The sequence below is a fragment of the Eupeodes corollae genome, chromosome 1 (assembly GCF_945859685.1).
Source record: "Eupeodes corollae chromosome 1, idEupCoro1.1, whole genome shotgun sequence".
In the NCBI taxonomy this organism is placed as follows: domain Eukaryota; kingdom Metazoa; phylum Arthropoda; class Insecta; order Diptera; family Syrphidae; genus Eupeodes; species Eupeodes corollae.
In genome coordinates, this window is record NC_079147.1 from 35,293,473 (window position 1) to 35,572,907 (window position 279,435).

The 279,435-nt window shown below is 33.8% G+C and overlaps 4 protein-coding genes and 2 non-coding genes across 6 annotated transcripts; 2 read left to right on the top strand and 4 right to left on the bottom strand.

The window, feature by feature from the left end:
• The first annotated feature begins 21,026 nt into the window (after positions 1–21,026).
• On the top strand, positions 21,027–21,099 carry Trnar-ucg (transfer RNA arginine (anticodon UCG)). Its single transcript has one exon. It is a non-coding gene; the product is annotated as a tRNA-Arg (tRNA).
• A 2,656-nt stretch (positions 21,100–23,755) lies between these two features.
• On the bottom strand, positions 23,756–208,859 carry LOC129942734 (choline O-acetyltransferase; the record flags this gene model as incomplete). Its single annotated transcript, XM_056051782.1, has 10 exons — positions 23,756–29,742; positions 37,344–37,544; positions 37,625–37,771; positions 37,832–37,889; positions 37,945–38,067; positions 38,134–38,937; positions 38,998–39,170; positions 52,025–52,216; positions 76,678–76,757; positions 208,631–208,859. Coding segments are annotated over 10 exons (2,205 nt in total), but the record flags the coding sequence as incomplete, so codon positions are not given.
• LOC129942735 (peritrophin-55-like) lies at positions 47,609–48,840 on the top strand. Its single transcript, XM_056051783.1, has 2 exons — positions 47,609–47,753; positions 47,815–48,840. Exons 1-2 carry the CDS (start codon positions 47,747–47,749, stop codon positions 48,516–48,518), a joined length of 711 nt encoding a protein of 236 aa, XP_055907758.1. The 5' UTR covers positions 47,609–47,746; the 3' UTR covers positions 48,519–48,840.
• LOC129942736 (uncharacterized) lies at positions 106,503–107,101 on the bottom strand. The gene is made up of 2 exons (XM_056051784.1): positions 106,958–107,101; positions 106,503–106,881 (listed from the first exon to the last, which is right to left on the bottom strand). The coding sequence occupies exons 1-2, from the start codon at positions 106,968–106,970 to the stop codon at positions 106,604–106,606; spliced, it is 291 nt and encodes a 96-aa protein (XP_055907759.1). The 5' UTR covers positions 106,971–107,101; the 3' UTR covers positions 106,503–106,603.
• On the bottom strand, positions 112,830–113,333 carry LOC129942737 (uncharacterized). Its single transcript, XM_056051785.1, has 2 exons — positions 113,220–113,333; positions 112,830–113,138 (listed from the first exon to the last, which is right to left on the bottom strand). Exons 1-2 carry the CDS (start codon positions 113,230–113,232, stop codon positions 112,864–112,866), a joined length of 288 nt encoding a protein of 95 aa, XP_055907760.1. The 5' UTR covers positions 113,233–113,333; the 3' UTR covers positions 112,830–112,863.
• Positions 208,860–265,393: 56,534 nt separating the features above from the next.
• Trnar-ucg (transfer RNA arginine (anticodon UCG)) lies at positions 265,394–265,466 on the bottom strand. The gene has a single exon. It is a non-coding gene; the product is annotated as a tRNA-Arg (tRNA).
• Positions 265,467–279,435: the final 13,969 nt, after the last annotated feature.

Here is a 279,435-nt window from a genome sequence, read left to right on the forward strand (position 1 = left end):
ATTTTGTTTAAGATTTAAAACTTTAATGTTCCTTTTAGTCATAATTGCAAATCATTGCTTATATTCTAGCTTTTGTTGTGCGACTGGTTACAAGCGGTGGGGTGGCTGCTGTTGCCCTCGGAGTTGGAGGACCCTCTGCATTTGGGGGACCGCCACCACCTGCATTACCCGCTGATGTTGGTGGAGTTGGTGCTGCTGTTGGAATTGTTGGAACAACAAATCCAGCCCTCGCCTTGGGTTCAGCATAAATTAAAACAGCGGCCATCAGAACCAACAGGATAACTAAAACTGCATTTTGAATTAATTTACAATATTATTTTTTTACAATATAAATTTCTATAATGCTTATTTCATACCCTTCATAATTTAAGTGTTCGAAGTTCCAATTTGAAGTTAAATGTGAAAACTATGAAATTTCAAATGTTAGATGATCTTTTTATATGGATTTCATTTAATAGGAAGGTTTTGTTCTCTTATCACCTGAAATATTTTTGTGGAATTTTAATTTGTGCCTTCTTCGGAAATTAAGCCAACTAAATTTCCGATGTTTCTTTGCTTAATCAAATGATTTAAAAGTGATAATATCTTTTTATTGAGGTGTTCAATGTGTGTATACATAAAGCAACTAACGATAAAGTTAATTAAGTTGAATTACATGATAATGAGTAAGTGATGGGACAATTATAAAATGTTTCTATAGTTGGTATACATGGATTACAGCAAGGCAATTTTATCTTAATTTTGTTAAGATTAAATAATTGAATCAACTTTTTGTCTCCTTTTTTTTAAAGAAACTTGGCCCTCACAAGAAACTAAGGGAAAAGGATGAACATTGGAGAAATTACCTCAAACATCAAGACTACACAGATTATACACAAATGCTTGCTCTGTGATCATGTTGCTCCAAAAAAATAAAATAATTGTGAAGAGGAAACCAAAATCGTAGGGCTGAAAATATATACCTAGATGAAAAAGTTAAGTGTGTAGATTTGGAACCTTTCAAACACTTCGCAATAGCCGGTTAAGAAAATAGAGAGTTTCGAATATCTTGGAAATATTGTCCTTACAGGAGTTGGAACTATAAAAAATTTCAACAAACTTTCGGATAATGAAAAGTTGCCTTAAGTATGTTTGACAAAATAACATTGGGCAGGCTTAGACGTAAATTCAAACCAAGCCAATTCGTTAGTTTTTCAAGTGTCATAAGCTTCAAACTAGGAACTTTACTTCACTAACCTCTACTTTCAGTTGATCGTGCTAAAAACCCAAGTTGTTTACAAATCACTTTTAAGGTAAGCTACAAGTCAAAACCTGCATTTTTAAAGAAATATTTCCTATTAGTTTTCCAATTTGACAAGGCATGTCTTATACACAAAACATTAAATAGACTTGTGCAGAAAATAAACAAATTAAAGAGTAATAAAGTTCATATCTTAGTTGAATTGGAAACCATGGTCAGCTGTTGTTTTGACATAAGTAGACTTAACTTGATAGTTCGGTAGATTTTTCTTGACTAACTTTCCAGTCAAGTTTCCAATAATTCCAGCTGGCCAATAACATATTAAAAACTTGCATTACTTTCAAGTCCCTTGTGTCGCATGAATCTGCCGATTATCAACTTGAAAAACAGAGCTTAGATGCATATTGAATCAATAGATCATATGCAAAAAGATGATTTCAAGCTCTTTACTCACTTTTTTGAGAGCTTTCTTAGAGTGGTATGCAAAACAAAATACAGAGACCGAGATGGATCTCAAGCCGTAAGTTCGAACGGTATACGGACAAAATTATTTCGTGAAATACATTCGAGATTTATCGAATAGTAGTGACAAGTTCAAACGGTATACGGTAAACGGTATATTTCACGAAATAATTTTGTCCGTATACCGTTTGAACTTGTCACTACTATTCGATAAATCTCGAATGTATTTTTATCGTATACATGATTTGTAGCGCTTATCTTTATATTATGTCGTTCACACGAACAAAATTTCATCGAATTCGTTTTTAACGTGGATTTTCCCGCATGGGCTTCGTTTGAACGCACAAATATAACGCTTGCTGCCACTACACTATTCGATAAAATCCCGTATACGGTATACGAAAAAAATATGGTCGTCTGAACGTAGCCTATGGGTTTTATGCCCCAATTGTATTTACATACAATGAAGAGCTGTATAGCATTACTTTTTACTTACTCAACTTATGGTGGCGTTACAGTCCTGTGTGAACTAGGGCCTCACATAACAAACTTCTCAATATTGTTGGTTTGGCGAATTCAAATAATATAAACTTTATTTAGAGAAAAACTTAGAATGAAAATTAGAAATTATACAAAACAAACTTCGATTTGTTACAGTAAAATTATAGCAAAGTAGATATTCTAATACCGCCTCTTAATTTTATCAGTTATCAAATTAGTAACAAACAAACAAGATTATTAAAGCTATACATTCTAAAACTCAATAAATTAATATTTACAATTAAAAAAAAAAACAAATTTCGTTTAAATTAAAGTAGTTGGAAAAATTAGTTAATATAGTCAAATTAATTAAGATTTAAATTTAAGCGATGCTTTTGAAAAAGAATTTTTGCAAGACCCTTTGTCATTATATCAGCAACTTGATTGTTAGTAGAGATGTATTTGAGTTTGATTTCTTTATTTACAATAGATTCTCGAATGAAGTTGTATTTCACATCAATATGTTTCATTCTTTTATGATCACGTGATTCTTCAGCTACCTTGATGCACGCTTGATTGTCTTCAAATATTGTTGTTGGTGAATTGCAAGGATGTCCAATTTCTTTTAAAAGACAGCGCAACCATTTTGCCTCACAAATACATTTTGCTAATGCCAAATACTCAGCTTCAGTTGATGACAGGCTAATAGTTGGTTGCCTTTGTGATAACCAACTTACTGTATTCCCAAAGACCTTGAATACATATCCCGATGTTGATTTGCGATCGTTCTTATCACCAGCCCAGTCAGAATCGGCGTATCCAGTCAAAATATCAGCCTCAGAATCACGACGATAAACCATTTTCATATCAGATGTTCCCTGTATGTACCTTAAAATACGTTTTGCATACATGAAGTGTTCATCTGTAAAGCAGTTTTGAAATCTACTAAAATAGTTTGTCGATGCACATAAATCTGGTCGAGTTGTTTGAGTAGCATATGTTAAGCATCCAATGAGTTCTCTATATGGCTGACTAGATAAATTATTGCCATCATCATTCTGCAAATGTAATCCATTTTCGATTGGTGTTGCAGCCGTTTTGCAGTTATTCATATCAAATTTCTTCAAAATATTTTTCAAGTAATTTGACTGGCTTAATTGAATTGAATAATCATTTAAATTTCTTTCAATAGAAATTCCAAGAAACGAATTGATTTTACCAAGATCCGTCATCTCAAATTCTTTTGACAATTCAGTTTTAATTACATTTATCATTTTTGTACTGTTTGAAATTATTGCTAAATCGTCGACGTATAAGAGTATGTAACAGACAATACCATTTTCAATTTTCATGTACAAACATTGATCTGATTGACAACGATTAAAACCAATTTTAAGAATGAATTGATTAAAGCGCTCATTCCACATCCGTGATGCTTGCTTTAACCCATAAAGCGATTTGTTTAATTTGCAAACCATAGATTTTTCTTTCACAAATCCTTCTGGTTGTGTCATGTAGATGTCTTCCTTTAAATTTCCATTTAGAAAAGCACATTTAACGTCCATCTGATGTATATCGTATCCAAAATGGTTAGCAATGGACAATAAAATACGGAAGGTGGTCAATTTGGCTGTTGGTGAATATGTTTCGTTGTAATCGAAACCTTTTTCCTGTGTGAACCCACGAGCAACAAGTCTGGCTTTATACTTGTCGATGTCACCATTTGACTTATATTTCAACTTGAAAACCCATTTACAAGTGACAGCCTTTCGACCAGTGGGTAACTTACACAAAGACCAAGTACGATTCTTCAACAACGAATAATATTCATCATTAATAGCCTTTTCCCATTTTGACCAATCAACACGCTTCCTTGCATCATTCATCGTGACCGGATCATTCTGTACAAATTCCTCAGCAGAAAGTGCAAAGTTTGCAGACCATGCAGCACGTCCATATCGATCTGGTTTATTTTTCTCACGAACACTGCGACGCAAATCATTGTTGTTATCAGCACTATTTGAAGCACTGTGGACATTGTCACTGATGTTACCGATGCTTTCCAAATTTGCACCGTGGATTTCTTGTTCACATTTTTCATCGATGTCATAATTAGCTACCTCTGAATCAAATATGTTGATATAATTCAAACGATCAAAAATTGATTTTTCATTGAACGTCACATTACGACCCATGACAAGCTTGTCACCTTCGATGTCCCAAAGACGATACATCTGTGAAGACGAACCATATCCAAGCATGTAACATTTAAGTGATTTTGCATCTAACTTCGTACGATTTTCTGTTGGTACATAGTTGTAACAAATCGACCCAAAAACACGAAGATGAGATAAATCTGGCTTTTTACCATACCAAATTTCAGCGGGTGTTTTATTTGCAAATTGTTTGCCAACAGCACTAGTTGGTGAGCGATTTTTAACATAATTTGCATGTAAAACTGCTTCGCTCCAAAATCGACGACTCAATCCACTCGACAAAAGAATAGTCCTTGCTTTTTCAACTACTGTGCGATTGAAACGTTCAGATACCGCATTCATTTCCGGATTGTATGGCACGGTGTAATTCAGTCGAATACCTTTATTGACACAAAAAGATTTAAATTCGTTTGAGCAATACTCACCGCCATTATCCAAATGCAATTTCGAAATTTTTAGCCCATGTTTCGAAATTTTTAGCCCAACGAAGAATCTGGAACCATCATGTGCCACTTCATTCATTGGACCGCTGACATCTGTATGGATGAGCTCCAAAATACGTTCAGATCGGATTTCCTTTCGTGGTGGATATGGTAAACGCGTCTGTTTACCAAGCACACACGATTCACAAAATTTGTCAGCACTATTTATACCTAATTCTAACAATCCAGTTGCCATGTTTTGATTCACCATCTTCTTCATATCATTAACATTCAAATGAGCTAAACGAAAATGCCATAACGTTTGCGAAGCTTTGCTCAATTTTTCCGCACCAGCAATTCCAGCATACACACTTCGTTCAACATAAAAAGTGACTTGGTACAGTTGACCATTTCGACGAGCGGCGAACATATTTTGACCATTTTTGGAGATAAGGGCATCAACACCATTAAAGGTGATCTTGTAGCCTTTGTCAGTTAATTGACGAATTGACATCAAATTACATTTTAGATTCTTCACAAACAAGACGTTTTGAATAGTTTTTGTTGAATTATCTCCATTAAAGAAAGTCTTGACCGAAATGTCGCCTTGCTGCTTTGCTACCAAGGAATCACCTGCTTTTGCTGTTGAAATATTTATTGGCTCGATTGTATGTATATTGTTGAAAAAAACTTTATTATTAACAATATGATGGGTAGCACCCGAATCAAGAACAAAATTAATTTCTTCAAAGCCCTCATTACTATTTCTTGACGATTCACTTATACAGCTAGACGCAATTTCATTGTTGTTCACTATCGTCTTTCTCTTTGATAACATTTGTTCTTCACAAAGTAAGAATTCAGGATCTTCATTTTTTCTTGCACAATTTGCACCTGCAGTTTTCTTACCATACGAATCAATTTTCTTCGACAAATTAACTTTACATTTCGATTTGATGTGGCCTGGCTTTTTGCATCTGTGACAAATTATTTTCGAACGATCTGCTTGCATAGCCATTGAGTCGCTTGATTTTATGGTACGCCTACAACTACTAGCTGCACGCTTTCCACATTCATCCAAAAGACGACTTTTAACGAATTCAATCGTTAATTTAGTTGTATCCATCGTTTCCAGTGCGGTAATTAAGCCATCAAAAGATTTTGGTAAAGTTAAAATCAAATGACATACCACATCCAGCTCTTCTAATGTTGCACCAATCGATTTCAACTCACGCACTACATGATCAAACTGAAGAAAATATTCATTGATTTCATCTCCATCTTTGTATCGCATCGTCAATAATTCTTTGCGCAGAAGTAATTGGCCAGCAACACTCTTGCGTTCAAATACACCAATCAATGTATCATATATTTCCTTTGCGAAAATTTTGTCTTTGATATATTCCAATTGAGAATCACCAACACATTGAACTAAGATGGATTTGCATTTCTTCTCTTCAGATTTCAACGATTCTTTGGCCTTGATACTATTTTCATTAGCAGGAACATCCTCCAACAACGATTGCAATGTATTTGCTAGAAACTTCTCCAAACCTTTTTCTTCCAGCAAAATTTGAATTCGGTATTTCCAGTTAGAAAAATTCGTCCCATCAAATGGCTTCAGTTTTTGTACATTATTTTCCATATTGTTTTATAATAAAGAAACACCGATTCAATGCGCCCAATTCAATAAACGCGTGCGATTTTTATTTAAATAAAATCTTCCTTTAACGCAAACAAAAATTAAAAATTTTTTTTTTTTATTGAATTTTCTCCTGGGCCCATAACCTGTTGGTTTGGCGAATTCAAATAATATAAACTTTATTTAGAGAAAAACTTAGAATGAAAATTAGAAATTATACAAAACAAACTTCGATTTGTTACAGTAAAATTATAGCAAAGTAGATATTCTAATAAATATAACTAGCTAGCGTGGATACAATGAACCCAATTTGGTAGTGATATTGGGCAGGTTCAGCCAACATAAGAACTTCATTCTTTGAACGTAAATTGTGACCAAGGCAACTAGTTAGTTTTTCAACTATCATGAATCTCAAATTTAGAACTTTACTTCGCAAATCTCTACTTTAAGTTCATAGTACAAAAAGTACCAACAAAATTACTTTCTCTCTTTAAAACACTCCTCAGGCAAGCTACAAGTCCACCATGATTTGTATTTTGTATTGTAAAAAAATATTAGTTATTTCTTTTCCAAATTGACAAGGAACCCTTTTACAGAAAGCATCAAATAAAGTTGTGCAGAAAATAAATAAATCATAGAGTAATAAAGTTCAGCTTTCAGTTGAATGAAAAAACATCATTAACTGTCATTTTCATAGAAGTAGGCTTGACTTAATAGTTAGGGAGATTTTTCTTGACTAACTTTCCAGTCAACTTTCCAATAAAATTGCCTTAATTGGAATGCAATTTTTTGGCAGCTGGCCAATCAGATACTAGAAACTTTCCTAACTTTCAAGTCCCTTATGTCGTCTGAACCTGTCCATTGTCATGTTAAAGATGTTGATGTGTTAAATTAATTTAATTTCGCTAAATTTATTAATAATCATAAAAATGTTTTATTAAATTAAAAGCTCAACTTTGAATATTTTTTATTTTACGGAAACATTTTTGTATTGGACCGTTAAAGCAAATGGCCGATCCAGATTTTGATCATCACTTAACATAAAGATGAGTTTTTTCTTTACCGCTTAGAAATGTTTTTTTAAAGAATCCTTACATTTAAAAATTTCAAGGAATAAAATGAAAATTTTAGTTATTTGATCTTAAAATAGTTTTCTAAATAAACCCTATTTACGTGACAAAATACAATAGTTTAGACGAGTCTCGGGTGCATTTTATGCAGAAATGTTCGAAATTGTGTTAAAAAGTAGCTTTTTTCCAAAAACAATATATTCTGTTTTTGTTACTATTTATATAAATCTCAAGAATACTACAAAAATAAAATGCAAAAGGACAAAATATGAGAAAATTTGCGAGAAAAGTTTGATGTTTTTTCTTACGAAAACAAAACAGGATCTAATATGAAGAATTTTCTTGTAACGCGATTTCCAGTAGTCTGTTCTTACTACCATTAACAGTCTGCTTACACGCAGATAGAAAATTATGCTTATAGACAAATTTTTAATTATTTAGGCGCATAATTCCTCTAATAATTAAAAACATACAAACTGAGGTAAGAAATAAGTTTGGAAGAAACTATAGTGTGGCACTCACAAATAACACGTTTCAAAATGTCTTCTCACTTCAATTTTTGAGAAATTGAAGGGTTTTATATTTTTAATTAATTGATATGAAACGTATATTATGTATTTAAATAACCATTAGTTTAACGAAAGTGTGACTCTTGCTGCTTTTGGGACATTTACATTCTTGAAATTGATGTTTGAATTTCAATTTTAGAGCATCCAAAATCAAATTTATACAGTACATGGTTTTTAAAAGTATTTTACACTCCTTATGAGCGTCTACAAAAAAAAATAAGATTGAAGAAGAAGAGGGTTTAAGCAATTTAGGCAAAATTAGAGTTAAGAAAATAAAAAAATTCTGTATTATCCGAATATAATATTAAATTTAAGATCCCTTATTCAAGGGTTTTTGTTACGAGTCAGAACATTTTCTCTTTCTTTCAAAAAAGTTTAACTTAAATGATTCAAAGCATTACTAGAGGTTTCCGAATTTTAAATTTTCTGAATACATTTAGGATTATTAAAAACTAGCAAACCCGGCGAACTCCCTTTCGCCACCAGATGGCTTCTTTTTTTGTAACATTTCGTTTGGGAATTAAAAGATGAACAATTTTTTTTGTATTTTATACACTTAGGTTTAAAGCTAATTGATTTGAGATGTGGTGATGATAATTGCGAACAGCGTACGTATTTGGTACACATTTGATGAAACAACTAAATCCACAAGTGTTAAATTCCAATGAGAATCGTTTTCCAGGAAACCCAATAGTTTACATGCTTCTCGATATGTTTGACATTGGTGGCCATTCACAGTTTTCAAATGAGCAAATGGTTTTGGTCCTCATACATTTACCAACAGCAGTCGCAAATAAAAACATCCATCATTTCTAGGATGAACAGGGTACATGCGACCTAGCGTATCAGTGGAAAACACCTGTGGCCTGGAACTGGGGTTTCTTGTTTGCGTCGTTAGAATTTTCTTGTTGATTAATTCCAAGTGCAATACTTGGGCTTTTCAACTTACATCAGCGTCGCTGAGAATGGATCTGCTTCACACATTGCAAAGAAGCTAGTCGATGTTATGAATGGTGGTCTCTCAGCTCGTTGTGCATTGGGCATTAGCCTCAGTGAATTAAACTCTTTGTCCATTTTCCAAATGATTTGCTTAATGTACAACAGTGAGATATCTTTCATGAATGTGAAATGACAATAATCGCCACAGTGCTTTATACTTAGTACTGACGTATCTTTCCATTTGGAAGTTGCTGATTTCGTCATTCGCATTTTCCAACTCAATACCAAACACAGCCATGTCGCTGCCTTTTCTCTCAACGTTCGCATGTGTTTTGAAAGTTCGTAAAAGCAGCGGGCAATATGGTACAATGAATTCATTTCCAATCTCAATCTCTTGATTTTGAACTTTTACTAAAGTTCGACCATTATCTTCTTTTGAACGCTGACGATGAACTGGATATCTATCGTTCCCTGTGACTGTTTCAGCAACTAACGGTCGCGGATATTTTTGTGTATCAGCCATGCAAGGCGACAATGGATTTAATGCACCGCAGGGTCCATGCACTATCTGTGTCGTCATAATGTCGTGTAGATGGGGATCAGTGACCGGATCAGGAATTTCATATGATATGATGTCATCCACTTCATTTGAATGTAATTCATTTGAGTCTAATTTGTTCAGCAACCAAATTAGGATATGAGTATGGGATAGTTCACGCTTCTGTCTCCGAGTACATATAACAACGTGTGTCACAAAAAACTCGATACGTGGTAAGCCGTGGTAAAAATTTTCAATTCCTTAAATCGGAACATTTACAATAGCTTTCAATGGGAAGCTTAACACAGCGGCTATCTTTACAGACAGTCAGGCAGCTGTCAAAGCTATTAACTCCGCCATATCCTCATCTAAATTGGTCCAGCAATGTCGCGATGAGCTTGCGGGCCTGAATATTAACCTCGGTGTCACCCTGATCTGGGTTCCGGGCCATAGTCGTATCGTGGGAAATGGACGGGCTGACGAGCTAGCCAGGCAAGGATCGGCCCTTCATAGCTCACTTGCGGAAATGGTTAACATTCCTCTTGGTGCTATGAAGGGTAAAATCTTTTCTTTTACCAAACTGAATCAAACCGAAGGTGGATCAATCTACCCAACTGCATTATATCTAGGAAGATATGGCCCACCTATAACAAAACCCGTACAAACGATCTTCTATGCAGGCCAAGGCAAGACATAGCCAGGATTGTTGCGGTTTGTACCGGACATTGGCCTATAGGAGTTCATACAGAGAAGTTGGGTATCCTTTACAAAACCTTTTGCCGTAGTTGTAGTAACCAAAGAGAAAGTGAAACAATAATCCATTTTCTCCGCAAATGTTCTGCTTTGGAATAAAATACTTTGGAAAAGCATTCTTTCACGAACTTGATGAGCTATATCTGAGACAAAGATTAGAGACCTAATCTTTTTTCTCAATGCTACAAAATGGCTCTAACATAATCGCTATGAAGCTTCTTTATAAATCTATCCCTTTCAATCAAATGTCAAACGAGTTTTTGGTATCAAAACGGCGCACTACCGCGCTAATTGGATCTCAGGCTAGGTTGCCTTGAGATCGCCATTTCTACCTACCTTCCTATGGGAAGCTTAACGAAGTTCACCGCTTTCCTGTTGAAATTTTTCCTAAATTTTGTCTGCTATAAACCTCACTGAGCCCGAGACCTTTTTAATGAATGCAAAACCGTTTAAATCAGTTCGTGTGTTCTAGAGTTTTAGCGTCAGGAAAACCCAACTTATTTTTATATTATAGATATTTAAGTTGTTTTTGACAGACTAACAAATCATTAGGTTAAAGCATTGTTTATTCAATTAAACTGAAGGCATATGAGCCTTAAGATCATACATCATATATTTGGAATTTGAATAATTTATTCTTCGAAGGCTTACAAAATACTGTCGTCATTTAAAGCAATTTGGTTCAGTGTAGCACCTGATATGCCCTTGAATTTGTTGTGTAAGGCCTTAATTGTACAAGTGCACTGCAACTCAAGTTGTTCATGTTCTCTTCATACAAAAATTAAACAAGAAAAAATCCATAGATTAGGTTTCCTTATTTTCAAAAACAGCAGGAAATTATTTTTTTCGAATAATTTGTTTTAAATTGCCATGTCATTTTTTAATCATTTGATAAAGCAAAGAAACACGACAATTATTAATTGACTAACGTTACGAAAAGGTACATCAAAATATTAGCTGATAACAAAACCTAAAACTATATAAAAAGATCATCCAAACTTTGATTGTTCGTAGTTTTATCATTTAGTCTCAAATAAGAACTTCTTTATTTCAAACTTGATCATAATGAAGGGTAGGAAATTAAAAAATACAGTTTTTTTTAACTAAATAATTAAGGTGCTAAATATTAATGAATAAAATATAGTTTCAGTTATTTTGTTGGTTCTTATGGCGGCTGTTTTAGTTTATGCTAAACCAAATGAAAGAATTGACGCCAGAGCTGGATTTGTTGTTCCAACAATTCCAACGGCAGCACCAACTCCACCTACTGCATCGGGTGGTGGTAATGGCGGTTCAGGAATTGAAGGAGGTCCTCCAACACCAAGGGCAACAGCAGCTACTCCTGAACTTGCAACGTCTCGAACAACAAAACGTAGATAAAGCTAAAGTTTGCCAAATTTAATTGAACGAAGGAAGAATACAAAACAAATTGAAACTTTTCCATTTCTAAACGATATTAGCGCTAAATAAACCGATTCTCAAAATGTTTGATATTTATTTTTATTTATTAATGTTTAAAAAACACGAACGCTCCAAAATATCCTGCCAAGCCAATTTCCTTCGTGTTATTTGAATTTGCGAATCATTGAATCTTACCAATGGTGCGATAGTTCAGAAAAATGAGATATTCACTTCAAAAACATTTCGACAAAGCTGAATTGTGTTGGACCGCTATAACTTAAGGCGAGGTTTTTATCATCAAAAAAAGAATACTTGAACATCCACCCAATTTTTTTGCTCCGGTCCAAAGATACAGGACTTTTTGGGAACTGTTAAGAAGGTATTTATGGAGCTCTTTCGGAATTTTTTCAAAGTGAATTAAAATATAAAGCGAACCCTACCCATATGTCAAACCAAGTGCGAGCATATATAAATCAATACAGGTTCTGAATAGCAAGGGTTTGAAGCACGCACATTGATGACAGGAAAAATATAGTGTTTTGAAGCATTCCATATTCGCTTAGTACGGCAACAGAACGAATCTAATCCGTTCCCCTCCTTCTCTGATAACAGTAATTGCACACAGGAATGGTTAAAAGTTGTAAGTCACTAGGCCCTAGTTCTCAACGGACTGTTGCGCCATCTATTTTTTTTATTTATTTATGCATTTCTTAAAAAGTGTATGGTTTTATCAAAGTACTTAAAACCTGTTAGGTTTTTGGATAAAAATTAGGAAACAAAATTGATTACTTTCAAACAAAAAACTGAAAACAATAGGCGAAGCCCGTGTAGTCAAAAATTTAAAAAATATTTTTGTTTTGGCTCACTCTTCACGTCTCAAAAAAAATTGGTAGACTAAAACTTAGTGTTGACAAAAGCGCAGAAATACAGGAAATATTCGTGCAAAAAATAATTGCGATCTAACCGATGCTAAAAAATCCAAATGATCTTGAGAGTTGAGGTAAAGACAAAAAAAGTTGAAGTTGCTAAGAAGTTTCAACCAGTGCAATAATAGATACAATTTCGCCTCAAGCAGCTCTATCCATTATTATAGAGGCTTAAAGAAGTAGAAGCTAGTTCAACATTATTCGAAGCTAAACTTGTTCAAGCAGAGAAAAATAATAATCATAATCCAAATGATCTCAAGATCACAGAAACTGAAAATCAATTTGAGATCTTTCTAACTGTAATGTGAATTTTATAAACAAAAAGCCGGTTCTTGAGCCTATGAGTTCTGAAAATTCGGCAATAGTTTTGTTTTCCATAAGTGGGGGTAAGATGGAAGCTCAAGTCACACTTAACTCACATCAGAGGTGGCTTTTCTGATTGCATCTTGGCAATGTTGCCACTGGTTTTCGATACATTGTGTTGGCGGCAGAGTACTTCGAGAGAGGTTACTTGTAACTCGGTCGGAAAAGGATATGGCGATCTCTGGCGATTGTAGTCGTTTGACGTTGTACCTTCTCCCAGCACCTCCCTGTTTTGACTTGGGTCTGGAAATCCGGAGTGCTACCTTGGCTACAACGAGGTAGTGGTCCGAGTCGATGTTAGCTCCTCGGAAAGTTCGTACATACATAATGCTGCAAGCTTTGAATCTGTTTGACGGTAGATTGATCTGGAGAAGTCCAAGTTCCTTTGTGGATGTTGAGGTGTGGAAAACGCGTACTGGTTACCATGACGTTTCGCCCCGCAGCAAAATCTATGAGCCTGAATCTGTTGTCGCAAGTGTTGTCGCGCAGGCTGTTCTTCCCGATTATTCCACTAAAGATGTCTTCCCTTCCTAGCTTGGCATTAAAATCGCTCAGGACTATTAGGGCACTGCTCATATGTTTTGTCTAGGAGCTCGAAAAACATATCTTTGGTGTTGTCGTCTTTCTCTTCTGTGGGGGCGTGAGCGCATATCAGGCTAATGTTGCCGAATTTAGCCTTGATGCGTATGGTCATGAGGCGCTCATTGATGCGCCTATAGCTCAAGACTTCTTGCCTAAGTCTGGCTCCAATGACGAAGCAGCATCCAAATAAGCGCTGTTGGTTTTCGTGGTAGCAGTCACCATAGTAAATATCGCAGTTTTTTATCCTCTTTTTGCCCGGCCTATCCCATCGTATTTCCTGGATGGCAGTGATATCTGCTTTATAGCGGTCTAGGGCCTCCGCTTATTCTTCGGCCGCACGTAGTCGGTTAAGGGACCTAACATTCCACGTGCATATCCGAAGTTCGTTGTCCTTTATTCGTTTGCGTTTGTTGTCAACAGTAAATCCGTCCGTATCCGAGGCTTGTTGGTGCTTCGCAACTATCAAAGTTTTTACGTGGCCAGGAAGTCACCTCGACGGCACAACCCCCAACCTGGATAGCCAGATCCTTAGTATAACTCCAAGGATGGGGAGCCGGATAAAACCGCTCCTTATAGGCCTGGGCTCCGAATAAGTCGAAGAAGCCATATAAGGTGTTCACTAAGTAGTTCAACCTTTAGCGTATATATACAATGTGGAACTGTAGACGCCACCGTTGATTCCATTTCGGGGGGAGAGTACGATAACTTTGGCGCCGAGATATAATAACGGTTTTTGGTAGAGGGGCTTAATACAAGCATTTTTTACTATGGGAGGGGGGGGTCTATCTCCCCCCGTTTAGGCGGTAGGGGCTATTTAAAAAAACATGTACTTTAAATGGAAAAAAAATAATTAAAAAATAACGGTAATACTTACAATTAAGTATTATACCTTTTTTTAAAGCCAACACTTGTGTCTAGTAGCTTGTTTTTAAATCAAGTCAAAACTATGCATAGTTTGCGAAAAACACTGTTTTAAACTCAAAATTTGGTCAAAAAAAAAGTTAAAAATATGGTTTAGAGTGTAATATTTCGAAACTTTTAGATTATCTACAATTTTTTTTTTAGAATACATTGCCCTTATTTATTTTTTAACGAAAATTGAAAACTAGATGTTTCTATGTCTTCTAGTTTTTGAGAAAATTGAAAATTACCAAAACAAAATATTTCAATTAAATTACTTTTTTTATATCCAGTTTATTTAGATGCATATGAAATTTTGCATGCACTCACCGAACCTTTCACCCTGTCCACCTTGCACCCACCCTAACTCGCACCCACCCCAAATCCTATAGTGAGCCCAAGCAGGGGGGTTGCAGGCAGGTTAGGCATCTTACTGTTTGCATTAGAAATTTCGTATATACCTACATATGTGATTGTTGTTTTATTTTGGTTTTGGGGTTTTTAAAACTACTTTTTAAAGAGTTTTTTTGGTATTTACTTTCAGGATAATTGTTAAAGATTAGGTCATTTTGTGAGTCAAGTAAAGCAATTCATTTAGCATAACCCAGAATGCACCACGAGGAGGTAGAATTGCATTGCATTCCGCGTCCCAGTCAGTTAGTTTTTAAGTAAGTCAGGAGTTATTGAAAAATAGTCACGTTAATTTTCAATGTGTTGAAGGTATGTAAGTCTCGTCAATGAATTCATCGTCCGTACTAGTGTCACTGTGGAGTTCGTTAAGTTCGTCATTGATGGTCAAGAGCCGTGGTTGTTTTGGCGGTAACACATCTTCTAGGTGTTCACTGCAAACGTCGTCGGGAGGGTCGAAGTGCTTTAGTTGCAGACCTACACTTTCTTGTCCATTAACCAAACATGGGTATACTTTTTTCATATCTAGTAAGAATTCCATTATTTGGGATCCCAAATCGTCTTCATATTTTTTTTCAAGGCAATATTTTCTATAAAAGAAAAGTGCCATATATTGATGGATGTGGAGTGTGGTTTTGCGGCATAAAATTGTTTTTTTCAGAAGTTTATTTTGATTTTCTAGATCGTTTATTGTGTTAGTCTTATCGGCTTTGTCGACATATTCGCCTTTGCTGTGGTTTGTTACGCCATGACTAGTAGAACTGGAGAATAATTTTTCAACACCTATGTATTGGCGTGCGCTGTCGGTACAGATACGACTTGTATTGGGGTTAACATATTTATGAATATAAGGCCACAAATCTTCCCTACATTTGGAATTGACTTTAAAGAAACGTCCGACTTTATCTTCTTTGCAATATAGCCCCAACACTACAATTGTCATCTGTTCTGTGACACGGCCTTTGTGGTATTTTCTTTTCGTTAAAAATGTTTCATCGATTTGAACCGTTTTTTCTTCACCGCCAATATTAATATCAATATGGGAGGATATTATTTCGGCTATTTCCCGACAATAATTATAGTAATCAATGATGGTAGATTTACTTAATTTATCTTTATTGTCGTGATTTCGCCAAGCGATTAATTGCTAATTTGAGAATTTACGAAAATATTTAAAACAAAATCCTTAAATTGTAGCTTAAGATTTAATTAATTACCTGGAAAACCATGTTTACAGGCATTTTAATCACAAAAGAGATAATTATAGCAAGCACTTCATTTATCTCTAGCCGACATTGAGGGCCATGGAAAAATGTTCCTATTGATGGGTTGATTGTATTTCTACAAGTTTTGTCACCTTTTCTTTTTGAGCCCTTTTTTGAACATCGCCAAAACCAACCGAACTTTGATCTTTTTGAATTTTCCACGGTCATTAAAATATCACAACACAGAGGTGGAGTAGACGTTTTGGAGGGAATTAACCCGATTTCTTCCAAAAACGCGAAACTTTTTTCGTTTGTTGATACCAAATCCCCAAACGAACAAAAAATCGAAAAATTATTTAATTTTGGGTGAAGAAGTGGATGTTTAGCCGCCATTTTTAAAAAGGGAATCCGACTTATTCAAACGTTAAATGGAGAATGGCTTTGGTAAACAATAACCTGCACCAAACTTGTTAAAAAAAAACGGTTAAACATCAAATGCTTCCTCTTGTTATTTATGATCTAACTATATAGGTACATACTTTTTACTATGGCTGCATTATATGTGTGTACATAGTTATATGCATATTTATGTATGACATAAACATATGTGCATGTTAAGAAACTACGAGAATTTGCTTCCGTTGTGTTGTTGTAAAGGTAATGCAAATTTTTTTATAATGCAATACATTTTTATGCTCAAATATATTAAATGTTAAAGTTTTTGTCAAGTACCTAACGGTATATTTAGAAAAAAAGAGATTGAAATGGACATGACATATATGTACATATGTTTATGTATATAATATCAATTATTTTTTAATTCAGCTTATTTAAATGCAAAAAAAACTTTGAATGCACCTCATCTTGCACTCACCGAACCTTGCTCCCTCCTCACTTTGCACGCACTCCAACTTGCACCCACCCCAAATCCTATAGTGAGCCCAAGCAGGGGGGATCCCACTGTTGCATACAACCAAACTTGCACCTACCATTGTTACTATCAAAATAAGATTTTTGAAGCAAAAAAAAAGAATTAAATTAAAATAGTAGTTGTGGTTATTTTCAATTTTCTCAAAAACTAAAAGACATAAAATCATCTAGTTTTCAGTTTTCGATCAAAAATAAATAAGGGCAATGTATTCTAAAAAAAAAAATTGTAGATAATCTAAAAGTTTTGAAATATTACACTCTAAACCATATTTTTAACTTTTTTTTTTTACCAAATTTTGAGTTTAAAACAGTGTTTTTCGCAAACTATGCATAGTTTTGACTTGATTTAAAAACAAGCTACTAGACACAAGTGTTGGCTTTAAAAAAAGGTATAATACTTAATTGTAAGTATTACCGTTATTTTTTAATTATTTTTTTTCCATTTAAAGTACATGTTTTTTTAAATTGCCCCTACCGCCTAAACGGGGGGAGATAGACCCCCCCCTCCCATAGTAAAAAATGCTTGTATTAAGCCCCTCTACCAAAAACCGTTATTATATCTCGGCGCCAAAGTTATCGTACTCGTGCCCATTTCGGGAACTCCTCCGCTGCCGTCTGGATAAGGAGAGGTGGCTTAGTGGAAACACCTCGCCCCACCTCTCTCGTTTGCTGCCCCCAACAACTTTCCACTGGGGTTGGAACTCAATCTAAGTTGAGGTACTAGGCACCCGATGTTCACCACGGGGAGGTGAGAGTAGGAGTTGATAGACAGAGGTTGGTTTTGAGAAAAACCTGTGGACGCTTGTGTCCTCTTGAATGCACATTTCTACCATGTCAATCGTTCAAATTGGCGTTTTGCCAAGTTTGGAAAGTAAGACTGGAATTACCAATAGAGGTAAATCACTTTTTATAAAGAAAGAGTGCGTATAAAAAAATGCTTTGAGGACTTGAAAAAAAAACTTGCAAACACGTCCGGGACCCCGAATAAAATAAAAAGGCATTTTAAGGTATTTATTTTCCTTTCCAAATATATTTTTTTAAATGCATTTCAAGTTCTTTTCAAACATTCAACACCTAAACAAACCACTTTTTTCACATGGATTACAAAATGCGATGGATTTTTGACAAACATAATTATTCAAAAATCAAAATAAATAAAATACAAAAAATTTTAGAACTAAATATAATTTCTATTTGGTTTTTATGTGAAATAACTATTATTTTTAACATCATGTAGTTTTTAATCTTCATAAAAATAGTTCCAATTTCGAAACCACTGCTTAACAATATTCAATATTTTTGGTCAAATTAAAATTCCATTTCAACTTAATTTGAAACAAACAAATAAAATTTTTAACATCCAATAATAGTTATGATGATAATTTCTTAATATTCTCTCGATTGTAATTTATTGTATTGTTTTTTATTTAACACACAATGAAATATATAATTTTATGTATTTTTTAACGTTTTTCTGTTGTTTTATTTTTTAATGTGGGACTAACAAACTAACAATGAACACAATTAATTCTTCAGTAATGTTTTTTTCAACAACATTTTTCCTTTATTTTCTTTTTCTTTTCATCAACAAATATTTACTATTTATGTATATTCTTTTGTATACATTGTATTTTATTTTTAATGTTTTACTAAAAGCAATATATTGAATATATATTTTTAATACAAATTGCTTTCTAATTTATAACATTTTGTTCTCTATGATATGTAATGTTTTATTAATTTGTAAGTCTATTCATTGATATGTTTCTGGTTGTTTGTTTGTTTGTTTTTCTAAAGTTAACATATAATTATGTAATATTTTTGTTTGTTAAATTGTTGTCTCAATTAATCATACATTTCTTTACATACACTCCGCTTCAACTGAATACGCACACATATTTTCTAGGGTATGTTGTCTTTTTTCTTCCAACATTAAGCATTTATTTATCTTTTTTTTAGACTTGCTAATGGCTTAGTATGTTAAGATAATAAATGAGAAAAATTTTCGCAAAAAGTACCGCTATTTATTCTATTTTTCTCTTCCATTGTGTTCCATATGCAATAATGTCATTTATTTTTTGCTTCAATTGAATAGGTACAAACATTTTAACTTCATTGTTTACAAGCGTTTGAGGTAATTGAAAAATCAGGTGAACGGTTAAAGACTTTTGAGTGAATTTAAGTGTAATTTTATAATTATTCATCTGAATTAAAAGAAAAATGGGTAGATCGAAATGTTTAAGTGCCATTGAACAAGCAAAGATAAATTTACTACGTGAGCAAGGTCAAACCGGCCGTACAATAGCGGAAAAAATTAAACGAAGTTTTAATGTGGTTTATTCCTACCTTAGAAATAAAGATTCCTATGGGAAAAATATGAAAGGCGGCAAAAAAACGGCAACAACACCAGCTGATCGAAGAAAAATTATAAGATGTGCTTCAAATTCTTGTGACTCTGCCGCAAAAATAAAAAAAAATGCCGGCGTTAGTGCTAGTACTTCAACAGTCCGAAGAATAATAAATAGTGCCAGCCACTTAAAACGAAAAAAACTGCAAAAAAAACCACTTCTTAACGAACAACGAAAAATAAAACGACTTGAATTTTGTAGACGCCATATGACCTGGAAAGAAGAATGGCATTTTGTAGTTTTCTCGGATGAGAAGAAGTTTAACTTCGATGGCCCTGATGGGTTTAATTATTATTTTCATGATCTGAGAAAAGAGGAACAATTTTTAACCCGTCATCACAGCCGAGAAGGTGGAGTTATGGTTTGGGGTGCGGTGAGTTATTACGGTACAGTTGATTTAGAGTTTCAGACCGCCAAAATGACTGCAACAACCTACAAAACCATCCTGGAAAGAAACTTTCCGAAATTTACGGATATTTTTGGACCTAATCGATGGGTTTTCCAACAGGACAACGCTCCTATTCACACAGCGCGGGCTGTTCAAGCTTGGATCGACGAGCAAAATGTGGAGTTACTACTATGGCCACCCTATTCTCCGGACATGAATCTTATTGAAAACATTTGGGGATGGCTAGTTAGAAAAGTTTATGCCTCTGGCCGTCAATTTGAAGACAGGGAATCCCTAATCATGTCCATACGATCAGCGTGGAGCGAAATTTCGCTTGATTATATAAAAAAGCTTTATGATTCGATGCCTAATCGAGTTTTTGAAGTAATCAGCAATAAAGGCGGAAGTACTCATTACTGAAAATTAATAAACATAATTTTCAAAAAAAAAATATTACTTTTTTTCATTTCATTTACTAATAATCGTTAGTTTTTATGTTTGTACCTATTCAGTTGAAACAAAAAATTAATGACATTATTGCATATGGAACACAATGGAAGAGAAAAATAGAATAAATAGCGGTACTTTTTGCGAAAATTTTTCTCATTTATTATCTTAACATACTGAGCCATTAGCAAGTCTAAAAAAAAGACGAAGAAATGCTTAATGTTGGGAGAAAAAAGACAACATACCCTAGAAAAAATGTGTGCGTATTCAGTTGAAGCGGAGTGTATATTATACTTTCTAACAATTTTACTAATTTTATATTTCTTATTTTTGTATATAATATTTATGTAGGTAGGTACACCACAAAATAATTTAAATACATATTTGTAACTAGGTATAATATTTTTAATGTGGTAATGTAGATATGTATAATAATAGCTATGATAATAATAATATATGTACCTACTTGTTTAGTTAGTGGACAAGAGATACTGTGCGGGCGCATAATAATATAGACAGATTTAATAAAACTAAAAAAACAATTATCTAAACTAAGCTTTAAGCAGTTAAAACGAATTAACATAATTTAATACATTTTTATTTAATTTTTATGAATAAATCACATCATATTCTCATACCTATGTTCATCGAAAAATATAAATAAAAGTGATTCATTCAACTAACTTTAAAAATTAACCTAAAATCTATAAAATACATTGAGCATGAAAATTTCAACTGACCGTGTGGCCTAATGGATAAGGCGTCGGACTTCGGATCCGAAGATTGCAGGTTCGAGTCCTGTCACGGTCGATAAAAAATCTTTTTTTCTAATTTTATTTAAAGTCCACACACTGGCGAAACATTTTAAACAATTTAATAAAAACATTTTATTAAGTTACAAAGCTTAAAAGATGATTTTTGATATTCCCACCAAGTGAGTACTTTAACTTTTAGTAATTTATTATGTCCATATCAGGAAAATATTAAGCACTGAAGAGGGCTGCCACATTCGTGTAGTGTGGCTAAAGAAAGAATCCCTGTACTTAATAGTGCGTCTGAAATTAGGCCCAAGGGTAAAGAGCATTCCCAGAAGTGCGGCTTTTACGGTTATATTTTGTTTTATCGGCAGGAATACAAAAGGATTTTTTTGCAAGAGCATTGTTTGTGAAAATATCGATAAAACATAATGTATGAGACTTTTCCGAAGTCTTCAAGAGAAGCAAATGTCTCAGTAAGAGAACGATCCCCTATCATTTTTAGATAACTCTTTTTACTTGCGACATATAGGAACTATATGGCAAGTTTTGCATTCGTGCAAAATTTCGAACTCGAGATTTTAATCAAACATGATATTACGACAGTAGACAAGTCGAAAAAAGTGGGTCCCGCGATTCCGTCCGGTCGATTTTGTCTGTCTGTCCACGCTCCTACAGCCTAAACCATTGGGTTGATTGAGTTCAAACTTGGAAGTTAAGGTTTTGAGCAGATTCGCGTTAGGCGTTTTTTTAATTTTTTTTTTTAAGATCAAAACTAACAGTGGCCCCCATACAATTTTTTTGGTCAAAAAACGAAAATTCAAATTTTCTCAAAAACAAACCGATAGATTTTCTTTAAATTTTCTCTAAAATTTTATTTCTTAACTTGGCTTCTTTTAATAAGAAAAACAAATTTTTGTATTGCTCAGGAAAGGTACCGCTCATAGAACCGTTATTTTGTTTTTTAATTTTCTCAGCAATTTATAAACCGATTTCAATAATTTTTTTTCTGAATAAGCTCTTATATTGCTTTAACAATATTTGATTATCAAAAGTGTAATTTTTTATTGTTTGGATTTTTAAAAAAATATTTAATTTTATTTTTTCAAAATTCGATATCTCAAAAACGGGTCAACATTTTTTTACAAAATTCAAACGTATAGCGTATATTAACAATCTCTAAACAATTGCGTACAAAAAATGTTTTTGGAACAAAATTGAAAAATTTTATATAAAAAAAATTAATTTAAAAAAAAACGGCTCTAACGATTTTCATAAAAAAAAATTGAAAAATAGAATGTTTTTTTATTTATAAAATGGCATTTAAATTTTTGAAGACAAACTTATTTTTCGGGCGAAATTTTGAATCTTAAAATAGTTTTTTTTTTTAAATATTTTAACGAGCCCGAAAGAGCGTATTATTTTTATAAAATTGTAATTACATTCCTAGCTTTTATCTAAATTAGTGCGTTTGGTACATATTTATGTATTTTTATAACTAAAATTATTGTAAATACCAACAATGCCCGCTCATGTAGCTCAACTTTATCGGATTAACGAATATGATATATTTAATCAACAATCTATTTTAAAGTGTCTATCAAGAAGTATTATCTTGGTACCTTTGTACATGTGATTTTAAAATATTATTCTTTACGAATAAGGTTGTTTCACACATGATTTACTTGCCTTTGCCTATATAAAAGAATAAATACTTAGTACAAGTTAAAGAAACGGGCCAGAAAGAGTATATGTAATTTCTATTAGAATCACTTTTTCAACGTATACACATTATACCTTCTTATAAAGGTATTACGTACAACTTCTTCAACTACTACGTGTCAATCCTTAACTAAAATCCAAAACGCTCAAAAGCCTGACCTTAAACAACACATGAATAGCAATTTCTTGTACCTGTACGTATGCTTGTTGTAACATTCCTTCATTATCATTATCACCATAAACATGTCCTTATCTATCTATCTGCATAAAGCTAAGCTCGTCAATGAACTATTCTTTATTCGTTTTAGACATCTACCTACCTGTTACCTAACTACACAACCAATGGGCGATCTCTTTACAATTTAAACATTCATGGTCATGCCTCTTTTTATCTTATTTATTTTCCATCCTGGTTCTTCTAATATGAAATTACAATAAAGGTATCTAAAGGAAAAAAGCTTTTAAGGAACAAGTTGAATCTATATGGAGAACGCATCGTAGCTTTATACATAATAGAAACCATTTTTCATATACAAAGATCATACCCAAGTAAAAGCAGACTTATGAATGTAAATAAAAACAAACATCGGTAAAAGATCCTAAACAGCTGACGTAAGCATGCAAAAGTTTGTTTCATCCCCTTATTAGATACAATATTAAGCCATTTTGTTTAGACTTTTTGGGTCGAAAATTAATTATCTCCCTTTTTCTGCTGTCTGCTTATGGGAATGGAAATAATATTTTTCTCTCGCTCCCGCTGAATTTCTCCACTTTCGATACTAACGCCACGCCAACGATTCTGCATCTGGTCGCCCTAAAAGTTTCTGCTCATGAGAGTAATATGGTTTTCATTATGTACAATTGTACATATTGGCATTTATATCTTTGAAGACAAACTTATTTTACAGGTATATTTTTAAATCTTATATAAGTCTTTTTTAAACAGACTCTTAGCATACAGGAGCAAGTTCGTGCGACCCAGTCGTGCATTTTATTTTTTATAAATTAACCACACACTCAAGAGGATATTACTACCCTTATTATGCAGAGGCACAGTGTGAGCACTAGGAAGAAAGGGTTTGAAAGGAGATGTCGGTGCACATTGGTTTTGAATTTCTAAGGCATTTCACATTCGTGTAGTACGGCTAAGGAACGAATCCCTGTACTTGACAGTACGATCGAAGTTGAGCTCGAGGGTATACTGATGGGCATTCCTAGCAACACGAGTATTACGTTTGAACTGTTCAAGGGGAGAAATGCAGCCAGCTAGAGTTAGACAAGAAACTTTAGGAAGATGTTCAAGCGAAGTAAAGCAACTTATGATGATATTATCACCAATCAACTTAAATGCTCTACATTCAATACTATCTAAGAGGCTTAAGTTAGTTGCAGGAGTGCCAGCCCAGAGATGGGAGTTATACTAAAGCTTTGGGCGTATATAAGTCTTGTAGATAACAGCTAGATCAGAAGGGGTGAACAAATTCTTGCATCCTCTAAGGAAACCCAAACACTTTGGGGGAATTTTTGGCGACATTGCGTGTGTGATCATTCCATAAGGTATGGTTGGTGGCACACATACCAAGAATATCGTGATGTTCAGTCTTCAGTCTCATTGATGGAAGTGCCATCCATTGATAAGGGCAAGGTGGACTGGGTATATCTCCCTTTAACGTTAGAAGACATCATTGACTTTTCGAAGCGTTAAATTCCAGTAGGTTTTTTATTCCTCTTTTTTGTAGAATTCTGTTTAGGTCGGAATTCAATGAGGTTATCATTTTTTGTCGTTGCAGTTTCACATCCAAAGAAGAGGGACGTGAGCCTGAAAACGAATATAAAAAGCTAAGAGTAATATCGTCAGCGAAACAATGTATTGGATTAGAAGTTACAGAGAAGAGTTCATTAGTAAAAATTAGAAAGAGAGTTGGAGATAGAACAGAGCCCTGGGGCACATCAGCATTTGTTTTGTGGTTTTCAGACTTGAAATCATCCAATACTACATGTGTTAAATGATCCGAAGGTATCTAATCTGTTCGGTGAGATGAACCATGAGGTCACCCGTGGAGCTATTGCTGCGAAAGCCGTACTGACGGTATTTAAGGAGCTTTCGATGTTCAAGATATTTCTTGAGCTGATAATTAATCAGCGTTTCCATGACCTTGGAAAGAAGGGACACAAGTGTAATCGGTCGGTATTCGGTAATTAGAGGGTGTAGAGGAATCGCCTTTTTTTGGATGGGCTGGAAAAATGCAGTTTTCCATCTGCTCGGAACGAGACCTGAGGAGTAGGACAGATGAAAAAGCTTACGCAGTGGTTTTTTCAACGTTGAAGAACACCTCTTTAGAACAATAGCGGTGATACTAAGGACCCTTGCTACAGTACGACCAAAAAGATTGGTCCCATAGAATCACTAACTCGCTCAAGTACAGGCGGAGTCATAACACTCACTTGCGGCAGCATAGAATTTATTGGCGGTGAATTGCCTAGCAAAGAGGTTAGACTTATGTAAAGAGCTAGCAAAAGGAGTGTCAGTGACAACGAGCATGGAATCGAAGAAAAGCAAGAATTTCTCATGTTTTTTACAAATCTCCAACAAATTTTACTGCCTTTGGGACATTGCCATAATTTTTGGTTATCTAAAAATTTGGTATGCCGAATATGGGCGTTGCAGGCCTTCCTGACTTTTTTAAACTCTCCGTTTAAGGTTTGGCTTTATAGCAACGGAAACTTACTTCTTTGGCCGTAATAACCTCTTTACAGCTCACAGCTCTTAGGTCTGATGCTTTTAACCCTTTCTCAGCAGAATCAAACTTGAGATCATATCAGCGCTGGCATCATAAAACGAATATGAAAAGCTGAGGGTACTGTCATCAAAGAAACAAATAAGTGGCTTAGAAGTCTCAGACAAAAGATCATTTATAAGAATACGGAAGAGTGCTGGGGACAAAACGGACCACTGGGGCACACCAGCGTTTATTTTGTGGATATCAGATTTAAACGCGGATATCAGACATAACGTTGGAGAGAATGGACGTAAGTGCAATTGGACGATAATTAAAAGGAGAGGAGGATGCGCTTTTTTTAGGGCCAGGCTAGACAACTGCTGCTTTCCAGAGACCTGTAGAATAGGACAGATGGAAACGCTTAAATGCAGTGGTTTTGTCAACATTGGAGAACATATCTTTAGAACAATAACGGGGATACTATTCGCGCCATTGGTTTTGTGTATGTCGAGGTCTTTGAGCACTCTAATAACTGTGCGAGTGTGAAAGACGATTTGTCCCATAGGATCTTTCACGCTTTCTAGTACAGTAGGACTATTACCACTTATTGGCAGCATAGAATTTAACATTCGTTGAAAACAAGAGTCGTCTGAACCGACTATGACCTTTTTTACAAATGATTGGGGCTTGCTAATGCCTTTTAATTCCTTTCTAATTTAATTCAAGTATGAGAGAACAGGAGTGTGGAAAGTTTAGAAATTCAACAACATTATGACGTTGAAACATTAAAATGGAATAGAAAACCATAAGTACAAGATACATTCAACTTTAAAGTACAAGTACCAAGAAATAGTAAAAGTGCTTCTTTTTAACAACTAAGTACAGTCAAAAAGTCTTGACCATCTATACCTTACAAGTTTCAAAATCTCCAGATTACGGTTTACTTGCAATGTTTTTTCATTATTTACAAATATTTGTTAAGAGCTGGTTTAAAATTATAACTTTTAAAGATTCGTATTTGACATTTACAGGTTCGTAACATGACAATTAGGTGTATCGGTATTTATTATACTGGGGCACCAATGTATTTTAGTTAAGCATTAAAATTTAAATAAAGATTCATCTAACTAAAACTTTAAATAGCCTTCATTTTGTTCTTGCACTTTATTAGGAGTTACCCTCGGGTGTGTACGTGCTTCTATAGTTTATGACGTTTTCAAATAATGTTCCTCCATTTTGTTTTTGCACTTTACGTTTAAACTTAACTTTATCCTGCATTTTGAACTTCTCGTGAAATCAAATATTCCAAGTAAGATTTCTATAACTGGAATATTTGGGAATTAGAGGAAACTCAATAGAAATGTTTTGCTGTTATTGCATTAAATTTGTAATCAAATGTTAGAAAATATGATCTGAAAATAAAAAGAAATTGTTGTTTGACGAACTAAAAAACGGTCTTTTTGTATTATTGCTGATTTGTTATCCATTTCTGTCAAAATTTTAAGGTAGGGAACAAGTTAACTTAGGGAATAGTCATAGATATTATTGATTTTCATCATTAAAAATTTTTGACAGGTTGGCTATAGGTTTTATTTTAAATTTTTGTCATTGGACACAAATTTTCTGATCGGTATCATGCATCACCGGATTAGAATCAGGTGTTCCGAATCGTTTGTTTCGAAATGTCAAATCAGAAGTTCATGGAAAACGATTTCATCATTGAATGATTTAAAATGAGCTGAAAGAAAGGTTTCAGGTTAAAATAATCTATAATTTTTTGATGGAGCAAATCTACAGCTTCATTTTGACTCCGGGCATTACAAATCTGATACTCTTAATTGTTTTTAAATTTTGAAGTAAGATTTTCCATGATGATAATACCAACTTGTTATGCATCCGAGTTGGTGGGTCGAAATTCAAAGCAACTGATGAGTTCATCGACTAGTCGCGTAGAATTTGAGACTTTAATTCAATTTATAATTTCCACTAAGTGGGTAATCACATCAAGAACCTATTCAGTAAAATGTATGTTTGATGTTGAAATGAAGCTGATGACTTGTAGATTTTTTCTACAAAAAAATACATTATTTAACTCTGAATTTTGATTTTCCAATGATAAAATCGTGTTCAATGAACAGATGATTGTAATTTGAAACAAAATCGTTCCACTTAAAGCATTCTATTTTCCTTGCATTTCCATCTATCAGTTTTTTTTTAATGACCAATTTTAACCTCAAATGCTTGAATCTAATCAGTGCTTAACTCGAATAAGGAAATTTGATTACAAAAAAGACATTTTCAACGATTGATTTAAATTATGTTTTTTTGAAATGATAGCCGTAATTGTCACCTTGAACAAAACTTGGAGCTGAAGAACCTCCGTTTATGTACGTTGTGAATGATTTTTGTTTCGGGATATTTTAAACACTTCCTGAAAAATTGAGTTGGAATAATATTAAATTCGTTTTTGTGACATTTTGAATAGCTAAATGCAAATTCTTTGCGAAACAAGTTACTAGTTTTCATGTTCGAAAGATGTAATAAACTAAAAATAAAAGATATTAGAATAACTGTTTGTACTACTCTGAATAGTAGTTTGATAATTTGCCAATGAAGCTTAGTAATGTGTTGTATGTTTAAAACATATTACACATAGCTTAAAAAAATTGAACTAAAATCAATTTTGTGTTTTATTTAGATTTCTTTTAATTTGGTTCTTATGTGGTCACCGTGTATACAGTTTGTATTTTTAAAACTACGATTATCAAATAATATCTCAACCTTTATAAAGAATGTTTTTTAAAGGGCAAAAAACAAAATACTGAACATAGGTATAGGTATTCAAATTTTATCATAATAGTTCTTAGAAACATATAATCTTACAGATTGAAATTTGAAGAGTGCCCCAAAATGTACGCAAGATTTAAACTTGCAGCAATTTGCTGAATAGAACATCAATTTTATTGACTAGAGCAAGTCTAGAAACCTTCTACTTTTTTAAATATTGCTCATAAATGAATTAGTTTTGATATCTCCTGCAATACTTTGTTTTTCCTAGTCACTGGCAGCTGTCATTTTAAGGGGTTGCCAATAACTCTGGTACATAAATAGACGAATATACAGATTTTGGGAACACTCTTCATTAATAAAAAAATAGTAATTAATTAGTTTGAAAATTTTAAATTCCTAATATAAATTAGACAACAACATTTAAAATCTAATAAATATTGCTTTAAGCCCTTAATTTGTTTTGCAATAAAATACATAAATAATCAACAATATGAGTATAATAATAAATATAACAAATTTGAAAAAAAACTTTAATAAATAAAATGTGTTTTTTTCTTTTCAAAAACAACTTTTTCAAGGTACAAATTCGTTTGAAGAGTAAACTTTTATAATAATTTAACTCAACAATATTGCTATAATTTTTGTGTGCTATAACGCAAAAGGTTATATAAACATAACATCTTATAACTGTATGTATTTATATATATGATTAACAATAAGATATAAATTTATTTTAACATAACAACATTTCGTATATAGAATAAAGCAACACTGAATATATGTATTTTTTTATTTTGTTTACATTTTTAATTAACTATAAATTATATTTATTTCCTATGTAATTTTCAGTTCTACCACGTTTTTTAATTGACTACTTTGGAACAATTTTAAATATCTTTTTGTTTAATTTAAATTGCAATAATTTTTCCTACCGGTGTACATTTAATATTTTTTCACATACAATATACATATATGTTTATTTATTTATTAATTTATTTTTGTAAATATAATACTTTTTTTCTAATGTTTTATTTTTCTTTTCTTTAGAGTGTATATAATTAATATGTTTGTTCTTATTTTGGTTTTTGTTCATTTACTAAACTTTATAGTTACGTGATATGTTTTCATTTTGTCAAGGCATTACAGTTGATATGTGTATGATATAGGAAGTTTATATAATATTTTATAATGCACCCATTTTTATATAATTTCTTTAGACCTCTGAGTTTATATTCAATGAATGTATTATGGGACAAAATTCATGTTTTTTAATTTTTTAATAAGTCTCGCATAATTTCCAAGGAATCTTGTAAGGATTTGGCGTATCTTGAAGCACTTGTATTCTCGCAGGAATAGAATGCAGAAACGCAGAATACAATTTCATCTGCATGAGGATTATAAGAACATCCATAACCTCTTGGTGTAACTGGTCCGTATCCCATGAATGAATCAGTACTACATGCGACCTTTTGTTTGTTTTTTAAATAAATTGAAAAGAATTAAAATAAAATTATTTATTTTTATTTATTATTAAGAATTTTGATTGAAAAACAAGGAAGACAAAATAAAAGTATACATACGAAATGGAGGCAGATAAATGTGCGTTAAAATGGTGAATACAAAATTTTTTTCTCGAAAAGGCGATTCATACAAAAGCTGTTTTTAAGAAGCACTTGAAGTTTTTTTTCAAAGCAATTAAAAAAAGAAAATAAATTTAAATATTACATAACAAAACTGGTATTGTTTTTTACTTTCATTTATACGTAGATGTAATAAATTTGGTGAAAAATAATGATGTCATAATTTAATTAACAGGACCGGCGTCTAGTAATATGGTCCCGAAATACCTTCTTCCTTCTCTCCACCCGTTTATTCCGCCATCGACTTTTTCTAATTGTATGACACAGCCTACCCGTTTGTTCTCTATTTTGTTGATAGGGGCAAGGAGTTTCTTTTCCAACCGTTTATTCCGTGGTAACCTTCTATAAAGGGTGTTACGAGCATAGCTTGTCACCGCGACACAAAGCACCGATTATATTCTGGTGTGCTACCAGGGAAAAGCCTAGCTTCGCGGCTAGTGCTCAGCTAATTTTGCTTTCTTTAGGAAGAACCCCGGACACCAAGCGACGAGTCTACTTCAGGCCTAGACATGTTACCACTAAGGATCTAAGATCGATTAGGAAGAACCCTGAACACAGAGTGACTAGTCTACCTCAGACCTAACCATGTTAACCCTAAAGATCTAAGATCGATAAGCCAACCATCATTCCTTCTCAAAACTTTTAAACTTCTAATTTATATCCTCTTGAGGCAAACATTAACAAATCTTTGTTATTCAAGCTTTACTCCTTGGACTGAGTCTATGGCTCCTTTCAATCTCGAGTTGGATAGGCTATCCTAGATATTTGAATTTTCAGATTCCTTATTTAACTAGTCGGATACCTCAATTGAGATTGCTAGCAAAAACTAAAAAACCTTTCTGCTCTTATATTTAGACATATTAAGACTTCGAGGTCCAAAATTATTGTAAAATAACATTTTCAATGTATAATTTTATTAATTCATCGGATTTTTACTAGAAAATATACAAATTTTAAATAAATTTTCGAGTTTTTTTTAAATGTAGCCCTGGAAACCTTTGGATTCAATTTTTGACAGTCCGTCTGTTTTGAATAAGCTTTTCACTCCAAGTCCACAACCCGGTTTTCGCGAAATTATCGGGTTTGGCCGAAAACCCACATCGAAAACTCAAGTTTTATATAAAACTTCTCGAAAACAAGTAGCAATTCAAAGTTGAACTAAACAAACAAACCTTTCGAAACATTCAGCGCTCAAATTAATGTAAACAAAACAGCTGATGGCTGTTGTCGAAACAAATATTTCATTTTGAAATAAATTTGGTCGTGGTAAGTAATATTATTTATACAATTTCCTTACAAAATAAGAATTATTGCTTTTTGTTTTTTATTTACAGAATATGGAAGAGAAAAAAGGAAACTTTGGGGGAGCTGCGTGGCAACAGATAAAACTGTGGGAAAATTAATTTGCCAAGGTCGAGAATAAAAGCCTCGGTGACTGTTTGTGGCACTGGCGGTTCTTTTATGATCTTCCAAAATTACAAACGTTCTTTGTTAAGCGAGGAACCGGAATTCACTATGGCTACTGGCGTGACGACCCAAAGGACGAGGAAGACTTGCTCACAGTTCGTAATGACGTTTCCAAGGGATGCGTCTTTGAACTCGTCGCTACAAATATTTTCGACGCTTTCCTAGAGAAAAAATTTGCGATCACTCCGTTCAATCACAAGGGTTTGGGAGATATGAGAAAGGCTATAAGTTTATTTGTGGAGGAGAATTAGTATGAAAGAAAATCTCTGGTGGAGGTTAAGTCGCAGCGGGCTAGGAAAATTTGTGCCAAAACATTCCACAAAGTGGGAATCGTTGTTCCAGTGAGCTATCGCCCCTTGATGGACAGTGATGCCAAGATCAAGAAGATCATCAGTACTTTGGACAAGCCAGGCGAGTCCTCGAAGGTAGAACCAAGGAGATAGTCATGGAGAAATTGAAGCCCATCATAACAGCTTCGACCTACATGAAATCGTTCAGAATCTTCTCAACCTCAGCTATAAATTGCTCGGACGGCCTTAATATATGAGGGCACATTTGGCCAACAGAAGCTCAGTATTTTGGATAAAATTTGTTGTGAAAGAAGAAGAAAATGTTTTAAATAAAATGCATTTTTATTGTTACATTTTTGTTTGTTGTTGATTCTATGATATATTTTCGAGACAATTAGCTTCTCCTTAGTGAATTGTTGGGAACGGTTGAAGTAAACAAAGAGGATAGCAGCAGCCAAGCGAGCTTGTAGTTCTTGTTGGTTCATGTCCTGAGCCCATTCCACCCGACCCCAGAACTTCAGTTGAAACTCTTTTTCTAGACGAGCTAGTGTTACGTTAAAATCAATTTGAATTTGTTAGAATTCATTTTATTTTCACAAATAATTTGAGAAGAACGAAACTCACAAATTTTTTCATCAATACAAAATTTGACAGCCGGTGTTCAACAAATTTAAATGTCAAATGAAAACCTGTAAATGTTCAGTGTGAACGATTTTCGGGTTTTTGAAAGCTTTTTGCCGAAAACCCAGGTTTGGGTTTGGTGTTAAAAACCTATTAGACGTAAAACACTAACAAAATGGTATCTGGAGATTGAACGCAGCCATTAGGTCCGTTTAAATTTGCTTGCTTTGTTTATTTTCATGAACTATCACTGTTAAGAAGTGTTCGGATGCTTTGATTTGAGTGAGAGACTATCGCATTATAGCGAATTATTAAAGGTTTATAAATATAACATTTGATACAAATTGTGCCTGGTTACTTTTACGAATACGAATGTGCGCACAATTTTAAGGCCATTTTAATAAGTAATTTATTTTAAAGCATGATTCAAGATCTCCCATATTTTCTATTAAATACTATGCCATTTTACATTAAATAAAATAATTACTTAGTTTTAAACATTATATCTGTTAAATATTGTCCTCTAATAATAATACATTTACAAAGCCTATCCCGGAAGTTTTCCATTGCTCGTCGAGTCATTTGTGTAATGGATGCCACTTCCTGAGTGATTGCCTCTTTAAGTGCTTCCGAAGATGTTGGGCGATGAGTGTAGACTTGGGGATTTAAATGTCCCCAAAGAAAAAAATCACAAAGTGATAAATCGGAGGACCTTGGCGGCAAGGTAATTTATCCTCGTAAAGAAGTAAGATGCCCTGAAAACATCTCTCTCAAAATGGTTAGTGAACGCCGCCGCCGTGAAGTGTGCTGTGGCTTCATCTTGTTGGAACCAGACTTCTTTGTGGTTCCTAGTAAACTGATTTAAGTTTGGTTGGAGGAAGGTCTCAATCATGCGACAGTAGCGATCCGCATTAACTGTAACTTTTTGTCCATTTTCTTCGAAAAAATACGGACCTAAAAAACCAAATTTAGCAACAGCACATCAAACTGTCATATAAGGGCTGTGAAAGTGTGAAGTGGTCGTTGATGAATTTCTTGAGGGTTTTCTGTTGCCCAGTATCGAAAATGTTGTTTATTTACAGTACCTGATACATGGAAATGGGCATCGTCAGACAAAATTAAAACAGCACCAACTTAAATGTTTAGAAGAATGTCTTCATAAACAGCTCTCCGAGTTTCAAAATCTCTATCACTTAATTCTTTCGCGATTATTATTTTGTAGGGATGCATATGAACTTATGTGTGCAAAATTCGTCTTACACTCCTATTATAAAATCCAAGGGCAGCTGCATATTTAAGTGCTGAACGCCTCGGAGATTGCTGAATAGATGCACTTACACGTGCCACGTTAAAGTTCGGCGTGACGATTTTCTCTTAGCGCAGAACCCGTTGCTCTAAAGTTTGATAACCAAACTTGGTTATCAAACCTATCCGGAACAGGATCATGTCGTCCAAGTTGAAATCAAATGCGAAATGCTCGCTGATTAGTAATCGCAGAACCACCATTACGGATATATTCCACTATGACAAATGCACGTAGACCTCTTACTTTCTATACCCGGAATACTATTTTATCTATAAATAGCGTTAAATATAAATCTAAAAATACGGGAGGTTTTTTGCCGGACCCTGTATCATCGAAAAACGTAGAAAAAGTAAGGATTTCTTCTAGAATTAGAAGACGAGTTAATAGTGGTTCAAATTCAAGATTAAAAAAAAAACCTCATATTGGATAGCAACTGTAAGACGCATCAACATTGCTGAACGCTTAAAAGTATACTTTTCTTATGTTACTGACTTGATAATATTTTCTTACAGCTTTTACTGTTTATATGCATAGGCGCCTGCAGAAGATTGTTTCAAAACTGAAGATATGTACAATTGTTATAATTGAATTGAGGTAATTGCCTAATAAGAGGGCCCCAAAATCCTAAAAACTATATGCCATGATGTTAGAAATTTTTATGTCATTAAATCGATGCAAGAAATACAAATGTTTATGTAGGATGTCTCAATTCCCCAGTAATATAGGGTTTTAAGATTTAGAAGAAAGCCACATGTGCTTGGTAACATGAATCAAAAGAAAACTAAAGAACAGAGGTAAAGATAAATTTATTGTTAAGCTTGAATTTGTCAATTGTTAAACAAAAATGTCTTCTTTTTCACAAAAAACTTATTATACTCCTATGATCTATAACAAAGTTGTTGTATGACGTATGAGCCAAAGAATGATACCAAGTTGGTACGGCCACTTTTCGACAGTTGACACATCTTTAAATAGAGAGGGAGTAAATGTAGATACAAAATATACAACAAAATAACACGAGTCCGTAAATTCAACATCGCTTTACTAAAGGATCTCAAGCCCCTAATCAATTTAGAGATCACCTGTCTCACGAAATGAGAACAACAACCAGCGCAGTACATGACGACATTGAACACCATTGGAATGCTGTAAAAAATGTTTTCAGTTAAGGTGCTGGCAGAATAAACGGCCGGAAAGAAGGAAGCAACAACACTTGGCTTTTAGAAGAATCTTGTGCCAGGATCAACGAACGCAAAGAGCTAAGGGCTCGAATAACTGCTACACAAGGGGAAGGAAGAAATGAGCTGGAGATGAAAAAGAGAGAGGTTCACCGCAGTGTGCGACGTGACAACATCAACGCATTGGCGCAAGAAGCCGATAATGCTGCAAACAGGTGCGACAGCCGGACCGTTTACGGAATAACCATAAAGCTGACCGGTGCCCACAGCTCAAAGCAACACCTGGTGAAAGAAGTATACGGTACTGTGATAAGTTTGGTGGGTGACAAAGTCAGAAGGTGGAAAGAATACTTTTCCTCCGTTTTAAACCGACGACGCACGTTGCCAACAACGTGCAGCCGATGCCTTCTGAAGCGCCTGAAGAAACTAATCCCCAAATCCGTAACGCACCTCCCAGAAAAGATGAGATCGTTGCCGCAATTTAAGCACTTATGAAGAATAGAGCGGCAGGACTTGATGTTATTCCCGTAAAGCTTTTACAAGCAGTGCCAACGTCATTAAGCGAAAAAGAAGCCTGAACTACCGAAAGCTTCCCCGATGAGTAGAAGAAGAGAATTATCGTCAAGCTAAAAAAAGGAGATCTGTGCGAAGACTGGGAGGAATTTGCGTTCTGCCTGCTGTTGCCAAAATAGTAGCAGAAATCATAACGCATCAGAGTACACCTTTAGGCCACACTCGATGCAGCACTGGATCCTCCTGTATTGAACATATCAACACCCTGCGGATCATTATTTAGCAGTGCGTTGAATATTAAGCACTACTACACCTGCTGTTCACCGACTTCGCGAAGGCCTTTGATAGCGTGAACGGGGAGTACATATAGTTAGTTTTGCGGAGGAGAGGCATTCCAGAATCGAAGTGTCACGTTCTGCGCGATGGTAGGTTGTCAGAGGATTTTGAAATCCGTAGCGCAGTCAGACAAGGCTGTATTCTGTCACCAATATTGTTAATTTAGTGATAAGCGATGTTCTGCACTCAGCTTTGTCAGGTAGCAGAGGGATCTAATGGAATTTGAAATCATATTTAAAAAAAAACTTGGATTAGGAGGACGATGTGTGCTTACTCTCTCATAGAATCATTGAGTAAAACAGAAGTCGTGGGGATGAAAATTAGTTCCGGGAAAACGAAAATGATCAGCTTCGGAACCGAACAAGACGTTATTTTCTGCATCGGCAAAGCAAAATTGACTTTCGTTATGCTGTCAAAAATGTGGAGGAATAACTCTATCAGATTAAGAACAAATCTACGACTGTTTCGCACAAATGTCAAATCTTTGTTCCACTTAAGCTATAACAAGAAAGCTACAAACCTTCGTGAATAGTTCTCTTGTAGGCCAAACCGATTCAATGAGGTCCTTCATAGAAGACAGGAAGTGGCAACGGATTGGAATACGCTTTGAGAAGGTGGAATCCGCTTTCACAACTTACACAAGAAGGAAGAAGAGCTGGTTGACCGAGAAGCACATGGCGCAGAACAGTCGACGAGGAATCAGCGTCACTAGAACAGAGTTGGAGGGAGCTAAAGCAACACATCCCCGGAAACCGGACACGATGCGCGTAGGCGTAGTAGAGGCCCTATGACACTTAAGGGGTTCCCAACGGACTTAACAGGTCTGAGGGCCTAAGTAATTAAGTAAGTAACAATTTTTACTGGAAAATTCAAAGGTAAAAACGTACTGCTACCAAGTATCCCAACGATTCCGACATATATGTCATTTGAACTCAAAAAGTTTGCAGTTCCCGGTCAGACTTGCTTTATCAATGACTGTCAAGAAAGCACAAGAACAACCGTTGGAAGTGTGTGGATTAAATTTGGAAAATTCCTTTACAAGTATAAAGGTTATACCTTTCGGTTCTTCAAATAAGGAATGTTTAAGCTGTAATAACAGCTTCATAGGTGATTCCAAAAACCATTTAGAGGCTTTTTTCATATTCAAAAGATATTACTTTTATTAGAAATAAAAACTAAACTAGTTAAATGGCGCCCAACAAATGTCACATTTCTATTATTTAAAGTTTCGCGTAATAAAAATATAAAAAATTTTTAATAGAAAAACACTACACAATTTTTAAATAATAATAAGAAATACTAAATAAAAAATAAATTTTGTATAGTAGTAGCAACTATATATGTTCCAATATATAAATAATTATATCACTTACTCTTTTCTAGCCTTCTGTAAACCGTCACAGCAGAATAGAACACTTTTATCAAATCAATTTTGTTATTATAATAAAATGTACAATAAAGTGCAGGTGCTTGAATGAATAAGAAAAATGAAAGAAATTTTACAAAACAAAAATAAAAAAACACAAACAATAAAAATAGAACAAAAAAAGCAACATTAATTTTACATTTTACAGCAATACAATAATTTATAAAAATATTATGGTGCTTTATATTTTGATTGCATTTCCTGGGTGCAATTGTGCGCATGAGTGCTGAAGCACAAATAATTTTTTTAAAATGTTGGTTTTTTGGTAGATTACAATTTTATCTTTATACCTGACTGGTTGATAATAAGAAACAGTTGGCAATTTGGTAGCTTTCGTCATTGAAGAGCTCATGCAGGGAGCCTGTTTGTTCTCGACTGGCTTCACGTAATCCCAACAATGGGATATCAATTCCATGTCCCAAGATATTTTGAACCATCACTTCAGTTTGCCGAGCTACAGCGCATCGGAAAAGTTCACGCAAATGATCTTTCTATAAATTTAGAGAAAAGAAAAGAAAAATTTAATAATTTGATGTGCTTTAAAAAGTCTTATTTTATGTTTTAAACGTACGCTGTAAATGCTAAATGTCACTTTACGTGAATCTTCCTCTTCTTCGCGGTCACTTTCGAGTGCAACATTAGGGCCTTCTCCCTGGCACATTGCCTTAGCCCATTCTAAAGCTTCAGTACTGGCTGAGCGAATGCAATCCACTCTCCCCTGAAAATCATAATAAACATAATTGGTCATAATATCTACACCCTAATAATTCATTCTTACCAGTAGGAATCTTCTTGTTGAAGCACTCTCATATGTTGCAACTAAGTGACCGTAAAGTCTGGAAAAAACTCAAATGGTAAAGATTCCAAAATCTACTACAAATTATTACTTACTTAAAGTACGCTAGCTGGAGCGAAAGTTGGATGTAAACATCCGGGCTTACTTGACATGACTTAATAAAGCTTTTACCATAACCCTTGTAACGGTACACATAAAAGTCCAAGTCATCAATAGCTCTGAAAAACATCACGTATTTTATAAAATAATACTTCTTACCCATCGAATTATCTGATCTATCTTACTTATCAACCGTAATGGCGGCCAGAGTCATTCGATTTGTTATTTCCGGAGCAACCTCCCATTCAAGTCTTTCCGGTGGTGGCAAATGATGTTGGGGCACGCTATCATCCGCATCACCCATGGCCAGAATATTTTTATAGATCTTCTCTAGCAACTGGACAACAGCAATACCCTCTGAAGGCGAATGTTCGTAACAAAGACCCCACGTGCCATCGGTACAGATAATAATTTGCATAGTCTTATCAAACCATCTGTTCGATGAATTAAATTCACTTCCGCCACCATGGATCATTTCGTGAGCCATGTTGGTTTCATCGCGACTTCCGGCAAAATGTGTTGACGGAGTGGCCCCGGTGAAACCGCGTGCGTTAAAAGTGTCAGCAAGTGGCTCGTCCAGTGCCAAAACTATCAGGGCCTTCTCGATGAGCTCTATATTTCGTTGGTTGCGTTCTTCTAGTAAAATTGTGGCACGATCTTGTGCCCAACGTGTCCTTGGTTCAGCCGTCAATAGGCCAATTGGTGGTGGCTTGGCCGGCAGACATGGCGCGTCACTGAGAACAAATAGAATTTGTGAAGCTATTTCGCTCTCGGAGAGTTTGCCACGATCGCTGGCCTTAAGCACCACACAGTACATCTGATTGCGACAGAAAACAATAATATGCTGATCTGAACTTCGTTGTGGCAAATACTGTGAGTCACGTTCAATACCTGGCCTGCGGCATGAACCAAGTAGTCGATAGTATTGTGCCATGCACAGGGGTTGGCCTTTTTCTCGTGATGTGGCACGTTCTTGTTGCAAGTTGCCTCTGTTGATAAAGATAAGATTAAAAGAAGTTTGGCGAAATTTTTGTATAGAAATATTTTACGTGTCTAGCATTTCCTTGTGCTGCATAATTCCCTCAATGATGCGTGCTGCAAATCGAGCTACGTCATGTACGGTGGTGAATTTTCTGGGTGGAAACACCATGCCCGGATTGGAATTAATTGGTAAAGGTATTCTAATGTCCATGTACATGTCATTTAGCCAATAGTAATAGGCCTAAATTATATAAAAGAAAAATAATATGAGGTCCGTAAACATTACAGAAAAGTTTATTGTTAAGAAATCAGAAGTAAGAATTTCGAATAAAGATTAATGATTAGGTTGTGTTCCTGGCAATACATAGCCTTAATATAAATTAGACTCTAAACTCACTGAATCACGTGAGGATCTTAAGCTTTTATATACATTTTTTTTATTTCCAAAAAAACACATCCTTTTTTTATCCATACAAATTTTAAAAAATTTGGAACCATTTGTGCTTAAAGGCTTTTAAACAAATAAAAGAAAAACGGTTTCAAAGTAATTTTTGGTTTTGTAATGAACGCATCCACTTTTTAAAATAAATTGAAAAAATGTATAGAACAAAAATTGAAAAATTGAAATTGAAGTCGGCACTGAAAATTAACTCCAAAAAAAGTATAAAATGAAGACTCCAATCTGATAAGAATCTTCAGAAATTTAATATACAAAGATTTGTACGTTCCAAAATCATCATACATACAATGTATAGTTAAGAACTATGTTTTTATTTTTACTTAAATAAACATTAAAAACACCGGTTTTGGTTGTGTTTAAAATTAATGTAGACTTTAGTAAAAATGTATTCACTAACTAAAAAATATTAGAAAATTTTGACTAAATTTAACATTTGAATTTAATAACTTTGAGTTAGCCGTCACCCTGGTTGACAAAATAGTTTTGCTTTAAAAATGAATAAAGTAAATTGAAATGAAATATGACAAATTCTAATAAAAAAATTGAATTGACAAAATAATTAAAGACTGGTGACATTTAAACATATTCTGCGATTAACTGCACTATGTGTTTTTGTTGCTAAATTTATATAATTTGTTAATAATAATGATATTTAGAAACAAAACTCGGTTTGACAGAAACTCGAGAATCTAGACATTAGTTGGCACCAGTATCGAAGTTGTCAATGAATTTAAATATCTTGGTTAGTCGCTATTTCGAGTAATTTGAGTATCAGTGCTCATATTAAATAAAAACTGGCTGAAGTCCAATCAGCAGTTAGTTCAATGTGGTCACACTTTTTTTCGAAGTCAAGAACTTTCTTTGGAACCTTTTAATTTAAGTACAATAAATGTAGCAGAATGGCAAAATATTTTGTATGAGTATATTGCGAAAAGTAGACGAACAGATGTATCTGATGGATATTGATAAGGCTAGAAAGTCTACCTCTAAGGCTATATATAATGACTCGGCTATATCGTTTACTAACGGAGAAAAAAAAATGAAACCAATGTACAAATGCAACTGCTACCCAAACTATCCTGGTAAAACGGATCTGCATACAACTATAAAACACTTTAAGATCCACTTCTGATGATGGAATAACATCTGAACAAAATTTAAAAAAAAACATTGAAGAAGCATACCATATATGAACCAAACAACAGTCGAAGAAAAATTGTATATTTGACAAGATTAGTTTGACAAGGTATGCATGCAGGCAAGAAGCCTTTCATAAGCTGGGCTGAGTGCATATCGGAAATCCAATACAGATATTATAAAAAACAGACATGGAGTAAAATCAGAATTATTAACTTCTCCGCTGAAAAAAGACAATTCGGAAGACCAAGCACATCAGTTTGCAAGGTGTAACAAGTCGTCTGAGTCCTGGTCCGAAAACTTAATAGAAAAAAAATTGTTATTAGTCCCGGACGTAATTCAAATAGATTGCAAACAAATTTCGAGTAATTGTTAAACCCAGATGCGCCAAATAAATTTCGGAATCAGTATGTCAAAAATAATATTTTGGATGCACCAATTTTAAAGAAACAAGTGGTTATATCAATAAATAACCAGAAGGATGGAAAGCCCGCAGCCGGTATATCCGAAGAATTTTACAGATATGGTACAGATACTCTTTTTGTATCTCTAACAGCAGCTTTCAACCAGATCTTTGAGGAGTTAAACCTCCCAAACCAGTTCAGCGATGCCTTGATTTTTCCAATCCACAAGAAGTTAAGCACTGAAGTTCCGGAAAACTACAGAGCAATCTCATTTTTAAACTCGTCATATAAGATATTTACATCGATCCTGCTGAGGTATTTAAATGAATGGATAAATTCTAATAACCTGCTCAGTGAGTTCCAAGCTGGCTTAAAATCGGAATACTCTATCGTCGATCACATTTTGATACTTCGCTCGATTGCTGACTATTTAAATTGTTCGTTGATTTTAAAGCTACTTTGGCCACTGTGATAGGAATGTCGCTTAAGTTCGGTACAATATTAAAAACCTTTTAAATACAAAAATAAATTGGGTGGCCCAACAGGCCGTTTGAGAACTAGGGCCTAGTGACTGACAACTCTCAACCATAATTTAGAAGGTCCAGGTTGTAATTCAACTGGATTTAAAATTCTGCTATCTGATTCTTGTGTTCTTCGTGTAAATGCATCATGAGATGCATTTTTATTAATTTGTATAATTTTGTACAGATAAGCTTTTAAATTATGAAGGTTATTCAGATTAAAAATAATAAGTCAACTTGAGACTTTAAACTATTTGTCATAAGTTGACAAAGATCAGTTTCTAGCTAGTAATTTAATGTACTTTCTGGAAGGTTGAAAAGCTTTTTTATTCATCAATACCCGAACTCTGAGAAGCATTCCAAAAGGTTGGTTTAACGATTCAGCTAACAAATTTGTATTTATAGCAGACAAGACAGTTCTTTTGTTTGAAAAAATATTGTTCCAAATAAGTTGATCAAGCTTGTGAGCTGCCATCTTTTACAATAACTTTCATCTGTTTGGAAGACAAGATTATTGGCGTATAGAAGAACAGTTTTTACACCACCGGGAAGATCACCAGCTTTGTCACTTATAGATAAAGAGAAAAGTAATGTACTGAGAAATTATCCCTGCTTTACACCAGAGTTAACAAGGAACCACTTAGAGATTGTTGTACCATCGCATACTGCATCATCTATACAAGTATACATTTCATTGATTAATTGGATGAATAATTCGAAGATATTCTTAGTTGTGAGAGTTTATAAAGAATAAAATTTCTGTTAATTTTATTAAAGGCAGCTTTGAACTCAACAAAGAAAGCATACATTTTTATATTCCTTCGGTTTGAAACGTTTTTACAATGGAAACAACAAATATTTGATTTACTGAAGTATAATTCTTTCTAAAGCATGCCTGGAATTCAGTTAGAATGCTATTCCCATCAAACCATTTCTTAAGCCTTTGAACCATAACTTCGCAATAGATTTCTGCTATAACATTCATGAAGGATGTTCCTCTGTAATTTTCAACAGCCTCTAATGGCCCTTTTTTACGTATCATAAAGATTACAGATTCAGGCTGATCGATTTCGTTGCGGGGCGAGACGTTCTGGTAGCTAGTACGCAGTTCACACATCCCAATATCCACAAGGGGACATAGAAATCTCCTGATCAATCAACCGCCAACCAGATTGACCACATTGCGACGCACGTCACTTCTCCAGTGTACAGGATGTCCGAACATTCCGAGGACCAAAATTGACTCGGACCACTACCTCGTTGTCTAGGTACGGGTACGGCATACAAATCGGCGCTGCACAAAAGCCAACGCCAAAAAGACCAGAGCTGATCGAGGAAATAGAGGGATGTCACAACAGGAATGAGGTTCGTAAATTTTACCAGGAGGTAAAAAAACCCCACAAGGGTACTAGCTACGAACCGAAGCCTGTAAAGACGATCAGGGGAACATCGTAGTAGAACCGCAGTCGAAGTTGAGAATATGGAAAGACCATTTCTCAAATTTATATAACGGGGATGAGGAACTGAATTCCGCTGTAAGGTAGATAGAATAATTCAACCTAGGTGACGCAGATAAACAATTCCGCCTACTCGACCTTGATGAAGTTAAGATAGCTATATCTAAACTGAAGTCAAACAAAGCTGCTGGAGCTGACCGCATCGCTGCCAAACTATTCAAAGCCGCAGGCGATGACTTGGTAGGGAGCATGCACCAACTCATCTGCAAAATATGGTCGGAAGAGAGCATTCCCGATGAGTGGAATCTCAGCATAGTGTGCCCGATACATAAGAAAGGAGACCCTCTAAACTGCGCCAACTACAGACGCATCAGTCTCACTAACATTGCGTATAAGATAATCTCTGCCGTATTGTGTGTACGTCTGAAGCCATTCGTCAGCAACCTGATTGGTCCTTATTAGTGTGGCTTCAGACCAGGAAAGTCCACTATTGACCAAATATTCACACTACGGCAGATCTTGGAAAAAAACCGAGGGACTTCAAATCGATACCCACCATTTCTTTATCGATTTTAAAGCCGCGTATGACAGCATTGCTCTACCGAGCAACGTCTAGTTTTGGCATCCCTGTCAAACTTATCCGTTTGTGCAGAATGACGATGGAGAATGCACGCTGCTCTATCAAGGTCGGAAAAAACCTCACTGATGCTGTTGATGTCAAAAAAGATTTTAGACAAGGCGATCCACTGTCATGATACATCTTCAATATCGTTCTGGAAAGAATTTTGCAAAACTCAACCGTTAACACTAGAGGCACAACCTTAAAAAGGTCCATCCAATTACTCGGATAGGCAGATGATATTGACAATATTGGAAGATCAAAGCGTGATGTCAGTGGAGCGTTGAGCATTGCTAGGGAAGCGAAGAAGATGGGTTTAGTGGTCAATGAGGGCAAGGTCAAGTATATGCTGTTATCAAAAAAGGACATTGAACAACGACGTATTGGACAAAATGTCACCATGTACAGCTATGACTTTAAGGTAGTTAAGGATTTTGTCTACTTAGCCACTGCTATTATCGCAGACAACGACACCAGCGCTAAAATTAAACGAAGAATAACTCTTGTAAATCGCTGCTTCTTTGGACTTTGGCAATTGAGAAGTAAAGTCCTCTCTCCAGGATCTAAAATCACCATCTATAAGACACACATCATCCCTGTTGTCAATTATGGCGCTGAGGCTTGGACCCTGTCAAAGAAACATGGGAGCGTCTTAGGATACTTCGAGAGAAAAATTCTTCGGGTGATTTTCGGTCCCGTACTCATAGATGGAGAATGGAATAGACGATATAACGTAGAACTGTACAGCGACACTGACCTAGTTAGCAGAATTAAAGTCCAACGGCTTAGATGGCTAGGTCATGTAGAGTGGATGGACATCAACGCTCCAGCCCGGAAGGTTTTCAAATCGAATCCCGAAGGACGGCAGAGTAGAGGAAGACCGCGACTCAGGTGGTGAACGCAGGTGGGAGAGGACCTCAACCAACTTGGCGTGCGAAACTGGAGACAGCTAGCTAGGGACCGAGCTGGCTGGAGCTGCATGTTGGTTAAGGCCCAGGCCCACCCCGGTCTGTTGCGCCTCCTTAAGTAAGTAAGTAAGTAAGTAAAGATTACAGACTTCTTGAACGAAGAGTGGATGTGAGCTGTGGACAAAATTTAGATGAATAGGATTTGCATACCATTGTGAAATATAGGTGGTACATTTTTAAAAACTCGTATGAATCGTGCCTTACGATTCTTTGAATTAAAAAGTACCGTTAGTATTTCATCTTTTGTGATATTGTAGTCTAACATTTCATCAACAAATAAAGTTTTAAAAAGAAACCTTGACTCTGATTTTAAAATTACCTCCCTTGATTTATCTTGCATTTTTACAAAAATCTTAAAAGTCTGTATTTCAAGGCTTTCGAATTTGGGGTAAGCAACTTTTCTTAAAGCAATTTACAGATTTCTGGTGGTTACTTAGCTAAGTTGAAACACTGCACGACAAATTTAACATTTTAAGAAATATTTAATGACTTATTAACGCCAAATCAACCAACTATTAACTTATCAATCGTTAAACGTTTTTTTAAACGTCATTCCTTTTTGGCCCTTACAGTTAAAACGAAACTTAAATTTATTTTTAAATAATGCATTAAAATTGAAAGTTTTTGATAACCATCGTTGTTGTAAAATGTACTAGAGAAGAAAATATGAATATTCTTATAGAATTTCGCTGACTGTTAATAATATTATATTTATATTTATTATATAGCGAAAAATGACCGAGCGTATTTGATACTTATTATGATCTATATATAGTAAATGAATTATATGTATATGTATATGTATATATTTAAAATTTTGATCGTTAAAAAGTCGGTTCTTCAAAGTAGAAATAGCAAAACCTTTAGCAGAGATTTGATCAGCTTTTATTTTATTGTTAAAAGCTGTCGTCAACGCAATGGATACTTTAACTTAATCATCCGTTTTAATAACTATATCTTTTGTATAAACTACAATTATTATTTATTTTATCAATTTAATTCAATTAAAGTCGCATCATTATCTAAGTTATTTAGAAAAGATTGTTTAATTAAATTACACAAACGTGTGTATTTTAATTTCAAAAAAGTATAGTACCTGTGTGAGTTTCATTAAGACAACAAAAAGAACTGCGAAGCATGATAATTGTGTAAAATCTTATCACAAGGTCTAAAACCTGATAATTCATTTTTGAGAATTCATTTGAAGAAAAAAAAAAACCTTAGCTATGACAAGTTCATAAAATGATATTTTTGTTTTATCAAAATTATTATCTGTTGTCTTGTTTATCGATCAATTTTTTGAAGATGTTTCTTTTAATGTGAATACAATGTTTGTATGGTTGTGAATTTTTGTTTTTGAATTACCTGCCAACTATCTCAGCCTTACAAAGTTAAAATTTTAACAGCAAAAGTTTAGCATTGACACCGAACAAAAGAATAATTGTCAGTGTTGTCAGGAGTTCAAATATGTTTGGTTTAAAGTATTAAATATATCATTTCAAAATTGTCTTACATTCTTCTTTAGCTTAAAAGGAAATCCCTATTATTTTTCAAGAAACTGATTAAGGATACGAAGTAGTTTGTGATCGATTAGCTTGAGTTCTTGTTTTAACTGAACTTTAAAAGCCTTAGGCCAAAGAATTTTATGCAAAATACGGTGTTATTTTTTATTAAAGATTTTATTCTGATACGTAGTGTTGCTAGGTACTCCCTATCCATGGAATATGAACGTACCAAACTCCAATAATGAAAACCTTAAAAATAGCTTTCGTTACTCGAATAAAAGCTGAAACGTTATCTACAGGAGGATTTTACTTTATCTCTTATCGGCACCGATTTTACTGTGGAAGTTGTATTTGTTATTCATATACAATTCTACTGTACTACGGATAGCTTTTTCAAAAAAACACTGATATCATCCCGAATTGTTCACATCACTAACTTGCCCAACGGCTCCAATGTTTTCAACAGTTTTTCCAGAAAATGCCTTACGAGAACGACGACCCATAAGTTTTTAAATTTTTGAAATTTTGACAGCTTTGAACGTAATTGTCAAAAGTCAACAGATGACAACTACAAAAGTGAGAGCTACCCATACAAATGGCCTTTTAAAATAAAACGACGAACCATAAGTTCTTATATTTTTGGAGCTTTGACACTCGCCACAATTCGAAAGATGACAACTTCAAAAGTGTAAGCTGCCTACACAACTCTCTATTTTAAATAAAAACCTTACCCTTTGAAGCTAGTTATACTATCATTGGTTTAAGTCGTTGAAGCCAATAATTTAATTTTGTTCGCACTTAAAATAGCTTATACAATTTTTAAATATAAAAATTTTCGTTTATCAAACCGAGACATGGCCGACAATGTGTTCTTTTCGTGGACAGCTCTACTTTTAAATATTTTATTTGTCATATTTTTGTTGCAATAAAAGTTTTATTAGTGTCATAAAATAAGTAAAGCATAGGTTAAATAAAAGTTTCATCAAAATATCTTAAAAGAAAATATATATTTTTAACATAAAATTGAAGTTTATATTCAGCCTTAGAAATGATGTTGACGCTTAAGATTCTTATCAGGAAATTAAAAACAAGGTCTAGTTCCCAACAAAAATCAGTTTCGTGAAATTGGGTCTTCGAAAAAGTTATTAAATTATTAAATTCCAAGCAGTTTTAAGCAAGACATGTTCGTAAAAATCAGTTGTCTATGCTATTTCGAAGACATAAACGATATCAGGCCAAAATAAATATCTTGTTTATGACGCAAAAACATGAACCTAATTCAATGACCAGGAGTGTGCATTCTATGCTTGCTGCATAGTTTTTGAACTTCCATTGATAATTAATGGTTGTATGTATGTAAAAAATGGTGTATGTTTTTATAAGAAGGTAGTTAAGTACATCCGGAAAAATGCAAGTTCAAAATCAATAAAATGTACCAATAGAAATGTCGTCCAAGTTCAAGTTCTTGTTCTTTAATTCAACATACAATTTTTTTGGCGCTTTGGCTCTTATCAAAAATTGTTGGTTATTGAAGATAAAATCATAAGTTTCTTTTATTGTTATCAAATCTATTGTTGGCTATGATATCTTAGCAAATTTATTTCTGCTATATAAATTGAAAAATGTTTTCTTTTTGGTTAGTTAGTTTTTTAACAAATACTCGTTTGCTTTCGGTTGAGGACTAACAATTGCAAAACAAAAACTACGAAAAGGAAGCGGATACGAAAAACTATAAACGGTCTCAACATGAAAGGTAAATAACTTCAGTCTAAAAATCGGGATACATTCATTAAATCTAATTTCTTATATTCAAGTTGAATTATCATTTTTGACGCTGATCCTTGTTGTGTCGTGTACGGCGGCGGCAGTTCAAAAGTATGAATTGAAATGCACTGAAAAGGAAGTTGATATACTTTGGCCTGTGTATGAAGACAGCGCCAAGTATTTGCGTTGTGCTTCCGTAGGAAAGCATGTGGAAATGAAATGCAATGCTGGAACAGTCTTCTCATTTGTCTATCAAGGCTGTGTAATGATTGATGATTACATTCCACCACCGCCAGTAGATAGTTTACCACTTGATAATACACCTTGTGATGATGAAACAACAGCAAACACTCCTGAAGGAAGTACGACTACGACTTCGACTAAGCCTCCGTTAACTTTGCCTACACCACAGCATCCACCATCAACAACTAAAACCACCACTGAAAAGCCTACCAAGACGACAAAATCAACAACTACCACCACTGAATCTGCTCCAACAGCTCCTGGTCCTCCAACAGGTTCACCACCTGCTCCTCCAACTGGTAGCCCACCTGGTCCTCCAACTGGCGGACCACCAGGTCCACCAACTCCAGCACGTCCAACAGCTGGTCCCGGAGTACCAGGGCCACCATCTCCTCCGGCAACAGGTGTACCAATGCCAAACACCCCAGCTCCAACACCACCAGTCATCGATAATAGCCCACCAAATGTTGGTGTCACACTACCAAGCGATGATGCTCGAAGAAAGAAGTAAGAACCCTACAAAAATGAAAACATCCTCCTCGAGGAGTCGTATGGAGTCCTATGGGTTTTGAAAAAATACATTCCGTGATAAACGTAAAATAAAATTTAAAAATATGTTCACACAAGAATTAAATTTAGAATTTTTCTACTCCAAAAATCTTATACTTATAAATATTAGAAAGCCAAATTTCCATAAACATTGATTTCAACTGATAGAATTCCTAATTTTAACTCATTTATAAATTGCCACGTGCTTGGGCAATCATTAGTTTCCATATTTTAATTCTTTCTTGTACAAAACTCTTTTAATAAAAGACGAAAATCTCACTTTATTTCGCTGTTTTCAGAGTTAACTGAAAATAATCAATTACGTTAGGAATGTTTTAAATAATTTCATTGATAACTTTTGATCATGAATCATGGCTAACGTTGGTAGTTCAGCAAAGGAATTGTCGGAGGTTTTTCTTAGGTCTAAAAAAAGACTGTCTCGTTTCGATATTCGGTCTTCTATTACGGAGTTTTGTGCGTATTCAACTTTTTTAATTAAGACAAGTTTTTAACTTTGGGAGGTATGTTCTCAGATGAAGACATCTTTTGTTTAATCACCTTGTGTAAAGCTTTCTGGCTTTACTTATTGTTACATCGTTTTATGGAGAGTTAGATTATTGGCGCATACGAAAATATTCACGTGCCCTAATTATTTGGACTGGCGAACGTGAAACCAAAGCTTGCCTCTTCGTTTCGACTACTAAAAGTACGTTTAAAAGGTTTAACTAATATGGTCAGGCTACTTTCTCTAGTTGGTTGCAGGCTGATAACATGTCCCCTACACAAATCTCATTAAGAGACCAACATCAAGCCTCGGGAATTGACTTATTTCACGACGACAACCAAGGCAACGATAACGGAACAACGATATACGAATTTTCGCATGGAACGTAAAATCGCTCTATAGAGCTCGAGCTGCAGAGCAGCTAGCCGATACCCTGTTCATGTACATACAAGCAGCGTTACAATACAAAATATTACAGCTGTTATACAAAACACCATGTGCTCGGAGTAGGCTTCCAAGTACACTACGTACTCGGAGTAGGTTTCCTAGTCAGCGAAGGAGTGAAGTCTTCTATTATCGATTTTAAAGCTATTTGTGAAAGGCTATGCACACTTAACGTGCAGGGTACATTTTAGAACATCGGCCTCATAAAAGTTCACCGAACTACTCAAGAGTCCCCCGAAGGAGGGAAATAGAATTATTACAAGCATCGAAAGGGCACTCAATGTCCGCCTTAGTTTTAATGTAAGAGTCGTTCTTGGGGATTTGACTACAAAAAAAGGTCCGGAGACGCTATTCAGCCTAATGGAAACGACTTTTAGAGCTGACAGCATCAACAAAAAAAATGTGGTCGTTGCGAGTACAAGGTTCCCTCGTAAGGAAATGTAACAAGCCACCTGGGTGTCACTTGATAAAGTCACTCGTAACCAAAGTAACCATGCGTTGATAGATCATTATCACTAATTGAGCTTGATGACTGTACGAACGTTCCGAAGTGCCAATATCCACGCTGATCACTATCTTGCTGGTATGGTGCTTTAAGGGTTGATTGTCTTACGAAGACGTATAACATCCGCTGATCACGTTCTTATGGAAATACCAGTAACACCATTGATCATGCGATAAAACTCAGCCCAGCTGTGTCAACAACATCATGACGGGCCAACCTTAACGAAATTATGGGTCACGTATGGAAACATTAAGAAATGCAATAAGATTGGAGAAAAGGTAGTATAAGCCCCATGCATAAGGAAGTAGATGTCACAATGTCCAGCCATCATAGAGGTATCACAACGTTGAGTACCGATACTATCCTCAAACCTACATGATCAGACAGTCCTATACGCCAAAACTAGTATAGGATAATCAGTGTGGCTTGATCCCAGCAAATCAAAACCGATCAGATTTGTACGCCTAGGCAGGCGATTGAAAAATTTCTAGAATTTAATATTCCATAACTCACCATCTGTTTATAGAGTTTAAGGCTCTACGATAGCATAGTCACGGTAGAACTATACAAAGTAATTGGAGAATTCGTTAACCCAAATAAATTTACACGGTTATGTGATTCACCTTGGGTCAAAAGTAATAACATAGAAGAAGAACTACGCGGGTTGTTGTTCAAAGCCAACACAACCTACTATACAGTCTGTCAAAGCTATTTAAATCCAGAAACCTTACCATAACTGCTAAGTTGCTGCTGTTAAGGATTATGGTTCTGCCAGTACTCACATATGCACCCTAGACTTAAGTGCTTAGTAAAAGGCACTCCAACCTCTCATGCGCCTCGGAAAGTAAGGTCAATCGATTTCCAGATTTTGAAATATTGTCATATCAATCAATGCTGTGACAAGAGCTGCCAATAAGTTGACAGTTGCTAAATTTCATTAAATACAAATTCGGCCAATTTATGTTTCCTAGATTTCAGAAAGTTATCACAAAAGGGATTAACAAAGCACGGGAAAGAAATATAAACACAATTCACAAATCTTTTTCACCTAGCAATTATAGACATAAGCTTTGCAATTTCTTTTCATACTTTTTATGCATAGAAATTGTGTCTAAAGCTTTCTGACAGCGACATTCAGAAACTCGTATACAAAATTTGATTTGCATTTCTGAGAATACTGAAATCTCTGAGATCTTAAATATATAAACTGGCCAATTTTCTGTTCACAAGGTTAGCAGAGTTCTTATCAAAAATGTTCATATCTGGTAATTTGCTGATACAATTTTGCAATTTGTTTGAGAAAGACTAAAAATGACGTTTCTGACATAATATTTCTACATGATTCTTTGAAATACGGGGTAATTTTATACTAGCAGATCTGTTTGTCGTCTGTTTTTAACATAATATCGTTTATTGAATGCAAGCTTTACAATAAAGTTGATATCAGGTTATAAGGAGAGTTTATTTTGCTCGAAAATTTTTTGCAATTCGAACAACAATACCAATTAATACTAAAACTCTCAGCAAGTTTAAGAAAAGAAATTCTGAATTAACCTAAAATTGTGATTTTTTACTATGTGATAGTTTTGAAATACTAAAGTTTTAAAATATTCAACAAACAAAAAAGACACAAATGTTCTGAAAGACAACGTGAATAAAATAAATATAAAAACATGTTTCAAAACGCTTTGAACTTGAAATATATTACAGCTTTTGCGTTGCGTTGAAACTATTTCAATTCAAAGAAAATTTACGAAAGAACTTTTGTTGTTTTATGCTTTATGTTATGTTTTTGTAAATTAAATTCAATATTTTAAAATTCCCGCGTGTGTTTCAAAGTTTTGAAATTAAAAAAAAATACGGCAAACACAGGAGAGTTTCAAAGAATGTTCCTTATCTGTGATATTTTATTCAAGAAATTTCTTTTAAACAAATTTTGAATAAACTTATTCTCAAGGCAAATGTTTTTATTTAGGAACATACTTATAAGAAACAAATCATAACTTTAACTTACCCAATTATCTTCGGCCTCACATTTTTCCTGAAGGTACTGATGTAATCTGGGACCCAGCCCGGTGGGTGCAGTAAATTGTTTGATAATAGCTTTGGTACGTTCAAGTTGAACAGGAGTGACAATTGGTTCTATGGCCCGGACGTAATCGGTCATTGTCTGATCCAGCGGTGGGACTGGTACTTTAGGAAGTGTCTAAAAAAAACCAAAAATTCAATAAAATTATATTTATGAAAGACAAACAAACAAAAAAAAAATATATGTGTATTTTTAAATTAATATTGTTACTTTAAATAAAGTTTCTTCTTGTTCTGTTGTTATTGCCATTACAAAGTAACCTTCAAGACTGATAAATATGTGCACATTCTGTCTTTAAAAAAAAATAATAATTAAAAACTTCACAGACAAAATAATAATAATGAAATATTACTTTCGATGATGATTTCATGATACCATTCATAATTCTCAATAATAATTGATTTAAAGAATATTTGTTTTTACTGAAATTCATAATTTAAGAAATGTGAGATATGCAATTAGCTTTATGGGTTAATATCGGAATTAAGTTGCAATGAATTAAATTATAATAATTTATAGTTAAAAAGCCATTAACATTAAGCCTTTTACTTTGAGTTGAAGCATCATCAGTGTTTTAATTAAACTTTTTTGCAAAATTGTTCCTCCATATTGGATTATTATAAATAATGACAAAATTATGAACACGATAAATATGGAGGAATGATATTTCATCAAGTCCGTAGGCTTTTTATTTATAATCGTTTAAACATATCTTGCAAAGTTTAAAGGTCAATTGAGACCTATTAACAGTCACTATTAACCTTTTGAAGCAATGCTACATGGACTTTTTAATTCATGAGGCCATGCGTATGTCAACCCAGAACATTTATAAAACATAATCAGACCCTCAAGAAAAATGCAAATGTCATTTTCGATATACGAGTAATGTCACATTTCTTGAAAATGTTATTTTATTTTTCCATTGTAGCTTACTTATTCCGAAGAAGGGGTACATATTTTTGAAAGTTGCAACTAAATAAATGTTATGCATAAGTTTATCAGTTCACCATAATGCAGTTATGGAGCGATTTGTTAAATTTCGTAAATATTAACTTTTTACAAAAGGGTTTGTTTTGTCAGCTAAAAGAATGAAAACATTTGTAAAGTTAATTCAAAAGGGAAAGATATTGAATCCACTAAATTATTAATTCAATCGGTATTACGAAATTCATCAAAAAGTTCAAAGTATTTGACATTGGGTACTTTTTCAAACGAGAACAAATTTTCGTTCGGGTTTCAACAACTTAAGGGTGATTTTTTAAAAGCCATAGGAAAGTTTTTTAAAAAAGAATAAAATTCAGAAAAATGCATGAAATCTTTGTTTGCCCCGATAGTACGGTTTATATAATTTAAGGTGTGACTTGACTGCGCCTCAAATGGTCCATCCAGCCCAAAAACTGAAAAAAACTGAATTTTTCTGGATGCATTGGTAGCTCTTACAATGCTTCTGGCTGAGATTCACTTCAAAATCGACAATTCTGGTTATTTACTACCCAATGAGAAAAAAAAGGATCTTCGGCCGACTTTCGAAGAGTTCATTCACTAAAAATTTTACGTTGCAATAGGTCGTTCACCACCAACACACTACGTAATTGTGTTGGTGGTTTAATTTAATTTAATGTAAAGTTGGTGCGAAATTTAGTCACAATATCCCAAATAGCCGCTTTAATTTGCAAGCGTTGTTCGTTTGTAAGATGATTCATTGTTAAATTATAGACCAAGCTGAAGATGTTTGACAGTGAAACAAAATACTTAACGTGCGTCAGCTGTTTAAACCAGTATTTCCAAAAAGATAATAGCTAAAAAATCACCCTTTATAATGGGTGCTTTTTAAGACTTGTGGTTTACAATCTGGCAATGCTTTTTTCGGAGTGTGTCTTTTTGACAGCTGTCTCTTGCTCAATGCTCAGCAATTAAAAAGTTATTGGGCAGGTTCAAGGAACATGGGACTCAATTTGCAGTCAAGTTCATTTTTTGAACGTACATTTTAACCAGGCAACTAGCTTTACTTTTCAAGTATCATACATTTCAACAACAGAACCTTACATCTACCTTCAGTTAGTCGTACAAAAACTACGAAAATCATTTATTGTCTACAAAACACTCGTCAGGAAAGCTACAAGTCCATTACGATTTGTGTTTTGTATTGCAAAGAAATATCACTTATGTATATCTTTTCAAATTTGACAAGGATCCCTTTTACACAACCCATCCAATGGAATTGTGCAGAAAATAAAGGAATCATAGATTAACAAAGTTCAACTATCAGTTAAACGAAAAACCATGATCATTTGTCATGTTGACCGAAATTTACTTCACGTGATAGTTAGGGAGATTTTTGTTGACTAACTTGAATCTTTTTGGCAGAATAGATAATAGAAACTTGCCTTACTTTTAAGTCCCTCCCTGAACTTGCCCATTTATTCTTTGGAAGCTTCTGAGAAAATGTAAATTTCATGTATTTAGGACTATGTATTCATCAGCTAATAAATAATAAAAACAAATATGAGGTGTCAATCGTAATTTAACCGATGAGCAAAACTTACAACGCTTAAACTCAGTTTTTTTTTCGGCAGTTTCGAGTTTCGGGAGTACTTAAGGTTAGGTAGGTTGGGTGAATGGGCTGGAGATTGACGACGTCATTTAGATCGTTGTTGATTCATTCTGATTAACTTCCCTGAAAACGGGAGTACTTTAGAAAGTTACTCAACTTTACACAGTTCTCACCGCTACATTAATATGCTGTTCCGGCTTTCTTAGACAGTAGCCTTGATTTATCGTCTACAGCCCTGGAAGTTCGGCCTGCTGAAGAAATAACTAGATTTGGTTAAGCCCCAGGTGGCGACATTATTCTATCATAAATCTATTTTGATTGTACGTCTGAGTACCTATTTGAACTCACTTTTTTTTTTCTTTTTTATAATAAACACACCTAAGCACAAAATAGAATTTTTCGAAACCGCCGAAGTAGTACCACTCCTGCTTCAAAAAAACAATTATTTATCCCCTGAATAAAAAAGGTTCCTACTATCGACGAACTATCGACGAACGTTCGATCCATCGGATCCATAGCTCTGACACCTGAGTTACCTTCTCATGAAGTAGGAGCAAAAGACCTAATATCGCTCTGCAGAACCAACTCCAACGATCTCCTCAGTCATGCACAGGCCTCACAAGCCAGCCATGGAAGAAAAATGTACAGTGTGATGAAAACACAAGTAATAGCCTCGTTTGGTAATGTTGATAACACCCCCACCGCCCCCGCAAACGAAAAACGGACAACGATTTACGTATATTGGCATGTGCGGTGGTACACTCAACCGGCCACGCAAAGCAGGCCGACGAATAGAACTTAAGCCCATCCATAAAAAAGGTGACCGCCTTCTCTGCGCCAACTACAGAAGCATTAGCCTTTTAAACATCGCATACAATATCCTGTCAAGCGTATTATGTGAACGCTTGAAGTCATTTGCTGACGAAGAACTAATTGAACCTTACCAGTGTGGCTTCAGGCCTGGAAAATCTACCATCAACCAAATTTTCAATCCTGGAAAAGACCCAAGAACATAACATCGAAACACAACATCTTTTTATCGATTTTAAAGCAGCTTATGACACGGGTACTGCCTCTTGCGAGGAATTGACAAATTCTCCAAGAGTAACTCTTGTCATGAAAAAGTGCTTTCTCAAATTAGCCGTTCGGATTCGGCATATAAATTGTAGGTCCCCTCCATTCCTGACAACATGACTCGCACACAGGAATGGTTGAGAGTTGTAAGTCACTAGGCCCTAGTTCTCAACGGACTGTTGCGCCACCCAATTTATTTATTTATTTATGACAGTGTAGACAGGAAGGAACTGTACCGTGCCATGAATTGAGTTTTGGTATCCCTACCAAACTGATACGACATATCAGGATGACGTTGGAAGCTGCTCGTTGCTGCGTCAAAATTGCAAGAGACTTGACAGAAACTTTCGAAACCACCAGAAGACTTCGACAAGGCGATGCGCTCTCATGTAGCTGCTTCAATATTGTTCATGAAATAGTGGTGCGCGACGTGACAATTGACAGATACAACTTCGAGATGGTAAACGAATTTGGTTACCTGGGCACTGCCGTTAATTCTACAAATGACATCAGCGCGGAGATCAGACGTTGAAATACCCTTGCTAATCGCTGTTTCTTTGGTCTTATCAAGCAGTTAAGGAATAAGGCCCTATAGCGAAATGCCAAAGAGACACTATACAAAATCTTAATCATCCCAGTCTTGCTGTATGGTGCAGAAGCATGGACCCTGTCCCAGGAGGATGAAAGATCTGTTAGTATCTTCTAGAGGAAGGTTCTGTTTACGATCTATGGTCCTGTTTGCGTCGACAGGCAAAGTAACATCTGGAGGAGAAGATTTAATCAGGAGTTATACGAGCTGTACAGCGACTTGCCACTGGTAAAAAAACTGCGTATTCAAGGCTTAGAGCATGTCGAGCGAATGAACATCGAAGCTCCAGCCCGTAAGGTATTCAACGGCAGGCTTGAGGGAGCAAGAAGCACAGGCAGGCCTTATCTCTGGTGGAGTCACCAAATTGAGGCAGACTCAATTCAACTCGGTATTCGAAACTGGAGGCAGCAAGCTAGAGATCGAGTAAGCTTGCGAAAGTTATTACTTGAGGCTTATAGGAGCACAATGCGCTGTAGCGCCAACTTAAGTAAGAAAGTAAGTACTTTGGGAACCTCAAGAAAAGTTTTTAACCTGGTGAAAGCAATATAGGGAAACAAGCTTGTTACGCTTGGGACGTTAATTTAGGTCGGAAGAATTTTAAATGCAGATGGGTATAGGACAAACATGTTCATTTTGTGTATAATAGATATTGTTAAGGAAGTTAAAGGGGGTATTGAGTTGAGAGGTTTACGAATTCCTTGCCTCATTTTCGTCAGTTACATTGTTTTTCTGGCGAAATCAGTTGAACAAATTTAGCGCATGAGCAACCGGTTGGAGTTTTACTGCGATCTTTGGAACCTGACTGTTTATATTGGAAAGCCAATATCATGATTTTCAGGGATGCAGGGGGTAGATACTCAAGAAAGTAAATGTGGCCCTTAAAAATACAGAATTTTGAAATTGTTCTAGTGTATAAGTTATTTGGTGTATTAAACTTTTCTAACCTTAACTTCAATATACATTTTGAGACTAAATACGCTGATGCGAAAAGAGGTATTTTTAAAAGCTGGGGACGTTGTATAGCGATCAAGTTTGTGGACCATACCCCAAAAATTCATTTATTTTGTACCATTGCATTTTCCCTCATGATCTATCGTGCTCAAGTCAAGGGGCTGCTAGGAGTTTTATGTGGTTGAAAAGTTTCAAAGATACTTTCTTAATTGCAGTTTTCGGTTTCCGATCTGTACTCAAAATTACATGGTTTATCTTGGAACTACTTGCCAGCGTTATTCTTATACACTAAGACTACGCTTCAAATATATATTAAAGCTACTGGAAATGGATGAAAGAAGCCTACTCAATTTGATCTTCAAGTCGCTATAATAACTTCCAGAGGCAACCTAGTCAAATGGGCAGAAATAGGAGTTGATTGTTGAGAAGGAGTTAAGATTCTATGAGACATCAGAACTGCTCTTCTTAGAAGCAAATTTTCTAAGTTACTAACTGCTCAATTTTTTTTATAACAAGCGCACACTCAAGGGGATAATACTACCCTTATTATGTAGACACAGTGTGAGCACTAGAAAAGGGAGAGAGGGATTGAAAGGAGGTATCGGTGCATATTGGATATTGCAATGGCTGGGAAAGACAAAGTGTGGCAAGGCATTCCACATTCGGTTTGAACTGTTTCAGGGGAGGAATGCAACTGGATATTTCTCTAGAGCATAAACCGTTAAAATAACGGTAAAAGAATAAAGACAAAAGTAAGCACCACCCTAGATATGGGAGATATACTCAAGCTTTGGACGTACATACTCGTATATAAGTCTTTTAGATAACAGCCATATCTTGCTGCATTTTTGGGGACATCGCGTATGTGACCGTTCCACAAAAGGCGCTTGGTGATACACATAACGAGAATATCGAGATGCTCAGTCTCTCCTCGATGCAAGCTTTGACGATGCAAGACAGCATTGGGTTTTCGAAGCATTAAATTCCACGCGATTTCTTATTCCTCATTGTATAATGCTGTTTAGGTCTGAATGTAATGAGCCTATCATATTTTGTTGTTGCAGTTTTACAACCGAAGAAACGGGATGTGAGTATGAAAACGAATATGATAAGCTAAGAGTACTGTCTTCAGCGATACAGTGTATTGGATTAAAAGTTGCAGACAGGAGATCATTAATAAAAATGAGAAAGAGTTTTGGAGATAGAACAAAATGAAGGATGGATTCATGAAAACCGAAAGCACGCATTTTCGATAAGGGAGACTGATGCCATCCCTATCAAATGCGTTTGAAATATCAAGTGCAATACTTTTACTTTCTCCAAAAAGATGTCAAGATTTCCTTCACTGTTCGGTGAGATGAACTATGAGATCGCCAGTGGACCTATTGATACGAAAGCCGTATTATCGGTCATTATTATTATTATTATTTCTTGAGCTGATAATTAATCAGCGTTTGCATGACCTTGGAAAAAAGGCAAGTAAGTGCAACCGGTCAGTAATTTAAGACGGTTAAAGTAGGCTCGCCTTTTTTAGAATAGGCTGGACAAATACGGTTTTCCATGTTCGATGAAATGAAAAGACTTACTTCCAAACAACGTTTCTAAAAAATGCAAATTTATTGTCAATATAATTAATCGGTTCGAAACAATCAATTAACTGAAGGACAGTTTTTCTAACGCCCATATTACTGAGTTACTTAAAAACTAGTTTAAAAAAGGGTTTTAAGTTTCTTTAAAATTTTGATTTAGATGACATTTAATCAAAATAACGTTTAATAAGACTGAAATACTAAGGCACAGTATCTGTATTAAATGTAATGTTATTATTTGGAACACCTAAATCAAATTTCTGAAAAACTGAGCTATAACTCGAATGAGACTTGTATAGGTTAACAAAGTACTTATAAACCTTGGCTTCAGTCAAATTTTATCACACCTTTGAGTCCACCATGTAAGTGACGGGAATTGATGCCAAGCCAAAGTCATCGTTGCTTCTCAGTATTTAAGAACACTTAATAACAATAAACAATGATGTTCAAATGGTAGACATGTGCATTCAAGAGGACACAAGCGTCCACAGGTTTTTCTCAAAACCCACCTCTGTCTATCAACTATTACTCTCACCTCCCCGCGGTGAACATCGGGTGCCTAGTACCTCAACTGGAGATTGGGTTCCAACCCCAGTGGAAAGTTGTTGGGGGCAGCAAACGAGGGAGGGGGGGAGAGGTGTTTTCACTAAGGCACCTCTCCTTATCCAGGCGGCAGCGGACGAATTCTCGAGATAGAATCAACGGTGGCGTCTACAGTTCCAGTAAGGTCGAACTACTTAGTGAACACCTTATAGGGCTTCTTCGACATATTCGGAGCCCAGGCCTATAAGGAGCGGTTCATCCGGCTCCCCTTCCTTGGAGTTATACTAAGGATCTGGCCCTCCAGGTTGGGGGTTGTGCCGTCGGGGTGACTTCCTGGCCACGTAAAAACATCACAGTTTCGAAGCAACAACAAGCCTCGGATACGGACGGATTCACTGTTGACAACCCACGCAAACGAAATAAGGACAACGAACTTTGGATATGTACTTGGAATGTTAGGTCCCTTAACAGACCACGTGCAGCCGAACAATTAGCGGAAGCCCTAAACTGCTGCAAGGCAGATATTACAGCCATCCAAGAAGTGCGATGGGATGGACCGGGTAAACGCAAACTAAAAGACTGCGATATCTACTACGGCGACTGCTACCGAGAACAAAGACAGCGTCTATTTGGGTGTGGATTTGTTGTTGGAACTAGGCTCAGGCAAAAAGTCTTGAGTTTCAACAGTGTGAGCGAGCGCATCACGACAATCCGCATCAAGGCTAAATTCGCCAACATAAGCCTAATATGCGCGCATGCCCCAACAGAGGAGAAAGATGAAGACACCAAAGATATGTTCTTCGAGCTCTTGGACAAGACATATGAGCAGTGCCCTGGCTATGACATTAAAATTGTCTTAGGAGATTTTAATGCCAAGCTAGGAAGAGAAGACATCTTTGGTGGCATAATCGGGAGATACAGCCTGCACGACACTACCTCCGACAACGGATTCAGGCTGGTCGATTTCGCTGCGGGGCGAGACGTTCTGGTAGCTAGTACGCAGTTCACGCATCTTAATATCCACAAGGGGACATGGAAATCTCCTGATCAATCAACCGTCAACCAGATTGACCACATTGCGATCGACGCACGACACTTCTCCAGTATCCAGGATATCCGAACATTCCGAGAGGCCAACATTGACTCGGACCACTACCTCGTTGTAGCCAAGGTACGGCTACGGATATCCCGATCCAAGCCAAAACAAGGAAGTACTGTGAGAAGATTCGACGTTTGACGGCTACAATCGCAAGAGACTGCCATGTCCTTTTCCGATCGAGTCTCTAATAACCTCCTAAGGAGTCCTATGCTTCCTGTGGCAACATTGCCTTGCAGCCATCAGAGATGCCGCCTCTGAGGTGCTAGGTTTCACACGGCCACCACAGCGAAACCCCTGGTTTGACGACGAATGCCGGGAAGCTCACGCAGCGAAACAAGAAGCATACAAAACGGCGCTGCACAAAAGGACTAGAGCTGCTCGCGAGCTCTACGAGCAGAAGAGGAGAGAGGAACACCGGCTTCTTAGACGGAAAAAAAGAGAGCATGAGAAGCGCGCGATCGAGGAGATAGAGGGATGTCACAACAGGAATGAGGTTCGTAAATTTTACCAAAAGGTAAAAAAAACCTCCCAAGGGTACCAGTCACGAACCGAAGCCTGTAAAGACGATCAAGGGAACATCGTAGTAGAACCACAGTCGATGCTGAGAATATGGAAAGATCACTTCTCCAAATTATATAACGGCGATGACGAACTTAATTCCGCTGTAAGGGAGATAGAACCACTCAACCTCGGCGACGCAGATCAACAATTCCGCCTACCCGACCTTGACGAAGTGAAGATAGCTATATCTAAACTCAAGTCAAACAAAGCTGCTGGAGCTGACGGTATCACCGCCGAACTATTCAAAGCAGCAGGCGATGACTTGGTAGGGAGCATGCACCAACTCATCTGCAAAATTTGGTCGGAAGAAAGCATGCCCGATGAGTGGAATCTCAGCATAGTGTGCCCGATACATAAGAAAGGAGACCCTCTAAACCGCGCCAACTACAGAGGCATCAGTCTCCTTAACATTGCGTATAAGATCCTCTCTGCCGTATTATGTGAACGTCTGAAGCCATTCGTCAACAACCTGATTGGTCCTTATCAGTGTGGCTTCAGACCAGGAAAGTCCACTATCGACCAAATATTCACACTACGGCAGATCTTGAAAAAAACCCAGGAGCTTCAAATCGATACCCACCATCTCTTTATCGATTTTAAAGCCGCGTATGACAGCATCTATAGGGAAGAGCTCTACCGAGCAATGTCTAGTTTTGGCATCCCTGTCAAACTTATCCGTTTGTGCAGAATGACGATGGAGAATGCACGCTGCTCTATCAAGGTCGGAAAAGATCTTACCGATGCATTTGATGTCAAAAAAGGGTTTTAGACAAGGCGATGCACTGTCATGCGACTTCTTCAACATCGTTCTGGAAAGAATTGTGCAAAACTCAAGCGTCAACACTAGAGGCACAATCTTCCAAAGATCCATCCAATTACTCGGATACGCAGATGATATTGACATAATTGGAAGATCAAAGCGTGATGTCAGTGGAGCGTTTTTGAGCATTGCGACGGAAGCGAAGAAGATGGGTTTAGTGGTCAATGAGGGCAAGACCAAGTATATTCTGTCATCAAAAAAGGACACTGAACGACGACGTCTTGGACAAAACGTCACCATGGACAGCTATAACTTTGAGGTAGTTAAGGACTTTGTCTACCTAGGCACCGCTATTAATGCAGACAACGACACCAGCGCTGAAATCAAACGAAGAATAACTCTTGCAAATCGCTGCTTCTTTGGACTTAGAAGGCAATTTAGAAGTAAAGTCCTCTCTCGAGCATGTAAAATCACTATCTATAAGACACTCATCATCCCGGTTCTCATTTATGGTGCTGAGGCCTGGACCCTGTCAAAGAAAGATGAGAGCGTCTTAGGATGCTTCGAGAGAAAAATTCTTCGGGCGATTTTTGGTCCCGTACGCATAGACGGAGAATGGATGAGAAGATATAACGACGAGCTGTACGGGCTGTACAGCGACACTGACCTAGTTAGCAAAATCAAAGTCCAACGGCTTAAATGGCTAGGTCATGTTGAGCGGATGGACATCAACGCTCCAGCCCGGAAGGTCTTCGAATCCAATCCCGAGGGACGGCGCAGTAGAGGAAGACCGCGACTCAGGTGGCGCACCCAGGTGGGAGAGGACCTCAACCAACTTGGCGTGCGAAACTGGAGACAGCTAGCTAGGGACCGAGCTGGCTGGAGACGCTTGTTGGTTGAGGCCCAGGTCCGCCCCGGACTGTAGCGCCACCTTAAGTAAGTAAGTAAGTAAGTAATAACAATAAACAATGAAGTATGCTTTACTTTGTTTTAGAGACCTTTTTACCAACAAAAGTTTAATATCAAATGTTTTCTTCATCATTAAACAATCTGTTTATTCTTTGAAAAATTCCTAAGGGTATATGTTTTCATATTTCCTAACAATAAATTGAATAAAATGCCCCCAATTATTGACTATGAAATGGTTTAATCAATACGTTCTTTTTCGACTTTAAAGTGTTTAGTGTTTATATTTTGCTAATGCCTACCAAGGGTTTTTGGGCGTGCGTGTTAGTGACCTATTGTTGACCAACTACTCAAATAACTTTGACAAAACTTTACAAAAATATTTTTAAACCTATGTATATATCTATTGGAAGAAAAAATTTCGAAAGTTATAAAGTTTAGTTTACTTTTATAACAGTGGGTATTTAACAACCACTTGTTCAAGAAGAAGAAGCTTTTCTTAACAAATCATAATTTTTCACACACCACATCCATCCTTGTTATCTTGACCTTTGAAATATTTTCAAACTAATCATTTTTCATCTTCTTGTTTCTTATGTTGTCGACCTCAAAGTATTAATCAAACTAAAACTTTCCAAAAGTCGACAAAAGTTTTACTTTTCAAATTCTTCATGTAGGCGTTCTTATTTTTATATTTTCTGTTTTCTTAAATTCATCATTCCTCAAAACATAAACTTTTATATACACTAACTTATATTATATTTCTATGCCTAAGTTTTTATGGAATAATTCCCTAAAAAGTTACAACTTTTCTGTGCACGTACATACGTCTACGTACGACATTAAAGAATTCCCCAGTGATTGTCCTCATTCCCAGGATCCTGGAGAACGTATAGAATAGGTATAGAAGTAAAGCTCTGTGGAAAATGTGTTTCGTTAAAATGCAAATGTTTGACGCTAACACAATAATGGCAATTGCCTTCACTGGACGGATATGGAGTGCAGGGCTTAAGCAAGTTCCCCCTAATACCAAAATACCTGCTTAGTCCTTACATTTTCAGTAAACTAGAACCCTCCATATCTTGCGTATAAACTCCTGTAGTGTAGTTACCAACAACGACTTTAGTGAGTATGATTTTTTTGTTGTTATTGTTGGGGGAACTGGTGTAAAAGATGAATGGAATTCCATTTTGGACAAGAACTCCCCCGGGGCAAGATACAAAAAGTTATTTTCCCTCACGTATACACAATAGTCTCATCCACTCCAACTCCCCAAATTCCATCCAAACCTACTTTCTATGGACGAAATGACTTTAGCAGAAAATTTCAATCTTTTGTTAAGCAAGTGGGATTGAAATTACAGGTACGCACATAAAGGACTTTATATCTGATGTGGCCTTCCGATTCCGACATTAAAATGTCACCCCAATTCGAAGTTTCAAAATGCGTCTGATGAGAGCATCAACGTACATTTTTTGGAAGAGAAAAGACCAGCAGCAGAAGCAGTTCCTGATGTGTTTCCAGCCATCCAACTACATGGATTATTTCCTGCTTTATATTGTATACATCAGCATAGACTAATTGAGATGCCTTTTTCTTCGTTCGATAGATCTTCGAGGGACTTTTGTGTATTCTGGACAAACAATTGTTTAAACAAAGCATTAACAGGAAGAATGCGTTGTAGGCTATTTTTAAAGGTTAGATGAGTTGAGCTGTGGTTGTTCTGGATTCTTTTATATAATAAGAAGTATTATTTGTTATTTGTTAGCTTCTGTTGTGTTCTATTTTTGTTTGTTTTTATGGGACGACTGGTATTTTGTTGGTTATTTGTATTTGCTATTTGAATTACTAATTAAGTAAAACGGGATTACGTTTTTTAAGCTTGCATTCAGTTGAAGAAATAACAATTCGTTTTTATTAAAAAAAAACATCTGTATGTCTAGGAGCTTAGCGAAATAAACAAAAGGCAGTCAAATAAAATCGAAGGCCAATTCTACCTTTAGAATTTAAAGAAAAACATTTCTGAACCTTGTCGTTGTTAGAAATATAAAGTGGGTAATATTATGAAGATTTATTTTAGAATTTTTAAATAGCTCTGATCATTTTTGGGGATATGAAATGCCAGAGGCTCACTTGATGAACGTTCTACGAGCAGCCGCTGATTTTTTAAAAGCTTTAACAAGGAGGTAAAAGATTAGTGAAGAATAACATTAATTCTTTCTTATCTTTGTTGAGGTGATTTAGTTTTTCTTAAAATGCAAAAATGAAAAACTTTCGTTAAGTCTTTTGGCGGATTGTTTTGGCTTAAAAGACTCTGGTAGAAGGTGTACATTTTAATTTTTAAACGGTCCATAAGCTTTTATTTATATGATTATTCCACATTAATGTTCTGTTAAGTATTAGGCCAAATTTCTTGAAGTTTAAAAAAAAAATTCAATTGAAAAATTCTTCATTATTGTTTATCCTAGCTTGTTCTTGGGAATGATTTAACATTTACATTTTTCAATGACCATTCTGATATTCCCTTAAGGTCTTCATTTATGTTAAGGTCACCATTTTCTATTTGGCCAAGAGGGCTGCTTTAATAAATATATAGTAAATGTCGTCAGCAACCAACTGTTTCAATGAATTCGAAATAATATCTGCTAAATCATTTATATAAAGGGTAAACAGATGCAGACTTAGAATCGATTACTAAGGAGCACCGTATATTAGAATTTCTGAAAGTAAATTGTTTAAAAACACATCCTGTTTCCTCGCAGTATGGTAAGATACAAATACTTTTTTAGCTGCAGACGACATGTTGAAATATTGTTGAAGAATATTTATTAACAAGAATAAGTTGATTAAACTTATCGAATAAGTTTGAGAAGTTCAAAAGAACAAGAAAAGTTACATAATTTTGATCTTATTCTGATCTAATATCTTCAAAAACATTCAACAGTGCTGTAATACAACAATCAAAAATCCAGATTGAGCAGGAAACAGGAAATTATATCTTTTCATGTATTCGCACAATTCGTTCACAAATTGTAGACGAATATGGAAAAATTGGTTTTGGCAAAAAGTCGTTATATGTTGAGTTTTTGAAATAGGTTTCATTTTAGTTTATTAACATTTACTAGGAAAAACATCCTTCATAAAAATAATAAAATAAAAGTTTGATAAAAGAAAGCAACAACGGTACTGTAAATGTAACAAAATTTAGATGAATTCCTTCTATTTCTTAAATTAGTCAACAACATACATATGTACTGCTGAAATACAATTGTGGTGAAGATTAGACTTATATTGTTGTTGTAACTTACTTTATTACTCTTAACAAAGAATAAAACATTGATTAAAATGAAACCACATATTGGAAAATCTTATATAATTCATATAACATGTACTTAGCCGTTAAGAAATATAAGCTGACATCTATAATTTATTTATTTGGCTTAGTATAAATTACTTTAAAATTAATTTGTGTGTATACAAAACCATTAACGAAATGTAAAATTTTGAGACAAAATAATAGATCGCTTCAAACCGAAATGATTGACGGCTTGATTTATTGCATAAAATGGATGTTAGGTGATATTAACATGAAATGTTACCACCGTAGAGATGAGAGCCCCCATAGTAACATTATAATAACTAACATTTGTCTGTCGATTTGTCTTGCTTAAAAGATTTGTAATTTTTCCTGTTTTGTTAAAAAAGTTTTCAGTTAAATTATTCTTTAAAATTTACAAATTACCAACAATATTTTGCATATGATAGAAGAGTTTGATTTCAAAATCTATTTTGGTTAACGAGAATTTTAACCGAAAAACAATTATTACCAATTTTAGTAGCATTTCTTCAAAGTTTATATTTCTAATACAAACAAATAAAAATTTATTTGTAGTCAATATTTTCTTTTATTCACGAGATATCGAAAACCGAACAATGTTTTTTGTAGATTTTAATTTTTTATGAAAATACTGACTGTTGGATTTTTATAAAGAAGTATTGAATGTTAAAAACAATATTTCTTATAAAATAAAATTACATTACATTACATATCACACTACTCAGCACATAAATGTACAGAGTAGAGAACACAGCACCTTGAGCGACTAGACTATGTAAGGTGATGATAACAACACAAGACATAAATACAAGACAGAAAGATAGAAGGACAGAAGAGAAAGAACAACAGACAGAAAGAACAGATGACAACAGCACGCGGTAGGTTTCGAGACGGTGCCCCATCTTTATACTAACCACGCTCACTGATGCTTGATTTCGGCGATGGGAACCGAAGCTTTATCAGTGACTTGAAGTGATTTGAAGACTATATCATTTTTACGAACTTTTACTAATTTTGTTTGGGTATTTATTTTTTCTTGAAAAATTGTCAATTCGATTTTTCTTAAAATTTTAGTGAATATTGATAACAATAGTTCTCGTAAAATAAAATTAGTTTAAAGCCAATTTATCAAAGTTTTGAAAAGATATTTAAATGGAAAATCAATTTTTACCAACTTTTGTTAATTTTGTTTAGGTTTTTATTTTTAACTTCCCATATTAAGTTATTGTAATGGGACCGATTTGTCAAATTGAAAATTTTGACATTTCTCGACGTTTTTTAGAAAGATGTCTGTGCGTGCGTGTGTACTTACGTTCGTACGTCCGTACGTTCGCGACGTTTTTTCGTCTTCCATAGCTCAAAAACCAGAAGAGATATTGACTTCAAATAAATTTTGTTTTACAGTTAATAAGGCAGAAAGGGCTCTCAAGAAAATTGCGTGGGTGTTTTTTTACCATAGCAGTTTGAAAAAAATTTTAAAATTTTGGTTAACCCTAAATATCTTACGAACCCAAAAAGCTAGAGACTTGAATTAAATTTTATATAATAAACTGTAACGTGATCTCAAAGAAAAATATTTTTTGAAAAAAAATCTATCTAACGGTTTTTTTATAAATCAAAAAAACTGATAAATAATTGTCACCTCCAAAATTTAACGACTTTAATATGATTTTATCTCCAAAACAATTTTGAGCAACGGAGAATTATGTTTTTGAAATCTGATAAAATTTTGAGAAAAATCGAATTGACAGTTTTTTTTATAAAAAATAAAAATCTAAAAAAAACATTACTCAAAATTGGTTAAAATTGAATATCGATTCAAATATCTTTTCAAAAACTTAAAATTTAGGCTTCGAACTTATTTTATCTTGTAAGAAATATTATTTTCAACATTCTGAAAGATGTTGAGAAAAATCGAATCGACAGTTTTTTTACAAAAAATAAAACTAAAAAAACAATACTAAAACTTGGTAAAAATTTACTTTCGAGGCTGGTCTGCGACTCACACTGATATCTTCTTATTGGTGCCCTAATGCAAACGATACACTGTGTCTTGAAGCCAAATTATCATTTAAGTAATTATAAAAACAAATTTGAAGAATTTGTTGTCTTCTTGATAAGATATTTGGGAGGTAAAAGAATTAAGGTTCGTAAATAAACTTTCAGTTAGATTTTTAGAAACATTTCACAACATACGAAAAAGTTGAGTTTTCGTAATGTAAAATTATTCTGAAGGTAATTAAATTTTTTGTTCTTAAAATATCAGAGCTTATCTGATCAATACAATTTTGTATTAAAGTTTGCAGGAAAATTTGGTTTCATTTTAACAATTGAAATTGCAATTCTGTAGCCTTTTTTAATGTCATGTCCTTCCCACTTTTGTCTACCTTTGTAACAATCAAGTGATAGATATGTGAAATTTTTAAATAAGTTACCTAAAAAATGTTGAATGTGGGAACCTTAAATAGAATATATTCTGAATAAAAAGGCAAATAATAAGCAGTTCTCATAAGTTAAGGTTTAATTTCAAACACATTCCTTCTTATTTCACTTCATACGAATAACACCTTTAAGTTACCTCCAGTTGCCAAAGTCACTTGGCAAATCATGCTATGTGGCATATAATTGATATGAAGCAATTTTCCTCGTAAACGAAACAAACTGAAATGTTATCAATCGTATTTTTAAATAGTTATTTCCATTGAAAGAATATTCTTAACGACTGTGTATACTTCGATTAAGAGATCGTTACGCTTCTTCAGCATAATTTGTCCTATATTCAAGATCGTACAAGGTTAGCTTTCTAGCACCGAGTTCATCGAAGCTAATGTTTACATTTGTTCCATAATCTTCGACTATTTCCTCCCATTCTTTGCAAAAACCTCTGGAACTTTTTTCTACCTCCTTCAGTTTTAATGGTCATTGCTTGTGACTTTTCCAAGTTCACTTTAAGATTCCAAAACTTGCAATATTCATGCAGTTTCTTTAACATTAGTTGTTACGTTTCAGGTGAGTAAACCATTGTAACGATATCATCAGCAAATAGTAGGGCTTTAAGTTGCTGACTAGCCAACTCAATAACTCCACGTAGATAGTGAACTTATTCCTCTATTAAAACCGAAAATACATCAGGGCTAAGTGTATAACCTTGTCTAACACCTCTTTTTGTTACAGAACATTCAGATTATTCTGACCTTTACCCATTCTGGCGATTTGGTTTCCTATTAGATATTTTGAATTGTTTGTAGAAATACTTTTAAAAACAAAAATTTGATCTACTGTGGAGTAGCCCGATCTAAAGCCTGTTTGAAATTCTCCGATGAAATGGTTAATTTCTGCCTACATCTTAAGTCGTCTCTGTATACCACAGCTTTGACCATTTTGTAATTGGCATTAAAAACTAAGTACCTCTATGGTTTTCGGGCTTCGAATAGAATCCTTTTTTTTTTTAATTAGGAAACACAAGTGCTGTCTTGAATTGCTCTGATATATATATGTACAATTTGTAGAACTTTTTTCGTTAAGTTCATTAGCGTTAAACAAGATAATTCGTTCCATGCATGCAAATTTCAATGGGAGACCTATCCGGTTCTACAGATTTGCTATATTTTAGTCTACTTATAACATAAGACTCCTCCTGAGTTTGTAAAAGGCACATCTAAAACTGGATCATTGAATGTAGGAAGTGTGAAATGGGACTGGGTTATATCATTGGATGTTGTTTTCAAGAGTTGTTAACAAGGGTTTTGTAAAACTCTGAAATGTACTATATTTCTCTCAATAGTTATTGAAGAGATATATAATTTTATTCCTTTAAACTTGATTTCATAGACATAAGAACTTTAAGGTTTTCCCTCCAGGTTTTAAAAATTCAAATTTAAATTGAATAATTATTTTCTTCAAACAAAGCTCAAAAGAAAATTATTTTCTGCTTTTTTTAATTCATACCAAACGGTCTTCTATTTTATCTCATTCTCGAATCCAATCTGGTTTATTTCAAATTATATTTTTTAACTTCAATTCTATGGCAACTTCCTCCCTCGTTCGAAAAAAACAACATAAAAGAATTCATTGCACTTGAACAACTTGAGCTCTATATAATACTTGAACATGAACTCCTCTTGGGTCGATTGAACAGGGTTATTCGTTTGTCAAAGGACAATTATCTTTACGAAATTGGATATCCTGAATGGGTTGTACATTTTATGTACATACAATACCTTACCTACAAGCTACGAGGGATGAAGCTTATGAGACGACGGCAACGACGATGTTCGGCTCACCGTTCACCTTTTTCTTCAACTCCTCAAGTACCATTTTGTTTTTGTTTTTTATTATTTTTATTTTCTTGTAAATTTTATAGACGACTGAGGGGATACAAAAACAGAACAAACCTTCCCCGATGCTTATTAGTCTGGATGAAATTATGTTTTTCTTTGGTTTTCAAAACTAACCAAATCGCAAAGCTTTCAATTGAAAAAACACTTGTCATAAAGAAGAATTGTGAGACAGTACAAAACCCAAACAATAACGACTTAAATTTAAAAAATAAATATGTAAATAAATTTATGCATGACTTTTCTATTTTTGTGTTTATGTTTACTGTGTGCAAACTTTATCCTATTCGAAGGCTTTGAATATCATTTCCATAGGATTGCGTATTGGAAATAGTCAAAAACGGGGTTGCTTTGGTGATAATAATGATCCACAAGGTAGCATCAGTGAACTTATAGCAACTGCATATTTCAAGAAATTGAATAAATGTCGTTGGTGTTTTTTTAAATTCCTTTTTTGTCAAATTCGAATACAGCTCACCCCAACATTTTGAGCGACCTTTTGTAGTCTCGCCGGCAGCATCGAATATTTGAAAAAAGGGGAATTATTCTAAAAAGAGAATTTTGAATTCTTATGCAGATTAAAACACCCCCGAGGTATACATACATTCAGAGGTAAATTTCTAATATTTTTCGGCAGAGGGATTATCTTTTCATGGTTCGTTTTTGAAGGTCTGTTCTGTTGCGTTGTTATGTATAGCCGACCCCAGCCATCACCCGCATCGCACACCCTAAACCACCTTGATTTGGATTTGCTTTAAAGTGTTAAAATTATAACGAACATAGTAAATATAGATATACGTTCTTGTAAATGTTATTTTGTATCTTCAGGGAGATGAAATGAAAGGTTCGTTGCTATGTATACAATACGTCATATTGAAAGGATATTCTTGTCGCATTTATAAAATATTAAAGTTTAAATTAATATTTATGGTTTGTTGGATTTCGAGGGAATTTCGACAGGTGAACATAATATTTATTTCCATCATATCTACCGTAAATAATATTTAAATAATGTTACACCTTATAGGGGGAATATCTATTCTATAAAATGACAGTTATTCTTTTTTCTCCATTTCAAGTATTTTTTATATATATATATTTACAGGGTGTGTCCGAAGATTTTTGACAGGGTTTTAGAAATATGATAGCTGGCGGATATATGTTTAGTGAAAATAACAAGAATTCGTTAATTTGTTTTTGTAGAGAAAAATATATATAAGTTTGATTTAAAATAGATTTTACATCTGACTTTTGTCTTTTTAGACTGAACTCTAATTAATGATTAATAAAGAGATCATTTTGACATTTGAGAACTATGAGTGGAGTAAAATCGCCAATTGTTAATCAGGAGGGGTCACACACTTAACATTGAGAATAATAGGACAAATGTCCTATTTATGAGCTAATAACTCACTCTCACTTCATCGACAGATTCAAAGCTTTTACATCCAATTAATAGTTCAAATACTTACATTATGTGCTTTATCTATCCATTAGTTTGACGAAAATGGAATAGAAGATGAGTTTAAGGAATTTTAAAGTAACTTCAGTTTTTTGTTTATAAAATACAAAATTCAGATTTCTTTTCTTTTTTTGGATATTTTTAAAATTTGTACCATCTTTTATGTAATTCTATTTTGGTACATTGTTTTTAATTTTGGATTTTAAATCGATCCATAAACTCTGCTACTTTTCTAAAGCACCTAAAGGCTATTAAATTGTCTGCATAGATAACTGTCTTGCTTTGGTTTCTTGTGTTTTTGTGTATTGTGATGGCTGGTAAGTTTTGTGTCGGAAATAGCAACATTCGCGGGCTAAGAAAAAAACTTTGTTCTGTATACGTCCATACTGTTTTTAACAGTCCAGCTGTTTTGGCTCTAAGTGAAATATGGCTAAAATTTACTGTTCAAAGGCACATCATTTATACTTGTTTTATTTATCGCAGTCCAAGTTTGGATAGTAATTCAACTTTAATTCAACAACACCTAACTCAGTTAGTTGACGAGCCAACTCGGATTACTGACGTTGCAGGTCAATCCGCCAACACTCTAAGCACATCAGATCATTGTATCATATCTGCAGATGAAGTTAAGACCCCTACGAGCACCGTTTGGCAATATGAGAAAGCCAACTGGAACGGTTTCAATGAATTCTTCAGGAACTTTAACTGGTCCCTGTGCTTCCTCGATAGTGACGTGGATTCCAGTGCAGATATTTTATACCGAATAGGGTTAAATCTATCAAACTTGAAGAAAACTTATGGGTTGATTCGAGCTGTAAAGAGGTTATTAGGATCAAAAATGTAAGTTTCCAGAATTACAAAGCCAACCCAACTGAGGAAAACCGAAATAAGTTCAAACAAGCTAGAAAGACCTCTAACGGACATAGACGACGCATTAAATTTTTGCATGACCAGAAATTACGGCAAAAAATACTATACAATGTCCCAATGGTAGTAAAAGTTTCTGACCATTTGTAAAAAATGTGCGTAACACTACGTCTTCGTCGGTTCCTACACTCCTTTGATAATGCCAATGTGCTTGCAGATCAGTTTGCTGTTCATTTGATGCTGCCAGTGAGTGACATGACTCCACCTGTACTTGAAAGTTACTAGAGTACTTAAAAATCTTGATATTCACAAATGCGCTGGCCCAGATAGTATCCCCGCTATTGTTCTAAAGAGATGTTTTTCAAGGCTGGCAAAACCAAGCTTTTCCATCTGTCCTATTCTACAAGCCTCTTTCCGAGTGGATGGAAAACTACATTTGTCCAGCCTGTCCCTAAAAAAGGCGAATTCTCCTTACAAGCTAACTATTGTCTAATTGCACTAATATAACTTGTTTCGAAGATCATGAAAATGCTGATCAATTATCAGCTTAAGAAATATCTTGAACAATGGAAGCTTCTTAATGACCGGCAGTATGGCTTTCGTTGCAATAGGTCCACTGGTGATCTCATGGTTTATCTCACCGAACAGTGGAACAAATCTTTACATCGTATTGGAGAAAGTAAGATTATTACACTCGATATTTCAAAGGCATTTGATAGAGTTTGACATCAAGCTCTCTTATCGAAAATGCGTGCATTTGGTATTGATGAGTTCCTTCTTCGTTGGGTTAGAAATTACCTTTTGGACCGTTCAATAGAAGTAGTATTGGAAGGTATCAAATCTGATATCCACAAAATAAACGCTGGTGTGCCCCAGGGCTCCGTTTTGTCTCCGACGCTATTCCTTATTTTTTTAAATGATCTTTTGTCTGAAACTTCTAACCCACTAAGTTGTTTCGCTGATGATAGTACCCTCAGCTTTTCATATTCGTTTTAAGATTCTCATCCTTGTTCTTTGGATGTGGACTACCACCGGTAGAGTATGATAAGCTCATTAAATGCTGATCTTCACAGCATTGTTTAATGGGGAATCGAAATCCGTGCAGAATTTAATGCTTAGAAAACTCAATGCTGTCTACTGTCGCAAAAGCGTAACCCTCTCCCCCAATGCCACTATCCATGAGTGGTACTTGCATCGAGGAGACTGAACAGCTATCAGTCCTAGGTATGTGCATTACAAACCACTTGTTGTGGAGTGATCACATATTTGACATCGCCAAAAATGCTGCTAAGTGTTTAGGTTTTCTCCAACGATGCCAGAAGTTTTTTTTACCCCTTCTGCTCTGGATATAATTTGTAAAGACTATATTCGTCCAAAACTTGAGTACGATTCCCATATTTAGGCAGGTGCTCCTCTATAACCCACTTGAGTCTCTTGGGCACAATTCAAAAGAGAGCTCTAAAAATGGTAGGTGACCGTTTTCTTATGAAACTTTTGAATCTCTCCAGCACCGTCGTTAGATTTCATGTCTCTTATTATTTTATCTATAGATAGTTGCATTCATCCCCTTAAACAATTTAACCGTAATACCCTATACTAGGATATTTTTAATTGCTTTGAACCTTTTCCTAACTTATCAACTGCAAACTTGCTATGAAACAAAAAATGTATAAGCTAATCAGTAAACCGATACAAATTTTTGTTCACAATATCGATTTCTTTATTAAAATCAAATAATTATTGATCGATCCTATCAGCATTATTTTAGATGGTTCGGGACAATGTGCGGAAGACCCAGCGACAAGAATTGAGCAAAAAAGGTATGCTCCGACCTGTTCAAGCTGAAGAAAAAGAGCTGGCCGAATATGTTAAAGGTATTGAAACGAAATGCAACAATTTCACTAAGAAAGCCAGAAGCAACGTCTACGGCTCGGGCTATGGGGTTTAATCGACTCGCTGTGGCAAATTTTTATAATTTGCTGGGGGGTATTGAAAAATATGGAGTTTCCTCAAGCAGGATATTCAACGTAGACGAAACTGGGGTCACTACTGTTACAAAGAGTCTGGGAAAAATTCTAGCAACTAGAGGGAGGACAAATATTAACCGTGGAAATTTGTATGAGCGCCACCAATATTTATTTTCTTCGAAAAAGAATGAAAGTTGAGCTGACGGATTGAACACCACCAATGGATGGATAACTAAGGATCTATTTTTGATGTGCTTCAAAAGATTTATTGAATGGTCACGCGCAATCAAATAACAACCAGTTTGGCAACTTTTAGACGGACATGCAAGCCATGTTAAAAGCATTGAAGTCATAGATATTGCACTGCACACATCGAATGTGACGTTTATGAAGCCTCTGAGGTCATATTATGGAGAAGAAGTAAACAAATGGCTCAGACAAACCCCTGGAAGAACTGTTACACACTACCAATTAGGGCAATTGTTCGGAAAAGCCTATTTAAGATCTGCTACAATGACAGTTGCGATAAACGGCTTTCGGAAGGCCGGCACATGGCCGGTAAACCCAATTATATTCGAAGACTATGACTTCTTGCCTTGCAAAACTAAAGAGCAGCTGGAGGCTGAAATAACCAAATCCAAGCCTCCCACAATGAAGAAAAAGAAAATCATCGCCAAGGTTAAAAAAAAGGCAGAGACAACGAAGAGGTTCTGTACTTTATAAATTTTTATAAATTTGTTAACATTCTCGTGCTCCAATCTTTTCGCTTTATATTTGATTTACATATATTAATAACTATTCAAGAACTATTTATTTACCTATTTAAGGTTTTCCATATAGATCAAATTTACATTTCGGAAAAATTTAAAAATTTTTAAAAAATATTTCTAAACATCTTAGAAATGTTTCGAGAGCGTCTAGATCAAAGAAAATGTTTTTCTGTTTTTGAAATACTTTTAAAATTAAACTTTGGTCTGGACACAAATTAAGTGATAAATAAGTTAGACACGTAGATGATTTTGCAACGTTATCGAAAATTGAAAAAATGTATTTAATGGAGGGGACCTACAGTTATAAGCCAAATCCGAAAGGATAATTTTAGCAAGTACTTTTTATGACTAGAATTCCTTTTGGAGAATTTTGCAATTCCTCGCAAGACGAAGTAATCGTGACAAAAAACTTTAGATGGCACAGGCCGGGATTGAACCCAAGGAGGGTATAAAAACGTTTGGGAATACATAATTCCAAACTTTTTACCACCCGTTCACGCTTAAGTTTACGTAATATTTAAATAGTTTAAATTTAGGAAACTACCAGTTCTAACATAAGGTTCTTGTATAAAGAAGATAAGTTATTTGATTCTGTGGGTTACATATTATCTGAAAATAAAAAACGAACTTAGCAAACATTAAACCCGTAGCACTCATTCGATACAACTTAGAAAGAGCTTTAAAAGTTCTGAAAGTCATAAAACATCTTAATAATATTCACGTCCAAGCCTTACCTTCACAAAAAAAAATTTTGTTCACTTACTTAAACTTCAACCTCTTTTCATTGAAGTAAAACAAATTAAATTACATCTAAACACTTTCCTAGTCAATTTGTATATCGAATGTTATCTTCCTAAAAGAACCCAAGAATAAGTCAACAAGATGTTATTTGATCAACTTCTATCACAGACACTTTTTGAAATTATTGAGATTTGGAAAAGTTTTCATTTAACTATCTACAATTTCAAAGAAGTATTTTTGTTTCGGGTTTACAGTTGAATTTGACCATGGACATGAATTGGAAACTTCTATATCCTCCCCTCAAAGTTCTAAAACATTAGAAACCAAGTATTGACGAAAAATAGAAGAAGTAAAAACACCATTCCGAGTTATGTACCTCCCAACACTGAGTGTATATCGAGTATCAAGTGGCCTGAGCTTAATTAATTAAAACGTTCTACATGTACATACATATTTTGATATAATACTCACGTCAGGGAATCCAAATTCGTCCGTAGATTCGGCAGTAGAGAGCCATTTCTTCGGGATCGAGAGTATTGAGTCCCTCCATCCTAAAAAAGAAAGTAATGTGATATTAATATACTTGAATAAACTAAAATAAATAAAATACAATTTGTTTTTTTTTTGTGTTCATTGATTAGGTTCTAAATGACAATACATTTCTCGTTGTTATCCTATATCGCTGCCGGTCGGTGAACAAGCAAATAAATAGATTATATCACGTGTCATGTAGGACAACAAAAAAGAAATACTTACCTGCCATATAAAATCGTCAGCACCATCGGTTGGTCCGTCCGTCTTCCCCATTTTGATGAGGGTTGCCAGATTGGGCTATTTATCGGAAATTGGGATATCTTTTTCTTAAAGTGTTGACATAATTCGTCCCACAGACAAATTACTAAATTCGAACCTCTACTTTAAATTTGTCTTTTTAAAATATGCCCAATTTGCCAAGTACAAATCTTTCTCTTCTAGGCGCAGTTTAAATCATGTTAGTATCTAACTTATTTTCTGGAAAATTTCATAAGTTATAAGACTTTATTTGGTTTTACATGAAGTTTTACAAAATTTCCATAGTTTTGAAAAATCGTTTTTTGACTTAATTTTTAGTGATGATTACGAATCCAACTTTTTTTAATTGTATTTCAAAAACTTGATACAATAAATTGTTTAGACAACAGATTCCTTACAAGAACAAAACTGACTTTTAAAACCGATTTTAGCGTTTTCTTTTAAAAACTGTCTTAGCATAAATGGTTAAGCGTTTCTTTCAGATATTGGTAAGACAGGTAAAATCTAAAAACTTATAAAGATTTCAATTGAATATTGAAGATAAGGATTAAAGATTTGGAAAACCATCACGGATTTTATTGAAAAAAAGCTACTTCAAAATTCAGATAGCCTCAAAAGCCCTTATTTACATGTTTTTTTTCGAATTTTAAAAAGTAATATATCAAAAACCTGATGTGAACATTAATTTTTAAGTCGGATTTGAATTAAGACCATTAGATAAATTTTAGTGTAAGGAAGACAAGTTTTACGAATCGGTGTTACGAAAAGTCTTCACCCTCATTTAAAATGCTTATAAATGAATTTACCAGTTTTTTTCGAGTTAAATTTGTGCTTTTTATTTTTAAACTAGGCTATGGATATGGATATGGCAACTCTGATTTTGATAGTAATTTCATACAACAACAAATACGAATACCACCATAGAATATAAGACGAGGGCTATTTGATAGATTGGCTGACAGATGCGATTTGTTCAATCATTTTCTACCATCTTTGGTCCTGGAATAGTCTTGTTCTGGTCTGCTATTAAACTTGCCTTTCTTTTGTCTTCGCTTACTATTCACCTTTTAAAGAGGGTGCTGAAGAAGATATAAAAACCAACCCAAGAACAGGACTTACATATAAGATGCTGGTAGACATAGTTAATGTCAAGACCGCAAGATTAATGATAAAGAAAACGTGTACAATGGTGTGTACGTAAGACTTTATTGGTTTCTTGAATGGTTAACGAAGAACAAATCGGACAAATGTAGGATGTGCTTGTGGACATACCTTTAATAATGGTTTGATGGATATCTTGTATTAGAATCGACAGTAACGGTGTTGTTAATTAAGTTTTTTTTCTTTTCTGTTTTTGGAGTTGGACACTAGGGCGTTCCTTTGAGTTATTGCTTAGCTTAGAGAGTATAAGAGTTGTTGTAATTTTGTATTTGTTTCATATCGTCCTTATAAGTAATCCAATAATACGATTACGCCCTCGGGAGTTTAATAGAATGTATTACTTTTCTCTAATGAGAAAATAACATAATTTATCAAAAGCAAGGTCATTTAATTTAATATGACAATATAAACATATATTTATGGATTCTCTGATTAGAAACATTAATTTTTGAAAGTTCATTTGGACATTAGAAAGTAGACTAAGTTTGCTATTTACAAAAAATAAATAGATTGTAAAAGCTGGTCAAGATGTATTAGTGTCAAATGTTGTTTAAGTTTATGGTTGTTAATTTTAACAATAAAATAAATTAAATTTCTTAAAATTAAATTTTATTGAACGGGATAATTGTATAGTTGAATTTTTAAATCTAAATTTGAAGAACACGCTCAAGGGTATAAATTGTATACAACTTTTAACTTATTTGTACCTAATAGAAGAATAAAAGAATTGTCAAAACATCTGTGGTATAGCAAAAGGTGGACTCATTTAAAAAGTTAATCATATCCTAACTTTGAAATGTCAATTCTTCAAGAATTCATTGTTCTCGAAAAATTTCTGCACAGAAATTATATCTTGAATATTTAACGCAATCTGAAAAGTGATCCGAAACAATTCTGGAGTTTTATTATTTCTAAAAGCATTCTATTAGCATTCCAACTTCAATGAACTTTAAAGTGGATAGTTCTACTGATTTTAATAAAACTCTCGAACTTTTTATTTGTAATACATTTCTTGAATCAGCTTACATAACTTCACAAGATATCTCTGTTTTTCTTTCAGAAATTACCCCTAAAGTTGATATTGGTGTAATACATTTAGATTTTTCTGATGTGTTTAATTTTCTACAGGATCGTAAGCCCATCACATTCCTTGAGTTCATAGTATTCCTGCTGTTGTCTTTAAAAATGTTTTAAATTTGTCTGCTTTCCATTGCGTATTAGTAAATACACATAATCGGACACTCAATATAAAATACTTAGATGCTTATTCTTTCTCAGTGCGTCGAGGTATTGAAGAGACAAGTTTTAAACAAACTTCAGGACTATTTTGTCATTATTCTTGAAGGCCCGTCTTAAGGTCCTTTTCTTTTCCTCTCTTTTCTTTTGAGCTAATCGACGTCCTAGTTCATCAATTATTTGTTCGACTAGGCTGACTAGGGTGATTCATTTCCGCAAACAAATTTTTTTCTCGGTGCTCTAGCAAAATATTAATTTACTTATAGAAAAAAAATTATCACCAATGTAGAGCTCTTAATATCAATTTTAAGTACTTACAATTTAAAATGCATGTACAAAATATGCTTTTTTTAAAGTTCTAATGTTCACGCATCTTTTACAATATTGTCAACCGGTTTAATGGACCTTATAGGAAATTTCACGCTCTTAAAAAAAAAAAAAAACAAAAATAGAATTCGTAATGTGAGCAGAGACGTACGATGAGAAGCTTCGTTTTAGTCGAATCAACTAAAATGCCTTCTTATCTACGTAATCTCTAAAGGTGTTTTTGAAAGAGATTACGCTTAAAGAAGTCAGCAACGAAACCATTTGAAGAAGAAACATCGCCATCGAAGTAATGAACGAAAATACGAGTACATCAGTGAAAAAAATAGAAATGAAAGACTTAAGTTTGCTAATGAGCATATAACACAGAGTCTTCTTGGAAAAAGTTTTCTTTGTCCGATTAGACGTGGCAGTATATTCTACTTATCTTTTTAGCCTGGTTTATTTTTGAAAGAATGAAAATCTTTGTCCCAATTTATTTGTCTAGTTCGAAAAGCAATGTTGAAAATTAAAGAGACATTTGGTAGCTGTCTGCAATTCCGAAAGACTGCTCGATAGTTTTGTAAAAGAACATTTTAGTAACGCCCAACATGGTATTATTCCCATTTCGTTATCGAAAGTGAATGTCAAGTAGTTGCTGTTTACATGGCTTTACGTAAATCTTTTGACTCAGTACGCCACAACATACTTCTCGTACACTTAATTGTGTTAGGATTTACTCTAATCTCTTTTAGTAGATTTTTTTTCCTTTTTTGACAGATTGGTTAAACGGCAGCCCTCTTTTATTTGTAATATTTGTTGATGATATTTATTAAAACTAGTACCCGTAGCGTGATGGTAAGTGCGTTGGACTCTGGCAAGCGAGTATTCTACCGCTGAACCGCCGATGCTTGTAAGTTTTAATTCATTCAATTACAGTAAGATGCGCTGGCCTCGTTTCACCAAAGCCTTAGAGAGAGAACTTCGTTCGAGTTACATAGCCCAACCAAACAACAGAAACCTGACAAATACAGAAATTGACCAACATTTACAAGAGATGTACGAAACAATAAAACAAATGATGGAACGGGCAATACCAAAGTACAAAAAACGGGACCAAATGGACGCTTACAGAAACGCTACAATTGACGCACTACGTAGGTACAAGAGCGACTTACTGACAGACTCAAGACTTGGAGGTTAGGACACTCAAGTCGTCAATAAAAAATATCAATCTGTTGATTAAGGATCGCAAGGTTCGGTCAGTTAATTCCAGTGACCCGAGTATGTTTCCTAAAATCAACAAGATATTCAGGAAAAAGAACGACAATGACTTTCAGAGACGTACTTAGGCCACCTCAAATTCACAAGAAGTCATCTTTGACGATGATTTTTTCATAATTGAAGATCCGAAGGAAAAAGTGGAGGCGTTGGGAGCTGCTTTTCAGCAAGTGTACAAGGTGAATGTTAGCATTCACCCCAACCACTACCTGGCAAATTGAGCCCTTCTTAATTACTTGTACCTTAAAAATAGCGATTCAATGACGATTTCCTGCCAAATGCCATAAATCTCTTGAGTATGCTATTGTAATATGAAACCCCTTCCAACAAACGTTTTCATATTTGTTCGTTCACAGATTTGTGTTTTTTTTTTAAATGTGATAGAACTGTTATCTAGATTCTCAAACTCGTCATAGTCTTCTTAGTTTGAAATCTCTAAAATCTCGAAAAACTATTCACGATGAAGTATTTGTGTGTGGTATATCCCTATAGAAACGGAATTTCGCTAAAGCGATTTCTTTTCCATATCAGCTGGAATGTTACTTTTAACGACTAGATTACTTACCTCGTGATCATATAATTCGTTGCAAGCAACTTAAAGGTTCTGTTTTATATCCATTTATTTTTGTCGATTCTACTTAAAATTTTAATAATATATTAATGGGATGGCCAATGGCAATGGAACACTTTTTATTGTCGCATTTCTCAATTCAAAGCTGTATTTAAAATACTCAGGCTGTCATTACGAATGGTATACTCATAAATATAGCTGTTGGTAAGCTCTAATTTAGATGAGTGGCATTTGTAACGTCTAAGATTTCTTCACTAGATCAAGTATTTTATTCAAATGTTTGCAACTTAGATACCAATAAAGCGTTTGTATATATGGATCAACCTTAAATTGTTGGTCTTCTCCAAGAATCCAGTGAGTGTCCTTTATTAGTAGTTAACAAGAGTTTAGATTTAATATTGTGCTGCAGTTTAGGTCGAAACGTATAATATACATTTCTCTATAAAATCGAATCCCAATTATTCCTAAAGATTTACCATACCAATTCAAAAGATTTCAATTCTCCTTTTTAGTTAGGTTTACTTTTACTATAAATAAGGCACCAGGGCAGTGACTTAAAGTAAAAGGATAAATCTACAAAAGCCGTGCTTCTTTACTTTAGATAGCGTTACTTTTGGTAACTCTTTATTTCTTTTGATTGTGAAAACCATATCAACTAATTCTCAGATGTCTCTATGTGATATTTTGATTTTCTTGTAAGACGCGGACAAACCCGCAAGTAAAAGCTAGCCCATGATAAAAGAGCATCATATCACTTAAAAGGCGTTGAGAAATATTAGACAATTTGTTCAGTACGTTTGGGCTCTAAAGCAGCATATAGGGTTCGGAAAACCCGCAAGCTCATTGCAAAGAAGCCAATGCGTCAACGGAGAATGATACTTTAGTGTGGTTTGTGAAGTGTTGGCATCATTTTACCATTTTTCTTCGAAAAGCACACTGAGAGACAAGTCAACTGTCATGAAGACGTGTACTTAAAGACTTTTAATTTATGCAGGATGTGGCGCAATATCACACAGCCCGTTCCACAATCCTTATTAGCCTTCTTGACGAAATGCATTTTCAATTGGCTTCCTTGGGCACCAATCGGACGTGAGTTCTTGGAATCCGTAAACGATTTAAACACTTAATCATCCAAAAAAATTAACAAAAATATTCTGCGGTATACTAGTAGAGAGACTTGAAAAATCGGTCGAAAGGAAAACCATTCTGTCTGATCTCCAAGCCGGATTTAGAAAAAAACTTCTCCAAAATAGACCAGATCTTCACTCCTTTATCAATCATAAAAGCTTTTCAAGCAAGGAACACAAAAGTTTATTCTTTCTTTGTGGACTTCAAAGCGGCCTTTGACCTTGTAAACAGAAACGCCCTCTGTTTTTGAAAGTAATTAAAGCGATGTATAGTGAGACTAATGCAGCAGTCTGGGATAGAAAGATATTTTCAGAGTGGTTCGAAACATGTACCGTAGTAAACCAAGGTTGTCCACTCAGTGCCTTGTTGTTTTCTCTGTTCATAAATGACATAGAAGCCTTACCTGGAGGAATACGAATATCTGATTCCGTTATAAATGTGCTACTGTACGCTGATGACCTATTAATACAGACAAGTCAAGAATAATGATCTTCTCACGATTCTCACGAAACCTTATAGCGGAAATAGATGGTACTTTAATGCATATCTTTTAGAAATATCCAAATAAATTAAATATTTAGGTGTAATGCTAAATTCAACCCTAAATTTCGACAAACACCTTACGAAAAAAGCCAGAACCTCTCAAAGCTTGTTGAATTTATCATGGAAAAATGGTTTTTCAAACGACAGAATAATCTTTTCAGCCAAATATAAAATATTTGATGCCGTTGTGAAATCAACTTTCTGCTACGCTTCTCAGTTCTGGGTTGCAGATACGAAGTGATAGAAAAATGTCAAAGGAATTTTTTGAGAAAACTCTTCGCAAAATACACCAATTTATGCAATTTATTTAGAAACCGGAATACCGAAACTTTTCACTAGGCGCAGGTTGATTATATTTTTAAAACTTGTACCTACCAGGAGAATAGACTGGCGAAAAAAATGATTTTATACGAAGTGAGGAATAAAGATTAGTTGATGAAAAATGCCAAGATATCGGTAATACTTGTGGAGAGATACTGTATATAGATGTCAACAATTTAAACAACTTAAAGGAGTAACTTTACAGGATTATACAGAAGAATGAAGACGTAGTTCTAAAATCCTTTATTAATAAAGCGTGCGAATCAGATAGTAGAGTACTATACTCTCAGCTCAACTATAACCTAAACTTACGAAACTACTTCCATGATGGCCTAAACTACAAGGACATTTCTTTCATTTTTAAAGCAAGATGTGAACTTATAAGTTTAAATTCTAGACCCTATAACGGCAGCTTCAATCAATTTTGTACGTTATGCAATTTAACGTATTGGTATCACTTCATAAGTGTATGTCCAATATTTTATCAACGGGGGCTAGTGTTTTTTGTAAAAATACATTAACCATGCAAGAAACACTCCAAATATTGAACGAATGTGATTGGAAGACCTTAAGCAACTTTTTAAAAGCCATGTTTAAGAATATATTCTTACTTATGACGGAATATGTTTGATTTGTATACCATGTAAAACATGTAATTTATTAATACAATTTGTTAACCAGGCTGACGGCTAAGCCATAGCTTATCAGTTCATAAAATTACAAATCTGTGTATATAAGAATACATATAAATAAATTTGTTACTTACTTACACTTAATCATCCGAGTAAGCTGTGCACTAAAGCCAGAAATCATTAACAAAGTCTTGGAATATTGGAGTAATTAAATGCCCTTTTTTGAAGCCAGCCAGATGCATCCACTTCAACTACCAAAGTTGTTTGCCATAATCAATACGAATGTTTGCTCTTACTTACTTATTAATTAATTAAAAATTCATAAACAAAATTAAACTTTGTTCATTTTATTTATATTTTAAACAAAAACTTGTGTGCAGCCCTCTCTCTGGACTACCTCATCTAATTTTAAATCTATAGATGTATAATTAACTTTTTTCAAAAACCACAAACCCATAGATTTACATTATTTAATTAATATAACAAGTGAGTTCTATACAAGCGTCTTAAATTATTGAATCAAGTTTAATGAGGTAAAAATTTCAAACTTAGTTAAAATTAATTTTAGAATAGTTAATTCCATTCTATTATTACAAATGAATATTTTCCATCTCACATAACTTTACTATTTCAATATAAAACCTGAACTGTCTTTTATCATTTAATTAAGTTTACAATATAAATTGAAATTTGTATCCTAATGAGTTGTAAATTGTGTAGGTGGTAAAGTATCCCCTTGCTTTGGGTATGTTACTCCCCCATCATCATCCAGCTGCCTAAAAACATAGTGCTACAAAGATATGTATGTTTTCATTTTAATATTCAAATGTATAAAAATGGAAATGATAAATTAGAGAAGATGAAAAAATAATTGAAAAATCTCCCGTGGTGCTGCTGCTGCTCCAGCTCCACTACACATCAGCTCACAGCCAGCTCGTCAGCCCTACAGACCGTCTCACCTTTACCATCGTGAAATGCCAAAAAGGGCATGTGAATAAAATATCCATCATGTTCAACAACGAACAGAAAACACACCTTATTCATTTCTTCATCATTTCCTCCCAATAACTCTCTCAGCAATCCAAACAATGAATAGAAACATATAGAACAATTTTCCATTCGAAACACGGCACGTGGCGCTTTTAATTTCACCTACAAATGTAAACCTTACCTAAGCAGGCGCTAGATCAGATACCTTATACCAGCCTCGAATATCGACCGACCTGTTCGCTTAATCATTTAATTCGGCATCGAACAATTTTCTATCGTCCGCGTCCGTTGTCGCCCTATACCCCAATATCCCTTGAATCCAATTTTAATACCATATATAAGTAAAAACCCCAATCAACAATATAGAGGATTGAAATGTTCGGTACATAATATAGAAAACGTGCAAAACTACCCTCCTGAAATATAATAACATGCGGTTTTTCCTGCACTCGTTTTATTGTATAGGGTAAAAAAGGGCATGTTGTACTTCGTTGCCAACACCACCCGCGCTTCTAACCTCTATTCCCTTAAAAACATGAAGTATATCTTTTTGTTTGAGGGTATAACGAGGCCAATATTGAACCCGGGATCTATGTTAAGCGCCATAGAATTATAACACTTTTTGTAACGAGCTTTGCAAAAAAAGGGACACCATAATTTCAAAACCTTTTCATTCGGTTGAAGCGGCGGCGGTGTGGAGGCGGTGGGTAGCGTGCAGTGGCAGAAGTTAGGGAGGTTTGTTCGTTTATGCTTTAGGATGGAAGGCAGAACCAGTCGAGATATGCTGAAAAGAAAATCCTACAAACAATAAAACACAAAGGTGCAAAGCGGGTTCCATCATTCAAATAGAAAATGTTCTTTTTTCATGAAGCAGAGTCGACCTTTTATTTTGCGCGATATATTTTCTAAAGGACACTCTCATGATTCGTTAAAAAATAATGTTATATTTGGAATTGTGAGAATAAAATAGCTGGAGTAACTCAATTTTAGTTTGTAAATGAAGCCTTCTTACAATAACTTTTTAAAAATTAAAAACTGAGTTTGTATTCAAACTAATTCGTCATGCGGATAAAAATGTTTCTCCTAAGCGGATTTAAAAACTCCCCTTAGCCCAAATGTGAAGCTATAAAAACAATTATTCATTTCTCGAGATAGATAAAGAATCAACGTTCAGACAAATTTGAATTAGAAATTTCGTGTCCTATACCTCCCGCAGAATTCTTCAGTACTTGTAATAATGTGTTGATAATTTAAAAAATATAAAATAGTCAATACAAAACACTGCCGAAATTTGTTGTTTATGTTGCAAAAATGGAATACAAATTGATTGTTTTAGTGATTGAATTTGTTAGCTAAATACCCAAACTGTCCACGAAATGACTTTTTTTCTGTTAACGTTCTTAATTCTTAACTTGAACTTGGAAAAACTATTTTTTAAGGTTCTTTTGTTTTATTAAAGGAATTCAAATCAAACTAGTGTTTAAAAAAGTGACATTAAACACAATTTGCCAAAACGTTAAATTTGATCCAATTTTTAACCAAACGTCCTTGTTCTAAACTAATTCTGTTCGATTAAATAGTTTAAGTTTAAGCTACATATCTAAAACACACGGCTGTTAGCCGTGACTTAGTCAACGAATCCATGACAGTGTCTATTGCCAAATACTCCCTCATATCTCCTGCTATGTTTCATCCAATATGTTTGAATATGGTTTCTAAACAAAATCCTTTGTTGATGATAGAATCGGACAGAGAAATTGATCGTTATGTCTGTTATTTTGTAAACCAGAGTAAGCACTTGCAACAAGTTCAGAATTAAGCTGTAATAAATTAAAACTAATCTTTTGTTAGTGTCATATAGCCCTCGGTATCGGTTTCAGTGATGTTATTTTAAGAAAAAAAAAATTGTAAGTCCAAAAACATGAAGCTCTTATTGGTATTCTACTAATTAGTGTTCTTAAAAAGAAGAAAATATCCAATGTCTAGTTATAAGTACTCCTGGCGAATCTGTTCGATTGAGATGTGTTACCGGTGAAAAAAGTAACTTTAAATACTGCGACGTGAAAGACGGACAAACAAACAAACAAGCAAACAAACAAACTGATTTTCCAATTTATAATATTAACGTAGATAAACAACTGGAAGCTAGAAACATAGTTTACACTTTTTTCAGCAAAAATAATTTATTTAAAAAAAAAAAAACAATTCTGACGGAATAAAAATTGCAATATGTCGAAATAAGTGATTCTTTAATAAGAAAAAAATTGTTAACAAATTAAGATGCACAATTTTGGAGAAGTTGTTCTTGAAATAATCACACAAGCCTGTAGTGGTTTTAGTGCCGTTAAAATAAACACTGTTTCTTTGTTTACTAGTTACCCAGGTTAACGGTATACTTTCTTCTTGAGATAGAGCATAATTTCCAAATAATACAAATGTTTCTGTATTTTAACAGTTTTTGTGTGTTATTCTGAATAAACGAAGCTCCTTGTAAGCGATTTTTTACATGAGTGTCCTTGTGCCTCTCTAGCGTGAAGCTCCAGGAGGAATCAGACATCATAACGTTCATCCCATTGACCTTAATACCTATCTTCCATGCCTTTTAAGTCCTGGTGGAACCCTCACTGTTCCTCGATGTATGAGCCATGATTTTCGTGAAATCCAAGCTTTTTACATTTTCCAGTAAACCTATCACTAAGTCCTGATAATTTAGTGACTTGTAGTTTCCCAAAAAGTTATTTTTTCTCTCGAAACAAGAGGTGGATTCAAGACTTTGTGTTTGGCAATGGTTAATAATTCTCCAGTTTTTTTTTTTGATGATAGGAAAAGTTCCATTAACTTGGAAATTTCGTAAAACTACTTTGTGTCCCAATAAAAAGTTAACGATTTCGAAATTGACATATGGCATTTCAGCATTTCTTAAGCAATTTTATATTTCTCTTTTAGCGTCGTTAGCTAATGGAACTGCAGCATACTTGTTTCTATTATTTAATAAAATCATTTCAAACTTAATTTTGAACTGTCAATAAATAGTCTCAAGTCATTAGGCTGGTAGCTTAACAACATCGTTACTAAAAGCAATATCACTTTCAGAACGGAAGAACTGCATACATTCTTTTTCTCGGCAACGATAAAGTGTGCCATTAACACCACGTAATAGCAAAAAATAGCAACCATCAATGTGATTTTTTGGTTCCAATCAGTAGCGGCGCTAGATCATAATTTTATGTTGGCAAGATACATTTTGTGAGGCCCTCTCCTCGGGCATAAAGACAGATTTGTTTAAATAAAAAACATATGTCATTTCATTATCAAACTTTTATTCATGCAAAATTTAGACAAACTTACAATTACCCGATGAAAAATGTTTTTATCTTATTATGTATTATCATATATGATTATATATAATTAGGTAAAACAAAATTTCATCGGCTAACCTAAGAATATTTAAGATATTAAGACCAACGTTAAAAAACAATTTAATTTAAATATTACAGGAACAGAAATTTTCTACTTTTTACACTGTTGAATTGTTTAATTACGTGCTCGTAATCTAGCTTGGATGCTATATTAGCCTCGATAGACAAAATTGCGACCGCAGAAAGTCTTTCCTGTGACATCGTACTCCTTAAATAATTCTTAATGAGTTTTAATTTGGAGAAGCTACTTTCAGCGGAGGCTGTACTAATTGGTATTGTTAATAATATTCTAATGACGATGTAAATGTTTGGGTATATTTCTTTTAAGTTATTATCTGTAATGTATTGAAGCAACTGTTTTACGTCTGTTATAATGTTAGGTAAATTAGGGATCATTATTTGTAATTCTTCATATAATTCGTAAGGTTGAAAGTCACTGCTCTCACCCACTCGTAGGACTGTGTGTAAATCTTGACAATTTTTTAATATTTGTTCGTGTGGAATATTTTTTAATTTACTTATATCATACAGAAAACCGAAATTTTCATGATGTTGATTTAAAGCCATAAATCTCAAATCCATATTGGTAATAATTGAATCAAGCATAGTGTTAAAAAAATTTGCTTCATACCGGCTTTTGGGACACTGTATAGGTTGATCCTCGCCCTCATAATCAAAGACCCTTTTCTTTTTCACTACTCTTTTGTTTTTAAATTCGTTCGGCAGATCATAACAGCTTCTGTCAATAAATTGCTGTGCATCAGACAAGCATTTTTTAAATCCAGTTTGCCGATATTCATTGATCCAGTCACAAAATGTATGCAAATGTTTAAGGGCAATGCTCAAATGGACTTGTACAGATTGCCATAGTTTGCTTATCACATTAACACGCGATAACAATTCATACCATGCATGTAAAGATATTACAAATTCTAAACTAAGCATTTCGTTTAATACTGAATCACAATCACTGAGAGTGTCTGATTGATCCGTTTGATTTTTCAAACTTTCTATGCATCCTACAACATCATCAAATTGAAATAGTATGGACTTAACTGCCTCGATTCTGCTTTCCCATCTAGTATCCGATAAAGGCTTCATGGTAAGTTTTAATTTATCTTTGACCAATTCCCAGCGTTTGCTGGAACCTGAAAACAGCAAATAAATTTGTTGGATAAAACCAAAAAATGTTTTTGCTGACACCGAAGAATTAGCGGCGTCTACCAACAGCAGATTCCAGCTATGACAACCGCAAGACGTGAAAAATGCCCTAGGATTTATATTTAATATTCGAGTTTTGACTCCACTATTTATGCCTACCATATTTGCGCCATTGTCGTATCCTTGGCCACGGCAGTTTTGAATATCTAACCCATTCTTTTCTAGCTCGCCTAGTATGGCATTACTTAAATACTCTCCTGTTTAAGTAATACATAAATCTCCATGGCGCGAGGCCCCTTGGACCGCGAGGCCGTGGGCTGTGGGCCACGTCGCCCACGCCCTACGCCGCCTCTGGTTCCAATTCCCACCGAACTTTAAATAAATCTGTTTTAAGGTTGTGAATTGATAGTAGTTTATAAGTAAATAGCAAAGTTTAAGATATATCAAAAAATTTGATATAGGAGTTATGATAGATAAGAATTGTTGAAAATATTGTGATGGAAATTAACCTTTGAAACTTTTTGAGTTAGTAATGAGTTTTGTAATCCTGAATTTTAATATTTTTATAAACTATTATTTGATAAATCATTTGCATGTCCAACTTCTCCGAGAATTTTCTGTAAAAAAAATTTTAAAAAGTTTTGTCTGTTAATTTTTTAATTTAATTATTGTCCTGAAAGCTTATTAAAGGTATTTTCATCTTAAAAACACATACCTTCCAAAGCAAGAACATGCGACCCATTTCAATACTTTATACCCTTTATACCTTTAGGCTCAGTTCAGTTCTCAGTTCTTTACACGCTTGTCGTGCGTAATTCCACCCACAAAACCATAAGGTCTTCATGCATGTATGTAGTTTTTTTCTTAATTTATTGCCACAACTATAGATGTGAACATAATATTAAAGTTCCTAAAAATATTATAAGGGTGAATAAGATTTAGGGCAACTTTTTCCCCATTTTTATTTTCCTTCTTCGCTTTGAGGAAATAACACTTTCTTCTTTGAAGCCATCATTATACCAGAAGATATGTGTTTTTGAAAAGGATACCATTTCAGTACATATTTTCGAAGAAGAAAATATCTTTCTTAAAGGACAAATAATGAAAATTTATAAATGGGAAAAACTTTTTAATTGGTTTATGTGTGGTGTGGAAGTTTTTACTTAAAGACTTAGCAAAGGAATATATCAGTAATTTGATAAGTGAATTTCAGCGGTTGAATATATATGTATAACCTAAGTACGAGTATATACTTATATATATAAGGAAAAAAGGGTAGTGTGTGTAGTATGTTTGGATGAACATATATTTGAGTTTTCCGCACAACTTTTGAAGCAATTTATATTCATGACGAGTAGTTTTTATTTAGACTTTTATGTTAAAAGCTTTCCACAATCTTTCTGAGTTTGAGTGTGGTATATTTATGTATATATTCTATATGGACATGTGTTCTTGTTCAGTGGTATAATTTAATTGGAAAACCTACAGTTTATTAATTAAAATAGAAAATAAATTCACCACAAAAGATGTTAGGAAGACGATCCCGATGCCCTCTGTTTTTATTTACATTTATATAAATAAGTATATTTGTTTTTAACTTTAAGGCTTGGTTTATACAATAAACAACTCATTGCAGGCTTTAGAAAGTGTTAAAAAGTAATCTTTAAGCTCTTACATACTTCTGACCGCTTCATTGAATATAGCCACATTTTCCATTTTGTAAGTTTTTAATTTTCATTGGTGGAATAAATCAACTTATTTATGATCCAAAAATAGCTTCGTCCAAAATTTTCGATGAATTTATAACTTTTCCAGCAATACAATTTATTTCTAGGGTAAAACCGGATACTGAAATGTTTGATTAGTTACTGGAGATCGATGGAGGGCGAAAATATCCTGGACTATTATTGGTAAGCCGGGCGTAGAAGCGAAGTGGAAATACTGTCATTACTACTGCTGAATCCATCATTGGAAGCAATTGCAGAGATCGGATCGACTGGTTCGACGATGAATGCAAACAAGCTACTAAACCTAGGACTGTTGCATACCGAGCAATGCTACAATCTTATAGAACGCTTGGACGCGAAGAGGAATACAAAAAGCTGAGAAGAACTGAAAAACGGCTTCACAGACTAAACAAATCAGCCTGGGAGACGAATTTAATTTGTGAGCTTGAACGAAGCCGAGTGCTTGGTCCTTATCACTCAAAGAAGCTCTACCAATTCACCCGAAATATGAAGCAGTATACACCACGATGCACATATAGAAAGGACAGAGAGAAATCTTATTACCGATCCTGAAGACAAATTGGGGTGATGGGAAGTGTATTTAAATTAATTGTTAAATGGTCAGCTTACTAAAGAAGTAGAGGCTGAACCAATTTAAAAAGATACGCATATTATGCTCACAGCACTAAGTTTAGAAGAGGCCGAGAGGGCTGTAAAAAGGCTCAAACGAACAAGGCTCCGGGAGTCGATAGCGTATGGAGGTGTTTCAACATTACGAGCCAGCTTTACATCAAGTATCCCAAGGTTGAGTACAGAAAAAATGTTCGGAAATTAATATTCGAACAATTTTATAGCATAGTCAAGGCAGAACTATACTAAGCCATAAGAGAATTCGCACCCGAAATAAATTGACACGATTATGTAGGTTGACCATAGCCGTATTACTATGCAGACAATTTAACAGCTACAATGGAATCCGACAAGGGGATGATTTGATCTGCCTTTTCTTCAACTTAGCGTTGGATAAACCAATCCGTGACGTTTTTACGTCACAAGAGAGACCATCGTCACCAGGTCTAGCCAGAAACGTATTTACATAGACGACATCGATATCATCGGTAAAACCTTACAATCTACACGATTCCTTTATCCGGATCGGGCAAGCGGAAATCAATCTGGTGCTGCATATTAGTGAAGGAAAAAAAATGAATATGGAAGCCCCGACTACGAGAAGAACAATGGGCAAACACTTAAGATATCGGAGCATACATTTAAAGTGGTTTAATCTTTAAATACTTTGGGTCAAAAGTAGCAGCTGATAACAACATAGAATGGTTTGGTTGCCCAAAAGCCAACAGAGCTTAATCTAGTTCATCAAAGCTTTTTAAATCCAGAAACTTTACCACAACATGACTTTCGCAACAAAAATATGTTATATATGAATATGTCCCAGATGCTTGCAAAAAGGACTTCAAAATTTTGTCTTTTATCTTTTACTCTTTAAAAAAAAAAAATAATAACCGCCAAACGAAACGACTTTCGAAAAAAACTATAATACAATTAGAAAACTGCCAATTCGGTACTATTATTTCGATATATTATTTGATAAACAACACAATTTCCAAATAGCAACCATGGTGGCTGGTCTTATTGGAAGTGTTATAATTTACATCGAATTGAGTTGAATCACGTTTAGAAGACGGAAAGCTGGGTAATGGTCGCATTTAACAATAACAAAATCTGATAATCACTTATCACCTTAAAAAAATTGAACTCGAGAAGCGAGTAAAACTTTAAAAAACGAGAAATGTAGCGAAAGTGATGGAATTGCTACAGAGTTTTTAAAATGCACAAAATTTTCTTTGGTCAACTAGTTGAATGATTTTTCAACCACGTTTTGGTCACGAAGGAAATTTCAGAACAATGGAAGAAGTACGAAATTATCCTCGTTATATCAAATCCTTAATACAATAAAAGTCCTTAATAGAATAAAAGCAAGTCTTTAATCCATTGAACCTTTCGAGAAAGTTGGATTTAGAGCTGGGATCTCAACAATGGATCATTTTTAAACAATGAACCAAATTATGGAAAAGTCCAAGGAGTATAATATTGCACCATATATTGCATTTATTGATTTCGCCTAAACATTTATTTTTATGGAAAGCATTAATTACACGAGGTATTGAACCAAAAATTGGTTATTTTTTGCAAATATGTACAATGATAATATTGCATGCATTTAAACGGAAAGTATTGTACCAATATTTCATACGACACGTGGAATAAGGCAGGGTTACCACCTTTCACTAGCACGTTTCTTCGCGATTTTGAAAGAAATTTTGCCTAAGTAGAAATGGCAAAAAAATGGTTTGAAAATTAACGGCAAACATTTGTCAAATTTAAGATTTGCAAACGATATTGTATTAATCGTCACAAACAAAAATGTACTACAAACTACTACGAACATTGGTTGGCATGTAAAAAAGTCGGCTTATCCACAAGAAAACCAAAACTATGTCTAATTGCAATCTCTCCGAATTAATTTGTGTCAAATAATATTATTAACCGATAAAGATATGACAAATGTCAACTAAAGAATAATAAACACTTGTCGACAATTTTGGAATTTGAAGAAACTGATGAATCTAAACATCTCGAATCAAAAAGGGAAATGCAATCCAGTCCTCGAAAATAAACTTCAAATAAACAGGAGAGAGTATCTTAATCACAAAAATTAAAGAACTAAGATTAAATTTGAAGATGTCGTTTATAGAACCAGAAAACTTAATTGGGATGGACACAAATTTCGTAAGTCGATGATCTATGGACCAAAATAACAACAGAGTGGACTCCACTAGAAAAGAAAAGAAGTGTAGGAACACAATTGAAGAGGTGAAGAGAAGAAATTCAATATTTTTGTATTTTTAGAGAATTTTTAGACTAACAAAGGTGAAAGACAAAAGGGCATGTTTATACTTATCAAACGTATTAATCAAGTATGTGTATTCCTTAACAAAACGCACTATAAACTTTTAAGAGTGAACAAAGCTTCTTAGCTCATTCCCACACTGATGTGCGATAATGTTTAAACTTTTTAAGTAATGTTCAATTTGACAGAAAAAAAATGTTAATTTTATTTCGGTGAAATCAAATCATCGCAATGAACATTACAAGAAGCTGAACTTTTTAATATTCGAATCTGTTTATTTTCAATACCAGGTTTGTTCAGTTTATTTTTGAAATTTTAGATACGCTTAGATTAGCTGTCAAAAAAAGGTTTTTCCTATGCAGAATTACATGTTAAAGTTGATTTTCAAAAGAAAATACAATGTTATTTCAAATTTGACATACCAAACACAAATTCGTATGTTTGCTTTAATGAGTTTCTTTTATTAAAAACTGTTTTTGAGTGCTTTTCAAATAAAAGTGATTCGTTTTGTAGGTAAGAAGGATTGCTAAACATTCTTTATAAGACAGAAAAGTTAAGCTAAATTCAAATACATATACGGTTGTGGCAAAACAAACAAAACCTGTTAATTTGAAGCTGTCATTTTTCCCTTCAGAATGGACTTTTTAAAACAGTCCGATTTTATGCAATATATTCTGACCACCCTTATATCCTCTGAACTATATTTCAACTCTAAGCTTTCAATAATTCCACCTGTCAAAATCAGCATTTAACACTGTTTGATTTAATATTTTGTCCTGACTTCATCTCTTGACACACACTTAAGGGCCTTGCACATGAAAGCGAACAACGAATGGACGAACAAACGTGATTGTACACATTTCAAAAAGCCAATTTTAAACAAAAACACATTTAAATTTTTGCATTTTGTTTTCTAAAACAATCCAATTCTGTAAAAACAATTTGGTAGTAACGAATTGCAGTGTGGTTGCTGCGAGCTGTCATACTCTATTCGCGTTCCACATACCATCCACACTGCAACGAATAAATTGTTCGCGCTCAACTTAACCTCAAAATTATACCACTCATGTTTTTTTTTTGTTGAAAAGGGTTATTATAAATTGAAAATTCGTCGATGTCGCGAATAGAAATAAAGCTCATGTGAAAGAAAAGTCAAAATATGTGGATTCGAAGACTTTCCGGGCCGGAGCATTGGGTTCCATGCGCTCTACGTGACCCAGCCATCTTAGTCGTTGGACTTTTACCCTTCTGGCTAAGTCTACGTCGCTGTACAGTTCATCGTTTTATCTTCTCCTCCACTCCCCTTCGATGCATACGGGACCGTAGATCACACGAAGAACTTTTTTTTCTAACTGACCCAAGGTGCTTTCATCCGCTCTTGTCATAGTCCACACTTCTGTACGGTATAGCAGGACGGGGACGATAAAGGTCTTATATAGCGACACTTTGGTCCCTCGAGAGACGGCTTTACCACTCAATTGATTTCTTGGTAGAAAGAAACAGCGTTTAGCAGGAGTTATTCTTCGTTTCATCCCAGCGCTGGTGTTGTTTTCAGCGTTTACAGCAGAGCCTAGGTAGACGAAGTCCTTGACTACCTCAAAGTTACGTCTGTCGATGGTAACGTTTTGACCAAGACGTTCGTGTATCCTTTCTTGACGACAACATGTACTTTGTTTTGCCCTCATTGACCGCAAAACCCATTTTTCCCCCCTCTGCTCAATACTCACAAAAGCCCCATTGACATCACGCTGAGTTCTTCCGATTATGTCAATGTCATCAGCATATGATAATAATTGGACAGACTTTTGAAAGATAGTGCCTCTAGTGTTGTAGTGTGAGCTCTGCACTATTCTTTCAAGCACGATGTTAAAAAAATCACATGACGGCGCATCACCTTGTCTAAAACCTTTTTTGACATCGGACGAGTTTGTGCAGAGATGCCAAAACTAGAAATAGCTCTATACAGCTTGTCCCTGTAGATGGTGTCATATGCGGCCTTGAAATCGATGAAAAGATGGTGGGTGTGGATTCGGTGTTTTTGGGTTTTTTTCCAGGATCTGCCGTAATATGAATATTTGATCAACTGTGGACTTTCTTGGTCCAAAAACCAACTCATAAGGACCATTTAGGTTGTTGACGATGGGCTTTAGACGTTCACATATTACGGCAGATAAGATTTTGTAAGCGATGTTAAGAAGACTTATTCATCTGTAGTTGGTGCAGTTTAGAGGGTTTCCTTTTTTCAGAATCGGGCAAACAATACGGAAGTCCCATTCATCGGGCATGCTTTCTACAGACCATATCTTACAGATAAGTTGGTGCACGCACCTAACCAACTTATCTCCAGCTGCTTTAAAGAGCTCGGCATTCAAGCCATCCGCTCCAGTTATTAGACTTCAGCTTAGATATGGCAATCTTTACTTCGTCTAAGTCGGGAGGACGGGATTGTTGGCTTTCGTCATCAATATTGAATGGATCATCCTGCCTGACAGCGGAATTCAGTTCGTAGTCGCCGTTATACAGTCTGTAGAAGTGGGCCTTCCATACCCTCAGCATTGACTGCGGTTCCACTATGATGTTTCCACTTTCGTCTTTGCAGCCTTCGGTTTTAGGTTTATGTACCTGTGAATATTGTTTCACCTGTTCATAAAACTTTCGAACTTCATTCCTGCTTTTAAACCTCTCAACATCTTCGACCGCACCCTTCTCATGCCCTCTCTTTTTCCTTCTGAGATGTCAGCGTTCCTCTCGCCTCTTCTGCTCATAGAGCTCATAAGCGGCTCTCGTCCTGTTATGCAGCGCCGCTTTGCGTGCCTGTTGTTTGGCTGCATTTGCCTGCCGACATTCCTCATCAAACCAGGGGTTCCTTGTTGGTGGCTGTTTGAAACCCAGCACATCAGAGGCGGCTTCTCTGATTGCATTTTGGAAATGTTGCCACTGTTTTTCGATACATTGTGTTGGCGGTAGAGTACTATGAGAGAGGTTACTTGTAACTCGGTCGGAGTGGATTTGGCGATCTCTGGCGATTGTAGCCGTTCGACGTTGTACCTTCTCCCAGCACCTCCCTGTATTGCTTTGGGTCTGGAAATCCGAAGTGCTACATTGGCTACAACGAGGTAGTTGTCCGAGTCGATGTTAGCTCCTCGGAAAGTTCGGACATCCATAATGCTGGAAGCGTGCCTGGCGTCGATCGCAATATGGTCAATCTGGTTGACGGTAGATTGATCCAAGTTCCTTTGTGGATGTTGAGGTGTGGAAAACGCGTACTTGCTACCATGACGTTTCGCCCCGCAGCAAAATATATGAGCCTGAATCCGGTGTCGGAAGTGTTGTCGTGCAGGCTGTTCTTCCCGATTATTCCACCAAAAATGTCTTTCCTTCCTAGCTTGGCATTAAAATCGCCCAGGACAATTTTAATACAGTAGCTAGGACACTGCTCATATTTTTTGTCTAAGAGCTCGAAGAACATATCTTTGGTGTTGTCGTATTTCTCCTCTGTGGGGGCGTGCGTGCATATCAGGCTAATGTTAAGCAATTTAGCCTTGATGCGGATGATCAGGAGCCGCTCGTTGATGCACCTATACCTCAAGACTTGTTTCCTAAGTCGGGCTTTAAAGACAAAAGCGCATTCAAATAAGCACTGTTGGTTTTCGTATTAGCAGTCACTATAGTAAATAACATTTCACGTGCATATCCAAAGTTCGTTGTCCTTAATTCGTTTGCGTAGGTTGTCAACAGTAAATCCGTCCGTATCCGAGGCTTATTGGTGCTTCGCAACTATGAGGCTCTTAAGTGGCCAGGAAGTCACCCCGACATCACAACCCCCAACCTGGAGGGCCAGATCTTAAGTATAACTCCAAGGATGAGGAGCCGAATAAAACCGCTCCTTAAAGGCCTGGGATCCGAATAAGTCGAAGTAGCCCTATAAGGTGTTCACTAAGTAGTTCAACCTTAGTGGAACTGTAGACGCCACCGTTGATTCCATCTCTGGAATTCCTCAACTGCCGTCTGGATAAGGAGAGTTGCCTTATTGGAAACACCTCTCCAGACCTCTCTCGTTTGCTTCCCCCAACAACTTTCCACTGGGGTTGGAACCCATTCTCCAGTTGAGGTAATAGGCACCCGATGTTCACCACTGGGAGGTGAGAGTAGGAGTTGATAGGCAGAGGTGGGTTTTGAAAACCTGTGGACGCTTGTGTCCTCTTGAATTCACATGTCTACCATTGAACACGATTTAACAACTTAGAGATTAAAATCTAAATTCCAAAAGTCTGTACTTAATTTTTACTTAAAAATTCAAAAAACTTCAAATGAATGCAAAGACTTTAAGTGAACACAAAGACTTTAAGTAAATGCAAGAAGTGCATGAGGTCTGAAATTATTGCAGTCAAATGATTGGATAAAGAAGAGAAAGATTAATTACAATAATATTTACAAGTTTTAAGGCTTAATCCTTAGCGGAATTTAATGAATGCAATCCATACATTGAATTTATAAACAATTGCATTTCCAAAAGATTGCATTCTTTTACAAACATACTTAAAACGAACAAAACTTTTCTCCGCAAAAGCTGGTGCGGCACCGACGAGGCTTATAAGTATTTCTTTTTGGAAAATTGTATATTCATAAATTTTAAGTCTTAGATCATAATAACGTTTAATGAAAATGTCAAATCAGTTGATAGTTAATTAAAATTGAAATTCAGCTTTTTGGAATTCTAATAACGTTGAAATCAAACAACTCTCAACAGATGACTGGAACATTTTTTGCTACAAAATCTCTTCTCAATTTTTTCGTAGAGTATAACAAAAATAAAACCTGAATAAAGATGCTTTTAAAATATAATTAAAGTTCAAAACCTCTTAACTTTGTTATAAAATGTATCAGTAGAAAAATTCAATTTTAAGACTGTTCTTCAAGTTTAAAGGAAAAATCAAAGTAAAATATTTAGGTTATCCATTTCCAAGACTATTTGATTAGGATTTTATTTTTTCTGTTGAATAACACTTGGTTCAGTAAATTCTGAGTTCCGGAGAACGTGAAGCCAAAAATGTTCCTATTCATCTCGAAGACTAGCAGAAGCACACAAAACATAAAAACATACATGCTTAAGGAAGGAAAGAACATTATTCTTCCGGGACAGTATTGACAATTCTTTTGTTAAGACGAAAACACTTAAGAACAACCTCTGCGAGGAAAAAGTCCTATGGAAAAAGGGAAAAAGCTAAGAGTTTTTCTATTTTTTTTGTTTTGCTCTATAAGAAAAGTGATTTTGCTACCTGCACTTGTATCTCGAAGTCGGAAGTGTAGCTGTACCAGTACATCCTATACATCCCATCGATTTGTCCATTTTCTTTTTATTATCTCTCATTATTATGTTCCTTCTCTAACTGGCAACCTTTTCTATTTCAGTATTCTGTCCTCTGTCCTCTATCACACTCGAAGACTTATAGAGTAAAATTGGACAAAGGATATATAATATATATCCTTTGTAAGGATTTTCACTTCTGTAGGGTATAGGTACATACACCATAAAAGACAAAACATCCGTATATGATGTTGCATGTGGATTAGTCCTTATTTGGATTTTCTCCCCAAATCCAAGAAAAATAAGTTGATAAAGTGTGTTTCTCTATATCCACCTTTAACACTCACATCCGGATATATTCTAGCAGCAATTTACGGTATTTAAAGAATTTATTGTGCTTCATATCCTGGACTTTAATGGACAGGAAGAGAAGTGCTTGATTTTTTGCAATTTCCTGCTAACATACAATTCGCAACTACAAATTAACGTTTGCTTTAAGAAATGAGAGGCCTTCTAATATACTAAGTTCGTATGTACATAAGGTCAGCTTTAATGGAGTGTTTCTTCAAGACATGTTTATCAATTTCATCCCGGATGTCAATTTACTCGCATTTAAGTACTATACGAGTTTATGTATCATCCTACTATAAAAATATTTCTTTTTTTTACTTGTTTTTGGTTTCTCTTATTTTCAAGACATTGAAAATCCTCGTTTAGAAAAATAAAAAAAGAAAATAAGAGGAAGTACAATATTCTGTGAAATGTCATTAAGCTGAAAAAATTCTTCCTCCTGCTCAGCGTGAAGTCAGTCAAATGCAGACATATAGCTTTTGAATGAAATATCCTTTCATTTTAGCAACATGAAAGATTGGCTGCTTGCGGGAGACTTGATTTCTCGTCTACCAGACATTCAAGATTCAACTTCGAATATTGTTTTTTAACACAAAAAAGAAATTTTATTTTAATAGAAAAAATCATCTTTTCAAAAATAAGGTTAAGGGTGGCTGCAGATTGATATGGTTTGGATATAGACGTAGAGAGTTCGCGCTAAAACATAGACTTAATAAAGAAATCCTTATTTTTTGTATTCCATAAGAAGATAGATAGCTCTCTGTTGCAAAAAGTTTGGTGTGCCCTTACAAGAATAAATTGATAAAAAAAGAAATAAGTTTCGATTTCTCTCTTCTATAGTTTGACATATTTGTAGACTGGTACCAAAATTTCCTGGAAATAGAAAGGACACTTTTGTGAAGTGAGTTCTCTAAGTTTAGTAACGAAGTTAAGCTTCAATTCCCGTGGTATTATTCAAGATTCAAGTTGAAATGTTAAAACACGGACAATCAAAGTCGGTGCGATTGAAATAAATCCGATCTTATGTACAATAAGGACTTGAACTTTACAATTTGTATAATCTTTCATACTTCAGAGTGGTTCCAAACGAAATCGCGAGTAAGACAAGGCTGACGACAGTTTTTAGCTAAGCTTGTTGAATGTTGTAAAAGGTGCAATCTAGTGGTAAATTTAGCATTGAAGCGATGCTTTTTTATAATATGCTTTTTTTATAATTACACATATCAGTAAATTTAGGGTCTTCAAAGCTGTATCGGACTCGGTTATGTTTTATTCGGCGCAAGTTTAAGAAGGTCGGAAATATGAACAAATGGAAAAACTACTCAGATTTCACATAAAACGGGATTTTCCTTTTTCATTCGAGTACGCCAAACTGCATGATCATATTGAAAACGGGTTTGTTGCCTTTATTCATTATGGTAACCTTGCCTCATGGAAACCAACTTTATATCGCTTAATATCTCGTCTGGATGAAGCCTCAAGAGAACAATACACGGAGCAAGCCAAAAGCTCACTGCTCGGTATGATTTACAGTTCACTAGACTAAGATCTCCGAGAAAGGAACTACATTCACGACAAATATACTATCGAACAAATTCCGTGCATGTTCCGGCTAAGAGGAGAACTCCTTAACCTGAACTACATTCCTCCCCGCGAGGACTTACCGTTTTATGCAACCTGTGCAGCTTGAAAGAGCGCGAGGAGGTTTTTCATTTTGTTGGACGATGTTTGATATTGAGAGAAATAAGAAGACATACCCGAGGCAGTGACTTCCTTTCAAGTACTGAAATAAGTCGTCAACGCGAAAGAAAGGAAAATGTTAGACCTTTGCAAACTTTAGGTCTTTCCACTTGGAACAGCTGATCGCATAATTGTTTTTTTTTTTATAATAAGGGCACACAGATGTCGGTGCACATTGGTTTTGAATTCCTGAATATTGCAACGACTGGGAAAGACAGAGTGTGGTAAGGCATTCCACATTCGCGAAGTATGGCTAAAGAACGAACCCCTGTATTCCAAAGTACCACTGAAATTGGGCTTTCTGGAACCGCGAGTATAATGGTTGAACTGTTTAAGTGGAGGCATAAACTGTAAAAATAAGTAAGTAAGTAAGTACTACAGAGTACGGTCCTTGATCTTTTACCCGCGTTGTATAATGACTGTTTAGCCAGTCCTGATGGTATTCCCTCGATAGTATTACAAAAGTTTAGTAATGCTTTAGTTCTGACGTTCTTATTCAAACTGTCTTTAAAAACAGGCGAATTTCTCAGTATGTGGAATAAGTCATTTCTAACACCAATTTTCAAGAAAGGTAACAACGCGGATATAACAAACTACAGGCCCATTCAGTGCCGAATTGAGGGGTGGGCAGCCTGGGCGGAAGTTCTTGGGCCTCCACAAACGGGGCCTTTAAATCGACCAGTTTTTTTACGTCAAGAAAAGAAAAAAATCCCTCTGGATCCTTACACAACAGCAGGAGATTCAACAGTAGATGCCGTAGATGGAGTTGTCGTTGATAGTATTCAAAGTCATCCTGAGGTTGAGATTTCATCCGGCAAAACCACAATTTTCTATAAGCGAATATCAGGAAGCATCGGAAGAATCAAAAGTTTGTGGTCTCAAAAATGACATCGGCCTTTGGCCTGCTTATAAAACAAAGGAAATGATCGAATATTGGTCGAAAAAATGTTCCACAGAACTTCTAAATTGAGATCAAATATCTCTGCAAAATTCAGTTCATCATCGCAATAAAAATCAAGAGGCCGTCAATCGATTCTCGCTTTCCTTTTCTCCAACTACGGGGAAAACATATTGTTATGCGTGCAAATTGACGTCCCCTAAAAACGTGCAACGGCGAAAAGTCACAGGACGCATCGATCAAGAGCTCGCGATGCAAGAGGCTCAACAAATCGAGTAATGGCGAAAAATCCTGAGAATTAAGGTTAGTACCATTAAATTCATTGCTGAACGCGAATTAGCCTTTCGAGGTAACAATGAAATTGTTGCCTTATCAAGATTAATTTTTTGAATTGCTATCCCAATGTAAACTAATCCTGGTCACCCATTTGAAAGACCATACAAACAAAGGGAGTGGTCATGTCAGTTACCTTTCGTCCACGATGTGCGAAGAACTGATCGGTGCTATGGGTGATAAGGTACTAACTGAAATAGTATTCAGAATAAAAAAATCGGATTATTATTCCGTATCAGTGGACTCTACTTCCGACGAAGTTCACATCGATCAACTAACTATAGTACTATAGTTGTTCCATATATGGAAGGATCGACACCTGAAGAAATGTTTCTCACCTTTTTACCTAACTGTGGTCATACTGACGAAGCCACAGCACACGCTCTACTCAAATTTTTGTGTGGCCATCAAATAGACATGGATTGCCGCGGCCAATCAAATGACAATGCTGCAAACATGAGTGGCAAGTACAACGAGGTGCAGGCTCTTATTTTAGAGAAAAATCATTTATCGGCGTTCGTACCTTTGTTGTGGTTATTCTCTGAATTTAGTGCGAAAGGTAGCTGCTAACTCTTGTCCATCTGCTGTTCAATTCTTTGATTTTGTGCAAAGAATAAGCACACGTCTTTGTACGTTCTGATTCAGAAAATATCGGAAAAGAAAAGCGGCCAGTTTTTTTCTTGAAAAAGCTCAGCAACTCTCGTTGGCCTTGTGATTTAGAGCCTAGTCTTGGTAATGATTTGGTTCAATTTGTGTCTTTGATGAACTCATACAAGAAGGAAAAGGACTATGGAACAAATTGCATTAAAAATGTATTTGGTATTGATAGCAACAAACTGCACTGGAGAGCGGTCATTTCCAAAAAGAAAATTATAAAAATAGGCTTCGAACCACAATGGGACAAAAACCTCTATCGCAGCTTTTTCTCCTAAGCATTGAAAGCAATTTACTCCGAGAACTACATTGCAACGAAATCATCGAGCTCGAAAGGTCCCGTTCGTTAACCCCTCAAATTGTTTGAACCATTTGTTTGTGAAAGTGTAGCATTTTTTAGGAAAAATCTCATTTGCGAACGGCAACTTGGTTTTGTAAAAAACAGATAAACCATTACAAATCTCCTCACATTCTCAAATATGTTTTCAAACGCTTTAGAACAAGGTTATGAAGTTGACTATGTATACACTGACTTTAGGCTCTCGACGTACTTAGCCACGGAGTTATATTATTTAAACTCAAAGCTCTTGGTTTTCCACCATTTTTCTTAGCTTGGATCAAATCATACCTTGAAAACAGATCCTATGAGGTAAAATTTAGAAATTTTCTGGAAAATCTGGTATTCCCCAGGGAACCCATCTTGGCCCTTTTATGTTCATCCTATCAATTAAAAATGTATCGTCATGCCTACGCTCAAGTGAAGTTCTCGTGTTTTTGCTAATGACATGAAGATTTGTAAAATAATAAAGTCCACGCATGTGTTAGGCTTTAACTGTATTATTTTCTTACTAACAGCTAACACATGCACTTATGATGAGGCTCTGATCGTAGTTTGAAGCTTGATATAAGCTAACTACTTTTTAAAAATTCTGAAGTGTACAAAAAAGGGATAGACAAGAAACCTTACGACAATACTCAAAAGAAGTAAATCAACTAATGGTGATATCATAAATCAATTGAAATTTAATACTGTCCAAGAGTCTTAAGTAAGTTGCAGAAGCACTAGCCCAGAAATGGGTTTGTCGTTGCAGTCCCACATGCCAACAAGATTAATGTAAGTCTAAAAACAAAAGATTACTATCGTCTGCGTTACATTTTATTGGGTAAGAAGTTTCAGCCAAGAGATCATTTATAAAAATGAGAAAGATTGTCGGAGGTAAAACGGAGCCCTGGATTACACCAGCATTTATTTTATGGACTTCAGACTTACAACCATCCAATACTATCAACGGTTTCATCTAAATCGAAAGGCACGCATTTTCGATAAGAGGGCCTGTTGCCAAATCCTTTAAAATGTTTTCTTACCAAAAGTAATTAGCATGATGGAAATAAGAAAACGTAATGAAAACCCTAAGCAAATTATTGCGATTGCGACCTATCACTTCGCAATACCCGTTTGATGATGGTTAGTGCATAAGAGAGGTCTTGGGCCACCTAAAGTTATTTCATGGGTACTGACTCTTAGGAGGAATTGACTTCTTATTACTGTTGATCCACCTTATTTAAGTTAATAATCAATTGATCGTCGAGTCAACGATGTAGGCTCAAGGAAAGCTAAAGTGACCTACCTCATAAACGGAGTCGAAGCAAAAACGAGATTGGAATTAGAAGTAAAATACAGAGACTCAAGTCAAAGACACACGGAACCCAGTGCCACCTATTAAACATCTATGATTACAACAGTTTTCAAAACAAGAACAGAGATACTTCCATTCAAATTTGTTCCAAATAGGACTGATTTTATAAATTTTTGTGGGTTTATGCAACATGATACAGCATAAGGACGTGCTATACTTCCTCGGTAGATGCCCTATTGTAAGGGAATTTGGAAGGGAATTTTATATTCAAGACAAGAGACTCTCTTAATTGGGCCAACTTCAGAGGCATCGGTCAACGTCGAATGTCGCATATAAGATCCGTTGAGCAAATATTCATATCACGGGAGATCTTGGAACAAACCCAGGAACTTCAAATCAATACGTATTATCTCTTTACCGATTTCAAGGCGTTGTTTTGAAAGCATCTATAGGGAAGTGTTTTATGAAGCAATGTCTAGTTTTGGCATCCCTGTCAAAATTGACCGTTTGTGCAAAATGACGATGGAGAATGCTGCTCTATCAGATCTCACCGATGCATTTGATGTCAAAAATGGGCTTAGACAAGGCGATGCAATGTTACGCGACTTCTTTCTGCAAAGAATAGTAAAAAACTCAACTGTCACCACTAAAGGCCCACTTTATCGGATACGTTAATGCTATTGACATAGTTGGAAGATAAATGGCGCGTTTCGGAACATGGCGACGAAAGCAGTGAAGATGACTGAAGTGGTCAATGAGGACAAGACCTAGTATATGTTGTCATTAAAAAAGTACATTGAACGAGGACGTCTTGGAGAAAACGTCGACACTGACAGCTAAAACTTTGAGGTAGTTAAAGACTTTGTCTAGCTAGGCGCCTGCGCTACAACTTTAGACAACGACACCAGGAAATCAAACGGAGAAGTCTTGATTTATAAGACGGTTATAGTTCTGATTGGCATTAATGTCGCTGCAGAGGCTTTTAACTTGTCAAATAAAGATAAGAGCAAAATTCGTTCTATCCAATTTTTAATGACTCGTTCTCATATTTCTGCGGAAATGTTTCTTGTAGAGAAGATTGTATTTGAAATTCTATTCTGAAAGCATAACGATGAACTAGCGAATTATAATGAAAACATTTCTTAAAAGAAATAAGTCATTTTGAGATCACCAAGAACGGATTATTTTAAATGTCATTTAAAATTATGACTTCAATTTTATTTTAAACAAAGAATGATTGAAAAATTATTATTCTGTTTTTGTAACAACCATAAAGCCTTGCTCAAGGTCTGCTCATAGGAGGAGTTGGTTCTTCCCAGCTCCAATTATCCCAGTCAACACATTTTTTAACACTATCAAGCCATCCAGTTTGGTCTGGACATCTGACAGAGACAGCTGCTTGATCCCGCTGTTTACATGACCAATATCTAGTGGGATCCCAAGTGTTCCGAAATGATTCAATTACCAATTCAGCTTGAAGCTTACATCCTGGTTGTCCATCATCGTGAATTAAAGCCGCCGAACAAAATCCAATAATAAGGACTCCGAAAATTGCAATGACTATAATGTGTACACAAAATATAAATAAAGTTATACTTTCAATAATTATTTTTCAAAACTAAAATACTCTACTAACCGTAAGATTTCATTTTGTATTAACGGAATATAGTTGATAACTAATAGAGTAAATGAAATCAATCGCTTTATTTATAGGAAGTTGTTGCAAAAGTTATTAGCTTAACAAAATATACTTTGAAGGGTTTTCAACTTATCATAGGCCTCTTTAAGACAATAATTTAATTTAAAATAAGCTCGTTAAAGCACTTGTAAACGATTTTCAATTTAATCAATCTTTTTAAGTGGTTCATTGAGGGATTGGAGGAATATTGGGCATTCTTAGAATTTTTTAATGATTAATCGATCAAATAAGAAATTGCAATTGAAACAAAGTATTGCACTTGTTGGCCTTATAAATTATAAAATTGCAAAATAATAAATGTATAAGCCAATTAATTATACATGTGTTTTCAGAGCTTCAAAATTGTATTACTCTTGCTGGTTGAAGGACGGTTTTTGAGTGTTTAGAGCGCGATCAACAGCAACCGAACGTTGTAAGTAAAACGTGGTCAGGGGTTGGAGATCCAATAAATTGAGTGCAAATCAACAGAACAGTTGAAATCGGGAACAAAAATGGTTGTTATGGTAAATATTGTAATTTTTGTGATGAATAAATATGGAAATGGAAAATCTTGTTTTATAACAATCAAAAAGCCTCATTTCTTTACGAAGCTCTAAAATTAATTTAAAAATCGATCTAGAAATTCACTGTTTATCTTTGGAACTTAATTTTTAAAATATTTTGAACTCGAACATTTCTTCACGTCTAATCAAATCTGCAGAACTCTGTTTAAAATCATTTTTTAGTTCTAGAAATTTTAGAACTCAGTTAAATGGAACTGAGTGCTAACTTGTTTTACGAATAAAATGTTTTTATTTTAATACAAAATGTGTTTTCGTGTTTTAATAAACTTCTGAACATCTTCACTTGAATAAAGATCAAAAGAAATTGGTTAGATATTTTCAAAATCGAGAAAGTGAAAACGTATCAATAGCGTTTTTCAACATAGCGAACACGTGTCGCACCATCTTGTTGAAATATTGTCCGACTCAATCGACATTTACGGTAAAATTCATGGTTCACGGTAACAACATAAAGTAAGGACCACAAAGTACCTTTAAGCTACCGCTTTTTCTGGTTTATCCTCAGCCTGATATCCGAAGTGTTGCTTGGTTAACCGGAGATGAGCTTTATCGTTCATTAAAAGATTATCTTAAATGATTTATCCATTTTCAAATCAATGTTTGAAAAGTTAAAAGCGAACGTTGTCTGTAGTCTTTATCGTTTTATTCTTGACCCAACAAGTGCAGATGAAAATTCAAATCTTCGTCTTTTTAGGCCCAAAGAAGTTGAATATCGCCGCTCTAAACGCAGCGTACTTACCCAAAAAGCTTCAAGGGCTATCTTGATGTTTTAACCCTTGCGGGCCGTTCTCGGCCGGCTGAGACGCTTCTTGCCGGTTGCTTTGGTGGAATAACGAAATGTTTGAACCCATCGGTTAACAGTTTCCCATGAGGGCAGGGGCTTATGACAGGAACTTTGAATTGACGCCATAAAACACGTCGCTTATTCTTTGTCGGTATAAAGATCCATGATACAAATACTTATCTGCACTCTTAAAATGTTACAATGTCATTTTCCAATTCTCAGCTGCGTCCTCAAAATTCTTGTTTTCTGTTAACTCACCACTGTTTAAAAAAGGAGACCCCTCAGTTTGAAATAACTATAGAGAAATTAATTTTTTGAACTCAGTAATGAAGTTGTCTAGAAGTATGGCCTTTTCCACATTATCAGATTCGGTAAGGTTAAGGGTAAGCAAAAACTTAGTTAGCCTCAAGCTTAGATCAACTTAGATCTGACTACTTGAAAGTAGGCCAAATATTTTTACTTACAAATATTGCGGATTTACATCTTTATCAAGGAAAAAACTATACTATTTTTTTGTATTTCAATGCTGCATTTAATAGCATAGATAGAGAAGTTCACTTTTATAAATTATCAAACATCGGTGTATCTACCAATGTAAACAAAATATTACAAGTTTTTGACCTTGACACTCTGTCCGATAACTTAATATCTTTAAAAGGTCTTAAACAAGATAGTTCTTTGATTACTCTTTTGTTCACTCTATTTATTGATAATTTAGTGGAGCATGTTGGAGGGGAGGGGGGATATTTTTAACGAAGCCTACTAAACTCTGATGACATTATGCTTTTTGCAGAATTGCCTACTTAACTCCCCTAAACTGGAAGAACCGATTCTTAGAAAGATACATGGACGATATTCTAGTGAGGAAAAATGGAACTTACAGAGGCAAGAATTAAAGTTGTCAAAGAACTTAAACACCTTGGTATGACTATAACATGTAGTTTTTGCATGAAAAAAAACACTTCAAAACTTAACTGCAAAAAGCCAAAGCTGCATTATGTATCACTCTTCTACTAAATACAGACTCTTTCAAGCAGGGGCCGAATCGATTTTGCTTCATTTGAAAAGGGGTTATATAACTTTGTCGTAGTGGGGTTAGATTTTTTAAATTTCTTGAATGATACGCTTGAAATAAATTTAGGAGATCAATCAACATTTAAACTTACGTTTCATCAGTTGAAAAAATCCATCAGATTGTCATTTTTATCTAGGTCTTCTAAATTATTTTAATAATAAGAATTCTACAGAGATGATATCACTTTTACTACGAGCAACAGTTGAAAAACTTCCTCTAAATAGCCTTGACCTTCCTCCCGAGTGTTGAATATATAACATACACGTACGAGAAAACGTGGCATCGTGTCCAATTCTCAAAGAATTTAAATGAAATATTTAAAAAAAAAATGACAACGAATGAAGTAATGGACATTTTAAATAGCTCAAAAGCTGAAAAGAGAAAAAAGAGAGTTGGTAGAAAGAGAATCTTGACAGTGCTACCGGATAGTGTCATGAGTCCTCCTGTTCTTGAGAGCGTAAATGATTCTATGGGACGAATCTTCTTTCGCACTCGTGCAGTCGAAAGAGTACTGAAAGACCTTGACATACACAAATCCGCTGGCCCGGATAGTATTCCCCCTATTGTTTTGAAGAGGTGTTCTTCAACGCTGGCAAAACCACTGCGTAAGCTTTTCCATCTGTCCTATTCTACAGGTCTCTTCCCGAGTGGATGGAAAGCTGCATTTGTCCAGCCTGTCCCTAAAAAAGGCGAATCCTCCTCTCCTTCAAATTATCGTCCAATTGCACTTACGTCCCTTCTTTCCAAGGTCATGGAAACACTGATTAATTTTCAGCTTAAGAAATATCTTGAAGAACGGAAGCTTCTTAATGACCGACAGTATGGCTTTCGTAGCAATAGGTCCACTGGTGATCTCATGGTTCATCTCACCGAACAGTGGAACAAATCTTTACATCGTTTTGGAGAAAGTAAGATTATTGCACTTGATATTTCAAAAGCATTTGATAGAGTTTGGCACCAAGCTCTCTTATCGAAAATGCGTGCTTTTGGTATTGATGAATCTTTTCTTCGTTGGATTAGAAATTACCTTTCTAACCGTTCAATACAAGTTGTATTGGATGGTTTCATGTCTGAAATTCATAAAATAAATGCTGGTGTACCCCAGGGCTCCGTTTTGTCTCCGACTCTCTTCCTTATATTCATAAACGATCTCTTGTCTGTCACTTCTAATCCATTAAACTGTTTCGCCGACGACAGTACCCTCAGCTTTTCATATTCGTTTCTAGATTCACATCCTTGTCCTTCGAATGTGGAATTTCAACGGCAGCGTATGATAAGCTCATTAAATTCTGATCTTGACAGCATTGTCCAATGGGGAATCAAAAACCGTGTAGAATTTAATGCTTCCAAAACCCAATGCTGTCTCCTGTCGTTAAAGCGTAACCCACCCCCGATGCCGCTATCCATGAGCGGCACTTGCATCCAGGAAACTAATCAACTTTCAGTACTTGGTATGAATATCACAGATCACCTCTTATGGAATGATCACATATTCGATATCGCCAAAAATGCTCCCAGATACTTAGGATTTCTCCGAAGATGCAAGAAATTTTTCACCCCTTCTGATCTGGCTATAATCTACAAAGCTTTTATCCGTCCAAAGCTTGAATATAATTCGCATATCTGGGCAGGTGCCCCCAAAACAAATTTAAATCTCTTGGATAGAATTCAAAAAAGGGCTTTAAAAATGATAGGTGACAGAACTATAATCGAAACATTTACATCGCTAGAACACCGTTGCAATGTTTCATGCCTTTCGTTTTTTTATAGATATTTTTACAAACAATGTTCTGTCGAATTAGCCAGTTGCATTCCACCCCTTACCACCAATTCAGCCGTAATACTCGCACTTCTAGGAATGCTCATCAGTTTACCCTTGAGCTCAATTTCGGGCGTACTGTTAAGTACAGAGATTCTTTCTTAAATCGCACATCGAGAATGTGGAATGCTTTGGCCAACTCTGTTTTTCCCTCGCATTTTGATGTTCAGAAATTTAAGACCAATGTGCACCGGTATCTCCTTTTAAATCCTTCCCTATTTTCCTTACGCTCGCACTGTGTTTTAATATAAACATATAAAGGGTACTAATAACCCCTTGAGTGCTTGTGAATAAAAAAAAAAAAAAAAATCTTTTCAATTTATAGCCTCAATAAAGTCTATTCTATTCTCCAAATGAAACAAATTTGTCTGACCACTATTTTCCGCTGGATTTTGCACTCAACCTTGTACATATGAGTTTAACAAGTTCTGAATAATTTTAATTGGTCTTACTTATACTTACCTACAGCTAAAATCAACGAAATTTAGTTTAAGGGCTAAGCACATGCGTATTTACCTGTTCCCTGAAGCTAACATAAGCTTCGTTAAGTATTTTAAAGCAACGAATATATTGTCATCATAATCACCCTAATACTTTTATTTTGTTTTGTTTTTTAAATTCAATTGGTCAACACGCAATTTTTCTCCATCCAACTGTTCCCTAAACTTTGAAGGTACTTTGAACAAAACGAAAAAAAAAGAGATTTTCAAATATTATTTATTTTTGTATCTCAAAACCACAAAATCTTAAGCTTGGTACAAACGATCTTTAGTACAATATTATATATTGCCAGAAACGTCACTGTACTCTCAATTATAGGGCAAGTTCAGGCGACATGAGATACTTGAAAGGAAGGCAAGTTTCTATTATCCAGCTGCCAAAAAGTTGCATTCCAATTAAGGTAACTTTATTGGAAAGTTGACTAGAAAGTAAGTCAAGAAAAATCTTCCTACTATCAAGTTAAGTCTACACTTAAGTCAAAATGACAGCTTATCATGTTTTTTTATTATTCTGAAAGCTGTAATTTATTTCTCGGTAATTTATTTATTTTCTGCACAGTTCAGTTGTCAAATAGGAAAGAAACAAGTAATATTTCTTCGCAGTAAAAAGACAACAAATCGCTTAGTTGAGTAGTATTTTATCGGCAATAATTTTGTTGATACTTTTTACACTATCAACTTATCGTAGAGGTAAGTGAACTAAAGTTCCAATTTTGAAATAAATGACATTTGATTCGAATTAACTAGCCACATTATGCAATTGACTGCAAACGAAGTTCCTTATTTTTTCTGAACCTGCCCATTATTAGATGAAAATGGAATAAGCAAATGTCGTTTTTCCAGATAGCTAAAAACTGATTGCCACATAATATAAGCCTTTTCTGCACTGCTGTTCAATTCGAAATTACTACATTATTGAATTATTTTCAGTTTAATTCCAGAGAAACTTTTAGAAATCACTATTTGACAGCTTTAAGGAGTCACAAAAAAAAACTCGGAAGTTATCTTAATATTAACACAAATATTTTCACACAACTAAGTTTTTTGTAAATAATGTTTGAACACATATTAATTTAATGGAAAAATTAATTTTATTATCATTTTAGGGTTTGCTTGGAGGATGTTCCGGTTCTTCCCAAACCCAGTCTTCCCATGGAACACATTTTTTCTGGCTATCGAGCCATGCCTTAACGTGTGGACACTTTTCCGAAACAGCTTCTACTCCAAGTTCTTGACATACCCAATATTTAGTGGGATCCCAAGTGTTTCGGAAATACTTAATTTCTAGTTCAGTAGGTGTCTTACATCCTGGTTGACCATCATCATGGATGTGGGCAGCTGACGAAAGTCCAATGGTTAGGACAAAAATTGCAAGAACTGTAGATAAATAAATAAGAATTCGAAAAATGGAAAACTACGACATATTTAATTTTTTTAAATTCTTTTTCTTTGTTTTACCGTAAAATTTCATTTGTTTAACTACTGAATGGTAAAATTGAGAACAGCAACTAAAAGTGAGAAATCACAATTTTTATTTATATAGCAGTTGCTTAATTCGAATGCAGTTTGTTTTTATCAATAAGATAGGGAGGATTTTTTTCATTTTGATCAAGCAAATCCCATATAAGCTTCTAATTGATAAGATAAGTTTTATAATCATTGCGTTGCATTGCATTTTGTTGATACACTTTATTTATCTCAAGCTTTTATTGTCTTGTACTCGCATATTATAGTTTATGGATTAATTGATTCACTATTATGACATTTTAAGTATGTTTATTTATTTTTAAAATACCAAAAACAAACAGGAATTAATTATTAAAACTCTTAAGAACACTTGAATACACAAACGTTGTACTTTATATTTCCGGCCTATCCAATGACAACACAATATTATTTTATTTTAAATTATTTTCAACGTAGTGTCCCCAAGCGTATAAATGCAATTTTGCATGAGTTTCCACTGAATTTGTAAACATTTTTAAAACTTCGTGTGGTTCAATCGTTGACAACGAACAGTTTTTGGATGTTTGGATGTTTGTTAGATGTCAAATCATGGCTGTACCGATGCAGTCAAGTTTTTGAGGAAGAAGTACTTGGAACTCGAACACTTTTCTTGGAATTTTTAGACACCGGAATAGAATGAAAAATTAATTGTGACGGTTTTTGAGGCACTACTATTAAATTTATTGAGCACTTTCTCCCACTAATGGACTTAAGTCTTCCTTTGAACGAGTTAAAAAATAAGTTAAGTAAGGTTAAGGCGGCTGTTGAGGGAAAAACCAATTTAGACCGATAGTTTGTCCGTTGAGATAGTAGTAAGAACCAGCTTTTGAGACAATAGAAATCGGAGTTTCTATGTTCACTAGGATCATTGTAGTAAAAGTCTACAATATGGAGCATTCATGTTTGTGATAGTGCAGGACATGAGAGCTACACAATGTCACCTCTACTTTTTTATCTTTGCAGCTTCTGTAAAAGTCGTTTGCATACCTACCCATTCAACAATTTTCTGTAAGGAGCTAAGCTTTAGCATATGTTTACAAGTAGCTGGGCTTGCGATGTTGAATTTGATGGCCATTAAAGGTAAAGTTGTTCCAATTTTTAAACCCAAATAAGGTTTTATGTTTTATCTCCACAAGAGATGATCGACAGTTTCGGGATGTTAGTGAGTTCACTGAAAAGAGTCCAATGATTTTATGCCAGTTCGACTTTCTGAAAAGATGCGTATATCGGTAGTCTCTTGAAAATCACGTTTTTTTCGGAACCAAAAGAGGGCTTCTTTGATGGTCAGAAGTTCTGCCTGGAACACTCTTCTGCTTGGTTTTATTTAAGTTTAATTTAATGAAGAAGTTTAAACTTAACCTATTATTTTTGCATGCTTAACCTTTGGAAAAATTAAGGCCAAGCTGGTGTTATTTCTCAAAATAATATGGCCTTATTTCATATGTTTTTAAAACGCAATATGACATAGACTATTTTTCTTACCTTATTTATAGTTGAAATTACGTATTTATTTGCACAGATTTTAAAAGATTAATATTATTATTTGATCTGGTACCATAAACTAGTCTTATAATGTGTCCCAAAAAGTTTAAACGAAATTTAAGACAGCTTCCGAGTCTCTTCATATCTCTAATGTCTGATTTCATAAACAAACACTAAAAGCACTCTTATCTAAAAGCCTTCTAAATTTTATCAGGCCTTTAAATTTTGTCAATTTCACCAAGCTTAAAATGGTATATTTTTGAAAAATAGATTCCTCTTCACAACCCTGTAAAAATGAAACCCCTTTTCTTTTTCTTTTTATTATTGTGTGAGAAAAAATGAGAAAGCATTATATTGTGAAATAAATGACAAGAATAGCAAAATACAACAGTATAAACTTCTTCAAAATAAAAAACATCCTTTTTAGTTATAGTAGCCGCGTTTTATTATCACCGTGATCTGATCCGGATCAGATCATGATAATAAAACAGCATCATATTTTTTATTATTTAAAGTTTGGTAGCAGTGTCCAATTCGTTCTTTCAAAAGTGACATTTCGAAGCAAAAAAAATATAAACAAATACCCAAAATGGAAGCTGCTGTGGTTGCAGGGTTGCCCATAGAACATTTTGCTCAATGATTTTTTTGTTCCTTTTTTTTTTGGGGAAAATAATACCCATAAATTATGTCAAATATACATTTTTTTGGACTTAATTATTTGAATTTCACCATTTAATATCTAGTTTTGTTAAAATATCTAATTATTTCATGGATTATATACCAAATAAATAAATATAAAGCTTCTCACTTTCTATTTAAAAAAATATTTTATTTCAGTCAAATGGAAATGTTTATATGGCAATACAGGTTTTATTTAATTTGTTTGCAATGATACCAACATTAACATGTGAAATCACAATGATAGAGCGCTCCTTGTTGTGAAAAAAAGAATTAAATTTTGGATCTCAAATTGAGATCCAAACACAAAGCAGGATCTTGTGTTGTTGTTGTAATGCATGTAAATCCAAGATCCGGATCAGATCATGGTGATAATAGCCGCGTTTTATTATCACCGTGATCTGATCCGGATCAGATCATGATAATAAAACAGCATTGGATCATCATATTTTTTATTATTTAAAGTTTGGTAGCAGTGTCAAATTCGTTCTTTCAAAAGTGACATTTCGAAACAAAAAAAATATAAACAAATACCCAAAATGGAAGCTGCTGTTGTTGATCGAAGTATTCATTTTAATTTGTATTTCTTTTCTCTATTAAAAACTATTATCATTTGCAGTTTTTATTTGAAAGTGATGAAAGCGAAGAATCAAACAATTAAATTTTATCCCTATTGAATCTTATCGATGATGATTCAAGTTCCAGTTGTAGCTCCACAACTTCTGAAAATGTGCAAATCACAAAAATCAAAAAATGTTGAAAATACTTTTACATGGGAATTTTTTGAAATCATTCTTTAAATTAAAAATGGTTGTAAGAAACACTTAGGTGACACAAATTAGAACTCCGAACCGTCTAAACCATCCCAATAAAGAGAGTAGTTTTGAAATGACAGTGGTTTGTATGTAACACTTCCAAGAATTTCGAGAGAAAATCATACAAAATTCTTAAAAGTGTTACATACAACTCACCGTCATTTCAAAACTACTCTCTTAATTGAGATGGTTCAGACGGTTCTGAGTTCTAATTTATGTCTCCTAAGTGTTTCTTACAACCATTTTCAATTAAAAGAATGATTTCAAAAAATTCCCATGTAAAAGTATTTTCAACATTTTTTGATTCTCAAAAAAAAAATTTAAAACAATTTTTTGATGGAAATTTTTTGAAATAATTTTTTGAATTTAATAGAGTTTACGGAATCAGTTAGCAGACATAAATTAAAACTCCGAACCGTTTGAACCATCCCAAAGAAGAGAGTAGTTTTGAAATGACGGTGGGTTGTATGTAACACTTTTAAGAATTTTGTATGATTTTCTCTAGAAATTATTGGAAGTGTTACATACAAACCACTGTCATTTCAAAACTACTCTCTTCATTGAGATGGTTCAGACAGTTCTGAGTTCTAATTTATGTCACCTAAGTGTTTCTTACAACCATTTTCAATTAAAAGAATGATTTCAAAAAATTCCCATGTAAAAGTATTTTCAACATTTTTTTCTGCTGCAGCTTTCTCGATTTTATTTATGTTTTTTGACATTTAAAGCAGGGTTGCTAATAGAACATTTTGCTCAATTATTTTTTTTGTTCCTTTTTTTTGGGGAAAATAATACCCATAAATTATGTCAAATATACATTTTTTGGACTTAATTATTTGAATTTCACCAATTAATTAGTTTTGTTAAAATATCTAATTATTTCATGGATTATATACCAAATAAATAAATATAAAGCTTCTCGCTTTTTATTTAAAAAAAAATATTTTGTTTCATTCAAATTAAAATGTTTATATGGCAATACAGGTTTTATTTAATTTGTTTGCAATGATACCAACATTTACATGTGAAATCACAATGATAGAGCGCTCCTTGTTGTGAAAAAAAGAATTAAATTTTGGATCTCAAATTGAGATCCAAACACAAAGCAGGATCTTGTATTGTTGTTGTAATGCATGTAAATCCAAGATCCGGATCAGATCATGGTGATAATAAAACGCGGCTAATAAAACGCGGCTAGTGTCGTTCAAAAATTCAGTATGAAAACTAATTTTAATAAAAGAGAACGAGGAAAAAATTATACGGAGGCGAAAAAAATGGGCTAATAGATATTGTTGCCCAATTTAGGAATATAATTGAAAATAAAGCCACAGATGGGGTGACTGTAGATAAAAAAAACAAAACTTGGCAGGAGATATCAAATATCTTTAACTCCACTGTAGCAACCTCGGGCGAAAGGAGTTTTGTGCAGTTAAGAGGCACGTATGAGTCCTTGAAGCATAAGACCAAGAAAGAAATGTTCACTCATAAGGTAAGAGCCAAAAGAATTTTAACTCTCAAAACTTGAAGGTAAAATTTGTTTTTCTTTCAAAAACATAAAGTAATTTGAGCAACAGTTAAATTAACGTTTCTCTAAGGTAAATGCACTTGAATCCAAGTTTTCTGTGCTATGATTTATAAATAGTATATAATTATATACCAACATGTGTACCTTCCTAAAACTCAAAACTTGTTTGATGATATTTTGATTTCTACAGACCGAAATCTTTAAAACTGGTGGTGGACTAACAACTTCAGCCCTAAGTTACCTGGAAGAAAAATGGCTGGAATAGGGGGATTGCAGTGCACACCCGAAGACAACATGTACGATTTCAATGCGGACTTTAATAAATAAGTAGGAAGCGATTCCGTTGATGGAAGAATTTTATTTATATATTTCGTTAATCTCAACAGTTGTTTTATTTTTTGTTTTTAAAGAAAAGAACCAATATTACATAAGGAACGTGTTCAAATATGTTAAAAAAAGTATCTACTAGTTGGTTCCGTGCTGCAGCATTGTTTTCGTTTGCGATTTGTAATTCAAAGTTTGTAAAAGCTGGTACTTATACTTCTGCATCATTTGGAGGCTCTTCGTCTCCAATTTCAATACAGATATTATGCAATCCCTGCCTGTGTCACCTAAAGTTTTATTCTCCAAGAATAATTTTTGTCATAAAAAAGTGCAGTCTCAAATTAGCCGTTCGGATTCGGCATATAAACTGTAGGTCTCCTCCATCCTTGACAACAATGACCACTTCCTGGCCATCGTGCATCGTGGAAACAAGAATTATCTAAAATTAAATTTAAGGGTTAACGAACGGAACGTTGATGGTTTCATTGAAATCTAGTTCTCGGAGTAAATCGCTTTCAATGCTCATGAGAGAAAGCTTCGATAGACGGTTATGTCCCATTGTGCTCCGAAGCCTATTTGTTATAATTTTAATTTTTGAAAATGATCGCCCTCTAGTGCAATTTGTTACCATCAAAACCAAATACATTTTCAATGCAATTTCGAGGTTTGGGAATGTAGCTCTGAAATTTAGATTTCCAAGAACTTGGTAGTAAAATAGTTCCGGCGGTTGATCTGTTCCATAGTCCTTTTCCTTTTTGTATGAGTCAATCAAAGACACAAATTGAACCATCTCATTACCAAGACTAGGTTCTAAATCATGCGGATATAATTTCTCCAATGCCTCTGCTGCAGCGTGAAAATTTTTAGCATCCATCTTCTCGATGTGATTCAGGAATCCAAATCTCGAACGTACAACTTCATAGGCATGCAATCTTTTAGTAAGAGAAACGCATAGATGGTCAATCACTGGGATGAAGGCGTTTTGGGGAGGGTGCGTGATTGTACATATTCATAAGTATGGGGTATTTTTTTGGCTGCTTCCTCGTATTTACTAAAATCATTTCATTTGGATTCCACGAATGATTTCAATGATTCTAGTGGACGCATTGCTGATTCAAGAATCATTTTCCGGTCTTGCAAAATCTTGTTTGTATCGTTGAATCTCTTCAAGATATCGTTCCAAAATGTTGCAAACAAAGTGGTTTCGAGACAACTCATCTTGTGTAGAAGTTGCTATGCTTCATTCCTCATGATGTCTTTTTACTCTTTATTGGAAGATATGCTGGTAAGAGCTTCTTCGATTTCCGAATAACCGTTGATTAAGGCTTTAGTAGCTTCTGCTCGAGTGCCAACGAGTGTCGCAGCTTTTTCAAGACTAAAAACTGGCCGTTTTTCTTCTCCGTTTATTTCTCAATCAATTTTCCGAAGTCTCTATTGTAAAGGCCACAAATTCTTGTTTTAGGTTAGCACTAACCATCAATGTAAGAAAGCGCAACTTCAAAAAGTCTTCTTTTATGACTCAAAAGACTATCGAATGATGGCGTTTGTAGTCTCTTTCATGATGCTTATCAGCTTTGAAATCCATTTAGCTGTTAAGAAGACATAAGTAGGTGCTTAGAACTTCAACTTTTTTATCGGGAAAACCAACTTGTGACCACAACAACAACAAAAAATATTTACTTTTCCGTTCAAAAATAAGAAGACACAAACTATGTTTTTGGCAGAAAGTAAAGGTAATGAGGAAATTACTTCAAAGGAGTAAAACTTTTATATATATTCTCCCTCCATTCACCCTAGGATTCACCTGCAGACGAGACTTCACCAACTATTTCATAAAGGACGAAAAATCCCCCTCTAATATAATAGTTACTAACGAACAAGAACAACTTCCCAGAGTTCTCAAAGAAGATTCTACATCAAAAAGAAAAAGTTGCAAACCACCACCGCTGCGCCGTCAATTCAACATAAATTTGAACCCTTAATAAAAGGAAATAAAGTTTGAAAAAAGGGTGGTAAATTGCAAATACATATATTTTTCATGTTTTCTTTTTGTGTGTCTTCATAAAGCTATGTTTGAGTAAACCTCGGCCGTGATGTTTCTTTGCGTTTGTGATGACGCCGTGTATATTTACTTACTTTCACTTCCTTTCACGCAGACATCAACGAACGCATAACGAAAACGGTACGAAATTTCCATATTTTATTGCCACCGGCAAACTTTTATTTTATATCCAACACGTCAAATCTAAATACCTACCTATAGACCATAACTACCTTTGATAGGTATGTATATCTAAAGATCTAGACCTAGACATAGACACGTAAAATTAAATTCTGGTTGGGGCTGTTAAAGACAGCAGCCTTATTTTAGGTATATCGGCAAAAATGTTTAAAGCAAATATCAGCTTCAGCTTCAAACCTTAGCCTCAAAACCAACCTCTCCCTGCCTCGTTTCGTTGTTGCCACAAAATTTACTCATCTAATGGTTGTTAAGGAAAGAACGCCCGGTACGACCGCCCACCCCCCACAACGTTGGATCTGATCTGGATGAGCTAGACCCGTTTATCTTTTGTTTTCGACACGACTAAGGGTTAAAAATATAGATTGCCATTAGCATTATGTATCTCCTGCGCGTAAAGATAGATACTTTATCTACAACAGCATCAGTGTTGTGTTTTGTATGAGGGACCTGAGGGGCAGGATCAGGAGAAGGGCAGATGTATAGTTGAGGCCTTTTTATGTCTAGCGCCATGTTAATTACTTAATTTGAATCTACTTTGGTGGTAACCTCTATCTATCTTTTTTTCCTGCTTATATAGATGCGGATAGATAGGTTGAGTAGGAGAGAGGATTCTCTGTTAAACCAAAGAAGGCTTTCTATATATATTTTTAACGACAGTACGGTCATTCTAAAACTGCAGCCACGTGTCTACTTTGTAAATTGCCTCCGTTTGTATATTGTCCTTCATTACCTAAATCGGAAGTCTGAGATCTATAAGTTAGACAGCTGTGGGGCAATCCCGAGCGTCTGCACGGAAGTGAGGGGGAATTCGTATAGAATGAAAAAAGGATAATAAATTGCATTAAATTTGACATTATATTGTTAAATTCGCTTTTATCATAAAACATAATCTTCTTGAGGTACTATAATAGTACAAAAGATGAAGAGGAAGGGAGTGAATTAATGAATGAATTTCGACAAGAGGGCGATGGATTTCTGGTGTTTTGTGCGAGTATAATACTAAGATTGAAATTATGATCATGGATATCTTTGTGCTGAGAGGAAATTGTGGTTTTTTATTACGTACTTCATAGACTTAAAGAAAACAATTTCATGAATATGTATATATTTTATTGAGATGAAAATAAGATGAATATGTTGAGAGAGATACAAAAACCGAAAAGAACATTACTGACGTTCGAAATCCCAAATGTCAGAGTTTTTCAAATTACAAAATCAAAAATGTATCGCAAAGGTGTGTACCATACACAGGGCTGTTTTTCAATACTTCAATTCATGATGAAACATTTACGAACATCAAAGCCTTCCGAAACAGATCCCTATATCATAAATATTAAGCTACATATCTTCATATGGAATTGGTGTACATACAGTTGTGGCCATATAATTAATTCTTTGGCAATTTAAGTTTACCTATTTTAGTAAATTAGTCATTGTAATTTTAATTTTTAAACTAGAAATCTTAAGAATTTATCAGAGAAACAACTTCAGAATAAACGAACATTTGTTTTCATTTTGAACAATAACAACACAAGATGTGATAGAAAGCACTTTATCAATTTAATCAAAAACAATTGTCCTTAATAAATATTATCCCTTCTTCTTAAAGCTTTTTCTATTTTTTTCTCCAAATAATTGGGTTTCCGATCAAAAAAAAGTTGTATTACTGCGTTAAAACATTTTCCTGGATAAATAAGAAAAGATTTTAATTCTTCGTGATTTTTCTAAGGCATTTGAAACAGCCAACGACAGTAACAGTAAGTTTGCTCCAACTGCAGTCAAATTAAACTTTTCACACTTTTTCGGTCGACAGCAAGCAGTTGAGCTAAATAATATTCCGCCTCATGTTTACCACTTTCAAAAGGAGTTCCAGAGAGTTTTGGTTAGTCTTGAGTTTCAACAGTGTGAACGAGCTCATAACAAAAATCCGCTTAAAGGATTAATTCGACAACAAAAGCTGCATTTACGCAGAGAGGAGAAAGATGAAGACACCAAAGACATATTCTTTAAGCTATCGGTAAAGACATATGAGCAGCACGTTTTTAACGCCCATCTAAAATGAGACATCTTTGGTGGCACAGTTCACACATCTCGACATCCAAAAGGGGACTTGATCAATAAACTGCAAACCAGATTGACCACATTGCGATCGACGAAGAACACGTGTCCAATATACGAGTGTGCGAAAGTTTCGAGGAGCCAATATTAAATATGGATATTTTGATTCAAGCCAAAACAAGGAAGCACTGTGAGAAGGCTCTACTCTGGACGGCTACAATGGTAAGAAACTACCAAGTCCTTTTCCGATCGAGTCTCTTACAACCTCTAAAGAAGTCCCTATGCTGCCTGCATTAAACATTGAAAACCAGTGGCACCATTGTGAAGCCCGTTGTTTGACGACGAATACCGGCAAGCGCACGCAGCTAAGCAACAGACATACAAAACGGCGCTGCACAGAAGAATCAGAGCTGATCCTGAGCTGAACGAGCAGAAGAAGAGAGAGCTGCCACGGCTTCTTAGAAGGAAAAAAAAAACAAAGAGGTTCGTAAATTTTACTAAAAAGTTTAAAAAAAACTCCAAAGGTTAACATTCACGAATCGAACCCTGTAAAGACGATCAGGGGAAAATCGTATTAGAATCGCAGTGGCGCGTTCTTTGCTGAAAACGATGACGAATCAAATTCCGCGGTAAGGGAGATAGAATCATTTAACCGGGTGGAGCAGAAGAACAATTCCGCTTACCTGATTTCGACAAAGCAATATCGAATCTAAGGTTTTCCCAATAATCAAAAAAGGAGACTGTTCGTCAATAACCTGATAGGTCCATATCAGTGTGGCTTCAGACCAGGAAAGTCCACCCAGATCTTGGAAATCCCCAGGAACTACAAATCGATACCTACCGTCTCTTTATCGAGGGCTTTACAGAGCAATATCTAGTTTTGGTATCACTATCAAACTTGTCCATTTGTGCATAGTGACAATGGAGAAAGCGCACTGCTCCATAAAGGCCGAAAAAGATCTCATAATCAGTGAGAGCGGTTAGTATGCAGATGGGTACCGTCTTGAAAACTACCAAGTGCTGTTGTCATGTGTTCTTTCTGTCTGTTGTTCTTTCTCTTCCGTCCTTCTGTCTTGTGTTGTTATCACCTTATATAGTCTAGTCGTTTAAGGTGCTGTGTTCAATACTCTGTACATTTATGTGCTGAGTAGTATGTAATGTAATGTAACACGTTTAAGACAAGGCGATGTCATGTGACATCTTCAACACCGTTCTGGAAAGAATTGTACAAAACTCTTAAGCTTTACATTGAGGTATATAAGGGCTTTGTCTACCAAGGCACCAGTAAAGACCTGTCTTAAGCATCTAATGTCACACTCATCATCCCAGTTCTATTTTATGGCGCTGGGGCTTGGACCTTGTCAAAAAAGATTGTTTTTGATCGCGTTTGCATATATAGAGAGTCGAGGAAAAGATACATTGACGAAGTACACATCAGTGACACTAGTTTGGTCAAATAAATAAAAGTCCAACGACTTAGCTAGTTGGATCATGAAGAGCGAGAGCAACGCTCTAGCCCGAGGGACGAAACTAACCTTAACGATTCTCAAATAGAATTTGTACAATCACCTTAAAACTTAGTTATCTTTAATAGCAGTTTGACTAAGCAGTGCTTTATAAGCTTTATAGTAAGTAAAACATTAGGTGCTATAATAAAAAAAAACCATAAATGCACACTTCAACATTAAAATGTAGTGAGGCTTTATGTCATGGTTTTGGAAGTACAATATTGTTTAAGTGTAAGAACTAAGCCGCCATTATTTTCAAGGACTTCAAATCAATACTTATTAAAAATATAATTTGTAACGATATTGAAAAGTTCCCGCTTTGCTAAACCTTGTAATTTTTCTATCCCCAGCAAAAATGGATTTATGTAGCTTAGTTAGCTATTATCTTAAACATTGTGAACAAAATGTTTTTTTTTTTTCTCATTTTGTGGTTAAATTCTATGACCACAACTGTACATTCATGAATTATTTGTTTAGGCATTATACGAAATCGAAGTCGAATTCAATTTATCTTTATTAAATTTTGATCCGTGTGATTGATTGATTGAATTGGTTTTTCTTTCATACACGTGTCTGTGGGACTGTGAGTATGATGTTGTTAGTGGGGTTGAGTGCTAGGCAAATGTACCACAAAATGTTACAATTTGTGAAAATTCCACTTAAGAAAGGAAATACGAAAAGCTATTGACTTCCTCTGTCTACATATTTGAACATTTTAGCACATTATTCAATTTCAATTATTTATGCATTCTTGTTTGTTTGAAAAGATATTGTTGCAAAGTATTCAGACATTCAACAGTGCTCTCGGAATGTTGAATTTGAAATGCCCATAACATTATGTATCTGCTTTAGAATCGATTAAATTTTAGACACCAAGAAGTTAGTCATTGAAATTTGAATGATTTATTGATAGGTTTGTTAATGCTTCTAATAGTAAGAAAAAAAAGAAACTTTTCCGAAGCATTTTCTTTCAGATATAAAAACTGGGGGTCTAGAAAACTAGTTATATCTTTTGGTTTCCTTAGATCAAGAGACTTACCGTTTGGCATGTCAAGTTTATCATTTACTCGAAAACTTTTCGTACTCAAGGCAAGGGTGGATCCAGACTTTTCATCAGGGGGGGGTCACACACTTTAATGAGTTTTTACTCACCGCCTAATGTTTTTTAAAGGATGCTAACAAAATTTAATAATTGCTTAAATGACAACTTTAGCTATCAAATTATTTAGAAAGCATTCCAAGATTCGAACAGTTGTCTAAATATGCCATATTTAAGAGCTAAAATACAATAGCTTAGAGGGTTTTTGGTGCATTTCGCGCCGAAATGTAGGAAACTGTTTTGAAAAGTTGCTTTGTTCCAAAAACAATACACACTTTTCTTGTTTTAATTTCTATTAATGCCAAGAACGCTGCAAAAATTTAAAAATCCAGAAAATGAGAGAAGATCTGAATGTAAAAATGGCGGGCATTTTTTGACGTAGTTTTTTCGAACTTAATTTGCGGGAATCTCTTATTACTATCGTTATCAATCTGCTTATTTGGATCTTATAAAGGCGTTAACAAAACTTAAAAATTGTAGAAAAAAAAAGGTTTGGTTCTTGAATTCAAGGAAATAGTTGTATTTAAGAACATAATTTATCTAAAAAAATTAAATTAAAAAAAAGTAAGGTAGGTGAACAAATAATTTGGGAAGAAAAGTTTTGTAGCTCTCACAAATTACACGTTTCAAAGCTTTTATATCAATAGATATGAAACGTTTACTATGTTTTTCAGTTAGCCATTAGTTTAACAAAAGTGTCACTTGATTTTTTGGGACATTTGTATTATTGAAATTCATGTTTGAATCTCAGTTCTAGAGCATCCAAAGCAAATTCACTTCAAAAAGTTGATTTATTTAATTTTTTAAGATCTTTTGTATTTTACAGAAAACCAGTCTTGAAAGAAATGAAATGCACGACTGGGTCGCAAGAACTTGATAATTTCTTCCAAAAAGTCTATTTAAAAATATTGCCTATATTTTAAGATTTAAAAATGTACATACCTTCAAAATAAGTTCTTCTCAATAATTTAAATACCATTTTATTTGTCAAAAAATCTAGATTAACCTATTTTTTCGAAAATCATTATAAATTTTGTCTTAAAAATATTTTTGGTATAGGCACTAAATAAAAAGCTTATAAATATATGATCATTTTACATTTAAATTTCGTAAAAAAATGTTGTCCCCTTTCTGAGATATCCAGTTTTGTAAACAAAATTAGTATTTTATTAAAAATAAAAAAAAATACATTTTTGATCATAAAAAATCATCATCAATTTGATCATTGACAAGAGCTTGCACAGAAAGAGAAGAATTTTGAAATCGTTCCATTAGTTCTTGAGAAATCTTATCAACAAAATAAATTTTTTTTTTGAGGGGTACCCTTCTGGAGCAAAACGAAAATATGTTTTTGTTGTAGAAAGAAGCCAAATTAAAACAGAAAATTTTGAGAAAGTTTTAGAAAATTCACATGTTTGAACCAAGAAAATTTATGTGGGGACTGCTGTTATTTTTTGTATTAATGAAATGATAAAAACTCCCTACACTAATCAGCTGAAAATCAGGAAAGACAGACAGACGGAAGAAATTAGACACTTTTTTCGACTTCTCTACCGCCGTAATGTCATATTTGATTAAAAACTCTAGTTTGAAATTGTTTACTAATGCAAAACTTGCTATATAGTTCCTATATGTCGCAAGTAAAAATCACTTCAATGTTCACTATTAATGTGTGTCAAAAAACTGTAATTATAAAGTTGAAGGCTAGTTTAAGGAATTCAAAGGCAACTTAATATAAAATTGATGATCTCTTATTCAAGGTTTCTTCTTAAGAACTTGAATATTTGCTCTTTTTCTTAGAAACATTTTTTATGAAAATAATTAAAAGCATGACTTATGTTTTTTCAAGTTCTAAATTGAGCGAAAATAAAAATTTTAGTTGTTTTTGATAGCAAACCACTTTTTGGTGAATGTCGTTAAATTACTAATAAATCTTTAAATGAAATCTTTACCTATACAACTTAACTGTTTAAGCTTTTTGGTTCATATGACCCCCCCCCCCCTGGATCAATTGGTCAAAAGTTGATGAATTAGTGCTGTGTTTTTGGAATAGGGCTGAATATCCTATTCATATTAAGTTCCTGGTCCAATCTTCAGTCAAAAGTAGTACTTTTAGCAACAAAGTTTAGGGAAGTAAAATACAAATGTTGTTTTCATATACAAAAAAATAAATAATTCAAAATATAATGGGGGTCATATCCATTAACGCAATACGATTAGTTTTAAATTGAAGGGAATTCTTACAAAAAAGTAAACAAATTATCTCCCAGGGGGGGTCATGACCCCTACGACCCCCCCCGTGGATCCGCCATTGACTCAAGGATACCACAATATCTTCATTATACCGCATCAAATTTGTACACTGTTTGCGATTATCATATCAGAATGTTAGCATTCGAATCCAAAAGATTTGTGAGTAAAGTATAGAGATGACATATCTGAGGACGTTTTGCATCAAACTTTGAACCCTACACTACAAATTAAATTTACAATGAGACATTGATCAAGATTGAAGGTATTTTTTTATCTATTGAAATCCGAATCGTTATATGCATTTAGGCGCTGTAAAATAGAATTGAAACAAGACTTTAATATTTTTAAAGTAATTTATTTAAAAGAAATGTTTTAAGAAGTGATCTTGATCTCGTAATCGGTTACTAACAAACTGTTTCGTAGTTTTTTCTTTCCTTGAAGCTAAGCCACAGCTGCATTTTTGTGGCTATTTTAAGGCGGCCTATATCGACTCTCGAAACTGCATTTTGGTTGGCCAGTTAAAGTTGGCTTCTGTCGACTCTCGACTGGCGAGTTGCCAGAATTAACCACGAGTTGCAAAGAGGACAAAAGTACGACTGTGAAGCATTGGCCGAAACAGTTTGAAGAAATGTTCCAAGATTAAATTAAGAACAAAGAATTGCGTACTTTACTTTGAAAGATGCTTTGAACAGTGGCTCTGGTGGAATTTGTTTTCTTGCTGCTCCCTGAGAAACCGGAAACCGGGAACGTTCTTATTTTAATTGTTTTTGTCGAGGTTCAGATCGCGATGTGATGTAGCTCTAGCATTGGCTTCATCTGGAATTGCTGCGACTCGGTTAGAAGGTGGGCGAACACCAATTTTACACATTGGTTAAGATTCTATACAGGTATGCAAATTGGTTGTTTGGGATGAATAGTCATAGCCCAGAGCCCAGAAGAGTTCACTTGAGGCACTGGATAGAACGTTGTAATATCTTTTCTGTTATTAGGTAGATTTCGCCAGAGTCTTTCAGTTGTTCCTCGATTAACTGTTGCTGATGAACTCAACGCTTGCCTAGTATCATCATATTTGTGGCGGTACACGTTACGACATTTCAATCAACAACTAACATACGGGTATTTAAGCAAAAAGTTAAAACTGGAAATGTGTTGTTAGACAGTGAAAATAATAAAGTCGCAGTGGCCACCTCGACCGGATCCATCACATTACCCATAGATTTCTGTCACATCACAGTCTGTGATTCACAGACCTTAAAGAGGAGCTTACTAGGCATGTTTTTAAAGACATAGCGCAATAGTTAAATAATTGTCTGCTTGAACGACCAATATTGGGAGCGAAAAATAAAGACATCAGGGATCTCAATGCTGCTATTTAAAATTGTATTATGAACAAGGATGACGTAGTCAAATATCCCAAGGAGTTTTTAAATTCACTGACATTAGATCAGTCATTAATCGCAAATCCAGTCATTTGAAGTTTGCGGAATAAAATTGAGGTTTCTCTGTTTAGTGCATGGAGAAATATACGTTGCTCTTTAAAAGCAGTACAAACATTTAAAACAACATGATCCCTTAATAATATTTTAGACTTTATTTGTCTGGTTATTAACTTCCCATAGGAAGTTATTGTAATGGGCCCGATTTGTCAAATTGAAAATTTTGACATTTCTCGACGTTTCAAGGTCCCTAGAGTCGAACGTACGTTCGTACGTTCGTGACGTTTTTTTCGTTGTCCATAGCTCAAGAACCAGAAGAGATATCGACTTCAAATAAATTTTGTTATACAGATAATAAGGATAAAATTGCGTGCGTGTAAAAATTTTGGTTAACCCTAAATATCTTCCGAACCAAAAACGCTAGAGACTTGAATTAAATTTTATATAATGTATTGCAAGGTGATATCAAAGAAGTATATTTTTTGAAAAAAATCCAACTAACGGTTTTTTTATAAATCAAAAAAACTGAAAAAAAATTGTCGTCTCCAAAATTTAATTTTGATTAAAATCGAATTAACAGTTTTTTTTTACAAAAAATTAAAAGCCGAAATAAAATTAACAAAAGTTGGTAAAAAATGATTTTCGACTCAAATATCTTTTCAAAACTTTGAGATTATAGCTTTCAACTAATTTTCACTAATAAGAAATGTTGTTTACAACTTTAGGACAAATTTTGAGAAACATCGAATTGACAGTTTTTTTTACAAAAAGAAAAAAACCTAAATAAAATTAATAAAAGTTGGTAAAAATTGATTTTCGACTCAAATATCTTTTAAAAACTCTGAGATATTGGCTTTAATTTACTTTTATCTTTTAATAAATATTGTTGTCAACATTCAGTAAAAAAAATTGAATTGACAGTTTTTATACAAAAAATTAAAAACCGGAAAAAAATAACAAAACTTGGTAAAAATTTACTTTCGACTCAAATAGCTTTTCAAAAATTAAAAATATTGTCTTCAAACTTATTTTATTTCACAGAAAATATTGTTTTCGATAGTCAGTAATTTTTATATAAAAATCTTCTTCCATTAAAAAAATATCTACAAAAAATTGTACTCAAATTTGGTAAAAATTGATGAGTACATATAGACAAACTTTAAAGCAAGACAAATCGACAGACGAGATCGGAAGTTATCAGTGTGGGTCGCATCCCAGCCTCTTTTTTCCATAGCTTTTAACATTGATGAATCTTATCTGAAACATTTCGTTTCCCGCTGCAGTTACCAGATGACCAAATTCACCCTTGTACAACATTCATATCCTTAGCCCATGTTGTAGTACAAACAGCTTTTCGCTGTAAGGAGAATGAAAAACCCCTTGAACTTTCCAACAAGACAATGCTCCCATGCACATTTCCAGGGTTGTTAGAAGGCGCGCAACATTTGCTTTGGCCATCATATCCACTGGACTTTAAAATAATTGAAGACGTTTGGTCATGGCTATCTCGTTAAGTCTATGAAGGTGGCAGGCAGTTAAAAGACAGGACACCTTAATCCAAGCTATTCTATGGTTATTAAGAAAAAATATGATTCTACTCCAAACCGTCTTATTCAGTTTATGTCCAAAAATGGCGGAAATACTCATAGTTATGTAAGAAAAACGTTGTTATACCACAAAATGTAAACATTGCCATTTTTAAGTAATAAGTTATTTGACATTTCAGAACTCCAGGGCTCGGTTGCAATTAACCTCTAATTTTATAAAATTGTAATAGGGAAATGCGTACCTATTCGTAAAAACTTCCACAAGGTATAAAAAGCAAAAATTAATTGCAGAATTTTTAGCCTCGCCCTAATTGTTGGCAGTTTATATTGAGTATATTTGGGTTCTTACTGTCTTTATTAAATTTGTTAATATATTGTTTGTTCTATGTAGCCAGCCATTAAATTTAGTTTAAAATAGCTCAAGCAATCCATATTAGACCTTTTTCTATTTCCTAACGATATTATTATCAATGACACTTTGATTATCTTTGCATCGGACCTGTAAATTCTTATAATTTAATTTCTGTTTAGTGTAAAAAGAGCTACCAATCTTGATGACGATGTTATGTAAATTTAAAAGGAATTTCGATCGAAAGTAAATTGAAATCACTTTTCAATTTAACGTGAAATGAAATTGCATGTTCTTGACTTTGATCGATCTCGAAAACTTTCAAATTGCTTCGAACTGATAGAACTGAAGGATCATCCATTTTTATTTTGTTTCTGAAGTAAAATTTTTGCTGTTTCGAAGATGGATGCAATATTATTGGAAATTTTAAATGAAAAAAGAAAGCAGAATTCAGGAAAAAAAATAATAAGACGAATATATTAGATTTACCTGACACAATGTAAGTGTGTGAAATTTATGAAGAATTAAAGCTTTCATTGTAATTTTAAATTAAGCAAATACGCTTTTTGTTTGTTTTAAGTTACGATACAAACAATCCATCGTCAAATTTTTAAAGAAGGAATTTTCTTACCTACATTGCATTAAAAATGTGGAAAGTGATTGTCATATTCTGAAATTTCAGATAATTCTTAAAAAATTTGTATAAAACATTCCAATTGTAGAGTATAAAGCTCAATTCTCTTTTAATTATCTTTTATATATTCTATTTTCTCAAGGCATTGTATTATTCCCATATAAAATAAAACTATCATAATTTTAAAAATTGATAAGAAACCAGATTTTAACTTTAGTGAATGAGTCCTTGAAACAAAAAGACCAGTTAAGAATATCCATTCTGTTCGGTATTTCAAAAGTGTACTTACAGTCACAAATTATTACACAAAGTTCAAATGTAATCATAAATCTCAAAATAAGCACATTCTCGACTATTTCCCACATCCTTTACTATATTAGATAAAATTATAAAGTTTTTAAGATAAGATAACGATGTTTGAAATAGAAAGTTAAGAAAGTATTAAGTATTTGTTTTTATTATCTTATATATCCCCAATGAAATCCAAATATAATTTTTAAGGACAAAATAAATTGGGTCTATCCTTGCAAGGATTTGGCAACAAACGAGTGCCCTTGCTCACGCCTTGTCTTAGAATAATTCAACGGGAAGAATTTAAATGCCAATAAATCCGAACCATTAAAGACCGACCCGATTCCGAAACACACCCACGACTCACGACCCACTAACAACAATAGGGCTACAAGCTATGTAAACCCCGAATTCCATTGTTCTACCAGCAAAGGGAACAATAATTGGAATGCGTTAGCATTATTCTTTTTCTTTGATTATACGAGTACGAGTTTATTTTCTTACAAACCAAATGCTGGTTGCTGATAATATGCGGGGGTGAGGCCCACCCGCCATACCGCTGTCGCTGCCAATTCACATCCTTGTCTAATGGTCCAAAGGGATAAATGAATTGAGCCGTAAATCCTACTTGGAATTTATTTTGACACAAAAACTTTTCGATTTGCTTTGGTTTTGGTTTTTCCTTGTGCAGACGTCGTCGTCGGTCGTCGGTCGTCACTGATGGTGTCTGCGTGGTTTAAAGGAATTTTCAAGGAGAATTATATGCGGGTAAGATGTAGATAGAGTAGGTAGATATGTTGAAACGTATGTTGCATATCAATTGATTCATAATGATGATTTCAACTTACCCTTGTTCAGTTGGGCATCACGTTCTTTTTTTTCTTATAACTACATTGATTGGATTGGCTTAGAGGAAGAAGAGTTTCAAGGATTTTGTGTTTTCTTTGATTTTATGATCATATATTTGATTAAATATTATTTGGATTTAAGATTGTGAAGAAATCAATATTCGAAATTGGAAGGAATGACAAACTACTGAATCATAATAGTTAACAATAAAAAATTTATGATCGAAGCTAACGTTTATTATAAGTTTAATAACAAGTTTTAACAATACATTTTAAATCTTATAAAGATGTTATCAATAGTAGCTATCAAAATACATCCAAGATTGGTTATAACGATATTGCTTATAACAAATAATTGTTTTATGTCAGGTTAGGTAAGTTTAAAGTGTCTGTACGGGATGGACTAGCACACACTTAGGCTAGTTATTCGACCATTGTGATACCACATGAATCTCGAGTATTTCTTCTAAGCTCAATGACACCAATTGGAGTTCGTTATGGAACGTGAAAGACTAAATACATTAGTGTGTTTGAGATCGCTTAAATCATTAAAAGAATTCGCGATGGCAAGTTTTGCGTTTTTGAGTTAGATCAATGCATGTGCACAGGAGGTGAAGATCTGTTTCTCCTTCTTCGTCTTGTATAAAGTATCTGCACAACTAACTTAAGAAAAAAAGGAGATTTTACAAAGTGCGAAAAGTTGAGAGGAATTTGCGTTCTATCTGCCGTTGCCAAAATAGTAGCAAAAATCATACTGGAACGCATCAGAGTATACCTTGAGGCCATAATCGATGCCGAACAAGCAGGATTCTGCGTTGGATCCTCCTGTATTGATTATATCAACACCCTGCGGATCCCTGTTCATCGATTTCGAGAAGGCCTTTGAAAGTGTCAAGAGGGAGTACATCTGGTTAGCTTTGCGGTGGAGTTGTATTCCAGAAAAACTAATTGCTGTTATGAAGGCAACATATGATGAATCCAAGTGTCACGTTCTTAGAAAATGTAACGTTACGCTTAGAAAAGGTAATGATTCCATTGCATGCCAAGCAATCCGCTTACACAAGAAGGAAAAAGAACTGGACGACCTAGAAGCAAATGGAGCAGGACAGTCGTTCAGGAATCAGCAGCACTATAGGCAAGAATTGGAGGTAGCTAATTGACATCCCCGGAAACCGCACACAATGACGCGTAGGGGTAGTAGAGACCCTATGCCTTTTAAGGGGTTCCCGACGGTTTTAACAGGTCTGAGGACCTAAGTAATTGAGAATACGAGTAGCCCCGTGGCACTCTTTCCTATTAGGAACATTCCGCTTATAAAACCGATTATCGAGCTGATATGATATCAAACATCTTAAGCGCTTTAAATCTAAGGTAGACGTGAGAGGTGGTAGTGTTATTCCACCTTATGTTAGTTATCTTTATACCATCAAAAGCGGTAGCCAATCGTGGTAGTATAAGTAGTGTATCAGCATTTTTGGCTAGGTCGCTTGCTTTACAGTTTCCTGGAATGCCTCTTTGGACCGGCAACCGAGCAACCCCATTAGAAATTCTGGACTGTTTTAGGGTTTGTAAAACCAGATTCCAAAAATTGTATGACAGCCTGAAAAAATTCGAATATCAGATACCAGATTTCAAAATTGTATGACAGCCTGAGAAAATTCGAATATCAGATGTTGATATCACGTGTTCTTTAAGTAGTATTGAAGAAAAGGCTTTAATTAAAAGGATTTTGTAGGCGTAAGTTGTTTTGGCCATAGTTTTGTTTTTAACTCATGAAATTTCAAATTAAAAGTCAGTTGTGGCTTGTGATTGGGTTGAATTAAAGCAAGACAAGAAAGTATATTTTGTAAATAGGAAACGATCCTAGTCCAATTGTCTCAGCAATTAAAGCCAATTTCCTAAGAGCACCTTCAATTGAACAAAGGTTGTGGGAAAAGTCAAAGTCTTTTCTGACGTCGCATTTTCATATCGTCGTTGGCGGCTACAAAATACATTTTTTTGGAAAAAACCGCACGTTATTGTCGAGTAGCCAATGCCAATAGAGAGTGACAGTGTTGTTGCCAACAGTGGTCGTTACAGTCCTTCATCTACCTTTTTTTTCTTACCGAAATTGATGCCATTTTTTGATTATAATGCCCAAATCCTGTTATGGTGGTCACATCAATTGGCCATTTTTTAGCTAAAATTTCACTTCTTTAGACTTTTTTTTCGTGGGGCCTGATGTTATTTAAACTATGTATTTAAAAATGATTAAAGCACTTAAGATCAATATTATTGGAAAAATTCTTGAGCTTAAACTCGAAAGCACATCAATATTTTCTTGGAAAACTGGAGTAAAAGAATAGACGTTAGAACTATTACTTTCGGGTTTTCTCCTTTCAACCTAAGACAAAATTTAAAAGGTAGATAAAAGAAAATATTAAACAAAATTCGAAGAGTGAAAATTTATTTAGATTCTCTAATAAGAGGCTTTCGCCCATGTTCCGAATTTCGATCGAAAGTGAATTGAAATCACTTTTCAATTTCAACGTGAAATGAAATTGCATATACTTCAATTCGATCGATTTAAAAATTTCGAAATTGATTCGAACTGTCAGAACTGAAGGATCATTCATTTTTATTTTGTTTCTGAAGTAAAATGTTTGCTGTTTTGAAGAAGAATGCAATATTATTTGCGAGTAAGTTCTTGATTTCCTCTTTAAAGCATTCATTATATTTTAGGAATTAGCTAAGACGCTTTTTTTTATATGTTTTAAGGGAAATAAAACCGTTTGTAATACCTTCATCGGTTCCTTCAATTCAAACACAAAGAAATAAAAAATGTGATTTGAAATCGTTCAAAAAATGGAACAAGCCGAAATACAGAACATTAATTTGCATGTTCGAATATCCAATTCACAATAACGAATTGTGGAACACCCAAATTCACTTTGCCAAAGTGTACTCACAATAAGTGAAATGCAGAACATGGGCATTTATAGCCTTTTCTTTAAATCAGACAGGAAAGCGACAAAGGACCCGAGGAAAATATTGTTGATTCACTTAATTTCAGTCCAGATAAGGGCGACACTTTAGTTCAAATTCATAGTCACTATATTTAACTTTATTTTCAGTTTTTCTTAAGAATCGTTACAAGTTTAAATGTTTAAATGAAAAAACGTTAGGAGTTTAGTATTCAACAGAAAGACGAAATTGTAAGACACATTTTATTCTAGTGTTTTTCTAAAGTATAATTAACTCTGAAAGTTTTCATGAACCTGAATTGCACCACACTATTCTACACTGATGGCAATCTTCTGGTTAAACAAACCTTACATATTTTTCTTTTGAATCCCATTCTTTAGCTTTGTTTTTCCAGTTATAGGGTTGAGACCTTTACCTTTTTAGCTTATCATTTTCTTTTTAACAAATTTTACATTGTCATTGTTTTAATCATATTTTAAGCCGAATATTTAATAATATAGTCTATAACATTAGCATCACCTTTACACCATTCGCATTCCCGAATACATTTAGGTTTAATTAAAGTCTTTTTAAACACGTTCGTCAAAGCGTCCAATCAACGTGATCAAACGTTCTTCTGTGTTATTTAAAGTATCAGTTATCCCAATAACCCTTTTATTTCATCACTGTCTGATGTTTGTTCAACTGTCATCATTTTCAATACCTTAGCTACCCTTGAGTATACCTATGCAAAAATTAAAAATTTACTCTAGACCAGACATGCATGCATTAGCAATTGCTTCGCTATATAATGTACATAGCGTCAGCGTATACAGGTACTCTAATAGATGGAAGCAGAAAACAAACGATATAGGAGTTTCTTTAGAAACGTGCAACATAGAAATCGGATATCATTTGATCGAATCACGTCCGGAATATTCTCCAACTCTACAAAAATTTTGGACTTCGTTCTGGGAAGGTAGAACTTATCTCCTTTATACTTTTGTACATATATCTATGATGGTTGGGTATGCTATGCATTCATTATGTATATAGAACATAAACGAGGGTTGTAGCTTTTATTATGACCGTCTATCTCTTCCTTCATATCAAAATAGAATGGCTCATGAAATTTGCCCTACCCAGAAGGCTATTCCGGGTCCTGCAGGATGTTAGCTTCAATAACGAAAACCATTCATACACATATAAAGCACCACCCTCCTTAAAGAGCTTTTCTATGTTTTGTTGAACTGTTTTTTTTTGCATTCGTATTCAGGAAGTTGATAGGAATCTTAACTAATTGTGTCCTGAGATCTGTCACAAGTGAGACAAACTAATCTAAATTATTTGTTTCACAAATTTAGAAAAGAAAATATCTGAATCTCATTAGTCAAATTAATTATTTATACCACTTTATCATTTAATCTTTGCTTTATGGGCTCTAAGGGTTTGTATATAGTCAATGTTTCTTTAAATAAGGGAAATTAATTAAGAAAGAGGATTGTTGCTTGTTGTATAAAAGTTGAAAATGTTAAAAACTAAGGCAGCTTAAGGGACAAGATATGCTTTCTTTTGAATTACAAAACAACACTGACAATTAACGGATGAAAAGCTGACAGTTTCGTCTTTTATTTAAATGAATGGAAAATATCGAGTAGGGCCTTACACATTCGTCTAGTTCGGCTAAAAAAGAATCTCATGTGAGAAAGGATAATTCCAGAGACGTTGCAATCATGAACTGTATGCAATCTACCTCGAGGCTGATATTGCGAAAAAGATTGAGCTCCAGTGGGCTTTGTAGTATATTTTATGGTAGGCGTCAACGTGGCAGACAATGCTTACCTTAATATATGCCATGGCGTAGAACAGGACGCCTGTATAAGGCCAGAACCGGATCCCAGTTGTTGAGCTTATGATGATAATGGTAATGAGCAGAAATAGGACCGAGTATTATAAGTTGAATTTTTCAGGGGATAAATGCAACTGCTTATGATTGACACATGACATGGCGCAGAAGCTCAAAAATGTTTCACTTAACTGTCGCTTATGGTTTTTAGAACTCTCTTCTAAATTATGTTAAGAGAATCAAGTGAGTAATTTGGGTATCTGCCAAGAAAAGAGAATTACAACAGAGACTTCTTTTAATATAGTCAGATCAGAAGGAATACAAAACTTAGCAGAATTTTCGAATACACGAAAGATAGATAGATGGAATTATCAACAAGAGATAATTTGTGATGCTCATACCTAGAAAAAACGTTGGTCAGTTTTCAAGACCCAAGCACCATAAATAAATGAATCACTGAATATTACACGTTTTATGATAGACAATATTAAATTAAACGAATGATTACGAATATTAGACAAAAGATCAAGTATTGTAAAAATAAGGAAGAACCTTGGGGACAGAATAAAGCCATGAGACACACTTGAGTTTATTTTGTGGATATCAGAAAGCTAGAACCCGTCATATTACGGTGCAAAATTTGATTTCCACAGGTTTTTCTCAAAACCCTCCTCTTTCTGTGAACTCCTACTCTCACCTCCCCTGCCTGATGAACATCAGGTGCCTAGTAACTCAACTGAAGATTGGCTTCTAACCCCAGTAGAAAGTTATTGGAGTTAGTAAACGAGATAGGGGTAAGAGGTGTTTTCCCAAAGACACCTCTCCTTATTCAGGCGGCACCGGAGGAATTCCCGAGATGGAATTAACGGCGGCGTCTACAGTTCCAGTAAGGTTGATTCAGACTCATAGATTTTGCTACGCGTTTTCCGCGTACTGGCTACCATCCGAACATTCCGAGGAGCTAATATTGACTAGGACCACTACCTCGTTGTACCCAAGGTAGCACTTTGTGTTTCCAGACCCAAGGCAAAACAGGGAAAACTTGCTATAATCGCCAAATATTTTTCGACCGAGTTTAAAGTAACTTCTCTCGAGGTTTTAATCAGCGAAGCCGCCTTCGATGTGCTGGGTTTCCAGCTACCAACAAGGAACCACTGGTGTGATGAGGAATGTCGGCAGGAAAATGCAGCCAAACAACAGGCACGCAAAGCGGCGCTGCATTAAAGAACGAGAGCTGCTCTTGAGCGCTATGAGCAGAAGAGTCGAGAGAAACACCGAGTTCTCAGAAGGAAAAAGAAAGAGCATGAAAAGCGAGGGTCGAAGAGGTTCAAAAGCATTAATGAAGTTCGAAAGTTTTATGAGCAGGTAAAACGGAATTCAAAAGTCCATAAACCAAGAACCGAAGGCTGCAAAGACGAAAGTGGAAACATCATAGTGGAATCGCAGTCAATGTTGAGGATACGAAAGGACCACTTCTGCAGATTGCAGACGAACCGAATTCCGCTGTCAAGCAGGATGATCCACTCAACATAGACGACGAAAGCAAACAATCCCATCCTCCCGACTTAGACAAAGTAAAGATTGCGATATCTAAGCTGAAGTCTAATAAAGCCGCTGGAGCGGATGGCTTGAATGCCGAGCTCTTTAAAGCAGCTGGAGATAAGTTGGTTAGGAGTGTGCATACCAACTTATTTGTACGACTTGGTCGGAAAAAAGCATGCCCTATGAATGTTTTCCCGATCCTTAAAAAAGAAGACCCTCTAAACTGCATCAGCTATAGAGGAATCAGTCTACTTAACATTGCCTACAAAATCTTCTGTGCCGTAATATGTGAACACATCGTCAACAACCTGATAGGTCCTTATCAGTGTGGTTTAAGACCAGGAAAGTCCAAAGTCGATCAAATATTCACATTACGGCAGATTATGGAAAAAACCCAAGAACACCAAATCGACACCCACCATCTTTTCATTGATTTAAAGGCTGTATATAACAGCATCTTCAATAATGAGCTGTATAGAGTCATATCTAGTTTTGGCATCCCTGCCAAACTCGTCCTCTTGTGCAGGATGACCATGGAGAATTCACGCTGCTCCATAAAGACTGGAAACAACTTAACAGAACCTTTCGATGTCAAAAAAGGTTTTAGACAAGGTGATGCGCTGTCATGTGATTTTTTTAACATCGTGCCTGAAAGAATAGTGCAGAGCTGCACACGTCAACACTGACAGTCGTAACTATCTTTCAAAAGTCTGTCCAATTACTAGCATATGCTGATGACATTGAACTAGCGTGATGTCAATGGGGCTTTTATGAGTATTGAGGCAGAGAAGGCAAAAATGGGTTTAACGGTTAATGAGGGCAAAACAAAGTACATGCTGTTCTCAAGAAAAGTCTTACAACACCGACGTCTAGGTGAAAACGTCTACACTGACAGACGTAACTTTGAGGTAGTCAAAGACTTCGTCTACCTCCGCTCCGCTGTAAACGCTAAAAACAACACCAGCGCTGAGATAAAACGAAGAATAACTCTTGCTAACAGCTGTTTCTTTTGATCTAAGAAAGCAATTAAGTAGCAAAGTTTCCTCTTGAGCGACCAAACACTAACATCATCCTCGTCGTTTCAAGAGCAAAGTTCTTCGTGCTATGCACGGTTCCTTATGCATAGAAAGGGATTATAGGAGAAGATGGAACGACGAGCTGCACGGGCTGTACAGAGATGTAGACTTAGCCAGAAGGGTCAAATTCCAACGACTTAGATGGCTGGGTCACGTATAGCGCATAGAAACCAATGGTCCGGGGTGGAAAATTTTTGAATCTACACCCACAGAACAGCACAGTAGAGGAAGACCGCGAATCAGGTGGCTCACACAAGTGGAAAGTGATTTCACCCAATTTGGAACGCGGGACCGAGCTAGATGAAGTTTGTTGGTTGAGGCCCTAGTTCACACAACTAACAACTGTGCTAGGATATTTGAATAACTTAATGTATCTTTGGATATAATCGTTGAACAAATTTTTTAAATAAATAAATAAGGTGGTGCAACGGTCCGTAGAGAACCAGGGCCTAGGGACTTACATCTCTCAACCATTCCTGATGTGTGCCCAATCCGAACGGGTATTTTGAGAAAGCGCTTTTTCTTGACAAACATTATTATTGAAGAATTTGTCAATTCCTCGCAAGAGGCGATACCCATGAAAACTTTTTTTGTTGTTTTAAATTAAGGTGGCACATGGCAGGGATTGAACCCAAGACCTCTCGCATGACAGTCCAACGCAATAACCATCATGCCACAGGTACTACAACAAATATTTTAGTCAGTAATTATTTGACGTTTAAATATGCCCAAAAACTCCGTTGCAATTATGGAATGTTTGTCAGTTTTCGGAACCATCATACTTCTATTCACTGTACGAACATTATTTCTGGAGTTATTGGATTATCAACGTAAGCAAAATATGAGCCTTGGAACTTCTTCATCAATCCAAGTGAATTTTTCTAGACAAACGGTAGAGATAGTAAAAGATTTACAATATCTTGGAAGTATTGGAATGACGGAACTGAACTAGACGCAAACAAGCGTATTAAAAAAGCAAAGCCTGCATTATAAATTATGTCCAAAATATGGAGAAACAATTGATGTTTCAGCTCCAATGTTGAATTCATGTTATTTTATGGATGCAGAAAATGTCTTTGATATTTTTGATGATTTTCTGAAATCCCTACAATCTTTTATACGTAGACGAAAGTGGCAGTGGATTAGCCATATCCTTCAAAAAGACAAGTGGGAAAAACGGTAGAACAGGAATCAGCATTAGCATGACTGGGAAGAGTAAAAGAGAGCTGAAGTATATATTGATGGGCTGCTGAAACCTTGAAAATTCTCTAAGAGAATGAGTAAACCTTTCATATTATGGGTTGTCTTTTTCTGCCATTAAGAGGCCTTGCTAAACCTAATGGGTTACTTATTGGAATATATTCAGGTTCTTTGAAGAAGTGTCTGCTTAAGAATTTGTTTCTAGTAAGGCATATCAATCGGAAGTGGAATAAGAAGTGGACTGTGTCTTCTTATTTTTCCTTATCACTTGCATTTTCCATGTATGGTAAAACAGAAGGTTGTGACCAATTATTATGCTTGCAAGCAGTCGTAAAGATTTGTTGCTTATAATCGTGCAAAATCAAGCCAGATTTTATTTTATAGAAATTGGGCTACAGTTTTCTGACCATGTCACACGTTTCAAGGCATTTTCAACTTCCATTGGTTACGTGGAATATCTTGTTAATAATGATGCGTTTTAATTTACTCGATGGAGTGTCTGTCTATGGTTGAGTCTTTACTGGATTATTCAGTGTTGTACCTATTCTCTTCAGGTCATCAAATTTCTCATTTCTAAGAGCATCACTATAACCTGGAAACCATCAGAGACTAACGCTATATTATGAGCTAAGTACCGTAAGTTATTGGCGGCAGTAATTAATAAGCTTCGATTATTGTTGCAGAAATTGATTTTATTGCACAGAACGAACAAAGTCATCCTATTGAATATTTTGGTAGTCAATATGACTATTTGGTAGTCAATTTTCAGCCGATAACCGCGATAGTCAATAGAACAATTTTCGGTTGTCAATTTTGGGATCCAAATTTTTCTTTAAATTTGGTAGTCAATATTGACTATTGTGGTAGTCAATAAGACGATTGCGGCAGTCAATAGGACAACTTCAGTAGCCAGTATGACAACTTCAGTAGTCAGTATGACAACCACGGTAGTCAATATGACAACTACGGTAGTCAATATGACAATTTTGGTTGAAAATCGAAGTCTAATCTGACTATAACAATAAAAGATATTATTATATTGTTCTATTGACTATCAAGTAGTCAATTTTTTTTTAAATAAGGTGGTAATATTGACTAATTTGGTAGTTAATACCACAGTTTGGAAAAATTTTAACTATCGGTGGTTGTTAATATGAAAACTTTTTTTTCTGTGTGCTATCAATGAGAATGGTTATATAAGCTTGTGATAGTACCATCATTGTCACTGCCAATGGGAGACGCTGTTTGGATTAGGAAGTCTGAAATTATAAAAGGTTTGCCTGGACCGTACCTACATATTTTAAAATTTATCTCAGAAGCAGTTTTTTTTTGTCATTATAAAACGGAAATCGTTAGTGTATCTTCATAAATTTCGCTATCTCATGACTTATTGCATTAATTTTAAAGTACAGTGTGACTATAACACCTGGAAAACAGTTAAGTACCAAATAAAAATGTAATGTAACTAAACTTCGATATCTATCGAGAACAAGAAGAAAAAAGGATCATAATAAAGCATAATATCATCGCCATAAGCCCCAATAATATAATAGCCAACAATATCTTATACATAATAATAGTTGACGACACCCACCAAAAACGATAATAGTCCTAACGACGCACGACGACACTTACAAGAACAACAAAAATGACGTCCTAAACATGCGCCTATACTCTCATAAAGCTAGTTAACCGTTACATTGCTAAGAATCATAATCCTATTAAATCTCCATCTGTTTCTTTTCAGGCAATTCCCCAATTTCAAATAAATCAAGATTGAAATGAAACATAAAAAGGGGCGCGTTACACTGTTTTCGAAAGAAAGCAAAAACGGTGCGGCAGGCGGTGGCGTAGTCAAAAAAGCAAGAAAAAAAGGGGCGAATCGAAATGAACAATCAACGAATCCATTTGGCATTCATTGGGCTTTTTTTTGTTGTTGCTGTTTTTGATGTTGCGTATAGGAACATTCCTATTCCCTAAGCCAATTTCCCTGCTACACTCTTCTTCATCATCTTTTGTATGTCCTGAACTTTATATAACAAACACCGCATCATTTCCTGGCACGAATCCATTTGTTTTGGTCGTTTGTTGTTGTTGTTACCATCACCCTCTTATTGTGTTGTGTGGGTGGCAGGGCAAGGCAATAAGCATAAGGCTATATGGCTAAACCCCTGGTGCGAATTCATCTCATACCAGAACCCGACCATCAACAGACCTCGCAACATCATCCCCTTTACTTGTTTGCTGGTGGTATGTTGATTTTAACGGATTAATAATGTGACGCACTTATACACAGTACCAACATAAGGGTACCAGTACCAGTACCAGCAAAAACCACCCACCAAGGATCAAACTTTAACGGCCCTTTTTTTTAATAGCGGACTTGGGCTGGCAGTAGGGTGACGATGTTGATTTGTTGGGAGAATTGAATCCTTGTATAATCCTTCTTTGTTCTATGTTTAATGGCATAACATCTTTCGATGGGTTCTTTTTTGGTGCATATTAAATCTTCATTTATATTTCTTATTAAGGATCAAAAAAGATGACTGAGAGTTGTACTATATCTCTACTCTTTACTATTTCTTTTGCTTACCCTGAACTCTGCTAACTATAATAAAAGCCTTTAATCAACTCAAATTTTTAATTAAAAATATATTTTGGGGAGCATTTTGTTGTATCTGGTTTTAAAAATGGAAGAAATTCTATTCGCGAATTTTAATGTTTCTTCCACTCGAAACCGCGATCTCTAAGGATTTAAGGTTAATGCGTAAGCGACTGAAATGTCAGAGGTTTGGATTTAATTTCAGCCTACGTCAACATTATTTTTAAAGTGTTTGATTAATGACCCAACAATAATTCTTGTTCTAAACTGTTAGCCTTTCGGATTAGTTATAAAGTGGTATGTTTTTTTACATGATGTGGTTCTACTTGTCTCCAAATTGTAGTAGCTGCTTTATTGGTCGGGTGAAAGTCCACATTCTCCACGTTACTGTGAATATAAAGCATTATTGAGCCATGATTACCCATTTTTTTTAGACCAAATTGGTAGAAATTTGGACTTAAAGACCATTGGTTTCAATAGAATAGTGCCACAAGCCACACAATTACGTTATAATCGATTTACTATAAACTAAATATAACACATGTTAAATGAAAATTCCTCTAATTCCTCTTAACGTGAATATCAAATTTATAGTGTCGATAATTAAACTAAGCGGAATCATACTTCAGAAAATTAATATGTACAGTAAAGATTCCAACCTGAAATCTTTAATTTGTTTTAAGTAACATATACTTTTCCTTCTAATCGGCATATAAACTGTAGGCCTCCTCCATTCCTGACAACATTACTCGCACACAGGAATGGTTGAGAGTTGTAAGTCACTAGGCCCTGGTTCTTAATGGACTGTTGCGCCACCCAATTTATTTATTTTTTATTTTACTTTTCCTTCTAGAAAATATATAAAGATATTCTCTTGATTAGTATGATCTCATTGTAAAGTCTCTATTTTACAGCTTCAAGCTTTTCGTGGTCTGCTGAGCCAATTTTTTGTTGTTTTTGTTGTTGTTGTGAGGGAAGAGTGGTGGTCCCTTACAACAAGGATAACATTAATTACAAGCCCTCTGTAATGTTGCTCTGATGTGTTAATACAAGGCTAACATTGAGGGAGGTAAAATTGCATTAGAATTAAAACGAAATCCTGGATCAACGCTTTGAATTTAATTGTTCCTACTTCATATTTGTCTTGTAGCCTTCATTTTCGAAACATAAATATGCACATTTAGAGTGACTTTTGAAAGAAAAACAAACTTAACACTTTTGTAAAAATATTCGCAGAAAAAAAATATCGCAATCAGTTGGCGTATATTTTTTATTTTTCACTTTTTAAATCTGACTTTTGTAAACTAATATTTAGGAGGTCAGGTCCGAAATCGCGCATCACAAAATCCCGAATTGGAAAATATCTAATCCCGAATCACAAAATCCCGCCGTTTTTATAATAAATCAACAGCACTGTATTGATTTTTTTTGTATTATTACTGAAAATCAACGAGAACGAAGTTTGTTATTTAACGACTTGAAGAAACCGCTCCAAATACCAATAATTTCTTGATATAGACACAGCTTCATACCGTAACTTTTTTATAATTAAATATTGAAGTATTGCACACTTTCCTAAATTTGTGCTACAGAAAAAATAACAAATGCATACCTGATATTGAAATAACCTTTTCCATTTTCTTACAGATTTTTGTATGACTTTTTCTTTGAAAAAGTTAATTGGTCTCTTAGCGTCACTGTAAATAGCAACCAGATTTGATGAACTTTCAAAATAACATTCGACACTCGCTATAAGAATAATTAAACTAAGGTCAGTGTTTGAATTTCTGCAGACCTTTATACATTATTAGACTCAACTGATAAGGTTGAATTTCCATGAAAATTTGTTGGATATCTGGATGCAGATATAATATTGTAAAAGGGAATTCCCCAATTAGTTTAAAGAAGAAAAGTTATATCATTGGAAATTCTCAAAGGGTGAAATGGTAATGTAAGTTATGGTAAATAAATGTACCAATATATCGATTTTAATAAAAGTTTTTAATTATGTAATGAAATAGTAGTTAGGAACAATTTTACTTAATATATGTTCTTATACGTTTATCTTATAAACAGCACTTAAGGACACATAAATCTTGATGCTAAAAACTAATACTTGGCTACCTTTATCTATTCATTTAATTTGGTGAATGTTGCTGGAAAAAAGTATTTTTCCTCTCGAAAACTGTTGAGATTGGCACTTAACTATTAGCATTTTGCTTTTCATATTCATTCTTGGCAACAACCATATTCATTGCAAGCTAAGAGCTTAGTGGTAATTGATTTTAACACGTTAGAATTTAATTCTGTGCTCTAAATATTAAAAACTTATTTTGAAACGTTTTAAGAACAATTATACCTAATTAGAAATTTGCTATAAAAAACATTCCCAACGGTCTTTGAGAACTAAACAATTCCAGGAAGACACAGATTCTTAAATATTTTATAAACGAAAATAAAATTTTTCGGTTAAAAACACATACATAAAGCCTTTACTACATCTTCTAAAATAATTACCAACTAATTTTCTAAAACAAACATCCAAGCTTTGTGTGTACAAACAATCAAACTCAAAATCAAGTTTCCACCTCTTTAACTTGAACAGGGGGCCTCTAGCGAAATACACCTTTTTACCCCGAAAGCCTATATATCGAGTTGTAAGAAGAATTGAATTTAATATTTGATTGCAGAGCGACTCCTGTTTCTGCTTATATAGAATCAACTTAAATGAGCAAAGAAAACATAAAAAGAAGAAAACGTAGTTCTATTTGATTCTCATTAAACCGAATCACAAAATTGTAAGGGAAAGAAAATTATGCCTGTCTGGAAAAGTATAAGTCAAAGGGAAAACATTAAAAGTGAAGAAAAATAGCGATCTAAAGAAAACGGAACCTGTACATACTATGCTAGAAGTCATGTTACAGTTAAATTTAGCTAGGTAGTTTTCTCATAATAAAAGTTCTTGAAACAATGATGTGATAAAGTTGAACCCTTTTGGTGAAATTGTTGCGTAATATTAATTTACCTCGATTGTGCAATAGAACAAGACTGACTGTGAAAAGTTTAATAAATAACATACTGAGGCAACAACCATAAAAAGAAAATATTGAGGTGAAGATTTCTTGTTCCCGCATATACCGATGATTCTAACGGATTTACCATTCTATTTTAAACGTTTACAATTTTCAGTACGTAATCAGTGTACTGACACCTCTAGGCAAATCGGATCATAGTGTCAATTCTGCTGATTTCTCGTGTCAAACAAAACCAGGATTAAACCTAAGGCTAATTCATCAAGAAGTTATAAAAAGGCGAATTTTCTTCTCCCGCAAATTATCGACCGATATCACTAACGTCTCTTCTTTCTAAGTTTATTGAAACGCAGATTAATTACAGCTTAAGAAATATCTTGAGGAACTGAAGCTTTTTAATGACCAGCAGTATGGCTTTCGTAAAAATAAGTCCACTGCTGATCTCATGGTTTATCTCACCGAACAGTGGAACAAATTTTTACATCGTTTTGAACAAAGTAAGATTATTGCACATGACATTTTATTAAGTCTGGCATCTTGCTCTCTTATCGAAAATGCGTATTTTTGGTATTGACGAATCTCTTCCTCGTTGGATTAAAAATTTACTTTCGAACCGTTCAATATAAGTTATTTTGGACGGATTCAAGACTGAAACACATAAAATAAATGCTGGTGTGCGCTAGGGCTCCGTTTTCTCTACGACCCTTTTCTTTTTTTTGTTATAAATTATCGTCTGTTACTTCTAATGCAATGCATTATTTTTCTAACGATAGCACTCTTATCTTTTCATATTCGTCTTCAGAATCACAATACTCCTATTCGGATGTGCAACTGCAACGACAATATATGAAAAGCTCATTAACTTCTAACCTAAAAAGCCTTGTACAATGGGGAATAAAAAACCACGTGGAATTTAATACTTCGAAAACTCAATGCTGTCTTGTATCGTTTAAGCGAGGCATACCCTCTTTGCCACTATCTATGAGTGGCACTTGGAACTGCATCAGCAACCACCTGGAGCGCGATGTGGCCAAAAAAGCCGCGCAATGTCTGGGATTTTTTGAGGCAATGCAACACTTTTTTCTCTCCGTCTGATCTAGCCAAATCTTCAAAATATACATCCGAAACTTGAATATAACTCTCTTCTCCGGGCTGGTGCTTCAGTAATATAATTAAGACTCTTGGACAGTATTCAAAGAAGAGCTTTTAAAATGATTGTTGATGTTAATACCATCAACTCGATTATTTTACCCGAACATCGTCGTAAAGTTTCTTGTCTCACGCTTTTTTGACGTTATTTTAACGGACTATGCTCTAGTAAAATAGCCAGTTAAATTCCCCACCTTAAACAATTTATCCATTATACCCGCGCTTCTAGTAATGCCGATCAGTTACCCTTAGGCCAAACTTCGGCCGTACTATGAAGTACAGAGATTCCTTTTTTAGCCGTACTACGCGAATGTTTAATGCCTTGACACGTTGTATCTTGCTCTATCAGGAATTCAAAATCAATATACACCAACACCTCCTATCTAACCCTTCCCTCTTATCCTAATGCTCACACTGTGTCTTTAGCATATTAAAGGTACACAAAATCTGTTTTGTGTTCGCTGATTATAAAAAAAATGACCTGTGGTTTTGCGATTGCAATAAATAAATCACAGCAAGGCCAATCGTCTAAAATTTGCGAAATCAACTTGGAGTTTCCCGCGCATTGACAATTATACGTCGCGTGTTCGTCCATCCAAAATCGCCATCTTTGTTTATTTACGCACCACCACATAAAACAAAAAATATAGTTTATCAGAAACCTTTAAATTGATTAACAGAAATTTAAACCTTATAAATAGCCAGTATTTCCGAAAAACAATAAAATGCATGTATTGACATTTCATTCTTGTAGCTTCACAGCATTTTAGCAAGTTCTAAATCCTAGTTTGCATCTTCTTCTAATATATAAAATTCTCCAGTCACAGTGTTTCAATAAAATTTTGCATATACCTTTGGTAGATCTGAGAATAGGTCTGGTTTTTATATTATTAAGTGTTGTGGTTTAATTGCATCAATGATCTTATGATAGTATTTAGTGATGCTATGTACAATGAAGCATTAATTGATATTGAGGATCTTTTATTGCCAACTTACCACTCATTCACCTATATCAGTAGTCAACGACAATCCCCAATTGACATCGGAGCAATAGCAGGAGATTGGCGGAGTACAATTACAAATTTCAAAGTGGAATTAGCGAATTTTTCAGCACACTTCATTAATAATGTTTTCCAAAGTAACTTAAACAAATTTTTGAAATTGAATTGGAATGAGAAAATGCTCAAGTCTATAAACATTTTAACCTTAGAAACGTATGGTTCGATAGCGATTGCAAAAGATTACGTTAATTATCTTTTGTGTATCTAAAACTGTTTAGATCCACAAACGCTTTAATTTTCAAAAATATTTACCTACATGTCAACAAGAAATACAAACAACAACGAATAAACCGATTATATTAACAACCTAGCAAAAAAAATCACTAACTGCAAGAACTCAAAGGAATTTTGGAGTAATGTTCGAGAATTGGGTGGACGTAATAGAAATATGGTGAATACGCTCGTAGCTGAGACACTTGCTGCTCATTTTAAAACACTTTTGTCGGTCGATGAGAAAAAACATTATTTCTCCTACGCACTTCCCAACATCACAGTCAGTAAATTAGATATTCCAATATCTTGGATTGATCTGGAAACAAGTTTGAGTAAGCCGAAGAATAACAAAGCTTCAGACATAAATGGGATTCCTGTCGAGTTTGACAAAAACAGCACTGATCAATTTAAACACTATCTCGTGGAGTACTTTAACACTTTACATAATGATGCTTATCTGCCAAAAAACTTTAATAAAGCAGTTATTTTTGCCATTTTCAAGAAAGGAGATTCAAATCTTGCGGAAAACTACAAGGGAATTTCTATTCTTAACTCTATGAGGAAGATTCTGACTTCAATTCTGTACGAAAGGCTTACTAAGTGGATCGAGAACACTAATCGTCTAAGCAAGTTTCAAGCTGGTTTTCGGTCAGGCTTTTCAATGATGGATCACATTTTTGCACTTACCAGTATTGCCAGGAAGTCTATTGAAAAGAAAAAAGAAATTGTATGCTTGTTTTGTAGATTTCAAAGCAGCATTTGATAAGGTCAACAGACAGGCTTTGATGTATAAGCTTTCATTACTAGTGATCTCCCGAAAATTCTTGACGATGTATTCTAAATTTTTGATGTCATCAAAAGCCCCTGTATGGGATGGATCAGAGTTTTGGATTGGTTTGAAACAACAGCGGGTGTTCCACAAGACTGCATTTTGAGCCTAATAATGTTTGCTTTACTTATCGACGATATCTGTGATGAACTTGCAGGAGGAATATTCTTCGCCCATATCCAAGTGAAAGTTTTACTATAAGCCGACGATTTAGTTGTTCTAGCTGAAAATCCTTTCACTCTGCAGATCCAAATAAACAGATTAAACTCCTTCTGCGAGATGTGGGGCGCGTCAAAAAAGAAGGCTTCCAGAAGAGAATTGGTCACTCAATAATGAAAGTATTGAAGTAGTACAAGATTTTTAATGTCTTATAGTTTTACTTACATCGTACTTGTGTCAAAATATAGGGTCTTTCAAGCAACTGTCAACACTTATATGTGCTACGTTGCTCAAGTTTTTAGATATTTGGCTCTCGAGAGCTTTGAAGCAATTCAAAGACTTTTTTTAAACGATTGTTTAGATTACCAAATTCAACACCAAATTATGCTATTTACGTGGAGTCTGGCATAACGCCAATATATACTCAAAACCTCAAAATGAACTCGGATTATTTAATAAGAGTGATGAAGAGGGATGAAAGAAGTCTTCATAAAACCATCTTGATAAGGCTACTGCAACCTAATGCCAATGTGTTTCAAATCACTTTAAAATTTTAAACTTTTTATGTTTCAAATCATATTAAAATTGATATCTTTTTTGTGTTTCAAATCATATAAAAATTGATTGTTAATTATTGCCTATCAAGTTTATTTTCCATTGTTTACCTAATGTATTTTAGTATACGAATCCAACCTAATTGTTGTATTATTTTTATTGTTTTTTTTTTCAATTTCTTAACAATTTTTTTTAAATATTTAGTTCAATTATTTTATTTTTAATATTTTTCTTTTATTATGAAATGTCAAATCAGGCAGACAGTAGAATTGCCAAGTTCTTATTCTTAAGTAAGAATTATTGCTAAAATTTAATAAGGAAAAATAAAGAATTTATCTACCACTCATTCATCGAAATGCAACTTATTTAATAGACACTGAATTAAATCGTGAACTACAATACAATACTGTAGATATGGTAGCGATTGTTGCTCGCATTTTTTTTTGGATACACTACTTTATTTTGCTAATTCTGATGGAGATAGAGGAGCTTATTCAGTATTTAAAGCGCCACTTAATATTCAAAATGACCCAGATGCAGTGTGCAACATACAAAAAACAACCATTGCACCGGGGCGAAACGCATATTTGAACACTATGCTGGTTCATTTTTATTTTTATTTTCATTTAATGATTTTAAAAATAAAAATATTATTTTCATGATTTTAAATCATATTTATTAAAATAATTGGTGTTCAGGAAAAAACAGTTCGACTGTTAACAGTCAAACATTTCATCTTCTTAAATCCCTTAGCAACGAAATAAAAACAGCTACAATTTATCTTCTCTGAAGACTTGTAGCAACCATATAATTCGCAGTAGCTCTATGTAGCTCATATTATATGGAATCTCGATTTATTCGAGAAAATATGCGTCAAGACAAACTGCAATGGTCATCTTCTGATGAGCCCAACCATTGCACCGGGGCGAAACGCATATTTTAACACTATGCTGGTTCGTTTTTATTTTATTTTCATTTAATGATTTTAAAAATAAAAATATTATTTTCATGATTTTAAATCATATTTATCAAAAAATATAGTTTTGAAACAATGTATTATTGTCATCTGAGGACCCATCCGCTGAAATATTCCTAATACAACTGTTAGATATAGGTGAAGGAAAAGTTACTACAGATTAAACTGGATGCTTTACAATTACCAGTCGATAAAGTGCTCTATATCGCTCCCACTTATACTCCACATCCTTACACACTTACAACAACTTAATCATTTCTAGAAAAATATTCTCTAGAAATTATTTATATGACAAAACAACTTTTGTCGGGTCAACTAGTTTTTTTTATATAAAATTGTTTCTCACCACCAACAATTTTCGAAAATGTATAATCTTAATACAGGTTCTTATTCGATGACCTGAAAATTAGGCAAAAGCTTATATAAATCATCTTCAGCGGTAGGCTATTCCTCCAAATATTACATATTTAATAAAAACTACAAAATCATTACTTAGTTCCTAAGGGAATGGGGTCGTTTTTGAATTTTGAAGTAATTCAGAATCACTAATTGATAACGTTTTTTTTTTGTTCAAATCAAAAAGGGAACGGGGAGATGAGAAAAATTTTGAAACTCAAAAAATCCACTTCAATTGCCAAATGAAAAATCAAAATTCTTTGGTTAACAATTATAATTTAGTAGTTTATTTTTTTTTTTTAGCATTTTACACCGTTTTATATAACATCAGAATTAAATTTATGTTATTATAACTTAATACGATACAAGAACATATTTTGGTTCTTTATATAATTTAGCATCAATTTGTGTGTTGTTTTGTTTTTAACCTTTTTGTTTTTGTTTTAATTTTATAACTTTTTATTTTCGTATTTTTGTTTGTAGTTTATTTATTTTTCTTACATTGAAGTTATCTTCAATCGAATTTAAGATTCAACACTTGAAACAAAACAGAATTATGAAAGGGAGTATTATGTTGTTGTTTTGTAGGTATATAAGTATATATATAGCTACTACAATACAAATATAATATAATTTTTACATTTAATTCGTGAAAAGTATCTATATGTATAATATACTGTTTGTTTGTTTTGTTGTTTGTTATTTGTTTATTAACTAATTAACTTTTTCTTTAATGTTAATAATAGTTTTTTTTTTTACATTACATTTTTAAAACCAATTAAAATATTTAACTTGGAAACATGGGATATTAAGGAGAATTGATAAAATATTTTGTTGTATTCTTTTGTTTTGTTGGTCGAATTACGATGTTTTTTTTTGGATATTTACTGTAAAATACAGATTTTTATAAATTTCAAAAATTGTTTATAAGATTTTCTTGAGAGTATAGAACTTACAGCCTGTTTGTTTTTTTTTTTTTCATTTATTTGTTAAGAGTTATAGACATATTTAAAATTGAAAATTTAACAACAATAATAATATTAAAAATAGAAACCAACTATTAAACAAAATTTCACTAATTAAAAATAATCTAGGGTTTTTTTGTGTTAGTTTAATTCACTTTGTTTAATTTTTTGTATTTTTTTTACAAATATATGTTTTGCCTTTCTATAATAATAATTATAATAATTTACAATTAATTGTAAGACGAACGATTAAATGTTTTCTATAATTATGTTTTCTTATGTGTTTTTGTATCTAAATTTGATATCCTAATTTTTATTTTTTAGAAAGCTGTTTTTTTTGTTTTATATAATTTAATTATATAATATTTATTTATATGCTATTAAAACATATTTAATGTTTTGTTTGTTGTGTTAATTTTAAAATTATAAATGATATATATTATAATTTACTTTTTACATATTACACGTTTCCGGCACTTTACTGCTTTCAGTTTAGTTTTCAATTTGTTTTTTTTTTTTTCATTTTTAATTTATTTATCCTAAAGGTGGTTTTAGGTTCATTTATTAAATTTTGTTATGCTTATAATAATAATTTGATTAACATAATTTGTTTTTAATTGCTGCTGGAATAACTAATTATATAATTTGTTTTGTATGTATATATAATTTTTATAATGTATATCGTAAGGTTACATACACACATTACAATTAAAATTTACTTTTACGAATATATTTTTTTTTTATATACCATAGTTTTGAATATTCGTATTTTTAACATTAACTGTAATGATATAAATACTTATTCTAATGTATGTAAGTGCTGCGAAAATGTTTAAATGACAACAAAATAAAACAATAAATAAAATAAAATGATGTTAAAGATTATATTTTTTGAAATTTGAATAAAATTATTTAGTTTATTATGATTATGTGAAATTTTTCAAGTTCTGTAACTCAAAAGTATGATGAGGTCACATTTTTGTTTTTCTCTCTTTTACCAAGTTAGATTAAAATTCATGTCAGAAGTAGCAGCGATATTTTAAACAATATTGATTCTAGACCGGTTCAAGGTTTAAGAATTTGTTTATTTAAAAAACGACTGTTTCCTATTCAAAGTTTTTAGATATCATTCAACACATAAGTCGTTATAGTTGCCAACTTCTACCTTCTCTGAAGAACCTAACAAAGTGTTTTTTTGCTGCTTATTCACAAACTAAATTATGGTAATTAGACTTCCACTTTTCGGCTAAAACAAAACTGATACCATTTGAAGCTGGGACTGGAATAACTTGTTAGTTCTGTGTTGTTATCTGCTAGATATAAATCTATTTGACGAAGACGAAGCTTATAAATTGACATTGATCTCTAACTAGAGATGAACTTTTTTCTAATTCCACCAGTATTTGAAATTCATAAACGGCATTTTTTTTCTATGGAGCCTGATATGGATTGATATTTGTATGGCATACCTTTCACTCATATTATATACTCTTTTAAAATGTTTCCCTTAATACAGAACTTAAAGAACTGACAATGTGGTTGTTCACATTCTTTAAAACTGGTTTTACCGAAAAAAAAATTCTTTAGAACTTCCAAATAGAAATTTTGACAGTTCAGTTCACTAAATAAATCATAAGCAAGTACAATATTTGTATTTGTCAGTTTTTAAACCCATATCATATCATTAGATTTCTTCAAAACTAAAATGATATGAAACTTGTTCTAAAGGTTTTTGTTCAACAGTTAGCTGTAAACTACTTCGGCTTGACTGACATCCAAATCAAATACGTGAAGAAAACTTAAAACTCGAAACCACTTTAAAATAGTCTTGCTGTTGGTGTTAATAAAATGGCTGTTACACATTTCGAGCAAATTTAACTTTGAATAAGGGAAACCAAGGTTTTGATCAATAACAGCTTTTGAAATATGAATGTAATGGACAGGTTCAATTAAGGAAACTTTATTGGAAAGGTTTTCTAACTATCAAATCAATTTTTCTTATGTCAAAATGACAGATGACAGATGACTATGTCAGTTCATTCAATTGAATGCTGAACTTTATTTCTTCACAATTCCGTATAATATTTGTGTAAAAGGGTTTCTTCTCAAATTGGAAAAGATTTCTTTTCAATACAAAATACATATCGTAATGAAGTTGTATCTTGCCTGAGGAGTGTTTAATAGATACTAATTATGTTTTTGGTAGTTTCAGCTGATGCAAGAGGATAGTGATGTTAAGGTCAAAGTTTGAAGTTTATGACACTTTGGTCAAAATGTACATTCAAAGAATGCAGTTGACTTCAAATGGAGTCACTTTGTTATCTGAACCTATCCAATAAAATCAGTATTCCAGTTAAAAATGGCATGCAAAGATAAGTCATCGAAAAAGGTTATGTACACTTTACAAATAAACAATGAAATGTTTCTTGATTTGAACGTAACTTATTTATTTTATATCGAGTGGATATTACAATTACATATGTGTACTTGAACTGATAAGAGGAAACTTGAAGCAGATTTTCTTTATCAGGTCTTCTTTCTTATTTATACGTGATAATTCTAAGAGTTTGAATGTTTATCTTAGGTTTGCTCAAACCATGACTTTTAATCACACCAGCAAAAATATACAGAGCAAGTAGCAGCTGTTTTTTAAAAAAGGGGAAAACACACAATATTAAGTGTCCCAGATTTGTTTTCAATTATTTTTCCATGACCAACAAAATAAAAGAATGATTTGTTTAAATACTATTTTAATTAGTTTTGGTTAAAAATTTTCTTTAATTTTTTATCAACGTTTCACAGAACTAACAAGGGGATTTCTTAAACTAAATCGCATATTCCAAAATTACAAAACTTAAATTTACACAAATAAAAATCCCCGCTTCATGAAATTTGGATCAACAAAACCCAGCTCAAACATCAACCCGATTCCGTACTCTGTCATTAACAGCGGCTTTTGACTCGAAAAACCAAGAGTCCAGATCTGATCTGTGTTGTAATGACAGGAAGAGGCCTGTTGCTGTCATTGGGGCTGTCAATTGATATGGAAAACCCCAGAGTCAGAAATTGAGTACATAATTGATCTGGTTTTTGTGGACCCAAGTTCCATGAACCTTTAGTGAATCAGGTATTTAATTTATAAGATTGTTGATTCTGGTTTGAAAATTGTTTTATTGAAATTAGTAAATTTTAAAACAAATTCGGGTTATAGGTATTGGGGGGGGGGAGGTGTGGTATTAGTTTAAAAATAATGTCAGTCTATCTATAAGAAAAACCAATTCAACATCAAAACACTAAGAAATGATTAAAGTAGATAAACATTTAATGCTGGATTACATTTCGTTCTTTAAATATTATGTTCTTGATATTATGATACTAAAAAACACAACTATTTCATGTAACTACAAAAAACATTCTACTTTTTATGGGATGAATATAATTCTAACTTTTTTAGGGCCCCTAATCCATTCACCTGCTTCCATTAATTTCTTCTTTTTTGTCGACAATTTTTGTATATTGTTATGTGTTTCTGTTTTTTACAAAATTTGTTAATAAAAACAAAATTAAAGAAATAAATATGTAAAAAAAACACTAATATGCAAAATGCAATTGGATTGATTTTATTTAACTAACATTTTTATATAATTTATTCGCATTTTAACTATTTTTAAATATTGCTTTTTCATTTGCTGTAATCGTTTTTTTAATGTTTTTTAATTTGTTTGTCTGTTGATTAATTTAAGTATTTTTTCTCATAATTATGTAAATCAATAACTTTTGTAGTATAATTTGTTTTTGTTTAAAATTGTACTACTTATATTTATAAATATGTAACATTTGCTATAAAACGTTGTCATATTTTTGTTTGTTTTAGTTTTGCATTTGTTTTATTTTAATACACAAATTATGAATAAATTAAATTTTACATAAATTTACTTCATAATTATAATTTGTATTTGAATATTTTAGTTTAAAAATACAATACCTATTAAAATCTTAAAAATAATATATTTTGTCTCAATTGTTTTTGATAAATATATTATTTTAATATATATATTTATGTATTTAATAATAATAATTTGTGTTTTTTTTATACATAATTTGTTTTTCTTTTTAATTTATATAATAGATGTTAATATAGTGTACTTATTTAATTGTTATTGTTACACAGCATGTAAACATAGCTATGCAACATATAATACATTTTTTTAGTTGACATTTTATTATTATATTTTTTATTTTGTTTTTCTATTTAATTTATTTTTATATATATTTCGTTAATTGATTCTTTTTGATGGGAGATTTTTTCATGAGTTGTTTTTGTTTTTCTATAATGTTTACAAATATTTATGTTTATATGTTATAAAAAAATATATTTTATACTTTTGCATAAATTATTTTAAATAGCTTTAATTTATTTTATCAATAAATATATTTGTATTCGAAGCAAAGCATAAACTAATAAAACTAATTGATAAAATATAAAAATTAAAAATTTTTAAAAGTAAGCGGTTATTTTTACACAAAATAAAAATAAAATTAAATCATATTAAAAAATTTTTGTGAGTGGATTGTGAATGTTTAAGTGTGTAATGCATAATGCGCGATTGTTTTGGGAATATAAAATGGCCGTATCTTCTGATATGTTTACGGATATAACAGTTCCATTAAACGTTTGTTTTGTATATATTCTTATTTAATTAATAATAATAATTGAAATATAAATTGACATCTATATATATATAAGATAAAAGCTTTGTAAAATTGTGTATGATATAGTTTTAATATTAATTGCTTGAAAAGAGTGCATTAAAAATATAAATACAAATTTTTGTTAATAATATGTTTAAGTAGACTGTAGGTATTTTATTTATATATATAATAATAATATGTAATGTATGAATTTGTATAGAATATGTACATTTTTTAAAGTTAAATATATATGTATATACTATATTTAAGTGTTTTTTGAATATTTATAAATATATACTTATATTTATACATAATATATATATATATAGTAATAGTTAATATCACTTTGGTAATTTTAAACAGGCGAGTCATTCGACTCTGATATGTATCGTTACCTTGGTTGTGTCTTATGTTAAGAACATGTTTTTTGTAACACTCAATTTTGTTGTTAAGATTTTATCTGTCGAGATAAATTCAACATGATAAAATCATCAACTCAATCAAGTGAAACGTTGAAATAAAAAAGTTAATTGTTTGTTTTTTTAAATAATATTTCCAATTTCAAAAGTCTATTTTCTAATAAAACCTCATTTAACTGCACCCGAATAGATTTGTGCAAACTTTTACTTTTTCTTTGATATGTATGCGATATTGATGCAGTTTTAGAGATTTTCAAGACTCTGAAATTGGAGCTTAGAAACTAGATTTGTTTTTGTTGTTTTTGTAAATATACATAATATACAGATATAAATATTTGTTTGTTTGTTTGATATACATTAAATTTAATTTATATATAAATAATGTGCCTATACAACAATGCATAAGTGATTTTTGTTGTTTTTTTTTTTGTTTTGTTTGGTTCGTATATGAATTTTACTTTAATTATATGTTTATGAAAACTTAATAATAATTAAAATGTGTTTTGTTTTTAAATTAAAATATATTTCTTTAAAATCTTTTTTATTATTTTTTCAGAGGAAGGATATATGAGTAAGATTTAAATCAAATTCTGTATAAATTAACTGCTGCTTTAATTTTATTTCATTTTGTTTAACTTCAATTTAAAAACGTTGCTATACAAAATACGTCAATCTAAATTTTTAAAATTTGCATTTGGGAGTTAAATGTTTGTGGAAAGGAAACAGAGCACATGAACTTTCACAAAAATTAAGGGTTTTCTCATAGGATTTTCCATTTTGAATATCCCTATTAAGACAGCTATCACTTTTGAAGCTGTCATCTTTTGACATTTAAATCTGCGCCATTACTTATGACTTCCTCAAACTTCTCCAACTGCACTTTTCCAATGGTGGCTTTAATAATTCAAATCCAACTTCATAATTAATTTATCATGTCAGGTTTTTAGGATAGGTACTACTTTTTAAAATTCGAAAAACCCGTATATAAGGCTTTTTGAGGCATTCTAAATGTATGTATCTATCTATGTACCTTTCTTCAAAATTCAGTTCAAATATATATATTATTTCATATGATATATGAAAAATCTTCATGTTGCTAGATTTCACCTATTTTACAAAACTGTTCAAACTGTTCTCAAAGTTTGCTCCTATAACGCATGTGTTGTTAACAAAACAATTCTAATATATCAAGTTTTTCAAAAATATTATAAAATATATAAACAATGTTGAAAATGTAAATTTTTAAAACTTGAGCAAAGTGTTAAAACTAAAGTTTATATTAAATTCAAGGCTTACTTTAAAACTTCATATACAGTAAAATAAAGACTCTTAACACTGATTTCAATTGTATCAGAAGAGAAAGCTTTATGGTTTGTAAAGTCATTATACCATTTATTGTTAACGGATATTTTGAGTTTTTACTTAACCTAGTCTTGGGTTGTTTTCTGCATTCTTAAAAGGGAATAATTTTAAAACCTGGCTTGATACAAAAATTTAAAGGCGAGATTCGAATTTCAGATTTCCTAATCTTTTAAATAAGTAATGTTTTGTTAGTGGGAAACAGAAACACGTAATTTTGTAGACCAGTGTAATCAGCTTTGTTCAACTACTTTCAGATGGATTTTCCGTCTTTTTAGGCGCAACAAAAAGAAAAGATTTTCCCTATCTTTCATTTTTACAACACATGTGTAAATTTAGACTTCAATTAAGAAAGTTAACATATTTTAAATACACTTATTTGTCAATACAAAGCATTTGGGCATGATTTAAATAATTTTGCCTGTAGTTCTTTTATTTTTTGATTTGTTTTGATTTCATATGGATGTTCTTCAATGAGCAACGTTATTGTTGAGTATCGAAAATCGTTATTGGTGGATAATTTTGACATTTTATCCAAATCATTATTTCAAAAACTACAAATTATCACAACAAGATTTTTAATCCTAGATCATATTATATTGGATTCATTATTTTATGTTTTGATGTTTTAAATTGTGATTTTTAGAATTCGACAAGAAAAGATGTCAGTCACTTTGTTTGACAGTTCGCTCTGTTCGTAGAAAATAATGGTTAGTCAATTGAAGATTACGCTGTATTTTCTGTTTCAATGGGTTTTCTTTTACTTCAACTATTTTCTGTGGATGTTCAAAATTATCATAATATAAGGTGTCTTACAGCCACAGAAGAAAACCATGAATTCCTGAGATCATTTTAATAAGAAAGCAATAGATAGAACCAATTTTCTTGGTTTCGATTCCATTTCGGCCTCTAAAAGTTTTGCTGATTTTTGGTCTCATTGCTCTAACTGACTCTATGATTTCAACAAAAAGCTAATTTGTTCGTCTTCGCATTTTTATCGTACGCCTGCGTTTTCTTTATTAATTATTCTAACTTTTGATTGTTTGTTGAATTGTTTATTTCCCGGAAAACTCAATAGTTTTGTAACCTAAAATTTTACCACATTTATATATCAGCTTGGTTTTTTCTAGTCTTAAAAAAATAAATGTTGACGAATTAAACACTTTTACTTAATACTTTAAGTTTTGGACACTATTCCCACAATTTTTTGAATTGATATCTTTCTTGTCTTAAACGAGTAAATTTCTTGAATATTGGTAGTTAGTGAATTAGTATTTCTCAATTAATTTAATTCACTTATTTGTACATATTTTCTACTCTTAAATTTATCAATATTTTTTTAATTTTGGATAATACTTAAGGAATTCTTCTTCTTTGGTTTGTGAACATGTTTTTGGATAAAATTCTGAATTACTGTTTCCGATAGATTCAGTTACAATTAAAAAACAGATTTAAAAATTGTATTACTTCATCAACTTCTGTTTTTCACGTTAATCGTATAAGAAAGATTCAAGTATCTCAACAATTAAGTTCTGATATTTCTAACCCATCTGCTAATATTGGTCTACTGCACGTTTATGTTTATTTGCTGTTTAACTCCATAATTGAACTTAAAAAATCATCTTGATCTTACCCATATTTCCTCTTCTAAAAATCAAACTTATTGGATGTTCTTTTGAAATTTGTTATGCCTAATATCTGTTTGTTTTACTTTGTTATCAATTAATTAGTAATAATTAATTTAATAAACGAAACACTATCCATTAAGAATTGTAGCTTACAACACAGTTTAATTTTATATTATAAGAACTTATAAACCCTTAATAAATTATTTACTTACATCTTAAAATGTTCATACAGCCTCGAAATTAAATTGTATAGTTTATGTTCTTTTTTCTTTTCTTTTTTAAATAAATAAAAATAAATTTAAAATATTTATAGTTTTTTTTTCTACTTCCTTTTCGAATATACTTAACACACTTACTTTTGTGTCCATGGGATTTTTAATAATTTGCTGAGATCAACGAAATATGTATGATATTCGATCGAAAATATATAAACAAAAATATACTACAGCTAAATTTGTATAAGACAACATTTTAAAATCCTTGTCTAAATGGATTCGATACTGTTCGTGGACCTGGACCACTAGGTGGCTCTGGTTGTTGTTGCTGCTGTTGCTGTTGATGTTGGAAGGGATTCGCAACGCGCTGTTGTGGAAGATGTCGAGTTGAGGGCTCTTGTTGTTGTTGCTGCTGTTGGTATTGACCGCCTTGCTCCTGATAGCCTGGCTGGTATTGCTGATAGCCAGAATTGGCGTTTTGATAGCCCCCAACAGCTGCTTCGGCTTGTTGTTGTTGATATTCGTAGCCTTGTTGATCTAACGTTGTTTCCTGGGTATTATCCTGCTGATATTGCTGACCGTATTCGAGATGATTCTTGAATTCGCCATCGACCGGTTGTTGATCGTGCATTACGTAAGTTTGGTACTCCTTATTTGGGGGATCCTGCATGAGGATATTTGCTTCGTTTTCGAAATGCTTGAAGTCGTAGATATTGCGTAGTTTTCGTAAAACCGGTACGTAGGCTAAATTTGAGAAGGCTATGAGGAAGTTTAGGGCTGTGAAGCCGATAGCTTCGACAACTCCACCGGCGATAATTGGTCCCACTGCGTAGGCAATCGAATACGAGATGTCAGCAATGGCATAGATACTACCGTAAACCGAAACATATCGGACATCTACAAGGTAACCCAGTGTGGGTAGAAGGGCAGTGTCTATGAGCGCAATGCCAAAGCAGATTCCACAGATCGGAATCATCAGAACTTTGTACGAACTTGAAAAAGGAATGATGAAGCAACTCAGCCCTTCGAGTGCCAATCCACCTGCAGCCATCAACCATTGATGCTGCGGGTATTTTTTTGCCATTTTAACGGTAATGATAACTCCGACAACATGCGGAAAGAAGGCTGGAAGCCACACCATTCCAATTTTCCAATTATCCGTAGTTAAATTGTCCTCCATCCAAAGTGAGATTGTTGGCTCGAGGAAGGCCAGGGCGACGTTTGACATTGTTAGTGCTCCAGCACACACGGCTATGTATGGATCGATAAGGAGCTTCCATATGGGTATTGTCTGCTGTTGGACTTCCTTGCTCATGCTGAGTTGTTCTTTGAACGGTTTCATGACGAGAAGCAGCATCAGGCCATCGATTAGACAGACCAAGGCCAAAATCAGAAACGGAACCTCCTTGCCAGCGAACTGATATAAAGCTCCACCGAAGGGTGGCGCCACTAGGCAACCAAAACTGATGAAAGCCAGTGCAATACCGAGTGCCTGTGAACGCTCGTTCTCTTCTGTGAATCGATCGGCGATCATGGCAAGTCCTGAGGTATCGGCAAACGCTGATCCAGCGCCCTGAAGGGAACGCGCGAAGAAGAGCACACTGTAGCTACGGCCACAGGCAAACACAGCCGTCGACAAGAACATTATGATCAGACCAACCATCATGGGTAGATCGTAACCGATCCTGTCGATGAGTGCTCCCGAAAATGGATTCACCATAAGCTGGACTATGGCCTTTGACGCAAACAGAATCCCCGTTGCCGAGTCTTGTCCGTGGTGATCGTGCTTCATGGGAATTGGTTTTCCGGTGATATTGTCGATGAGCAGGGGCGCTGGAGTGCCGTCATCAAAGCCTCCGACATACCGCAGATAATCGGGAATGATCGGTACAATAACCATGTATAACATGTTGTCGAGCAGCAGGGCTATGGAGACGATGACGAGGATCAACCTGCGCTGCATGATCGGCTCCTGGATCTTCTCCCAAACGATCTCCCGCACCTCGCGGAACTCCAAATTAATTACCGGTATTGTGAACGACATTGTGATTATTTGACTCTACTTTATGTGAAATTCGAAAAATTTGACTAATTAGTTAGTTCTATGACGCAAGTGCGCGAGCGCAGCTAAACTTATGGAAGATCACGATCCTTAAACTTTAGCACTTTTTCCTAATATCAATCTGGTAGTTCGAGGTATCATCGCAGTTGTACCAAAGCTGCTAATGTAAGGCGGCTGATGGAATCCGGTGCGCCTGTCGAAGTCATGTTGGACTTATTGCTTAGAGATGATTTGAAGTGGTGGTGACATCGGGTCTGATGGGACAACCTTTAACGACACAGAAACAATTTTTCTTATTATATTTTTTTGTTTGTTTTTTTTTTAAGTGTATTTTAGTTAGATTTTTTAGTTTATTAGCAAAAATGATTTTGTTTGTTTTGTCAAAACAATGAGAATTTATTTAAGTTGAATTTTTTGTTTCTTTTTTTATGATTGAAATGTTGTTTCTGTGAAGATAAAGGCTGTCCTATAGAGAAAGATTTTTAATGAACATTGTTTTTTGAATTTGTTTAAAAACATTAAATTTTATAATAGTTTTTAATTTGTTTTAGCTTAGACTAGATTTAAAATATCTTCTTTTTTTCACTTTAAACACACATTTCAATCATAAAGAAATTCTAAGGGGTTTTATTTTTTTTATTTTATTTTCTGGCGTGGGTAATATATAAGTTTGTCTTCATTCAACTAAAGAAGGGTTGGGAATAATTGTTAATTACGTTTAAATTGTTTAAAAAAAAAACGATATTTAAGGATTTAAAAATTCCAAGGTGATGATAAACGTATGATTAAAGACGTTGCATGTAAATTGATAAAATTGACTCATCATAAGCTTGAATTTCCTGACCTAAGTCTTGAACAAAATATTTGTATTTATATATAGAAAAATAAAATGATGTACTATACTTAAAAAAAATAATGTTTATTGGTTAAGAATACTTTAGAAAATGCTTAATAAGTTTCCGATAAGTGATTGCAACCGGTAAGTTCTAAAATGACGTGCAAGAACAAAATTAATAATAAATTTGTATGGTTTTAACCGAGGGATTTGATACGCCTGAGCTAGAAAAGAAACACTGTTCAATTTTTGACAGTTCAATACTCTGATTTGACCTTAGGAAGAAAAACGCCTATTAAGAACACCTCCTGAAAAAAAACTTAACAAACAAACCTTGAACTAGCAAACGGAACTGCTATAAGTTAAATCTGCTGATGTATTAATGACACATTTAGCAAATTGTTAAAATAAGTTAAAAATATTATCGACTCTAAGAAATTATTATACGTTTTGAACTTTCCAAAGGAGACGTTGAACTGATTCAAAAAAGAAATTAATCTTTTGTCAGGTTGAGAGTTCTAATCGTGGGTAAGAACCATTATCCGAAAAATATTGGAAACAGTATATCCGAAATGAAATGCGTCTGAATTCTGGAAGCTAGTACGAGAATTATATTATAAAGTCCCTCAAACTATAACAATACCTGTCGATGCCCGAGATTTGAACATATTCTTTCAAGAAACCTAAACTTATAAATCATGTACAGCTTCTGAGATAAATTTCGTACTGAAAGAGTTAACAAAACATAAAGCCCTGGGTCCAGATGGTATAGTTTAAGGGTAGGAATGCTACTGGCTATTTCTCTAGAGCGTAAACGGTTAAAATAATGGTAAAAAAAGGTGAGTTAAGAAAATTCACGACGATATGTTCAAGTAACGTTACTTGTAAATAGCACCCATTGCAGAAGAGTAGACAAATTTCTTGAATCGCTTTAGGAAACCAAGCATCATTGCCTCATTTTTGGCGACATCGCGTAGGTGCTCGTTCCAAAAGAACTGATTGGTGATACATATACCGAGAACACCGAGATGTTCAGATTCAATGATGCAAGTGCCATCCATTAATAATGGCAGGAGGGTACGTCTCGTTTTAACTATACAAGATAGCATTGGGTTTTTAATCCCCATTGTACAATGCTTTTTAGGTCGGAATGTAATGAGCTTATCATATTTTGTCCATAACCAAAGAAACGGGATGTGAGTCTGAAAACGAATATGAAAAGCTAAGAGTACTATCCTCAGCGACACAGTGTATTGGATTAAAAGTTGCAGACAGGAGTTCATTAATAAAAGTGAGAAAGAGTGTTGGAGATAGAACAGAACCCTGGGGCACACCAGCATTTATTTAGTGGTTTTCAGACTTGAATCCATCCATCACTTGTAGTGAACGATACGAAAGGCAATTACTAATCCAATGAAGGAGGGATTCGTGGAAACCGAAAGCATGCATTTTCGATAAGAGAGACTGATGCCAAACCCAGCGAATGCTTTAGAAATATCATGTGCAATAATCTTACTTTCTCCAACATTTTCTCACTATTTGGTGATATGAACTATGAGATTACCAGTGGACGTAATACTGCGAAAGCCGTACTGTCGGTCATTAAGAAGATTTAGGTCTTCGAGGTATTTCTTGAGCTGATAATTAATCAGCGTTTCCATGAACTTGGAAAGAAGGGAAGTAAGTGCAATCGGTCGACAATTAGAAGGTAAGGATGAATCACCGTTTTTGGGGGATGCTGTTTTCCATTCGCTCGGAATATTTAGTAAGTTAGTCGAAAGACTTTTTGTCAACCCATCTTAAGCTATATTCAATGGTTGCGAACTATATGATTATTTTGAAGTAGAAACCGACCCGCTTGAGACAAAACTGTTAGCTAAGCTACTTACTGTTTGCCTTGTACATCAAGCAAAAGTAACTAACACGAGGAGAGTAAGCCATTTAAGGCTTGATGCTAATATCGTTGCACTTGCAAAAACACCACATTGGATCCCTCTGATGATTAACATGCTAGCTGACTATATTGCGATAGAATGAGGATAAAGATCAACCCTACGTAATTCAAAATGATATTTAGGCAAGCACGAGGTAGAAATTGCATTAGCGAAAAGTGGTAGCCCATAAATAAAGAGCTTGAGGTTATTAATGAGTGCTTTGTACAGTAACTTAGGGCTGGTTATTAGAAGAAATTTGAGCATGAGAAAGAATATGACGGTGAAGCTTGCAAAATCGAATAATGCACTAAATGAAACCTGGATTAGTGTAATGACACATACAGATTTAGATGCGGATAAGTAGTATAGATTGTTTTAAGCAACGGTCCAAGCAATTATGTTTTACTCGGCACAAATATGGGGTCATAAACCATTCGATGAAATTGAACAACTCTTGCGATACTTTCTCAACAGAAGTCTTAAGCGACCAAATACAACACCAATCCATTGACTGCTGTTAGGAAGTGGATTCTCTCCACTTTTGTATAGTGACGCTCAAATGAACTATATACCTTAAACTCTTTGGTTTGAGAACACTAAAGAAAATCAGTTTGCAATTAACAAGAATGTAAAACTCTTGAATGCGCTTGGCAGATTATTGGAACCATTTACTTAATCTTTTAAACAACAACTGGGTTTCTTAGGGAGTTAAGTTGAATGAACTCATTCATGCATTCGATGAGAAGAAATGATTTGATTTTGACTTTAAAGTCAGAAATTAAATTATAGGAGTAGTAAATTCACAACTGAACCACAATCAACTACTTCAACTGATAATTATTGTCTTTAAAGCAGAACAGCGATACTTTCTCTTAATTTCATTCTTAATGTGAGTGAACTGCCAAAGCTCGGTGGTCTATGTAACGTAAAGGAAAAAAAGACGTAGTGCATCTCTTAGGAGGAACATTTTAGGAAAATATCACCTCACAAGCTACAAAATGCTCAACACACACACCCAACAGAGTATCACTTAATTCTTGAAGTTTAAAGAACTACCAGAGTGGGCAGATTTTCCATTTGCCGATACTTTGCCCAAAATTCTTGAAATAGGGCTTATTTTAAAGGTTATTAAGAGCACTACAAAAAAAGCCACTAGCATTATCCAGAAAAGACAAAGGTAATTGAGATACCACTGTCAAATTTCACATCTTTAATAAAATCAAACCCATCGACAAAAACTAAATACAGCAATTGCCGTGCCAGGAAGAAGAAATATAAAAATGCTTAAAACATAAAACATGGGTAATATATAAGTTTGTCTTCATTCAACTAAAGTAGGGTTGGGAATAATTGTTAATTACGTTTAAATTGTTTAAAAAAAAAACGATATTTAAGGATTTAAAAATTCCAAGGTGATGATAAACGTATGATTAAAGACATTGCCTGTAAATTGATAAAATTGACTCATCTTAAGCTTGAATTTCCTGACCTAAGTCTTAAAAAAAATATTTGTATTTATATAAAGAAAAATAAAATGATGTTTTGAAATGTTTATTAGTACTATACTTAAAAAAATAATGTTTATTGGTTAAAATACTTTAGAAAATGTTTGATAAGTTTCCGATAAGTGATTGCAACCGGTAAGTTCTAAAATGACGTGCAACAACAAAATTAATAATAAATTTGTATGGTTTTAACCGAGGGATTTGATACGCCTGAGCTAGAAAAGAAACACTTCAATTTTTGACAGTTCAATACTCTGATTTGACCTTAGGAAGAAAAACGCCTATTAAGAACACCTCCTGAAAAAAAACTTAACAAACAAACCTTGAACTAGCAAACGGAACTGCTATAAGTTACACCTGCTGATGTATTAATGACACATTTAGCAAATTATTAAAATAAGTTAAAAATATTATCGACTCTAAGAAATTATTATACGTTTTGAACTTTCCAAAGGAGACGTTGAACTGATTCAGAAAAGAAATTAATCTTTTGTCAGGTTGAAAATTCTAATTGTGGGTAAGAACCGTTATCCGAAAAATATTGGAAACAGTATATCCGAAATGAAATGCGTCTGAATTCTGGAAGCTAGTACGAGAATTATATTACAAAGTCCCTCAAACTATAACAATACCTGTCGATCCCCGAGATTTGAACATATTCTTTCAAGAAACCTCAACTTATAAATCATGTACAGCTTCTGAGATAAATTTCGTACTGAAAGAGTTAACAAAACATAAAGCCCCGGGTCCAGATGGTATAGTTTAAGGGTAGGAATGCTACTGGCTATTTCTCTAGAGCATAAACGGTTAAAATAATGGTAAAAAAAGGTGAGTTAAGAAAATTCACGACGATATGTTCAAGCAACGTTACTTGTAAATAGCACCCATTGCAGAAGAGTAGACAAATTTCTTGAATCGCTCTAGGAAACCTAAGCATCATTGCGTCATTTTTGGCGACATCGCGTAGGTGCTCGTTCCAAAAGAACTGGTTGGTGATACATATAACGAAAACACCGAGATGTTCAGACTCAATGATGCAAGTGCCATAGATCATAGATTAATAATGGCAGGAGGGTACTTCTCGTTTTAACTATACAAGATAGCATTGGGTTTTTAATCCCCATTGTACTGCTGTTTAGGTCGGAATGTAATGAGCTTATCATATTTTGTCGTTGCAGTTCCATATCCGAAGAAACGGGATGTGAGTCTGAATATGAAAAGCTAAGAGTACAATCCTCAGCGACACAGTGTATTGGATTAAATATTGCAGCCAGGAGTTCATTAATAAAAGTGAGAAAGAGTGTTGGAGATAGAACAGAGCCCTGGGCCACACCAACATTTATTTTGTGGTTTTCAGACTTGAATCCATCCATCACTTGTAGTGAACGATTCGAAAGGCAATTACTAATTCAATGAAGGTGGAATTCGTGAAAACCGAAAGCACGCATTTTCGATAAGGGAGACTGATGCCAAACCTTATCAAATTATTAAGAAATATCAAGTGAAATAATCTTACTTCCTCCAACATTTTCTCACTATCTAGTGATATGAACTATGAGATTACCAGTGGACCTAATACGGCGAAAGTCGTACTGTAGGTCATTCAGAAGCTTTAGGTATTCGAGTTATTTCTTGAGCTGTTAATTAATCAGCGTTTCCATGACCTTGGAAAGAAGGGAAGTAAGTGCAATCGCTCGATAATAAGAAAGGTAAGGAGGAATCACCTTTTTTGGGGGATGCTGCTTCCATTCGCTCGAAATGTTTGGTAAGTTAGTCGAAAGACTTTTTGTCCACCCATCTTAAGCTATGTATTCAATGGGTGCGAACTATATGATTATTTTGAAGTAGAAACCGGCCCGCTTGAGACAAAACTGTTAGCTAAGCTACTTACTGTTTGCCGGGCAAAAGTAACTAATACGAGGAGAGTAAGCCACCAAAAAAAACACCACATTGGATCCCTCTGATGATTAACATGCTAGCTGCCTATGACGATATAATGCTGATAAAGATCAACCCTACGTAGCTCAAAATGATATTTAGGCAAGCACGAGGTAGAAATTGCATTAGCGAAAAGTGGTTGCCCATAAATGAAGAACTTGAGGTTATAAATGAGTACTTATTATTAGAAGAAATTTGAGCATGAGAAAGAATATGAAGGTGAAGCTTGCAAAATCGAATAATGCACTAAATGAAACCTGGATTAGTGTAATGACACATACGGATTTAGATGCGGATAAGTAGTATAGATTGTTTTAAGCAACGGTCAAAGCAATTATGTTTTACTAGGCACAAATATGGGGTCATAAACCATTTGATGAAATTGAACAACTCTTGCGATACTTTCTCAACGGAAGTCTTAAGCGACCAAGTACAACACCAATCCATAGACTGCTGTTAGGAAGTGGATTAAATGAACTATGTACCTTAAACTCTTTGGTTTGAGGACACTAAAGACAATCAGTTTGCAATTAACAAGAAAAGTAAAACTCTTGAATGCGCTTGGCAGATTATTGGAACCATTCACTTAAATTTATAAACAACAACTGGGTTTCTTAGGGAGTTCAGTTGAATGAACTCATTGATGCAGTCGATGAGAAGCAAAGATTTTATTTTGACTTTAAAGTCAGAAAGTGAATTTAATGAGTAGTTAATTCACAACTGAACCAAAATCAACTACTTCAACTGATAATTATTGTCTTTAAAACAGAACAGCGATACTTTCTCTTAATTTCATTCTTAATGTGAGTGAACTGCCAAAGCTCGGTTGTCTATGTAACGTAAAGGAAAAAAAGACGTACTGCACTTCTTAGGAGGGTGTCCTATTTTAATGGAGATCAGAAGGAACATGTTAGGAAAATATCACCTCACAAGCTACAAAATGCTCAACACACACACGCAATAGAGTATCACTTAATTCTTGAAATTTAAAGAACTACCAGAGTGGGCAGATTTTCCATTTGCCGATACTTTTCCCAAAATTCTTGAAATAGGGCTCATTTTAAAGGTTATTAAGAGCACTACAAAAAAAGCCACTAGCATTATCCAGAAAAGACAAAGGTAATTAACTAAATCAAACCCATCGACAAATATAAAATACAGCAATTGCCGTGCCAGAAAGAAGAAATATAAAAATGCTTAAACCATAATTGTGCAAATGTGCTGTACTCTTCTTAACAAGGCCTTATAATGTTTATCACCTCAAAACTCATTTATTTCGCTATTAAATGATCCGAGCTCTATAATGTTTTAATCAGCAATAGTGTTTTCATTAGTATAATTAAAGTCTAATACTAATGAACCGAGCACGTGTAGAAGTAGATAAGGTTCATAAATACACTAAGTACACTATTGGAAAATATATATATATCTAAGATAAACCTTTCCCATTTCAATTGGAACAAATATCATAGTTAATGATGAAAATATTTCAAAGTCCTTCAGAACTAAATCATGATATCCTTCGCAATAACTTCGAGTGAGTAAAATGAATATATAAGTTCCATGTGCACTCGAAAAACAAATCACCCCTCGGGGTCAAAGACTAATTTACCATTTCCAAAGTATCCAATTTATTTTCCCTTCCAAAATAGGAAAACCTTTACGGGTTAGATATTTTTATGTATGGCGATGATGGTGAAACATTATTTTTGTTCGTGCATTGTAAATGAAGTACCTACACGCTGCTGCTTTTGCTGATGCAAAGGCCATTACCGGAAGGAGTCAATAATTACAACCGTTATATACCTAAGCTATAAGCATTGAACGGAACAATATACGTACGTTACGTTAGACTATAATAAGGCGGGTGTTGTGGAGGTTTATAGATTTTGTGGTAAAAATGTTCTGTCGATTACACATTACATCGATTTTAACATTAAACAGAGTATAGAGAGGCTTAGGCTAACCATAAGAATAAATTGTTCACCACTTGGTTAATACACCCAAGGTAAAAAATATAATCAAAAAAGTGTTTTTCTTTTCCTAAAAATATATGAAGTTTCCTCGCAATGAACAGGAACACCCCTTATTATTTTTGTTCGTGAATAATTCTTCAGACCTTCTATGCGATGTAGGTATATGCTTTAGGAAGACCCCAAACCTCGCATGTTTTATATAATATATATTTTGGTATATGTTGCTTGAAGCTTTTGGTTTTGAAGTGGCTAGGCCACACGTCATTCATCGTCGTCGGTCGACTACATGATTATACGACGACGACGACGTCATGCAACAATAATTATTTGAGCCCCTTGAACTCATTTTGTTTGCCAGGGGGTGAAAGAGTAATTATAATTATTATTATGTTCCTGATGTATATTTATGTTAGGTACAAGCCAGACACAATGCCACAAACCTACTAACCACCTGCACGCCTGCACCCCATCCAATAAACACCCCCAGCGTTATCCTTGTAAATTGGATACGCTTTAATATTTCAACAGTAGGCGTTCTTTATATATATTTTTCTCTTTTTATTTCATGACCATGGGTTTACTTGAATTCTATTCTATGTTAAGAGTCCAAGTCAAGTACAGGAGCGTGTTGTAGTTACACTTTGAAAATCAAAAGAAAGTATATGTTAGGTAGGACAATATAATCCAAAAGATATGCAACTTCAAACACGAAATCGGAAAGGCCAGTCAAGTCAAGTCGTTTTTTGGTCGTCGATCTATCTGATGATGGTGATAAGGCAACCCTTGGTTTTGAGTCTTGGTCCTGTCAGTCTTGTCGGTTAAAGTACTTAATTTTTGTTTTAAACTTGCAATTTATTAGTTTAATTTCTGATGTAACGATGTCCTTCGTTAAGTTTTAATCCATCTACTCGTATCTATTCTTGTTTCTATGTAAAGCCTCATGATAAAACAACTTTAACTTCAATAAATCAGCAGAACGTTCCGCCTAGAAAAAACTTTGAAAACAAATTCCTACTACTGTTAAAAAAAGACAGAAAAAGAAATCAATACTTCATGTCCACCATGTTTTAGGTATAGGTAAGGTTTATAAACTTATCAAAAATTCCTCCCTCACATAACAAAAAGTATAGAAGTATACCTGTGGGCTCTGGTTCTAGTTCTTCTAGCTTCCTCTTTATATAGCCGTGAGCTGAATTTTTAAGGTTCGGCCTTCGTGTGTTTTTTACTTGTCTCCTTCATGCGTAAAATTGTTTGCATTTCGTTAATTTAGCTAAAGGCTCGTTTTTCGCTCCTTTGTATATAGTCCTTAGGTATTGTTTCGTGTTAGAGAGAATTGTATTATATTATTGTCAGACATTTTTAATGATTATTCAATATTTGTTCGCTTTTCTTTCTACTTTTACCTTTTTATTTGTATAAAAGCTATTAATAAATTAAATTTTAATTACATAAAGTGAACAATAAACTTTCATTTCCAAGAAGGAATTTTATGGAATAACGTTGATTTCAATGAAACTTAAATATGTTTTGCGACTTTAATAAAAAGGGGAAACGTTACGTGCCGCATGAAAAAAAAAAGTGAAGAAGAAATAAAAGATTTTGCTCCTTTGGTTGAATTTTAGTTTTGTTTCACTTTTGGATAAAAGAAAAAATTAAGAGTTTTTCAAAACCTACTTTGGTTAGTTGGATTAGGGCCAAGTTTTTTGAAACATTTATTTAAAAAAAAAGTGTACATCGGATTTCTACTGAATGCCATTTGAACCTGTCAAAATACATACAATGAATTGATAATTTAAGGTTTCTTTACAACAACACATTGAATTTATTTTCAATTAAATGGGAAAATGGTGGACATTTCGCATCCCGTTTCCGTAGTACTATAGTAGTTTTGGGTTTTGGGTTGACATGAAGCACATTCTATACACCAGTGTGAGTCGCTAAAAGAGAAGTGAGAATATAGTTGCTTTTTTTTTTATTGTGCGAGCACTAAAGGGGTATATGAATACCCTTATAATGATTAAACACAGTGCGAGCAATTAGGAAAGGAGGAGAGGGTTGAAAAGGAGAAACCGATGCACATTGGTTTTGAATTTCTGCATATTGTAATGAATGGGAAATATTCCAATATATATTCCATTCCACATTCGTGTAGTGCGGCTAAAGAAAGAATATCTGTACTTAACAATACGTTCGAAATTGGGCTCAAGGGTAAACTGATGGGAATTCCTAGCATAACTCGTATTACGGTTGAATTGTTTAAAGGGAGGAACGCAACTGGCTATTTCAATAAAGCATTGTTTATAGAAATAACGATAAAACAATGACAGGCATGAGACCTTGCGGTGGTGTTCAAGAGAAGCAAATGTCTCAGTGAGAGAACTATCTTCAATCATTTTTAGAGCTCTTCTTTCAATTCTATTTTAATGACTCAAGTATGTTATTTGAGCACCATCCCAAATTTGAGAGTTATACTACAGTTTTGGACGAATAAAAGCTTTGTAAATTATAGCCAGATCAGTACAAACCTTCTTGCAGAAAACCTAAACACTTAGCAGCATTTTTGTCGATGTCAAATATGTGCTAACTCCACATTAAGTGGTTTGTGATGAACTGATGAACATACCTAGGACTGACAGTTGTTCAGTCTCCTAGAATCAAATACCACTCATGGAAAGTGGCATTGGGGAGGGTTACGCTTTTGCGACAGTAGACAGCATTGAGTTTTCGAAGCATTAAATTCTACACGGTTTTTAATTCCCCATTGAACAATGCTCTCAAGTCTAATGAGCTCATCATACGTTGCCGTTGGTAGCCCACATCCGAAGAACAAGGATAACAATTTAAAAACGAATGTGGAAAATTGAGGGTACATGTCATCGAATCGAAACAATTTAGTGGGTTAGAAGTTTCAGACAAAAGATCATTTATAAAAATAAGGAAGTGCGTCGGAGACAAATTGGAGCCCTCAATATCAGATTTGAGCCCACACAATATTATTTGAATTGAAAGGTCCGTAGGTAATTTCTAACCCAACGAAGAAGGGATTCATCAAAACCAAATGCACGCATTTTTGATAAGTGAGCTTGGTGCCAAAATCTATCAAATGCCTTTGAAATATCAACTGTTCGATGAGATAAACCATGAGATCACCAGTGGACCTATTGCCGGTCATTAAAAAGCTTCCGTTCTTCAAGTTATTTTTTAAGCTGACAACTGATCAGCGTTTCTATGACTTTGGAAAGAAGTATTCGCCTTTTTTAGGGACAGGCAGGACAAATGTAGTTTTCCATCCACTCGGAGAGAAATTTGTAGTATAGGAAAAAAGGAAAAGCTTACGCAGTGGTTTTGCCATCGTTGAAGAACTCCTCTTCAGAACAGTAGCGAGGATACTACTTGGCCCGGCGGATTTGTGAAAGTCAAGATGTTTTAGTACTCTAGCAACTGTACGAGTGCGAAAGAAGGTTCGTCCCATAGAACCGTTAACACTTTCCAAGTACAGGAGGAGTCGTGTCACTCATTGACAGCATCGAATCAACAGCAAACTGTGCTGCAGCAATTTGGTTTTATCAATCGAGCTTAAAAAAGGACTGTGATGGGAAACGAGCATAGGAACTGACTTAGGTTTGTCGATTCTACGTCAACCTTTTTGATTAGGTAATGGGCATACCACAAATGCTCTCCAAATTACCTTGGGTGCATGATTGGTGATCTGGATTTTTATCGAAAAGTAAACTTTAGTGAAGAGGCTTATTTTCACGCCTGCAGTTACATTATAGGCAGAAATTTCACGTTTGGGATTTGGAAAATAAAAGAAAAACTTTTACATGATGCTACAAATGTTACTTTGTTGCTGGCAGATGGATTTAATAAAGTGAACTGTTAAATGGTGGATTTTCCAAAACTGCTTAAGTCTTTTCAACTTTACAACTCGATCGTTCCGTTTGAATTACTGCATATTTACAGATGCACCCAACGTTAATACGTTATGAGCGAATTTAAATTTTTCTTAAAAACTGAAAGGCACATATAAAACTAAGGCAAATCCAAAAAAACCAACGAATTTCAAGTCGAATCCCACCATTTTTTCATCGACTTCAAAGCCGCATATGATATGTAGAATCGGTCGCCAAAGGCGATGTCTGAACTCGGGATCCAAAAAAAACTGACGCCTAATTCCAGACATGTGCACGGTTCAATCGAAATGCTTGAAGTGAATGAGGACAAAACAAAGTACATGCTATCAACAAACAAAGCCTTATCTGTCCACCACCCAGGACAAAGCGCCACTGTTGGTAGCAGTGATTTCTAAGTATTCAAGGAGTTTCAACGACAAAATAGGCACATTCAAGTCCAAAGTTATCGAAGTAACCTTAGGTGTTCACAGGGGAGTCATATTAGATCTTTGTTGTTCATACTTTTTATAAATGGTATTTCCGATAACTTTAAATCTTCTAATATTTCTTGTATGCTGATAACGTACAACATTTTAAAGCTTTTAAATGTGTACATGATTGCCTATTATTTCAGGATGATCTAAATAAATTGGTAGTTTGGTAAGTGTCAAATTTAAACTTGTTTTAGATTCAAACTCATACATATTCTTAGATTACTTAATTAATGATATTGTTCTTTAAAAAGTGGCTCAAAAAAATGATTTAGAAGTAACATTTGATCATAAACTCCCTTTAAATTATCATATTGATTTTATAGTATTTAAAGTTTACAAGATATTAGGTTTTGTACGACGCAACCCACATTAATTTTCTGACCCTTACTCATTCAAATGCCCTTCCTCAACCTTTGTAAGATCTAGTCTAGAGGGTTGTAATGTTGTTTGGAATCCGTTTAACAACTCTCATTCTTTAGGAATAGAAAGACTACAGAATTCTTTTACTAGATATGCTTTTATTAAGTTGAATTGGAATATTGATAGACCTCCATATTCTATAAGGTTCCTTCTCTTTGGTATGTAAACGCTTTAGTTATGAAGGATATACATATTTGTCAACAATGATGGTAAAAAATATCTTAAGCAATCAGACTAATTGTTCTCATTTGCTTGAACGTATTTGTCTTTAATTTTCTTGTAGAAGACTCCGTCACTACCTTTTTTTTTATAATAAGCGCACACTCAAAGGGATAATACTACCCTTATTATGTAGACACAGTGTGAGCACTAGGAAAGGGAGAGAGGGGTTGAAAGGAGGTGTCGGTGCACATTGGTTTTGAATTCCATAATATTGCAATGGCTGGGAAAGAAAGAGTGTGTCAAGGCTTTTCCACATTCGCGTGGCACTCCTAAGGAACGAATCTCTGTACTTGACAGTACGACCGAAGTTGGGATCGAGGGTTTATTGATAAGTATTCCTAGAAGCGCAAGTAATACGGTTGAACTGTTTAAGGAAAAGAATGCAAGTTGCTATATCTCTAGAGTATAAACCGTTAAAATAACGGTAAAAGAGAGTGAGACAAGAAAAATTTCGACGATATTCAAGCGACGTAAATGATCTTACGATGGTAATATCACCAATTAATCTAAATGCTCTACGTTCAATACTGTCCAAGATGCTTAAATAAGTTGCAGAAGCACCAGCCCAGTATGGTAATTATAGTCAAGCTTTAGCCGTTTATAAGTCGTGTAGATAACAATCAGATCAGAGGGGGAGGAAAACCCAAACATCCTGCTGCTATCGTCAGCGAAACAATGTATTGGATTAGAAGTTGCGGGAGATCATTAATAAAAATGAGAAAGAGTGTTGCAGAAAGAACAGAGCGCTGGGGGACTGCAGCATTTCTTTTGTGGTTTTTAGACTTCAATTAATCCAATACAACTTGTATTGAAGGAAGGATTTATGAAACCCGAAAGCACGTATTTTCAATAAGAGCGCATGATACCAAACCCTATCTTTTGAAAAAGATTTATACAAAATCTGTATGTATCTGTATGTTCATAATTCAGGGTAACCCTCAACTATACTGAGGATCTTGTTTTTTTGATCCTCCCAAAACTAAAGAAAATGTTAATAAGTTGAAACCTCCTTTATACTGAGTGTACAAGTTGAGGTAATTGATTTAACTCAGAATATTAAAATTATTGGATGAGAGGTCAAACCTATGTTCTTTTTGCCAATTTAATGGTTAAGCGTATATTTAATCCATTCTCCAAATATTCCAAGTTGTTTTGTTATTATTTTTTTAAATTTTCGGTCAAAGTTTTAAGAACTTTTTTTTTAAACCTTGCTTATGCCACTTTTTTTAAGCCGAAAAATATTTTATACACCCTACCTACTTATGTCTGTTAAAAATCAATACAATTTCCATGCAACGCATATAAACAGGAGTTTGAAATTTTACCTGATGGGTTTTCTAGTTAAGTACAAAAATATATCTCCAAACTTGAAGATGAACCTTTTTCCTCCTCAAGCTACATGCTACTGCTATACGTGTATATACTTTATCCATTATTTTCATAGACTACAAAAGGTTAGGTTTCAAAAAACGAAAAGTTATTCCACATTTCAAGAAAAAGTAATGACTCGACCCACCGAACGACCCAAGACCGTAGGAAAAACGTCAGGTGTGTCTGTGCTTCTTCTTCCAACATTACTCGTTTAAAATATAAGTTGGGGGAGAAAAATAAGCTTCTATAAGGAAAACTCGACTAAATGTATATTTCATGGTTCTTATAGGGTGGGATGGAAGGAAAGGGGGCGAGGGTGGTGTATGTTGAGTACAAGACAAAATATTATGATGAATGTTTCAGTTGGGAGCTTACATATACATAAATTCTCTTTTTAGTTACACCGTACAAGCTTATATTTTTACTTGAGACCCATCCACACCATAGAGCGAGAAGGGTGTTTTTTCTGAAGGGGTGGCCGCAGTAATGGTTCTTTCTGTATTGAAAAACGAGGACAGCAGTAAAATTAGATGAAATTCAAGTGGATTCGTGACCCAACGTTAACACCACATACACCAACAACCTGCCATAGCTCTTTGGTCATATAACCTAACATATATTATTCCGACTCGAAAACTGAACTTTATGGAAAGATAAACATCCTGTGCGTTTGTATTTATAATTATACTTATAGCCAGGGTTGCCATATCATAAACTAGCTCAATAGTCAAGTTTAAGAATATTTGTATACTAAATTTAAAGCCGAGAAAGGACCTTATTTTGGAAAACAAAATATTCCAGTTTTCGACAAAAAATTCTTAATCTGGCAAGCCTGTTTTTTTTGTAGGTTATGTACATTTGTTGGATAAGTACATCTACTCAAATACAAAGGTATTTTTGAGTAGATACTTAATCATTCAGCAGTGTATACGTACATATATACATAGGTACGTTTTAGAGAGGATACTCATGCACATTTGGAGTTATATTTCGAGTGTCCTTTTGGTTATTGCATTGAAAAATACAATTTCAGAAACACTGAGTGAGTGAGGGAGGGCAAGGACATAACAAACATCCCATTTTATTCTGGAAAAGTATCCCCAAGTTCATATGAAAGGTAAATAAAACCAATTATATAAATATGCACAAAGGTATACACAGACCAAAATTTCATCTTTTATAAATCTGAAGTTGGAAGCGGGTATTTTAAGTAGATTTTCGATCAATCAAGTGATTTCATATAAGTTCAGACATTATTTTTTGTTTGAAAGCTGTTGAGGTTTATTTTGCAAAATGTAGCACATTTTTAGTTTTCGAGAGATTCCTTGAGAAGTAGAAGTGTTTCCAATATAAAAGTTCAATTTCATTTACTTTAAAAATGAATTATTTTATGTAGGGTCATTAGTTTTTCTGTTTCTAAAAACACTAATAGTACATTTTTGATGAAAATTGTATTTTATTGTAAAGTTTTAACTTTACCATTAAATGTTAAAATCAATATCATAACCGTCAAAATATTTGCAAAGTCTATTCTTTTGAATTCATTTTCTTAAAGACGTTTTCACATTTTTCGGGAGGTATCTAGGCCTTAACTTGAGTATAATGTTTTTTTTAATGCATTTGTTTACTAATGCTTACTAACAACTAATGTGACGCTTTAAATGACATTTGATTTTAACAGGTGTCAAATCCCAGTACTACCAACTTAAAACCTTCTATTCTTCAGTTTATTTAAGGACAATGAACAAAGGTAAACTATTTCCAGTGTCGAAATTTATATTAATCCAAAGATCAACCAACAAACTTAGGAAATGCAGAAATCAAGATCTTACGACAAATATCAATACTGTCTATGATAGTGTACCGGCTCATTAAAGAACTAAGTTTTTCGAGAACTGTACTTTGACTCATAACATAGGTAAAACAAAATTTCTGAATTTGGAAAATATACCAGTCTATATTAGATTTAATAAATTCATCCACAAAAAGTAAATGGTGTTGTTTCGAATGTAGCGTAAACGGTCCATAATTTCTAGAGAAAGAAGTTGCTCAAGCTATCTGAGCACTGCTATATAGGTCGATGATTAAAAAACGTCGGTCAAAATGAATTTGAAAATTGGACATTTTAGATGCGTACTATAACTATACCTCTTTCTCAGAAGGATGAAAATTTAAATTTAGGAATAGAAATAAATAAGGCCATTAACCGGACAGAAATAATTATAACACGTCGTTGGTTCCAGAAAAATATATTATTGGCGCAACAGCCCATAGAGAACCAGGGCCTATTCCTGTGTGCGAGTAATTGCAGGAATATAGGGGATCTACAGTTTTTATCCCGAATCCAAACGGCTAATTTTGAGAAGGCCCTTTTTCATGACAAGAATTACTCTTGGAGAAATTGTCAATTCCTCGCAAGAGGCAGTACCCGTGAATAAAAACTTTCGGTGGCACAGGCAGGGATCGAACCCAAGACCTCGCGCATGATAGTCCAACGTACTAAACATCATGCCAAAATAAAAACTTTTTTAATAAATTTATAAAAGAAAAACACAATTGATTAAATCGGAGCGGAAAAACCGTTCGGTAACTTTGCGTAATATAAGCTTTTCCAGTTTTGCAGTATAAACGAAAGCGATTAAACTCGCATATTGTAAAAGTTCGAAAAAAAAGGATGAGAGTAAGAATCCCGAAACAGTTCAAAAAGTTTAATTTTCAATTTCAGACTGGATTTAGAAGTTGTTATTCAATAATCGATAATATTTTTGTTCACCTAAGTCTTGCTAATAACTTAATTGAAGAAATGAAACTATATGTCGTTTTTGTCGACTTTAAAGCTACCTTTGATACAGTTGGCCGAGATGCTTTACTCCTTTATCTGTACAATTTTGGAATGACAGAAAAGTTTGGAAAAGTGAAAATTTGACAGCTGTTTTTAATGGAACAGGTATTTCTGAGTGGTTTTTGACAAAAACCTTAGTTAAACATGGGTGGTCCCTTAGTCCAAGTCTCTTTGCCTCATTTTTAAATAACCTAACCCGTAACGTAATGGTTAATGCGTTAGACTGTCATGCAAGGTGTCTTGGGCTCAATCCCTGCCTGTGCCATCTAACTTTATTCACGGGTACTGCCTATTCGGAACAACTCTAAGAGTAATTCTTGTCATGAATAAAGTGCTTTCGCAAATTAGCCGTTTGGAATCGTAGCTCCCTTCCATCTGTGACAACACACAGGAATGGTTTAACGTTGTAAGTCACTAGGCCCTAGTTCTCAACGAACTGTTGCACCACTCAATTTATTAACTTTCTATAAGAAGTTATTGTAATGGGTCCGATTTGTCGGAATGAAAATTTTGATATTTCTAGACGTTTCAATGTCTCTAGAGTCGAAATAAATTTTTTTTAGAAAGATGTCTGTGAGTGCGTTCGGGACTTTTTCGTCGTCCATAGCTCAAGAACCAGAAGAGATATTGACTTCAAATAAATTTTGACAAATCGACGGACGGGATGGGAAGTTATCAGTAGGGGTCGCATTCCAGCCTCTTTTTTAATTATTTTTTAATGAAAAGCCTTCCATATACACTTCTTGCTCCGTCAGAACCAAGACCGAATTAATCTTAATTTTTTAATTCGATCCTTCCTTTGTGCGTGGTATAAAAAGTTCGGTTCTATCAAACATTTAATTTGAAAAAGGACTTTCTTATAAAAAGAAAGGTACTAGCTTGTTAATTTTTCACAAAAAAACTAAAACTTAACTGTCTTGGTACTTTTATTCTTTTAAATAGATATCTCATTATCATAGTTTACTAAGCTAATTAGTGCATTTATGTTTTCTTAATATTCTGTGGAACACCCTGTAATACACAACAGCAGCAGCAAAAAAAGTTCCCCAAATAAAAATTGTTCAATGTTTGTGTAACTAAAATAATTGCATTGCTTTTGCTTCCCTTCCCGTCAGCCTATTTATATGCCTGTCTAAACTTACAGCAAAATACAACGTGCCAGAGGAAGAAGTTACGAAAAAATAAATAAAATATGATTCCATTCCTGTATACCTTCCTATTCCTTACCTCTCTTTGTTGTCTTTTTTATAATAACAGTGTAGGTCTAGGAATTATCCCGGCTTGAAATTCAAGAATCAACAGCAATAGAAATAGATATGAAACCTGGTCTAATGTAATACCGTTATATTATTATAGGGATGTTAAAAGTATATCTAAAACCTACAGTACATACGAAATAGATACACATAGCCTCGAAGCCGTGACTGAAATATCATTAAACATTGATGGATAATATTCATGTGAATATTTTATGACATCGCATATGGCATAATAAGAGAAGCCATCAGGAATCAGATACGATACCATGTTGGGTGGATTGGATATGGATGCACAATGTGGGAGTGAAGTGGATGTTTCTGATGTTCAACATCAGAACCAACAAAAACAAAAAATCAAGCCCGGAAGGTACATCAACATTGTGGTAGAGTGGTATAGATGGGATATGGTTAATGGTTATACATGGTGTACCTCTATAGCTTTCTAAAGGGATAGCTTATTCCCATATTTTATCCCACCCACAGGGGGATGTGCTTTTTGTTTTTATATTTTATTTTTTGGATAAAGCTCCTCCGGCGGCAATGACGAACGGTCGATATTTTCGAATTTTTATTTATACTTTAGGTTAGTAAATTATTCTTCTTTATCCGGTTGATTTTTTGTTTGTATTTTTTTAGGAAACTCACATCACAACCAACAATAATATTATGAAAATGTATTTCCTTTTCCAGGGAATATTCAAATATTTATTGTTTTTCTGTATCCACTGATGGCTGAAAGTTTTTTGTTTTGTATTTTGAAATATAGAAATTCTATCAAAATAAATTACTAAACATTGTTCGACTTTTGTCAATTCATCCTCCACGTGATCCATACGGAATACGCTTTATAATAAAAGATGTATAGCTTTGTGCATAATTTAAAATATAGAATTTGAATATGAGATGATTTATTGGAATAAAAATCCTGAAATTCAGTTTGATTTTGAATGAAAAACAATAAATTTGTTGACGGTATACAACTCTAAATTATTTCACGAATAAAATGTATGATTTTAAGCTAATTTTAAAATTTTGGGTGGAAAGTTACCACAGTTCTACAGAAACAGAGAACTTGACACAGAAAGAAGTCCCAGAACCCTTCTTTATAACAAGTTTCAATCAAATTCGAGTAAAATATCCGTGCTCCTGATAAATTTTACAGATTTCTATACCGTTGTTGTGTTAATTTTAATTTATCTAAATAGAATAACATAAAGAAGTCGAAAGAAGTGGTTCTTGCGATTCCGTCCATCTGTCCGTTTATCCTCGATTCTGCAGCCGAAGCTATTATGTCGATTGAGGTCAAACTTTGAAATTTTAAATAAATTTAAATGAAATAACAGCAGTTGACATACAAATTTTGTTGGCAACTTTTTAGTTTCATTAATTTGAATTGTAGATTATAAGTTTGTAATAAAAGTACTTACATATGTATATTGAATTCACCGGCTTTATTTTAAAATTCTTGGATAGCATGAAAACATGTTTTATTTTTTTGTTGGGATTTTTAAACAATGTTATTTTTTTTTAATTAAATTAAAATTTGAGTTTTTTTCTAGCATTCGTATGGAAAATAATTTTGAGAAAAATCTCACAAAAATTTGATTGGTCTCATTTTAGAGATCTATCTCATTTCAATAAGGTACATACGAAAGGTGTGACTTATAAGACTAGAGATATGGTTTTTCAAGCAGAACTTTTGAAGGTTTCAGAATCAATAAAAGTTCAGTATCAATGATCATAATAGAAGTTACTTATTGTTTATTGTTTATTGTATAAATAAAACAGAGGAAGGATTAGTTTCCAAATACGCTAGATGAAAAACAAGTCGACAAAATGTATCCGTTAAAAATTAGGCATTTCCATTCTGCGTTTATGCAATTGATATTGACTTACGAAATTATGATACTAGCATATCAGCTTTTTTATAACATATTGTTTGAGTTTGGTTAAAATTATGTTTTTGGTTTTTTTTTACACTCGGAGACTTTTCTGTAATATTTTATTTTATATTTTTTTGAATTAAGACAGAAGTTTCAGTAAATCACTTTATTTGTTGAGCTAGCTTTTACGAATTGATTACAAATTGATTGGCAATATGTAAATATTACATTATTTCATAAGGTAAGTGCAATATAATTTTAATTCATCTAACAGAACAATAAGGTAAGATATGAAGCAACAATTATAAAGAAAATAAAAAAAATAATTACTTTTATTACTTAACCTGAAACCTGGATTTATCATTCGTTAAGGATAAAAGCTCTTAAGTTAAGCGAGTTTCTAACATATTTATATATATTCAGTGCAACGTTTTGATCTTCAACTTTCATTATACTATTCATGTCAGTTAAGTTCATAGGGGATAGGAAGTGGTTTCTAACTGCATTAAAAATTGGGCATCCTAAAAGGAAGTGTTCAATTGTATCATCTTCATATGTATTACACAATGTGCAAATGTTCATTGGGTCAAATATATGTCTATCACCGTGTAAAACTATTTTGTGGGCATATCTGTTCGCGCACCTAATTTTCGCTAAGACTTTATGCACGTATGGTTTGCAGGATGAATTCAGGTACGGAGCCGGTTTATATTCTGGTTCTTGTATATTCGCTAAATAAGGAGCATAATAGCAGCAAGAAGTTGAGTTAGATGCCTTCCTGAAATCTTTATTTATAATGCTTCTCTTCTTGTCTTCAAGGATGCTTACAAAGTATTGACGAACAGGTAATAAGTTTTGCTGTTCCCATATATCTATAAAATTACTCATTAAGTCGGCCTTAAATTTTGTTGCCCAGTTTGGTCGTTGGGAGTTGTTATGGGTTCTCAAGATTTCGTTGTAACACTTTTTAATTAGGCGCTCATCAGAGGCATTCAACAGTTTTTCCCAGAAATGCAAAGCTCTTTTCGCTATCTCGTAATCTAATGGAAGTGTACCAGTTTCTAAAAGAACCATATTGCTTTGTGTGTTTTTAGCTAGACCAAGCAACTTCTTTAAAACTGAAGTGTGAATAACTTCAATTTTGTCTTCAGCTTCCAGACCCCATATCTCCGCACATTATAGTAAAGTCGATTAAATTGTTGAATTATAAACTTTGATTCTTCCTTCCCAGTTTTCCATGTAAGGGCTCCTCATAGCTTTTTTACTGCTGCTGCTGCTCTTGCCTTGGTTTTGAAGACATTCATGGTTTCTTTCCAAGATCCAGTTTGACTCAAGGTTATTCACAGATATTCAAAGCTATCTATAACTTCAATTGAGTCTTCTTTATATGCAAATCTTTCCGGGCATGATGATATTTTTCATTTGCAAAGTTTACTATCTTCGATTTTTCAGTATTTAATGTCATATCTTTTGCTGTAAAATATTTTTCAAGTGATTTCAGAGTTTTTTCTTAAATGAAGCTCAGACTGAGCGAAGACAGCAATATCGTCGGCATATGCTATCAGGATAGCATTTGTTGTTTCTGAAATGTCTGTTCCTGTAAGGCCCTCGATTGATGGATCAGCCTTCAGAACACCCTTTGTGACATTCGCTTCTTCTGTTAGGCCACTTGTTGTCTTGATAGCAATTTTGGTTTTCACATATATGTTTTGAAATGCATGTATTATTTTCCCACTTGCTCCAATGGATCTAAGGTGGGTCCATAGCTTATCGTGATTCACACTATCGAATGCTCCTTTAAGGTCAACAAAGACTACAAAAAAACTTCCTTTCTTTTTTGCAAGAGTAATATCTGTGATTGCACTTAGGATAAAGAGGTTATCAGCACAACTTCGTCCTTTTCTGAAACCGTTCTGGAATTCAGGAATTAGTTGCTCTTCTTCTGCCCACTCTTGAAGTCTGTTTGATAGGATTTGTTGAGCTATAAAATGTTCTCTGCTTTCAATTGCAGCCCTTAAGCTGAAGAACCATATTATTTTTTAAATAAAATCAACACACAAAATATTCGTATCCTTGTTTTTTTTTTGAAATATGTTTTGAGTTTAAGATAGTGACAAGCCTTTTACATACCAAATTATGATATGCATGATTCCAAATGCTTAATCTTATCATCCGGATCACATTCTCAGTACAAAAATATTACTTATAATATTTCGTGTTAGATATACAAATTTTGAAGTCAATATCTATCCTTGCTTTCATAATATTTTAGTTGCAGTATTGTGTACGAAATTGTTGTTAATTGAATTTTTCTTAAAAAGTTACCAAAAGTAACCAAGTTCATGTGGTATCACAATGGGCCATTTAACTGGCCTAAGTGTGTCCGTTTCCAAATTAGACAGCCACTCTAACTCTAACTCTAACGCTTACCTTACCTAACCTAAACAAGATAGTATAGCAAAATATAGGAATATGATTTTGAGTTCAATATCAAATTCTTTTTCGAGATTTTTAGTCGATAACCAATTTTTACCAATTTTAGTAGCATTTTCTTAAAGTTTTTATTTCTCATTTAAAAACATTATCTTAGTTTTTCATGAAATAATTTCGAAAGCACTATCTTCATCTATTTTCGAAGTATTCGAATCAAACAACAGTTTTTATCAATTTCTTACTTATTGAAAATAACTGTAAATAGGACCAAATTTTGGTTATTTTTATTTTTTGGAAAAAAATGTTACTTCGATTTTTCTGAAAACTTTATCAGATGCCAAAAATGTTAATCTTTGTAGCATAGAATTATTTTGGAGGTTACATATCATTATTTTTGGGTGGGAAGATTTTTGACATTACAATTATTTTCTTTCGGTTTTTTTGATTTATAAAAACCGACGTAACATTGTATTTTATAATAAAAATTGAATAAAAGTCGCTATTTTTATTGGTTCTAATCTAATCTAATGGGGTGGCGCAACAGTCCGTTGTGAACCAGGGCCTAGTGACTTACAACTCTCAACTATTCCTGTGTGCGAGTAATGTTATCAGGAATAGAGGGGCCCTACAATTTTATGCCGAATCCGAACGGCTAGTTTGAGAAAGCACTTTTTCATGACAAGAATTACTCTTGAAGGATTTGTCAATTCCTCGCAAGAGGCAGTACCCGCGAAATTAATTTTTTTTTTTTTAAATTAAGGTGGCACAGGCAGGGATTGAACCCAAGACCCCTTGCATGACAGTCCAACGCACAAACCATCATGCCACGGGTACTTTATTGGTTGCTTAAATAAATAAATAAGGTGTCTCAACAGTCTATGAAGAACCAGGACCTAGTGACTTACAACTCTCAACCATTATTGTGTGTTGTCAGGGATGGAATTGGTTACTTGGTCAACCAAATTTTTTTTTTTTTTTTTTTAGAATGGTGGCCATTTTGTTAAAGTGGCATCTGTCAAATCTTTTGCTTATTATTCAGTTGTTAAAACAAAGTTGTTATCAAAATGAGTGTTTGTTAACGCAAAAGTTGCGTGCTTTGCGCCCATTTTACGGAAGACGTGATGGCCATTCACAGGCGACTTTTCAACATTTAGTGTCAAAAATTGAGACGATCGGTTTAATAAACAATCAGCCAACACCCGTTCGTTCAAGGAACCCAAGATCAAGACCTAGAGCATCGCCGCGGTCCGTGAAAGTGTACAGCAGAACCCGAAGCAGTCTATTCCTCGCCGTGCATAAGAATTCGGCCTTTCGCAGTCTTTAACTTGGTGAATTTTGTGTTGGGACCAACGCCACGGTTGACATTTTGCATGAACGTTTTGAGAGTAAGGTTATCTCTCGCAGGGGTAATGTGAATTGGCCACCAAGGTCCCCGCTGCACTTTTTTCTGTGCGGTTTCTTGAAGTCGCAGGTCTATTAAACAAAAAAAAAAACAACAGACCGATGCCCTTAAGGTGAACATAACACAGGCCATCGCTCAAATTCAGCCAGATCTATGGAATAAAATGGGACCACTCATATCCGTGCCACCGTAAGAATCCGCGGCGGGCATTTCAATGATGCCATATTCCATACTTAATGGCATGCATGCGCCTTTCAAATTTACTTGTTTTAAACCATTTCAACATCTACCCGCCTTTATTGAAAAACCCTTCAGTTGTAAGGATTATTTTGTGTTACTCGTATTATGTTAAATACAACACTAGACGTCAAAGAAATGCCACGATAATCTAACAAGGTATATTTTTAATAAACGCCATTTTGATCCCATTTCTAGCTACTCTATAAAAATAACCTCATTAAGTTCAGATGTATTAATTTTAAGATTGTACGCGGAGTTATGCAGACCAGACCGCTTAATTTTGCCAGCTCACAACGAACATTTATTTAAATCCAGCTTATATTTTATTGTTTGCTAATTTTAAGTTAATTTTTTAGCAAAATTTAATTGACTTTTTTTTTACAAAACAAGAAAATCTTGACTTAGGACCTAGGAGTTATCATGGGAACAAGGAAAGATATTTGCTTAATTTTTTTTATTTCACACATCTCTTAAGAAAAATTGACATATTTTTTTTGTTAAGGTTAAGAGGTCAAAATTAAAGGATATGATTGGTGTTAATGGTTTTTATCTTATAGTTTCAAATTTGGAGTTGTGTTGCTGTCGAAGAAAGTCATTTGACATTTTATCTCTCTCAAGTGTATTATTTATCAAACATTTTTTTAAATTCTACATTTTTCTTGTCTCTATTTAATTATTAAATGGGACTACAATTATAAAATTTCTTTAGTTTATACATTTAATTGACTGTCAAAATTTTGTTCAAAATCTTCTTAAAAACATTTCGTTCTTATTCAAATGCCTAAAGATTATGTTACTCCTTTTTTTTAGAATAGTTCAAGCGAAAAATAATTGCATAGAAAAACAATCGATTATTTTAATTTAAGTCCAAGTTTAAATCAATGGAAGTCCTCCCTTAATATCATCTTTTTCGCTTTTCTTAATTTTGTGTATATCGTGGATTTTGCAGTTTTTGTATTTCTTTCCTGAAAATCTCTCGTTTTTAATATAAAATAAAATGTTTCTTAATTTTCTTTCAGTAGTTTGTACTCGTATTTAAAATACAAATGGAGAATCATTAAAAATACAAAAAAATATCAAAGGTGAACAAAATTATTTCCTTAGAAAAAAGATATTCAAGGTGCATATTTTTTGTTGCTATCAAATTAAGAACTCAATTATACGCTCAAAAAAATAAAAGAAAAAGAAATGAAATGAAATCTTCAAGAATTCATAAGATGAAAAAAATACTAATACAAAAAAAAGAAGAAAATCAAATTATTTTATTTTTATATTTCTTTCAGATGGTTTTGATTTCTTTTTGGATTGAAATTCAGGAATAAGATATAAAAACAATTTCTTTATATTATTTTGTACTTCTTATCAGAATTTATGCGGAATTAAGGGAATTGCGAAGAGCTGCGTTTAATTTTCAGCGAGTGAAACACACCGTTACGGCTTCTTTAAGTCCTTAATAAATAGGGATTACTTCAAACACTTCCACAGAGCTCTAAACTCAAATAACAACCACAACCACCATCCTACTATTTCCATTTTGTTTCTTTTAATTTTTTTTATAACAAATACAAAAAGACCAAGTTAGCAATTATTTTTATTTTTATTTATTTCTTTGAACTTTTCTGTTTCCATCTTATCCTTGGATTTAAGTATTTCCTTTTTGTGGTGTTCTCATCTTTCGGGGTGGGGGAAGGTGAATCTTTTGTTGTTGAATTCGTAAAAAAGTGTGGTTTTGTCAACATAATTATAGTCATGTTCGACAGTTTATCTTATGAAGTTTTCAAGACTTACTTGATCGAAAATCCCCTAACACAAAACATTGAAACTTCAAAAACATAGTTAAGGTCTAACCATCATCGTTCTGATACAGGACGAAAAGGGTGACTTTTTTACCACAAAAACTACTGCAGCAGCACCCACAAAAAAGGGGGTGTCTAATGAATTGGAAACAATTTGCTAAGCCATTGAGTAATTCTTTTTGGTGAAGAGCTGAAGAGCCATACAAATTGATTGTGGGCTGAAGCACGAGTGTGCCCAGTTTTTTTGTGTGTGAGGGTTTGAGGATACTTATTCGAATGCCCATACGCTGTGGTGATAATTATATAATATACATACAGATACACCTTTTCCTTTGTCCTATGCAAACTGAATGAAAAGGGTAATCCGGTTAAATTGTGACGAGCACGGTCAAGACAAGTGTTGACCACTTGTTTGTTGTTTTATTTTTTCTTGGCTTAAGTATAAAGCTATAATGTATAGGTATCTTCTAGAAAGTATAGAGGTATTGAGTTGGTGACGATTATCAACATCAAAAGTAGGTTAAGTCTAATTAAGTCTCGATTTCTGTGGGGGGATAAATTATTTTTATCCAATAAGTCTTTGGAGAACTTGACTTCATTCTTAAGGACTTAAAATCCATACATAGACGATATATATATAGACTTTAGTATTTAGCGGTTATGTAATGCGATTTAGCTGAGTTCAAGTTTGTATAAAAGAATTAAATGGCTGATAGAGCTAAGAAGTATATTCAAAGGGTTAATATGGATTGGTTTAATTATATTGCAGTGTCGAGATCGTTTATAGAGAAGGTCAATTATAAGAAAAGGTTAAGCCGTAGGCTTTTTAGTAAACAGTTTTTTTAATAATGTAAATACTCGTAGAATAAACTTGAAAGCGTGTTCTGGTTGTTCGTGTAAGTTATTGGAGAAATTACAAAACATTCATCATTTATGAAATATTACTAAAATTATATGAGTGTGGATAGGCTCCAGTTTTGACATTTTTAATATTTGTTTATTAAAAGCCAAACAAATTTTTTCTTAAATTTGCCTTTCTTTATGTCCTTTGAATTTAAAAAAAAAACAATGTTATGGGCATAGTTACATAAAGTGGAAAAAAGTTCACTACTGTTTTGAAACCATATCGGGAACATAAATCCGTAGAGAAAATAAATGGTGAAATAGATGCTGAAGTTAATTGCAGTTTTCGCCAAAACGTAAGAGTGAATGATTTTGAAAATTTTAAATGGGCGTTAGGCTTTGGTTAAGTCAAGTCCTTTAGCTCAGTAATGTGAGTTGTCAATTGCGGAAGAGTTCTTAACCTAATTAACTAAAAGATTATATTTTGGCATGATTTTTTGGCATTAGTTTAAATCTGACTTCAAAATTAATGCGCCACGTCAGGTTCTTGAGATATTACTTTTTAAAATCAAAAAAATTACGTATCAAAGGCTCTTTCAGATTTTTGAATTAGACTTCTTCAATTAGTTCTATAATCTTTGTCTTCATAATTAAGTTAAAATATTGCATACTTTATATTATATTCGAAAAAAATTCATAAGTTGTTAGATTTCAGCTTTCTACAAAAATCTGAAAGAAATACTAAACCATTTATGCTATTTAGGTTTGTTCTTGTAATAAAACTATGAAAGTATCAAATTCATGGTTTTCTCAAAACTTCAAATAAAGTCAAATAAAGACTCATAACTAATGAAAATTGCCAGAAAGATGTGTAATTTTCAAAATCATTGTATAGTTAACTGTTGAGAGATATTTTGAGTTTAAACTTAGCCTTAAAGCCCCCTTTTTTTGGTTGTTTTAAGCATTTTTAGTGTGGCATATTTTAAAAACCTGATGCGATAGAAAAACTTAATGGTGATATTCAAATTAAGGGCATCTTTATTATCAATATAATAGTATTTTGTTTACTTTTTGGAACAGTGTATTTTGTTCCTATCAGTAGTGAAAACGAAGAAATTAAGAAATACGATTTTTAAATCATACAATCTTCCTTAACCAGTAAATGAAATAATATTAAAGAGAAGTAAAATCAGAGTCTAATTAAGTGGAATAGACATTACATTTAAAAATTCTTTTCCTCCCAATCAGTGAACCGGAAGGTTTCTAATTTTTTCAAGAAGTTACCGAAAAAAGTGATGATGCCCCAACATCTCTGAAACACATAAACGCAGAACGTGACTGATATTGAAGTTATTCAAAACTGAATTTTCTTTCTCATTATAGCAGAACGGAATAGTTTTTGAAGACAAGGAGTACAAAATCAACTAAATAGCAACTGATTTTTGAAGTAACGGAGTCCTAACTGAAAGATTTGAGCTATAAGGGACCTCAGTATTTAGAATGATGTTTTAAATCATATTTTCTGTCCTTATTGCTCTATAGACTCTAATATATAGTAACGTTGAATAATATCAAAACATTCTGAATAAAAACAACATTCTCATCGGTAAAGTTGAAGATGAAAAATAAGGTTTTACAAAATATATTGTAAGTAACTTTTGTACAGCCATTTCTGGCCCATTCTACTCTTCCCTCAGTAGAAAAAAATTCTGTCATTCCGTAATAACCAATAATGACCAATATTACATCATGAGCTTGAGATGCCTACCTATGAGAAAAATTGTAAATTTGAACTGAATTTTCGTGTTGAGGGAAACCCAATGGTCCCGAACGTGAAATAAAATGTTCACCGAACTCGCCTCTCAAGAAGTCCATTGTTGTGCGTCCTGTGTGGCATGTGGCACCATCCTGTTCAAATCACATGACATGCAAGTCAAGCTCTTGCATTTTGGGCAAAAAAAAAGTTGGAAATCATCTCACTATAGTGCCATTCACAGTTACGTTACGATTCGCATAATTTTTGAAGAAGTACGGTCCAATGATTCCACCAGCCCATAAACGGTACCAAACTATGATTTTTTCTAGTTGCATTGGTAGCTCTTGAAATGCTTCTGGCTTATATTCATTCGAAAAGCGAAAATTCTGCTTATTTACTTACCAATTGAACGAAATTTTTAATTAAAAAGGTGGATCTTCAGCCAACATTTCAAAAGCAGATTCAGCAAAAATTGTACGTTCGGCTTCAATTCTTGCACCAGCTGTATTTTGCAAGGCATCACACCTTAATCCTTCCGCCAAATTTTTCAAGTTGTTAAGTAACAGAGGCCCAATTGCTGCAAACGGAAACGAATCGATAAATGGTGGTCATCATTAACACTGGCCGATACAGCTGCGATATTTTCTTCGGTTCGCACTCTACGTAGGCGTGTTGGTGGTTTAATGTACAAAAATGTAAATTAGGTTCGAAATTTAGTAACAATAGTCAGTGAGTCGATTAAACTGACCATAAAATGGAAGAAGCGCACGATAAACTTTCTTAACAGTGCACTCATTTTGATAATAAAATGCAATAATTTGCAAGCGTTGTTCGTTTGTAAGACCATGCTTGGTTAAATTATAGACCAAACTGAAGATTTTTGACATTAAAATAAGACACGAAAAGTGCGTCAACTGTTTAAACCTGTGTTGCAAAAAACATAATAGCACTTTATTTTGAACTTTGGCTAGAACATGTATTCATTAATTGGAAAATTGCAGATATATTTCGATGTTGGCGTACCAGTGGCGTTGGACAGTCGTGCCAAAGGTCTTGATTTCAATCCTTGCCTGTGCCATCTAAAGTTTTTTTTCACCGCTACTTCCTCTTACGAGGAATTGACAAATCCTCCAAGAGTAATTCTTGTAATGAAAAGTGCTTTCAAATAAGCCCATCGGATTCTGCTTAAAAATTGTAAGTCCCCTCCATCTCTGATAACATTACTTGCACACAAGAATGGTTGAGAGTTGTAATGCACTAGGCTCAGTTCTTCCATTTATTTATTTAGATATTAGAACTTGTTAACTAACGATTGTATTTTTTATGCGGTGCGTTTCCCATTTTGGTAATATTTCTTCGGAGTTGGACTTTTTGACAGCTGTCACTTTATTTATGCTCATTGCCATTTCATAATGAATGAACTTATTCCTGAGCAAATCGTGCAAAATTATTACCAACATAATAGTTAATTTGAAATTCAAAATGAAGTTTTTCTACAGCGGTCAAATTCAAAGCGTTGTTAAGTCCTTATTGTAAAACAATTAAGGAGGAGATGACGGTTCACATTGGTCTTAAAGTTTTGAATATCAAAAGCATAGAGAAAAACAGAATTAAAAACAGAATCTCTATAATTCACAGTACGTCCAAAATTGAGATCAAGGGTAAACTGATGACCATTCCTAGCAGACGGAGTATTTTAGCTTAATTATTTGGAGGCAGAAATGCAATTGGCTAATTCGACATAACATTGTTTGTAAATATAATAGTAAAACATCGAAAAGTTTTTTTGGGCATCTGTCATATGTGAGTTATATTCAAGTTTTGCTATTTGCATCTAAACCATAAGAATCTAGCATCTTTTGTGGCAGTTGCGAATATGTGAACATTCCATGAGAGGTTATCGGTGATAGACATACCAATGACTGAAAGTTGATTGTTTTTTCTGACAGGTGCAAGTGCCAATCATGGTAAGCGACATCGATAAGAGATAGCATTGAGTTACTTAAGCATTAAATTCAACACAGTTAATTATTGCCCATTTCTGTCAAGATCGGAATTTAGTGTACTTATCATAAGCTGCCGTTGAAGTTCCGCATCCAAAGGCCAAGGATTTGGATCTTAGAATTGAATATGAAAAGCTGAGCGTACTGTCGTCAGCAAAACAGTTCAAAAGATAAACCATGAAATCACCCCGGCGGACTTATAACTACGAAATCCATCACGAAATACAGACGGAAACAAAGATACATTTCAAATAAATTCAATCGAACTATTTATCTAACAAATTTGTACTTCAAGTAGCCACTTGCAATATTTGTCTGAAACAAACTCTGACTTCATAACACTTTCTGCTAAAAATCAAATTATTTCCCTAATTCCATTATTATCTTTTAAATTGTTCTGTTGGAACTTAAAGTAAAACTTTTTAAACAGGTACCTCTGTAAGTATATCCCTAATGCCCGATTCATCAAATATAACTACCACAAAACTGACAACTTAATTGCTCTTAAACTGTCATTAAATTTGAGACCTAATTACAATCCAATAAATCCTTCGAAATATACACACATACTTTTCTAAATATAGAATTCCTTTTCAACGAAACAAAAACCTTGACGTTTTCTCATGAACTTCTCAGAGTTAATTACTAAATAGAACAAAAATAAGGAAACATGGAGCTTTATAATAGATACACCAAGGAATCACATAACGAAAATAACTTACTTAGGAACCCTTACCACTAAAAATCCGCTCCGTCAACCCACTATCACCCATGTTCCTTTACAGTCCCAAGGAATCGTGCGTTGAACAACAACACACAAAATGAGATTTCATTAAAAAATAGAAAGATTCCACAGCATCAAACTAGCTTGATAAAGGTATATCTATTCTATAGAAAGAATCCCCTTCGTCATTATTAAAATACAACAGCAACATTAACAACAACAACGGCAACATTATAATAAAAACCCAACACCATTTCCTCTTTTTTTCACCCCCAATGTTGGGATTGGGATGAACTATGTGAAAGGGGATGCGTGCATAATTTCTTGTTTACCCTCAAAATTACTCGCTCCTTCCTTTAGTTGATGATGGAAACTGTTTTGTCTTTATCATCACCCCTGCTATAATAGTCCTTTCTCTGAATCTTCCTGCTTTGGACCGCGCTATGCTAGATTATTCCATCCCCCATGGCATCGTCGTCGTCGTTGGTCCCATCATTGTCTCCTGCCACTTCCACAACCGGTGGAAACAATACCAAATGCGGTTGTGTAAAATATGTAGGAAGAATCAACCCCTCTGCAAAAGTTAGCGGTTGTATGTCAAAACAAAAGGATAATAAGGAATACAAATTGCTTTTACGGTTGTTCCTTGATACAATCGAGTCGGTATCACATAATAGACGGTGCGTCCGTCGTCGTCGGCCTTCAGTGGGTTTTGTGTAGGAAGAAATCCTATCCCACATCAACATTATACTGTACCTTTACCGAACGTGAAAAACAATTTCAAAAATATACATACATCAATTTCAAACCAAGCAGGATATTTTGAAACATTTTTGACACCAATCATTCGATGGCTATAGAAGTTTAAGCAGGGGGAGTATAAGCCTGTTATACCTTACAACACAAGTCTATGTGAGTTTTAATGGTACTGCGAAGAAATTATTGATTGGAAAAGAATTAGAAAGTTTGTATATTGGCTGTGCCCTTATAAGAAGGATAAGGATATCTCGTCCTACTCGGATCGGATCGAATGTCCTTGTTTGCATATTGATGAGCAGCAAAACACAGCCCGGATAATGACATTGTGACTCGTGACAGGTTAGCCCAGGATTAGTATTGACATTGTTTTAAGTAGTTTCAGTATCTATAGAATTTGTGTGTACGCAGGATACATCACCGAAGTAGATTGATATAATCCTAATTTTTTATGCTGAATCCCTGATATATCCTTTCTTAATTCTTTTTTCGTGTTTTCGTCGTCGCTCGTCTCGTTGTCATTGTCGTTCGTCATGGTCCCTTGGGATTTTTGATGGTTTTATTATTTAATTTAATCTCATCCAATTTTGTGACTCGAAAAGGATTCTTTTTATATATAAATCCTTACATGTTCGAGGACCTGATGGGGTAGTGCTCATTTTGTTGTAGAAGGATGAGAAGTTAAATAAATTTCACTTGATACTTTTTAACATTGATTCCCTTGATGGTCCTTAGAGACTTTCAGTTATTGTTTTTTTTTTTGTGTTGTGCTCCTTTTTCATTAAATGTCTTAAAGGAAGATTATACTGTCAGGCTTCAGAAGTTAGAGTTTTATACTTTCATATAATCGTATGTGTGTAATATGGGTATGGATGGAGTTGTAGTAAATTTCACACGTCACGGATAATGTGTTTCGTTTTCATCAGGACTCAGGCGTTTTTCTTTTATAAGGATATGGAATATATGTGATAAATCGTTTTTCTTATAAGGAATAAGCTTACAGTTTGTCCATGTGTAGTCGTAAAATGATGTTTTATTTTTGGTAGCCGTGTTAGTTTCAGTAAAATTATTAGGGTATCATTTATATGTATGTTCCTACTTTATTCCTGAGGGGAGAAAATTTCAGCTCAATCACCAAAGACAATGAATACAGAAAACGGCAAAAATAGCTTTTATATGGGTACATTTGTACATATATAAGTATTTTTGGGATCCTTGTGATGATGGAAAGAATTACCTACCCACTTCTTACTTTAATATTTATTCGTTTTGTTTTCTTGTCTCTTTAGGGTATATGAATTTGTAGGAACGAAAATAACTTAAATATACACGTATGTATATTAAGTTTTGAAATATCATTTTTCGGTTTGTGAACTTTGTGACGTGGCGCGAGTGAACTTTTACATGTACGTCTTAAGGTCTGTAGAGAAATATAGATCTTAAAGTAGGTAGCTATTAATCACTTTTGTGTTAATTCCTTTAGGACAAAATTTCATATTTTATCCACAACTTGAGACATCCCATATTAAGTCGTAATCATAAATAATACGAATATTCCATGTTTATTTTGATGTGGTTCGTGATGTTCATCATTTTTGACTTAATTTGTTTTGAAGAAAAACGTATCAGGCTCGTGTACAGAATTTGCAGAAGGACGAGAGTAAAATATGTATGTATTACATATTTTGTGAGGTTAAAAAATTAAAACTTATTTCACAAAGGTAACACATAATTGTCATCTAAAACAATTTCGGCACGCAAAATATTTGATGAACATTTTTGAAAATATGTCTTTTTTGTGTATGTCGAGGATTTTTTTGTATGTTCTTTCTGAAAATGCTTTAAAGAAATTGATAGAAAGAAAAGTTCAATATTTTGCAATAAAATGCAAGACTAGATCGCAAGAACTTGTAACGGGTTATCCCTTTTGCGGTTCTAAAAGCATAGGATTGGATTCGGCATCTGTTAAACTAAGTTGTTAAATCGATTTTTAATCCGTTCAAAGTCTGACATTTACATCCATATAAAGTCAAGCTCACACAACTTCTGAAGCCAGATGGCCATTCACAACGTCGTAGAGATACGTCGAATGGGTGCTTGAACAACAGCCGGTAGCCGATTTTTCAAATAAAATTTTCTCCAGCGTTAAAGCACAATTCTCGCTCAGTGGGTATTTTAATAAACAAAATTTTGGTATTTATGTTTCTGAGAATCCTGAAGTAATTGAAGAAAGGCTATTACATCCACAAAAATTCACTGTTTGGTGCACTCTTTGGTGATGTGTGATTGGACCTTACTTTCTTCATCGCCAATTCGGAGCGTTATGTTATGAGAATATGTGGTTTTAACAAGACGAAGCAATATGCCACACAACTCAAGCGAACATGGCTTTATTGCAGAGACATTTTCTATCCGCGTAATTTCTCGTAGAGTTGATATCAACTGGCCACCAAGCTCATGGAATTCGACACCGCTGAACTTTTTCTATAGGGAGGCTACGCGAAAGCGTAAAGATAAACCTTTAACTCTTGAGCACTAAATATTCATCATTTGTCAAGTTATAGTTGAAAGTTTTAGAAAATTTCCTCAAAATAATCGATGATTTCAATAATCCGCATGATGGTCATTTAGATGATTTAGTGTTTCACACGTAATGTCAAAACCGTTCAATCTTTATAATAAAAAGGAAATATCATAAATAACAATATTTTGCATGTGTTTTATTTAAGTTTACTTTTAAAAACGCAAAATAGATAAGCCTGCATATATTTTTTAAGTTCTAAAATCTACAGAGTGATTTTTTTTGTTATTAGTTTCTAACATAATCGTACAGTAGCTCTCAGCTTAAATGATTCAATCTTTTCATTTGGCTTAAAGCTTACGTTTATATATATGTATGTCAAACGTTTCCAAAAAGTTAGAAAGTAATTATTCATATGAAAAAATGACAGTCAACCATTATCCTTACACTTTAGAATTTCAGAAAGTAGTAAGCTTATAGCAAGCGTCAAACTACGATCAGAGGTAAACACACTCATCAAATTTGCTTTGAGCTTAAATGAAGAACTTTACTTAAACGATATGAACGGAACAGTTGGTTTTGTTTTAAGCATAATACTAGTATCGAAATAAATATTATTTGTTGAGATCAGATTATTAATTTGTGACGTAAATTAAGTTTAAATTTTCTTTTATTTCAATCATGGGTTCGCGAGTTGCGAGTTGCGAGTTAGTTATGTAATGTTTATTACAGTGATGAGATTAACCAATGAAACCTACTGAAATGGTTAAAATTAAGTCTTTAACAGTCTTTAAAGCCCTTTATCAGTTCAAAAAATAAAAATTCAAGAATAGAATTTGCTCTACGCCTTATTAACAAGGCTGCAACGGTTTAGGATACGTTCATTTTTACAGACGAAAGTAAATTCAACCTTCATGGATCGGCAGCCAAACACACAGCTCTTTCCCAAAAATATGTTATGTAAAGCATGGAAAAAGTCAGATATATGTAGTTTGGGTGCCTTAGTCAGGTTTCGGTAACATTCTTTTTATCGAGGGAAACATGGACAACATTATTTCCTGAATATTTTGTAACAATACTGGGGAAAAGGCATAGTTTCTAACTTTATCAACAAACACAAATCTGGAATCGTCAAGTCTTAGTTAATTTGGAACCCCCTCCATGTTTTGTAACCGCCCATTTAAGCCTCACACCTGATTGTAATTAAAAATGTGTGGGCCAAACTTGTGCGTAAAATCAGGAAATTTTAAACAAATACCGAAAAAGGTCTAAAATAAAGCGCTTCCTGAGGAGTGGGAAAAAATAAATCCGGTTTATATAAAGAAGTTGATTATATCATTGTCAAAAAGTCTGGAGTCTATTGTAAAACAAAAAGAGTATCCAACAAATTACTATAAACTAGTTTTCAACCTGTTTTGTTATTAATTATTTACACCTTTAAGCTTTTTTCGTATTTAAAATATTAAAAATTACTTTAAAAATTATGAAAAAAGTACTTTTCTTTGGTATTGCAGCCAAAAATAAATGCAGTTGTTTAATTTTACATTTGAATTTCGCTACAAAATGTTAAACCGTTTTGAGATCCCGAATTTTATTGAAATTGATTTTTATAATAATTTAACTTAAAGTTAGCAACAATATTTTTCATATGATAAAATAAGTTTTGGTTATATCTTTTTTTCCGAGATTTTTAGTTCAAAACAAATTTGTAACTTTATTAGTAGCATTATTTAAAAGTTTTTCTTTCTTATATAAAAAGATACAGATTAAATTAAGACCATTATCTTACGTTAAAAAACAAAATTTAGCACAGGGCAAAATCATTTTAAAGTCAATACCTTCTCGAGATATCGAGAATGAAACATCAATTTTTACCAATTTTTGGTAGTATTTTTTGTAAATTTTAATTGTTATAAAAATTAACTGTTGGATTAAAATAAAAGTTTAAAATATTTTTGTTACTATAACATCACTGTTAAGGCAATATCTTTGAATGTTGCTAAGATATTCGAGTCGAGAACCTATTTTTACCAACTTTTAGTATTGTTCTTTAACGTTTCTTTGATTTTTCTCAAAATTTTTCCAAATAACAACAAAATTAAAATTTGTTTGTAGGAAAAACAATTGTTTTCCTAAGATGTTCGGGTGCCAACATTTTTTTTCTTCAATTGAATTTTTTTGAAATTAGTTTCACATAACATTAAATTATATAAGTGGCAAACGTAATAGGTTCGTGTGATATTTTTTTAATTTGTTTTAATTTGCTTTAGTAAAAAAACATTAACTGAATTTTTTTTGAAAGACTTTTTTGCATCATTCTGTGTTTATTATTATTAGCTGCATAAGAAAAGTTATTTGAAGTCGATACTGGTTCTTGAGGTATAGCCGACAAAAAAAGATTCTGAGACTGAAGAATCGTGTATTCCAAACAAAAAAAATGTGTTTTTCAATAAATTTCATAAATCTTGGTTCTATAATCTAATGAAATTTTCTAAGACAATTTTACTTTTCGAATGCCTTCAATAAACCAGTTAAAACGATTTGTGTAACTGAAAAAATATAAAGTTAAACAATTTTTGATAGTCTTAGTTCGTATTCTACTTCAAAATTATTCAATTACGTCAAGGCTTTTGGGGTTTTCGATGTTAAGTTCGTCTAGTAGTTTTTTTTTGCCAAAACAATTTTAAACAATAATTTCGAATTTATAATTCGTATATTCAAAATTTGGTCAAACTATTTCCAGTTTCTCTTTAACTTTCACATAAATTCTCGCTTGTTGGTATTTTGTACATGTTAAAAACTGAGTGAAATTTTGAAAAGATTTTAATTGTGTTAAAAAAATAAAGATTATCATATCATATTGATTTATTATAGACTCAAACCCCAAGTAATAATGCAATATTTCACTTCAGGCAAACAACATGCTTGGAAATAGCATTTTTTGTTTTGTATTACTTAAACAAAACTTAATTTTGCAGACTCTCACAATCGTAAAAGTTCAAAAGTATTGTTTTTAATAAAAGAATAACTGCAAAAGTATTTTACATATCTCGGAAAAGCTGATGTGAAAAATAGGTTGATTGATTTCTTTTTGTTGCATTAAAAAGTTTTTATTCACCTATTTCCTTTATAAAAGTTTGATATTTATACTCTTTTATTGTTGTTAAATCTTTGTTGGCCTTGCTCGTTTCAATGAGAAGTTTTCTATAGCTTTTATTTAAACTACTATTGAAAATCTAGTCTAATTGACCCTACCACTGATACTGTGATGGCTTGGACAAATATTTGTTTAAAAATTCTTGATTCAATAAACAAGCTAAGAAAACACAAAATTTTTTGCAAAATTTATTTATCAACAAAAAAAAACAAAAAACAATAAAAATCCAACAAAGTTAAGGTCAAACCTTGTATCAAGAAATGTTCACCTACATTATACTCATCATCATCACCATGTTAACATAATTAATGCAAATCCAAAAGTTCAAATTAAGCGTCACATCGAATCATAAATTATAAAATTAAAAACATCTTAATTATGAATAATAAATTCATCACTAAAATTAAAAAACCAGTTGGCACGGAATTTAATATACTTATATAGAAAAATATAGAAATACCAAACATAACCCTCTCAATAGTTTTGATGATGATTATTATTTTCAATTATTATAAATAAAATCCAAAAATATACGATTTCGTGCTATAATTCAATTAGTGCTGATTAATTAAAATCAAATGGATATTATTTGCTTTATAGGTTAATGAGCATTTAAATATCTATACAAACGTATATAAGCTTACATTTTATTAATATCTAATGATTTTCGTCAGTTTTATTCATTCCATTTATAGTTTACTTTGATTAATATTTATTTCGTGTGTTTGGAAAACCTTTTCGGTTAACCCAAATGAATATTGTGTTTCATCAGTTAATTTGTGTAATTGAGCGTTACAATGATTCTAAGAATAACTCACTGAAATTCAATTCGTCTAAAATCATAGCTGAATTAAAATAACTTCAAATATTCAATAAATGAGATTTTAGTGGAAAAACTTTATTGCTTTCGAAATACACGTTTCATTTAATAATTTTAATGAGTACGACGCATTTCCGAGAAATTCTCTAAAAGCACTCAATACGACATGATTCCAAATGTCTATCAAGTCTATTTCGTTCTGGAATTTGTCTTGCGACATATAAGAACTATATGGCATTATATTGGATTTGTTAAAAATGTCTAACTCTAGATTGCAATCAAACATGATATTACGATGGTACAGAAGTCGAAAAAATTCCGTACGTCTGTCCTCCCGGAAACTTCCTACACAATGAGTCTTAAACTTGGAACTCTTGCATGCGTACGTCTGTATTTCGGGATTCTATTTTTCGTCGTCCATATCTCCAGAACAAGTAGAGATATCAACTTCTAATTAGTAGGTAGATAAATACATTTTAAAGATAATAACACAGAAAAATGTAGAAAGGACTCTTAAGAAAATTTAAAAGAAATTTGAAGAAAAAACGAATTGACAGTTTTTTACAGAAAATAAAAAAAAAAATACATTACTAGAAGTTGCTAAACATTGGTTCTTGAATCATATATCATTTTCAAAAATTAAAGATATAATATTTACATCAATTTTTCAACATTTACTAAAAAAATACAACACTAAGTTTTGTTTTAAATTTAAATTAAAACCCTTAACAAAATTGGTAAAAACTGAAGTAGGATTCTTGATATCTCTCGAATAAATTAAGGTATTATACATATCTTCAAAATGATTTCATTCTATGCTAAATTTAGTTGTTAATGGTCTTAGGAAAATCCAATTTTTTATTTGTTTATTCAAGAAATTAAAACTTTCAAGAAATGCTACTAAAATTAGTAAAAATTGATTTTCAGCTAAAAATCTCGTTAACAAAAATAGATATTGCAATCAAACTTATTTTATCATTATGTCAAATATTTTTTCTAACTTTTAGAAAATTTCCTAAAAAAATTCAATTGAACAATAAAAAATACTGATAAGAGATTGTCTCAAATACAATGAAAACAAAGAAAGATATTGACTTAAAATTTGTTGATATCACACAAAATGATGGTCAAAATATTTTATTTAACTTTTAGACAAATCGACAGAAGGATGTGGATATGAGTGCCAGCCACTTTATTTTTTTATTTCAGAAAACGCGTGTTTCGTTTTTAAAATATTAAAATTTAAAGTTCTTGTATTTTTTAATTCAACAGTTTTTTTAATGTATTGCTTATGATAATTATATAAATTTTAGCATAAGAGTTTTTCACTTTTTCTGAATTTTGTACAAAACTCTAAAAAAAAAGTTTCGATGCAAATGTTTAAGGTGTAATAAACAGAAAGTAGATTCATCTAATTTGCTGATATTTCTCGAAAAGTATCAAATACATTATTTAAGACTATTTAAAATATTACTAGAGAAAATTCGTAACGAAAATGTTTTCTAAATACATATTTAAAATTGCAAGAAAAAATAATTATTTTGTAAGGCTTTTCCAACGCAGTGTTTATGTGATTTAGGACCGCAATATAAAACTAAAGACACAACTTAAACACCTAATCACCAGACACAATTCACATAAGTGTTTTACAATAACTGGGTTTATATACGAGTAATTAGAAGTAAATGTGCCAAGTAACTCATAGGGTGAATAAAATACCCAATAGCTCAAATAAGTGACAGTTAACTGGGTACAAAGTGATACACCTATAATGCAAAGATGTTTTTAATTTTGTTTGTCAATCAATATGGTAGTTGTTTTGGACACCTTACTATAAAAAGTAGAAAACAAACTAAATGGAATCATTTTTCATTGCAGAACGAATTTTTCTCATTTGTCAAAAACTAACCTTAACATATACTTTATGAGAGGGTATGGAAAGTAATATACTTTTGCATAGTAAAACAGACACGTAGGGTAGGATAGAGTCTTAAAAATTGTTGACGATAATCGATATATAAAATAAAATATAGAATATAAAGAAACCATGTACAATTGTACAGTTTTTAACCTTACTTCTCCGTGAAAAACTTTAGTAAATCACTTATTGTAAAAAGTCTTCAACAGTTTAAAATAAGCAGCAAGATCTATAACATCAAAGTACAATACACATGGTATTTAATAAAAACAAGGGTTTTAATCTTGAATGGAATTCTTAAATAAAACTGGAAAAAATATTCACAAGTCAATTCTTCTAGTGAATTACAGTCCTTAAATTTACATTCAATAAACTTGCCTAAATGAAAAATGATTTCACAAATATTAAGAAAAAGTTCTCTTATTCTGATCACATCAATAAATAATAAAAGATAACACTTTTTCTCATTAAAAAATACGTCAAAAACATTCAAAGTAATCGTATTTAAAAAAAAAAAAAAACTCTGGGGAGTCATTCCGTAATTTTCAAAACAATAATCGTCAAAACGATTTTCATTAACGATATCGTCAATATTTTGCTTCACGTAACTTTGTCACTATCGTCTCGTTTAAGTATAAGATAACTGAAATGTCAAAAAGTCATCAACGAAAGATAATTTGATAACTTGAAAATGTTATTAAACTTGGTTTTTGTCTACTGGAAATTGTAAAAATTTGCAACTAATCGCTTTTTACCAAACTTACCAAATAGATTGTGGTGGTTGTTTTACTGTAAGTATTTCATGTCTGAAACTATTTTGGATAATGTGCTTCGTGGAAGAGCAATGGTACCTTCCTACACTCAAAGTTCTAATAGTTTCAGCAATCCTTTTGGCAAATTTGTTGGTTCCAATAAAGGTCTTTTTTTGAAAAACTTTAAACAAAACTAAATTGGTTTTTATTATTTTACGACAAGTGAGAAAGAAAAAACAAAAATGTTTACATATATGTTGGAAAATATGGAGGGTCTGATAATTGTCTCCATAACCGTATTCATTTCATTTTTTTTCGGAGTTTTCATTTTCACTTTGTAACAAAACATTTTTATTTTTATTAACTTGGTTATCATTTTGACGATTATCGTCTTACGTGAAGTGAGATTATCGTCAAAATGCTATCGTTTGACGATAATCGTTTTACGGTACGACCCCTTGGTTTATATTTTAAACGAAATTGACTTTGTCCTTAACGGAACTACAACTTTTATAATAGTGATACTTTAAAAATATTGATGATAACTTCAATGGAATCGTATTCGAAAGATCAAGACTTTTTAATTGTACAACTTGAAAAAGCCTTTTTAGCCAACGAAGAATTGGTGTTAAATTGTTAACATAATTACTATTACATTTTTACTATGAAATTTAAATGAAATATGTTAAAATTTCTTGGTCTGGAAATCTTCAATTTGAAATGATAAATTCTTGTTATCGACATTTTGCCTTTTTTATAAGTTTTCTACTATAGATACCTACATTTCTAAAAAGTGTTTTTGATATACATAGATATAGGCTTATGTATTGTAAAATATGTTCGTATATAAAAAAATTCAGTATTTACTTTTCAACTTTTTAATGTAATGTTCTGTAGATGACAAAATAAACTAACTTTTTACTTAAATTTGGCATATTTTTAAACTTTTTCACTTGTAGGGTACCCGTGTTTTGTTGGAAAATCTATCAATAGTATAGTAGGATTTTACACAAATAACAAAAACAATATCTGCCGTATAAATACTACCGATGAAAGTAAAAGTAGAATCTTACTACGGATGGGTTTTTGACATTTATACGAGTCTCGAATGAATCTTATGTGATTTCGTTCTCTAATGTTGGTACGATTGATATTGCATTTGTGTATCAATGGCTGTGTTCGATGAGTAGTTGTGTATTTGGAATCTTGTGTTTTCTATTGGGGAAAAAAATCAATCTATTACTGTTAATATTATTTAGTTTTGTTAATGAAAATGGACTAAGTGGGCTTATTTTGCAAAAGAAAGCTATAGGAAAGATAATAAGTTTATCTCAGTTTAGATTAAATAAATCTTTTTGGTGTTTCCATCGCACAAGAAGATTTAAAAACAGCGCTAAAATGTAAATGGTGTTTCGATGTTTCTTATACAGTGCAAGTGATATAGTTTGATTCGTGTCAAACAATGAAGATCTGAATAGTTCAGCATCATATAAGAATATGCTACATACTCCATGTGCAATTTTTTTTTAAAAATTTGATTAAAACAAAACTATATTTTTTGTACACAAACATGCAAATAAACAGACCATAACGAATTATCTGTAAAACCAACTCATCCACACAGGTTTTTCTTCACCAATTTTGAATTGATTCCGGTGGGGGAATCAAGCTCATTTTAATTCGATGCAGGTATATAAAGAATTAAGGCGAGCTTCAAACTCGCTTTAACACCACATGTTAATGAAGTAGTCTACGAAGAAACCACTCCTTGAAGTTTTTATTTTATGTCAAATTGTTTGGTTGAAACTTTGAAATCGATTACACCGACGTATTTTCTAGATTTTGATAGTCAACTATCAAAAATCAAGCTGATTTTCACGATTTCAGCCCTGGTCTGAATTTCGATATTTTTTTTTGGAATTTTTTGATAAATTATTCTGGAAAAAATTCAATTGTACCAACTTTCAAATATAAAAACTGCGGATCGTTTTTTTTGGCAATTCCTCACTGTACTATATATGGAATAAAAAAAACACGGCTATTGTTTTCAATAGCAATAATTTAACGAAGGAGAAATCTTAAGTGTCAATTAATTCCATATAATGTTTGACTTAAAGTTCAAATCAACCTTCTTTTAGATCTCGCCTTTAGTATAACAATTTTTGGTCAATTTAAAGAAAGAAAGGTTTTCAATTTTGTATTTGACCTATTCTTCACGTTTCTATTAGGAATCCAGAATTTGACGTTGTATTTTGAATTTCTTTGGTTAAAAAAAAACTATATTTCGTAAATAGATGCAGTGAACGTTGTTCCAGCAAATTTAAAAATAAAAAATCAATACAAAACTTAATGTTTTCTATCGTATTGACTTTTATACATTCCAATATAACTATAAAATAATTTTTAGTAAATCTGAAGAATTAAATATGAGATACAATTAAAATGTTAGAAGATTAAGTTTCGTTCCTATTTTTTTCGAAACTTCCTTTACAATTTGACACTGTCAAAACATTATTTTAAATATATTTTTGTTTTCCAATGAAAAGGATAAATTTCGACACGAAGATCGATTATTATACAACTTAAATTTTCTATTTATAAAGAAAAAAAGTAGAATTTTCATACACACTTTATTTTGGACTAAGTACCTACCATAGTATAAAGCAAGGCTAACATTGCGTAAGGCTTTTAAATGTTATGTGTCACATATAAAGTACACCCTCTAAGTCAATGTTAATCTTACTAAGAAAGACCTTGCTTGACATCGTTTTCTTTCTTCAATTTGTTGTAAAAAAAACCAAAAACAGAGAAAACAAATACTCTTGGAAAGAACCATTCTTAAAAAAACAATTACCCAACTATAGGTACCCTCGTTCTAGATATATAAAAATGTTTCTATATCGATTTTCTGAATGAAATACAAATCCTACTAAATTTTTCACTACGCAAACTCTACCGTTCTAATTATAGCCAACATAATTTTTGTCTTTCCTATATAGGTTTGAATATAGCCAGGTGAGACTTTGATAACGGCTAAATAGAATTAAAAAGACTTACAAAAAAATATTGATCATGCGCTAGAGCAGAAAAATCTACCTATAAAATCGTTAAATTGTTTTTGAAAAATCTGTAAGCCTTAAAAGATCTTTTCTGCCCTTCTTCTGTACATCCTTTGAAAAATTCCCCAAATAACAGGCTTAGTTGATCAAAGAATATATCCTCCATTGCAGGATGCCTAAAACTACAAAATGGCATACTTCCATTTCAATTGTCCTAAAAAAAAAAAAAAAAAAGGAATGTAAAGAGAGCGCAACGCAAAGCTTTTTATTATTGCCTACATAGGGAACTTTATAGGCTATAGGTAGGTACGAGTATAAAGGTTTCCGCTTGCTTTCTCCACCTTATCCTTTTATCGATCAATATAAGCTAAGCACCTACAAATGAGTGTAGATACCAAATGTCAGGTACATAATTGTGAAAAAAGCTATTATGTAATCCGATTGTCGAAAAGAAGGGTTCGGAATATAGCAGTTTATCGGAATTCGACTAGAAGCAATTATAGGACCCCACTGTATCACGAGTACAGTAGATCATCATTGATTCCGACGGAGTTAGAAATAAATCTTACATAACTATAGTTGGGATTTTTTTCTAGGACTTACCTGTATCTGGTGGAGCGATATTACTCAGTCGATTTGATAGAAATCCACGGATATTTGAAACCACGCGTTGCGGTGAATTTGGACCGCTTCCGAACAGAGATCCGCCTAATTTGGAAAACAGGGCGGACTCACCACCGCTGCTTGTACCCTCGGAAGACGCCACTGTCGTCTGATAAAGACTCAAACACTTATTTACAGTCGAGTTTCCGTTTTCTTTTTCTATTTTTGTTTAACTATACTTTTTTCTCGAAACTAGAATTCAAAACTAAAGTTCACTACGAATTTCACTTTTGATATTTTATTTTTGGTACAAAACTTTGAATTATTTTTCGCGTTTTTGGTTTCAAATAAGGATTTTCTATGTAATTTTTCTTTTATCCTTTTCAATTCTCTCGAAAACCCGTGATTTATTTTCTAATTTTTGGTTATTAAGTGATTCACACGCTAAGAGATCTAAACTAAATTGAACTAAATTATTCCTTTTACACAAAACAAAACCAAAAGAAAATGGCCTCTACTGTTAAATTTTGGTTTAATAAAACTTATTTTTTTGTAGTTTTATTAAAATTTTAAAATTTTCTTATATTTTTTCTTTTTAAATTCACAATTTGGATAAATCCTGCACACGACAACGACCACCGTTCGTCCAGGCCGCAGCAAAGGTAACTTCTGTCTGCCTTGTGCTAAGCTGTATTCAAAATCCAACCCCCCAAGTTGCGAGAGAGTCAAAAACGTTCAAAAGCGCCCTAGTTATTCCTTCCTCCTTCTTAAAAAAACAAAAAGCCTCCCCTGTCTTCTCCATCTTTGTGCTATTGTACCAGGCGTGCGAGAAAATGTATACCTTTTCTATGTGTTTTTGGCAATATGAGTCCCTTAGACTGGTGCTGATGGTAGTGGCAGGCTTTTTCCATCCAAAGGAATAAATGCAAACTTTTTACCCCTTCAAGGAGCAGAGAGGTTATACTCGTAGCACTATGAGCTCTATTTAACATGGAAATGCGCAGGTCGCCATTAAGGTGTTTTCTGTGTATCCAATTGGATGGGAAAAGGAAAACTTTTTCACACGTTACGTCACAGCAGCAGCAATTTATAAGTGCTATTGTCCTCTAAAACACATTATATTATTGCCACTATGGGATTGCATGTATTTTTGTTCTTCTTGTTTTTGTAATAAAACAAAGTAAAAATAAAAATTATTTATTTTGTTCTATTGGAAAAGTGTTTGTACCACAAAAAGAAAGAAAAGAAAAGTAATACGAAAACTTACAACAGCAAAAAGGAAAAACTGATTTCATCACGTAAATAAGGAAACAATGGCCGTATTACTTTCAAAGTTTGGCGAATTGTCGATCTTAATCGTTTTTAGAAAATTGGTCTAACTAGACTCCATTTGAAATTGTGTTTTCTTTTTTTTTTATTTTGAAGGAGGACCTTTCTCACAAATTGGGACAATGATTTATTTGACAGCTTGGTTTTTTTCTTTTAGTTAGTTGGAAATGAAAATTTTGCTTTGATAAATCTTTTCAAATTGTAGTTGAAAATGTGTTACCTTTAAGAAAAAAGAAGCTTTTAAATGTTTTAATTCCTGTGAAGTAATTCTTTTGTATTGTTTTCACACTGAAGTTATGGGCCACATTTTACCCACGCGTTTTTGAAAATACTCGTGTGACTCGTGACACTGCTTAAAAAATCTGTGTTTTATGTACATTTTTGAAACCGTTTTTTAGAAATACGGCATTCTTGGAAATGATTTGTCTTAAGTAAAGTTGCGTAGATTCTTATTTACTTATAATTAAGTTAAAGAAAACCCTTTGTCACTCTCTATCAAAAGTTAAAAGTTTGGAAGAAATTAATTAATTTTTTAAGTATGGGAATTTAGCCAAAAATGTATATGAGTCTTTTACTTTAGAAATTGTGATTATTTGTTTGACTATTCCTTAATTAATTACCATATTTGTTTTTTAAACTTCTTTTGAAGTAAACTGCTATAGATATATTCTTAATCATACCAGATTACATTAAAAAAAAAACTGTAGTAAAATAAAACAGCCAAAGAATCGCATCGATTTTTATTTAAAAACTTTACGAAAAACTATACAAAAGAGAAATATGCTATAAAACGTTTAATTGATGGTACAAAAGCCAATTAAAATTAAACAAAAAAAAATAAGAAAGGCTGTTATTAATTCTATCTATTCTTCCAAAATCTAAAAGACAAACACAACTTTTCACGACACTTGCTACTAATAAGATTGATTTATCAAAATGAGAGTTCTGTACGGGTAACGTTTTTTTTTTTAAATAATTTTGTTTACAATAAGCGCACACTCAAAGGGATAATGCTAACCCTATTATGTATAGAACAGTGTAAGCACTAGTAAAGGGTGAGAGGGGTCCAAAGGAGGTGTAGGTGCACGTTGGGTTAGAGTGTGGCAAGGCATCCCACATTCACGTAGTACGGCTAAAAAACGAATCTCTGTACTTGACAATATGACCGAAGTTGGTCTCGAGGGTATATTGATGAGCATTTCTAGAAGCGCGAGTAATACGGTTGAACTGTTTAAGGAGTGGAATACAACTGGCTATTTCTCTAGAGTATAAACCGTTAAAATAACGGTAAAGGAGGGTGAGACAAGAAACATTTCGACGATATAAATGATCTTATGATGGTAATACCACCAATCAATCTAAATGTTCTACGTTCAATATTGTCCAAGAAGCTTAAGTAAGTAGCAGGAGGAACAGCCCAGAGATGGTAGTTATACTGAAGCCTTGGATATATATAAGTCTTGTAGATAACAGCCAGATCAGAGTAGGAGAAAAACTTCTTGTTAGAAAACCCAAACATCTTGCGGCATTTTTGGCGACATGTAATCGTTCCACAAAAGGTAGTTGGTGATACACATACTGAAAATATCGAGATGTTGAGTCTCCTCGATGCAAGTGCCATCTATAGATAATGAGAAAGTTAATATATCTCGCTTCAACGATACAAGACAGCATTGGGTGGTGGAGATAGAACGGAGCCCTGGGGCACACCAGCCTTTATTTTATGGTTTTCAGACTTGAATCCATCCAATACAACTTGAATTAAACGATTCGAAAGGTAATTACTAATCAATTGAAGGAGGAATTCCTGAAAACCTTAAACACGCATTTTCGATAAGAGCTTTTGAAATATCAAGTGCAATAATCGTACTTTCTGCAAAAACGATGTAAAGATTTGCTCCACTGTTCGGTGAGATGAACCATGAGATCACCAGTGGACCTATTGCAACAAAATCCATAATCATCGTTTCATAATCAGATTTTCAATGACCTTGGAAAGAAGGGACGTTAGTCCAATCGGTCGATAATTAGAGGGTGAGGAAGATTCGCCTTTTTTGGAAATAGGCTGGACAAATGACGGAGTCATAACACTCACTGGCAGCGTTGAATTTTCGGCAAACTGCCTAGCGAAGAGATTAGCTTTCTCTAAAGAGCTAAAAATTGGAGTGTCATTGACAACGAGCGTAGGAACCGAAACTTTTTTTTGCTCTACGCACATTTTACGACGGCAATAATCGCCTTAGAGTTGGATTCCACAGTATAATAGATACATTTGATTTTATTGATTCAGTAAACGATCAATGTACGTTGATGTTATTAAATTAAGCATCTGCAGAAATCTTAGCCAATGTACGTGCAGATAAACCCAAGACGGTCAAAAGCCAGCCTTTCGTAGACGGGTCTGAGGTAGTTGAAAACTGGTCAAAATTTTCAAAGACACCTTAAGAATTTTTTGAAGCAGCTGATCTCTTCGAATTAACTACCAACCCTCGAAAAGAACGTGCCATCATCGGCCAAATGTGGATTGACCAAAATGTTGACTTTATTAGCTCAAAAAGGGTAGTGGTTTTTTCTAACGATTTCGTATACACATACGAACAAAATTGGTCTTACATGAAAGGAGACGTTTTAAGCTTGTTATAAGGTAGGCTTATAAAAGAATATAATCTTTTGGGAATGCAATTATTATAAAAAAAATGTTGAATTCAACTTAGAACTATGTTCATTGATTATACTTAAAGACTTCAATTTTGCAATCACCAACCATTTGACCTTAACAAGACTGCAATCATCTGAGACTCCATGTATTTTTTACATTCCCTTAAAGCACAAATAATTGTATATAATGACTATTTGTGCTAAAAGTCTTTGCAATCACTTGATGTATTCTTATTCACTTGAGGTCCACGGATCGGAAATTATTGGCGGAAGATGATTAGAGTATTTTAATTGGTGATTGCCAATTTGAGGTCAGAATCTTTAGGTTCTTTGTATTGAAGGTTTGCATTTTACAAAAGATTGCATTCTTTTACAAGTCTGTTATAGGGATGTAATGTGAATAGGAACTTTGGGATATTTGCAATTGATGCATTACAGCATTTTGGAAGCAAATATATGTTTAAGAAAACAGTGATCTTTTGGCATCAATATAAACCTTTTTAAATTGATATATAATTAAAATTCATATTTAAAAGTATATGTATAACTTTCGAAGTCAGAAGTAGGTCAAAGGTGGAAAACATGAATTTGATATATGCGTATAATTTTAACCTCTACAATGCTTAAGAAATTCTTCTTTCGTTTTTGTACACAAGCTGTAAGAGAGAGGAAGTGTGATTGTTGATTATAAAATGCAGTTCTTATTACGTATTAATCTAAATAAAAAATGGAATCAAATTAATTATCAATTTAAGGCTCTCGAACGGTAATGCCAGTGCTAAGAACGTTTTTAAGAACATAAATTAAAATATCGAAAAATCGAAATATAAAATTTATACACTGGAGTAGAATAATTGAATTTGTATTTTATATTATAAAAATACTTTTCATTGGATAACAAAATTGTTTTCTAAATTTTTATATTTCTTAAGCACTTTTTATGAATTATTAAAGATTTGTCCAATTTGGACCATTAAGCAACTACTGTTAAGCAAGTACTGTTTCCACTGCATTAATTAATTAACTTGCTCTCAAATATTTTCGTCTTTGTAGTGCATACATTAAACACACTTAAATAAGGTATAATCAGTCTTCTGTTGAGTTTAATTTGCACAAAGTTCAGAGCTTATCATAACTTTCATGGGAAACCCGTTTACCCGAAGTACCTCGCATCGGCAAGACTTTTGTATCCATATGCATGTCATACAATTAGTTAATTATAAGCTTCTAGATTAAAATTAAGTTGAGAGTTGGGCTTCCGCAACAAACTAAACATTTTACTTTCTCTGCATAGTCAAGCAATCTTTGAATATAATCGACTTGTGTTTCTTAAAAGATAGCATAGTTTGAAGTTTTAATTGGTAGGTTGAACAATTTATTGATAGAACTTCTCTGCCATGTTTCTATTATTTCGAATGCTTCCCATACTTCAGCAGTGTAGTATAAGGACGATTTAATGACTGACCTAAAGATTTGGGCTTAGTTGATCGGCTTACGTGTTTATTAAATAATCATTTTGTCAAAGTAGAATTAATAAGTTTCTGATAAGCATAAGTTTTTTCTTCGAAGTGGGCCCTGACATCAAATGCGTTAATTTAAGCTTTGCTCCCAAGTACGTATACACTTTCCCGACATCTAGAGAACCATTATGAAAATTAATTGTAGATTTCGGTTAATTTCAAATTCACCAAATCATCAACGTACAGTGGAACAAATGCTAACTGTAATTTTGGTCCTACCAGTGAGTTCGGTCACAACATCATTTATAGAAAGAGAAATTACAATGCACTACGCTGTCATTTCTGTTTCAAGCCTTCCATCTCAAACAACTGCATTGATTTCACAATATATTTCCCTGATGATCCGAATGAGTTTAGTAAAGAGCTTGACTAGAATTCCAAAAAAAAAAAAATGACATTGGTATTCAGAAAAGGAATATCACGATAGTTTTCAGCACTATTCAATGAGCCTTTCTTGTGTAAAGGGAAGATTACAAACCGTTAAAAAAGATTTTTGGTACAACAGAGTTCCTTCATTTTTTTGAGGTTTTAGAAATACGTCAACAGGGTTTCACCTTCTCCTTTCATAAAACATTTCACAATCAAGAATATAGTCTATGATAAGTATAGTCAATATAGAAATAGTTTTGTTTAACATTAAATATAATTTATATTAACTAGACACCAAAGATCTCTAGATGTGATCCCACCTCATTTCTTTTTTTGGTGATTTTTCAAAAGCAACATTTATACTTACAAGCAAGTCTAAGACCATTGACCATAAAAGACCTGATGAGCAACATTCGAGGCATTCGAGCTTTATCAATCGATTTGCTAGCAAATGTCATGAATTAGAATTAGAACATCTTTTAAAAAATTGTCTTGCAAATTATAAATTACAAGCATGAGTTGTTTAACATAAGCCTTATCATGAAGCCTGACTGTAGATTAATGACTTGGCAAATTTAGCATTAGTTTTAATTTTTAGTTTTGCACTCTTTGAAGCGTTTTTTTAGGTTTAAAGCGCTATCAAACCACACTGGAGCACAATAAGAAAGTATATTCGGGAAAATAGTTTTCAATATCAAAATTTAATTATGCACGTCAAGACATGATTTGCGGCCTATGAGCTGGTATAAAATTCGTATTAAAAAATTAGTTTTGTTAATCGTGTTGACGATATGTTTGTCAAAAGTCAGTTTCTTCTCAAGTGTTACCACTAGATATTTGCAGTTTTCAGACCAAGTGATATCGACGGAGTTTTACTGCGGCAAAAAATCAGATTTTCTTCGCCGAAAAAACCATATACGAGTAGCTTTCGATTTTTGAGCATTGACTTTGATTTTCTACTTATGACAATAGTTTTATAGGGTATTAAGTGAGCATTGTAGACTACTGAGAGCACATTGAGGCAATAGGCTAGACGAAAAAAGTACTGTGTCGTCCGCAAACATAGAAAATTTTATGTTTGCGTCCAATGATGGTAGGTCGGACACATAACCGTTGAAAAGTATGGGTCCCAGCACATATTCCTGTGGAACTCCACTAACTATATCATAAGGAATAGAGTCTACACTGCGTGCGCATACAGCAAATTTTCTGTTTTGTAAAAAGCTTTTTATTAATTTAATTTGATACGTCGTCGTCGGAAAACCAAACATCATAAGTTTGTACATAAGCCCGTGTCGCCGTGCCAAACAGTTTTAAGGGCCATTTCAATGTCTAAATGTACCAGACCAGTTAATAATTTTAAATTAAGGTTACTTTGACGTGATTTTTAATTCTTAAAATGTTATGGCTTGTGGAGTGACTAGCTCTAAAACCAAACTCATTAGAGTATATGTTTGCAACCTCGATATGGTTTAGTTATCGTCGATTAACAAGCTTTTCAAACAGTTTACCAACCGTATAGTAAGCTAATAGGCCTATAACTATTATAGGATTAATCTTTCTTCCAATCATTTGGGAAATACGAAAGAATCATACATCAATTGAAAACCATTGTAAGATGCTTGGTGGATGTTGATGGTAAGGCTTTAAGCAGCCTGTTGCTCATACCATTAAGACCAGATGATTTTTCGGGTTTAAATATTGTTTAATCAACTTTTTCACAGAACTATTTTTAAAAAAGTTGTTACCATTCAATAATATTTTCAGTCACAATGTCACTGAGAACGGAATGATTTTGGCAAAAACAGTCAGCCAATGCGGTTATTTTTTCAGATTGAGTAAAAAGAACACAGCCATTGACTCGAAGAGCCGAAATGATTGATTTTTTTTTTTAATAATTTTTGTCACCTTCCAAAAAGGTTTGGATCCCTTATCGACCTTAGGTAATATACATATCTCTAATATTAAACATTAATTTTTCAGTTGAAATAGTTTAACTTACAGCTATTGAATCAAATTCTTAAAAACGAATCCCTTTGTTAAAAATAAAATTTCATTAAAAATTTTCTTTTCGAGGAACCATTAAATACCAAATTAGGTTTCTCCCGATAAAGTTTGAGCTCAATTTTATTTCCATTGTTCGTCTTTTCTGATGAACGGGTATAAACAATTAACACACAATTTAAAAACAAACAATTTTAAAACAATCCCAGTTAAATCTCACTTCCATACACATCTTCCGTGCGATATAAAACTTCAATAAACAAACAATAAAATTCAAATAAAATAATAATATTTACCCTAACAAAATTTCTCACTTTTATTCTCATATTTTTAATGACCACTCAACGTGGTGTACTTCTTTTTTAGAAATTTCATTTTTATGTTGAAACTGAAAAACAAACGAACAAACAGAAAACCCGTAAAAATGAAAATAATGTGTAAGCTTTAGAAAATTGGTTTTTCTGTGTTTTTACTTTTTTAAATTTTGTTTTCATCCCAAAACCGATTTCCTTTTTTTTGCCAAAATAAAAATAAGAATAAAAAGAAAAAAAACAAAAACAAAAAGATTTCGGAAATGAAAATGTGAATTGGAAGGAAAACCCTTATTTTTACGTTTTTTTATATTTTTTATATTTCCTTTCATCATTCCTATATATCCAAAAGTATATAAATAGAAGTTTCGGTTCGTATTCGTTTGTATGAAGAACGAAATTCGTTTTATTTAATATGGATCGATATTTTGTTGGCTTTGTGTTTGTCTGAGAAGAGGGTTTTCTTTTTTATAATAAATTATTCACTAAAAATAATCAACAGCAGCAGCAGTAAGAGAAGAAGCGAGGAAAGACATGAAAAAGGTGCGTTGATAGTACTTTCTTTGGTTAAGGAGATGGTGGCAGTGTTATCAGATTGAATATAAGATTTATAATTTTTAACCTTTTTTATCGGTTTTTAAATTTTTTACGATAAACTACATAAGGAGATAACCAGTATTTACGCCCTAGGCAACCCTAGAGGCCGGAAAAATTGTCCTTTTGTGATTTTTTGTTAATTCTGCATAAAAGTCGATATTTCAGAAACTGAATAGTGAAAAGCTTGTTTAATAAATCGAATGAAGAATGGAATATGCAAATTTCGCAGGTACATCTCACCTATATTTGTAAAGTTCAAATTTGGTCAATTTTTAAGTAATATTTTCGAAAACTTATTTGGAATTCGCTAAGAGGAAACTGACTGCGGACCTTTTCAATTGAAAGACATCTCCGAATATCGACGAGCAAACTTTTTAAGAGCAGAGTTCAAAAACGAAATACCACTATAGTTTGAGAAGCCTATTTCATCCCCTCTTTTGAAACTCCTTCAAAACTTCGTTAGCTTCTCCAGATTCGACAAAATGTATTGTTAAAAATTCTGAGCGGAACTCGTCTGGGGCATATTTGAAAAAATTCTTTTGCAATTCGGTCACTTCTTACCGCTTTGTTTTATTTTGGCTTTGCTAAATATTAACTCAAAATGCAAAAGCTCGATTTCTCTCTCATAGATTTCATTTGCAAACGGTGGGTCAGCGTACTTAAAGACTTGCTTCTTAAAATTCACTAGAAGAGTTGAACAGTGAAATATTTAAATTTTATTCACTGCATTCCCTTGATTTTTTAATTATTTTTCAAAACTACGACAAATTTTAACAAACGAGAAGGTTTTGAACTTGTTGTCTCTCATAGTGTTTTGTTTCCATTAATAGAGTACAATACTTATGAAAAAGCTCGAGAAGATCAAAAGATTTCTTTCTTGCTGTTGCGAATGCCCATTAGACCCATATGACCGGAGTGCAATTGATTGCGAAATTCGAAGTTTTAATTTTCTTATTTCTTCTAATTTGTGTCCAAAGTTTACGTACGAGAACTTCAAATCAAACCAAAAAATGTATACAAATAATTCAAATTTTTCATTTTCAACGTTTGCTATTATTAAATCATTTGAAAAAAAAGTATGAGGACTGCTCACATGCAGTTGTAATTGTGTGCAAGTATTAAAAATTTCGAAAATTCTTTAGATCTTATTTTTATTCCATTGTCTACAAATTGAAAAAGTCATCAGCAAAGCAGTTCGCCCAAAGTATTTAGGAGGATCTTTACAAAAAGTTTTACAACAAAACTAGTTTAAAAGGGGTTGCAAACAAAATAAAGTAGGTGCCGCAACAGTCCCTTGAGAACCAGAGCCTAGTAGACATTAAACAACCATTCCTGTGTGCGATTAATGTTATCAGGGATGGAGGGGAACTACAGTTTTAAGCCGAACGGCAATTTGTCAATTCCTTGCAAGATGCATTACCCTAAAAAAAACATTATATGGTACCAGGGATTATGCCGAAGACCACTTTAAAAACAGTCACTGCTTATTAAATTTCCACAACAAGTAATTTTAATCGGTATAAAATTGGAGAGAGGGTTTGAAAAGAGATGTCAGTGTGAACTGGTTTTGAATTCCGGAATATTGCAATCACTGGCAAAGACAGAGAGTAGTAAAGTATTACACATTCTCTGTACTTATCAGTACGACCGAAAATGAGCTCGAGGGTATTGATTTGAGTTGAATTAATTGAGGGGATGCATGAATGCAACAGGCTATTTTTATAGATTATTAACCGTTAAAAGAACGGTAAAAAAGACAAGTAACCTTACAACGATATTCCAGCGACATAAATTAACCAATATTGATATTACCACCAATCAATTCAATTGCTCTACGTTAAATACTTTCCAAGTGGCTCAAGTAAGGTTAAGGACCACCAGCCTAGAGATGGGAATTACTCTCAAGCTTTGGAAGTATAAATAAATGTTGTAGATATAACAGCCAGATCAAACAGGGAGACAAACTTCTTGGAATGCCTTAGGAAATAGAAAACATCTTGCTGCATTTTTGTAGCCAACGCGTAAATGATCGTTCCACAAGAAGTTGTAATACACATACCTAAAATATCGAAATCTTTGGACTCATTGATGTAAGTGCCATGCCATATTTCCATTTAACGATACAGGGTTTTTATTAATTTTATTGTGAAATGCTAACAAGGTCGGAATTTAATGAAAACAAATATGAAAATCTAATAGTACTTTCGTCAGCGATACAGTGAACTGGACTAGTAGTTGCAGACAGGACATCATATATTGAATTTAAACAAAAAAAAAATCTAATCATCATATCACTGATTAAAATAAAATACTTGTTCAGTGTTCAATTCAGAAAACATAGTAACATAAGAATTTGAATTTTAAACTGGGAAATCCCTTCTTAAGTATTATATGTTTTTGTATCCTACTTTTCTATTATTCCTAATTAAAACGTTGTAAAAGCAACATTAAAAGAATTTAAAAAGTGTTTCTGTTTTAACTTAAAATCTAATATCATAATTAAAAATGGGAAAGAGTATTGGAGACAGAACAGAGCCTATGGACACACCAGCATTTATTATGTGGTTTTCAAACATGGGCCCATTTAAAGCTGCTTGTAATGAATGCAATAAAGGAGAGATTTATGGAAATTAAAGTTGTTTTTATGCCCAAAGCAGGTAAATGCTAACAAGTCAATCCTAACGATCTACGACCTATAAGTCTATCATCAGTCCTTCTTAATACCTTGGAAAGATTGATTGATATCCATTTAAGGCAAGTATTGATAAAAGACGTCTCAACATGGCTACTGCAAAGGTAAATCGGTGGAAACAGCGTTACACACTTTAGTACGCACCGTCGAATATTCCCTCCATCTTAAAGAGTTCACTATGGTTGCTTTCCTTGACAAAGGTGCCTTTAACAACGTGGACACATCTGCAACCGCATCTGCACTGACATCTGTAAATTTAGAGAGTTCGCTTCTGGAGTTGATTCATTTAATGCTGACTAGCAAAATAATCAACTCAAAACTGCGCAACTCTTCTGGCAGACGATTCGTTAGTAGAGGGACACCGCAAGGTGGTGTTCTAACTCACTTTCTAATAGGAAAGCACGCCACTCGAATATACGTATTCTCAAATGACTTTTGCTGAGGCTGTATGGACGAGGAAGAGGAAGAAACCGTTCTTCATCATCTCTGTATATGCCTTGCTCTGGCTCGAAAACGCAAAAATCATCTAGGAGAATTCTTATTTAAAGATCTAAACGATCTAAATCATATCAGCATAATCAGCCTCTCACGTTTCGTAAGAGACTCAAACTGGTTTCATTGAGTTTAGGAGGAAGCCTCAAGATTCATGTGGTATCACAACTGGCCTAAGTGTGAACGTTTCCATCTTGGACAGCAGTTACTATTTTGTTAAACTCTAAGAAATATCCAATTGACATTAACACAAGAAACCAAAAACAAATTGCTGAAAATGGAAATTTTAGAACCTTGAAAAATAATGACTTCAAAGCTGTTTCATCTCATATAAACATTTATGTTTTTATTTTGTAAATTGCATGCTAACAACAATAAGAAGTATTTAATTGTAAGTCGCATTCCAGTATTTGGTTTTTATTTATTAAACTTAGCTTAATGTTTTTTTTTTGATGAAATAAACTGCCATTTTTAGGAGACTAAGTTTAGAATTGGTCAACAACTCCCTACCAATAGAGTTGGTTTCGAGAGACGAACAGAACAAACAACCATGGAAAAGAAAACTTTTATTTACCAAACGAATGTTACTCACGAAAAATTATTTTGCACGCAACCATATTTTTCTTCTCTCTTCAATATAAATTACCGTTATCCTTTATTTTCCACACATGAATATTTAATTCCTTATAACGATAAACGAGTTTATGTCGGAAAATATATTTCAAGAGTAAATAAAATAATTTTGATTTGTAAAGGATTCTTTAATTGTACTTGAAAAAAGGATTAAGAAATCAGAGATGTACATATACATTGTACAAGTGTATTCTTATTTCGAAAAACTTTTTGTAAAAGCATTAATATGGGTCCATTGTTTGGTGTGTTTCTTATATAAAAGGGATATTTAAACAACAATATTAAATTATAAGAAGAAGACAAAATTGATGTTTCAAAAACATAAAGAGAGACTTTTCTTTCAATGATTAATTTTTGCTTTCTCTGAAGAAAGTTTTTATTTTAATTTTAATTTTTCCTAATTACATTTTCAAAGGATGGGAGTTTTGAATAAATTAAGAAGTAAAAAGAAAAGGATTTAAATAATCATATTCATTATAATCCACATTCAGTTAATTGTTTTCAAGTTTCAAAGTAAGAAATTAGTCCTTGAGCAAAATATTTAAATTTACAAGTTTATTGACTTTAAAGTCAATTCATAATAATTTTAATATTCCTTATGGAAAGTTTCTAAAATGTTAATGTTATTATTTCGACTAGGGTAAGGTTATACATACCCATTACTGTATAACAGTCTTCTAAAAGGTGAAGAGATGTAGTTTAATTTGAAACATGCAGAGAAAAAAAATAATATTGTAAAAAATACATTCTTTTAAATGATGAAGGCATTTCTTTTTATTGAACATTTTGAAAAGTCTCAACATTTCAAGGGTTATTTTATATATTAGTATTAGTTCTGATAAACGCTTTTTTTAGTTTTTACTTAATTACAAGTGGGATAATTTCATGCAGATTGAAATGAATGAGCTTCGTTCTGCATTTCACTTTTATTCGAAACGAAATAAAAAATAATTGTGTAAACTATGACTTAAGTGATTTGCAGAAGTTCATAATATCACAAAATGAGTAAATCTTTTTTAGAAATTCCATTTGGCTTTATTTCTGAACTTAGCTTTACTTAACCTCGAACAGATATGAACTGCAAACAAGTTTAAAGAAAAAAGAACATGAGTGTGCAATTTACTTACAAGAACAAAGTATTTTTCAATAATTTAGAAAGAACGTTTCCAAGAAAAATATGTGTCAAAATTCCGAGAACAACTTAACGTGTGCAATGTTTTGATACTTAATGTTATTGGTTAGTTTGGTTACATTTAATTACGAAAGTCAAAAGATCCTAATATGAAATAACACTGTGAATGTGACATAACACTGCCACTCTATTTAATGATGGCATACTTTTAAGTACAGAGAAACATTCATCTATCGTACTTTATGAATGTAAAATGCTTTACCCAGCTTAACAATTCACCTATCACTCCCTTATTGAGACATTCAAAACCGATGTGCAACAATACCTTTTTTAATATTCTATTCCAATTGCTCAAAATGTGTTTAATAATTATAAAAGTATTCATATCGCAACCGATTGATTGCAAGTATAACTCATTCTAACAATATTTGTTTTTAAAAATATAAACAAAACAATTTAGATGGAATGTAAAGTTTATTTTTTTTCTTGGATAGGCGTTAGTGCGAATTTCGATATTTAAGTAAACTTGTAATTTTCAAGCAGCACTTCATTTTAAGAACTATGACATTACTTAAATAAATGATAAGAAAAGAGTGTAAGCATTATTGTTTCAACTAAAATCTCAAACGAAGTGTTTATTTCAAGTATTTGCACTTACACTTATCTTGTTAAACACAAACTGAAATCAAGAAAAGATAATTTCAGTGGAAAGGTATACCATCAACCGCTGCTCCAGTTGCAGACCGATTCCCATATTTAGTGCAGTGTGCCTTTAATATCTTCACGTACTGACGAGCATTGGTAAAAATCTCATCTTTAAACCAAATCTCATCTTTTGGTCTAAATTTGTTATGAACAAACCTCAGGCAGGCAGTTGTGACCAATTTTTCAAGAAATATCACCGTAATTCAACTTTTCTTGCTAAATTTCGATTGTTTCATTGATTTTGTGAAACGTTACGCCATCTTGTGGAAAATAAGGTGTCGTCCACGTTACTATCCCCCAATCACATCCAAAGTCAAAACAACATACTAAACACCAATTTGTTGGGCACGAAGAGAAACCATCATTGTTGAAATTATGGGCACCAAATGTGAGAATTATAGTGATTAACCAAAGTAACTGAGGTGTGAGCTGAGATGAAGTCATTATACAATATTGTCATATGTGGAATGAATAATTCGAAAGATCAAAGAGGAATCAAAAAACCTGAATTTTCTTCAGCGCCAAATTTTGTAGTTTTAGGATTTAAAAATGTCTGGAATTGCTGTTACATTAGCATTGATTTAAGGTTGACGAAAAAGTTTCAATTTTTAATAAAATCTTTTATAAATGTTTTAATAAAATTTGTCCTTAAGGAAATCAAGAAATACAAACTTTAGCCACTGGGAAATAAAAGATATAAGACATGGAAAACTTACCTGTAATGATTTTAAGACTCTTCTAATTCCTTTTATTCTTATTATATAACTGACATGGGCAACTTTTAAAAAGAGAATGCTAAATATTTTTAGAAATTTCAAGAACAAATCAGATGACTTTCCAGTAAACTTCACGTTCAAAAACCATTAGATAAAAATGTTGATATCCATAACGCTTTCGCAAATAATTTTCATAAGTTATTTAAACTTGAATTAGTAAATGAAGTACATTTTTATAATTTGTTCTTCTATTTTCAAACAAGCTGTAGCCATATCCCTGAGCTACAGTTACAGAGTACGGTCTTTGATTTTCTGTCCGTGTTGAATAATTGCTGATTTTTGGCTGGTCTTGAAGGTATTCTCCCGATGGTTTCAAAATAGTGTAGAAATTCTTAAGTTGAACATTCTTCCTTTAAATTTCCTAAAACAGGGAGATTTCCCACTATAAGCAAGAACTTATTCTTTACCCCAATATCCAAGAAAGGTTACAATAACAAACTGCAAGCATATTGCAAAACTTTCTTGCATACCTAAACTTTTTTAACAAATTGTTTATGAGAACGAAGCATTTTTTTTTTTGTTTTATATGCTCAAATACTTAAGAAATTTGTTATGAATGTTGACTGATTTTTCTAAGGCTTTTCACTAATTTAGCTAAGGAATTTTTTCATTCGAACTTAAAGCTCTTGGTTTTCCACCATTTTTCTTAGCTTAGATTAAATCTTACCTTGCAAATAGATTCTTTGAATTAAAATTCGGAAATTTTCATTCAGAACCGTTCGCTGTTCAATCTTGTGTTCCCCAGGGCAGCCAATTTGGTCCTTTTCTTTTTATCTTGTCTATTAACGACGTAAGTCATGTCTTCGCTTCTTAGTTCTCAGTTTAGCTAAAGAATTGAAGATTTTTAAAATTTATAAAGTCCACTCATAATTGTATTCTCTTTACGACAATGATAGACTTCAAAGTACCGAACCTATCTAACTTTTACTAAAAACGAATCGGAAATGTATTTCAGTATTGTATTACCCCTTAAGAACTCTATCGCTTTTTGTGTTCATTTCTATTCCAACTTAGAATTTATGCATCACATTAATTTTATCGTCAATAAAGTAGGTTCTATGCTTGGTTTTATAAAACGGTCCAGGAAAAGGAGTTGAATGATACCTATGTTGCTTTATCTTTATTTATTGCCTTGCTTGTCTTCATCTTCATAGGCATGGACACGATTTTATGAAATTCATAGAAATTGTATTGAATGAATTCAACATAATTTCATTCCCTTTTCCCTTAAGGGTTTTCCTAGGAATGATCCTTATGATATGCCTCTTTAAATGTAATTTTGAAACCTACTCGTAAGGCGTGTTAATAATGCCTTAATATTTCTTTACTGACTTGCTATAACTCCATTAATTTCTGGAGATTCTGAAGAGAAAAGAAGGTAATGCTAACAGCTCAAATTTGTTCACAATATTCACTTTACCTGACGCAAAAAATCTTCACGCTCATCATTTTTGTACTAAATTTCAATGAATTTTTTGAAGCGAAAATCATTTCAATTCTATATCGAATTACGCCAACTATCAGAACTACTATCAATCTCCTGAACATTCAATATAAGATGGCGTCTAAAGACGTTCGTCAACAACCTGATAGATTGATATTGGTTTGGTTCCAAATCAGGAAAAACCATCATTGACCCAATATTCACTTTATAACATTCTTGGAAAAAATCCAGGAACTTCAAATCAATACCCACCATTTCTTATCGATTTTTAAGCCACGTTTGACAGCATCTATAGCTCTGAAAGGCATATATAGTTTTGGATTAACTGTCAAACTTATTCGTTTGTGCAGAATGACTGTTCTAGACAAGACGATGTGCTGTCATGCTAGAGGCACTAGAGGCTCTAGAGGCACATATGATATTGACATAGTTCAATGATCAAATCGTGATGTCAATGAGCAATTTTGAGCACTGTGACGGAAGTGAAAAAATTTACTCAATGTTGACAACAATATTTTTTAATTGATAGAAGTTGTTTAAAGCCAATATCTCAAATTTTTGAAAAGATATTTGAGTCGAAATTCAATTTTTACCAGCTTTGAGTAATGTTTTTTTAGGATTTAATTTTTATAAAAAAAAAACTGTCAAATCGATTTTTCTCAAAAGTTTACCAGATGTTAAAAACGTTATTTTTCGTTTCACAAAATTGTTTCGGAGATAAAATCATTTTGTTGCGGTAAATTTTACCACAACAAGTTTCACCTCCCTTGTTGCTAACCACCCTTAACGAATTTTTACTGCGGCCGGAAAATTCTAAAAGAGTTTAGTAGAAACCTGGACTATCAGCCAGTGAACTGCTCTCCTAGCATTTTGGAAAAAGCAAATTTAACAGGTCTCACCAAACTGTGCGAAAGGATTCCACACCAACGAACTGTGCGACCGTTGGCCCACGTATTGGTTGAATAAGATCATCAAGGCATGAAGACGATACCCATGCCCAACAATGTGTGCAGGAAAGTTACACCATCTGTAACTTAGTATGGCCAAGAGCCCAATCATAAAGTATTAACGATTTAAAATCACCCCAAGAATATTTTAATAACTTTCACTTTAATTATAGGCTTGGCTACCGACTTTCTTCAACACGACACAAGTTGTTTTTCCTCAACCAAAACCTAGCGCGTGTAGGTACTCGGTAATGCGAGGAATTCCACACGATTTTCCAGAAAGTCTGGGCTGGAATGGGTTTGAAAGTGAAGAGCTGAACTTAGTCACAGATCGCATCACCTCTTTAAAGAGATCGCGTGCGATGAAAGATACCTGGCTTCTCGGTCGCTTACCCCAATCTTATAGATGGAGGAAGTTGCGGGACCGAGACAGATCGATCACTACGCAAAAGATCCGAGAGGATTGCCTGAGGGCAAGTAGCCGGAAGGGTCAAGCTCGCCATGATGATGGCCACTTTTTGGATTGCGCCCAAAGCGATTAGAAGATTAATGAAAATTTTGTGAAGGATTTTTTTTTTTTTTTGAAAAAGACGTAATTTTTGTACGATAGTTTTTTTTAAGTTTTAGTAAATTGAAGATTTTGTTCTGCTGTGCGGAAATTTGTTGAGGAAGGACTATGGTATAGCTGTTGGAGAAAGTCAGAAAGAAGCTAAGTATTTCGTAACTCTGTTTGAAGACTAATTTTTCAGCTTCTGGTTTCATTTCAATTTTATTGATCACCTTAATTAATAAAATATTCACCTAATCGAAACACCCCCTTAAGCTGAGCTACCGTGCTGGCAATACTTTTATTGCTAACTGTGGTGAATTCTATCACCTTGTTTTGCAAGAGCCTTTCATTAAATAAAACTGTTGATGTCTGTAACGCTTTAGCAGCCAGTTTCCGTGAGTCTTTTGTTAATAGTTTTTAAGTAGTTGAAGAAGTGTATTTTCATAATCTTTACTCCCTTTCTCAAACTAGCTGTAGTCATATCCCAGTGCTACAGAGTATGGTTCTTAATCTCTTATCCGTATTAAATGGCGACTGTTCAGTTGGTCCCGATGGTGTAGTATTAAAAAAGTGTAGAAATGCTTTAGTGGAACTGCTTTCAATAATATTCAATATTTCGCTAAAAACATGCAAATTTACAAGAATATTCAAGAAAGGCAACAATGAGGACATAAGAGAACTTACTTGCAGTCCTAAACTGTTTGAAAAAGTTGTTTGTGAGAGTCTAGTATTTGTCAGTAAATTTTGCGAACAGCAACACGAATTCATGAAACAAAGGTCAAGAGAATCTCCTCACAATCTCAAACATTATTTTTAAACGCTTAAGAACAAGTTTTTAAAGTTAAATGTGTATAAACTGACTTTTCTAAGGCTTTTGGCCAACCTAGCTTCAGAATTATTTTATTAAAGCTCTCGTTGCTCGATCTGGTGTTTCCCAGAGAAGCCATTGTGTACCTTTGATGTTCATTTTGACTATTAACGACGACGTAACGTCATGTCTGCGCCCAAGTTAAATTCTCATTTTTACAATAATAAAGTCCACTCATAGGTAGTTAAGAAGAGATGGCAGTCACAAGCAGCATTTGCTGAGCAACTCGATTAGAGCTGGAAAACGCCGTTTTGATTCCATCTAGTCGTTGGACCTATATCTTGAAAAAAAAATATAAAAATTATGATGGACTTATATTGACAACATAAGCGATACTAGAGCCATTTCGTCGCGTTAAGAAAGGAAACTTAGTCTTTTTCAAATCGGAAACTTCATCAAGATCTTTAAAGAACTCTCTTCCGAAGATTATCATTCTAGAACTGGCCCAAGCAGATCATTTACAGATAAAGTGAATCCCTTGCATGTTTGTCTCCGCAGATAAGACAGTGAGTATTATGGGAAATACCCAAACCCAACTTTGCTGTATGCTCTCCTATCAGCCAATGTCAATAAAACAAGTTTTATGCTTGGTTTTATAAAACTCAGGACAAAAAAGTTCAAAGATCCTTATGTTACTCTTTCTTTGTGCAATTGTAATTTTTAAAAAGTTAGTTCCAAGTTGGAACTTCCAACAGCTTAAAATTTTCCACTAGAATCACTGTTACCTGCAGAGAAGGTGCTACGCCACGACGACCGAATAATACTTTATGTTCACCATTTTCAATTTCAATGCATTTTTGAAGAAAGTATCGTGCTATTTTTAGTTCTGGGATACTTTTTACTTACCAAAAGTAAAAAATGACAGGGGCCCAAATACTAAATCACATAATTTACCATAACAAATACAAAATTGGACAGAGATGTCACTTAAACGCAAATTTTTTGTTATTTCAGTACTCCTGGGAAACCCAATTCTGCAAAAAATATTGTTCTCATTAAAAAATTTGACACAGACGGTGAATCAAATAAGCTAATTATATATTCCAATTGCATTGTGTACTGAATATGCTAAAGCAAACCACACAAAGTAGTATACAATTAGAATATGTCTGGCCACTGTGGCGTATACGTAATTTAATTCCAAGAAAAAACACAGATTTTCATTTTATTTTGGTGTGGGTATTATTTTATATTCACCATAAAAACGCAGAATCAAAATCCTATTTTATATACATAAATGTTAATCTAAAACCAGTCTGTTCAAAAATTTGGGATTTGGTTGTTTTGCATCAGAAATTTCATTAAAAACATCATCAAAATGTATGATCGCCCTCACACATAGTCGGCCTCTATCCCGCTCTCAAATAGGCAAAAGGTAAAGTTTTATATGGTTTTATGACAAATTTTTCAAACAAACCACTAAACTTTAATCGGTATATGTACACACCTAATGATGTAATAAATTTGATTGGGAAATAATTCAATTATATGACATTTTTGTTAACTGAGACCTTAATTAGCCGAACATCGCACAATTAACTGTTGCAAACGATGACGACGACGCGACGGCAACGGACGATGCTTGGAAGGTACAAAATTTTACCCCAAAAACCACTTTTTTCCTTTGGTAATTCGGTAACTGATAATTTTGTTCCAAAAATCAATCCCGCCTAAAATTCAATTTAACTATTTGTTTTTAATTATTACGTTGATGTTGATGTTTATGTTGATGTCGGCGATGACGAAAATAAGTTGTACTATGACACCAAGTCGTTCCCATTTTGGGAGGGGTGGATTTGGTAGTGGGGGCAGGTGTGTGTTAATGAGAAAATATCACAAGCTTATAAAAGATATTCGAACCAACGTCATCTACTTGGCATAGCCAAGCCAGCCCCCAAATTTACCAATATTGATTTTTTGTTTCAGAAGCGTAACAGTCACAACGACGACGAGCGACGGTGGCGGTTTAAGGGATGAAGGGGTTAAAAAACCATGTATGAAAATTGTATACATAACACATCTGTTTCATGCAATATACGTGAGTTTAAAAGGTGGACGAAACAGTTATTGAGGTGTCTGGCGCTCTGGATACCGGTACGGTGGTGGGTATGGTAGTCGTCCTCGTCCTCTACGTAATTTAATTGGTCACACGGGGGATGGATTGTTGGTTTGGTTATGGGTCGGTTCGGTTCGGTGTTGGTTGAATAATTTAATATTCAGAGAACATCATGTCAACCACACGTACGATATACAATCGCAAATCTATATAGCTTCGGGATAAGTTGTGAATTAAATTTTCGTCTCAATATTACTGATGCATATATATCTACCTATTTATTTGTACATATGTATATATATGTACGAGTACTTATAGAAGAAGCTTTTTATATGAATATACAACGACATTTCAATTTTTGTGCTTAGTACAAAATTTGAGAACGTGAAAGTAAAAAATATTGTTTTTTTATTATTGGTTTTAAAGAATCACGTACTTTTTGGTTGGCGGTATTGTTGTATCTTAAGGGAAATAAAATTAATAGAATTTTGTTCAATCATTCGAAAAAAGAATTAAAAATTTGGTACCTAATCGTTCGCAAAACTTCAGAACTTGACGTTTGTTATAGCCCTGGTCCAGACGCTGATCCTTCTTATATTTTGAAAAAATGCACATCCTATTTTTCCTATCCCCTGCATATTCTTTTTAATGAATCGTTCAGATTTTCAATTTTTTCTGAAATTTGGAAAAATTAATACATAACACCGATACATAAAAAGGGTAGTAAAAATGAAATACAAAATGATCGTCCCATTGCAAAACTGTTCGTCATTCCTAAATTATTTGAGTCCATTATTTGTAAAGTCATATCGTTTAATTGTAAGTCTATTATTTGTGACAGTCAACATAAAACCATGAACGAAACCGTTCAAAATAAGTCAACTGTTACTAAACTCTTTCATTTCAGTTCTTTTTGTTTAGATTCGTTTGAAAAACGGAAATAAGTTGACTGTGTCTTCACAGACTTCAGTAAGGCCTTTGATAAATTGTGCCATCAAACATTAACTTCCAAACTTAAATCCCAAGGCTTAAACGATAAATTTGTTAGTTGGGTTTCGTCTTACTTACATAATAGATCATACAGTTTAGTTTTTAGGAATGAACGGTCATCATATACCAACTCTGGCGTACCACAAGGTAGCGACTTACTACCTTTACTGTTTATTTTGTACGTTAAGGACTTATCTGCTATTATAAAAAAACTCATCTGTTTTAATTTACGCTGATGACACTAAAATTTTTAGACTTATTGACTCACTTGACGACTGTTGACTCCTACAAGATGATGTTAATAGTTTTCGCGAATGGTGTTTTATAATTAGGTTTTATTGACAAATGCAAATCAATGTGTTTTACACGCAAAGAAAATGTTTTGACTTTCAATTATCAATTAGACTCTTCTTATTTGACTTAACTCTCTACTTTCTTGTCTCAAAATTAACTTTTACAAATCATTATATAATAGGACACTCGGATCTATAAAATGGTTTCACATGCTTTTCGTGACCCTTATATTCTTAAACCTCTTTATATAACATTTGTAAGACCAATATTAGAATATGGCTGCATAATATGGGCTCCCTTTTATTCAGTCCATATAAACGTTTGTTCACATGGTCCAATAGGCTCGAACTTTCACCGTACAATCATAGGCTCGCGCTCATAAATCTTCCATCGCTTTCTAAACACAGAGAGTATATTCAGCTGTGCTTTATTATAAAATAAATCAGCGGGTCAGTCATATCAACACCAATTTTGGAACAATTAAACTTTATTTATAACCGTTCAAGTATTAGAAGACAAGTTCCTCTACGTCCTACGTCAAGTAGATCGAACTATGGTATAAACAGTCTCCTCAACCAATTGATTTCAGTTTTCAACAAGTATTATTTTTTGGTATATACCGTAAGCGATGATTTCAAAAGTAAAACATTTAAAGACATTTTTTTAATACTTCAATTTAGGTTTTGCAAATTGCCTAAAGCATTGCAAATCCATGAATCTAAGAATAAATGTAATATTAGTCTTTAGTTCTAACGTTAGTTTTTTTTAACGAATTGAATAAATAAATAATTAAATGTAGGTATTTTTTTTGTAGAATATTAAAAAAAAAATTACGTTTTAATTCTGAAAAATTAACAAGTTTGAAAAACATATCTTTTAGAATGGTTAACAAAATAATGTCGGAGGATTTTGACTTTGTTTCGCTAGTATTTAAACATAAAAAATTATTTGATGTATACAATTTTATAACTTAGCAATACAAAACATTCTGACTTAACTAATTTTGGATTAGCATACCATAAGAACATACGCAAACATCAAATATGATTTTTATATATCGAAACAAATATAAACAAAATTGATTCTAGTTGACCACCTAAACATGTTAGTTTAAAAGACATCCATTTTTATTCGTGAAATCCTTCAAATAAATCGTTTACTTTAGGATACCTGAACTCTGATACCAAACCACTGTGACAATCAAATGACAAAACTTTATAATAAAAACTAATTTTCGTTACTGTTGAATTTTTATAAAAATAAAATGCACGACTGGATCACATGAACTTGTTCCTGTATGCAAAGAGTCTTTTGAAAGTACCAATATAAGATTTAAAAATATACCTGTTAAATAAGTTTGTCTTCAAAGACGTAAATGCCATTTGAATTGTCAAAAAACCGCCAAGATCAACAATGAAGAATCAAGATTTGGTAGCTTGGTTAACCGAGCGAAACATACAATTTGAAGTAGATGCTAAATTTGCTCAACTACGTGAGCTTTATGAGAAAATTGTGAAGACAATTATTCCGAAGATCATTTCATCGAAGAAGAAAATATTGAACGTCCTGGTAGGACAATAAATTCTGGTTTGTCACAACAGATTCAACAATCCGTTCCTGGAAATGAAGCTGAAATGGATAAAGAAATTCAGATGATTGAAAAGACACTTAAGCTTATTGAATTGCGTCGTGAACAAGCTCGACAAGAAGAAAATTTTGCAAGTCCGTCGTCGCCTTCGTATCAACCTTCATTTAAGGACATTCAATATTCCTAAACATTGTTTTCTGGTGATGTTAAGAATGGATCAGCACTTTTGAGCGAGCATGTGATTCCGTTCAGGATGATAGTGTGTTCAAATTAAAAAGCATTCGCTGATTGATGAAGACCGACTCCACTGCCGAAATATTCTTACAAATTGACGAATCAAGCACCTATTCTAATTTCCGGAGCAATTTGTTGACCAATTTTTGGAAATTTCCGAAATTATTGGTAAGATGCGAAGTACTAAATTTGTGTATTCAAACACATCCATTATGAGCTACATTTTAAAAATGCAAGAGCTTGCATCACGTGCTGATATTGACGAGAAACAAATTATTCAAGTTATCATTGATGGGTTCCAAGATCGTTCCGCTATCATCGCCAAATTGTACTCAGCACGCACAATCGATGAATCAAAAAAACTGGAACACCGTTATGCTCAACTACGAGGATCAAATTGAGCAGTTAACAGACCGAAAAATTCCGCATCATATTCAGCGCAAGTTGCCCAGCATCAAAATGAATCGAAACCTAAAGTCAAGTTTTTCCGTTAGTGACTCCGAAAAATGCTACAATTGCTCTGGCATGGGACATTTTTCCACTTCTTGTCCACATCCCAAACGTCAAAAAGGATCATGCTACAGATGTGCTACAGTTCATGTTCTGAAGGATTGCCTCTGAAGATAAGACAGAAGCAGAACATGTATGTTTAAATTGTAAAGATATCGGATAGATACTGGTTGTGTAGTAAGGCAGAAGTCTAAAACAATTGAAGAATAGTTCATTGGCGTGCTCAGCCATGTTTATGATGACAATGAAGGAATGTTACTATAGATAGAAGGTACTAACAATCACATCCCTTCTTTCCTACAAGTTTTCAGCGCAATATGGAGTTATTACGTTCAGTTTATTTTTTTCGTTAAATAAAGCTTACGAACAAATACAAGAAATTGCTGTTCACGTGTTGTTTACAGTCAGGCTCTTATGCGTTTTGGATTTTAGTTATGAAGTGACACGTAAGCAATGTTGTAGACGTTGGACGTAACACCTATACAGGTATAATGTGTATACATACGTTGAAAAAGTGTTTCTAATAGAAAACACATATTCTCTTTTTGGCCCGTTTCTTAAACTTGTACTAAGTATTTATTCTTTTATATAGGTGAAGGCAGGTAAAATATGTGTGAAACAACCTTATTCGTAAAGAATAATATTTTAAAATCATATATACAAAGGTACCAAGATAAGTCTTTTGATATGATAAGACTTTAAAATAGATTAATGATTAAATATACATTATTTGTTAATCCGATACAATGGCGCTACACGGACGTCCATCGTTGGTATTTACAATAGTCATTGTTATAAAAATACAGAAATATGTACATTTATGTTGAAATAATTAAAAAAAAAAAAACTATTTGAAGATTCAAAATTTTACCTGAAAAATAAGTTTGTTTTTAAAATTTAAATGCCATTTTATAAATCAGAAAACCTTGATTTTCCAATTTTTTTTTTGAAAATCGTTAGAGCAGTTTTTTTTTTTAAATTAATTTTTCAATTTTGTTCTAAAAATATTTTTGGTGTGCAGTTGTTTTATACGCTCTACGTTTCAATTTCGTAAAAAAATGGTGACCCGTTTCTGAGATATAGAAATTAAAACAATATAAGAGCTTATTCAAAAACCATTGTTGAAATTTCGTTTTTTGAATAAAAAAAATTGTATTGGGGCTACTGTTACTTTTGATCTGAAAAAAAATGCATAACGTGAATCTACTCAAAACCTTAACTTCCAAATTCGAACTTAATCGACCCAATGGTTTAGGCTGTAGGAGCGAGGACCGACAGACAAAACAGACCGGACGGAATCCCAGGACCCAATTTTTTCGACTTATCTACCATCGTAATATCATGTTTGATTAAAATATCGAGTTCGAAATTAGGCACGAATGCAAAAACTGCATTTTATTTTTTGTAAGAAAAATGTCAATTCGATTTTCTCCAAATTTTTTAAATGTTGACAACAATGTTTTTTATAAGTTAAAATAAGTTAGAAGCCATAATCTTAAGTTTTCGAAAAGATACTTGAGTCAAAATTCAATTTTTACCAACTTTGAGTAATATTTTTTAGGTTTTTATTTTTTATAAAAAAAAAACTGTCTAATCGATTTTTCCAAATTTTACCACATGTTAAAAACGTTATTTTTCGTTGCACAAAATTGTTTTGGAGATAAAATCATTTTGTATCCGTTAAATTTTCGAGGTAACACATTTTTTTCAGTTTCTACGATTTATAAAAAAAAACTGTCAATTGAATTTTTTTTTAAAAAATTGGTTTATTATTACGTTAAAATATATAATATAAAATCTAATACAAGTCGCTTGTGGTTTGGTTCATGAGATATTTAGGGTTAACCAAAAATTTTACTTTTTTTTAAACTGCTATGGTAAAAAAACCACCCACACAATTTTCTTGAGAGCACTTTTTACATCATACATTTACTTTATAACAAAATTTGAAGTCGATATCATTTTGGTTCTTGAGCTATAATCGACGAAAAAACCCACTAGGGACCTTGAAACGTCGAGAAATGTCAAAATTTTCAATTTGACAATTCGGACCATACCTATACAATAACTTCCTATGGGAAGTTAAAAATAAACTGATTTTCTATGAAAATGTAATAATTTTTAATTTTATCCATCAAATGTGTTGATACTTTTCCTTAGATCGAACACGACTATAAATTTTTAAGAAACCAATTTTAAAATATTAAACCAACAACTACATAAAATATGTCATGATTTTCCAAATCAAATCTTTACTCTTTAATGTTCAATTGAAATATCTCTTATAGTACTTCATAAAATGTTTGAAAAATCCTGAATATTTTTTAATTTTAGTTTCATTTAACCTACATAAACTGAAAAGAAACACTGAAAAAAATATAATAAAACGGGTCATAAAAGGGATCGACATTTACTATTTCTGTGTCTTAAAAGTGTGTGACATCAAGTTTTTAAAATGTTGTTTTACTTTAATAATATAAAAGAATACTATTTAAAACGGGTATTTTTTTTAAATTTGTGTAGGTACATAGCTAAAATTAAAGTTTGAATATTTTTCAAAATCAGTGAAAGTATAAGATTCAAGTTTTTACCAAAAACATTATTTATAGGCACATAAAGGCTTAAAAGTCATCTCATATTCAACGAGATAATTTTAGTTTTTTTTTTTTTTTAAGTTTAAAAAAATTTAAAGAGACATATTTAAAAACCCGATATTATATACTTCAAACTAAAGGACGGATTCAGGGTAGCGAAATTCTATAATTAAGTATTGTTTCGCTAGCTAAATAAAACAAAACTAATTAAAAAAGTTAGATCTCAAAAACATCAAGTTTTTAAAAATCAAGAAAATCAAAACAAAGCTAAGTTAAAAAAAAATTGTTTTAATTTTGAGACTTTACAAAAATCGATTTGATTCAGATTTCTTTTTTTTTTACATCAATCTTAGCAAAGACTATTGCAATATTAAAAAAAAAAAACAAATAAAAAAGAAAAAAGCTTCCGCTCTATTTAAAAAGTTTCTTAAAATTCTTCGTATCAACTTTATTTTCCAATTACATATTTTTTTCCCTTATTAGTTGTGCTAAATTAGGAACCAACAAACACGAAATAAACCAAAACCCCCTAAAGTTTATCTTCAAATCGAAAAAGTTGTTTTGTTTATTTTTGTATTGTATTTCTATCACCTACAAATATAATGTTTGTGTACCTTTGCCTTTTCTAATGAATTATTAAAAAAGAACAAGGTAAATAATTTATTTTATACGCACTAGAAAGTAGAAACAGTCACACATAAAACACACCATTCTCTCCTCACTCTTCAACAAACAAGCCACTCAATCATTTGTCAAATTAGTCTGATCCTAAAGATATTTTAGCTTGAAAACTTAGCAGTCTACTGTTGGAAAGGCGGAGGATGATGTATGTGTTAGCAGCAAAACAACCAACTTCATATACTTACTCGTACTACGTCCTTTTTAATATTTTATATTTTTAATTTGTCTGCCTAAATGACAAATGTCACATCAAGATAGCCCAACCATCCAAACATCAGCCCAGAAAAACATTGCGCATTGTATTTTGTCAGGAGTGCCAACAAAACAAATTTCAGAAATATAGAAAACTTAAATTGAAATCCTCTAAATGCGGTCACTGTTATCTTTGAATAAGCAAGTAGGAAAAACTATGTAGGTTGGTATTTTGTTCGAGTCCTAGAAATGGCGCACAAACATTTTTTGGCAATGGCGCTGTTTTCAATTCAATTCAACGAAGTCAAACCAAGACCGAAAGCAGACCATCACCATATACGACCACATAGTTTAGGTAAAGGTAGGTACACCTAAGCTACATATACGTGCAAAGGAACTTCCTTTCCTTCGTCCTGATGGTGGATAATGTAGGGCAAACTTTTGTGTGGGGTACTTTTTTATCATTTTGAAATAAAACACACAAAAAGTAAACTTTCACAACTACGTGCTTCATTATTTTTTTAAATTACAGGATGCGAGTCCTCTTCTTCTAGAGGTGTAACAAACAATTAAAAGAAGATGCCAAAATAGAACTTTTTGTTGGTTCTTTAAGTTTCAGAGTCATTCCATTTTATTTTAGATATCCGCGATATTCAAGTGTCAGTTGCAATGTCGGAGGAATGTTGCAGTTTTTGCATTTTGAAAAGTGTAAAAGCAACTAAAGGCAATGTTTGACATTTCGATGACCTTAGGCATTAGGGAAGTCGAAAGAGAGAGAGGAGTCTTTTTTACACACGAACGACATAAGCTAAGCGGTTTTGCCTTGCTATGTCATGTAGCGAGAGGAGAGCGCCAAGAGAGTCGAAAAACTTAAATATGATATCGACCATTTTTCCATCATGGCTGCGAGGGAGTGGTTATCCCTTAAGATGAAGGCGACCAAAAAAAATAGGAACAAAGTTGACAGTTGCCCTTTAAAGAACTTTTGTGTAATTCTGTGGAAAAGGCGGAGCAGATTTTAATGATTAGGAAAAGCAATTTTCCAAATGAGAGAGAGAAAGTGGCACTTGGAGAATTGTGAAACTTATTTTTGGAGTACATAAGTTGAAGAGACCCCCATCAAAAAAGGTACAAGCTTTCAGAGGGGTTACTTTTTCTAGAAAGCTGATGGTTCTTTTTCGAAACATGGGGTTGCTGCCTTTTCCAACTTCTCCATTCAAAGTTTCTCCTTAGTATATTCTCCTCATTTATCACTTTAGAAGCTTTTCAACTCGACTCGAGTTGAATTTTCCAACCCTCTATCTTCGAAATTTATGTAGTTTGATACAAAACTTCTCATTCCATTTTTCACTATGCACGATAACAATGTTTTCTTTGTGTTAAGAAATATAAAGTGAGACTTTAATATTCCATAAACACGAACTTTTCTATTTTTGAAATGTTATTCTTATATGAAATAGAAATATATATGTCTTTTTGTTTTTTACGGGTTTTCTAGGACTTCAGGGGACAGGCGAAAATCGTTTGTTGAACTTTAAGTGCATGACCTTCAGTAATTATTCATTTTGTAGTTTGTAGTTTTTGTTATTGTTTTTTAAAAGTTAAGTTGTAATTGCATTTTAAATACGTTGCACAACTTCCAATCGTATAAATGCACTTATGCCTTTTAAATTTTTCATCAATGAAATGAAGGATTAAAGTAATTGGTAGCCTGTTAGAAGTTGTAAAGGACGTAAGTATTTGTGTTGTTTTTATTTCTTGTTTAACTTGCATGTGTACCTGAATTATAAAATGTAGGTAAGAACAAGTAAATTAATTTTATTTTAATAGGTCATAATTTATAATTTAGCGAAACAATTTAAATGAGGCCGGTTTAACTTTCAGAAATGCAATAAATCATCAGGAGTTCATTTTTTGAAAGTGAAAAGACTTGGAGGTCGGTTTTATGATGAAATGATTATAAATTGGAAATTGCTATAAGTGGGTCACGAAAATGTTTGTCACTGGTTCGCGCTTTTATGCAGTTTTTTAGCCATGGATGATGTTTTTGGAAACGTATTTTTGTAAGTTTGTCAAAACTTTCTAGCAAACTTGTGCAAAGTGAGGTCTTATTTTCTCAAAGTTTGTATCATTTCATTTGTAGTGGTATTGCCAGGCAGTTGTGAATTCTTGTATGGGGGTTTTTATTTTATAAAATTTGAAGAATTTGGAATAGTTTTAGAACAGTGCTTGATAAGAATAAGAATCCAACCATCAGTTTTTTTCATAAAAATTAACATCTATAAAAAATATTACACAAAATTGGTAAAAATTATGGTTTGATTCTCCATATCTCGTGAATAAAGGAAGTCATTGACTTCAAAATGATTTCATTCTATGCTTAATTTTGTTTTCAACGTAAGAAAAGTCTTAGAAAAATTTAATTTGAATGTTTTTTTTTATGTAAGTAAAAGCAACTTTGAAAATATTGTTCATTTTTTAGATACAGTTGATACATTTTTTTTACAAAACACAAAAACCTAAAAAAATATCAGAAAACTGGGTTCTGTCAGCGAGCAATGTTATCAGCGATGTTTGTATTTATGTTTTCATGTATTTTTGTGTAGCTTTGAGTAAAAAGTAAATAAAATAAACAAAATATCAATTTGTTAAAAACGAACTTCCACAGTAAACATCGCTCAAGTCTTTCAACTTCTTCATAAAACTGATATGTCCTGAATTGACAAATAAAATATCTCATTCAGTGGCGTATAACTGCATCATATACCTTATGTTAAGTCTGGGAGAGGACGTCTTTGCGTCCGAAAACATCTTTCCAAGAGATATTGTTCATATTTTCATGTAGTTGAATTCAACAAAATAAGTAAATCCCTAGAAAAAGTACGTGCTATATAAGATATGCTTTCTCTTTCGAATCCTGATGATGTAGAAAAGTTTCTTGGCCTTGTTACATATTATTCTCGATTTATCCCAGATTTCTCAACTATGTCACATCCTCTGCGCTGTCTTCTCCAGAAAGGACAAAAATGGTACTGGTCTTCAAAATGTGAGTGAGCGTTTATCAAACTAAAAACCGAACTATGCAGCCACCGAGTCCTCAACCCTTTTGATCCTACCTTGTCTGTCGTTCCAACAACTGATGCCAGTCCTCATGGATTAGCAGTAGTATTGAGTCGTACTTCAAATGGAGTTAAAACTCCATATCTTACGCTTTACGTTCTCTGACGAAATCCGAACAAAATTATAGCAAGCTGGACTGCGAAGCCCTTTCTATTATTTTTGGTGTTACTCATTTTTACAAATATCTATTCGGCAGACATTTTCTACTTGTGACAGACAATCAGCCCTTGTCAAGAATTGCCTCTGATTACTTCAGCTCGACTTCTCAGATACGCTTAATTTCTACAATTATTCTGTTCAATTCAAATCAGGCGAAAGTAACCAGAATGTCGATTGCTTATCTCGAGCTCCAGTACAATACCACAAATTCACAGCTGATCAATCAATTGGTCAAGAAGTGGATGTGTTATACAAGGAAAGGATTTTACAGATTTCAAGCAAAGAAGTTACTGTTGAAATCATTAAAGAAAAGGCTAAAGAGGGTTCTAATCTTCGGAAAATGATCATCGACCTGAAAGATAGATTTCTTATTTTACATTCCTTACGCTCAAAAATTTTGACAGAACTTTACGAAACGCTCTTGGGTATCACTAAGATGAAACATTTTGCACGACGGTATGTATATTGGAATAATATTGACAAAGACATCGAGCGGTTGGTAGGAAACTTCGGAAATTGTGCAATCAACAAACGCTAAAACACCGATTAAAAGCTCTCTCAAATGATCAAACGCCAATACATACAAAAATACAGAACATACTTTTACGATACCATGCTAAACCCCTCGCCTGTGAAAAATCACCGGCTGAACTTTACCTGAGCAGAAAACTAAGAACACGAATTAATGCTATTCTTCCATATTATCCAAAATCTTCCCAATGGGGAAGAAAGTTCAAGTCAAAATTCTTAGTAAATGGAAGTTTGAAGAAATCAAAATATTACTGATTTTGTATCCTCGCTTCAAAAAAACATTCTTGAATGTGAATTCAACGTGACATGTGAATGCCAAAAATCTGTTTCCGTCAGAAATGAAATTATTCTACGTACTCAATTTGTTCGTGGTCTTAGAGATGATTGGCTACGCTAACAGGTTTTACAGTCTGAAATAGATAACATTCGATGAAATTCTACTCAAAGCAACGGCTCTTGAAGCTTCAAAAATCGAAAGCAAGGAACTGGGACAAATTTCAAAAATTTCCAGCTCACACAATGACATCAATAAAATTTCAAACTCAAGAAGCAAGACGACTGCAAAGAGTCATTCGAAATCCATGTGATCTTCAAACAACAGCCCAAAGTCATACGGTCATTCCAGTTCAAAACATCAATTTATCAATTACAAGACCCTAGGTATAGAAAACTGTTGCTTAAGATGTAGACGAAACGATCACAAGGTTTCCTTTTGCCAGATCAACAAATCACAACTCAAGTGTAACTCTTGCAAAAGAGAAGGTCATGTTTCAAAGGTATGTCTTTCAACACTTTTATCTAAAAATACAAATTCCAGCAAACATTCTACGAATTCCGTTAATGTCCAGGATTGTGCCGACGATTCAGCTGAGCATTATGGTCTCCACAAGTTAAAATTAATTGAAGACGAAATAGTGAATTTATTCGAAATCAATAATTGTGAAAAATACCCTATTGATGTGACTCTCAACGATAAGACTCTAAAATTCGAAGTAGATTCAGGAGCAAAATACTCACTTCTAGCCGAAAATGATTTTCGTCATCTTAACTTAAACCTAACTTTGACCAAATCCCAAGAATGATCGAAAAATACTCAGGAAATATTATCAAACCATTAGGAAAGCTTTCGCTTAATATTCCTTACGGAGGAAAAGAGATGACTGGTGAGTCACATATTGTACCAGATGGTCATTATGCTCTTCTAGAAAAACAATGGATTAGAGGTCTATAGGTATCGAACTCAAGGCAATTGAATTAAATAAGTTAAACCCGTCAACCGATGACATTCTAAAGCGTCATTACCTCGTTACTCTTGACTCTGGTCGCACAATCAAATGACATATGAACTAACTTCTAACAACTTTGATCAAAAGGAAGTCTATGTGGTCCAAGACAAAGTTTCATAATTCCAAGACCAAGCAATCCTAATCCTGCTTCCATTATCTCCGTTCTTCCTCAAGATAATCCAGCTTAAGAAATTACTGCTAATTCTTCAGCATTAATCAGTCTTAAACCTCCAGTTCAACAAGAAGTTAGAAGATCAACCAGAGAAAGACACAATCCAGTGCGTTTGGGTAAAAATCAATGGTTTTAGATTCTATATTTGAAAAACTTAAAAACGCTAATTTTTATTAATTTAGAGCACTTTTTTCTAAAGAATTAATATTTAAAGGAAATTATAATACAACAAACAACTGCACAATTATTAATAGGTACAAAATAATTGTGCAGATATTTCTGAAGCAGAACTATTTAAACGAGTTAAAGTTCTAAAATGAAAAATTGAAATTAAAATATGTAGCTCAGTAATTTGTTACTCTTAATTTATTAACCTTACTTATGTTTTGATTAAGAGCTTTAACTTTAAATTGATTTTAAAAGTAAAAACGCATTAATATCAAAAAGTTGCTTCTTCACCTTCAAACTTGACTTCACGATTCTCCATTTAATCAGAACTTTAACATTTATGGTAGAAATGACAATCTCTATAAATATAATAAATGCGTCGCATTCAATCAATATATTTTACCTATCGTTACTGAAATGGAGAGCTCTTCTATATCAACGAACAATATTTCTGATTCCTAATAGAGTGCATAAGCACTTAAAGTAATTATAATTCAGTCAGTCTCAGTCTCAGTTTGATCAATGAAAATGACATTCCTAAGTATAAATTAATTATATTGCGTATGTGGGCAATTTTTTGTCGGTCAAGTATATTTCCTTGCTTTTGCAATAATTTACTCCTGTCAAAATGGAATTTACGAATCTTATGATTTTTAATGCATTTTTGTATGAAGGCAGTTTTTGTTTGTTTTACATAAAAGAAGATGTCAATTTGTAACTTGAAATTATTATTGTCACTGAGAATTCATAAACTCAAGTTCAATATATTCTTAATGATATTGAATGCCGACATAGCTTTGAGATGAATAGTTGTTACTTCCTTTCTAATTTTAAGTTTTTGAATATTCTATAGGTTTGAAATGCGAGCTAATTGAAAGAGGTTCATTGTATAATAATTGTATACTCATAAATTCACTGTGACTTATTTGCTTTCTGTAATGACGAAGTTATTATTAATTATTTATTTCATTAACTGATTGATGGAGGACTGGTTCAGGTAAGGAAGGTCGAGTCAACGTTCGTCGTGTCGGTGTCGTATAATGATACTAAATTTTCCACTATTGGTGTTCTATTTTAGTGTTATGATGTCGAATGGAAAACTTTAATACATATTTGAGTTGAATTAATTCATAATTGATTTTTCTTTTTTTCAATGAATGTTGATTTTTACGACGAACAAGGACATAATAATCCTGTTCTATGTTAAGAAGTCAATAAGTAATAAAAATTAACAAAGGAAATCCTTCTTTTTTTATGCAGAAAGAGTCTGATTTTTCTTGAAATATTTTTTAATTGAGAATATCTCTTATAATTTGTGTTTTTTTAAGGACAATCCATTAAATAAGTTGTTAATAATAACTATTTTCAGCTAAGAAACTTCGAAAAGTGTGCAATCAGACATTGACTTCCAATCTAATACATTTATTAAAAACACGTAGCTGAGTTAGCATCATTTTTTTTAAGTTTTTGTTCCTCTCAAGAAAGCTGCAAATGGATTTTTCTATTTTTTCTATTCTATTCTCGAAATATTCGAATAAATTAAAAGTTTTGTTCTCCAATTTTTTGTAGATTCTTATTTTTTATACAAAATTAAAAGGCACTGGGGCAAATGGGGTGTCTCTCTGAATTTATCAAAGACCGAATTTGGCCGCTCTGTTTAGTTAGAAACAAGTTTATATTCTAGTACAGTTTCACTTTAAAAAACAACTTGTAGAATGGAACAACATAAAATACCTTTGCTAAAAACCCAAATTTTTTAGAATCCTTTAATTTATAAAGAACGAAAAAAGTCATCCTATTGACTATTTTGGTAGTCAAATTGACTATCTAAGTGTCCATTTTTGGACGACGACCGCGATAGTCAATACGACAATTTATTTTCAGTTTAGTTGGCTATCGACGATTATTAATACTTACTTACATAAGGTGGCGCTACGGTCCCTAGCTAGATGTCCCCAGTTTCGCGCTCCAAGTTGGGTGAGGTCACCTTCCACTTGTGCGCACCACCTGATCCGCGGTCTTCCTCTACTGCGCTGTCCTGTGGGTGTGAATTCGAAGACTTTCCATACCGGAGCATTTGTTTCGGTTCATACGGGACTTTTAAGAGAATTTTTCTCTCGAAGCGACCCAAGGTGCTTTCATTCGCTTTTAAGGGTTTTATATAACCACACTTTGGTCGCTCGAGAGAGGACTTTACCACTCAATTGCTTTCTTAGTCCAAAGAAACAGCGGTTAGCAAGAGTTATTCTGCGTTTGATCTCAGCGCTGGTGTTCTTTTCTGTGTTTACAGCAGAGCCTAGGTAGACAAAGTCCTTGACTACCTCAAAGTTACGTCTGTCGATGGTGACGTTTTGAACAAGACGTTGGTGTTGTACGTCCTTTCTTGACGACAGCATGTACTAGCAATACTCACAAAAGCCCCATTGACATCACGCTGAGTTCTTTCGATTATGTCAATGTCATCAGCATATGCCAGTAATTGGACAGACTTTTGAAAGATAGTGCCTCTAGTGTTGACGTGTGAGCTCTGCACCATTCTTTTAAGCGCGATGTTAAAAAAATCACATGACAGCGCATCACCTTGTCCAAAACCTTTTTTGACATCGAAACGTTCTGTTAAGTTGTTTCCAACCTTTATGGAGCAGCGTGAATTCTCCCTGGTCATCCTGCACAAACGCCCGAATTTGGCAGGGATGTCAGAACTACGCATGGCTCTATACAGCTAATCCCTGAAGATGATGTCATATGCGGTCGAAATCGATGAGAAGATGTTGAGTTACGATTTGGTGTTCTCGGGTTTTTTCCAGGTCCTGCCGTAATGTGAATATTTGATGAACTGTGGACTTTCCTGGTGTAAAACCGCGCTGATAAGGACCTATCAGGTTGTTTACGATGGGCTTTAGACGTTCACATATTACGGCAGAGAAGATTTTATAGGCGATGTTAAGTAGACTTATTCCTCTATAGTTGGTGCAGCTTAGAGGGTCTCCTCTTTTTAGGATCGGGCAAACAATACTGAGGTTCCATTCATCGGGCATGCTTTCTTCCGACCATATCTTACAGATAAGTTGGTGCATGCTCCTCACCAACTTATCTCCAGCTGCTTTAGCCACTCCAGCGGCTTTATTAGACTTCAACTTAGATATGGCAATCTTTACTTCGTCTAATTCGGGAGGACGGGATTGTTGGCTTTCGTCATCTATATTGAATGGATCATCCTGCCTGACAGCGGAATTCAGTTCTTCGTCGCCGTTATACAGTCTGCAGAAGTGGTCCTTCCATGTCCTCAGCATTGACTGCGGTGGACTGTATGGAAACATTGGGTTGGCGGCAGAGAACTTCGAGAGAGGTTACTTGTAACTCGGTCGGAAAAGGATTTGGCGATTGTAGCAGTTCGACGTTGTACTTTCTCCCAGAACCTCCCTGTTTTGCCTTGAGTCTGGAAACCCGAAGTGCTACCTTGGCTACAACGAGGTAGTGGTGCGTTTCGACATTAGCTCCTCGAAAAGTTCGGACATCCATGATGCTGGAAGCGTGTCTTGCGTCGATAACAATATGTTCAATCTAGCTGACAGTAGATTCATCTGGAGTAGTCCAAGTTCCTTTTTGTGGATGTTGAGGTGTGGAAAACGCGTACTGGCTATCATGACGTTTCGCCCGCAGCAAAATCTATGAGCCTGAATCCATTGTCGGAAGTGTTGTCGTGCAGGCTGTTCTTCCCGATTATTCCACCAAAGATGTCTTCCTAGCTTGGCATTAAAATCCCCAGGACTATTTTAATTTTGTTAATATGATACTTTTTTTTGTCTGCGTATTATTGTTGCTGCTAGAAATTTCATGTAAGTCGCACCGGTTCTATTAAGTCGTAAAAACACACAGTTATATTGGTAAACCCTTAATTGAATTTCGATCTTCAATATTTACTACTTACTTATTTAAGGTGGCGCTACAGTCCGGGGCGGACCTGGGCCTCAACCAACATGCGTCTCCAGCCTGCTCGTTCCCTAGCTATCTGTCTGCAGATTCGCACGCCAAGTTGGTTGAGGTCCTCTCCCACCTGGGTGCGCAATGTGAGTCGCAGTTTTACTCTACTGCGCCGCCGTCCCTCGGGATTGGGTTCGAAGACCTTCCGGGCTGGAGCGTTGATGTCCATCCGCTCTACATGACCTAGCCATCTAAGCCGTTGGACTTTGATTCTGCTAACTAGGTCAGTGTCGCTGTACAGCCCGTACAGCTCGTCGTTATATCTTCTCCTCCATTCTCCATCTATGCGTACGGGACCAAAAATCGCCCGAAGAATTTTTCTCTCGAAGCATCCTAAGACGCTCTCATCTTTCTTTGACAGGGTCCAGGCCTCTACGCCATAAATAAGCACCGGGATGATGAGTGTCTTATAGATGGTGATTTTACATGCTCGAGAGAGGACTTTACTTCTCAATTGCCTTCTAAGTCCAAAGAAGCAGCGATTTGCAGGAGTTATTCTTCGTTTGATTTCAGCGCTGATGTCGTTGTCTGCATTAATAGCGGTGCCTAGGTAGACAAAGTCCTTAACTACCTCAAAGTTATAGCTGTCCATGGTGACGTTTTGTCCAAGACGTCGTTGTTCAGTGTCCTTTTTTGATGACAGCATATACTTGGTCTTGCCCTCATTGACCACTAAACCCATCTTTTTCGCTTCCGTCGCAATGCTCAAAAACGCTCCACTGACATCACGCTTTGATCTTCCAATTATGTCAATATCATCTGCGTATCCGAGTAATTGGATGGATCTTTGGAAGATTGTGCCTCTAGTGTTGACGGTTGAGTTTTGCACAATTCTTTCCAGAACGATGTTGAAGAAGTCGCATGACAATGCATCGCCTTGTCTAAAACCTTTTTTGACATCAAATGCATCGGTAAGATCTTTTCCGACCTTGATAGAGCAGCGTGCATTCTCCATCGTCATTCTGCACAAACGGATAAGTTTGACAGGGATGCCAAAACTAGACATTGCTCGGTAGAGCTCTTCCCTATAGATGCTGTCATACGCGGCTTTAAAATCGATAAAGAGATGGTGGGTATCGATTTGAAGCTCCTGGGTTTTTTCCAAGATCTGCCGTAGTGTGAATATTTGGTCGATAGTGGACTTTCCTGGTCTGAAGCCACACTGATAAGGACCAATCAGGTTGTTGACGAATGGCTTCAGACGTTCACATAATACGGCAGAGAGGATCTTATACGCAATGTTAAGAAGACTGATGCCTCTGTAGTTGGCGCAGTTTAGAGGGTCTCCTTTCTTATGTATCGGGCACACTATGCTGAGATTCCACTCATCGGGCATGCTTTCTTCCGACCAAATTTTGCAGATGAGTTGGTGCATGCTCCGTACCAAGTCATCGCCTGCTGCTTTGAATAGTTCGGCAGCGATGCCGTCAGCTCCAGCAGCTTTGTTTGACTTAAGTTTAGATATAGCTATCTTCACTTCGTCAAGGTCGGGTAGGCGGAATTGTTGATCTGCGTCGCCGAGGTTGAGTGGTTCTATCTCCCTTACAGCGGAATTCGGTTCGTCATCGCCGTTATATAATTTGGAGAAGTGATCTTTCCATATTCTCAGCATCGACTGTGGTTCTACTACGATGTTCCCTTGATCGTCTTTACAGGCTTCGGTTCGTGGCTGGTACCCTTGGGAGGTTTTTTTTACCTTTTGGTAAAATTTACGAACCTCATTCCTGTTGTGACATCCCTCTATCTCCTCGATCGCGCGCTTCTCATCCTCCCTTTTTTTCCGTCTAAGAAGCCGGTGTTCCTCTCTCCTCTTCTGCTCGTAGAGCTCGCGAGCAGCTCTCGTCCTTTTGTGCAGCGCCGTTTTGTATGCCTCTTGTTTCGCTGCGTGAGCTTGCTGGCATTCGTCGTCAAACCAGGGGTTTCGCTGTGGTGGCCGTGTGAAACCTAGCACTTCAGAGGCGGCATCTCTGATGGCTGCAAGGCAATGTTGCCACTGGTTTTCAATGCTTAATGCAGGAAGCATAGGACTCCTTAGGAGGTTATTAGAGACTCGATCGGAAAAGGACATGGCAGTCTCTTGCGATTGTAGCCGTCTAACGTCGAATCTTCTCACAGTACTTCCTTGTTTTGGCTTGGATCGGGATATCCGTAGCCGTACCTTGGCTACAACGAGGTAGTGGTCCGAGTCAATGTTGGCCTCTCGGAATGTTCGGATATCCTGGATACTGGAGAAGTGTCGTTCGTCGATCGCAATGTGGTCAATCTGGTTGACGGTTGATTGATCAGGAGATTTCCATGTCCCCTTGTGGATATTAAGTTGCGTGAACTGCGTACTAGCTACCAGAACGTCTCGCCCCGCAGCGAAATCGACCAGCCTTAATCCGTTGTCGGAGGTAGTGTCGTGCAGGCTGTATCTCCCGATTATGCCACCAAAGATGTCTTCTCTTCCTAGCTTGGCATTAAAATCTCCTAAGACAATTTTAATGTCATAGCCAGAGCACTGCTCATATGTCTTGTCCAAGAGCTCGAAGAACATATCTTTGGTGTCTTCATCTTTCTCCTCTGTTGGGGCATGCGCGCATATTAGGCTTATGTTGGCGAATTTAGCCTTGATGCGGATTGTCGTGATGCGCTCGCTCACACTGTTGAAACTCAAGACTTTTTGCCTGAGCCTAGTTCCAACAACAAATCCACACCCAAATAGACGCTGTCTTTGTTCTCGGTAGCAGTCGCCGTAGTAGATATCGCAGTCTTTTAGTTTGCGTTTACCCGGTCCATCCCATCGCACTTCTTGGATGGCTGTAATATCTGCCTTGCAGCAGTTTAGGGCTTCCGCTAATTGTTCGGCTGCACGTGGTCTGTTAAGGGACCTAACATTCCACGTACATATCCGAAGTTCGTTGTCCTTATTTCGTTTGCGTGGGTTGTCAACAGTGAATCCGTCCGTATCCGAGGCTTGTTGTTGCTTCGAGACTATGATGTTTTTACGTGGCCAGGAAGTCACCCCGACGGCACAACCCCCAATCTGGAGGGCCAGATCCTTAGTATAACTCCAAGGAAGGGAAGCCGGATGAACCGCTCCTTATAGGCCTGGGCTCCGAATATGTCGAAGAAGCCCTATAAGGTGTTCACTAAGTAGTTCGACCTTACTGGAACTGTAGACGCCACCGTTGATTCTATCTCGAGAATTCGTCCGCTGCCGCCTGGATAAGGAGAGGTGCCTTAGTGGAAACACCTCTCCCCCCCTCTCTCGTTTGCTGCCCCAACAACTTTCCACTGGGGCTGTAACCCAATCTCCAGTTGAGGTACTAGGCACCCGATGTTCACCGCGGGGAGGTGAGAGTAGGAGTTGATAGACAGAGGTGGGTTTTGAGAAAAACCTCAATATTTAGAAGGTCATTTATATACTTGTCAGATTTTTAATATCGTATCAATACCTTTTGGGTTAAGGAGAGCTTCCATTTATTGTTGAGTGCTATCATTCCGATATCCAGCAAAATATTAATATATTTGTTTTTATACTTTTTTAAATAAAATGTCTTGCAACTCATTTTTTCCAATTAATTTTCTTTATTTTTTAATAGAGTTAAAATTAGCTTCATATAGGTTGGTCGTGTTTATTTTTCGACTTCAGGCTATCGTTTAAAAATAAACAAAGTTATTATTTCTTGAAAAAAAAAACTTTTAATAGTGCTTTTTTAGCTCTCATTTTTAAATAAAAACCATTGCTTCAATTTACGCGATGTCAAAAATATTATTTTCAATAGAGAATATCATTTTTGGTTCCAAAAATATTCTAGGGTACAAATATTTAATTTTGCAAGCGTTGATTCTTGTGAGGTAGTTTTCGACCACTTTTTTACACATACTGGGCAGTGTCTCAGCCATAATTTGACGAATGCTGGTTCTTACCCATCTAGTATGAAATGTGCTTCCTCGCTGATGAAAATTTTGTTCGAAAAATTGCCGTCCACCGCCTGATGTTCAAGCACCGATTCGAAGTATCAACGACGTTTTGAATGGTCAGCTGGCTTCAGTTATTTTGTGTACTGGATTTTATATGGATGTAGGTGTAGTTCCGCAAATGGAAAATACGCCGCAAGACAGTCCTATTTCATGAGAACGACGAGTAATCGACACATTGGGGTCTTTGGCACCACATTTACTTACAGCAGCGATATTTGCAGTTGTACGAGCGAAACAATAATGTACAGTCTCTTCAAATTTCTTCACAATTTTGCCAATTGCTTGCGTAGTTGGACGATTATGTATTGACCCTTTTTGTAATAGGTTTTAACAATTTGTATGCTTTGTGCGATGTAGTACCCGTGGCATGATGGTTTGTGCGTTGGACTGTCATGCAAGGGGTCTTGGGTTCAATCCCTGCCCGTGCCACCTTAATTTAAAAAAATTAATTTCCGCGGGTACTGCCTCTTGCGAGGAATTGACAAATCCTTCAAGAGTAATTCTTGTCATGAAAAAGTGCTTTCTCAAACTAGCCGTTCGGATTCGGCATAAAATTGTAGGTCCCCTCCATTCCTGACAACATTACTCGCACACAGGAATGGTTGAGAGTTGTAAGTCACTAGGCCCTGGTTCACAACGGACTGTTGCGCCACCCCATTTGATTTGATGCTTTGTGCGATAGCCAAGCGATCCGTTTTCGTAAATGTTACACTTTCCACTGATAAACACAAATTTTTTTGGAAACATAATTTCTCAGATGTCGAATTCCAGCCCTATATTTTTGAAACCTCAAAACTGATAACCAGTTAATATTCGAAATTGAATTGAGGTCGCTAGCATTATTGGTTCCTGAGATATTTGATCGATGTACTTCAAATTTAGAAAACAAACCGATAGACTTTGTTTTAAATTCTCGCTTAAAGTTTATTTCTTAACTTGACTTCTTTCAATAAAAAAAATATTGTCCTCATATAAGCGTTATTTTTTTTATTTTTCCAAGAACTAATCAACCGATTTCAATTATTTTTTGTCTGCGGAAGCTCTTATACTCTTCGGCATTTTTTTATTTATCTTCAAGCGATTTGCTTAACAGATGCAGTTACACAAATTTTACTTATTTATTTAAAATATAAATGTATACAATAATTTAATTTTAAATTTATCTTCATTGGACGAGGAAATTGCTCGTGATATTGGTTAATTTTTTCCATAATTTGTTCTATGCAGTTATTCAAGAAGGAAACAACTTGTTCTTAACTGTCTAGATGGTACATAAAACGGACTGATTATATGATAGCAAAGTATATCTCTCACAAACATTACATCATGAATTTTTCGTCTAGATTCTAGTGATTTTATCCCCAGAAATTGGCACCTAGCTTTATAGTCTGGACTAAAATTCCAACGCATTTTACGAAACACAAATTTAGTAAACCGCCTTTTGATCTGTTCAATTCTATCAGCATATTCGATTGTTGACCTAACTAGTGAGGTTCAAAGGGTAGTAAAACATAAGGATCCGTAAAATCCTTACTATTCCTTTTAATGAAACTAACTTGGGTGTTCGCCTTAGCCACAATGAAATCTATACGCTTTTTTGGAGAAAAAGTATTATCAAAAATAACGCCTAGATCTTTGATATTGTTCACTTTAGTCAAAAGATTCGATTCGATTTTATATGGAAAATTAAAAGCTAATGCTGAAGTACAATTTTAAATCATCAGCATATAGTATATATAACTATATCATTAATACATATTAGGAAAAGTAAAGGGCCAAGATGACTCCCTTGCGGAACCCCGGAGGTACATTTTATACTTCTCGAAATTACTCGTTGAGTTCTGGTTTCTAAATACGAAGAGGTCCATTGAAGATTTTCAAAATGAAAACCAAAATATTGAAGCTTTTTCAGTAAAATAATATGATCTACCGAAACAAAAGCTTTACTAAATTCGGTGTAAATAGCATCTACTTGACATTTATTCTAAATTACATTTAGGACATATGAAGAGAAAACAGCCAAATTAGTCACAGTAGACCGACCTGATACGAAGCCATATTGTGACTCAGATAAGCATTCCTTTATCATAAATTCTATTTTATCTTTAACCAAACTTTCAAAAAGTTTGGGGATGGCTGAGAGCTTGCAGATTCCTCTATAATTTTCTACTAGATTTTTAGAACCTGCCTTGAATATAGGAACAAGAAATGCTTCTTTCCATTCTGGTAAAAAGAACCCCATGGACAATGAGTTGTTGAACAATGTCAACAGAGGCAAACAAAGAGAATCACTTAAATTTTTTAAAATGCTTGATAGTATTCTATCGGCACCGCAACTATTATTTATTTTAAGGGCGTGAAGCGCTACTGAAACCTCATCTAAAGTCAATTCGATTGAACCAATGTCAACTTTTTCTTCCAAATGTGAAACAAAAGTGTTAATTGGGGAGCAGTAAACAGACTCAAAACAGTTAGCAAAAAGTTCCAAATGAGTATCAACATTTGACGAATTGACTCCTTTATAACTAACATTTTGAGAAATCCCATATGACTTTCTTTTGGAGTTTTTTGTATCGATAGTATTGTTTGAGAAAATGGTATAGGAACGTACGTACACACAGACATCTCCCTTTCTTTGGTTCGGTTTGAGTAAGACGACCGACGCCCGGCAAAATCCTCATTCAAAACCTCCAAGTGGGTGCCAGGCGGGCAATGATCACCACAGTAGTCCTGTGCGTTTTTGGCAGGATGGTGATTAGCTAAGGTTGAGTTGGATCGCTGAATTGTTGTAACTCCTCAATAGTGCAACGTTCGGAAACCCAATTTAATCATAGTTTAGAGGTTCCTAATTTCAGTGGTGGTGTGAGCGTACTAGTACGAAAACCGTGCCGAAGAATGAAAGGCTGGGGGATAAACCAGCCGTTAACGAGCTCTTTCGGATGCTGTGGCAAGGTCCGTCATATTTCTGCCTTACCCCGGCAAGCGGCTCTGCCGGGGCTGACCGTCTTTCCGCTTTACTCGTGGGAATAAAATGAAAAAATTTAAAAATAAACAAACAAACAAAACTATCATAAAACAAAAAAATCGCACCAAGGCTGCCAATGCGGTCACATCACCTGAAAAGGCTGTCGAGCCAAATCAGGTGTGTGAACGTGTTGTCAACCCTGTGGTTGCTACTAGTGGCGAGAGTCCTTCTCCCTCTACTAGCCGCAACATATACTTGAAGGAATTACCCGTCAGTGGAACAGCTGTGACGCTCGGCAGTCCCAATGGCGGAAATTCCACACCCCACCTCTTCCCCGCTCCTCCTAGAACGTCGCAAGCGACCCCAAAAAGGGACACCCCATCCGGAGAGACAAAATCTGCGACATGTGGAATTGACTCAAAGGGTGAGGGCACACCCGGATTGGCATCGGTAGCGATTAAATCTGGAGGTGGACCCACATCTGTGACACACGGACATAGCTCTGGGCCGGCCAAAAAGAAGTCCAAGAAGTCACAGGCCAATCGAGACCAACGCAATTCCGAAAGGTTTCTAGCCGCAGTCGGTGTCATACCGGCGGCGGAAAGAACCCCAGAGCAAACGCGTAAACTCGAGTGGGCTAGTGGCTTTCTTAGCAAAAAAGCTAAACCGACCTGCGGCGACTCAACGTCAAAGCGAGATAAGTCTTTCGAGGGTGACAAGCCCGAACCAAAAAGGCAGAAGGTGCTTTCCAACAGCACATCAGCCGTCAACAAATATCTTTCCTTCAGCGACGCGCTCAAAGGTAAGATCATTGCCGCGGTCATTGACAGGAGTCATGTGCATGGTAACATCTCTCATGATCATTGGGCAGAGGTCAAGGCTCACCTCGGTTTCAGATTTGTATCTGTTATCGAGGAAAATCCGGGGCCTCTCCCAGACACAGCCGATGCAGGATGGTACCAAAATCGTATCAAACTCATCGCCTGTGGTGATCAGAGATCTTTCGATCTATACAGGGCTGCTGTCAATGGCTTGCCAGAAGTCTGGCCGGGTGCCAAGCTCGAGGTTGTTGCAAAGGAGAATATTCCTTGCCGGCCAAGAGCACGTATAATGGTCCCGGCTCTTCACAACTGTCCAGACATGATCATGAAACTGATCAAAACAAGTAATCCGGACCTGCTTACTCACGACTGGAAAGTACCAAAGGTTGAGAAGGAGACAGTGGGTCACTATAGATCGGCTCTCGTGCTAATCAATAGGGAATCACTGGCTCCACTGGCCGCGACCAAAGGTGTGATTAGGTATGGTTTCGATGAAATCATGATGCGTATATACAAAAAAGATGAAGATACGCTAAACACGACCCCTACAGAAGCCTCTTCAGCGGAGGGAAGCGTTTCATTGGCAACGAAAATGGAGGTCGATGCAACACCAAAAGTGGAACCATCGACATCCACTGCCCCAAATAAGCCATCCGACGTGGAGGCTAAAACTAAAGTCGACAGTAACTCCGACATGGAGACTGAAGACGCCACCTTAGGCATCACCCAGAGTGAGGAAGACCTGCTTAGGTCCTCCTCAGACGAGGAAAACGCCGACAAAACAGTGGTGGAGGTTGATCTGACTAATAGTAGCAATGCTGCGATTAGTACAGATTAATCTCCATCACGCCATCATGGCCACGAACAACCTGATACTCCGACTGCATATGAACAAGGAAGACATCGTCTTAATACAGGAGCCGTGGGTCTCAAACTCCATCATCAGAGGTCTCAGGACTCCTGGCTATAAAATATTGTACCTACTCAAAAGAAAACGTACAAAAAAAAACAACTTGCATAGAATATGTAACGCGAGTTTTTTTTCTGTCTTTTGTTTTACGCACCCTTTTAGACTATGGAAATTTTTCAGTATGTTGCAGTTTGTGGATCCAAAAACAAGTTATCGCGTGTTTTCTCAAGTGTAAGTATTTTGTGTCATTAAATAGTGTCTAAAGAAGTGGTTGGTGTGATTTTTTGTTGTTTTCGTTTTTTTTTTCAATATGAAACGTGGTGCGGCATCTCTCCCTCACTACGGGGATAGATGCCGCACTTTTTTTCTGAGAAGATGCCGCATATTTAAATTGTTTATTTTGCATTTAAAATTTAATATAGGAATAAGAAATGCCACGAAAATATAAAAGAACAACAAACCGAGGAAGTTGGAGCGAAGAGGCATTGGAGGATGCTCGAAAAAGCATTGAAGATGGGATGTCCGTTCGGAAAGCCGAAAAATTGTTTGGCGTACCGGCTAGAACTCTTTCGAGACGGTTAAAAGATGGAAATTTTGTAAAGAAACCACTATGGTTAATTATTTACTTAATTAGTTATTGAACTTTGTGAAGGTATATGAAGGTAATTTGTATATCTATTGACAGGTGTTCTTGGAAAAGAAAATGAAAGAAAGCTAGCAGATCACATAAAAAAATTAGCGGCTGCAGGATTTGGTGTTGACAGAGAAGGAATTAGGAGCTTGGCGTTTAAGCTAGCGGAGAAAATGAATATCAAACACAAATTTAACTCAACTAAAAAAAAAGCTGGATATGCATGGCTTGCCTCCTTTTTGGAAAGGAATAAAGACATTTCATTAAGACAATCCGAAGGACTTTCCCTTTCCCGCGCTCAGGGTATGAATCGATCGGCAGCAAATGACTTTTTTGAAGTTCTTCACAAAGTTTTACCTGAAAACAATTTAATGGACAAACCCGGAATTTTCCCTCTGCACAGACTGTGGACGTGATGAGGAACGAAAAAAACATGCTGGAGATAAAACAAAATAAAAATAACATACAAATTCAATGAATTTAATATGCGGCATCTCTCCCACACATGTCGGGAGAGATGGCACACATAATATATTTTATATTATTATTAATATTTATGAAATTATTTATAATTTTTTATTTTGATGTTTTATAATGGAAGAAAATAAATCCATTTTTAAGTTGTTTTTGAAAAATTGTGTTTTTTTTACTTTTATAAAAAATTACATCCATTTTTAAAAAAGCGCGGCATCTCTCCTGCAATTACCCTACTTTATGAACAGAAATTTCAAAAATAAAATTTCCGTGGATGACTAGATGTATGAGTTTGGTTGAGTGCGGCATCTTTCCCGACGCGGCATCTCTCCCGCAATTACCCTATGCATCGGAGAAAGGTGAACCAAGGTCATGCATGTTAGTAAAAAATGACTTAAACATATTTTTACTCCCCAATTACAGCTACAAGGACACCACCACCGCTGTCCTTACAACGGATAAAGCCACCTACTGGCTCATATCCTCCTACCTTGGCCACGACAGCCCAATTTCATGAAACACCTTGAGGAAGGCAATTGCGGACGCGCAATCGAAAAAAGTTGGTCTCCTAATTGGTTCAGACGCTAACGCCCATCACACGGTATGGGGTAACTCTGATATAAATGAGAGAGGTCAGTACTTATTTGATTATTTACTAAGCACTAACCTACTCATAAGTAATATTGGTAATGAACCCACTTTTGTAACCAAAAATAGGAAAGAGGTACTTGATATTACACTTACCTCTGACTCGATCCACAATATGATTTCAAACTGGCATGTCTCAAAAGAGAATTCCTTCTCTGACCACAAATACATTCAGTTTGAGCTCAAAGATGTAGCAAATACATCTACGGGATTTCGAAATCACCGGAATACAAACTGGGAGCGTTATAGGGAGGTACTAGCACAACTGCTTAATCACAACCTTCTTAAAAGCTCCTCCAGTAAAGATGAACTAGACCTTTCTGTAAATCATTTCACCGAAGCCTTAAATGAATCAATGAGATCTTCATGCCCTGTAACCATTTTAAAGGGTAAAAAGAAACCTCATTGGTGGGACTTATACAAACAAGCTCTAAAGCAATATAAAAAAGAGAGATCTTCTTGGAGAAATGTTTGTGGTAAAATAGAAAATACTTCAAAAGCCTCAAGACTCAGGAAAATTCTCTCAAAAAGTCCAACAATACCTAGTGCTTTAAAGACAGAAGCAGGGACGTGGACTATCACAGATGAAGAATCTCTTAATCTGTTATTAGACACCCACTTTCCAGGTAGTTCTAACATACTCAACGACTTAACATCAGAGTCTCAAGCTTCTACAAGCGATTTAGTTGATCTAATAACGCGGGAAAAACTGCAATGGGCCATAGACAGCTTTGATCCATATAAATCTCCAGGACCAGATGGAATCATTCCGGCCGAACTACAAAAATGCTCAGACATGATTATTCCACCATTGGATATCATTCTGACAAGCTGTGTAAGGTTGAGATATATTCCCAAAGCCTGGAGAATGGCAAAAGTAGTCTTCATTCCCAAAGCAGGGAAACCCTCACACGTTAACCCTAAAGATCTACGACCAATCAGCCTATCATCCTTCCTTCTTAAAACCTTGGAAAGATTGATTGAAATTTATATCAGACATAATTTAAAACCATGTCTCATTTCCACAGCTCAACATGCTTACTCTAAGGGAAAATCAGTAGAATCAGCACTTCACTCACTGGTACGTACTATTAAACATTCCCTCGAATACAAAGAATATAACCTGGTAGCGTTCCTAGATATTGAAGGAGCTTTCAACAACGTCAGTTACCAGGCGATCACAACAGCAATGGATAAGCTGAAATTAGAGAAGTCACTCATAGATCTTATAAGTCTCATGCTCAAAAGCAGGACAATAATTTCTAACATGAGAAGTTTTACTACCACCAGATCGATGAATCGAGGCACTCCCCAAGGTGGAGTCCTTTCGACTCTTTTATGGAACATGGTAGTAAACGACTTACTTACAACATTGGAAACAGAAGGTTTCAAGGTGATTGCCTACGCTGACGACGTTGCGATATCCGTATCTGGGAAGCACTCCCAAGTTCTCTCGGAACTCCTACAAAATGCCCTAAACAGGCTAACTAAATGGGCTAATCAATGTGGATTGGACGTCAACCCACACAAAACAGAATTAATACTCTTCTCGAGAAGATATAAAATTCCTCAGATTAGCCCACCCAAGATTAAAGGAATACCATTAAGCTTTTCCGACCAAGCTAAATATTTGGGCCTCATTTTAGACAAAAAACTAAATTGGAAGGCAAATATTGATGAAAGAGTCAAAAAGGCTACTGTAGCGCTTTTTACTTGTAAAAAGGCCATAGAATCAAAATGGGGCTTCTCCCCAAAAATAACCCACTGGCTATACACTTCGGTAATCAGGCCGATACTTATTTATGGAGCCGTCGTATGGTGGACCGCACTGGATAAGATGGTAAATCTAAATAAACTCATTAAAGTCCAGCGGTCAGCAGGTATGTGCATCACAGGAGCACTTCGCACAACACCAACCGCAGCATTGGAAGTGCTTTTAAACCTAACACCACTTGACATCTTCTCTAAAAAGGTGGCTGCCAACTCATGTGTAAGGCTTAGAGCCACCTCTCAATGGACCAGTAACAATACTGGACATACAACTATTCTAGACAATTTCAGATCTATCCCAGATCGATTAGACTATACCACCCCAAAAATGGTATTTGGTAATAGATTCCATGTGTCCATCCCATTAAGATCCTCCTGGGAAGAAGAGGGACCCCTGCACTGAACCAAAAAGGTACGTAAATATAATTAAAAAGTTCGTTGAGGCAATGAATATAGTGATGGAATTTGTCCAATAAACATGTTAATTGTGTCAGTGAACAATCATTTATTATTCTCCATTTTCGGGTGAAAATTTTACAAACAACTTAAAATTTTAGTTTATAACCACAGTAAACTGAGTTTATTGATTTTAATAAATCAATTAATAAACATAAACAACCGTTTATTATTTCCGTTAATAGTATTAATAAACCCGTTTATAGCCTTTATGAACACAGTTTATTAATTTTAATAAATGCGTTATAAATATAAACAACCTTTTATTATTTCCGTTTATAATAATAATAAACCTGTTTATAATCCCAAGGAACAGAATTTATTAATTTTAATAAATCAAAATCAAAAATCAAAAAATCAAATGGGGTGGCGCAACAGTCCGTTGTGAACCAGGGCCTAGTGACTTACAACTCTCAACCATTCCTGTGTGCGAGTACTGTTGTCAGGAATGGAAGGGACCTACAATTTAAGGCCGAATCCGAACGGCTAATTTGAGAAAGCACTTTTTCATGACAAGAATTACTCTTGAAGGAATTGTCAATTCCTCGCAAGAGGCAGTACCCGCGAAAATTATTTTTTTAATTAAGGTGGCACAGGCAGGGATTGAACCCAAGACCCCTTGCATGACAGTCCAACGCACTAACCATCATGCCACGGGTACTACCAAATTTTAATAAATGCATTCATAAATATAATCAAATGTTTATTATTTCCGTTTATAATATTAATAAACTCGTTTATAGCTTTAATGAACAAATTTTATTGATTTTAATAAACGCGTTCATTAATATAAACAATTTATTTATCAATCCTGTTTATAATATTAACAAATAAGTTTATAACCACAATAAACAAAATTTATTGATTTCAATAAATTTGTTCACTGCGTTTATTAAACCCATTTGTTACATTAACAAACAGGATTGTTAAAATAAATCCTTTTTTTCAGCAGGATTTACATGACTGCAAAAGCTTATTACTTCTGCCATACTTTTACCATTTATCGTCAAAAGCGTGTTTTTTGACAAAACATAGTAACGTAAAGGCAAAAATAATGAAACTTTTACAGCCGTGTAAGTCCAGCATAAGATTGATCTAAAACGTATAAAAGAAAACATTCATATTAATGTTGTTTAAAAAAAGTTTACAACTTCCAAAAAAACCTGTTTACAGCGCCAATGAGTCACTTCATCCTGGATCTCACTATCGAAATCTTTGCTGAAAATTATAAAAAAACTGAAAATAAAGAATTCCGAACTAATAAAAAAGATCAAATTTAATTTCATAATATTTATTTTTTGTAGTTTAGTTCAATTATCAATAAGTAATTTAATTGCAATTTATCAAGATAGTAAACCTCGTGAACGTTTCTTTCCCTATTTGTGTTTTCTCACAACTTTTTGGAAAGGCACAAAATACCCATGTAGGGCCCAGAGTAAGGCTGCATCTTGACAATCTGAGAAATAGAAAACATTTTCCATATCATCGATTAATAAACAAAATTTGTGTTGATTGGATTTTTTTTGTAAAAATATATGTATTTGCTTGGTATTATGTTAAAATGTATAATACAAAATTTATTCCAAGTCTCTAGCGTTATTAGTTCGTGAGATATGTAGGAGTAACGAAAATGTTCACCACTCACCCTATTTTCTTGAGAACCCTTTCTGCATCTTTCTGCTGTATTAACTGCATTTCTAAAATTTATTTGAAGTCTCTCTTCTGTTTCTTGAGCTACGAAAAACGTCACGAACGTACGGACGTACGGACGTACAAACGTGTGACATTTTATGGATATAAATAAATATATTACTGTGGTACTAAGTTAAAAAATATTCAAGAAATGAGATGAGAATTAAAAGAAAAATTTGTGTAATTTACTGACGCGCTCCGCCGCCGCCGAGTAGCTCATAGCGGTATGCAATCAACAGATGGCGAAACCATTTTGTTGGTGTTGCGCGTTGCAGTAAGGAGATTCGCAATTATAATAATAATAACTAATAATAACAACTAATAATAATAACTAAAAAATAACTCACCTGATTAGTTAGCTGATGCACATATACTTTTTTAATAATCACTTCACTTTTTTTATATGCACTTTAGACCACTTTTTCGTGTGGCTTCTTTTTCTAAATGATTTGTATTCGTTGTTGCTCGTTGAAATTTGGCGGCACTTCATTTGTTCGTTCAGTTCGTCAAAAAAGGTTCTTACATTAAAAGTATTGTTAAGCTCCGTTTATACTGCCAAATTTCAAAGAAATGTTTATATTTTTTAGCTAGGAATTTGATAATTAATTAATGGTTTATTTAAATTAATAAACAAGATGTTTATTTATATAAACGGGTTTATAAACGCAATTAACGATTAATTGATTTTAATAAACATGATGTTTCTTATTTATACTCCGTTATTTTTATCAGACGCTTCGTTCAATTTGTAAACAACCGCCATGAAAATTAATAAACTGTTTATTGCCATATTAGTAATTGGGTTAGTTAAAATACATGAATATGGTATTTATTTCTTTTGTAATATATTGCCGACTTATACCACGTTTTCACTCGGACAAAAGCAAAAATAGGAGAAAGGAAAACTTAAATCAACATTTATTTGAAAAAATAGCTCATCACGTTAGTAGGATTAAAACTAGATATAAAAAGATGGCGGTCGAGCATACTTTAAAAATGTAAGAACTTGGTCAATCTAACATAAAAGATAAAATCTATAGTTATTCTTAGAAAATTTAAGATTTGAGTGTTTTAATAAAAATTTAAATGACTATCAATTACATTGGTTTGGCTAACCTTATTTTTAACAACACTTTACCTAAACAAATATTATTATTACTATTGTTAATATTATTATACATTATAATTTAGTGCATGAGGTTGATACTCATGACCATGAGTGAAATGCGAGTGCATTATTTAAAAGAGGCTGGGATGCGACCCACACTGATAACTTCCCATCCCGTCTGTCGATTCGCTTAAAACGTACACACGCACGCACAGACATCTTTCTAAAAATCTTTTATTTCGACTCTAGGGACCTTGAAACGTCGAGAAATGTCAAAATTTTCAATTTGACAAATCGGACCCATTACAATAACTTCCTATGGGAAGTTAAAAATAGGAAATGAATGAGAGTACATTAAAATATAGGTTGGCTATAGTGAAGTGTAGTGTGGATTAAAGTCAATGGCCGGAATTAAATGTATAATGAAATAATCGCTAGTGTGATCCCTTCACAAAATACACATTTACATATTCGCGTACGATGTAATCATGAACGTTCGTGCTTGCCAAAAGGTGAAACAACCAAAAAACGAATCGTGTAATCAGACCCTTATTCGATCACGCTTACTCAGTGTCAGTCATAGAAGATAAAGCATTATAAAGATACAAATCCTTCTTACGTTCCCTAAATACGAACGTAGATTTGTATATTTACAATGAGTCGAAACCTTACTATATCTTATTACATTTTCTTTAGAGTGCTGAAATGGGCTGAAAGTTTCCTTTGACCCATTATATATGTGTTTTAACTTAAAATGAGTTCGGTTTGGCTGGTTAATGTGAGTTGGTAGAAGTTAAAGTAGAAGTTGATATGAGATGTGTGACTCGACATTTTTTTTATAAAGGTTTGAGTAAGAGAAATGCACTAAAGTTGGACATTTCACAAATAAAATTAGTCTCAAAAAATTATTGCTCTTGTTCTCACACTAAGAGTTCACATTTCTGGGAATCATGTATTCTGTAGGTGAGACATATTTCGATACCCAGCAATTACATTTTAAATATCGACTATAAAGATTTTAAGGAAAAAGTGTGAACTCTGCATCTAGATAAAAAATACAATTTTTCGTTAAATTTCAACAAACGATTTATTATTTTTGATAAATAGTTTATTATATATAACAATTGTTAATTAAAAACACAGCCATCTACAACATACATGTTAGTTACACCCAGTTTACATTACTATTATTTACAAAATAGTAAGGAAGCCCAAAAGATGCCAACGATCGAATATAACAACTATGAATGAAGGCTTGTGTTTTTGTTCCGTATTTTAATGACTTTAAATGCAAGTAAAAAAACTCTATATTATGATTTTATTAATCTCTTATGATTCTTTATCATATAATATTAAATGCAAATATTTCACATTAAAAATTAACTTGAAGATCGATTTTATCAAAAAATTGTGTGCTTAAATAAAACATATAAACAATAAATAAATATATACTTAGCCAAAACTATTACCTATATAGAATTAAAAACAAATATAAAAGACATCAATTAAGCTCTAGGACTTTTGTTCTTGTAGAACGAGTTATAAATATACTGAACATTTTACTTATTTTGACTGCAGTGTTTCTGCGATTCACAAGAATTCGTATAAAATGATATAAAGTTTAGCGATATATGTACCTCATACAATTTCATACAAATAATGATTTTCCGCGTCGCGTCGTGAAATTTAGTTCTGCTGAGTTTGAGTGCAGTGTTATCTTTATGATTTAAATTTTTTTTAGTCAAGGAATCAATTTTATTTTTGGAGGTTGGGATATAATATTTAACAATTCTCTCAATAATGTTTGTTCATAGTCACAATAAATGGTTCTATATTTTCCAACTACCAAAGTTTATTGTGTCAGTGAATAAGGTTATAAAAAATAATAAACTGCTTGTAAATTTTCCAATTCGTCTATTAATAAGGGTGTTCATTACAACAATTAACGGTTTATTATTTTTTAATTCCCAAATTTGTATTTGTCAGTGAATAAGGTTATACAAAATAATAAACTATTTGTAAATTTAAGAATTGGTTGTGATATTAGATGAAGGTTGGGATATAATCTTTAACAGTCCCCTTTCACACATTTCGTTTATTGTGGCAATAAACGATTAATTATTTTCAATAACTAAAATGTTTGCGGCAATTAATATAGTTACTTATTTTAATAAACGGTGATTAAGTGCTTTATTTTTCATTTAATAAACGGCCGTTAATAGTATTAACAAACGATTATCAAACGCAGAAATTTGTTTTAATAAACCATTCACTCTGACGAGAAAAAGTTTGTTGTGACAATAAATAAGCAGTTAATAAACGCCGTTTTTTATATTAATGCACGTTTGTTTTTTCAGTGTGGAAGACGATGCGGTACACTTCTATACTGACGGTTCAAAGACCGATCACGGAGTTGGAAGTGGTATCTTTTCAGAACAACTGAATCTCAGTCTATCCTATAGACTTCCCAATCAATGTAGTGTATTCCAGGCAGAAGTAATGGCGATTAAAGAAGCACTATCCTGGCTCAAAGAAAACGTTATATCTTGTAAGGATATACGAATCTTCTCGGACAGCCAAGCCGCTCTTAAATCTCTCGCGTCTGTCTCCACAAACTCTCGAACAGTCCACGATTGTCAATCATCTCTAAAGGAGATGACGGAACAGTTTAACATTCACCTCATTTGGGTGCCGGGCCACAGAGACATTCCGGGAAATTGCAAAGCCGATGAGCTCGCCAAAAACGGAACACTTCTGCCTTATGTTAGACAAAAACATAACATAGGAACACCACTTGCTACATGCAAATATCTTCTCAAGCAATATGCTTTAGAAACAACAAATACTAGATGGTCACAAAGTACCACCTGCCTGGCAACGAAGCAAATATGGCCAAGTATTGACTTAAAACGGTCAAAAGGCTTGATATCACTAAGCAGACAAAGTATAAGCTCTACAATTGGAGTAATAACGGGACACTGCCTCATAGGTAGACATGCTCTGAGGCTAGGGGTCTACACAAATGACTTCTGTAGAAGCTGCATGGACAAGGAGAAAGAGGAAACAGTCCAACACCTTCTATGTACTGTACATGTCCAGCACTCTCCAGTAGAAGGAATTACTTTCTCGGTAATCCCTTCTTCGATAATACCAATGAACTGGCAACGATTGACACAAAACGTCTCTCTAACTTTATTAAAAGTACAAAATGGTTTGTTTAAATTCATTACTCTCCCATGAGTAACCTCATTAGTGGTATCACAATGGACCCTTGAGGTCTACGTGTGTCAATGATATCTGGACAGCCACTCCAACCTAACCTAACCTAAGACGACCGACGCATCAATTTATCGAAAGAAACTTTCAGTGAGTACATTTGCATTATCTTGGCTGCGGTCCTCCAAGATCATGTGATTTAAAATCGCTGTACCTTTTATATTCTATGTTTTTGCAAAATAATTTAATCCATGATATTGAATTTATCGGAGTCTACAATATAACTTATTAGCAAAGCCAACAAAATGATTTTAGGTTGTCAAAAATGTCAGTTCGAAAAATCGGTCTGCTTAAAATTACCTCCAAAGTAAAGTTACTGATCAAAATTATAAAATGTTTGCTTATAAAGAATAAGTTCAAAAAAGACATAAAATGTACGCCCCATTATTAACAAAAATATCTCAATAAAAGTTCTAGAAATTGGTTTTAGAAAAAAAGTTTTTAAAAAGGTATTAATCTTCGACCGTGACAGGACTCGAACCTGCAATCTTCGGATCCGAAGTCCGACGCCTTATCCATTAGGCCACACGGTCATATTTTAAGCTGACTCAACTTTTCAAATGCTCACACTTAACAGACTTCAGAGTCACATTCACTTTTTTCCCTCTTTTCGATCTGATGACTAATCCATCTAACAATAATACTTTATACTCGTATCCAACTATATCTATAAGTATAGTACTTTATCGCCATAACCATAGCTGGCTGGGTTATCTAATTAAATATGCTATTTACAATCACGCGCTACATTGCGTCGCGTCGTCGTGCCGTTTATTGACACGATGACGAAACACCCAACGAGTTGCGTGGCTTTTCTTATTTTTATTTTGATTTAAGATGACTATCAAATGAATGAATGTGTAAAGAATCGTGGTCACATTGTATTCATAGAATTTAAAATCATAATCATCATCATCATTCGTCACTGATGACGATTTACCATTTCACAGTCTATATTTGGAGCAATTCATAAACACAGCTGTGAATGGAATTATAAATATTTATGCACAATTTTTGTTGTTTTTTTTCGATAACAATACAATTTGCATATTTCTGACATCAAAATTACAACTTCTTGGTTTGAATACCTACAGAATTTATGGTCAAGACTAAACAAACTATTTATCACACCTTGTAAAATGCTTTAATTTATTAGGTTTATTCTGTCCCAAATTTGTAAAGCCTTTCATTATTCTTCTTTATAGGTTGTTTTCGTAAAAAAATACAATGGTATACTTTCATTGCTTGAGTACTAGATGATTGGTCAATAAGGGTTACATATAACATATTTACCTTTCCACAAGGTCAACCAAAACATCAATTAATAATAAAGGGCTACAAAACAAAAAGCTTACACTGGAAACTAAGATTTTAATGAAACATGACATTACGATTGTAAAGAAGTTAAAAAAAAGTGGGTCCCCCGATTCCGTCCACCTCGCCCCTACAGCCAAACCATTGAACCGATTGAGTTCAAACTTGGAAATTAAGCAGATTCGCGGAGGGCAATAGTAATAACGGCTACAAATTTGTTGGATAGATTTTTTATAAAATTGTGTGTATTTTTTTCTCAGTTTTTAACTTCATACAGAAAGTTATTGTAATGGTTCCGATTTGTCGATTTAACAATTTTGTCATTTCTCGACGTTTCAAAGTCCCTAGAGTTGAAATAAAAGATTTTTTTTAGAGAGATGTCTGTGCGTGTGTGTGTACTGTGTACGTACGTTCGTACGTCTGTACGTCCGTGCGTCCACTTTGCCTACGTTTTTTTTGTCGTCCGTAGCTCAAGAACCAAAAGAGTTATAGACTGAAGAAAATTGTGTTGGTGGTTTTTTTAACAATATTTGGAAAAAATCAAATTAAAGTATTTTTTTTTATAAATAAAAAAAAATAATAATTTGTCACATCAAAATTTTAAGAACAAAACGTGATTTTAATTCCAAATCAATTTAGTGTAACGAAAAATAAAGTTGAGAAAAATCGAATTGACAGTTTTTTTACAAAAATAAAATGCTAAGAAAATTAATAAAAATTGGTAAAAAATAATTGTCGACTCAAATATCTTTCAAAACTTTGAGATACTGTTTTCAACATTTGATGCAATTTTGAGAAAATCGCATTGATAGTTTTTTTCACAAAAAAAAAATCCTTAAAGAAAATAATACTAAAAAAATTAATTTCGAATAAAATAGCTTTTTAAAAATTTAAAATATTGGCTTCAAACTTATTTTATCCTACAGAAATTATTGTTTTCGATATTCCGTAATTTTTGTATAAGAATCCAACAGGCCGTTTTTTTTTATAAAAAAATAATAAAATCTACAAAAAATTGTACGAAAATTTCGTAAAAATTGATGTTCGGTTCTCAATATCTCGTGAACAGTAGAATATATTGGCTTAAAATTAATTTCATTCATCCCATTTGTGTTTGTTCATAAAAGAAATAAAAACTTTTGAAATAAGACTATTTCATTATATGGAAAATATTTTCGAAAAAAAAACACGAAAACCTACAAAGTTTTAAGCTAGAAAATCGACAGACATGATAAGAAGTTATCAGTGTGGGTGGCATCCAAGCCTCTTTTTCTTCTTGCAATATATCAAGGTTTTTTTGATTTATTTAATGACTTTTTAATTTTTGAAGACAAACTTATTTTTTAGGGATGGGGTTGATTTTGAATAAAACACAAAATATTTAGGAAATCATTGTCATTTCTTTGTAAAATGATAAAATTGGTATAGTTCAATTATGTATGGGACAAAATATCGTCCAAATACCTCCCTCGACCTTGGTGGCAAACCTCAGTCCGATGGTGCCTTATTATCTCATTCCTTAGCTCTTAAATTGTTGGTATCGTACATCTTTTGTCAAATTTGATCGGTGGTCTTGGCGACCATTTGACATATCGCCATCACGTGAGATAACACGGCCGTTGAATTTGTCGCGCAAAAAGAGCCATTGTTGCGTTAGCTGTGTGGCAAATGGAAACGACCTGTTTGAAACCACATATCGCACACACCCATAACTTCCAATTCAGGCCCCATAAACCGCACCAGACAGTACCACTTTGTGTTTGCATTAGTTCTTAGACAATTACTCTTGGATTATCATTCGCCCAAATTCAGCAATTCAGCTTGTTGACGAATCCACCATTCTGTGTATTTTTGTATGGTTCAAATTAAGTGAGTCTGAAATTGATAAATGTCAAATAAAACACGGAACAAAACTTAACGTTTTGGTGGGGTTCACATTCAACATAAGCCCTTCAAATTAAACCACCTCCATAAGTACTATTTAAAAAACAGTTTTTTTAAAGTTTTTTTTGATATAACCCTTATAAACGTCTCTAATCATGGTTCCATGTAGTTGTTTTATATTTCAGTTGAAAAATTGTTTTCTTAAGCACAATTTACTTCAGCAACCTTATTCAAAAATAAATTGACATCGTGGATTAATCCAACCTACTTACTTTATTCTTTTAGTGCAACTTACACTAATAACCATGTATAAGCAGTGGCGTAGCTACCGCTGTATCAGCTTTATCCATGTAACAGGGCTCCCGAGATATAGGGGCCCCCAAGGATGCAGAGCACAAGACGTGTGTTAAAAAATTCACATAAATATTTAATAAAGTTTTATTACAAAAAAATGTTCCGATGATCATTTTTTACATGCGTCAAATATTTTTTTTTCCTGTGTATGCGAACCATAAAATTGTTCAACATATAAAAAAAACTCTCACAGAGCATTTATTTGGCAAATGGGTATAAACGTTTGATTCAAATGATTGAAAAATTTTCAACGATCAGACATTTATGCAAAACAAATTGTTCGAGGTTGAACGTTGAAAATGTTTTATTTTGAATGCTTTTGTTTCCAATCTTATTCGAAAATGTATCGTTCCTTATTTTATTTTCGTTTCGATAAAACCCGAAAAGGGAGCAACATTTCTGAAAGTTTTTCAAAGTCAATATTTACTATTCCTGATTGGACATTTTGATTGGACAAACTCAGCAAAGATTTCAAAGCCTTCATAATCTTAGTATCGTTCTCAAATGATGAGATAAATCAAGAATCAAAAAAGTTAGTGGAAAGTACAATACAGACATATCTGGTGATTTCTGCAATCAACTAATTGTTCTAAAAACATGCCTTAAATCCGGTATCCTCAAAATTCATTCTATAAAAGAACTTGCTATATTATTATTCACCGAATTTGCTTCTAGTTTTTCTGAGGTAATAACACTCTTTCGGTAACCACAGCAACAGCTGAAAGATCTTTTTCAAAGCTGAAAATACTAAACAATTATGTAACACATTTAATGAGACAGAAGAGGTTGTCAGATTTATCACATTTATCAAACAAAAATTGGATACAGGGCCCCAAAGGTCTAGCTACGCCGCTGTGTATAAGGAACCAATTATAAAAAGAGGCTGGGATGCGACCCACACTGATAACTTCCCATCCCGTCTGCCGATTTGTTTTGATTAATAGTTTATCTATAGGTATATGTACTCGTATCAATTTTTACCAAATTTACGAACTATTTTTTGTAGATTTTATTTTTTATGAAAAAACGGACTGTTGGATTTTTATATAAAAATTACTGAATATCGAAAACAATATTTTCTGTGGGATAAAATTAGTTTGAAGCCAATATTTTTAATTTTTGAAAACTATTTAATCGAAAGTAAATTTTTACCAAGTTTTAGTATTGCTTTTTTTTAGAGTTTTATTTTTTGTAAAAAAAAAAAAAACTTTCAATTCGATTTTTTTCAAAATTGTATCGAATGTTGAAAACAATATTTCTTATAAGATAAAATTAGTTTAAAACCAATATTTCAAATTTTTGAAAAGATATTTGAGTCGAAAATCAATTTTTACCAACTTTTATTAATTTTTTTTTAAGTTTTTATTTTTTGTAAAAAACTATCATTTGGATTTTTCTCAACATTTTTCACAATGTTGAAAATAATATTTCTTATAAGATAAAATAAATTTGAAGCCTAAATTTCAAGTTTTTGAAAAGATATTTGAATCGATATTAAATTTTTACCAATTTTGAGTAATGTTTTTCTTAGATTTATATTTTTTATAAAAAAAAACTGTCAAATTGATTTTTCTCCAAATTTTATCAGATGTCAAAAACATTATTCTTCGTTGCACAAAATTGTTTTGGAGATGAAATCATATTTTAGTCGTGAAGTTTTGGAGGCAACACATTTTTTTTCAGTTTTTTTTAATTTATAAAAAAAAACCGTTAAAAGGATTTTTTTTTCAAAAAATGTACTTCTTTGATATCACAATACAATATATTATATAAAATTTAATTCAAGCCCCTAGCGTTTTCGGTTCGTCAGATATTTAGGGTTAGCCAAAATTGTTACCTTTTTTTCAAACTGCTATGGTAAAAAAAACCACCCACGCAATTTTCTTGAGAGGCCTTTCTGCATCTTTCTGCCTTATTATCTGTATAACAAAATTTATTTGAAATCGATATCTCTTCTGATTCTTGAGCTATGGAGGACGAAAAAACGTAGCGAACGTACGGAAGTACGAACGTACGTACACACGCACGCACAGACATCTTTCTAAAAATCTATTATTTCGACTCGAGGAACCTTGAAACGTCGAGACTCATTACAATAACTTCCTTTGGAAAGTTAATAAAGAGTTGAGCTTAATTTAGTCATGCAACTTACAAACATAAGAATGGCTGAGTTTCTTTAAAGTTTAAACAAAAATTGAATTTCAATTCATCTCTCGAAAAAGTTGGTTATAGACAACTTGTCGTTGTCTTAACCTTAAAAGCAATATATATCCACTACGCAAAAAAGTCAAATAAATATAAGGAAACTTTTAGTTCGAATTGAAAAACTTGGGCTTCATAAATAACCTGCCGAAATAAAAATTATAGGGATTTTGTCTCACTATATAAAAAGGTCTATTTATAGTCTATTTTTATGGTCATCTTTATATCGATATGAATGATGAAAAATATCCTTAAATAAAATGGTATTTATGTTAAAATAATAATATAAAGGTCAAAATGCAGCTTATTACATAACACAACAATTGAAAAATATATGATTCTATTTTAAACTGTCTAAAACTCGTAAGGGATATTTTCAAGAATAGTGGAAATACCTATTCTAGAGGGAAAAAACTTTAAGTTTTTATTTTTTCTAAAGTTGTGCACATGTTTCATCTTCGTTTCATTTCATTTCAACACTCGTTTCTGATTTACCCTTTAGTTTTATAAATGTGTATAAAAACTGAAATCAATTACATATTAGATTGTCATTTATAAATTTGAATTGTTGTGATTTCCCAATTTTTAAATATCATTACAATGAGCAACTTAGATGAAAAGCCTTCAAAATAAGTACTTTACTATCATAAGAAAAATATAATGAAGATATTACCACTTAGTTAAAATTATATCTACTAATTCTATTAAAAGTAACCTTCATTGTTCAGCATTGTCTTCACAAACAACATCATCGCTTTTATTGAAACTCTGGTATGCCATTAACATTCAAATAAATTAAAAGAAGATTGTTTGAAAATTTAAATTAAACGTTACTTATTGCCTTAAAACTCTTTCTTTACATCAATCGTCATTACTTCTTTCACAATTTGTCTACATTCTTTAGACACAGCAATCAGTAAACAGCAAATTTAATTAAAACTTATTACATTTTGAAATAAATAATAAAACAAGAGATAAGATGACCATTTTTTTCCAAATCAATATCGGGCCAATACGTCAGTATAATAACACACAAAACAAAAAGAGGTTCGAATGCGACCCACACTGATAACTTCAACATCTATAAAGGTCGCTTGGTCGATTTTTCTCAAAGCCTTTACAAAATTTTAAGAAAATCAGCCTTATCACAGGCCCCGTCGTAATACATTCGTCGTACGAACCCTGACAAAAAAAAATATTGCTCCCGTCTTACTAAAAAAAAATTTCTACGAAATTCGGAGTCCGTGAAAAGTGGTTTTACTTGCCCCGAATGAAAAGGAAGTTTGGCAGTTTTTTCTACGAACAGTTATTTTGATTGGAGTTCAATTGAAAACGAACAACAAATATTTAGCGTGCGAAGATAAATTAAATAAAAATACAACATATGAAAAGAATCATGTATGTTTTACTATGGTTTTAATGTGAAAGTGTTAACCTATATTTTTAATTTTTTAAGCACAAATAGAGTCAGTTCCAAAGGCTTTATGGAATGCTTCAAAAAACAATGAAATTGCTCAAGGATTTACGAAAATCGCTAAAGAGGAAGTGAATTGCTTTTGGGAAGCAGTAATAACAGAGTTAAATAGCCTTGGCCCAACTTCTTAGGACACCTGTAGCTGGAGAATAATAAATTGAATAGATTAGTCCAACACTTTTTCATCAAGATCCACGGGGTTAAAAAAATCCCTTAAAATTTTGCGCTGTATTTTTAGTGTTCGTCATCTTCGTGTATTTTCTTTATTTATTGCAAAGATTGTAACCGCAATAGGATCCATTTTTAAAGACAAAAACAAATAAACTAAATCGAAATATAAAAAACGAGCATTTATTTATTTTTCTTACTTTGACGCAATTCCGTTGATTTTGAAACTCCATGATTTGTATTTCTGTGTGGCAATGCTTTTATGATTATGTTCGGGGCTTATCTTATAATGTAAATGTATTCGTATTCGAGCGTAACAACATTTTCGGGGACTCGCTACGAAGGACTCTGTGATAGGGGTGAATATTTTTTGAATATTCTTGTGATGAAAAGTGCTTTCTAAAAATTAAGCTTTTGGGGTTGGCATACAAAGTGTAGGTTAACCTATCCTTGACAAACTCGAACACACGAATGGTTGAGAGTTTTATAAGTGACTAGTCATTAGTTCTCTACGGAGTGTTGCGACACTTGCTAAAAACTAAACTACTATAGTATGTTTTTCAATATAAAGTAAGAGTAATAGTTTTCCAAATTCTTTATTTCATAGGCGGTGCCTTGTGCCGAAATATTCCCCAACTAGATTTACATTCCCTTATTTAGAATAAATGGAATTGTTAGATTTTGTCATAGCTCAAAAACCAGTTTCATCTCTGCGTCTGGTTGCTTTAGGCTTAGCGTTTAATACCTTACGGGCTGGAGCTTCGACATTCATCTGTTCTACATGCCCCAGCCATCTTAATCGTTGAACACGTGGTTTTTGACTAGTGACAAGTCGCTGTACAGCCCGTAGAGTTCGTGATTGTATCTTCTCCGTCCGATTTTATTTTGCCTATCGACACAAACCGGTCTATATATCGTACGTAGAACCTTCCTGTGGAAGATACCAAGAAATCCTGTATCCATCTGGGAAAGAGTCCGTACTTCTGCATCATACAGTAAATCTGAGATGATTTAGGTTTTGTAAAATGCCTCCTTGGTACTTCACGATAGGGCCTTATTTCTCAATTGCTTACTTAGGCCAAAGAAACAGCGATTAGCTAGAGTAATTCAAAGTTTCATTTCAGCGCTGATGATAGTTCCACAGTTATAAGCAGTACCTAGATAGATAAATTCATTCACCCCAAAGTTAAGTCTGTACCAATTTTAACACAGCACCGAAAATTCTCCAAAGTCATCGTGGTTCAGTTTGGCAGGGATACCAAAACTCGACATGGCACGGTATAGTTCGTTCCTGTTAACACGATGATGCGTATCGATCTTGTATTCTAAGGTCTTCTCCAGGATCTTAGAGTTCAAATTTGTTCGATGGTAGATTTTCCAGGCCTGAAGCCACACTAATAATGGCCAGTCAGTTTATCTGTAAATAATTCACATAATACGCTAAACAGGATCTTGTAGGCGAAGTTTAAAAGGCTGATGCCTCTGTAGTTGGCGCAGAGAAGGCGGTCACCTTTCTTATGGATCGGATAGATGGTGCTAAAAATTTCACTCGTGGGGCATGCTTTCTTATGACCAAATTTTGGTTATGAGTTGGTGCATGCTCCCTACCAGATCATCTCTCACGTGCTTGCTCGGCAGCATAGTTCGACTTCAGTCTGGTTATGGCAACTCTGATCTCATTCAGCTCGGGTGTATTTGTCTGGGCTGCTCGTTATTGCGATGAAAGGCTTCATAACCATTAAGCAAGAGGTCAAAATGATCCTTCCAAATTTTTAGCATCAACTGCGTATTTTCCTGTTAATCTTTGCAGGGCAGCTAGCGAAACGCAATGCTTGGCTCTTGACTTGTCTATAAAAATTCCGCACATTTTTTCTGAGCAAAAGGTTCTCAACTTTTCTAGAGCTGACGGGAGATCCGTGTCCTCCTTTGCTAACACAGTCTATATGCCTCTGTTTTGGCTTTGTTTGCCTGAGCACATTCGGAGTCAAACCAAGGGTTCCTCGGTGGCAGCTGTTAGAACCCTAGCAATTTTTTCACAGCATTTGCCTATTGGAAAAGCTGCTAGTGGGTTTCTGGACATATCTCATCCGTTGTCGGTTTCTTTGCAAGCTCTAAGAATATTTTGTCGGCAAAGGCATTGGCGGTGGTCTTCCTGCTGCATCTTCGTTGAATCTTCTCCTCGTGGTTAATTTTCGCCTAAAGGTTTCAATGGATATTTGCACGTACAGTTTTGTACCAAATATAAAGGGGTTGGAATCTATGTTGGCTGATCTGTACGTGCGAACGCCAAGTAGGCTAGAGGAGTGTCTTCCGTCGATGGCAACATGATCTATTTGGTTGCAGATTCGATTATCAGGGGAACGCCAATTGTTTTTGTGGATGTGCAAAGAAGTAAATAGTAGTCCGTTTTTCATTTGCGTTGGGGGGGGCATCGTCAAGGCTATTACTTGTTTTTTATCACAAGTTGGGTTTTCCTTTCATGGCCGCCTTGTGAGGCCTGTGAATGACTTATAGATCGTTGGAGCTGGTTCTTCAGTGCGATCTCTGGTTTTAATTAACATAGAAAAGCGTTATATAAAACAACAAAACAATATATTAAAGTTAAAAAAAATTATATAATAGTTGATATGATTACCATACCACAAACCGAACAAGCCCGGAAAAAAGCAAAGTTAAGCAGCTACCAATTTTAAAGAAAATAGACCTATTAGAGCACCATGGGCCCAAAACCAAAAACTATTTTATACAAAAATATAAGGGTACTCAAACACAATACATAAAGTTTGTAGTTTCTAATGGTTGCATTTTGAGTCCTTTGCGCTTCTTACGATTTACTACCGACATTGGAGACAGTGTTCCAGGGCGTTTATATTATGGTAACTCTACAAATTAACAAACTTAACCAGTATTGTAACTCTTGGTATCTTCAAATAAATACTTCAAAGTCGAAGATCTTGGTTTTTAGATCTCATAATCATAATGGCAGATTATGGAACCTTAATGGTGAAAGAATAGAGGTAGTTAAAAAATTTAAATACTTAGGTTTTATTAATTAATAATAATTTAAACATCGGACCTCATACAAAAGATAAAACATCAGTTGCGAAATCAGCCAATAACTGCATTTGGTCCAGTTTTTTTAAAACCAAATGTATCAAACCGATGCGATGGTAAAATTCAAATTATTTGATGAGTGATTAAACGTTCACTCTGTTATGCTAATGAAGCATATGGTTACGAAGTATGTGAAGATTTTGAAGTTATCCAGAGATGTTTTTTCAAACGTATATTTAAGGTCACACCTAACTAAGCAATATGTGTCGAATATGGACTACCTCCAATTTTCTTGAAAAACCTTAAGGCAAATTGTCAAAGTTTTAAAGAGTTCAAAGATTGCAAGAATTGGCAGCTAAATATAATACGAATTGAATTTAGTTTTGAATAACTTTGGTTTTCATGGAAGGATGAATTCTATGACTCCATTTCAGCAATTGACGAACAAATATTTCAAAATTCTCTTAATCGTTTTAACGTGTCCATGTCAAGAACTATATACACCAAACTGAATCATTTTTTAGCGGAATCTAATTATATTTTCGAAAAGAAGTCACAGTTAACGAGAAGATTTTAATATTTAAGATCAGAACTGAAATGCTAGATACTAAATTTCAGACCTTGGTATTAATCATAATTGTAGTCTTAGCAACCTCAATCAAGTGGAAAGCGTTTATCACTTCTTAGCAAGATGTCCAATACTCCAAGAAGTTCGACGTTTATACTTTAGTAAAAGCTTTCTTTCTACAGAAGAGAGTTACTCAATTCTAAATGGTGAGTGTAGTTGAAAAGTTCTTATCCGGTTTTTTACTGAAGCTATCGCTTACAGAAATACTTATTTAAATCTTTTTTAGAATCAATCTATTATTTTGTTTTAGCTAACCATCTTTCAGTTATTATTGAATCCCTTAATCTACCATTCCTCTTTGATCGATTAATTCATCAAACTTTTAAATTAAAAGGCACTAGTTTAATTTTTTTCCTTTTTTAAAAAAAAATTAACTGTTGCAATATACTTATATTAGTTAGATCTGCCTAAAAAAAAGTCTTAAACTCTAATAATATTTTGTTAAAACATGTCTATGTATAGTTAATATTAAAATACTCTTACACCTTTTCATTTTCATTCTTTGCTGTGTTTAAAATTTATAAATGTAAATTTTTATGTAATAAGTTTAGATATAATCGGCAGGCGGCTTTTAAGCCATGCTCGTAAATCTCTTATATTAAACCATTTGTAATTTATATGTTGAAAAATTAAAGATAATAATAAAAAAGTTTGTAGATTTCGTCATGTCTATAATTTTTCTCAAAATATATGAAAATCTAAAGATAGTTTTCTTTTGTTTCTTTTTACTGTTTGTCATATATGATTTGTTGGATTTGCAAATATACATTTCAAAGAATATTCCATTCATAGCATTACTAAATTCTTTAAAAATCATTAATCAAACACAACTTCTCAGCTCCGACTATATCACTTCAAAACTTGCAAAATTGATTTATCGTGTGAAATTTGTGAATAAGGGAAATGCCGAAACAAAGCGGCAAAAGATCAAAATTTGCCGGCTAAGTTTAGATACTTCTCATTTCTCTTGATGATTATTTATATATTTTTGGACATAGCAACACCATTAGCACATCGAATTCGATAAGAATCTATAATTTTTGTTTTTTTAACTTTTGCTTGTAAGATTCTCATGTTAATCACTTAGATTGGTTTGTAAAACAACATTTTTTGACACGGGTTGGGTTTGCGTATGATACAAGCATATTGGGAACTGAGAATAGTTATTTAATATATTTTATGAAGTATGTCGATATTTTTACTTTCGTAAGTTAATGACTTTTGTAATAATTATAATCATTAAGATGTTGTCATTTTCATGCGAGAATATGGAACATTAATTTTCTTTCATAATTTATTGTTGATAACATATTTAATCACTATTAATATGAATATATTTTATTCAGAACAACATAATCTATGAACTACAGGCATAAATATGTAGCTATAGGTAGACACATGTGAATGTCTGCCACACTTAATTTGTTTGTTAAAAGTTTTTTATTATGAAATTAAATATGAAAATTTAGCATAATGGATAACTTGGTATTGGCTAAACATCTATGAATTTTTCGAAATAAAAAGAAATATTCCTTCATTTTTTTCACTTCCTATAGGAATGGTATTGCAATCAAGAAACAGTAGATATGTATATCAAATTCAGATACTATCCATTTCGACATGTGTCAAACTAAGTTGTTAGATAATTTTTTTTATCTTTTGAAAGTCTAACATTTACGAAAATGCATCGCTTAAATATCGCACAGGGCATACAAATTGTTTAAACCAATAATGGTGATTATGCCACAGCCACGAAATTTAAAGATACCGGATTGGTTACAGATACTGTAAGACCTGTTAATCATCGTTTAGCTCGTACCACTGAAAATATTACTGATGTAAGTGAAAGTGTCAAAGAGCCGAATGTGTCGATTCCTCTTCGTTCTCATAAATAAGGACTGCCTTACGGTACATTATTGCGTATTTTGCATTTAGATCTACACCTACATCCATACAAAGTCCAGCTCATACAACAACTATAGCCGCTGACAATTCACAACGCGTCAGTGGTAGAGACGTAGATACGTCGATACGTCGAATCGGTGCTTGAACAACAGGAGGTGGTCGGCGATTTTTCATCTCCAAGACAATTTTGTGCAACAAAAAATAACGTTTTTAACCTCTGGTAAAATTTTGAGAAAAATCACATTGTCAATTGTTTTTTATACAAAATAAAAACCGTACTCAAAGTTGGTAAAATGTTTTTTATATAATAAACAGGCATTTAAGGGGCTATGAATACCCTTAACATGTTTGAAGTTTAAACACATTGCGAGCTTTAGGAAAATAGGGAAGGATTAAAGAGGAGATACCGATGCACATTGGTCTTAAAGTTTAGAATATCAAAATGATGGGGAAAACAGAGCTTGGTAAAGCATTCCACATTCTCGATGTGCTGTTAAAAAAAGAATCTCTATATTTGACAGTACGTCCGAAATTGAGCTTAAGGTTAAACTGATGTGACAGAAAAATATTTATAAAACTATCGGTAGAACAACGAAAGGCATGAAACATTGCTGCGCGGCGGTGTTCAAGTGACGTAATTTTTTCGGTTATAGTTCTATCGCCTATCATTTTTAAAGCTCTTTTTTGGATCCTGCCCAAATTACTTAAACTTGTTTTAGGGGCAAGTTATATTTAAGTTTTGGACGAATGAAGGTTTGTAAATTACAGCCAGATCTGAAGAGCTGAAAAATGTCTTGTACCGTCGGAGAAATCCTAAGCACCTAGCAGAATTTTTTGGAATATCGTATATGTGATCATTCCATAAGAGGTGATCTGTGATATTCATAACGAGTACTAAAAGTTAATTAGTTTCCTCGATGCAAGTGTCGCTCATGGATAGCGGCATCGGGTGTGGGTTACGTTTTAACGACAGGAGACAGCATTGAGTTTTCGAAGCATTAAATTCTACACGGTTTTTGATTCCCCATTGTACAATGCTGTCGATTTAATGAGCTTATCATACTCTGCCGTTGAAGTTCCACATCTGAAGGACAAGGATGAGAATCTAAAAACGAATATGAAAAGCTGAGGGTACTGTCATCAGCGAAACAATTTAGTGGGGTAGAAGTTTCAGACAAAAGATCATTTATTAAAATAAGGAAGAGCGTCGGAGACAAAACGGAGCCCTAGGGCACACCAGCGTTTATTTTGTGAATATGAGATTTGAACCCGTCCAAAACTACTTGAATTAAAAGATCCTAAAGGTAATTTCCAACCCAACCAAGAAGGGATTCATCGAAGAGAGCTTGGTGCCACACTCTATCAAATGTTCTAAGTGATTGCATGGATATTAACTTAGGTGTCCCACAAGGGCCAGTTATTGGGCCCATTCTTTTCTTGGTTTATATAAATTCCATCTTCAATCTGCCATTTTTAGGAAAAGTTAACGCATTTGCTGATGATATAGCAATTGGATACA